Source organism: Lutra lutra, chromosome 13, assembly GCF_902655055.1.
Source record: "Lutra lutra chromosome 13, mLutLut1.2, whole genome shotgun sequence".
NCBI classification, from domain to species: domain Eukaryota; kingdom Metazoa; phylum Chordata; class Mammalia; order Carnivora; family Mustelidae; genus Lutra; species Lutra lutra.
Window position 1 is genome coordinate 51832219 of NC_062290.1, and position 243793 is coordinate 52076011.

General features: G+C 36.7%; 4 protein-coding genes across 10 annotated transcripts; 1 reads left to right on the forward strand and 3 right to left on the reverse strand.

Annotated features, from left to right (window-relative positions):
* Window positions 1-35721: 35721 nt before the first annotated feature.
* On the reverse strand, window positions 35722-79509 carry CAAP1 (caspase activity and apoptosis inhibitor 1). Of its 2 annotated transcripts, XM_047700037.1 has the most exons (7): window positions 79099-79509; window positions 74432-74632; window positions 73393-73477; window positions 71840-71915; window positions 65365-65400; window positions 52815-52888; window positions 35722-37051 (listed from the first exon to the last, which is right to left on the reverse strand). In XM_047700037.1, the coding sequence occupies exons 1-7, from the start codon at window positions 79402-79404 to the stop codon at window positions 36705-36707; spliced, it is 1125 nt and encodes a 374-aa protein (XP_047555993.1). In that variant the 5' UTR covers window positions 79405-79509; the 3' UTR covers window positions 35722-36704. The 2 variants fall into 2 exon arrangements, with proteins under 2 accessions (XP_047555993.1, XP_047555994.1); XM_047700038.1 differs by lacking the exon at window positions 65365-65400 and having other exon boundaries at window positions 79099-79507.
* A 12086-nt stretch (window positions 79510-91595) lies between these two features.
* Window positions 91596-131171, reverse strand: PLAA (phospholipase A2 activating protein). Of its 3 annotated transcripts, none has more exons than XM_047699305.1 (14): window positions 130628-131166; window positions 123865-124058; window positions 113630-113730; window positions 113419-113539; window positions 111291-111458; window positions 110697-110832; window positions 108851-109020; window positions 105374-105531; window positions 104514-104733; window positions 101888-101959; window positions 98464-98532; window positions 95143-95244; window positions 93602-93766; window positions 91596-92331 (listed from the first exon to the last, which is right to left on the reverse strand). In XM_047699305.1, the coding sequence occupies exons 1-14, from the start codon at window positions 130774-130776 to the stop codon at window positions 91766-91768; spliced, it is 2391 nt and encodes a 796-aa protein (XP_047555261.1). In that variant the 5' UTR covers window positions 130777-131166; the 3' UTR covers window positions 91596-91765. The 3 variants fall into 3 exon arrangements, with proteins under 3 accessions (XP_047555261.1, XP_047555262.1, XP_047555263.1); XM_047699307.1 differs by lacking the exon at window positions 91596-92331 and adding an exon at window positions 94934-95052 and having other exon boundaries at window positions 93632-93766; window positions 130628-131171; XM_047699306.1 differs by lacking the exon at window positions 101888-101959 and having other exon boundaries at window positions 130628-131169.
* A 2000-nt stretch (window positions 131172-133171) lies between these two features.
* On the forward strand, window positions 133172-225272 carry IFT74 (intraflagellar transport 74). Of its 3 annotated transcripts, none has more exons than XM_047699310.1 (20): window positions 133172-133355; window positions 135875-136010; window positions 138756-138891; window positions 139915-139963; window positions 141849-141947; window positions 142099-142159; window positions 150548-150607; window positions 151942-152003; window positions 164404-164542; window positions 165747-165809; window positions 170706-170849; window positions 172440-172480; window positions 180207-180286; window positions 201818-201871; window positions 203194-203291; window positions 204334-204460; window positions 214827-214990; window positions 215806-215931; window positions 223202-223262; window positions 224965-225272. In XM_047699310.1, exons 2-20 carry the CDS (start codon window positions 135891-135893, stop codon window positions 225081-225083), a joined length of 1803 nt encoding a protein of 600 aa, XP_047555266.1. In that variant the 5' UTR covers window positions 133172-133355; window positions 135875-135890; the 3' UTR covers window positions 225084-225272. The 3 variants fall into 3 exon arrangements, with proteins under 3 accessions (XP_047555266.1, XP_047555267.1, XP_047555268.1); XM_047699311.1 differs by having other exon boundaries at window positions 133180-133355; window positions 135871-136010; XM_047699312.1 differs by having other exon boundaries at window positions 133209-133248.
* On the reverse strand, window positions 155893-162196 carry LRRC19 (leucine rich repeat containing 19). 2 transcript variants are annotated; one of them, XM_047699313.1, is made up of 5 exons: window positions 162095-162196; window positions 160936-161025; window positions 158558-159071; window positions 157719-157904; window positions 155893-157187 (listed from the first exon to the last, which is right to left on the reverse strand). In XM_047699313.1, exons 2-5 carry the CDS (start codon window positions 161014-161016, stop codon window positions 156859-156861), a joined length of 1110 nt encoding a protein of 369 aa, XP_047555269.1. In that variant the 5' UTR covers window positions 161017-161025; window positions 162095-162196; the 3' UTR covers window positions 155893-156858. The 2 variants fall into 2 exon arrangements, with proteins under 2 accessions (XP_047555269.1, XP_047555270.1); XM_047699314.1 differs by having other exon boundaries at window positions 162101-162144.
* Window positions 225273-243793: the final 18521 nt, after the last annotated feature.

A 243793-nucleotide genomic window follows, 5' to 3' on the forward strand; every position in this document is an offset into this window, starting at 1 on the left:
TCAAACACTGTGTCTAAAATACAAGGAGAATGTGTTCTAGGGAGAAAGAAAAGTGTCCTAGCCCCCTGCTCTAGCCAGGGCTCCCTCCTGGTGCCCAAGGATTCAGGATGATAGAACCAAACTCAGGAAGCAGATGGAAGCAGATGGAACTTAGGGGTTTATGACGAAGGCCTTTCCCATTAACACTCTAAGAAGGAGGAACCTCAAACTACCCTAAGTTTAATGAGTATAGAAGCCTAAAAACAGAGGTAGGTCTCAGCCCTTCTCTGACATGTAAAGGCATCAATATGACAGTTACGCCTGATCTACTTGAATTTAACCTGTGAACCAGAACATTCAATGACTACAGTTGAGGCTTCCTTCCTCAATTCTCAATTGCTTCTCTTTCAAATCCAAGTTTCTCCTGGGCCACTAACTGCTTTCAAAAGTATTTCAGGCAATTCCTAGATCTCTACTAAGGTTGATGGGCTATCAGGACATCAGTTAATGTTAACACTGGGTCCAGTACGTGGGGCAGAAGAGGCTGGGATTGGCAGCAATCCAGTTACATGCGCCTGACATGAATGGGCTTGTATATGAATGAACTGCCCACAAAAGAGGCTTTTTGGCAGAACAAGAAAGAAAAGAAGCTTATAATCTGGTAAAATGTTCTAAGAAGTATGCTAAGTTTGACCTCAAACTTCTTAAGCTCTCACATCCAACTATCAGCTAAAATAAATATAGTAGATAAACATAGTAGTTGAGGCTACCTTGAAGAAACCACCAACCTTAGAAATGCTGGACAGTCGGGGCACCTGGGTGGTTCAGTGGTTTAAAGCCTCTGCCTTCGGCACAGGTCATGATCCCAGGGTCCTGGGATGTAGACCCGCATCGGGCTCTCTGCTCAGCGGGGAGCCTGCTTCCTCCTCTCTCTGCCTGCCTCTCTGCCTACTTGTGATCTCTGTCTGTCAAATAAATAAATAAAATCTTAAAAAAAAAAAAAAAGAAATGCTGGACAGTCTATAGAAGTTCTGACATGGTTCAGCCAACAAATTGATGGCATTAAAAAATGTGTGTGTGTATGTGCACTGTTTAGAATGAATGAAACTTTAATGACATTAACAACCAACTGCAATGTGTAGACTGTATTTTAAGATTTTATTTATTTATTTGACAGAGAGAGCGAGACAGCACAAGCAGGGAGAGCAGCAGAGGAAGAGGGAGAAGCAGGCCCCCTGCTGAGCAGGGAGCCCGATGTGGGACTTGATCCCAGGACTCTGGGATCATGACCTGAGTCAAAGGCAGACACTTAACCATCTGAGCCACCCATGTGCCCTGTAGACTGTATTCGGATCCTAACTTGCACAAAGCAAATGTGAAAAGTCACTCTGGTGATAATCAGGGATATTTAAACATAGATTGTTAGAGGACACTGAAGCAGTTACAAGTCTGTGCTGATGTAATGACAAGATACTTGGAAATTTTCTTTCATTTCTCAAGAAAAAAGTGGTGGAGTCGCTGAGACAACATAAGCAAAATGTTAGTTTTTTTTTTTAAGATTTTTATTTATTTATTTGACAGACAGAGATCACAAGGAGGCAGAGAGGCAGGCAGAGAGAGAGAGGGGGAAGCAGGCTCCCCACTGAGCAGAGAGCCCGATGTGGGGCTTGATCCCAGGACTCTGAGATCATGACCTGAGCTGAAGGCAGAGGCTTTAACCCACTGAGCCACCCAGGCGCCCCAAAATGTTGGTTTTTATTGAAAGGAGTGAGAGGAGGGTGCAGGTTCCTTCTAGTCTCTTGTGAATACGTCACAATTTCCACAATAAAAAAGGCTTTAAAAGCCAGTGTATTACCATTAATCTTAAAAAGTACATAAATATCCTTATTATAACATAATTTATCTCAGTGCAAAATGGAAATAACCTCAAGGTTCTGCAATAGGAAAAAAAACTTTTAAAACGATGATAAACCCATTTGACAAAAATTATGCAGCCATAAGGATGACAATACAGAAGAGAGCAACAAAGAAGATGCTTATGGACTTATTTTTAGAATAAGGATTACATCCTTATTATGAACTTAACTCCTCAGAATAGGTACAAGATAAACAGAGCAGAAGCATATGTAAGAAAAAATAAAACAGCAAGGTGATGTATTATAAAGGGCAGCGGAATGTGTTTCTTTTTGGCAAGACAACATGTTTCTGAAAGTGAAGAGCTGAAATGAACAAAGCAACAAAAACTGACCTGGGCCTCCACAGGCTGAAATGCAACATAGTGTAGCAGAAACAGCACCTGCTCTGGAGTTGCATGATCTGGGGGTTATTTAAACAATCTGAGAATTGGTTTCCTCCTATCTAAAATTAATATAAAATATCTACCCTCGTGGATGCTACAAGGATCAGTGGTGTAAGTAAATATCTATCACAATCACCTGGCATGCACTAAACCTTCAGTAAGCAGAACAATTTATTACTGTCACATCAAGGTGTGTGTATGTGTGTGGGGGGGTGGTTTCTGGAAAAGAGAAAAAAATGAGGTGTGGAGATGGCGAAGCAGCTGCGAATGCTTTTTATTTTTTAAAAAGATTTTATTTATTTATTTGCCAGAGAGAGAGAGAGAGAGAGAGCACAAGCTTTATTTATTTGCCGGAGAGAGAGAGAGAGAGAATAAGCAGTAGGAGCAGCAGGCAGAGGGAGAAACAGACTCCCCACTCAGCAAGAAGCCTGATATGGGACTCAATCCCAGGACCCAGGGATCATGACCTAAGCAGAAGGCAGATGCTTAACCAACTGAGCCACCCATGTGTCCTGAAATTTCTAATCTAAATATCACAACTGATTTCTACAGCGAGAAAGTAAAAGCCAGAAGAAAAGAGGCATGATTCCAAAAATAAAAGGAAAGAAAAAGCAGTGTTTTGCCAGGAATGGGTATGCTCGCCCCAGGACTAACACCCTCAAATACAGGTTTGGTCACAGCTGCCAGAATCTGTCCAAGACCAGGATTAGTTCTGTTCCTGGAGTTTTCTTACACTTCAGCTGGCAATGATTACCCCCCCCAACCTTTTTTTGGGGGCAATGATTCATTTTTAATCATCTGATTATAGTTTGCGCTCAGAGATAAGACCTTCATTTCTTCTCTCTCTCTTTTTAAAAATATTTCCTTACAATTCGATCCCTGTCTTCCATCATCAAAATTGCCATTAGGGATGGTCTGTCACTGCCAAGGAGGCTCGTCTCTCTAGCCCCATATAAAGGCACCTAAACATTTCTTGTACCTTCTTCAGATTTGGGGTCCTCCAAGTTCTTTTTCTTAGTTTCCTCTAGCCATGCTCTTCTTCCCCTTCCTGTAGACCTGTACGTTTTGCCCTGGAGCTGCAGGGCAGAACATTGTATGACATGGCTCTCCCATTCTTCTACAGGGTGACCTTATTCCCCGACCCCTTGCCCACCTCTGCCTCACTGTACCAGACAAGCCTTAGCACCACTCCAACTTGCCCTTACCTGCAGCTGGCCATGTAAGACTTTAGGGCCTCATGGCAAAATGCCCTGTCTTCATTCTTTGTGCAAAAGCCATATTACCATAAATGTCTGCAGCCTTGGGACATGTGGGCGACTCAGTCAGATAATCGTCCACCTTCGGCTCAGGTTGTGATTCCAGGATCCTGGGATCGAGTCCCCCATCAGGCTTCTTGCTCAGTAGGGAGTCTGAGTCTCCCTCTGCCTGCCGTTCCCCATGCTGGTGTGCTCTCTCTGTCTCTGACAAATAAATAAATAAAATCTTGAATTAGGAAAAAAAAAGGATAGTTCAACTGAAAAATACCCAGTCTTTGTGATGTGGTCTCTGGTCCTGTATAGCCTCTAACAAATGATCCTTCAAAACCACCCAGAGATGAGGCGCTGAAGGACAGACTTCAAGAAGCAGACCCTCCTTCTCTACAGAACAGCCCCTATGGGTGTCAAATTACAGGGACATATTATTACAAGAGGGAACTATCATTACTATCATTACATCTCCAAATCTGAAGTCAACTCTGAGGCAACTTTTATGGGTGCTGGAAATTATGTTGTGAGCCACACAGGAAGGTCATGCTGTAGAAAGGGGCCCCTCAGAAGCAAAAAGGGGGAAGTCAACACTGCTTGTAGACCTCCTCAAGGTGGTGTGCGAGGCACCACCACAAGTCCTTTATGTGTGTTATTTCACTGTTTCCTTTTCTTTCCTTCTTCCACTCAGATTTATTCTTCCAAGTATCTCACAGTAGTCTGTACACATTATATCATTTCTACTGAGGATGAACTTGGAGATGATTCGAGCAAGGAGATTACCAGTGTCAGAATCAGAGACAAACCTATTTCTTCAAACTCCCAGGATATATATTCTTTGTAAAAGTTCCCACTAGTTTTCAGATGACAGAGCATTGAAGGATACATACTAACACAAACATTAGTATTCCTTAAACTATGCTATGGGCATAAAGAATGCTAAACACTCTGTGGGTTTTTGCCTCATGCTAGCACATCTCTCTATTCAAAATTAGTACCTTTTCAGAACCTGGGCACTGGTACGAGAACGAACCCAGGAAGAAGAAAGCCGTATGAGGACCTCACTCTCCCAACAGGCAAACTCTCTTAAGATGGCCTGGCACCCCTGACCACTAATTGACATTCTTCTCTGCTGCATGCTTGCCTGTGCCTATTAGAGTATTAAAATATTAATAGGGTCTTGGTATCTGTCATTATTAATTTTAGAGAGTAACAAGGACATGCTGAGCCCTAGTATTGATAGATTTGCAGAATATGTTAATCATAGCACTCATTACTCAGCTAAGTTACTCTTTTTTCAGATGGTTTTTCTCCACTAATCATTTCTGATACTTAACAATTTGTCATCTCCAACTATGCACGCTTGTTTCTTAGAAGTATTCATATATGTATCTTTATAATGTCTTTATAGCAACAATCTATTAAACAATTGTTGTGGCCCCATCACATAATGACAAAATCTTCTGACAAATTCCTAGAGAATTCAACTAAGAAATGAGTAGATTATTAAATCTGGCAGAAAATAATATGTTCCTGCTTTTGAAATGAGAAAGCTGAAGCAAAAAGTTAAATGACTTTCTAACAACTAACATGCATGAAGATCTAATCTTTTCTCATTCCGGAAGCTTGAAGATTTAGATCTGGGGTCTGTATTTAACAAAGGCAGACTCAGACTTCGCTTAGAGCATGGGACTCAAATATAACTGCAAAGGTAACTAAGAAGTATCTCTTGGGGTGCCTGGGTGGCTCATTGGGTTAAAGCCTCTGCCTTCGGCTCAGGTCATGATCCCAGAGTCCTGGGATCAAGCCCCGCATCGGGCTCTCTGCTCAACAGGGAGCCTGCTTCCTCCTCTCTCTCTCTGCCTGCCTCTCTGCCTACTTGTAATCTCTGTCAGTCAAATAAAATAAATAAAATCTTAAAAAAAAAAAAGTATCTCTTTATTGTCACCCCAAACCTTCAACGCAAATTATGTACAGAGGAAAGGAACAAATCACACAGTCCTTAAAAAGTAATAAAAAATCCTACCTTCAGGTAACAGTTCTTTTTAAAGATTTTATTCATTTATTTGAGAGAGAGGGAGAGCGAGAACAAGCAAGGAGAGAGGCAGAGGGAAAAGCAGACTCCCTGCTGAGCTGAGAGCCCAACATGGGACTCTATCTCCAGACCTGGAGATCATGACCTGAGCGGAAGGCAGACAAAGGCAGACGCTTAACCATCTGAGTCATCCAGGAGCTCCCTTCAGGTAAAGATTGTTATCCCACTTGATGGTCGATGCCATCACACACACACACACACACACACACACACACACACACACACACACACTTTTTAATTCTCCTTAATCTATTAATCTTTTAATTAATCTTTTAATCTCCTTAATCTATTCCCACTATCATTTCTAAGTATCATTTCAGTATGTTACCTACCCCCCAAATGGGACAATGGTGGCAACATATATAAACCCATGTCTTATGCATCATATCCCATTACCTACAGAAAAATCTACACCTCAAAGCTCAAGATGAATCAATGCTCATGATAACTTCAGATAACTGTGTTACTACTTAATTACTTACCATGGTATCTTCACCCTCCAGGAAAAGGACTGATGAAAGCATGAAGAATGCAGATGGAACCAGAAAATAATTTGGCTGGTTGCATGATCCCCATTACTATTTATTAAATACCTCTTAAAGAGGTTTCCGGCAGAAGCAGAAATGTTTTCAATTTAGAAGCTGAAATAGCCCCAATTGTGCTTTCCCTCAAGCTCTCTGTATCACAAATCAAATAGTGATGCATCTCTTTATAACATGACTCGCATAGCTTTTCATGGCCCAGACTCATGACAAGTGAAAACAATAGGCTGCTTTGCTCCTTCCTCAAACCACAACTAAAATGCAAAACAAAACAAAACAAAAACAAAAAAACAACTCAAACCAACCAACCAACCAACCTCTGGGGGAGGTGTTTTCAATTTTCAGTATTGTGCAGTTCATGCTTCAATTGATAATCCAGATCTCTTCTAATGATCTTGAAGAGGCTTACAGTTGTTCCATTGAAAAATGTAAATCCCAGCCTACCTCCCAAATGCATTCCATAATGAATAATTCCGTAAAAGAAAACATCACAAAAAACCGCTCTGAAAAGAGGCGGTTGTAATTAACCCATGATTCCCCACAAACTCCTTACTTTCACTCCGGTCATTAAAAATCTTCTGAAAATCAGTTCTTTCTTTGGTATTTAGAATATAACTGAAAACTTCCTGTGAATGAAGCTCCCCTGTGGGCTAACTCACCATTCTGAAATCAGTGATTGTCCCTGTGAGGATGGCAAGTACCGTAGAAAAGACAAGAGAATGTTGACACCATGAACAGCCTGAAAGTTGGGACTTTTCTACTTAATCCCTGACACAGCACTTTGTCCTATGATGGCTCTCTCTTCTAGTCTAACATGGGTGTGTCAGGGTGTGGGCCTGTGTGGAAAAAAGGGATGAGAATGGACCTCTGCTCTATGGTAGACTGAATGACTAATACCTTCACGTCAACCTTTTTGGCCAGACAGTGGCCCTCTTTGTCTCAGCCTTACTCACACAGCCACAGTAACACTGCTGGGTGATGCTGTGGACTCACTGTATCCCCCCTCCCCACCCTGTTCATATGGTGAAGCCCTAACCCACAGTGGGATGGTGTTTGGAGACGGGGCCTTTGAGAGGTATACATGTTTAAATGAGGTCATGGGGAGAGCCTCGTGGGATTACTGTCATTATAAGAAGACACAACCAGAAAGCTCACTTTCTCTCTCTCTAAAGAAGAGATCATACTTATGTGCACACACTGAGACCGCCACCATCTGCAAACCACGGAGATAAGTCTCACCAGAACCCGACCACACTGGCACCCTGGTCTTGGACTTCCAGCCTCCAGAACGGTGAGAAAGTCAGTTTCTGTTCTTTAAGGCACCCAGACTACGGTATTTTGTTATCACAGTCTGAGCTCACTATACCCGCTGAAGAGACAGATATTTGGGGCAGAGTCCTTTCCATAAAAATAGAGCTGCTCTAAATGCAATGGACAGTTATTTCCTCTTTCATGCTCATACTTATGACATTTTCATTTAAACACATATCTTTTGACCAGTGCCTGGGGCTGCCACTCTAGAAAAGCAAACAAAAGCCTCAGAACTGGGGAACAAGAGAGGGTGTACAGCTCTTCTCAGAAGACAGAGCAACCGATTCCATTTTCTACACATGATATCCTACTCTAACCGCAGCACGTAAGAGCAAAGGCACTTGGGGATCCCTCTGGGAGGGAGCTGGAGCCCTGGCACTGAAGAGGTCAAGGTCAGAGCAGAGTGTGGGTTGAGATATGTTTGCGACACTGCCCTTGGTACCTGGGCCCTCCCCATGCCTTGGCCCTTGCACTCCACACTTCCACAGTGTATGTGCTAAGCTCAAGGGATCATTGAAGAGATCACTGGTCTCCCACAAGGAATAACTTAAAGGGAGAGGAAAACTGCTAAATCCCACTCTATAAATCAGCTTTGTTCTGTTCTGACTTGCAAATCTGAAGCTTTCTATTTGACTCCATGTGGTTGTGTTACATGAGGGCTCACACAAGCCTGAGATAACACAGCTAGGTTTACCAACTGCCAGTGGCCCCAAATCAGTAATTTCCCAGGGACAAATTAGTCTCTAATAAACTGCTTTCCCCTGTATTAAAAAAAAAAAAAAAAAAAGAAGAATAAAATGTCAATGCCATGCAGCCAAGTACAGAGATGGAAACGAAAGCTCAGTCTATCATTGCGGGCTTTATTTTTATTTTTAATCAAATTGATTTGGATCAATCAGAGAGAACTGCTGGGGCGCGCACGGCTTTACTTTTGGACACGTCATTTGTTTTTGTTTCTGATCTGGGCTCAAAAGGAAGATTGCCAGTGTTTTTCCGGTGGCACAAAGCAGTTTCAGAAGAGTTAAAGTAAGAAACCCTACCTGCTTAACCTGCCAGAAAACACATGAGAGGAGCCGTCAGTTCTGGGGAGAGTTGCTCTGAATGAGGTATGCCTGGCTGCTTGAGGCCATGCTGTTTGTCAGTCTTTCAAAATTCAAGTCATTACCAGATGCTGATCTACTATAATATTGTGATATTTTATCTGATTACACTTACCTGATTGTGCCTTATCTGCTATTTGCCTTCCCATTCTTCCATGTATATTAAATGCAGGTGCTTTTATTATTCCGAGAGCTAGAAAGTGTTGACTGCTCTGAATATAAATGGGGATATTATATCATTAACTTGCTCTGAAAGCAGGGCCATTCACTGTGTAAATCACATGCAAGGTACCTAGTGGAGACACAATAAACCATAATGTCTTGAGAAAGAAAGCAATGAGGAATGGATAAGGAGATAAAAATTTAAGGCATTGTTAAGAAAGGGTAATCTTCAAAATCCTATTTGGTTCTTTCAAACTAGCATTTGTTGTGAATATAACCTTTATATTAGAAACTTTTCTAAGTTCATAAAAAAAAAACTTTGGGGGGAGGCATGGTAACATATAATGTTATCGCTCCTAGGACTGCATTAAAAACATGATCACTAACATTCTATGGCTTACCTAAGTTAGGAGAACCAGTCTAATCTTTTAGAAAAGTACACTATGCTTTGGCGAACATATTCTTACCCTATGCAGATGTGCAGCTTAAACAAGGTGAACAAATGGCCAGATGATTTATGTATTTCCAGACATTGAAAGGTGAAAAGTGTAGACTCCAGCCGCAAATTTCAAAGGAAGTAATGTGCAGTGAATTAAGGCAGAACTGTGACAATGTGTACCTGTCCGATGGTCTGGGGTTATATGCTCTGCTTAGTTTCCACTATGTTGGCCTCCCTGAAAGTTAATCCACAGTTATTTAAGTGGAAAGTTTCAGAAAATCCATTTCTGGAGCAAATGTTATGTGAGAGTTGAAATGAGCCACTGCTCCGTGTTGCATAGACTATCAGATGGCCCGGGCAGAGTGTGTCGGATTCCTCTTCCAACACAACAGTGGGGAGCCAGGCCCTGTAAAGGAACACACGTGATTCTCTGCCTGAAGCAATGTGGCCAGGGTCCTCCTCTGACTCAGATCAGAAGGGGTGGGGCAGAAGAAAACAAGTATGGAGACAAATGGGAACCTGCAGAATAAGGTTCTCCTTCCCGTGCAATCGAGGAAGACAGGGTTTCCTTTCTCTGCTTCTTCTTAGATTCCGTATGTGAGGTGTAGGACTACTTCTCTCTCCGCACCATTCTCCCTTACGTACAAATGCATACTGTGGTCAATTTTCTTTTAACTCAACAAATATATGTTAAGAACACCTCTTTAATTCAAGGTTGCTATAGAATCAGAGAATCCATTCTTCCTCTTCTTAAATTATGTGTTTGAAAACAAAACACGAAGTGGTGCCTGCCTGGCTGGCTCAGTCAGTAGACCATGGGACTCTTTTTTTTTTTTTTTTTAGTTTTATTTTTTATAAACATATAATATATTTTTATCCCCAGGGGTACAGGTCTGTGAATCACCAGGTTTACACACTTCACAGCACTCACCATAGCACATACCCTCCCCAATGTCCATAATCCCACTCCCCCTCCCAACCTCCCTCCCCCCATCAACCCTCAGTTTGTTTTGTGAGATTAAGAGTCACTTATGGTTTGTCTCCCTCCCAATTCCATCTTGTTTCATTTACTCTTCTCCTACCCCCTTAACTCCCCATGTTGCATCTCCTCTCCCTCATATCAGGGAGATCATATGATAGTTGTCTTTCTCCGATTGACTTATTTCGCTAAGCATGATAACGACCATGGGACTCTTGATCTCAGGGTTGTGGTTCAGGTCCCACACTGGGTGTAGAGATTACTTAAAAATAAAATCTCATTAAAAAAAAACATGAATGTGGAAGATGGTCCGATCTTTTCATTATTCCACATTGGCACATATTTTTTTCAGGAAAGCCACTGTAATACATTTCTTATAACATGATTCAGCTTCATTTATTTGTTTATGTATAAAAGTAACCTTAATGGGGTATTATTTTTTTTTAGAAGATCTAGTCTTGAAAACTTGTGAAAAGACAAAATAAATATCCCAAATATAAAAGGTAAAACCCTAAGGCTTTCTAAAGAGAATGTATGGGAGAATGTGTTCATGACTTAAAAAAAGATAGCCAAGGTTTCTTAGGTCATAGAAAGCAATAACCATAAAAAAAATTAGGCTTCATCAAAAAAAAAGAAAAACTGCTACTCATCCAAAGACACCATTAAGAAAATAAACAGGCAAGTTACAGACTTGAAGGAAGCACGACAAAACCTATATTTGACAAAGGACTGTTTTCCAGGATCTACAAAGAACTGTGACAACTTAATAACAGAAAGACAAACACACGAATTAAAAATGGGCAAAAGATTTAAAGAGTCAGAAAGTATATACATGAGAATGGCCAAGAAGCACATAAAAAAATACTCAATGTCATTTGTTATCAAGGAAATGCAAACTAAAATCACAAGGAGATGCCACTACGCCCACCCTCCCCCCACCACCCCAGAATGGCTATAAAGAGAATGACTCCACCAGTCAAGGGCAAGGTGACAGACCTGGTACAACGTGGTTGATGGCAGGGTAAAATGACACAACCACACTGGGACAAGGTCTGGAGGTTTCTTGTACCCGGTAGCCAGTACTCCCATACACAAGTATTTGTGCAGTATAAAAGAAAACATATCCACAAGACTTGTGATGTTCATAGCCACTTCTACCCTATAGCCCAAACCTGAAACAGGTCCAGCATCCACCAGTTGGGAAGAGATAAACAGTGGTGAGCAATGGAACGAGCAACACAAAAGAAATAGAGTTCACGTAGTTCATCGATCTAAAACTTAGTTGGGCATCAGAATTACTTGAGAGTTTCCTAAAAAATACAGGTTTCTTGACTACACTTCAGAGATTCTGATTCAGAAGTTCAGTAGTTGTCAAAAAGGTCCTCATGGATGGGGCACCTGGGTGGCTCAGTGGGTTAAGCCTTTGCCTTCGGCTCTGGTCATGGTCCCAGGGTCCTGGGATTGAGCCCCACATCGGGCTCCCTGCTCGGCAGGGAGCCTGCTTCCCCCTCTATCTCTGCCTGCTGTTCTGCCTACTTGTGATCTTTCTAGTCAAATAAATAAATAGAATCTTAAAAAAAAAAAATCCTCATGGGATTTCAGAGCAAACCTAGGTTTGACAACCCATGATCCTGTTCATTTCTTTCATATACTTCAAACAGATATTCCAGAAAGATGGCAAGGCAAGTATCTTTTCCTCTGCCTCTTCTACCTACCACGTACTGTTCATGCTATCCCATTTAAACTGCATAACGACTCCTCAAGCGGGTATTATAAACTCCACTTTATAGTCTGGAAAATCAAGACCAGGCAACATTCAGTGACTCTGTCCCAATCCATTAGAGCTAACACGAGAGGAACCAAGATTTGAAGCCAGACGGATCTACCAAGCTATCACACTAGCACAAACCTTTTCACAAAGGATAAGGGGGAAAGTTCCAGGAAAATCTTCTGACAGAGAGAAAGAGAGACAAAGACAGATGGACAGAGATGGAGACAGAGACAGAGACAGATCTAGAGCTTTGTTCCCAGTTAGATGGCTCTACTTCAGGACTTCGGATCCTCAGAGTTCTCTAAGTGAACGTCCCAAACCGAATACCTTTTTTTCCTCTCACAAAAAAATAATAGTCTTTACTACTTGACTGTTAAAACACATTGTAGGCATGCTGTCACCTGCCTAGCTGCCTAAATTAGGAATTTTTGGTCAAGGTCAACAGTTGCTACCACCATCCTGGACTGCTGTAGTGACTGGGCTTTAGTTCTCTCATGCTGCCTTTAGGTTTGGAAGGGCTGCACCTTACAGACAATATAGCTTCACACAGACACACATTTTTATTAAGATTCCCATGTTCCCTATTATTGTACATTATTGTCAGGGTCTTTTGTTAGGAGCCGTTGGGATTAGGAATCAGGTGTTCAGAATAAACAATCCTTGTCCTCCGGTATGTGATTTGACAACGGGGATGTGTAACATCCTGAGTATTCTAGAGCTCAGTACTCCCCTCTTTGTGGCAGGGTCCTGAGACATCCCGTTGCATATCCTTTTCAGATGAGGCCCATGCCTCTTAGCCATACACACTCTATTTGCAGCCTACAAGATCAAATCTTCCCATAGCTGATTTCTTTCTAGTGCCCAATTTTCCTTTTATTCTAGATACCTCCTTCTATGAAGACATTGCTGGGCACATAATTACTTACTATGATACATTTAAAAAAACACAAGTCCTAATATGCTAACCATAGCCTACATGATTTTTTTCATTAACAAATAGGAGAAACGCTTAAGTAAAAAAAATGGATGTTTCTTCAACCTTCCCAAGCTTCAGACTCCTCAACTGTAGAAAACAAGGAAGCTGATTCCATAAGTTCTACAACCCTTTCATTTATAACATTTTCATATTAGACCAAAACAGGATTGGTTGGTTTTGAGAGGGTTCTAACTCACTTGGTCTTTAGCAGAAAGAGTGATACCAAGTGAAAATCAAGAAGCACTTCCAATAAATACTATCCTAAGTTGGGCAGAGGGTTAGGCCAGAGGGGTTGCATAAAACCCGGAATGTGCCTATACATAATACACACTCAAAACTGTCTTTTTATTTGTCATAATTCATGTTTATTGAACATTTATAATATGCCAAGCACTGTTCTAAGAACTTTACATGAATTAGCTTATTTAAACTAACAGCTCACTGAGGTAAATACTATTATCAACCCCACTTTACAGCTGAGGCAACGGAGGCACAGAGAAATTTGAGGCCAAATGTTACAAACATGGAAAACCCAGGATTAGAACCCAAGCAGTCAGAGCAGAATTAGTATTTGGTTATAGTATTTGCTTTCTCAGTTCTCAGAATCAGTATTTTGAGAAAACTACCTGGTATCTGAGGGTCTTTCTGGGACGTATTTCAATGACCTAACAAGAGGTGGCAAACTCATGCCTCACTACTCCTTCCTGCACCTTTGGCAGAATCATTAATAGATCATGGCTCTCCAGGTTTGGGTCTCAGAATCCATTTTAACATGGTACTCAGAGCAGGCCTTACCATTATTTGGAGATGACATGCGAGAAACATGCTATCCCTCATAAAAATTGACAAGTGACTAAAAAGAGACCTACAAGCAGCCATCCATTCCCTGCCCTCGCTTTTTTTCCCAATTAAGTGAGAATATGCACTTGGAACTCTCATGAACAGTGTATGACTAGTGACCTCTATGCTACTGGACCAGAAGAGCTAGAAAACTTTGCCTCTATCAATGATTAAAGATGCCTTTACCCCTCCCTGCAGCTACTCAAGCAGGGAGATGCTGCTCCCTTGATATCCACAGAGAAACACGAAGACATTCAGGTACAAATGGGCAAAATTGTCAATGACCCATGGGTGCCACGCTTTCCAGAGTGTTTTTCCAATGATCAGACAAAACCTCCTATTACTATCAAGGTATTTAGTTTGTTTATTTTCTATCATTGGCTCACAGCTGTATTATACGTTGGAATCCATCCATGGTCTCAAAGCCAGGAAAACATTTGTAGTGTAGGAAAGAGTCTCTGGTTCCAGAATGAACTCTGTCACTCCATAATTTGAGGAAGCTGAAAAGAGTTCCTACTCTAAAATTATATCCTCTTGGGATGTCCAAAATTCCAGTATCAGCCATTCATAATAGAAAATCAGAACCCAAAGGCAAGAGCTTGGCTTTGACATCGCAGATGAACCTTGATCCACCATTTTCCTGTGTGACTGTGGGCAATGGGGATAATGATCACTTCTCATAAGGTTGCTATCGTGAGGGAAGACAATGTATATCAAGTTCTTGCACACTGCTTCACACACAGTAACTAACCTTTATTTTATAGCTAGCACTGTCATTTCCCTTGGTTGTCTCCTAAAATGTCACTGCTTATATGAGTAACACACAAAGTCCCTACAACCTTTGCATACGTGAGAGTTTCTTCCCTCTTTGGGGCCAGCAGAAAGGACACTTTGAAAGAGGCAGCAGGTTGCCTGGAAGGCACCTAGCTTATTTCTAAGATCATCCACCCTCAAATCTGTCATACTCCCCATACAACAGTTTTGTCCCTGTGAATTGACCTACTGGAATAAAAACCCTTTTAAAAATACCTCAGTTTGATAAGAGACACTTAATTTCACAAATCAAACTGAGGGTTGCTGGGGGGGAGGGGGACTGGGAGAGGGTGGTTGGGTTATGGACACTGGGGAAGGTATGTGCTATGGTGAGTGCTGTGAAGTGTGTAAACCTGGCGATTCACAGACCTGTACCCCTGGGGCTAATAATGCATTATAGGTTAATAAAAATAAATAAGTAAATAAAAATAAATTTTAAAAAATAATTTTGTTTGTTTTAATGTAAAAGGGCTATAAGAAGCAGTACAATGAACTAAACACTGTGCAAAGGCTATTTAAAATGTGACAATTTTTTGAATGGCTTTCGGACTTCTAAGCACCCTGTCTGCCCACAGCTACCCAAACACCTGAGATGATAGCTGATGGCACCTCAGGAGACATTTCCAGACATCTCCTGCCACCTCTTTCCTTGTCTGCAAATGGATAAAGGACACCTTGGGTTCATACCTCACTTGAATGTTCAAATCATATTCACTTGTTTTTAGATCATCTCCTTGTTCATTTATAGAGTCAGGAATGTTGGCAGGTTCAAAACAGGGAAGCAGGGGTTACTAAGCAACATATCTATCAGACAGCTACAAGTTTATAGTCCCTGGGCACAGATACCAGAGAAATGTAGCAAGGGCTGCAAGTGTTTTTGGCTACTAAGACTGTGCTTCTATAAAAGTTAATTGACATCTGAGGGGCACTTGTGTGGCTCAGTTCGTTAAGCATCTGCCTTCAACTTAGGTCATGATCTCAGAGTCCTGGGACCAAGCCTTGCTGGGGAGGGCAGGACTCCCTGCTCAGTGGGGACTCTGCTTCTCTCTCTCCCCAACCCACTCGTGCTCACATGCTCTTTCTTTCTCTCAAAAAAATAAAGTCTTTAAAAAAAGTAAATTGACATTTGCAAAGATGGCAAATACAGCACATAACTCAGTCTCACAAATACGCCAAAAATAAAACAACTAGGCAGCACAAATATTTTACTGGCAGGCTTTTGATGATCGTGGATGAAATCTCTACTTTCTCAACCCAGGACATCAGAGTCCTATCAACTCACTGACCAGTCATGGCAGATGTCCATAATATGAAGTTAAGGAGTAGAGTTCCTAAAAGCAGCATATGGGGTTCTCCCACTGAAATAAAAATGTACCTCCATACACCAAGGAACAGTTGCTGACTCGTTAGTCTATGTTGGTTTCTATAAAAATTACTTGATCTCTAGGGACTCAAGTTAAATTTAAGGGTCTGGATCAGAAAGTGCATAGAACATTCTTAAAAGTCAAAAGAAGTTGAGTAGCTATTTGCTTATAGACAACTCATCCATCTAGAGATTGATCTCTGCCAAATTCTCGGTGATTCTGTTACTCTGTTATTTATGAGGAGCTGTGGCATCGTGTTTCAGAAATTACCAACCAGTCAGCACTGATGGGTATGTATTTTTCTTGCTCACTCAGTGGCAAGACACATATATAATAAATTCTTAGGAACTTTATCTCTTTCAGTTAAACTCCAAGTAATTGCTGACTCAATGATTTGCCACAAAACCTATTCCTGGATAAAAGGGAGGACAACCCTCTACAGAAAACAGGAATTCCAATACTTCAGCATTTCTAGCAAGAACAAAGAGGTATCAATGAGAAGCAAAACAGGAAACTGTGTTCCACCACTGAGAAATTTGTAAATATTTTATACCATTTTAAATTTGTTTTCAACAAATGATAGCAACAGATTAATTGCCCACATGCCATTTGATTAAAAAAATTATATATATATGTGTGTGTGTGTATATATATATATGTATATATATATATATATATTTAAGATTTTATTTATTTGACAGAGAGAGAAAGCATAAGCAGGGGGGGCGGGAGAGGGAGAAGCAGGCTCGCCACTGAGCAGGGATCCCGATGCAGGACTCAATCCCAGGACCCTGGGATCATGACTTGAGCCAAAGGCAGACGCATAACCATCTGAGCCACCCAGGTGCCCCCCCCCAAAAAAATTTTTTTTAAACAAACTTATTTTACTTTTATGGCTTCATATAGGAGTTATTAACCATCTGCCTTTGTATTATTTAAACATCATACAAATAAACATTATTTTACAACCAGAAAGCAATGATTCAAAGAATTGTACATTTATTGCCCAATAATTCTTCCTTGCCACTTTAATAAGGGCCTAAAGTTACCATCATTTCAACTCTTTTTAAAATTCATTACCGACAACATTAAGAAAAACAGATGAAAATACAGTATTACACTGTACATAAAGAAGGTCTTAAAGAGATTTTAAAACATTTACTAGCAGTGTCCATCACCACCTTTTGAGGAAACAGTTACTAGGGAAGATGACAATGGAAATCACAGCTGACACTACTGAGTGAAACAAGGGTGACATGAATGACTAGCATTTGCCAGTTCCACTAACCAAGCTCTTGCACAGAAGTATCCTCTCCCAGAACAGAATGTGGGTAAACAAACTAACATCTCCCTTCTCTACTTCTTCAAAACATAGAGATGAGGAGGCCTCCAGGATCAGACACTACATCATGACAGAAAAACAGAAAGAGAGTTCTTTCCTCTATAGGCAGGAAGACATGAAATGAAGAGTGGAGGGGAAAGGTAGGCTTAGGATCTCCTGAACAGAGTATGTTTTGACCTAAATTTATGAAGATTAGAGAAACACCGTAAAGAACAGAACTCCGAATCAACCAGCCAGAGAGAAGTCTGCACTGAGGACAAACGCTTATGTATGCTCTAAACCAGAGATGGGAAAGCAAAAGAGAGAAAGAACTCTGAGGCACTGCTGAGCACCCCTTGACTCCTCAGCCAAGGAGTGAACAAGGCAGGTGTGTGAGCCAACTACCAGGGCCGGGAAAGAATCTCTGTAAGGACAGGAGTTGGCAGTGCCTAGCACCCACACGAGGCTAGCAACGGTGCCTCTTCACAACAACTAGAATGGAAAACATCATGATTTTCAGGCCATTAAGCACACCGAAGTGTTTAATCAGTTGTGGGAACCAATCAGGCCTAGAACAAGCTTCTTCCATTGGGATCTAACAAACCTTAAAAGCCAAAATGGAAAGGGTCAAACTGGTTGCACGTAACTCTGACTGTGTCTCAGTAAAAAAAGGTTCAAGACTATTTATACAAATAAAAAAGTCCAGCCCCAACAAAGTAGAATTCACAATGTGTCTGGCATTCGATCGAAAATGCCAGCCCTATAAAGAAGCTGGAAAATAGGGGCACCTGGGTGGCTCAGTGGATTAAAGCCTCTGCCTTCGGCTCAGGTCATGGTCCCAGGGTCCTGGGATCGAGCCCCACATCGGGCTCTCTGCTCGATGGGGAGCCTGCTTCCTCCTCTCTCTCTGCCTATCTCCTCTGCCTACTTGTAATCTCTGTCTGTCAAATAAATAAATAAAAAAATCTTAAAAAAAAAAAAAAAAAGAAGCTGGAAAATACAAACCCATCATCAGGGAGAAAAACTCGCCAAGTGAGACTTACCCAGAGCCCACACAGAATGAGTAGACAAGGACTTTAACAAGTTACTATAACTATTTTCTCTATGTTTAAAATGTTAAGCAAAGACACAGAAGACATAAAAAAGATGCAAATCAAACTTCTTAAACTAAAATAATATGAGAAATGTATTAGGTGGGATTAACAGCAGGTTAGATAGTAGAGAATAAAAGAACAGTGAACTTGAAAGAGAAAAAGGGGAATAAAAAAAAAGTGAAGAGAGGCTTGGTGAGCTAGGGTAAAAACTTGAAGTATGCTGTTGTGTGTAACTGGAATCCCCAAAGGAAGAAGAGTGATAAAAAAATATTTGAACAGGTGCCTGAGTGGCTCAGTGGGTTGAGCCTCTGCCTTTGGCTCAGGTCATGATCTCAGGGTCCTGGAATCGAGCCCCACGTTGGGCTCTCTGCTTGGCAGGGAGCCTGCTTCCTCCCCTCTCTCTCTCTGCCTGCTGCTCTGCCTACTTGTGATCTCTCTCTCCGTCAAATGAATAAATAAAATCTTTAAAAAAAATATTTGAACAAATGATGGCTCCCAATTTTCTAAATTTGATAAAAATTATAAACTCACAAATCTAATACCATGAACCCCATGCACCCAAACCGCCCCCCAAAAAACAAAAACCACAAAGAAAACTACATTAAGCCACATATTAGTTCAAAACTAGTAATAAAGAAAACCCCAAAAGCAGAGAAAGAATATACAGAGGGAACAATGATGACAGGAGATATCTCAGCAGAAAACAAGCAAATCAGAACACACTAAAGCAACATCTCTAAAACAGTGGAAGAAAAAAGCAAACAATACCCAGTGTTGGCAAGGAAACCGGAATCCTCATACATCTCTGGTAGGAATGCCAAATGGTGCAGTCATTTGGAGAAAAGTCTGCAAGTTCCTCAAAAAGTTAAAGTTCCCATATGACCCAGTAATTCCACTTCTAGGTATATATCCAAGAGAAATGAAAACATATGTCCACACAAAAACTTGTACATAGATGTTCACAGCAGCATTATTCACAATAGCCCAAAGCAGAAACAACCCAATTGTCAACCACCTAAAGAACAGATGAACAAAATGTGATGTATCCATACAGAAGAAAATTATTTGGCTGTAAAAAGAAATCAAGAGCTGACCTATGGTACAACATGGCTGAACCTGGAAAGCGAAGAAGCCAGATACAGGAAGTTACCTATTGTATGATTCCATTTATATGAAATGTCTAGCATAGGCAAATCCCCAGATGGGAAGTATATTACTGGTTGTCAGAGGGAAAGGTCGGCATGGGGAGTATTGTTAATGGGTATGAAGTTTCTTTCTGAAGTGATGAAAATGTTCTGGAATTAAGACAGTGCTAGTGGATGTATAATCTAAAAACCTCTGAACTGTATACTGTAAAAGGGCGAGCTATGGGGCACCTGGGTGGTTGAGCAACTGACTCTTGATTTCAGCTCAGGTCATGATCTCAGGGTCGTGGATCGAACGCTACATCAGGCTTCACATAGATGGAGTCTGCTTGAGGTTACCCCTACAACCCCCACTCAAATGCTGTCTCACTTAAAAAAAAAAAGAAAATTAAAAGGGCAAAATTTACAGTGTGTGAATTATCTACCAACAAAGGTGTCAAAACAAATGACAGAAATATTGTGGAAGATACCTAAAAGGTGAGAGAGTGTTACAAATGATATGTACTAATATTATGCTTAAAAAATAAACAATAGGGGCGCCTGGGTGGCTCAGTGGGTTATGCCGCTGCCTTCGGCTCAGGTCATGATCTCAGAGTCCTGGGATTGAGCCCCGCATCGGGCTCTCTGCTCAGCAGGGAGCCTGCTTCCTCCTCTCTCTCTGCCTGCCTCTCTGCCTGCTTGTGATCTCTCTGTCAAATAAATAAATAAAATCTTTAAAAAAAAATAAAAAAAATAAACTATAAACAAATTTTTAAAAATCAAATAGCCAAAATAACCCAATTAAAACGTAGAAACTGCAATATTGGAAAAAGACCCAACCATATGCTGCTTCCAAGAAACAAAATTTGAATATAAAGACACCAATAGATTAAAAGGTTGGAAAAGATACACTACACCAACACTAATCAAAAGAGAGAAGTGGTTATACTACTACCAGAAAAAATGGGTTTCAAGGCAAAGAGCAATACCAGGGGCAATAATGTTACTTTATAATGATAAAGAGATGAATTTTTAAAGAGGATATAATAATCTCAAACATTTATCTACCTAATACTGAGAATTAAAATATTTTAAAAATATTTAAAATATTTAAAGCAAAAATTTTAGAATTACAAGGAGAAACAGACTAATCCACAGTCCTGTTGGAGATTTTAATATCCCTCTGTGGTGGACAGAATTCTAAGTGCATCCCCAAGATTTGCACCCCCTGCTACACATGCCCTGGATAATCCCTGACAGAGACTTGTAAATAAAATGGAATTTCACTCCAAGATTGGGTTATATTATACAGCAACAGTGATGAGATTTTAGAGATGTAATTAAGGTCACTTATCAATTCACTTTGATTTTATTAGAGGAGAGATTATCCTCGGTGGGTCTGACCTAATCAGAGGGAACCTTTAAAGCAGAGTGTACAGATTAGAGATGGAAGTCAGAGGCCTCTATCTTACTGGACTTTAAAAAACAAAACAAACAAACAAAAAAAGCAGCTACAAGGAAGTGAATTTTGTCAACAACCACATGAGTCTGGAATAGGTCCCCAAGCCTCAGATGACAGTGCATCTGCAGCCGACACTTTGATGGCTGTCTCCTGAGACCATGACAAGAATCCAGCTAAGTTACCCCCAGATTCCTGACTCACCGGAAACTGTGAGGTAGTAAATATCTGCTGCCTTAAGTCCAATTTATGCTAATTTGTTATGCAGCACTACAAAACTCATGGCCCCTCTCTCAGTAAGTAAAGAAGATACAGGTGAAAAATGAGTAAGAATATAGGTTAAGCACCGGGTGTTATATGTAAGCGTGACTCACTAAATTCTACACTTGCAACTAATATTATACTGTATGTTAACTAACTGGAATTTAAATAAAAACCTGGGGGAAAAAAGATTGTAGAAGGTTTGAACAACACTATTAACCAACTTGACCTAATTGACATTTATATAACACCCCACCATACCATAAGCAGGAAATGCATTTTAACTTTGCAAGGAATACTTACCAACATAGACCACATATTCAGTCATAATAAATCTCAGTAAGTATCAAAGGATTCAAGCCACACAAAACATGTCCTATGAACACAACAGAATTAAGTTAAAAATCAATAATAGGAAGATCTTTAAAAAATCTAATATTAGCAAACTAAGTAACACATTTCCAAATAACCCAGGAGTCAAAGAAAAAATTAAGAGGGCAGCGAATCTACCAAAATATTGTAAAACACCACAAAGACTGAGCAATTACAGCTTCACAAAGTTTTAGGTAAATGAACAACCAAATGTAAATTTAGTTATTGTCTTTAAATACTTTAAAATGCAACTACTATACAAAACCATGACCTTCTATTGTAGGAATAGAAACAGGATTGTTATACTACCAAATATTTTTCCTATAAGCTGACAAAAAGAAGCTGTCTCTTAGCCCGTTGGCAATGAAAGACAGAAGATGAATCATTGCTTGTGGAAACCAATTTATTTAGTCACTTCGAACGGCTGTTATTTATTACTTGTCAGCACATGCTGTTAGTTCAATTAAATATAAAATCTGAAGTTCTCTTTTCTTTCCAACCCCCACCTTTTAAAACAAAAAGGAAAGAAATGACATAGATTTAAAACATTAAAAGAACATTTTAAGTTTATTGTTTCTATTATTTTACTTAGGCTTTGTTTATTAAACATTCTGCAACAAAGATTATTCATCTCTTTGGCTAGTTAAATTTAGAAGTTTACAGGGACTTGATATGAAAATATAATCTGGAAGCTCTCCTTTCAGGATATTACAAACACAAAAATTTAAAACAAGGCACCAGAGAAAGTGTTTATTGCAACACTGCACTGAATTGTGAGGAAGCCCGAGACAGTGAACTCCTGGCTAATAAAAAGTTTGATTTTTTTTTTTCTTTGACCGTGATATAATTGAACTGTTTCAATAAAATATAATACTCAAAATTGTTACATACAAAGTATATATCACTTTGAGCATACCACAGGAGTCTCATCATTTAACTGCCATCAACCATAAGAAAAAAATTTATTCATATTAAGCACCAGACATATAAGAGCACAAGTTGCCATGGGGAAAAAAAAAACAGTATTTGGAGACTCTGTCAAGAGAGTAACATTAGGCAATGTATGTTAAGTAAATGTGCCGCCTACCCCTGTCAGGCATAAAAGCCCGTTATCCCTAATTATGTTCTCATTAAGTTTATATCTTTAAAGTGTCAAACACAGCCCACTAGTTCTGGGGCTAATTTCAGCTTTCAGTGATAAACATATCTTATGCTTCAAATGACATTAACTGGCCATCCACCACAAAGTACATGAATACATTTTCTTTTCTGTTGTTCAGTGAACAGAAATATATATATTTTCCTCACTCTTAAAAAGTCTGACCGCAGACAGGACTCAAAGCAAATGTATGTGGATATTATAGGGTGTTTCCAAATAGTTGCCTGAGAATGACACCTCATTTAACCAGTAAATCAAGAAAGAAGTTGCCTATCTAGTGTTCTTATACCAAAACATTTTCTTACACGTCTTTACAACAAACCTTATTTGCACACAGTTGCATGGGAAGCCTCTGTCTTGCAAACTCAGATTCATTAGAAACATCAATTACCGTTTTATAATGCGATACTTACACAAAAAACGGAGTGGGATACCATCTGCCTCTGCACTAAATGGTCTCCAAAGACCATATTCCCTCAGCTCCTACTTCTTTCATTGGGTGCCGCCTTTCGCCCCTCGGTATTCCTCCACACACCTCCCAGCACTCACCTCTGCCTTTTCTGAGCTTGACAAATCAGCAACCATAGATAATACACAATTCTAGGATACCAACACTTTGTGATTTCTTGATTTTATGTCTTAGATCTTGATATCTGAAGGATATCAAATCTATGGCTTTCATATTCATGCAAATGCTTTTCCTCCAAATTGTGTACCTTTTATCTTTTAACTCCTTATACTCTTTCAACATGGAGTATCTCATGTAGTGTGTGTATGTGTGTGTTTATTGCTAATTTGATCAACAAACAATTTTAAATACTGGAGAACAAGCAAAACGGCTAAAAGATTACATCTAGAAAGATTTAGGCGATCTCAAGAGAAACCAGAATATTATAGATTACATCTAAATAGTAGAGTTCTGCTATATACTCTTCTCTTTTGTCTAAGTTATTTGCAATAAATCTATAAATGCAATAAACCTGAAAATGAGAAATAAGAAATTAGGAAACAAAATTTAAAAAAAAGGGGGGGGCAACTGGGTGGCTCAGTGGGTTAAAGCCTCTGCCTTCAGCTCGGGTCATGATCCCAGGGTCCTGGGATCGAGCCCCACATCGGGCTCTTTGCTCAGCAAGGAGCCTGCTTCCTCATCTCTCTGACTGCCTCTCTGCCTACTTGTAATCTCTGTCAAATAAATAAAATCTTAAAAAAAAAAAAGCCTATGAACTCAAAATCTACTAGTGTTCATGTACTTTTTTTTAAAGATTTTATATTTTTTTTTTACTTTTTTTTTAATTTTTATTTTTTCAGCATAACAGTATTCATTATTTTTGCACCACACCCAGTGCTCCATGCAATCTGTGCCCTCCACAATACCCACCACCTGGTGACCCCAACCTCCCACTCCCCACCCCTTCAAAATTCCCAGATCGTTTTTCAGAGTCCATAGTCTCTCATGGTTCACCTCCCCTTCCAATTTCCCTCAACTCCCCTCTCCTCTCCATAAAGATTTTATATTTTAAGTAATCTCTAACCCAATGTGGGACTCCAACTTACAACCCCAAGATCAAGAGTTGCATGTTCTACCACCTGAGCCAGCCAGGCACCCCCAGTGTTTAGGTATATTTTTTATGTTATTTAAGCTGAAGTTCTGAGAGAAAGGTAAGAGGAAGAGAATTAATATTTTAGTGACATATGCATTGAAATTATTGTGGGAAATGGAGGAAGTGGCATGACCAAAAGCTTTAATCCTTTTTTGTGACAGAAAAACACTAAGAAAAAAATTTATTTTTTTAATCCTTTAATAAACATTCAATTTCTTAGTATTTTTTTTAAAAAAATACTCATTTACTTTAGAGAGAGTGTATGCACACACACAGAGTTGGGTGGGGGGAGCTGGGTAGAAGGGAGAGAGAATCCTTAAGCAGACTTCCCACTGAGTGTGGCGATCCACATGGGGCTCAATCCCAGGACTCTGAGATCATGACCTGAGCCGAAACCAATAGTTGGGCTCTTAACCAACTGAGCCATCCAGGTGCCCCTCAATTTCTCGGTATTTTATTATTATTTTTTTTTCCTTTTTTTTCTTTTTCTTCTTCTTTTTTTTTTTTCCTCCGGCTCCCTTTCTCCCTCACCTCAGGCGTCTCAATTTCTCGGTATTTTAAACTAGAGCTTTACTATCCCATCCACTTGGAAATTCTGTTTCTCTGGTTTTCTACGATTATAAAATTCTCAAATATGTACTTTAAAACTGAAACACAGATTGTTAAGCGAAGTTTTTTTTTACATGCGTTTTTAAAGTGTATAGGTTGAGAAGACAACAAAGAATAAAAAAAGCCTTTGTCTCAAATAATGATTAAGGAAGAAAGTACAGGATAGGAAAATGGCAGAAGAGCAAAGGAAGGAGTTAATAGTGAGGCAAAAGAGCAAAGGGGAGAAAAAGGACAAAAAAAGATTAAATAATTAGAAGGTTGGTCAGGTAGTGCTGGTTGACGACAGGCACATCAACCAAGCTAATGTGGGTAAGCTGTATCCCTCCACCTCCTCTCCATAAGCTTGTCAACTCCATTTTTCTACCAACCAAAACTCTATTTTCTGTTACCAACTAGCTACTAAAGGCACAGAATTTTGTAAATTTCATAATAAAATGTGCTTGAGATTGAAAACTCATGTTTAAATACTTTGAGGAAGACCTACAATTCAAAGGTTCCTGAATTCCAAATTAATGCACCTAATAAAGGCTCATTTGGGTATTAAAAAAAATAACTATCAATGAAATGCCTACCTTTCACTAGAGGCTGCAGACTTTTTTTTTAAATCAACTAACATTATTTAATATAGAATGAGAAATGTGAAAAACAAGTTCTTATAGTTGTCTTACATTGATATAAACATGTTCTACAAGTGGAATTGATTTCACTTACTCAGCACGGAAAACACTGTTATGTTAAGACCGATTTTTGCTGTACATTAGGTTCCGACTAATGAGTCTATAGACTGGGTGGAAAAAGGTATCTTAGGGTATATTTAAAAGAAAACACTAGGGTGCCTGTGTGGCTCAAGTGGTTGAATAACCGACTCTTGATTTTGGCAGAGGTCATGATCTCAGGGTCATGAGATCGAGCCCCACAATGAGCTCTGGCACTCAGCAGGGAATCTGCTTGAGATTCTCTGTCTCTCCCTCATCCTCTGGCCTCCCCACACGTTCTCTCTCACAAATAAATAAATATTTTTTAAAAATGAGAGAGTAGCTGATGGCAGGAATAGACTTTAAAAAAAAATCAGGGATAATTTCTTGTCCTCCACAGCCTCAAAAATGTGCTGTATATATAGTGATTGTCTTGATCCCTTCTCCTGTGACTACAGCAGCAGTCTGTGGAACTAGTGTGCAGCAAAAACCTTTTTGCAGGCTTCAGAATGCAAAAGTATGCTGTTCGCATATTTTAATGTTAATGGCAAGAAAGACCTATAAAACGTGAAACTGGACCAGAAAAAAAAAAATGCGACGTTTTAACATTTAAGTTTGGCTGTAAGTAAGGTAAACAAACATAACATACTTCTTTCTCTTTTTACAAACTGCAGATTTGCCCTAGAAATAAACATGAAGGTTGAAATAATCACAAATAAGCCAAAGGGCTGCATAATCAGATTTTAATTTGGTATCTTAGTGTTCTTGATATTATACTCTCCTCTTCCATATTTACTAACAGAAAAAAAATCCCACAATAAATAAGCTATTTATCACACAGGTGTTCAATACCAAAACTGTTTTATAGCTCTCAACTACATCAAACTATCATTTTCACTAAGGGACAGACAGAAAAACTTTTCTTTCTTTTTTTTTTTTTTTTTTAAAAGATTTTATTTATTTATTTGACAGAGAGAAGTCACAAGTAGGCAGAGAGGCAGGCAGAGAGAGAGGAGGAAGCAGGCTCCCCGCTGAGCAGAAAGCCCGATGCGGGGCTCGAACCCAGGACCTGGGATCATGACCCGAGCCGAAGGAAGCGGCTCAACCCACTGAGCCACCCAGGCGCCCCCAGAAAAACTTTATATGAGAGTGGGTACTCATCCCTTCTGAATCTCATCTTGGGCAGAGCGCTTTTTGTTTGTTTGTGTTGCTGTTATGATAGACTGATAAACATCATGGGCAATAATACCAAATTTCCATTAATCTGGTGATTTTAAATACCACATTTAAAGATAGAATCTTATTAAAAATCTTACATCAAAGGTATTTGGAGGGGGAAAAAAATCAGTTATCAAAACTTGCAGTTCTCTTTTGGACTTTGAGAAAATATGTTCCAGGCCGAGAAAATATATTACAACAGAAGAGTAATGAATAAATACAAATTGTTCAAAGAAGAAACAACTTATCTTTTAAAAGTGACAGAGTGCATTCAACTCTTCTATTCCCCAAATTTTAAAACATTGAAATATTGGTCCTTTAACTCTACCATGTCATCTTTTTATTTTTAAATAAATGACTTTTAATCCTAACATTAAAAAACTTACAAATGACAATAACTATCAATTTTGAAAATATACCCTAATAAAGCCAAATTCCTTTGCTATTAAGGAGAAATATTAACTTGTTTTTCCTTCATGCTAACAATCGCTTCTACCCAATAAGATAAACAGGCTTTGGTTTTGGAATAACTTTAAAAACTTAAGAAAGACTTGTCAAACCTAACTCATTTTTTAAAAGTTTTTATGTACTATATTGTACACCTGAAATTAATATAACACTATATGTTAACTAACTGGAATTTAAATAAAAACTCTCATATCACTTTATATTAAAAAAAAGACTTGTCAAAATTCACCAAATAATTTTAGGAATATTTTATAAATAATTCAATAAGCTATTTTACATATAAATTAGTTCTCCTTAATATGAAATACAGAGTTCATAAATCTCTTCAAGTCCTTACATAATACCAGGCTGATCAATAGAAAGAAAACCAAAAACCATGGACAACATTTAAAACAGAAGCATAGGTATTCTCACAACACCAAAATATAAGCTGGTAAGAACAAACCAAAACAAGTCATAAAACCATAGCATCAGCACTTCTGTGGGAGAAAGAGAAGGGAAGCCATTTGGGAATCTAATAAACCTGGTAATAGGAAAAACTCAAAAAGTAGAAATTATGGCAAATCAACTTGAGACAACTACTGAAACTAGAAGGTGAAAACATCAGGTGAATGCAAGGTATAAGAAGGTCTAAAGAAGTTGAGAAAGTCTCATCCTTAAGAACTCCTAAAACTGATAAGCCAGGGCTCCCTTCTAGGACAGAGTTCCACACCAAGGAGAATGAATCAACTGGCTACGGTATCAAACTGAGCAAGAAAGAGAAAAACAACAGGATGGAAAGAGAAGTCCAGGTAAAAGCGCAGGAGAACAGAGCCAGGAAATCTCAGAAAGCAAGCTACTATAATTTGAATACTAGGCAACAAGAAACAAAGGGCCATGACAATAGAAAAGCTCATCTGAACCAGGCTCCTTCTAAACAAAGTTCCAAAAAATGAGCTTCACATTTTAAAAACGGGAAACAAAAATATCAAGGGCAAAGCCTGTGCAATACTGTTATAAATTAAAAGAGAATAAGGAGCAGAATAAGACCCCTATAGACAATAAAAGTTCACCAGGAAGACAGACACATAGAACATATCAAAACTATTAACTTGCATTTAAAATGTCAGTCATTTAAAAAATGATAAAAGCCATAACAGAATAACCATGAATCAGATATGAGGTGACAGAACTCAGGGAAGACTTAGAAATTTAAAAAAAAAAAAACAAAACATTTTGGACATGAAAACTAAAACTAGAAGGAGCACAGGAGTGGATAAACACAACAGATGATACCTTAAATAGGTAAAAAGGGAAAAAATTTTTAACTCAAAAGGAAGATAAAAACAATTCACAAAAAAGTCACATATACTGAAGACAGACAACAAGACCCAGTGCAAATAATAGGAAATTCAGAAGAAAACCAAACCAAGGCAAAAGAACAAACAAAACAATAATTCAAGTAAATGTTCTTGAAATTAAAAAGAAAAGGGGGGGGCACCTTGGTAGTTCAGTCTGCTAAGTGTCCTTTTGGCTCAGGTCATGATCTCAGGGTTGTTAGATCGAGCCCTGCATCAGGCTCCACGCTCAGCAAGGAGTCTGCTCAAGATTCTCTCCCTGTCCCTGTGCCCCTCCCTCCCCACCCTCTCAAATAAATGAATCTTTTTTAAAAAAATAAAAGAAAAAGAAAAAAAGAAAAGAATGTGAAGTTATATAATGGAAGAGTACATTGTGTGTCTGAGAACATGAACAGTGAATAACACCAACACATATTCTAGTAAAAATTACTGGAGTGAAAGGAAGAAGTAAATATGGTCACCTTTAGTGTCCTTGCCAGCCCCAGGTTATCACTGATCCTAAGCAGCTGTCATCCTTGTATAGTCTCTTTCTTACACCTTTCCACTTAGAATCAATTAAGATTCTACATTAATTTAAACATGGAATTTAGAAAAAGTGTATTTACAATTGACAAAAGTAAAAACATTAAAAAACCAAGCAGTATCTGCTTAAACAAAGTATACTAAACACTTTGTCACTGCCCCTCTATGAAAGTCCACAAAAATGACAAGAGATTAAAAGCACTAACCTATTCAGATGGACTGTGGCAGAGAAGACACAGATGGGTCAAGAAAATTTGGGAAGCTGGAATACAAATACATGAGTGGGATGGAGTTAGCTGGCGAAGGTTGAAAACTATGGGCCTAGAGACAGATAAACTAAGAAGCCACCTGTTTCTAAACACAAACTCAAGTAAAGCTCCGTAGACAGAGAACAGCAGATGAAACATGAAAACTGGTCTCCTCGGGGCGTCCAGGTGGCTCAGTCAGTTTGGCATCTGACTCTTGGTTTCTGCTCAGGCCATGATCTCATGGGTCAAGGGACTAAGCCCTGCATCAAGCTCTATGCTCAGGACGAGTCTGCTTGAAGATTCTCTTCCTCTGCCCCTCCCACACCCACAGGCCTTCTCTGTCTCTAAAATAAGTAAATCTTAAAAAAAAAAAAAAAAAAAAGGAAGTCGGTCTCACAAAAGAAAATCCCTCATTTACCAACTTCACAGAAGACCTGTGCAAAGTTGAAGCATGCAATAATAAACTCAAGGCATACCAAATGGTTAACTGCAGGGCTGCCTATCAAAACTGGGAGATTAAGTAAAAAGTCTTGGGAGTGAACTGTGGATATCCTTAGCCAACCCAAGAGAAAAGTGAATTGCACCTATTAAAGCACCTCATCCATAAACAGAACTTCCAATCAGCTTTTTAGTATCTTACTCTTACACATGAAAGCAGCCAAATATTACCAAAGATTTAAGGAAATCTGAGAAAACATTAGAGAACAAAGGAAGAAAAACATTAACTTGAAGAAAACAGAAGACAAAAAGCAGAAGAAAACTTGAAAACAACCACTAAAATTAACACCTGCAGAGAGGTAAAATGTTACATCCACCAAAGGCCAAGCCAAGGGCCAAGCAAGGCCTGGCAAATTTAGCTGGTTAATAAAAACAATGAGCTCTTTTTAGATTCAGGCAGGTTATTATTTACATAAACAGTAAGAAAACAATAGCCAAATGTGCCAAGTCGTGGCCCTTGTTCAGGGAGACACCAAAGTAAAAGGCACTGGATGGAAGGGGACTGATGGGACACCCTACTGCTGAGGAGCGAATGCCATGCTGCGGCCAAGCCATTTTATAGCTGCACCTGTGCCCTCAAGTGGTGGGCATGATAAAAAGTCTCAAGTTTCAAAGATACCAGGGAGACAGTTGGGAAAACTGATTCAAGACATCTTTCTGTAAGACAGGGAGCCTTCCTCAAGAAAGAAAGGTAAATAAAATGTTCTTGTGAGACTCTTCAGAAAGCTACCTGTCTGGCCGCGTTCCTAGGAAGACTGCAGGTGGTTGCACCAAGATGTAGGCTGTCGGAGGTTCTGTCTCAGTCTGCATGGCCTACCACGATGCGAGCAAGGTTACCTGGATGCCAAGGTGAAGCGAAGCCCTACAGACACAAAAGCATAATGCTACCTTTAAAAGGGAATATTTTAAAAACTAATAATAAATGGATAAAATTCAGAGGATAAAAAATAAAAAGAGCTTTGAGATATTAAAAATATGCTGGAAATTTTTTAAAAAATCAGTGGAAGAACTGGAAGAGAATACTGAGGAAAATATACAAGAAAGTGGAAGAAAAGGATGAAAAACAGAAAACGTGAGATTTAAAAAAATGTAATAATCAGGCTAGGTACCAGTATCCTAATAAAAGGAGTTCCAAAAATAGAGATGGGGGGAGGGAGGGAAAGAACTTATCCAAGAAGTAATATTTAAAAATTTTCCAGACCTGAATGACATTGAATTTTCCCATTAAAAAAAATTCACTGTTGATTAACTCAATGGATGAAAAAGACCCATTCTTTGAAATATCATCAATTTCAGAATATTGGAATAAACATCCTAACAGCTTCTGAAGAGAAAAAAAAGATACACATAAATATCAAGAATCAAAATGACAAATGACTTCTCAATAGCCTCAGTGGAGGTTGGAAGGCACAGAAGTATCCTCTAAAATTCCTGACAATGATTTCAGCCTAGACATCAACACTCACATAATCTTTCAATTCAGTGTATAGACATAACCCAGCCATGCTTGTAAATCAAAACAATTTACTGTTCCTGCATTCTTTCATAGGAAACTGCCGGAAAAGATATACCACCAAAATGAGGGAATAAACCAAAAGATGAAGACAGAAGATTCAGGAAATTGGGATATCCCATATGAGAGAGATGAAGAACAACCAGTCCAGATTAGCATAGAACAAGAGAGTTCCAAGAGGAATGTTGAGAGAAAAAAAAAAGTTGGATTATAAAATGTATTTGAACTTACTGAGAAGAGATTTCTAAACCTGGAGGACAGTTAGGGTGTAAGTTAATGTGTGCTACACAGAACACTGAGCAAATGAAGTAATAAAGTAATTATATTATTAATTCCCCAAAACTTAAAACATAATTGGACAAAAAAAGAAAATGTAATTACAGATACCACACAAGCCAGTTATGAATAGTATTTACATAGTCAAAATAGTGTAAATATTGAATGTTATCCATTGAAGGGACAGAGGAGGAAGGTATGTGTTTAGGGAAGAGGTAGAAGGAGTAGGTCTTCATCTTCATATTCCAAAACAGATCAATAAAACCTAAAACTGAATTATCAAGAAAGAACATAACCATCATGTTACTTAGAAATACAGAGATAATTGAAAAATCACTAAAAGATTTGAAAGTGGTTATCTCTTAGTAGCAAGAGCTGGTATAAAAAGAATAGAGAAGGAGATGGGGTGCCTGGGTGGCTCAGTGGGTTGGGCCTCTGCCTTTGGCTTGGGTCATGATCCCAATGTCCTGGGATCGAGCCCCGCATCGCATCGGGCTCTCTGCTCAGCAGGGAGCCTGCTTCCCCTCCCTTCTCTTTCTGCCTGCCTCTCCACCTACTTGTGATCTCTGTCTGTCAAATAAGTAAATAAAATCTTAAAAAAAAAAAAAAAAGAATAGAGAAGAAGAGTTCTGTTTTTCATTATAAGCCTTGGGGGGGAAAAAACCTTTACTAACTTAAAATTATCTACTTATTATCTTGAAATTAAATAAAATAGTAAATTAAAGATAACTGACATTTATGGGCCAATGTGAATAATTCTAGACAGTATACTTACCAAAAAGATCCTGAAAATAGACTCTAACAGGCAAAAGGAAAACAAAAACAAAAACAAAACAAAACAAAAAAACAAAAAAAAAACACGAAACAAAAAAAAAAACCAAAAAGAAAAACCTGGATTGTTGTTCATATCCAGCCACACTGTAGTACAAAAAAAAGATTAAACATAATGCTTCAAGGACGCCTAGGTGGTTCAGTTGGTTAAGCGTCTGCTTTTGGCTCAGGTCATGATCCCATGGTCTTGGGATCAATCCCACATTGGGCTCCTTTCTCAATAGGGAGTCTATTTCTCTCCATGTGCCCCTCCCCCCACTCTTGTGCTCTCTCATTCTCTCAAATAAATAAATAAATAAAATCTTAAAAAAAAATAGACTGCTTCATTTTTGAATCGGGGGAAAGGGGAAGGGAAGAGGTAAGAAATAAGCTCACCCAATTGTACAGTATTCTGTACTGAAATCACAGAGTATTATAGCAGGATCAAATCTTACATATTGGCTAACAATTTATTTCCCTCATTTTACAGTTACTTTCCAGGGTTACACAGCTGCTTCCTGCAGAATCAGAACCCTCTGCTCTTTAACTCCTAGGCTTTTCATTTTACCACAATGCATTTTTACATAATGATTAATTATCAAGCAAATGTATTTGCATTCCTATTGATAATATTCATTAGCATTTTAATTTTAAATTTTTTAAAAAAGATTTCATCTATTTATTTGCCAGAGAGAGAGAGAGAGAGAGCACAGGCAGGCCAAGTGGCAGCAAAGGCAGAGGGAGAAGCAGGCTCCCCGCCGAGCAAGGACTGGGACTCGATCCCAGGACGCTGGGATCATGACCTGAGCCGAGGGCAGCTGCTTAACCAACTGAGCCACCCAGGCATCCCAGCATTTTTTTAATTTTAGAAAGGGAATCTACTTGTAAGAAAATGTAGAGAGGCAATTGCAAATCCAACAAGGGCATTACATAGAAAAGCCACATATGCCATTATGCCTTGTTTCACTGACTGGAAATGTTCAAAAAAGGCATTTGATAGGGAAAAGACTAACATTAAAACATGCAAATAACCTGCCCCCTACCACAAACAAAAGAAAGAAAAATATAAAAAAAAAACTAATAGTTTTAAGTTAAAGCATATTGGTATTTTAGTTATGGATTAAACAGGTACAATAAAGGAAAAATGTCTGTAACTAAATTCTTTTCCTACTTTTCATGATGGAATAGAACTGAGAATTTTTGAAATTTTTAGGCTGCCAACTTTATTTGGCCCGAATTGTGGGTTCACTCCTTCTTTATCTACCTTGGAAATAGCACTGAAAATGTTTATTTTCTTGCAATTTGTATTGCTGTTCAAATGATTCAGAAACCTTTACTCAGCTAATCATGCCCTAGAATCTAATAATTTGCTGAAAGTAGGTTTTGGCAACAAAATTTATAAGGAAAAAATATACTGCCTGATAGTTTAAAGGAATTGGTGGCGTTCATCAAAAGGATTTGGGGGTTCAGATTTTTCACAATTAGTATGTTACACTGGCTACCTGGTGGAACAGGTTTTTAAGATAAAACTGAGTATGTGAATTAGAAGGAACATCAAAAAGTGGCCCAAGGCCTAACGTAGAGGCCCTGTTATTATCAGTTACCACCTATCATTCAAGTTTGGGTTAAGTTCCTCATCAAATACCAGGATTATTTCAATTTGAATAAAAAAATAAGGCTATCGGGGCACCTGGGTGGCTCAGTGGGTTAAGCCACTGCCTTCGGCTCAGGTCATGATCTTGGGGACCTGGGATCGAGTCCCGCATCGGGCTCTCTGCTCAGCAGGGAGCCTGCTTCCCCCTCTCTCTCTCTCTCTCTGCCTGCCTCTCTGTCTATTGTGATCTCTCTCTGTCAAATTAATAAAAAATCTTTAAAAAAAATAAGGCTATCAAAACCTTTTTGATCTTCTAATTTACTAATTACACATTACATAAAAATTCTCCTTACTTGGCAAAAGGGAGGAGCATAAAAAGCAGTAGCACCTCTACCTTTATTATTAGTCAGTCTGTTCTTTTTTTTTTTTTTTTTTGAGTTTTTATTTATTTGACAGAGAAAGACAGTGAGAGAGGAACACAGCAGGAGGAGTGGAGAGGGAGAAGCAGGCTTCCCGCTAACAGGGAGCCCAATGCGGAGCTCAATCCCAGGACACTGGGATCATGACCTGAGCCTCTGGCAGATACTTAATGACTGAGCCAACCAGGAGCCCCTACTCAGTCTATTCTGTGCTAAAATCTATACTGTAACATCCCTGACTTTGAGACTCTGAAGAAAACTAACACCTCAGAGGTATTTAATAAATACCTGTGAGGTAACAATTTAAATGGCAACATTAGATCAATATATGGTATTCTCCCATTACTTAGGCTTTCCTAAAACAAACATATTCCTATTCCTCAAAGTAATTCATTTTTCAAAAAGCTCTTGTGTCTTTCAACATTAAAAAAAAAAAAAAGGAGTAGAAAGAAGAGCTGATTTTCCAAGGTAGGAAGCTAAGTGGCTTCCTTCATTCAGCTCATTCTACCTCACAGGTACCACCCTAGTCAAACATCCTCTAGACCATTCTGCACAGTGAACAGAGCATACACACAATGCTTCCTGAAGGTGGTAACCAGGCAGCTACAAAGCACTCAGACCCTGTCTACTGCTGTATGTTTAATCACACAAACGTCCTCTACTGCATTTTATAATTAGTAAGCAGCAATAGTTTGTTATGTACTACTTTGCTATTTTAAAATTCTTTTGCCATAACCAATGCTTTTTCATCTTGAAGCAGAACTCACTATTCAGACATATGCGCATTTACCAGCATAAGAGAAATACTTCAAATGATGATGATACTGGCCTGTGCTACATTAGAAAGATCCCAGGGGCGGGGGTGAAAACAGGATTATTTAAAGGCATGTTCAGAAACAACAAAAAAATAAAATCTGTAACTCTGCAGTTCTAAGGTTTCATAAGCACTCTATTTCCACAAGAAACTCTCTAAAATTTACACATAATTAAGCCAGCTAATAAAACTCAATCCCAGCAAGTTTTATGTATGAGGAAAATCCTCATACAATATTAGTAGAGCATGGTTTACAAATATAGTATATTTGTTAGTAAGTATAAAAACAGTGGTTTTAGATTTATATTTTAGAAAAAGAATTATTTTAAGAGTCTTTACCTAAATTTATTTTGGTATCAAACAACTACAATTAGTGATGGGGCAAAAAACACCTGTTATTGCGTGGATGTTAATTTATTTACAAAAACTATACAAAATTAGATTAATTATAACATTGACTTATCAAAGCTTTCCGAAATTAATTTTGCTTTTGGAAATGTATCAAAAGTCTTCAGATCCAGAATGATAGTCTTTATTATTTTTAATTCATGGAATTATAGCACATCAAATCTTCAAGCAAAAACATGAGATAAAAGCCTGTACAATAAAATATTCTTTTCCTAATAGCTTGGAATGTAAAAGAAAATATGTTCCCTTTGTACTGAAGAAAAAAACTTGAACAAAGTGTCCAATAATATCAAATACCTGTTAGAATGGTTTGTCTGCTGGAATTAAAGTTGGGCAATTACTTCTACTTTTTTAAAAACGACCTTAAATTAAGTCCTTTTTTTTTCTTTTATAAAAAACATTTTTCTCAGCCATATCAGACCTCTAAGCCTTACAACAATAAATGTTAATCCAACTTTACCAGTAAATCCATACCCACAGAAGGTGTCTTCAAGACAGACTTATTTTAAAAGTGCATATAAGCATGATTAAATTTCTTAAATTGTTGACAAATCTAGAAGCAATAATTTAATATTCTACCACAAAATATAGGTAGCCTTAAGAGGAACATGCTTGGTCAATCTTTCTTAAGATTTTAGGTGTGATGCCAAAACACTTAAAAATGAAGGAAAAAATACAGTGACTCTTCGCTAATGGGTTTTCAGGTATTAATTTGCAGACACAGCTAAATGCTCATCTAACAAAGTATCCAGGTTATCCAAAGATATTTGCCATGAATTCATAAAGCAGTAACACATACATAAAAGTAACAACAACCAAAAATACCACAGGTATGTCAGGCCTAAGATGAGTTTATCTAATAAGGATTACATGAGAAATATCACATAAGACTCAAAATAAATGTCATATACAAAATTATACGATGTGTCTTTGCTCAAACACACCTAGAACTCAGACTCAAGTCAAATAACTAGGCTGGCTTTTTTATGTCACCAGCTTTCATTAGGGCTTTAATAGCTCTTGCCCTCATCTCAAGTTCTAGCAGCTCCAGCTGCTGTGCAGAAGGCTGAACATCTTCTGGTGGAGGAACAGTCACGGTGGCTGCTTTGGGTTCTTTTGGGCTAGACTCTGCTAGTCCCAGAATCTCATTCACACTTTTCTCAATGTCTTTCTCCAGGTCATCTATCTGACCAGCTTCACTTTGGACTGTATTTTCTGGGACCTCAGGAGCAGCAGCTTCTTCGTTGCATGGGCCTTCTATGTCGCTGTCATAAGCATCTGCATTTATACTGAGTACATCACTATCTTCCCCTTTGCCTGTAACAAACAAAAAAGGGGAAAGAACCATGTAACCTAAATGCCCTCGTCAAAATTTCCTTTCTATTTATGATTAAAAGGCTTCTTTGATCCCACCTCCCCCATGGAGTCCCAAACACATTCCATAATCTCTATCCCATCCTTTTCTCTTGACTCAACTTTGAAAGTAGATATAACTTAAGGTAAATTTTAATGTATTTTTCATTCTGATTTAGTAGAACATGGAAGCACTGGAAAATTTATACCATCGCATGGAGTTCCATGATCTCTTTTCCTAATTAAAATGTCCCAACACACACACACACACACACACACACACACACACACACAAATGTCCCAACACTTTATGCCACAGGGAAGCTTCTACATTACAAAATGAAAACTGATGTTGGAAACTCAGTAAAACATTGCTTATTAATGAAAAAGTAAAATTCCATCCTGGGAGGAGCTTAAAATACTTTGCTTTTATAAACTACAAAAAAGGAAAAATATCATTGGCAAGCTGGACACCAATGTGCATTGCAATTATCCTAAATCTTTTCATATGTTTTTTCAAACACTTTGTTCTAAATCAATAAATTAAAGGAGAATGCCTAAGTCCATTTGCTAAGATAAAGTAAGTCTTCATCAAGAGGATTTTAATTAATAAAGTTAGGAAACTATAATTATTAAAAATGCATTTGCTATAAAACTTCTATAACTGATACTAAAAAGCCTTGAATATAGATCTAGATTATAAGCCTCAACTACCTTGGTTTTAGACATTACTTAAGCCTAGGTGTCATCTATACTTTGGGTGTTCATTTCTACCTCCAATTTATTTCTCTTTTAAATTCCTAATATGTTTTTTTAAAAGTCATGACCCCCCAAATGTTAGCTTTGCTAGTCTTATACAAGAAAAAACTTACTGACAGATGGAAAATTCTGATAATTCAATGTAAAGGGAAGGCCATAAATAATTCTACTCCACTAGTTTTGTAATAACAATTTACTGACCCTGACTGATCCTCCCTCCTACAACCTAATAATTGAAAAACTACTCCCTATTCCAAAATTAGTATGGAAAAATGAATCAATAAATTATATTTGGGCCTTCAAATAGAAGTTATAAAAAAAGGTTGCCATTTTAATTATTTGATGCAAAAGAATATTTTATGTATCAAAGAAACACATATCTCCAAACAGCTACAAAAACAAAGAATATAGCGTTTTGTGTAAAGAAATAATGCTTTACCTAAGTACTGCAATTTGAGACAAAAACAAATTAAGAAATGAAGCTCTAAGTTGTTCATAGTCTCAAAATGCATGCTCAGCCTTCTTTAAAATTCTAAATCTGTACTCACTGATTCTGAGTGAAAATCTGCAGTTTGTTTAAAAGACTTTAAAACAAATTTTTGAAAACCAGTGATTTGTTTTCTGAACTAGAAGTCACTGCCTGATAATGAACTAAGAGCAGAAGAATTAAATATAATGATGGCCTCAAAGTTGGGATAACTGAGTTCTAAACCTTACTCTGCTATTAAGTATGTGATTTGAGGCAAATCCGTTTACCTTCCCAGAATTTCTCGCCTGTAAAAGTTAGGGCAAATTGTCCCAGGATATCTCTAAAGTACAAGGTCTAGTATTACAGTAAGTTAAGTCTATAAAAAAGTTTATAAAATGGCAATACTTTATTTTCCTTTTCTCCCAAGAGATGGTTACCACTTATCTTTCATTTAATACATTCATCACTTGGATAATAAGCTAAAAGAATTTTCTATTGATGATAGCTGTAGCCAATGAAAGATAGGCAACATGTTCGTAAAGCATGCTCTACTTAATTTTTTTCACTCAACAATCTTTTTTTATTTAAGATTTTATTTTAAGCAATCTCTATACCCAACATGGGGTTCAAACTCACAACCCTGAGATCAAGAGTCACATACTTTACCAACTGAGTCAGCCAGGCACCCCGGCCTTTTTGATACCAGATTCTCTAGAAAAAGGGACTACATTTACAACGTCCAGGCAATATAACTGAAGCTCATTTATTATCTTGGGTCCAGGGCTCAGTATATAATGATACAACTGTGGAATCCCTTATATGCTAAATCACAATTTTTGATGTAGCTGTACTATTATGAAATTAATTTGCTTTGAATATATATGTGGGTAAATAAGTAACAGCAAATCTTGGAGATTTTTTTTTTTTTAAAGATTTTATTTATTTATTTGACAGAGAGAAATCACAAGTAGGCAGAGAGGCAGGCAGAGAGAGAGGAGGAAGCAGGCTCCCTGCTGAGCAGAAAGCCCGATGCGGGGCTCGAACCCAGGACCTGGGATCATGACCTGAGCCGAAGGCAGCGGCTTAACCCACTGAGCCACCCAGGCGCCCCTTGGAGATATTTTTTTAAGTAAGTGGAGAACCTACACTAGTATATCCTTAAGACATACATGGCAAATCTTCTAGCTAAATATCACTGTCATATACCATCAGCCTATACTTTCTACCAAAAGAATATAGGAATATATAGGTATACGTATAAATATTTTTTAATGGAATATACATTATGTTCATCTTATTTTTGTGTTTTTCCAAACACTTCAAACAGCTAAGAACCACTGAGCTACATGTATTCTGACCTAATTTAGATAATTTTTTTTTTTTTAAGATTTTATTTACTTATTTGACAGACAGAGATCACAAGTAGGCAGAGAGGCAGGCAGAGAGAGAAGAGGGGAAGCAGGCTCCCCAATGAGCAGAGAGCCCGATTTGGGGCTCAATCCCAGGACCCTGAGATCATGACCTGCGTCGAAGGCAGCAGCTTTAACCCACTGAGCCACCCAGGCCCCCCTAATTTATATAATTTTTTAAGCCTATAAGCTTAAGAAGCAACCACACAGCTAAAGAGCTCTTCTGCCCTGAGCCTGTAATAGTAAAATCCTTATTTATAAAGTTACCAGCACCAGAGATTCAGGATCAAAATGTTTATAGCACTTGTCAAGAGGTAAATCTTTTTTGTTGTTTTTTTTTTTTAGATTTTTTATTTATGTATTTGACAGAAAGAGAAATCACAGTAGGCAGAGAGGCAAGCAGGAGAGAGGGGGAAGCAGGCTCCCTGCCGAGCAGAGAGTCTGATGTAGGGCTCGATCCTAGGACACCAAGATCATGACCTGAGTCAAAGGCAGAGGCTTTAACCCACTGAGCCACCAGGCGCCCCAAGAGGTAAATCTTGATAAGAATTTTTTTTTAATCTATATATTCTTTGGGTTTGTTTCCAACTTTTTAGTGGGCAGAAGGTGGGCTTTATTTCTTTTATTTTAAACAGCTATACATATCCTATGAGTGAAGAAATGGTGCTCCATAATTTTGGCATTCTCTGTATACATTTAAAATTACTGAAGGTTGGGGTGCTTGTCTGGCTCAGTCAGTAGAGCACACAGCTCTTGATTTCAGAGTTACAAGTTCAAGCCCCATGCTGGATGTAGAGATTACTTAAAAATAAAATCTTAAAAAAAAAAAAATTATCCAAAGTCTACATGATTGAGTTCTCCATAACACAGTATTGGTGAATGTATTCACAGTTTCTATCTGGCCACCACACTTGCACCATGGGCCAAAGCTTTATACAATTTGTATCTGAAATAACTTAGCATAAGCACTTCATTTCACACCTGTGAAAACAAGTCAAGTGACTCGTACAATGTAACATGACAAATTATCTGAAGACCAAGGATCAGACTTCAAGTCCTTTTCACTATTCCTTAATTTTCATCATCTTACTGACTTGTTTTTTAAAGCATCAATTGCAAACACACGACTACGCTTCTGAAGATAATTCACCTCATCCTTAGTATTAGGAAATTATAAAGTTTTTTCTTACCGAGTATGATCCTCAAAATGGAAGGGGTGACACTTGTACATTCTTTCTAAAAAAAGTAACTTTACCCCAAAATGTTTCATTCAAAATCCTTAAAATATCAGCACTGTCATGTTCTGTCCTTCACACCGCCATTTTGCATGCATGAATGAGTGGGCACACACATCCCAAGTTTGCTTTTTGTTAATTAAAATAAAAACTTTAAATATGTGTGTGTGTGTTGTCTTAGGTTTGCTTTTTGTTAAATAAAAGTTTTAAAAACCCAACTGAAAGTACACAAACATACAAGGATTACTAATCAGAAAGATTTTGAGGGATAAAAGAATTTTTAAGTTATGCTAGCATATTTAAGCCTCAAGAGAGCCTATATTTTACTTGCTACAAATTCAATTTAGAATAGTTTTAATGCATAAAATGGAAGCATATCTAATGTTATGAGTGACTGCATGCTTGTGAAACTCCTTGATAGTGAATTATTAAATTAAACCAGGAGACAAATCCTAGAACATGGAATAATTAAATATCTGTCTGAATTCCTGCTGAAGATGGCAAATTAAGCACACATATCTAATTCCCTTCCCTACCACGAACCACTGAAGTGACAGAGGACAGACACTTAAAACTACAGTAACAGCATAAAAACTGTAAAGCAACTGAAGATAAAACTAGTATCAGTCCTACCTAAGTAAAACATAAAATGGAGAATCCATAAGGGAAAAAGAAAAAATCAACAAATTTAGCTAAATAAATAGTAAGATTCCTGAGGAAAAAAATAAAATACCATAAATAAAATAAGACAGAGGTACTCTACAAGCAAATATTAATGAAATACATATTTTCATGGCAAATATAAGAATACATACAATGTCTAGGTATCATTAAGAAATAACTAAAAACATGGCAAAGGGTAAAAACAAGTCAAGCGTTTCACAAAATATGAAATATAAAGCATCGAAAAATACATTTAAAAATGCTCAATTTGGGACACCTGGGTGGCTCAGTCAGTTAAGTGTACGCCTTTGGCTCAGGTCATAACCTCAGGGTCCCAGGATCCAGTCCCCCATTGGGCTCCTTGCTCAGCAGGAAGCCTGTTTCTCCCTCTGCCTGCTCTGCCTGCTCTGCCTGCCGCTCCTCCTGCTTGTGCTCTCTCTCTCTGACATAAATAAATAAAATATTTTTAAAAATGTTAAACTTAATTTCTAATCAAGAACTAGAGGTTAAAACAATATTACTTTTAACTCAAGAGGAATTTTATACATCTGGACAAAGTTTAATAAATTCGTAAGGTGGAAAAATGATCAAGACATGATTAAGTCAACAAAGTAAGCTAATGAGTGATAATCATATTTATGTTAAAAATAATATAAGTAAGTTATTAATTGTGGTTACTTCCAGAGAGGGAAGTTAAAGTTGTAGAGGAAGAGGAAGAAAATGAGTTTTCCAATTTTGCTCTAAAAACATACGTATTTCTTCAACCATTTCCAAGAAAATAGCCCAGTAAAAAGTTTAAAAAGAAAAAATGAAAGCAAAAAAAGGTATCATCTAAAAAGACATTTTTCCAGATTTTTACAAAATGTAAGCAAGCAGGATGAAATTGATAGAAAAATAAAAGCAAAGCCAAACCACAGCCAAAGACACAACAATAAGTAGAATTCTTTCTAAGAGAGTTTTGGAAGCAAGGAAGAGCTGGCTATGAAACATACAGAAAGATAATTAAATTAAATCCATTCAGAATAATTGGGCCAACTAAACACTTCCTATTTACCCTTCCCCTCTGTGCCACAGGACCAGGCCCACCTCATCCATTTAAATCAAAGGGCTCTCCTAGAGAAATATATCTAAGTAGCTACTGATGAAACCCAAACTAGCTTCCAGAAAAACACAGCTACAATAAATAAGGAACCAAGATGAACAAAGGAAGAATAAAGAAAATTTAGGGATCAGAAGATAATCTAAATGGGGGAGAAGGAAGGGTGGAGGAGTCTACTTAGTATCCTGAGAGAGAACTAGTTCCTAGTTAATTTTCAGATTTGGACAAACTGCATGACAGGCACTAAAACTTATAGTCGCACATGACAGATTCACATTTATATTTTAAGATATGCTGTGAACTAGACACATGACAGAGCATCATAGTTCTATGTTCACAAAAAGGTAACTTCTACAAAATTACAGGACAGTGCTGAGATGCAGTACTGACATCGATGCTCAGTAAATTTCTAGGTTTCTTAAGAGGTTAATGAGCTGTGAAAAAAAGTAGTTTTAATTAGTTTAGACAGAGAAGGTAACATCTGATCAGGATCTAAATGATACACATAAGACTCATGGTTATCTTGCGCGGGAGAGCATACAGGCAGAGAGAATAGCAAAAGCAAAGTCCCTGGAAACAGTGTTTGTAGTGCCAGAGGAAGTGAGAAGGAAGGAAGAGAAGACCAAAGGGGAAAGTGACAGAACATATCACTTACAGCTTGTACTGGCCACAGGAAGGAAGGACTTCACATTCTGTTTTGAGATGGGAAGCTATGGGAAGGCTCTGATGAGAATAATGACATGACCATTTTTCATTTTAATTTTTACTGTCATTCAGACTACTATACGGAAGAGACTACAGGGGAACATGGGTAGAAATAGAGGGATCAGCATGTTGTGAGAATCGGTATCAGAATAATATGGCTAAGAAGAGGTGAGAAGTGGTTGGATTCTGAATATTGTAAAAGTAGAGCCGACAATTTGTTGACAGAGACGAAAGACAGCAGTCAAGAATGATTCCCAGATTCCTGGCCTGGACACTCAGTAAAGAATGTAACTGCTATTTACTGATATGGAGAAGACTGTAGGAGCAGCAAAGGTTGTAGGGGGAGTATTATTGTTCCCTTCTTTGTTGCCAAGGTATCAGGGAACAATCTAGAATTTACTCTGGAACACAGTAACTTTAAGATGCTTACTGAACATCTAATAAGCAAGCTAGATATAAAGGGTTGGAAAGCAGCTCTGAACTGGTTAAAATAAATTTGTAGTTGCCAGTCTTGGAATTACATAAGATGCAGAAAAGAAAGTCCAGGGACACCTGGGTGGCTCAGTCGGTTAAGCATCTGTCTTTGGCTCTGGTCATGATCTCAGGGTCCTGGAATGGAGCCCCACATCAGGCTCCACACTCAGCGGGAAGTATGCTTGTCCCTCTGCCCTTCCCCAACTCATGCTTACTCTCTGTCTCAAATAACCAACAATCTTTTAAAAATAAAAAAAAAATTTTTAAAGACAAAAAGTCCAAAGAAAGGTGGTGGGTGGGGAACTTACCCTTTAGAAATCAGGTAGAGTATGACACAAAGGAGACTGAGAAGAAAGTGTCAGGGAAGGAGGAATTCGGCAATACCAGTGAAACAGCTGTTGGCAATAGTTCACTGGTGGGGGGGGGAATAATTACAGACCAAGAAAAAAAACACCTGCAGGCACCAAAAGCCAATGTGTTCACTATACACATAGAGGGGCTGTCTCAGCAACACAAAGAGTTCTCCCATTTTAAGAGGAGAAACAGGGACTATATAATTTAAGGCCAGACACAAGTAGGTGGGAAAAATTAATTTACACATCTATTTTCCTTTACTAGAGAAGTTCTTTCCAAGCCAGGCCATATTTTATTTATCTTTCTGGTGCCTAGCACAAAACTACAATTCACTTGTTGGAAGAAGGGGTCAGCTTCAAAATCTGAACAAACATCATTTAGAAAAATATTAAATTCATTTTCCATAATCCAAAGGACACACAAGGACAAATGAGCAAAAGTTACATAACAGCCGCCTATGATTCAATATAGAGATCCTTTTACCAATTAGAGACAGCAAGAATGATACTGAGGGGATGAAACAGAAGATTCTAATAGCAACAATAATCACGGCAGAAGTAATTATAACAAGAGCTGATATTTACTGTGCATCTACCGTGTACTGTTCACTTCTCTAAAGCACTTTACACGTGTTAACTTATTTAATCCTTATGCCAGCATAATGGAATAGGCACTCATATTTGTTTTGTTTTGTTTTTTTTTCACTGAATAAGACTTTAATTTCTTTTTTTTTTTTTTTAAGAATTTATTTATTTATTTGACAGACAGAGATCACAAGTAGGCAGAGAGGCAGGCAGAGAGAGAGGGGGAAGCAGGCTTCCCGCTGAACAGAGAGCCCGATGCGGGGCTCGATCCCAGAACCCTGGGATCATGACCTGAGCGGAAGTCAGAGGCTTTAACCCACTGAGCCACCCAGGCGCCCCAAGACTTTAATTTCTTAAGTGGCACTCAGATTATTCCCATTTTACAAATGATGAAACTGAGGAACAGAATTTAAGCAACTTGCCCCATAGTTCACACAACTGAAGTGGCAAAACCAAAATCCAAATCCAGGTATATTTCAAAAAGGAAAAAAAAAATCTATACATTGAAATATTCTATCTATCTATCTATCTATCTATCTATTTATTTATTTATTTGACAGACAGAGATCACAAATAGGCAGAGAGGCAGGCAGAGAGAGAGGAAGGGAAGCAGGCTCCCTGGTGAGCAGAGAGCCCGATGTGGGGCTCGATCCCAGGTAGCAGAGAGCCCGATGTGGGGCTCGATCCCAGGCCCCTGGGATCATGACCTGAGCCGAAGGCAGAGGCTTTAACCCACTGAGCCAGCCAGGCGCCCCTATACATTGAAATATTCTATAGTGCCTCCTAGATCTTAACAGAATCAGAATGACCACTGAAGCATCACGGATGAAAATGGTGGTTCACACTGAATTTATCTTCTTCTTGTAGGTCCTTTAAGCCCACCTGAATAAATAAAATACATAGGAGACACGAAGCTAAAAAGTATGTATTAAATGAAAAATTATTTTTTTTAAGATTTTATTTATTTATTTGATAGACAGAGATCACAAGTAGGCAGAGAGATAGTCAGAGAGAGAGAGAAAGAGAGAGGAGGAAGCAGGCTCCCTGCTGAGCAGAGAGCCCGAGGTGGGGCTCGATCCCAAGGACCCTGACATCATGACCTGAGCCGTAGGCAGAGGCTAACCCACTGAGCCACCCAGGTGCCCCTAAATGAAAAATTATTAAGAGAAGGAAAAGAGAAGACAAAAAACTGGGAGAAAATATTCACAAAACACACCTGGTTAAAGGACTGGTATCCAAAATATAAACAGAACACTTAAAACTCAAAAATTAGAAAACTGTTAACAACCCAAGTCAGAAATGGGCAAAAGAGCTGAAGAGACAAAGTCACCAAAGAAGATACATAGATGGCAAAGAAGCCCCTGAGAAGATGCTCAGCATCACAGGTCATCAGGGCACCTCAAAGTAAAACAATACAATGCCACTCACACATCTATTAGAATAGTCAAAATTCAAGTCACTGATAGCACCAACTGCTAGCAAGGATATGGAACGTCAGAAATTCTCATTCACTGATGGCAGGATGTAAAATGGTACAGCTTTTTCAAGGACAGCTTGGCAGTTTCTTACAAAACTGAACTGGGTGTTTACCCAGAGTTGAAAGCTTATATCCATACAAAAACCTGCATACAAATGATTACAGCAGCTTTATTCATGAGCACTAAAATCTGGAAGGAACTAAGATGTCCTTTAATAGGTGAATGGATAAGCAAACTGCAGTAAATCTATACAATGGAAGATTATTCAGCAATAAAAAGAAATGAACTATCGAGCCACAAAAAAGACATGGGAGAACCTTAAATGCATACTGCAAAGGGAAAGAAATCAATCCAAAAGACTATATACTACATATGATGTTGCAACCAAAACTTCTAAATAAATAATAGACTGTGATATAGGATGTGCACAAAATTCAAAAACTGGTAACAAAATCTGATTTCAAGCGTAATGTTTACTATCTTTCCTTTTGTAGGAGTACTTCTATATAAGGAGATACTTCTTATCAATTCAATCAATTGGACAAGAACATAATTACTGAAAAGCACAGTGAATCCAAAGGGGATCCAAACATCTATCGAAGGGTTGGACTATGTTAACCTCCAAAGCAGCTGTCCTAAGACTATGTCTAGGATCCCATAAAACACATCATAAGATAGAATGGGTATAATTTAAAGAAAAACGGAAACCAACATTTTCCTCATGTATTAAATCAAATTCTTCATAATGTCATTCTTGACAAAACACACACAAAGCATTATGCATCCAAAAACTTTGCCAGTTTACTTTTTAATCCAGAAAAGTTGCACAATTAAATGTAACAGAGGAGTCTTCAAAAAGAAAAAAGAAACAGTATGGGCTAATCTGCCACACAAAACGTAATTTTCACCCTTTTGTTCAACTACTACACACACAAAGAGACAAATGAAAAGGCGGGAGGATCCTGTTTGGAGTCATTGCTGGTAATAACTTGTGAAAAAGCTCAAAGGAATGAGAAGAGAAATGTAAATTCTTTAGTCGCACTGATGGTTACACCACAAATCTCTTTTTACTTCACCAACTGCTGAACTGGACATCATTTCCCCAGAATGAATTTCTAAGAATCCTTTAAAGAAGTTAACTCATGTTAAGAAGCTGCCTTCTGTGAATACTTATTTGTTAGAGCCACTCAAGGAGATAATCAAGGGCTAGAAAAAAAGAAATTAGAGCCGAACTTTGAGAACAAATCAGCTGTACATCTGCTTCTCTGTTTCCAACTCTAAACGCCCTAAAACAATTTTATCAGTTTCCCCACAGCTCTCTCTCACTTGTGCCTGCGATTTAGGTCTTCAAAGGATGAGGAAGCAGAGTTCACTTGCCAATCCAGAGACTTCTACAGCAATATGTACACATAAAACTCCTGCAAATGTTGCTTAATTAATTTGATTATTGATTGCTGATACTCATTCTCTCTTCTTTCACAAAACAACAGAAGTCTATGAGGGTATTTTTCTCATTATCTTTTTAACTTCTTAAAACTTGTATGTATTCCTTCAGCTATGGCTAGGAAGTTCTTTTCAGCAAAACTCAATTCCTTTTTAACTGCCAATTCATTTCCTCATTCTATCTTGTTCCAGTCCTTCTACTTACTCACCTTTGCTTCTCACAGTGCAGTATTACCTTAGAACAACAGTAACAATAACAGCAATAAGAGCACAGATCGGTTGAGGTTTCCCATTTATCCTTCACCGTAAGTATTCCAACGGTCTCATATAGTTTTATATTTAATACCTTTGCTAAATATTGGCAAAAATCTCTTCCATCACAATTAATTTTTAGAAGTAATGTGAATAAGCTGTGACCATCACTGATTTTTATGATAGTCTAAAAGTAGCTTCTCAATTTCATTACTTACATAAACATATCAGTGAAAATGTTTTCAAGTACCTGCTCCAGTATATATTTGTACTTATAATATGTAATATTACAATAAGTTAGTCTGTACTAATACAATGATATATGGAATCAGAAATTTTAAAATGGAGAGACAAATATGTAAGTTTATATATATTTATTTACTTCAGATGTATTGGTATTCTTTTTCCTGCATTCTCTGGAAGTGTGTATTATTATACCTCAGCGACCACTAGTCTAAAAGGCCAAAAAAAAAAAAAAAAAAAGCCCATAGAAAATAAACTTCCATCATACAGGTTAACCACTGATAACCATTTTCCCCCAAAAAAGTCTACCTTTCAACTTTTTGAAGCTCTTGTTAACAAGTGAATTCTTAAAGCTGTTCATCCTACACTATTCATGAAGTGGAAGGTCAAGATGTAATTACATGAGGCAACTACATTACTTTTTTTTTTTTTTTTAATTTTTTAAGGTCAACTAAATACAATTTTTTTTTTTTATTTGACAGAGAGAAATCACAAGTAGGCAGAGAGGCAGGCAGAGAGAGAGGAGGAAGCAGGCTCCCCACCGAGCAGACAGCCCGATGTGGGGCTTGAACCCAGGACCTGGGATCATGACCTGAGCCGAAGGCAGCGGCTTAACCCACTGAGCCACCCAGGCGCCCCTACATTACTTTTTTAAAAACACAACAATAGCAGAATTTGAACCTAACCACAGCAAAATTTGGTTTATTTTATGTATGTTTGCATATCCTTCTCTAATAGAAAGGAAGAATAATTTTCTAGTAGAATAAAAAAAAAGAAAGAAAGAGAAAATACAGACACTGCACTAGGCACTGGTCTTTACAAGTAATCTGAGGGCTAGAAAGGAACTTCAAGATCAAGGCCAAAGAGCCAAACACTGCTTCAATTTGCTCTACAACAGAGCCACCAAGTGGTGGTTTATGTAACCTGTGTTCAAACACCCTTCAGCAATAAGGAAGGAAGCCCATTCATTTTCTGGTGTTTCTGATTATTTGAGATAAATAAATTGAACCAAAATCCATCTAATGATAACTCTATCTACTGGCCCTATTTTTATTCTCAGAGGCAATATAGAACAAGCTTAATTACTCTTTCACTTGACAGCTCTTCAAATAATTTAAAGTGAATGCTAAAAACCTCACCTCCTCTTCAAACTAAGTATCCAAATATGACTTAGCTACTTCTCATATACAGTTGAAAAAAAATTCTCATGACCACTTCCAAGAAGAAAGGCAAAACTAAGAGCTAAATTCTTAAGTTACAAAGGAGAATAATTAGCAAAATTATACACAGACCTGGTTGTAAACCTTAAAGCAGTAATTTAAATATAGACTATTATTTAAATATTACTGAACATCTTAAGCAAATTTATTTATAGATATATACACAAAGAGAACTCATTAATGGTAGCAGAGATCTGATATTTTAAAAATATTTTCTACAAATTAAATACCTCTAACAAACAACAGTTTTCATTTTTTAAAACTATAGCACAAATGACCAATTTAGAAAATTTACATATTTATTATTTTAGGGGCACCTGGGTGGTTCAGTTGGTTGAGCCACAGACTTGATTTCGGCTTGGGCTGTGATCTCAGGGTTGGGGGATCCAGCCCTAAATCAGGCTCTGGGCTCAGAATAGAGTCTGCCTGAGATTCTCTCTCCTCCTCTCCTCTGCCCCTCTCTCCACGCCCCCCTGCTCATACTCTCTTGAGCTCTTTCTATTAAATAAAGAAATCTTAAATAAAACAAAATAATTATTATTTTAAAAACATAGCTAAACCTTTTCAAAAATACAAGCCCTGACACCCTCCAGGAAATTAATCAAAGATCTCAGGCTTGTACAGGTATATGTGCTCATGTACACAAACACAGCTGTGCTGAAGATAAAGAGCAAAACTATAACTGATGTTTCTTATACAGCTGCCCTCTGGCTAAAAATGAGCTAGGAAACATCCCAAAAGAAGACTTCCTATTTTACCTATTTTACCTATCAATCAACCAGTAGATTGTATTTACATTTAAATAATGTCTGCATAGCGAAGGAAGCTCTTCAGCTATTAGTCCATCATTAAAGTGTGGTAGAAGTTAGCCCACTATCTGATACTCATCTTCAGCACAGCTTGTTTCATAAATGATATTTCCTATCAAAAAGATGGATGAAATGAGAACTAGGCAAAAAATGCAAATTTCAATTAACTAATTCACAGTTAATATTTCTCAATATTTGAGTATTTTAGAAGCTGAGAAACTGAAAAAATTGAACATGTAATTTAAATAACGTGTCAGTATCACGTATTATGAATAGGTCACATAATAAGACTGACTTTATTAAGAACAAAGAAAAAATTCACTGTTGCTTTATATTGTGGTCTACTGAACAAAGGGTTACTTTAATTCTAAGTAAGCTTCCATGAATTTGCTTAAATGGTCAAGCCATTAAACAAAACGACAATACATTCATGAGGAGCATTATATTCTGTTTCTATGGGGCTCACTGTAGTAGGCAAGAACAGCTAGCTTTGCAAGAAAAGTCAGAGACAATATTAAATCAATTTTGCAAGTTTTGCATATTAAAAATAGACAACATTAGTTCATTTTTAAAAAGGCACTAATCTCTATTGAGACCACTAGGATTTCTATTTCTTGGTGCACCTCAGCTTCTTGGGGAAAACTCCAACCAAGTTACTTACTATCTGATTCAGATTTTAGCTATACTAATATTTACCTAGAAGATGTTCTACGTAATTGAATATTTTAGATAACTTACGTTCATTGCATAATGCAACAAAACATTTTATATTTTAACTATATTGTAGACATTTTTCTAGAAGATTTTACCTATTATTCCCCCTTTTCTTAAAAAAAAAGAGTGCAACTTAATTTAACCATTCAAAACATGCACATGAACTGTACTGCATGATGGTACTGCTGTGCTCTAATCTTAAGTTTCTTCACGTCTACCTGCTGTCATGTACTGATGACAGTGTGTTCTTGATGTTTCTGATTGCCTACATAAGAACCTAAGAGTGTTCTATATTGGCTCCTGAGCATAAAGACTTGAGCTTTGTGGTATCTGGCTACTCTTGAGTTCTTTTTCTCTCCCCCTCTTTGCCTCCATGGCTGGTTTTTTAAATGACTGAAGTTACCATTTAAAATCACACCAAAATAGGCTTTTGACACTGGGAAGCGAGTTCTAAAGAGCTCCAAGTACCTGAACATGAGAGCAGAAAAACATCTTCCCTTAGAACGCAGCACTGGCTAATTTGTACAATGAGATCCCCATTCTTTTTCCCCAGGAACTGGAATCAACCATGTCAATTACATGACATTGTTCTCTCCACAGATGATCTAATAGCACACCCTCCACAATGCCTCCTCAATAGATGCAAAGAATGGAAACATTCAGATAGAACAGCAGAGTGGTCCAATTACTCATGAGGTGTAAGAGTTACATGAAGATGATGTGTGCTTAGCATTTATTTATATGTGTCAAGTAAATGTAAATGAAACTATGACTCTGACTTTATGTCTTTGCTGGGTGCTCAGTAGCAGTCAGAATATAAAGATGTAAATTTTTTGGGTCTATTTAAGAGGCTAACACAACAGGACTTCTGAAAAACAATGGAATTCTTGAAACCATCAGAAATATTTGTAAAACCCCAGAGTACATAATTGGAAGTACAGAAAAATCTTGATTTTGTTCTCTCTACATATACATGGAGTGAATCACAAAATTAGTTATCCAATTTTTTTCACTTTGTCAATTAAGCATTAATAACAGACCACAGGTAAAAGCAGGAATTCTGCCTAAATAAACTGATGACCTACTTCTCTCTACCAAGTAAGTTCTTTTGACACAAGTTTTAGAGAAACTATTCTAAGCCAATCAAAGTTTAGTTGCTTACGTAATAAATGAAACAATCCTTTTGATTATAGCAGATTCTCACTGCTATGAAGTAATTTTATCAGGACAAAGGAAAAATGTGAGGTGGTCTTTGAGTAACTAATAAAAATTTATTTTACTTTCAATTTTCCCTTCAAGAATGAGAAAGAAACAAAAAAGACATGTGAAAGATCAACCCTACGGATCTATTTGGCTTAAATAAATTACAAATTACCACTTCAGTTCTGGCTGGTAATGTCAGAAACTACTGATTTATAAATAAAGAAGGGAATAATAACAAAGTCCCTCTGCAGAAAAGACAAAAAAAGTCACCCCATTAAGTTTTTTCCCACATACAACCCAAAGCTATCCAGTTAATGCATCTCTAATATCCTGCAGCTGATGATATATAGTAGAGATCACTAAATTAAAACTACTCACGATAACAGCTTGCTGGTGGCACTGCAACCAAGTATCACTAACAGAACTACTCCAGTGGCTAAAGAAGTCATGAAATAAAGACTATGCTCTTTATTCTTTTAATCTTGGACCAAATAAATTATTCTGTTCCCTTATCTGTAAAATGGGGGCCAGCTGGAATACTGAAATTTTATTAGTAGTAAAATCCTTATAATCTTCAGGTAAACAATATAAAAAATTAACTATTTGATTCGTACCTTGTTTTAATTCTAAACCTTCAGGTTGCTTGTTCTCTCTCACAGCTGAAGTAGTATCTACACAGATGTCTTGTCTGAGGAATAAAAACAAAACAACTTTTAAAACTATATCTGATCAAATAATATTTACTGCTCAGATTCCCAGAATTAAGTCATACACTTGGGAAAGACACAATGACTCTTCTGAGCCCCCAGGACAACATTCAGTGCACTAAGAAAACTCAGAAACATGTATACAAGTGTCAAAAACAGTAGCTATAAATCATTACCAATTTAAGCAGTATACGTCTTTGTAAAAAGCAAGAAGCAAAACTGGAAGGAATATGGAGATAACTTTTTCTCCTTTCCAATAACCTTCAGGATAGCTGTGGGAGAAATCACAGCTTACAGAGGAATCCAATAATTTTTCAACTTCCACAGTTACATTTAATGGGCACTTTGGCATTCGAATTATTTTATATTTATCTAAATTCATACCTCTAATGCTTTGATGTCTATGGTATGTGTGAAAACATATTTTATATGTAATATATATATATAATCAAAGTAAATGGATTAAAGTATAAGATCATAAAAAAAGTTTTGATTCACCATGTTCTCCAACAGAGTGGTAAACAAATTCTCTTTCTTAGAGGGCATTATACCACCTAAATATTAATGTTACAAATACTTCTCAACAAAAGAAATTAATTAGTTGCAAATATTCAAAATGACTATTTTCTTTCTAGGTAAGTATTACCTTCTGGAGAATTTCTATACACACCCTAAAACTAACATATAAGAAATATTAGGAATTTTCCTACTCACAAAATTACTTCTATCCACTTAATAACAAATCCTTCAAATAACCAAAGGATAAAGACTTGTGATCATTTCTTTTGAGTTTACAATATTCTTTCCCATCAACATATTTGGCACTCACCTGTTTTATGTTAAAGTTTTACTAATACAAGCACAAACTCAAATAGAGACTACAAAATTATTTGGATCTGATATTAGTTAGGACATATAAAAAATTAAAATTGAGATACCTGTTTTATACTTCTTTCTATATCACCTACTCAGATTTTATTCTTTCACCAGAATAACCAGCAGATCCCAACGAAGGTATCAAGAAATATTCTTTGGCAATCCAGGGACAGATAAAATGCCAATATAGTACATTAAGAGCTTTTCAAGGAGTACAGTTAAAATGTGCTACCTCAAGCCTTACAGTCAAATTAGATTTTACCTACTGGGAGCATTAATCTACTTCTAAGTATCTTCCTTTAAAGAAAATGTTTGCTCTTACACATCCTTGAATGGGCACTTAATTCTTCTTCTAAACACATATATCTAAACAACCTGAACAAAAACATAATGTAACATTACCATTAAAAGGGCCATTGATGGGGCACCTGGCTGGCTCAGTCTACAGAGCCTGTGACTCTTGATCTCAGGGTCATGAGTTCAAGGCCCATGTTGGGTGGAGAGATCACTTAAATAAACTTTAAAGAGCAGGGATGAGGGTGGGGGTTGGGCTTATGCAATACCCTAAAGATACAACATCACCTATGCAATATTACAGCTGAGAATGTATGACCTATATCATGGAAAAAATCATCAGTTAAAACCAAAATGGAAAAAAGTAATGTTCTATTAAAAGAGGGTGAGGAGTTAAATGTCAATGTTATAAAAGACCAAAAAAAAAAAAAAAAAAAAAAAAAAAAAAAAAGTTGTGAAAATATTCCAGGTTAAAGGAGGCTAGAAAGAGCCCTGACAATTAAATGTTATACTTGACATGACACTGCTGAACTGGAGGGGAAAAACATTATAAAGGACATTACTGAGTCAGATGACAAACTGAAATACTGACAGTAAACTGGATAAAAGTATCATACCAATGTTAAGTGTACTGAAGTTGACCCTGTACTGTTGTTATAAACAGAGCATACCACTATCCTTAAAAAAAAAAAAAAAGCACAAGGTACTATTTTGGGGTAAAGTGTCATAATGTATGTAACTTATAGCCTCAAATGTCTTAAAACAGACACCTATATAAAGAGAGGTAAAGCAAGGGTGTGCAAATAGGATAAAATGTTAATAATAATAGGTCAATCTAAGTAAAAGGTATATGGATGTTTCTTGTAATGTTCTTATTCTTATAACATTTTAATAATTCATGAAGTTATTGCCAAGTAAAAATTTTTGCATTACAATATGCATTATTTTCTTTTTTCTGTGAAAGCCCCTTGGTTTCCCTTCAAATAAAACTGGACATCGCTATAAAGATTACCTGCTGCCATAAAGAATTTCTTTTATTGCCCAAAGTGAACTTTTATAACAGTGTGTTTTACCTTGTTAGGTTTGAACCTGCTATTGAAGAAAGTCACCAGAATTTCAGACAATAGATGCAGTACAAGTGCACCACCTTGTGGCTGAAAACTTAATTGCTAGATGCTTTTTCATCCGTAGTATCTGAAGTCAGAAAAAATATTCCAGAAAAATAGCTTGGAATTTTAAAATCTATACGAGCTAATTTTTCCAAGATGTAGGCTTTGCAACTAAAATTATCATATACATACAGAGCTCTCTAATACAACTGAAAGATTTCCACCAAAGAGCATGAAAAAGAAGACATACACAAAAAAAGAAATGTCTTAAAGTGTAAAAAAACTATGAGTATGTCTTTTTATTTCTAGTTTCATTAAAATAAAAAAAAGTCTACTCCCAGATAAGACATACTAGGTGTCAGAGTTGGAAAAACTAAAGTAATTCTAATTTATATTTAAATGGCATTTAAATATTTCTATCAAATGCTTTATCTAAGAATTTTATAACAACTGTAGGAATGCCTGGGTAGCTCACTTGATTGAGCTTCCGACTCTTGATATCAGCTCAGGTCATGATGTCAGGGTTGTGAGACCAGCCGTGCTTTGGGCTCCATGCTCAGCTGGGAGTCTTTGTGAGATGCTCTCTCTCCCTCTGCCCCTCCCCTGCTTGTGTGTATGACACCCTCTCTCTAATAAATAAATCTTTTATGACAAAGAATTTGGTAACAACTGGAGAAAGAGAGAGAAAGCACGAGAGAAAAGCAGGAGAGGGAGAGAACACATTGCTAAATCTTGTTTGGGTTACGAATCTTGCAATGACTTTTGTATTTCTTTCATTAAGAAGGGAAAAAATAACCCATTTTTATTTCTCTAATTCCCTTCTCCTATCCACAGTACTTCTCATTAAAGTAGCTTAATTTATGATCTTGGCTTTGAATTATAAGAGAGCTGTATACCGATCTCTGGGATTTAAGTCCTCAACTAACAGTCTGACTTCCTTTTTTTTTTTTTTTAAGATTTTATTTATTTATTTATTTGAGAGAGAGAAAGAGTGAGAGAGAGCATGAGAGGGAAGAAAGTCAGAAGGAGAAGCAGACTCCCTGCAGAGCCAGGAGCCCGATGTGGGGCTCGATCCCAGGACTCTGGAATCATGACCTGAACCTAAGGCAGTCGCTCAACCAACTGAGCCACCCAGGTGCCCTGACTTCCTTTTTTTTAAACCCAAACATAATTTCACTCTTGATCCTTTCTTAAAACAAAAGAAAAAAATAAACTATTGGGATTACATCAAAATAAAAAAGCTTCTGGACAAAAAAGGAAACAACACTAAAAGGCAACCTACAGTACGGGAGAAGAGTATAAATGTACAAAGAACTTCTAAAACTCAACACTCAATGGATTTTTTGTTTGTTTGTCTGTTTGTTTTCCAGAATTCAATGGATTTGTTGTTTAAGTCAGAATAATACACTGGGGAAATCTATGGAACTTAAGTACAATTATACATGCAAATTACTAAAAGTTTAAAATATATTTCTAAAGGGAAAAAAAAGTCAATTTCTTGTACAAATAAAAAATACACAGAAGATACCTCAATGGAAGGATAAAGAAGATGCCAGCATCTTCTCATTTTTGGCAAAAGTAAGCTGACCATCAGGCAAACTGGCATAACAAAACTCTTAATTCTCCTCACTCTCCTGGGAATAAAAACAGAGGCTAAAAGAAGCCAGCCTATCATTCTATGAGCTTTCTTTCTACTAGCAAAAACAAGAAACAAAGAAACTAGAGTAGCCTAAACAATTTTGAAAAAGGACACACATTATCAGTTTGCTGTAAAGCTACAGTCATCAAGATACTATGATGTTGGAGAAAGGATAAAGTTATAGACTGATGGAACAGAAGAGAATCCAGAAATGAACTCATGTAAACATGAGAATCCAGAAATGAACTCATGTAAACATGATCAAGTGAGTTTCAACAAAAGCGCAAAGACAATTCACTGGAACTGAACAAATGGTGCCAGTACAGCCGGATACCCATATGGTTACGGTTTCTAACCCATACCTTGCACCATATACAAAAACTAACTCAAAATGGTAACAGATCTAAAAAATGTAAACCTATAAAACCTCTAGAAGAAGATGCAGGAAAAAATCCTTTGTGACTTGTTAACAAGCAAAGATCTCCCCCAAAAGCATGGTCTATAAATAAAAATAAGTGATCAACTAGATTTCCCCCAAATAAAAAACATCTACTCTTCTAAGGAAATGTTGAGAGAATAAAAGGCTAGTGAGACTGGGAGAAAATATTTGCAAGCCACATATCTGATAAAGGACTTGTATTCAGAGTATACAAAGAACTCTCAAATCACAATAATAAAAAAACAAGAACCAGTTTGGTTCAAAAATTAAGTCAGTTGATCAAGGAAGACATACAGATGCAAATAAACATAGTAACAGACATGGTCAACGTCATTTATTACTAAGGAAATTCAAATTTGGAACTACAATGCCGTTATCACTACACATATATTAAAATGGCCAAAATCAGAACAACAGACATATGGAACTCTCATATACAGTACCAGCAAGGACGCAGACATGCCCTTTAGCAACCCCCACTCTTAGTACTTGACTAAGGACAATGGAAACTCATTGTGTTCCTATCAAAAACTTGTATGCAAACATTCATAGTGGCATTATTTGAAATCATCATAAACTATAAATAGATGAAATGTCCCTTTATTAATTTTCTATTGCTGCCATAACAAATTACCACAAACCTGATAGCTTAAATAACATAAATGTATCATATTACAGTTTTGTAGTTCTGATATGGCTCCAGTATGGGTCTCATCAGACCAAATCAAAGTGTCCACAGGCTGCATTCCTTTCTAGAGGCGCTAAGGGAGAATTCATTTCATGTTCATTTGGGCTGCTGGCAGAATTCCGTTCACTGAGGTTGTTGAACCAAAGTCCCTGACTCCTTGCTGGCTATAAGCTGAAGATCATCCCCAGATTCTAGTCAAGTCTCATGTTGGGTCTCTCTGACCTCTTCTGTCTTCCTCTTCAACTTTTAGGAACTCATAGAATTAAAGGGGGATAACCTGGGTAATCCAGGATAATCTTCCCCATCTCAAAACCTTGACCTTAAACAAATCTGCAAAGTGCCTTTTGTCAAATAAAGTAACACACTCTCAGGTTCTGAAGATCAGAGTGTAAACACCTTTGAAGGGTCATCATTTTACTTACAAAATTACCTCAAGTGGGGAGTGAATAAATAAACTATAGTATGTCCACACAATGGAATACTAACTACTTAGCAATCAAAAGGAAGAACTATTGATATACAGGACAATACAAATGAATATCAAATGCATTATGCTAAGTTAAAGAAGCAGACTCAAAAGGCTATATACTGGGGTGCCTGGGTGGCTCAGTGGGTTAAAGCCTCAGCCTTTGGCTCAGATCATGATCCTGGGGTGTTGGGATTGAGCCCTGTGTCAGGCTCTGCTCAGCAGGGAGCCTGCTTCCTCCTCTCTCTGCTTGCCTCTCTGCCTACTTGTGATCTCTGTCAAATAAATAAAATCTTTTTTTAAAAAAAGGCTATATACTATATTATTCCATCTATAATGACACTCTAGAAAAAGAATAGGTATGGGGACAGAAACAGATTAGTGGTTGTCAGAGATTGGGGATGGGAGGATTGGACTACAAGGAGCCACGGAGGAGATTTTTAGTGTGATGAAACTATTCTATATCATGAGTGTGGCAACAGATTAAAAAACCACCCATCTGCCCAATTTTATAGAACTATATAGCAAAAAAGGTGAACTATAATTATCTAAATGATACCTTACTTTTTTTTAACTGAAACACCACAAAAGTCTTAGAGCAGATCAAAAAAATTAAATCATATGGTAGTGAAATGTAACCTTCAAACACTAAGAAATGAGGCAAAACAAGCTTAATTTTTCTCAAAGGGCTTTTCCGAAGAGCAAATAAATCTACATCTCCAGTGTCCCTCAGCAATTTTCTTCAGGCTTTCATAAAAAACATGTGGGGAAAATCCTCAATACTCATCAGCATAAAATGGAATTTTAGGAATAGTTATTATTACAGATTCAGAGTAAAAATCCCAAAGCGAATACAGCAACTTTTTTTTTTTCGATGCTTACTATGTTACAGGTACTATTCTAAGCACTTTATGATCCTCTTCTCAATCATCATCACGATCCTATAGGGTATGCTATGTATGAGTATTACCCCAATTCTCCAGCGGAGAACACTGAGGCCCAGGAGGATTTAAGTAACTTCCCAAACATCAAAAAGCCAGCAAACTGTGGAGTTATGCTGGCAGGCATTAAATTTAAATTAAATTTGAAATGTAGGCAGTTTAATTCTAGAGCCTTCACTCTTTACATTTATTTGGACTTTCTATTACCTACAGAAATACTTCTCTGGCTAGTAATACCTAAAAATTACATGTAGCCAGGCAACCCTCTCCGGTCCCCTCCCTGTTCAAGAGCTCTGTACTATCGCTCTATAAACTTTGCTTTGCTGCCATAAAAAACAAAAACAAAACAAAAAATAAAAACAAACAAAAAAACATGTAGCCATGGCAATATACAGATTCATACGGCCATATATACCTCAAAGGATAAAGTCAGTTTTGACTCACAATTTGACCTCAAGGCCCCAAAGGAAAATTCTTCTTCCTTATTGGGTAAACTAAAATAAGCTACTAAAATATCCAGACAGAATTATTTTAAATGTTGAAAATTTCAATGAAAAGACAGACATAAGTAACAATGAAGATCCATAATCCTCAAGAAAGGGCCTGAAAGGAATGGGAATGAAAAAAGAGGAAGGAAACATTTTGAACTCTATACCTTTTGTACCATTCTGTACAACTATACTGTTTGAATTTTTTCCTCACTGAGGCATTTTATCTGCACATATGTATTACATCCCTAGAAAAAGAATCCCATAATTTTCCCTCCTGCATCTTTATCTTGCCTCTTCACGGTTCATGATGCCAGGTTAGGTTTTCAGTATAGTGAAACCAAGCTAATGGGACAGGAGCAGATTATTCTGCCATTTTTCTAGCTCTTCTGAGTGTATATCAAACCTGGGACCGATCACTCCATACTTGTTTAACCTAATCATGAAGTTCCTAACAATTTTTCCAGCTTTGTAATCATCAATGATTTCAAATTCGCCAATGTAACCACGCTTCATCATCACAGTTAGAAACCAAACAATGACTGGAGAATGGCCTAGAAAGAACTTGGCGTTTGCTTCTCTTTCAAGCATTATGGGGTTTTTTGGTGTTTTTTTCTTTTTCTTAATTGACAATGTTAATGCTCTTGAAAGCATGTGCCACAACGTTCATGTGAATGTTCATGAGAACATTCATAATGATGATAGCAGCACTGAAAGATGGACAGAGTACTATTTGTGTTTTTAAACCATGCCCATGGGGGTGCCTAGGTGGCTTAGTTGTTAAGCGTCTGCCTTCGGCTCAGGTCATGATCCCAGGGTCCCTGCACTGGGCTCCCTGTTCAGTGGGAAGCCTGCTTCTCCCTCTCCCACTCCCCCCGCCTGGGTTCCCTCTCTCCCTGTGTCTCTCTGTCAAATAAATAAATAAAGTATCTAAATGAATGAATGAACAAATAAACAAACCATGCCCATGCATTTGGCTATTAACTTTCAAAAAAGTTAATGGAAGTACAGGTTCACACAAGTTTGTAACAGAAAACAAGGAGGGGAATAAAAGGAAACAAACATACAGAAGAAATTTATTGAATAACAGCAGTGTAATCAAGAATTGTAAAAATAATATTCTAAGTAAATTCTTGATAGTTGTAAAGAAGAAAATGGTAAAATGAAAATTAAAAGGGGATGTTAAAGCTCTACCTTAAAACTTAGACCAAAATCTCAAAATAATTTAAAAATTTCAAAATAAATTTCATTTAAAAAATCCATAAAGTACTTAAAGAAAATATGAGGAGGGGCGCCTGGGTGGCTCAGTGGGTTAAAGCCTCTGCCTTCGGCTCAGGTCATGATCTCAGGGTCCTGGGATCGAGCCCCACATCGGGCTCTCTGCTGAGCGGGGAGCCTGTTTCCTCCTCTCTCTCTCTCTGCCTGCTTGTGATTTCTCTCCCTGTGTGTCAAATAAATAAAATCTTAAAAAAAAAAAAAAAAAAGAAAAGAAAAAAGAAAATATGAGGAATACTTTCTAACTTCAGAAAAGAGAAGGACTTTTCTAAATATAAAACCCCCAAAACATAAAAGATTGTCAAATTACACTACATTAACATGAAATATTTATGCATACAATACAAGGTAAAAGCCTTAAAGTATAAAAAGAAGAGCAACAGCAAAAAATAACTGCAACCCATATCACCAACAATGGATTAAAAAAAGACCAAAGTTGGGATGCCTGGGTGGCCTCAGTTAAGCATCTGACTTTGGCTCAGGTCATGATCTCAGGGTCCTGGGATCAAGCCCCACATTAGGTTCCCTGCTCGGTTGGGAGCCTGCTTCTCCCTCTCCCTCTGCCTGCCGCTCTGCCTGCATGTGTGCTCTCTGCCAAATAAATCTAAAAAATTTTTTTAAATAAATAAATCAATAAATAAACAAACAAACAAACAAGAAAAGACCAAAGTCCTCCAACTACATACAGATGAAGGGTAAATAAATGCCAGAGCTCCTAGAAAACTCCACTAGCTCTAATAATATATAAAAAGATGATTAATTTCACTCATAGTAAGAGAATACAAATTAAAATTCCCATAAGATATTATCTACTGGATGAACAAAGATCAAAACGTTAGATAACACTATACTGAGTGAAGTGTATGAACACATGTACTCCACATTTAGAGTATAAATCAGTTTAAACTCTGTAAGTCAATTATGGCAAAATCTTCTAAAATTTCAAATGCACAAATATCTGACTAAACAATTAACTTGTAGGTATTATGCTACACATAATCACAGAGGAACAAGATTATATACAGAAATATTTATATCATTTGTAGTAATAAAAGAGTAAACAATTTAAATGTCCATCAACAGACTTAATACTTGACTACATCCAAGAATGGAATAGTATACAGGTATATATAGGAAGCCTTATATGTACTGGTAGAATAAAACCCAAGAAAAGACATACTATTATATGGAAAAAATTAAGTGGAAAAGGTATGGAATAGTTTGCACAGTTTGCTGCTTTAATGTGTGAAAAGAAAAATATATACACACACATGTATTTGTAAACTATGGATTATCTCTGGGAGGATACACAAGAAATTGGTTTACTGTGGTTGCCTATAGGAAGGAAGAATGAGGAATAGGAGAAAGATTTATTTTCATTAAATACGTTAAAATTTTGGGGTGCCTGGGTGGCTCAGTGGGTTAAAGACTCTGCCTTCGGCTCGGGTCGTGATCCCAGTGTTCTGGGATCAAGCCCCGCGTTGGGTTCTCTGCTCAGCGGGGAGCCTGCTTTCTCCTCTCTCTCTGCCTGCTTCTCAGCCTACTTGTGATCTCTGTCTGTCAAATAAATAAATAAAATCTTAAAAAAAAAACGTTAAAAATTTTTGTACTATGTGCATGCATTTACTGTTCAAATAAACTCTTAAATAATAGACACTAGATACATGGTTATGTGGGAAAATGTCCTTATTTTCTGAAAATTCAAACAAATATTCAGAATTAAGATACCTATAATTAAATTTATAATACTCTGAGAAAAAAGATGAAGCAAAATTGAAAATTGCTATAATTGTTAAGATCCAGGCAATTATGAGTGTTGCTACACTATTCTAATTTTCTATACCCTTGTCATTTTTCATAATAAAACTAAAAGTGAAATTTCTTTTTACCTAACATAATACAGTGAAATCCCTTTTACCTAACAGACAAGTAATGTCTTTACCTGACATTAAGTTCTTATTAAAGTTCTTATTAACATAGGAAAACACCTTTAAAAGTTATATATAATTTAAGCATTTTAGATTAACATAAAACAGAAATGTGACCTTCCTTCACCAATCTTTGGATCCGATGCCACAGCCTTACCATTATTATGAATCCATGGAGAACAGTTCAATTTCATCCTACTCACATAAACCATTTCTACTTTTGGCTCATTTAAAATACAACCATCTCAGTGCCCCAAAAAAGTTACCCTTTATACAATATTCCCCAAACTTTTATTGTTACCCCACAGCTAAATGACAACTTTTTAAATAATATCACTGAGTTTTTCAAAACAATCAACTTAATCAACTACTCTTTTCATGTTTATATTTCATCTGTTTATATATTTAACTAGTATGCAACTACAAAAACTCTTGGTAAGCAAACACTTCAAATGGTGGGACAAGTTCACATGTGTATTAGAGAACACTCATTAATATCAGTTTAGCACACTGTAAACATCAGTGAATTTCTTTTTTTTTTTAAGATTTTATTTATTAATTTATTTGACAGAGAGAGACAGCGCAAGCGGGGGAGGGAGAGGAATAAACAGACTCAGCGTTGGGCATGGAGCCTGAAGTGGGGGGGTCAATCCCATGACCCCGAAATTATGACCTGAGCCAAATTAAGAGTCCAACACTCAACTGCCTGAGCCACTCAGGAGCCCCATGAATTTATTTTTCAAATGAACTAGAAAGGGCAATTAATATAATGAGAATCAGTTAAGTGATTAAGAAAAACTTAATTTTTTAAAAATAGTGATAATAGCAGAAAAAAGGAAAAATACTGCTAAATTGAAACCAGTCTTTGAGCAACAGGATGAGGCAGTAAATTGACCGACAGAAATAGACACAATTTAAAAATTAGGGAAACTAACACAGCTGCTGATCTCTGGCTTTTTATTAAACTAAGATACAACATCAAAATTCTATCCTGTATCACTGCCAAGGTTCAGCAACAGAATAGTCATACAGTACAGTTCTAGCTGTTATTCGTAGTAAGACAACTGATAAAGCCAGAGAAATAGTTCAGTATTTTCAAGAATAAACATCTGAATGCAAAGTAGTCATTTACCCACCTACAGCTAAGCAATATGCTCTTCTTTCATTCTATCTTTACTAAAGCGCCTAACCTCTAACGTGACTATAAACAGCAGTAAACAGGAAGCTACTCCTATTCTGAAGGGTGGAAGAGCTTGTAGACTATTTAAAAAATGTAATTATTACAATGTATTAAAACCTAGTACACTGTAAATAGTAACCAGTACATTGTAAGTAGTAACTAGTAGTAGAAGATACCAACTTCTCTTTTCAACTACTTGTATTTAATACCTAGGTATTCTATCGTGAACAAAAATATTCACATTTGAAATTCATAAAACAGATGCTTAAATGGAAATTAAAAAAAAAAATTCCTGCCAAAGAATTATTCATTTTGCAAAAATAATTTCCTGTAAATTTTATTCACTAATTAAATATTCTAGTGAATATAAAATGGTTACATTTATATCTGTTACCTAAAATCTCTCAAGTGTATTTAGGAATCTCTCATTTAAAAAAAAAAGTTATCATCTAAAACTGGAATCCAGTAAGAGCTACTTTAGAACGTGCCTATTATCTGCTAAGAAAGTAGCAATGACCATGAACAGTATTTCCATAACACTCATATTGAAACTACTTTGCAGTATACCTTATTTTGAGAATGTGGATTTTTAAATTCACCTTCTAGAACTGTAATATTATCTATAGGGAAACACAGTTTCATTTCCACCAAATTCTCCCTCAATACCACTCACTAAAAGCACATTAATTTAAAATTCATGAAGATATTTATTAGAGGAATTCTAAAATACTGCTAAGATCTCCCTGAAGTATTTGTATTTTTATTCTTTATAATAAAGCCCCAATTCGAATTATTTTATTGCACTATTCAAGATTTAAATATTATTACAAACATATTCTTTAGAGCATAATCATCTTACATTATAGGCTGAGCTAATACCTAGCTCATTTTGTGTGCTATTTTAGCTATAATACTTCATTTCCAGCACATTTCCAAATGGAGACAGTGCTCTAATTCCAGGCCTCTATAGTGACTTATTTCATTAAAATTGTTGTCCTTGTTAAGCAATTGTCATCATCTGTAACACTGGCAAATCTTGTCACAATACCTAACAGTTTTAAAACACTGCAAAATCATAGATGCAGAGGTTTTTAGGCTATCTGTAACATAATATAAATTTGTTCATTTGCTTACCTAAGGTGAACCAAAGTGACAATCCCATCTGTCACCCTTTTAAAAAAAAAAAAAATTATTTATTTATTTGACAGACAGAGACCACAAGTAGGCAGAGAGGCAGGCAGAGAGAGAGGAAGGGAAACAGGCTCCTTGCTGAGCAGAGAGCCCGATGCAGGACTCGATCCCAGGACTCTGGGATCATGACCTGAGCGGAAGGCAGAGGCTTAACCCACTGAGCCACCCAGGCACCCCCCCCATCTGTCACCCTTTTGAAAATGAAGGTATTTAGAAACTGTGAATGTTTTATCTTTATAGTTCCTATAAAATTTGTTATGTTAAAACTCATTAATTTCAAGTTTTAAAAGTAGCACACTGTCAAAAACTTCTTATAACTAATGCTTCTGCTTTCTTGTTATTTTTGGTAGTTAAATTTCTGTTGTCTATAATCTAGTCTGCGGTATTTTGTTATGGCAGCCCCTTAACACACAAAGTCTTCTGCAAATAGGGAGTTTTACTTTTTCCTTCTAATCTGTGTGACTTTTATTTCTTTTTCATGCTTTGTTAAACCTGCTGATACTTCCACTACCTTGCTAAATAGGAGTGATGAGAGAAGGTATTTTTGCTTGGTCCTATTTTAGAAAGAAACCATGTAAAGATTTTCATATTTAAGTATGCCATTATTTGTATGCATTTTTTAAAAAAATTATTTATTTTTTTATTTATCAATCAATCAATCAATCAGAGAGAGAGAGAGCACAAGCAGGGAGAGTGGCAGGAAGAGGGAGAGAGAGAAGCAGACTCCCCGCTGATGATCCCAGGATCCAGGGATCATGACCTGAGCCAAAGACAGTGCTTAACTAAATGAGCCACCCAGGCGCCTCTTGTGTGCATTTGTTTTTAGGTTTATTTTATTGTTCTTTTTTTCTAACTTCTTGAATTGAATACTCAGTTCACTTATTTTAATTACAGAATAGTAATATATACTGAAGGCTAAAATTTTCCTCTGAGTATTACGTTAGCTATATCCCATAGAGCTGGTTCATTTTTTAATGTTAGTTTTTAGACAGTTTATAATTCCTCTTAAACCTCAAAACTGTTGGGTTTTAGAATACATAGACAGTGAGGTTCCATTGGCTTTTTGTTCATTTTACTTTACTGCTCTAAAATCAGGACAACAGTTCTTTAAGAACTTTATTAAACATTTTATGACCAAACTTATTATTTTTGTGGATATTCCACAGGAGATAAGTTCTGTTTTCAGAATACAGAATATGGTCTACACCAATCAATTCATTTAGGTCTTCAATATCTTTACTTACCTTTCATCTAGATAATTTATCATGAGATAGATGAGAGAGATAAAATTAAGTTCCTACGGGACGCCTGGGTGGCTCAGCTTGTTAAGCGGCTGCCTTCGGCTCAGGTCGTGACCCTAGGGTCCTGAGATTGAGTCCCACATCTGGCTCCTGGCTCAGCAGAGAACTTGCTTCTCCCTCCCACTCTGCCTGCTGCTCTCCCTGCTTGTACTCTCCCTCTCTATTAAATGAATAAATAAAACCTTAAAAAAAAAATTAAGTTCCTACTACTCACACACTTCTTATTTCACATTATGATTCCCATAGTTTTTGCCTTATAAAAGCAATACAGAGGAAATACACAAATATACAGCACATGTAAGGCATATATTCCTGTTAGATCACCTTTGTGGATGTCACAGTATTATAAATTGCCTTTAACTGTCTTGCATAAATCTTTTTGCCTTGAATTCAACCTTCACTAATATTAGGCTTATTATACCTTGCTTGCAAGTATTTCTTACAGACCTTTTGTTTGGTTACGACTATTTAAGAGAAATAATACCCAAAATTTAAAAAAAATTTTCATACAAATACATCCTTTTTTTTTTTTAATGGTTTCTGGGTTTTTAGTCTTATTTAAGAACTTCACCAACTACCACAATAGATTACACAATTAAAGTACGCTTTCTATTTTTTTCAGACGATTTTCCTGTTTTTTAGTAAAATGTTATGGTTTTCTTTGTAAGTTTCCTGTTAAAGGTATTTGAAAGCCTATCATATTTTTATAACTAGTATTAACAGAATTTTTTTCTTTACTTCCCAGTCACTGGGCTGAAGAAAGCTGGTAAAGCGTTACTTCTCTGAGTCTGTGAGGATGTTTCCTCAAGATATTAGCATTTGAATTGAACCAGGTAAAGCATTTAGCCCTGCGTGGGGCTACAGCTAATCCCTTGAGGGCTGGAATAAAAAAAGGCAGAAGGGCAGGGTACCTGGGTGCCTCATTCGATTAAGGGGCCAATTCCTGGTTTTAGCTAGGTCCTGATCTCAGGGTCGTGGGATCTAGCCCCACTTCGGGCTCTGTGCTCAGTGCAGAGCCTGTTTGTCCCTCCCGTTCTGGTTACTCCCTGCGCTCGCTCCCTCACTCTCAAGTTAAAAAAAAAAAAAAATCTGAAAAAAGAAAAAAGGCACAAGGGCAAATTAACTCTTTCCACTTGCGTTCAGAAATCCATCTGCCCTGGAACAGGGGCGCTCCCGGTGTCTGACCTTTTGGAGTTAGACTAGGACTTACACCACATTCGCCGGCCTTCAGAGTAGACAGTGTTTTGCCACTGGCTTTCCTGGCTCTCCAGCTTACAGACAAAAGATCAACAGATCATGGTGTTGGGTCCCCCAAAATTGGGTACCCCAATAATGGGTCTGTGATTAAAGGAGTGAGACTGATACAAAGCAAAGGTCAAGCAAAGCTTTATTTCGCGCCAAGCATCAAGAATCAGACCGACCGTCAAACGGACCCGTCGAGGCAGCCCCTACAGAGAGGACGACCCCTCCCTGCTTTCCAGACTAACTTTTATAGAGCAAAGACCATGTGGTTTGGGCCTGGCCACGCACAGGTGGCCAATGAGATTGTAAGATACACAGGAAACTCCACAGTGATGCTAGGTGACCAAATGAATTACAATTTACCCTAGTAAATTGTACCCAGCCTATCACCTAGTTCAGAATTGGTGCCCAAAAGGCGCCCAAAGGGCAGGGCCCATACTCCTTGGTAGCTAGGAGACAGTATGCGCCCCCACTGATTGAATACCTCCACCTGGCCTGACCCACCCTTGAATTTGGACTTTGTTACCTGGGACTGGTTTCCGGGACTTGTTTTTAAGTCCCCTGGGGGAAGGGGAGCAGGGACAGTTTAAGGGTTAAACAATAAAGTTATTGTTAATCTCAAAGGAAGCCTCTGGCTAAAATAAAAATATAAAATAGGTCCTTACAATGGGACTTCTTGTCATCCATAAGCACATGACCCAATTCCTATAACAAATCTCTTTTATGTATCTACAATCCTACTGCTTCGGTCTCTCTGGAAAACCCTAATACATTCCCTTTACAGATCTTCCTGCTATAAAAGAGAATAGTTGTTGGTTTTCTTATGCTTATATACTGCTCCATCTTATCAAATTCTAGTCTAAGAAAAAAAAAAACCTAGAATCTCTCAGCTATTCTAGGTCTATAATCTTATAAACTGGAAAGAGAAACATGTTTACTTCTTCTTTTCCAAAGTTTATCATATCAAAGTTAATTCCTCTCCATCACCCATCTTTCTTTTGGTCTAACTATATTTGTTACCACCAATATGAAAATGTTTAAAATAAATGGCCATAACACACTTCCTATCTAGTCCCTCATTTTAATTCACTAAGTGGGTAGTTAAGTTTGGTCAAATGTCCTCACCTTCTCTGAGTAGATTTCTCCAGCACCTTTTTCTCTTAAGATTTTATTTATTTATTTGACAGAGAGAGAGAGGGAACACAAGCAGGGGGAATGTGAGAGGGAGAAGCAGGTTTCCCACTAAGAAGGGAGCCCAAGAGGGGTTCAACCCCAGGGTGTGAGTGGAGAGGGAGGGAGGCCCATATCATGACCTGAGGGGAAGGCAGCTGCTTAAGGACTGAGATTTAAGGTGCCCCTCCAGTACCTTTTTTACCTATAGCTTATATTAGAAATGACTGCTGAATATTAACAAAGGCCTTTTTAGTATCTACTTATCTGAGAATATAATTTTTTTCTTTAATTTGCCAATATGAATTATGCTAATAGACTTTCTAATTTCTTGTAAATTCCTGGAATAAATGCTACTTGGTCAGTGGCGTAACTACTCACATGATACACTGCTGGATTCTACATGCTAATATGTACTTATAATTTTCACATCTACATTTACAAGTGAGAATGTCTATAATCCCATATGCTTTTTTGTCACTGTTTATGAGATTTGGGGTATTAAAGCTATGTAGAAGTCATAAAGTAAAAAAGTAAATTTCATCTTTTCCTACGGCCCAGAATAATTTAAATAACAAAGGTGTAATGTGTTTGAAAGTAACAACAGCTGGTATTAATGAATATTTTATTAGCTGTAAACACTCACATTATTGACTCACGCATTGACTCACATTAAGTGACATGCATTGACTCACATTAAGTAACAATTCAGCTGTGAATCCACCCTGTCTTGGTCTTTCTTTCAATAGCAATTCACCTTTCCAATTTCTTCTACGTTAATCTCCAAGTTTTCTACTTTTGCAGAAAGTCAATTTGGCTTATTTGTATTTTGAAAAAACAACAACTACACAAAACATCCATTTGTTAGTTTCAGGTTTGTTTATACAATGCTGCATGTGGATTTATATACCATCTTTCATCCTAATACCTCCTTTCTTCCTAATCTCAATTCTAATTGTTCTCCACTTACCTCCTTAATCAGACCCAAAAGGACTTTCTCTATGATCTGGACTTTACACAGACCCAAGTTTATGGACTTATTCATTTCTTTTTCTTTAGTTTTAATGTTTACATTCCTTGTTTCCTTTTTCTAACTTTCTTCTGGTTTCCTTGTTATTTTTTAAATTTCTTTAAAATGTGCACTAAGTTTCTGGGCCAGTCAATAAGTTTATTATTTCTTATAGCAAAACCTTCCCTTTAAACACAGCTTTGTGATGCTAACAATCAACTGAAACACATGAACTCTAATTGAATCCTGGATCAGAATCAGTTTGTTAATTAAAATAAACACACTCTAAATTTTTTTTTTTTTTTGTAATTGGGAAAATTTTGTATGGGCAATATATTAGGTGACATTATTGAACTACTGTTTATTTTCTTAAAAGTGATGTTGTACTACCACTATGCAGTAGACTATCATTTTTGGGAAATGCATACTGAACTGTTTAGGCATAAATGTTATGACCTCTGCATTTTTAAATGATTTATGGGCTAAACTATGTCTCCTCAAAAATTCATAGGTTGAAGCCCAACCACAGTATCTCAGAATACCACTATTTGGGAGATAGGACCTTTAAAGAGGTAATTAAGTTAAAATGAGGCCATTATGGTAGACTTTGGCATCTGACTGGTATCCTTATAAAAAGAGATTAGATTACAGGAAGAGACATCAGGGGCACACCCACATAAGGGCAGCCAAGTAGACAGCAACAAGGGGCACCTGGGTGGCTCAGTCAGTTAAGCATCCAACTCTTGGTTTCAGTTCAGGTCATGATCTCAGGTCCGTGGACTGAGCCCCACATCCTTCCTATCAGGCTCTCTGCTCATTGGGGAGTCTGCCTGAGAATCCTCTAGCTCTGCCCTCACCCCCCACCCTGACCCCTGCCCCCTCAAAAAAATAAAACTTAAAAAAAGAAGCAGCAACAAGGTAGCCATCTGCAAGTCAAGAAGAGAGGCCTCAGAGGAAACCAAACTTGCCAGTACCTTGATCTTGAACTTCCAGCCTCCAGAACCATGAGAAAATCAACTTCTGTTCTTTAAATAAGTCAACCAGTCTATGGTATTTTGCTATGGCAACCCCAGAAAGCTAATGCAAACAGCTCTGAGAAAAAAATGATAAATACAAAGAGAGAAAGCAAAAATAGCAAAAGCTTAATGTTGCTTATTTCATTCTACGATTCTTTCAAATTTATGTAAATTTAAAACTTTCCAAAATAAAAAGCATCCCAAAACTCTGGGCATTTTTTTATCATCACAATAGTCAAATTTTATGTACCTATATAAAATGAACCACCTTACTATCTCATTTGTGAAGTGAGACAATTATCAATCTGACATTAATAGATACTAGAAGAATTTCAAGTGTTCTAAACCACTAACATAATACCTGGTAGAGTAAGTACTTAATAATGAGTATCACTAGTAGTAAATTCAAATTCCAAATGGGAGATGTGATTCTGCTTCAAGTTGGCATCACTGTTGTCATACATGTATGAGTAGTAGTTTAAGAAAATCACCTTAATCCTGAAAGCAATTAACTGTACTCTCATATATTCCAAAAGGACCAATCATTACAAGTAAACAAATCAATTCTGTTAAATCATTTTATATAAATACAACAGAAAAACAATCACATTCTTGGGGTAAGAAATCATGGAAGGAACAACAAAGAAAATCTGAAATGGAAATGAAAGTTTTTAACTTACTGACTGATTAAATCGGATCCCATCTTAGCGCCATCATCTGCTTCCTCTTCCATATCAGAGTCCATACCATTGTCACCTTATAAATAAAATAAACTATTGAAAGCAGGCTTATAAAATGTCAGAACAATTTAATAACTACACAAATTGCCATCTATAATAAAGTGACACAGATTCAAGAACTTAATAGTTGTTGAAAGTGACATTTTTAATTGCTTATATTTAAAATGAGTTCTTTCAGGGTGCCTGGGTGGCTCCATTCTTAAGTGTCTGCCTTCAGCTCAGGTCATGGCTCCAGGGTCCTGGGATCAAGCTCCACATCGGGCTCCCTACTCAGTGCGGACCATGCTTCTCCCTCTCCCACTCCCCCTACTTGTATTCCCTCATTTGCTGTGTCTCTCTCTCTGAAATAAATAAAATCTTAAAAAAAAAAAAAATTGGTTCTTTCAATGCCTTATTAGGTATTTCTCACTGCCTTCCTGTTATCTATGTCATAAATATATACATACACACACACACAAAAAACATGTGTGTCTATATGTACTTATGGGCTACAACCAAATGTGTACAATTATTAGCAAAGTTATAAATTCCATTAAACCATTTTATTATTTTTTTTTAAAGATTTTAAGTAATTTCTACACCCATGTGGGGCTCAAATTCACAGCCCTGAGATCAAGAGTCATGCTCTACCAAGTGAACCAGCCAAGCGTGCACATTAAAACATTTTGCATTTAAAAAAGATATATCTGGAAATCTAAAATCTCCCATTTTTTTGCTTCTTCTCTTGTAATGCTAATGCTATAATCCTTGTACAGTTCCGAAAGAAAAAAAAAAAAGTCTGAAAATCTAAAATTCTGGGGTGCCTCAGTGGCTCAGACGGTTAAGCGTCTGCCTTTGGCTCAGGTCATGATCTCCAGGTCCTAGGATCAAGTCCCACATCAGGGTCCTGGCTCAGCAGGGAGTATGCTTCTCCCTCTCCCTCCACCTCTCCCCCTGCTCATGCTTTCTCTCTGCCTCTTATCAAATGAATAAAAAAACACAATTTAAAAAAAGAAAATCTAAAATTCTACAGGTAGTAGCATCACAAAGGAGAGTTCTACTTTAGGCAGAGATAAATGTAGGCAAATTGCAAAAATTCTTCCAACTCCACAGCCAGGTCTTATTAGAGCAAAAGCAGTATGCAATGGGCAATTAAAAGCAATAGTAATGTAAAGCAGAAAATAGAAAATTATTTTTAGAAGAGCCATCTCAATAATTAATGCTTTTTTACAGCATTTGGGTAAAATTTTTTATTTCATTTTTATTGTATACAAACTTATGCTCTTACCTTTGATTATATTTAGTTTGAGAAAATGAAATACACATCAAAAAGTCTATTCTTGAAATGTTATTCAACTAAGTAAGCTTTATTTCACAGCACAAAGAGAAGTAAAATTACTCAATGACTACCCAGTAACGAAATTAATAATCAAGAAAACAAAGAGTAACTTAGGACTTATGCTAGATATATGTTAAACAATAAGTTACCAGAGTTTAGAAATACGTATTCTTACCCTCAAGAATCTTCAAGATTTTTTTTTCAGATAGGAGCTCTAACTGTTCTTGGCAGAGTTTTTTAATTTCTTCTATTGAACAGTTCTAAAGGAAATGACATTAAAAAAATACACTCATGTAATATAGTGCCAAAGTAAACTAGAAAACAGCAATCCTAAAAAAAGTCTGGTTAGCAAACTCTTAAAATAAGACAAATTAAAAGCCACATAAATCTTTCCATGAGATAGTATCTGAAAAACTGTCAGTAACACGTAATTGTTGTAATTTATAGACATTTGATGAGAATAAAGTATCATATTTATTATGAAAGAACTAAAGAGAAGTGAGGTGCCCAGATATTCTTAACAGCAGCCTATTTGTTAGGTAATTCCTCTAAAGATTTAAATACTCAAGTGCTGGCTTTATACATCTTAGATCTTCCACACCCTATTTCCATTAGAATACCATAAATAAATAAATGCAAACATTTGTGAATGTAAGCTTCTACCAACCAATACTGTATTGGTTACATAGCAGAATATTATTTCTTAAGACACCAGAGTCATTATATCTCTAATTTTTGTTATTAAAATGTCCTGCATTTAATAGAATTATTTCTAAAAGGCTAATAAGTTCCTTACCTAAACACAGTATACTGCTCCATTTTCTCTTGGCAAACTTAAATACACAGGGCTTTTATACTCTCTAAGATCCCATTTTTTAATCTTTTGAAGTAGCTTGAGTTGAAAACTTCCAATTATGATTTACATGAAGTAAAATGATTACTATAAAAAAGATGTTTGTAGGGGCACCTGGGTGGCTCAGTGGGTTAAAGCCTCTGCCTTCAGCTCAGGTTGCGATCTCAGGGTCCTGGGATCAAGCCCCACATAGGGCTCTCTGCTCAGCAGGGAGCCTGCTTCCCCCCTCTCTCTGCCTGCCTCTCTGCCTGTTTGTGATCTCTGTCTGTCAAATAAATAAATAAATAATCATTTAAAAAATAAAAGGTGTTTGTATATTTCTATATATGTGTATAATCCAGTAATATATGTAATGAAGTACCTTTAACACATCAGGAAGCATCTTCTGTAACTTTTTCTCACCTATGATACAGAAACACTGCTGAAGCATTTCTTTTTTGTCTGATATATAGAAACTAACTGGCTTTAATGACACAGTCAAGTCCAGTCCACCTTCTTCAAGGTCACTGTGCTCTGCCAAGAATAATTCTTTTTCCAAAGTTGGCAAAAGGTATTTGGTATCCTAAAATTAAAAGAGACAAAGAACCATTAAATAAAGGAGTGTGTATATGATGTCACACATTTACATTTAGTAATTACTACATTAAACATTTCCAAATTCTTTGTTTGCATAAATAAAGCCAGTAAAAAGTATATTTAATTGTTCAGTATTTTTTGATCTTACTGTCCCTACTACAATTAATCCGGTCAACTGATACAAAGTGAAGAGATGATCTCAGGACACTCAAGTGAAAATATACTAAATATTAAAAAAAAAAAAAAAAGGAAATATACTCAGTATTGAGTGACTGTCTACAATTTTAGACTGCTGAACTATTAGGGTAATCCTCTAGCATGTCACTCAACCCAAAACTTTATGCATGCATTGTTTGCTTCTGAAATTCATAAAAAATAGGATGGCATCAAAAATGCTAAAAACCACAATTAAGAAATATTACTTCTTTCTAGGAGCTACACACATTGTTAATACTGCTATGTAATTTAATCATATTCAAAGTAGCCAAGTCATTTAAGACATTTCTGTCAATTTGACCTCTTATCTCCCAAATATATCCAGTCTCTCTAAATCTACTGCTATAATCCTGGTCCAAGGTGCCATCATCTTTTGCCTAGATTACCTCAACAGCTACTTAACTGGATGTCTTGCATCTAATCTGAGGTCTCTCCAATCTGTTTTGCATACTGTTCCTAGAATAGATTCTATAAAATATACATATACCCATCCTCTTTATTTATAACTTCTCGATGACTCTGCACTGATCTTAGGGTAATAAAGCCTATCAGAGCCAACATGTTCATTGCTTGTGCTACAAACACAACAACCTTCTTTGAATTACTCAAATATAACCTGTTCTTCCTTCACCTCATTCAGACAGGGCTTATGTATGTATCACTCTGCCTAAAACGGCCTTTCCTCCCCACATCCCCCTAGCACTATACTCCTAAAATTAACAAATTCAGATATCAATTCAAAAGTCATCTCTTCAAGAAAAATCTTCCCTGACTATACAGTTGAAGCAGGTTTCTTTATTATATTTTCTAATAGAGTTGTTTTAAAAGTGGCTTAAAAACACACAAATTTTAAAGAATACTATGACAATTAGGCTGAAAAAGTAAAGGTTAGATCCCATTTTAATGTTTCACAAAGTAAGTAGTGAGGATATAGAGAAACTGGACATCTCACACACTGCTATTAGGAATAGAAAGTGGTACAGCTGCTTTGAAAAAAGTTTGACAGTTCCTTAAAAAGTTATATGCCCCAGGAATTCCATTCCTAGATATGCATCCAAGAGAAATGTAACCACACACCTGCACAAAAACCTGTACACAAATATTCGTAGCGTTATTCATAATAGCTAAAAGATGGCAACAATCCAAATGTCCATCAAGTGACAAATGGAAAAACCAATTGTGGTATAGCCATACATTGAAATATTATTCCATTCATATAAAATGTCCTGAGCAGGGAAATCCATAAATCTACACAGACAAGAAGTAGTGACTGCCAAAGGAGTGAGTACTGCAGATGATAAATGAAAGGTACACACTGGGTTTCTTTTGGGGGTGATGGAAATAAAACTAACTATAGTGATTGTTGAACAACTCCATTAATATGCTCAAAACCAGTGAACTGTATATTTGAAACAAGTGAATTGTATGGTATATGAATTACAACTCTACAAAGCTGTTACCAAAAACAGTATCAATAATAAGAGGAAACACAATATACACCAGATGTAATGGCACTCTCAGAATTCTGAGATGCTGGGGAGCCGGGTGGCTCAGTGGGTTAAGCCTCTGCCTTCGGCTCAGGTCATGATCTTAGGGTCCTAGGATTGAGCCCCACATTGGGCTTTCTGCTCAGCGGGGAGCCTGCTTTCCCCCTCCCTGCCTGCTGCTCTGCCTACTTGGAATCTCTCTCTCTCTGTCAAACAAGTAAATTAAATCTTTAAAAAAAAAAGAATTTTGAGTTGTTATCTATATGCCTAATACAACAACGTCTTTTTTTCTTCACAATTTAGAACTAGGGTTTAGTTCTGCATGAAAATACTAATATTATTAATTAATTTAAAAAAATTTAAAAACCCTACCAGACCCACTGAGCGATAAACTCCAATAGTCCAGTTCTAATAAATCTTTAGGAAAAAGATGAAAACTATTCTGGAACACATCCCCAAAATGCAAAACTTTCCAAATCAATCCATAATCTTGATACCAAAACCAGACAGGATAACTACAAAAACTGTAAGCTGATTTAATTTAGGAACATAGACACAAAGTAAGAATACTGAATTCCAGCTGAGTACAGTAACCAAACCAATAAACCAAACAGGGTCTATCCCAAGACTGCAAAACAGTTCAACATGAGTTAATTTACTAAGTTATTAAAAATTACATTTTCAGATCAAAGGAGGAAAATTATGTGATCATCTCAACAGAATGCCATAAAAGCATCTGATAAAACTCTACAACCCTCAGTGAACTAGGAATTGAAGAAAATGTCCTTAACTTGATCAAAAGAATCTTTCATGATCTTTGACAAATGTACTTTTGGATGGAACATTAGAAGTGTTCCCAATTAAAAAAACAAATGAGAAAAAAATGCCTATCACTGCCTCTGTTCAACACTACACTAAAAGTCTTCATTAATGTAAAAGTACAAAAAACAAGAAGTATTAGCAATGAAAAAAAGAGACAAAATCCCGTTTGTACAAATTTCTGAGCCAAATTTTTTTTTTTTAAAGATTTTATTTATTTGACAGAGAGAAATCACAAGTAAGCAGAGAGGCAGGCAGAGAGAGAGGAGGAAGCAGGCTCCCTGCTGAGCAGAAAGCCCGATGTGGGGCTCGAACCCAGGACCTGGGATCATGACCTGAGCCGAAGGCAGCGGCTTAACCCACTGAGCCACCCAGGCGCCCCTCTGAGCCAAATTTTAAACTAGTAATTAATAATGTGGCTAAATACAAGAAAATACATAAAAATAAATGGTTTTCTAAAAAAAAAAAAAAAATGGTTTTCCATGCTTCCACAGCTCCCAATTTAAAGGTGTAATCTTTAAAAATACTAGAAGAAAACAAAAACTAGTTTTAGGATAGGTTGGGAGTATGGAAAGATCTTTCTAATCATACACAATTCAGAAGGCAAAGGATAATATTATTAATCTTGACCACAGAGAAATTAAAAACTTCAGTACACCATAGGCAAAGTTACGTAACATTTGCAATATACCTTACACAGAGGGTAAGAACACAGACCTTAAATAGATCAGAACTTACTAGTAAAAAGCTCAAAATAACCAAAAAGAAAAATGGCCAGAGAATATATTTATGCAACTTACATGCGGAGGAATCAAATGGCAAATAAAAACATTAAAATGTTCAATCTCACTATTAATCAGGAATATATAAATCAAAACAAATGAAATATTAATTTCACCCATTAAGCTGACAAATTTTTCAAAAATGGATATAGTGAGTATTTGCAGAAATTGGTATTCTTTTGTAATGTTCAGTCTATACATCAGTAAAATCTGTTTTGGAAAGTATTTGGTGGTACCTACCAAATCTTTTTAAATGCATAAACTTTGACCCAGCAATTTCACTTCTAAGATTCTATCCTAAAGTATTTGTTGCCAATATATACGTGCAAGGGTTCGTTTTCACATTATCTCTGTAACAGCAAGAAAACTAAAAATCTAAATATTCATCAATAGAGATAAAATGGAATATACTGCAGTCACTAAAAAATAAGACAATTATCTAATTCAATGGGGGTAATATCACAATAAAGCTTATATGTAAGACCTAAAATACACAAACTTAACAAGAGTTAATGAAGAGGCTGCCTAGCAAATAAAGGGGAGGCCTGAACAGAGACTCTCATGCTTTCTCTTTTATTTCTGTGTTGTATAACTTTTATGTATTCACGCTTTCGTTATAATATAAGCAAACAGCTTTTTTTTTAAACGGTGGTATTTTGGCAGATCGACTGAGTGTAAAAAACATGGCTTTTGTATCAGATATTGGTTTCAAAATGTAGGTGTTACTAACAAACTGTGACTGTGGGTAAACTTCATTAATTTCTCTGAACCTCAATTTTCTCATCCTGTAAGGCGGAGTTAATCATAATCTACTAAAAGGTGAAGATAAAGAAGTAAACGGTGGCTCTCAAGGGCACTGAAGCCTAGCTCCCGACCCATACTTTTCAGGACGACTGCTACTGGAGTGGAAGGGGCCAAAAGCTAGATGAGCTAGATGATCTGCAAACCCAGAAAGTTTAAGTTAAAGGCATGGGAGTGTGCGGTTCACCGGTACTTAGGCACATGAACCTCAAGGAGGGGTGGAACCCTGGGATCGTAACGCTAAGTGAGCTACAATAAGAGCCCACCCGTCACCAAATTCCGCTCCCCGCCCGTCTTCCTCGGAGAAAGCAGCTGCTCCGAGAGCCCCGAGAAGGGCGCGCACGCACCTGCTGCAGTGACCCGGAGACGCTGGAGGATGAGTCGGTGCTCCTCCGCTTCCGGCGCTCGCTGCGCTCCACGCTGCTCCCGCCCCAGCAGCTACCTCCACTCCCACCGCCAGTGACACTTCCACTGAAGCTGGTGTTCCCACAGCAGGTGACGCTCCCGCAGCCGCTGGTACTCCCACAGCCGCTGGTGCTTCCACTGCCGCTACTGGCCAGGGCGGGCACCAAGTCCGGCGCCGGGAGCGCCGCGGCCGCGTCCTGACCGCTTCGTTTGCGCCGCTTCTCCCGGGAAGACTTTTTCCCCGTCATGATCCCCCTGCTGCAACCATCGGACGAAAGCCCGCCGTCTCTGAAACTACCTAAAGCCCGCTGTGGCGGCGACTATGGGCGGTGAGCACTGGCGTCGCAGCTTGTGCGTCACTTCCGGCCTCGTCGCAGAGGCCGGGAGGGGTTCCTGGAGGGCGTGCCGGGCAGCAACTGCGCTTCCCAGCGAGAAGTGGAGGTTGGCTTAAATTTGCTGGACGACTAACAGGTTGTCTTGAGCATGAAGGTTTCTGTATCTTTCTGCAAAGGACAGAAGGTGGAGCTTTACCGTAGCACTGTGGCTTATTGATACCTCTTTTCAGATTTTATCCAATACACATACACAGTAAGTTATGGTGTAGTTTTTGTTTTGTCTTCCAGTGTTTATTCGTGACACTAAAGTGTTGTAACAATAAGAAGAACTGGGGGAAAATCTCATTAACATCATCACCGGGGCACATTTTTTGAAGTGTATTTAAGGGAATTACACAGAAGTCGGGTTTTGTGCTTCCTTGTTTTTCCCCATTAACACTAGTTTTTAGGCATGTTTCCATTTCACTTCTAAAGACATTCGGCTCTAGTATTTCACCATATTCTTTCTCAATTTATTTAATACTTGAATGCTGGCATTAGGCTGTTGCCAAACTGTTACATTTCACAATAATGCAGCTATGAACAGCTTTTAAAAAAATTATTCTTTTCCTTATGGCATTTTGTCCCCCCGAAACAAATTTATGAGCTCTCTTTCTTTCTTCCTAAGATTTCATTTATTTCTTTGAGAAAGTGAGTGAGCGAGCACACGAGCAGGGGTAGAGTAAGAGGGAGAAGCTCCACGACGCAGGGGTTCATATCAGGACCCTGGGATCATGGCCTGAGCTATGGGCAGATGCTTAACTGAGTCATCCAGGTGCACTGCACATTATTTTTCTCGTCCTGGTTAACCAGATTTCCTTGAAGAAAGATGAAGCTAATATAAAATGTCACCCGTACACTGAAACCTTAAAATTTTTTTCTGGTGTATGATAATAGAGTTTTAACTCGTTTTAATTTGATTTTAATTCAAGTATAATTAATGTACAGTGTCATATTAGTTTCAGCTGAATAATGTAATGATTCATCAATCTCCACATCTCCTACCTATCTCAGCCGTTCAACAACTATTTAATAAATGTGTAAAACAAACCAGATGCATGGGTAATTACAGCCCTGTGAAAACCTCTGTTTCTACCCCCGGCTCCACCCTTAGTATTGCCTTCGAAGGTAAATGCTGAGACTGAGCATATTATGCTCTTGGATGTTTTGTATTGGCCTCATTAAGTATCACACCTGAAAGGATTGAAAGTATTATGTTCATAGAATAAGCACATAAAATTAATAACATATAATGTTTGTAACCTTGTTATGGGGTGAATTGTGCCCCCCCCATTTATATATTAAAGTCCTAACCCCAAATATGCCTATACTTGGAGATAGAGCCTTTAAGAACATAATTAAAGTTAAACGAAGTCGTGAGGGTTGGGGCTCTAATTAGGTAAAACTGGTGTCCTTGAAGAGATACTAAAGATCTCTTTCTCCCTGTCCCCGGTCTCCTTCCACCCTTCCCTCCTTTCCTTCAGCCCCACCCTCCCTCCGCTGGAGCACACAGAGGAAAGGTTAGTGTGTAAAGGGAACCGAACCAGCTTCCTACAAACTAGAAAGAGAGATCTCATTAGAGATCAACGTTGACTGCACCTTGATCTTAGGACTCCTAGTCTCAAGAACTGTGAGAAAATACACTTCTGCAGCGTAAGCCGCCCAGTCTGTGGCATTTTGTTATGGCAGCTTGTGATGACTGATATAAACCTAAGATGGTATGTATTAGCCTGGATAAAACTAGTTGCATATTAATTACTGGGTGCCAATTTTTCTCTTATAAAATCAGTTGAGAAGCTTCTTGGTTTCTACCTCATTCTATAGCAACTTGACCAATAGTTCTGATATTTCTTTGGCTGGAACAGAAGCCAGGGAACTGTCAACTAGATAGCTGAAGAAGTTACCCATTTGACAGATGAATCCCAGTCTTTGTCCACTCTTCCATATTCTTGTTCTAGAATACAAAGGCATTGTTTGACCACTGATGATGAGTACAAAATACTCAAAACCCACGCCTTCATTAGCTTATATTCTAGTAGGGAGAAGCAAACAAACAAAAAAACCACCACAAAATCCCCACAATAGATAGTGCTTCCATCCTCACTCTGGCATTCAGCGTTCTTCTTACTCTGCTTTATTTTTCTTTAGTGCTGCTCTTAACACCACTACACACGCATCTCTTTGTGTCCTTTCACTTGAATATAAGCACCATGAAAGCAATGACTTTGTGTTATTCACTTCTCTATTCCCACTACCCAAGTGCCCTTAATAAAATATTTCTCATAGTTGGTTCTTAATAAAAAATTTGTTGCATAAATGAGTGAAACATAGTTTCAGATGGAGAACCAGACTTATGCAGGATTATATGAACTCAGTAAATTATGAGAGTAAAAGTACTCAGTGAAATTAAATGGCCAGAAATTCCTTAATTAAAGGAGGTCAGTAGGAGCTTTTCTGGGAATAGTTCAGTATTCCTTCATCACATGGCAGAGAGATTTAGCTAAAGGGACTCAGTTGCTGCTGTAACACTGGCAGTCACATGGGCTTTGGAGCTATAGTTGCAAATAGCTTTCTAACAGAAACTAGATAGTTCTATATGGAGCTCTGCCATGCAAAGAACAGGGACAGGGACTTTGACTCATGGTGTGAACATGTCATAGACATATCACGAGGATGGTTGGCTTAAAGTCAGAGAGGTGCCATTGTCTATTTAGGTTAAACCATGTGAAATTACCTTTTTTGGAGGTCAAAACTGATTGAATGTTGACAGTTTCATATGTTCAACATAATATTATAGAGCTGAAGAGACCCAGCATTGAACACCGTTACAGATTTAAAGCTCAGCAAATGAATGCAGGACGGCTTTTCTGTCCTCGAACAAATACATGGGAGGGTGGACGGAGATTGGAATTTACATGCCCTTTTTGTAACTGCTCTTCAGCAACTCAACATTGATCACAAAGATTAGCCTGGGATATGTATGTACTAACGCTAAGGCCAATCAGTACATCTTTGGAATTTATAAAGAGACACTAGGTGAGCAATTCAGCCTTCCACTTAAATGAACCTAAGGAAATTACCTCTAGTTGTCATATTCTCTCTCTTGTGAAGGTCAACAAAAGATACTTACTGAAACAAGACACAAAGTCCTAATACTGTCATTTTCATATCAATGAGCCAACAATTCTCTCCTCTTTCATTAAGTTGATCTGGTTTCTGTCATGTGCAACTAGATTCCTGATGAATATAACATGTAAGACCTTGTAGGATCTGAACAGCCTTTTTCTCTATAGCCCCATATCTTTCCTAGAAATATGCCTTCTGGGCCAATTCAACAATCCTACCTGCACTCATCTTGTTAAATCTAAAATTCTTTTTAGGGGCGCCTGAGTGGATCAGTGGGTTAAGCCTCTGCCTTCAGCTCAGGTCATGATCCCAGGGTCCTGGGATCGAGCCCTGCATGGGGCTCTATGCTCAGCAGGGAGCCTGCTTCCCCCTTTCTCTCTGTCTGCCTCTCTGCCTACTTGTGATCTCTCTCTCTCTGTCAAATAAATAAATAAAAAACTAAAAAAAAATTTTTAAAGCTTTAAAAAAATAATAAAATTCTTTTTAACTATCACTTCCTTTTTTTTCATATATTTTTTGTTTCAGGGTACAGGCCTGTGATTCATCAATCTTACACAATACACAGTGCTCACCACATACCCTCCCCAGTGTCCTTCACCCAGCCACCACATCCCTCTCACCCTCCTCCCCTCCAGCAACCCTGTTTGTTTCCTGAGATTAAAAGTCTCTTTGTCTGTGGTTTCCTCTTATTTCATTTTTTCCTCTCTTCCCCTATGATCCTCTTCCTTGTTTCTCAAATTCCACATATCAGTGAGATCATATAATCGTCTTTCTCTGATTAACTTATTGAGTATATCTCTGATTGTAGCATAATATACTCGAGTTCTATCCATGCTGTTGCAAATGGCAAGATTTCATTTCTTTTGATGGCTGCATAATATTCCAATTGTGTATATATATATATATATATATATATACATATATATATATATATATATATATATATATGTATATGTATATATATATATACCACATCTTCTTCATCTATTCATCTGTTGATGGACAACTTGGCTCTTTCCATAGTTTGGCTGTTGTGGACATTGCTGCTATAAATATTGGGTGCATGTGCCCCTTTAGATCACAATTGTATCTTTGGGATAAATAACCAGTAGTGTAATTGCTGGGTCATAGGGTAGCTCTATTTTCAACTTTTTGAGGAACCTCCATACTTAGGTATCACTTCTTATTTAAGACCTTCCCAAATCACTTCCTTTCTTAAGCTTGTTAAAATGAAATGCTTTTTCCTTTGTAAGACATTGTCTTACCTACAGAGCATCCAGAACTCTTGACTGCAGGTATTTGTTCAGTATCTTCTCCAATACTGTTAGTTCTAATGAACAGAGGCTGTGTGTTATATATCCTTATAGTGTCACCACCTAATACAGTGCCTGGCACGTGCTAGAGATGCAGTGTTCAATTCTGAACTGAGAAGTTCAGGATTCATACAGAGCTTCTTTTCAAATCACCTCTGGTAAATTGCATTAAGGGCCCCATTTCTTCACCTTTCCCTGTATTCATGCTCTTTGCCATGTAATTTGGCAGTGTCCTTCCACTTGAGGCAAGACACATAATTCTCTGCTTTTGGAGTTGACCATATGACTTAATTTGGCTAACAGGATGGTAGCAGATGTGTAGCAAGAACAGTGTCAAAAACAAAAACAAAAACAACCCCCCCCCCAAAAGAAAAACAAAAAACAGGGGCTCCTGGGTGGCTCAGTTGGTTAAGCATCTGCCTTCAGCTCAGGTCATGATCTCAGGGTTCTGGGATCAAGCCCCGCATCAGGCTCCTTGCTTGGTGGAGAGTCTGCTTCTCCCTCTGACCCTCCTCCCTGCTTGTGTTTGCTCTCTCTCTCTCTGTCTCAAATAAATAAATAAAATCTTTAAAAAACAAAAACAGGGCACCTGGCTTGCTCAGTCAGTAGAGCATACAGCTCTTGATCTCAGGGTCATGAGTTCAAGCCCCACTTTGGGCTTGGATCCTACTTAAAAAATAAACAGAACAACAAAAAACAAACAAACCTTTAATTGTGATGGTTCACTTTTATGCTTCCACCATTACCAGGAAAATAATATAATCAGGTTGGCAAACTGGTCCCAGGAGAGAGATGAGAGACAAATAGAGCTCAGCTGCCCAGCTAAAGCAAACAGTCAAGCCTAGCCTAGAGCAGAGTCCTCCTCCAACCTACAGACACGAATGAGCCCAAACAGGATCAGCAACCCCTAAACTTGTAACTTCTTAGGTAAATTAATGGCATTGTTCTTGTTGTTAGTTGTTGAACAGTATTATGGTGGCTATAGTTAACTGTATTTCTTTTTCCTTTTCTGTATTTCTCTGCCAGCCATGAGAAGGGTCTTCAAAACTAGCTTCATGTTGCCCGAGTCACAATTCAGTGTCATGGGCAGTAGTATGGGCAGATATAATTCTTAAATTCCAACAGAAACACCTTAATATTTCATAGTGAATATAGAAATAATAATATTTAATTAATTAATTAATATTTAATATTTAATTAATAATTAATATAGAAAGATTAAATGAAGTGTCAGGATATTTGTGTTCAAAGTTCCAAACAACAAATTTTGCAAAATAGCATCAGGATATTGATGCCCCCACCCATGGGCATTTTTTTCCCTAGTAGCAATAAAACGAAATACCTTTTTTCTCTTCTAACTGTCCTTTGTATAAAGCAGTGACTTTATTGTTAAAGAAGATGGTAGCCTTGTATTATCTGTGAATGCAATGCTTGGTAAATACTCATTTGTGGCAGACACTTCACATATTTTATTCTTCCACTTTATAAAATCCTAATGTATCTTTGATTAAACTGAGCTGAGATCAAGCATCTTGACTTAATTCAATAACAAAACGCCATTGAGATGTATGCCTTTTTAACCTCAAAGCAAGTACTCTTTCACAGGTTCTCTTAACTATTGAAAATTTTAAATGATGTACAAATATGTTAACATTTATTGAATTTTTTAGTTCCTTTGGAGACACAAGAATGAAATTTGTTTGAGAGCTTATTTCAGGCTTCTGTTCTATGTATGAAGCATACATGCCACTACTAGCCATAGTTGCTGTTATAATGAAGTGGCTATCGCAGATTGCTATTTTTCATGTTGATAACCAGCTTTGCCAACATCACTTATTAAATACTATTCTCCATTGTTTGTGACTTGTTACTTGACCTCTTTCAGTTTCTTCAACTTCTAAAATTACTAATAGTACTTACCCCATAGGGATGAGGATAAACCTGAAACTAGTATAAAGTAACTCTTTAATGCATGCTATTATTTACTTAAATTTTTGTTTTTTGCAATGTTACTTAACTGGTTTGGTTTAAATTCAGTAACAAACAATTGTGTAAGCATTGCTATATCATATGCCTTTACATCTGACTGAAGTATCATTGCCATTTGGATGTTTTACTTTTCTGATTTATTACAGTGTGTTCAGGAGTCCCAAGATTCAAGTTTTAAGTCCCAGAACCTCATATTAGGCCTAGGACCAGTATCAGCCCACCAACTTTACAGAAGGACATTGGTTGGCATTCTCCTCTTTAAAGCTTTCATTACTCACTGTATTCTAAAGACTCTTTTCCTCCATGAGAAGCATCAAAGTGGTTTACTTGTTGCCCTCCAAGTCAAAATCCTCCACATCTGACTTGGATCTTAGTACCTCCAGAAAACAAGCACCCTAAATGCAAACATTAAACAACCAAAACCTGATTATCACTTAGAAAAATAAAATATAGAATGAAAAAACTTTTTAAAAAATATTCACCTGTCTCTGAAGATGGTCAGTGGCCAATTACACCGTTCTGTCCTCCTAACCTCCTTTAATTATTGTAAGTGGAACATAAACTCTAAGGAAGCACAAATAAGATGCAATCAAGTAAAAAAAAAAAAGTACACACACCTATTAAGTATTCTTGCGACAATATTTTAATCTTAATCTAACCAAATCTTTGGATTTAGCTTTTAGTTTATAGGAAATAGGTATGGCAGGCAGATTCTAAGGCGGCTCCCAGTGATCATTTCCTGATATTCACAGACTGTGTAATCCACTCTCCTTGAGTAACTTGCTTCCAATCAGTAGAATACCTTGATGTTGAGGGGGTGGCATGTTTGTGGCTAGACTATAAAAATTCTGACTTTGGTTCTGCTAGCAGACTCTCCCTTGCTGGCTTTGATGAAACCACTTGCCATGATGAAAAGCTGATAAAACAAAAAACTGAGGGCAGGGGAGCCTGAGTGGCTCAGTTAGTTAAGTGTCTGACTCTTGCTTTAGGCTCCAGTCATGATCCCAGGGTTGTGAGATCAACCCTCACGTAGGGCTCCACACTGGGCATGGACCCTGCTTAAGATTTTCTCTTTCCCTCTTCCTGTCCCTCCCCACTCTAAAAAATAAATAATAAAATAATAAATGAGGGAAAACATTTTTCAAATTTTTTAAAAAATATTTTATGTGTTTCAGAGAAATAATACAAGCAGGAGTGGGGGGCAGGGGCAAAGGGAGAAGCAGGTTCCCCGCTGAGTGGAGAGCCCAATGCAGGGCCTGATCCAAGGACCCTGGGATCATGCCCTGAGCCAAAGGCAGACTGAGCCACGCAGGTGCCCCTGGAAAATATTCTTAAAACAAACCAAACAAAAAAACTGAGGGCAGCCTCCAGCCAATAGCCAACTAGGATTTTAAGTCCTTAATCTAACAACTGGAAAAGAACTGAACACTAACCATGTAAGTGAGCTCGAAAATATATCCTTCCCCAGTCAAGCCCTCAAATGAGCCAGCCCTCAGCCCTGGCTGATACCATTCATAGTAGCCTCATGTGAAACAAAGAAACAGAGGATCCTGCTGAGCTGGGGCAGGACTCTTCACTCCCAGACTATTTCAGATAGTATATGTGTGTTGTTCTAAGCCACTTTACTTTTGGGGTAATTTATTAAGCAGCCATAGGTAATTAATACAGAAAAGTTACAGAAATGTTTTACAAATATAAAATTGGGGTACCTTGAATTCTGGAATGCCTAAACACTTCAAAGTCAATGATACTGAAAATAAAAATGGAGAAACTGTTCTAGGTTGAGACCAAAGAGACATATAACCAAACAAATACAATACATAAATCTGATTATTCATATTAGATCCTTTTAAAAAAGTGATAAAAAGTATTATGAGACAATAAGGAAATTTGAGATGGGCTAGATATTAGATATTATGAAATTACTGATTCTCTTAAATACAGTGATAGTTATATGAATATTCTTTCAAATGTCCTTATTCTTAGAAGATACATATTGAAGTATTTAGTTGATAAGTGTGATATCTGCAATTTCAATAGTAGAGATAAAGCCAATATGGCAGAATGTTAACAACTGTAGAACTTAGTTGGCAAGTCAATGAGCGTTCACTGTACTCTTGGAACTGTTCTGTACGTATGAACATTTTCATTAAAAAACTGAAGAAAACCACACGGAATGATGATGTTAAATGAAAAAAATCTTCAAATTCTATCTTTAATCACAACTACACTGTGTACTATAGACTGAATGTGTCACCCCCCCAATTCAGTACTTTGAAACGTAACCCCCAACATAATGGGGCCTTTGGGAGATAATTCAGTCATAAGGGTGGAATCCTCTCTGGGGAGACCCCAGAGAGCTTCCTCCTTCTGCCATGTAAGAGCCCTCATCAAACAGTCAATGTGCCAGCACCTTCATTTTGGATTTTCTGGCCTCCAGAATGGTGAGGAATAAATGTTCGTTTTTAAACCATCCAATCTATGGTATTTTCATTGTAGCAGCCCAAATAAACTAACACCTTGTGTATAATTTTCTACAGAAAAATATACTAGAAATTAGATTATAAATTATTTTTTAAAATTACTTCTTAAAAAACAGAATAACATTTCTTAATCTCAAGTAATTTATATCTCAAGACATTTAGGAAGTAGGATACATCACAAATGACCCTCTATACATTTTATCATTTCTTTTTTTTTTTTTTAAAGATTTTATTTATTTATTTGACAGAGAGAAATCACAAGTAAGCAGAGAGGCAGGCAGAGAGAGAGGAGGAAGCAGGCTCCCCGCCGAGCAGAAAGCCCGATGTGGGGCTCGAACCCAGGACCTGGGATCATGACCCGAGCCGAAGGCAGCGGCCCAACCCACTGAGCCACCCAGGCGCCCCTACATTTTATCATTTCTTAACAAAATAACCATAGATACACAGTGATAACTGCTAAGGAAGCTATGTCCCAGTCTCATCACCAGAATTTGTGAAAAATCTGTTTTTAGCTATGCTTCTTCCATCATTTAAAAGGAACATGAGGTAGGTTAAAATATCACTGCATTGCTATTTAGTCATAAACTGCAACTCCCATGGGCTGGCAGTAGCAAAATTAGAGCAGGGGAGTGGGGGGATCACAACAGAAGCATGCTCATTTAAAAAATGTGATGCCGGATGGAGGATAATAGTTCTGAAATCAAAACAATAGTATGTCTTTTGCAGGCAACTGTCTTTCAAATGCAATATGGACATTAACTCCAATACTTTTACCACTGTAGGGGACTTGACAGCATGTATCAAGTCTAAAGAATGTGTATTAATTTGGCCCATCAATTCCATGTGTAAAATGTAGCCTAAGGAACTAGTAACACACTTAGGATATTTGTTTGAGTCTGCTTGATAGCTGAAAATTTAAAACAATATTGGATAATGGGAAATGGATATATCCATATAATGTACTGTATTTATTAAGGTGGAGATATGCATACTGTATATCAAGTTTAAAAATCAGGTTATTGAACAATGTGTATCACACAGTCTCTTAAGAAAAAAAAGCATGTTTACATACCTACTAATATGCCACAAGACATTAAGAATGGTTCTGTCTGGGTGGTGGGATTACAGGCAATTTTTATTTGATGTGTGTTTTATTTGATGAATATATGTTTTTATATTCACAAAAAAATATTAAGGGAATCATGGGAAAAAAATGAAAAAGGCTTTAAAATATCACAAAACCATCATATAACACTTATTTCTCAAGTGGGATTATCTTTTTTCTTTAGATAAATTGTATTTTATAATTTTTTAATAAACATGAAATACTGATATTATAAAGTTGTTGTAAAGACTTGTACACTATAAGAAGCAAACAGTGTTTACAATTTGCTACGCCTTACAATTTAAAGAATGAACTCATGTTCTTTTTTTTTTTTTTTTTTTGAACTCATGTTCTTAATGTCCTCCCATCATTCAAAGGTTCTACCTAGTATTTCAAAATACGTAGATAAATCCTCTGTACTTAAAACTGCATGCTAGACTGGACATGTTCACAAGAAAGCAGTATATTGCAATGGAACCAGGCTGACCTGGGTTAAACTCTTAAGTTTTCCATTTAATTTTGACTTAACCATCTAAATCCCAATTCAACAAAAAGTAAAGCAAAGGTTCCTAATGGAGCCAGCCAACAGAATTTTTAAAATCTGAGTACACATCACAAAGTTGCAATTTAATACTCAGCAAAATACACATTCCCTCTATTTTACCTATTCTTTTTTGATATTCCAAGTTTTTCCTTGAATCAATACAATGGTCAAAAATCTTTCCTCTCTTATTAGGGAAGAATTGTTCTTTGCAATTTGTCATTAAGCCAGTAAACTGGTGGTTTTGTATACCACAAATGTTGAGAATGCTGCCACTATTTTATGCAAAGTCCTCTTTGTGAAAAGATCTTTCCCACTTTAAAAAATTGGAATAGTTATGCCTCTCTTAAGAAACTCAAGTTCTCGGGGCGCCTGGGTGGCTCAGTGGGTTAAGCCGCTGCCTTCGGCTCAGGTCATGATTTCGGGGTCCTGGGATTGAGTCCCGCATCGGGCTCTCTGCTCAGCAAGAAGCCTGCTTCCCTCTCTCTCTCTCTGCCTGCCTCTCTGTCTACTTGTGATCTCTCTCTGTCAAATAAATAAATAAAATCTTTAAAAAAAAAAAAAGAAAGAAACTCAAGTTCTCGTAAACACATTAAATTACATAATTAAAGTGCGGGTTTCTCCTTTGTGTTAATTGCTAGGATGTTCAGAGATAAATTTGTGATGCCTCTCTCTAGTAGTATGGTATGCACTTTTTTTCTCCCATTATGATTCCTCCCATTATATTTACTTCTGAAAACAGAGACACCATCACCCTTCATCTAAGGGGTTTTGGAAATTAAATATCAAAGTGGTTAGCCCCGTGCCCAGACCATGTTAGGAGCTCAAAAATACCAGTTTTACATGATAGGATCTGGACTTGCCAGTAACATTGTTATTGCTTGCACGGTTGCTTGATAAAATTCAACACATTCCAAATTCCCTTTGAGACCAATGGAAATGACGAAAAATAAACTAGTATCAAAACTAGAATGAATAATAAAGTTACCTCAAATAGGGAGGGGTGAAAGAAACTGGATCATAAACTTGGGAGTTAATTTGGGATCTCATCTTTCTGAATTGATATACAACCTAATACAGCTTAGTCAGTTGCTTTTCCTTCATCTACAAATGAACCATCAAACAAATATAATTTCTATTTACAAGTAACTTAAATGAAGAAATTATTTTATATCTTTTCAATATATGGAATAATTTATAACAAAACTTAATTTTTGAAAATTCCAAAGTACTTATCAAAATAAGGCCTTGAAATATATTGATCCTGTTAAAAGAATCAGCATAAAAATGAGTACAGCAGTAGTTAAATAAAAGTCAACCACGGACAAGTAACATTTTGGGGTATGTAAGTAGTAAAAGCAGATTATATAAATAAAAGTTCTTATGTGGCAAAGGTATGGCCATTATGCCACTGGAGCAGTTGTGTTCTTGCTGATTTTAGCTCATTCTTAATTTGTTTCTAAACTCCTGAAAACTTACCCACATCACACAGGAAAATCTCACAGGTCATCAGTGCAAAAATTTTATTTCTTCTTTGTCTCCTCTTACCCCCACTTTACAAGATCTGAAATTTTACTTAATCCACAGCCTTTTTTTTTTTTTTTACCATCTGTAATCAGTCATGTAAACTGTGAGAAAAAACACTAATCAATTTAAAATCTCAGCCACATCTCCACTGTTACAGTAAATTTAGGATAAGTCTACAGCATTCACTTACTTTAGCTGGTTCTGATACTGAGGCATATTTTTTTATTTGAGAATCAACACCTAAAGACTTGGCTAACTGTACAGCATTTAAATCATCACTGATAAGTGTCCCAAGAGCCACAAGGAGTCTAAAAGTGGCTTCTAGGTCTTGTACAACTTCCAAGACTGTGCTAATTACTGACAAGCATTGAGCTTTCCCTTCAATGTTATGGTCTTTATGAAAACAAACAGAATAGTTCAGGGTCAATGTAGCCAGAGCAATGTGAATGTTCTTATTGCTCCCTGATTTCAGTTCTATTGCATGAGACATTAGTGATTCCCTTTGGGACATCATGAGCTTTTGTCCTGCCTGGCCAACAAAACAGTTGCAAAAAGTCCTCAGAGCAAGCAGCTGGTTTGCTGGCTTTCCTTTAGGGTTGAGAAGACTGATAAGATGACTGCTGAACTGAGCCCCTTCCTTCTCATTGCAGAAGTTCTCATTCACACTGGGATGTTTAATTGATAACCGAAGAATGTCAAGTGCAGGAAAGACAATATCTATTAAAAAGAAAAATTCATTAATGTTTATAAAAACCCAGAAAATTCCTATGACTGTTACTCAGTTTTAAGAATCTTATTTCATTAACACACGACCATTTCAGAAAATGTTAAAAACCATGTGCCTGCTTTACAAAATACACGTATTCCTAAACTTTTGTTAATTAATTGTTCTTATTTATAGAGACTGGATTTATTGCTACAAGATCATATATGCTTTAAAGATAATTTAATTTAAATGGGTTATTATCTAGCCTGATACATACTGAGTATTCACTAAATCCTTGTGGAATGAATGGGATGGGGACTTTGCTTTTAAAAAGACCAAAGAGTTGAAGAGGGGAAGCTTTTTTTTTTTAAGAGAGAAAGAAAGTGGACACATGACTGGAAGTGAGTTCGGAGGTGCAGGGAAGGAGAAGGAAAAATCTTAAGCAGGCTCTACACTTATTGTATAGTCCAATTAGGGGCTAGTGCAGAACCCACATCGGGGCTAGATCTCACAATCCCGAGATCATGTCCTGAGCTGAAATTAAGAGTCAGATACTTACCCGACTGAGCCACCCAGGTGTCCCTAGAGGGGAAGTATTTTTTAATAGAATTCCAGTGGACAAATGCTAATAGGATGTTTACAGGTTGGTGGAGGGCTTTACATTCCAAGGATTGCGCAGACACCATCTGAATGAACGCACTCTATAATCTTAGCATACTAAAATTAAGGAATCCAGAAATTATGTGCCCTGTGATATAAAGGTAGTATGCAGCATCATTTATAAAGGATATTCACCTAAAAAAAAAAATATTGAACCAGAATCTACTTATGTCTAGCAGGAACTATAGAGACAGTGGAACACATTAAGTGATCTGCCAAATTCACAATTTGGGATATTAAGCAGGACATATGATTTTTCTTCTCTAATCAACAGCATGAAAAAGTAATAATAAGGGAAAGGACACTTTTGGAATTTAAAAAGAATTAAGTGAGTTAAAAAAATAATTATAGCAGACATTCATAACCTGGGTTAATAGATTACAAAACGTTCCTGGGTGGTTTGCAAGGGATCCAGAAAAGCTCTGAAATGGATGAAATGGTACATGGATGGGGTTCATTACGTTCCATTCAGATTCTCATAAGGCATGAGACCAAATCAAGACTATGAATTACAACTACCAGGGGTTACTTTTACTCAATCTGGAAACACCAGTAATACTGATAGAAATGAAAAGATACACTTACTGCTTTTTAATTACATTTTAAAGACTGTTTCCATACCTTCAGGCCAGTTAATAGCTTTCCACAAAATCTGAAGTTGCTGGGCTGTGGGTTTTTCTGAAGAACTATTACATATGAGAGACAGTATCTTTTCAAGAAGTATCAAGTCATCCTCAGTTAACTTTTTCTCTTCAGGTGCAGTTCCATTAAGTTCCTTCAGTTTACCTAGAACCCAAACCCAAACTTTTAAAATTCTCTAACTATAATTAACCAAAGGTAATATAAAAATGTCAAAATTTTCAGTAAGAGTATTCCACCATATACCAAGGGGAAGGTAAGACTTTTCAGGGCAATTATCAAATACCATAAAATAAGGATAAGGCCTATGAGTGTTATTCGTTGAGCACAGTAAAGAAAAGAAAGGTTACTGTGATGATTTTTATTTTACCTTTATTTTCTAGGATCTTATGAAACTCTGCTTTAAGTAAGTTTTAAAGTAGATCGAACTTGTAATTTTTTGGTTTTCAAAGCAACATCATGTCATTATACCCAAGTCTAAGTCAAGTCAATCCTCTATTTTCTCAAAGAAAAAATTTATAATGGCTTTTAGCCAACTTATGTCAACGTCTATGATTGTTAATGAATTAACTGAAGAGTTAAATGTCTATTTATAATATTTAATTTATTCACTTAGTTCCATATGTGCTTTTGGCATCACATTACTTTAAAAACATATTTGATGGAAATACTGTCTTTTGTTACCATATCCACATTTCATAAAACAATTTTTTAAAGGATTTATTTCTTTATTTTAGAGTGAGTATAAGAGACCAGTGGCGGGGGAGAGAGAGAACCTCAAGCAAACTCCTTGCTGAGTGTGGAGCCCGACATGAGGCTCAATCTCCTAATCCCGAGATGATGGCCTAAGCCAAAATCAAGAGTCAGAAGCTTAATGGACTGAGCCACCCAGGCACCCCTTATGAATGATTTTTATAAAGACAGTATAAAGGTTCATTCTGACCAAAAACCCCTATTTTATATTGAGAGGTATATGTTATCTTATCTCAATTCTCATGAAGTAGTAGTGGCAAACAGAGCTAGTATTCTCAGTCCAGAAAGCACCTGCCATTTTGTTTTGAGAGAAACAAGTTAACAGAAAAAGCATTTAAAGTCAACTGAGCAGTTTCATTTTAATGGACAATTTGAACAGCCTTTTATTATTATTTCTAAGGGCAAGTAATTTTTTTAAGAGAAAATTCTTATTGTTCAAACGCTTTACTCATTTGTCTTCATTATTTTTTTTTCCCTGAAAACATTAAGATTTCAGGGAATGGATTTATATTTTTCCCTTTCAGTTTTTTTTTTTCATTAAAATCATCATAAAGCATTTACCTTATATTTGTATAAGGCTTCTTGCAAGTATTAAGGGTCCATTATCAGACTGTGTATTTGCAGTCGACGCAGTTTTGTAATCCCACAACAGAAGTCTCTATCATGTAAGCACCCAGTTCCTAGCTCATGTGAGGAGGAGAAACAGTCTTGAGTGCACTGCAAAGAGTCTATGGATATGTGAGAAAACAATTTAATTAAAATGCACTTACCTAATATTTGTGTAGGGTTTGCCTGGTCAAAAGTGAGAGCCTCTTTTTTAGGGAAATAAATATTCACTGTTCTAGATGCAGCTGACCGGTAGGCACTATTCCCTATTTACAGAACAGAAGATGATTAAAATCATAAGGACTAGACAAAACTGAGATTCTTCTAATTGTAGGACTTTGTTTTCACAATTATTGAGATATGTAACTACTCTGTGCACGCAATAAAACTCACAGAAAAAAGAAAATCATAAGATTTTATAAATGGATTATATTTGTTGATGTAATAAATTTTAGTTTTTGGACTGGGAGCTTAAATGTAAAACAAAAGCCTTTCCATTTCATATTCTCTACATCCCTCATACTTCTAAGATTCAATCTAAATAAGTTTTAAAAGATCAAAGAATACACAATTATGAAACCTTCCATTCCCATCTTAAGTAAGGCATATTGATCTCTTTCTTCTCATGTCTTTTACTGCTTATTCCAAATGATATAGTAGGTATTGTCATTTTCTCCATCATTTATTTATTTTTATAAGTTTTTATTCAAATTCCAGTTAAATTCCACATAAAGTGTAATATTGGTTTCAGGTGTACAATACAGTGATCCATCACTTCCATACACCACCTGGTGCTCATCATGAGTACATTCCTTAATCCCCATCACCTGTTTATTCCATACCCACACCCACCTCCCCTCTGGTAACCATCAGTTTGTTCTCTAAGGTTAAGAGTCTGTTTCTTGGTTTGACTCTCTTTTTCCCCTTTGCTCATTTGTGGAATTTTTTTAAATTCCACATTATGAGTGAAATCCTATGGAACATGTGGTATATACATACACAAAGGAATATTAGCCATAAATAAAAGAGAAATCTTGCCATTTCCAATGGCATGGATGGAGCTAGAGAACATATCATGCTATGTGAAGTCAGTCAGTTACAGAAATACTAAGACCATATGATCATTTCAATAAATCTCCCCAAGATGTAGGTTCCTAAAGGGAAAGTGTCCTAGTCTTTTATGCATTTTTACTTCCTAAGTTCCTATTATAGTGACCAAAATGCAGTGTCTGACAAACAACTGGCAAAGGATGAAAATTTAGTGTAATACATAGTGACTAAAGTAAATTAAAGCATAATTTAAATCTAATTTTTATTTTATCTGCGTTCCAAATCTTACTTTAGTCCCAATGCAAAAATTAAGATATTTTGCAAAAATATGTATAAAACATTTAAATTTTCTGAATATATCAGAGACAGGAATAAGATAGGTAAAGATTAAGTTATGAGATAAATACACAAAATTAATTTTAATTGCTTAAAAAGCATAAAATATTTATTGGTGTGATCAAAGACGAGTTAAAAGACATTGCCTGAAGTCCTAGTCATTAGAGTCTCATTGTGGTAAGGAGAATGCAAATCAAATACCATCCAAACAATGAGATAAAACAAGAAGGAAAAGTACAGAGTGCAATGAGAGCTTATGAAGGTATACGTGATCCAGCAGAGGGCATATATGAATGCCCAGGAAATATCATTTAATAAATACTATATTCCAAAATTAAATTAAAAAAAAAGAAAAAAGAAAACAGAGGAAAAAGCCAAACAATAATTTGTGGTCTAAATAACAAAGCAAAGGGCTCAAGTATTCTAAAACAGCACAGCATCTACCAAACTCCTGAGAAAATAGCATGGGATACTCAAGAACCTGACACAGGCCATTATGCCTGGGTAGAAAAAAGGCAGAGAGGAAGCTAAGAAAAAATATTCAATGGGGAACCATTAAAGGGTTTTAATCAATGAGAGTATAAACGAAGTTTGACTGTAAAATGATCACTGGCTGCAGTATGGCTCATGTAGAGAGCAATGTGAAGGATATTACTTCATCTGTATAAGTAAGAGATGACAATAAGGTAGATGAACGTATATAAAGTCCAGCATATGTACCCAAATGTTAAAAACTCTAACTTCTGAAAAATGGCAGCAAGCACGGTTAACTTCAGACTCTTTTCTAATACAACAGCTACAGCTAACAATTACTGAGCATTTATTCTGCATAAAGTGCTTTATATACATTTTGTAATTTTAGTGAACTCTTAACAACTCCATGAGGTAGATATTACTTCAACTTTACAAATGGGAAAAACAGAGGCACAGGAACAGAATAACTGGCTCAAGGCAAAATAGGTAAAAATTAGTGGAACAGAGATTTGAATCTAAGCATTCTCACTCGAGAGTCCTCAATCTGAATCATTATGTTATACTTCAATACCACCACTCAGGTTAGTTTGGCAATGAAAAAAGAGCTTACAAAAATCATCACATACCAAGTTGGTTCTTAGAGGGCTGGTTTGCAAGTATATATTTTATTATGGTCAAGAACATATATGTTCCACATATATTAGTCTCTTGTAGAAAATAACAAGTAGGGAAAACACAAGACAGGATAGGTGTCAAACTTTCAAGAAGTGAACCACAAATTTAGTCCTGCATTTTATTAACAGTCAAAAAGAGGGAAGCATGTCTGCCTATATTCAACAACGATGAACAAGTAAGATGTGTCAGACTCTAGGCAAGATACTAAGAATAAAAAAGAAAAGTTAACTGGTCAGGAGGTCAGGAGAAGATCAGATAGCAAAGGCCTAAATCACAACAGCAAATTTTTTCTGGGTCCTCTTAAACAGAACATGGAGCACAGTAAATAACATTCTCTTTCTTTTAAATATTTTACTTATTTATTTTGATGTAGGACTCAATTCCAGGACCCCGGGCTCATGACCTGAGCCTAACACAGATGCTTAACCAACTGCGCCACCCAGGCACCCCTGAAGAACATTCTCAATACATTAAGAATGAACAAAGGAGAGACGCAAAAAAAAAAAAAAAACAAAAAACAAAAAACAAAAAACAAAAAACAACCCTCAGGTTTTGTAAGGGTGGTAAGAAGACCAGACCTATGACAGAAAAGCAGATTTTAATCCTGGCTACACATTAGAATCACACTGGAAGATTATGAAAACTATACTTGCCGAGGCCCCAAACCCGGGCAGCAACATACTCAGTGAGCATCTCTGGATGAGGTTTTTTTAAGCTTCCTACATGGGTCTAATGTGCAGTATGCCACAATTCTGAGAATACTCTAAAAGCCAGGTCAAGAAATTTGGTCTTGATCTACTATATGAAAAGTTCTCTAGCAAGAAGAAGATACCAGATTTCTCAATCTTTCATTAAATAAAAGTTCCAGTAAATTTTAAAAATCTAAAAAAGAAAAAAAGAAAAAAAGAAGAAGAAGAAGAAAAAGAAACGAAAAGTAGACAAGTGTATACCTGTAAATGGATCAACTCCAGCCATGGTAGTTCCCATATTGGCAGACCCTGGCACATAACGACCACCACCTGAAATGCAGTGACACATCTAGTAAGCAAAGGTAACTGCAAATTAAAGTTCAAAAGGTTCCTCTCTACACAGAGTAACTTATTTTCAATATGAGTCACAATTCAGAATGGCATTTTATACACATAATAAATGGGCTATGAATTTGTTTAGAATAGTACCTGGCATATAGTTGGTGATAAATGTTAGTCTTAAAAGTAATTCTCAAATTACAAAATAAACATTAGATGCCTTATACATTATAATTATAGATAGTAACGAATTGAAAAAGCATCAGTGGATTGGACAGAAAAAACTAAAAGGTTTCCATAATGAAATGTAAACGTGGGGTGCCTGGCTGGCATTAGAGTCTTGATCTTAGAGTTTTAAGTTCAAGTCCCACACTGGGTACAGAGATTACATAAAAAGAAAACCTTAAAATATTAAAAACAATAAAAAATGTGAACATTATTCTACTGAAATAGGATTAGCTAGTACATAAGCAAAAAAGAGACTAGATAAGATTTAGGGATGCTATGATAATAGCACTGTCTCATATTTGGGATCCTACTTGTGGATTCTCATTGAAAATGGAAAGAAAGGAACATGAAAAAACAGTGTAGAGAATGAATCAGCAGGATTAGGAGATGGTCAGAGTCCTGGATCAGCCCTCATGGGAAGAAGATGAGCTACTTTTCCAGCTCCTCTGAATTTAATATCTAGGAGTTAGTATAACTGCTGTAACACATATAGAAGAAGCAAACAATACAAAAGAAAAAAAACCCAAAACTGCAGATGTAAATAGATTAAAATAATGAAGAACACAGAATAAGAGGCTTTTTTGTTTTTTACTAATATACTAGGTAGCATGCTAAGCATCTTTTTAAAAAAGATTTATTATTTGTAGGAGAGAGAAAAAGAGAGAGTGTGCGTGCGCGGGCACATGCAGGGGGAAGGGCAGAGGGAGAGGGAGAGAGAAAACCAAGCAGAATGGAGCCCAAGGCAGGGCTTGATCTCATGTCCTTGAGAGCTCCACCTGAGCTGAAACCAAGAACTGGTTATTTAACTGACTGTATCACGCAGGTGCTCCTCATGCTAAGCATCTTATATTTGTATACTCATTTAAATATCAATTAGATACCATTATTATTAACAGTATTTTAGAAGAAAGCTGAAGAACTTGTCCAGGGCATTAATTATGAGGCGAAGTATGATCCTACACTTTTCTAAATGTGGTTCTTCAACCACATGAGAGTCACCTGTTCAATATGCAGATTCCTAGAGCCCACCCATAACAGCCTATTGGTTCTCTGAACTGGATTCACTTTAAAAATGTATAAGGTGCTTTTAAAATTACTAACGGCAAACCAAACAACAAAGAACATTTAATCAGCATCCATGGGTGAGAGATCAGGGCATGAGTAATTTTTACCTCCTCACCAACCTAGCGTATCAGAATAATCTCTGCAGGAAGGACCTTATGATGAGTTAAACAAGCATCCCAGGTGATTCTAACTGACATTGGAAGTTTGAGAAGCACATAAATAAGGAAGAGAAAAGAGAATTAAGATTGACCTTGGGGCTCCTGGGCGGCTCAGTGGGTTAAGCCTCTGCCTTTGGCTCAGGTCATGGTCTCAGGGTCCTGGGATCGAGCTCCACATCAGGCTCTCTGCTCAGCAGGGAGCCTGCTTCCCACCCCACCCCGACCCCCCGCCTACTTGTGATCTCCCTCTCTGCCTACTTGTGATCTCTCTCTCTCTGTGAAATAAATAAAATCTTAAAAAAAAAAAAAAGACTGACCTTAAACTATAAGCTGCATGGGAAAAACTCTTTGTTCCAGTGCTACTGGTAAAAGTGGGGGAATATATACTAAAAATACTGAAGGCTTAAATATAGTCTGGTCATTTTGCTAAAAACTTCACGTGTACTATGCCATTTAATTTTCATAACATCTCAGTATGGTAGGTACTATTATCTGTTTTTTATAATAGTGTGGTTCAGTTATCCTAGTAACTCCTAAATTCTCTTGGATGTTTAGTATGCTATCTTGCATATCTCCATAATCACTGAATCTTCTGCGTTACTGACATTGTGCAATAGTGAGACATGCTCCAGTGATGATGGCCTCAGGGGTTCTCTTGATTTGGCTGCTATTGCTTGAAGCTTCTTTCTGTTCCAAGAAAAAGCTGCTAATGAGGTCTGAGAACTACGTTGTTCTAAGTTTCAGGGCATCACTATGTCTTGAATAAGTCATCGCCTTATCTACTCTTCAGATCCTTAATACCTTTTTGAATTGCATTATGTCATCAAGGGTTTCCTTAATAGCCACTGTGCCATCACAACATTTAGCTTGATCTTGATAGACGGTGATTAGAGCATACTGGTTACCAATGCACAGGGTGCATCTAAGGGCATCTGGGCCACCAATTCATTCACAGGAGAGAAGAAGTTCACTGAGAGCGATTCACAACTTCATGATAGTGACCGAAGGTTGTGTGTTGGTCCAATTTATGGTTTAGACAGAAATCTATGCAAGGCCAGTGGATACTTTAAGTGCCAATAATCTCTTCCCAAACTGGGTATGTTGTTGAGGAACTCTGGCTGATGATCCAACAAGAGCATCATAAAATATGACAAAAGCTACTCTGAAAACAGAGACTTCTTCAGCTGCATTCAAGTCCCAGTGTGGCAATTGTTTCCCAGTAGTGTTGATGCCGAGGCATGCATACCTTGGTAAATAAAGTCACTGTGAAGTGATACACCAACACTTCCAGGGCTTCATGAAGGCCATTAATAACACAGACTAGAAGAAATAATCCTGGGTGGACTGTGTTCTTCCATGCTAAGGCACAATATGCCTGAACAGACTTCTTGACTGCACGGCTTCATTCAGTATCAGGGACTCACGTGGCTCCTTCTTTGCTTGTGATCAGTAGAATCTCGCCAGTAATACCACTCATGCTGTGTCTTGGTTGGTGGATTCCCCTATTATCTAATTTCACAGATAAAAAAAATAGGCTCAGACAGGTTAAGCAACTTGCCAACTTCTCATAGCAAGTAAGTGGTAGAGCCAGATTTTGAACCAAGGTCTATCTGACTCTAAAAACTATGCCCTTCATGACTCTTGCTCTCCTTGCAAGAAGGACCACTGGAGAAAACGATGAGTTCTAATAATACGCTATTTAAAAGTCATGAGAAAAACTACAAAATACTCCAGGAAAAAGCAAAAATTAGAAGTTAAAGAAAAGGAGATCCATCAAAATTAGAATATAGATAAGGGAATTATTATTAGATGATGTCTCCAAAATGTAAAACCATATAATGCAAAATGCTATACATTAAATGAAGAAAGATACAATTATCAAAACTGCGTCCCACCTGTAAAAGGATCTGCTGCAGGCAGTGTGTTAGAGGATCCTGATGAAGACCCTGGAACATACCGACCACCACCTATGCATGCAAACAAAGGAAAAGCTGAAGTATGCCAAAATTTTGGAATTTCATAAACCGTACAACGCTTACATTAGAAGACTAAGCTTGGAGGAAAAACAGAAGAGCAAAGCTGTCATGTGATACAATAACAGAATTCAGTCAGCAGTTCTTATAGTAGGAAAGACTACTTAGAAACTAAAATTTCAGTGATTCTCCAAGTTTGGTTTCTCAACTTTATTACTTTATTAGGTGTTAGCCACTGCCCTTAAATGTTAAAATAACTAAAAATTCAAATTTAAAAGGAGAAGTCACAGGTGGTCTCTGACCTAGATAATATACACATATAATCAGTTCCTGTTCCTATACAAATTCACTAGAATTCCTGCTGTTGCTGTTGCTATCAAAACCACAGGCATCAAATGTTAATCTTTTAGAGAACCCCTGAATTCATTAACTCATGTGTCAAACAGCGCTGGGGATCCAGCAGGGAAGAAGATTGCTTGTATCCATTGAAGCTTACAACCCACTGGAGAAGAGAATTACACGAAGGCGATGAGTGCCACAAACTCTTGATTTATGCTTACACAAATGTGCGGTGTGTGTGACTATATGTTTTGTTAGTACCTCTGGGGAAATAATCAGAGGTGTCTGCGATAGGAAAGATATATATAAAAGGATGCTTATAAAGTTAGAGATTCGGAAGAGCAAAGAAAGCCAGAGTTAAGATTTCCAGACGGAGCCAGCTGCTCTAGTATCTGTCTTCCACCCCACAAAATCGCTGACACAAGACTATAATCATGTGTTCACTCTTTTGTGCTGTGGCCTGAAATTCCACCAACGGAATACCCAGATAATAAACACAGTTTTGTTTTTTTTTAAGATTTTATTTATTTGTCAGACAGAGATCACAAGTAGGCAGTGAGGCGGGGGCGGGGTGGGGGTGGGTGGCGGGAGCAGGCTCCCTGCTGAGCAGAGATTCCCAATGTGGAGCTCGATCCCAGGACCCTAAGATCATGACCTGAGCCGAAGGCAGAGGCTTCACCCACTGAGCCACCCAGGCCCTATAAACAGTTTTTTTTTTTGGTCAAGTGCAACTATTAGGAGGGGTTACATCATTTTTATTCAGTAGTGAGTCAGTCTGATAATTCTGTTTAAGTCAACATGCAGGTGACATTACCTTTATTAGGTGAATGGGCAATGGAATTTTGAAAGAGAAAGAAGAGATAACTTAGGAGTGTGAAGTATCAGTGAGGGAAGAAGACAGGAAGGGATACGGAAGCCTTGTAAAACAAGGAGGAGCACTAGCACATGAGAAATGACAACAGGAAAATACTAATAATAAAGTACTAATTTCAGAATTTTATTGAGAGCTGGCCCTGTACCTAAGAAAAAAGGAAGCATTTTATTTCCTCCTGTACCATAGCCTCAGTTCCCAGGACCCAAAACTCAGGGTCCTTTTTCTTTATAAAAAGGAGTGTTATAATCCATTTCCTGGGAAAAAAGCCTCAGACTAATACTGCTAGGATTATAATCTACAAACTGGTATAAGAGCCTAATGCCATTTACATTTGTTTTTCTTGCCTTTCCCTGCCTCCCCTCAAGTCCCCATTTATAATATTTTAGATACTGTACACTATGTTATAAACTGACTTAAAAGTCATTATGTGGAACACAAATCCCATGAAAACTAAAACTGCCCATAGTTTAATCCTAGATTTGATGCCCAACTAACCAATTTAGCCTCATGTGAAAAGAATTTACTTACTAAAATTCACCAAAACATGTATTTTTAAAAGGAGTAACTATATAAAGGAACTTCGGAGTTTCTTTTCATTTCATATGACTAAATTAAATTTTCATAGTTTTATTTAGTTTACAGTGTGGCTGTATTTTTGAAAGGGAAAAGCGACGCCTGGGTGGTTCAGTCAGTTACGCATTCAACTCTTGATTTCAGCTCGGGTCATGATCTCAGGCTTATGAGACTAAGCCCCATGTCTGGCCCTGTGCTCAGCATGGAGTCCGCTTGAGATTCTCTTCCTCTCAAAAAGAAAAAAAAAAGATTCTCTTCCTCTCTCTTTGCCTCTCCACCACCCACCTCCACCTCATCTGCGTGGTCTCTGTCTCTAAAATAAATGAATAAACAAAATCTTGAAAAGGAACAACATGGGGCGCCTGAGTGGCTCAGTGGGTTAAAGCCGCTGCCTTCGGCTCAGGTCATGATCTCAGGGTCCTGGGATCGAGCCCCACATCGGGCTCTCGCTCAGCCGGGAGCCTGCTTCCCTCTCTCTCTCTGCCTGCCTCTCTGCCTACTTGTGATCTCTCTCTGTCAAATATATAAATAAAATCTTAAAAAAAAAAGGAACAACATACAATTGTTTCTATAAATATAGAATTACTATATAATTTGAGGTTTAAAAATATGAATTTAAAGTAAAAAAAACCTGCTACAGATCTTGGATCTCGGTTTTTATTTAAACAGGTAATCATAATGGATGTTTAAACACATCAAAAGCAAAAAGAAAAAAAAAATCAACCAACATTTATGAACGTACAGAAGACTTTCCTAACTTACCTGTAAAAGGATCTGAAAAACTGGTATTCCCAAGTCCTAATATTTGACCTTTTGTGTTATCAATAATAAATTTAGCCACTTGATCCAAAAACATGGGATTCAAATCATTCTTCTGTAAGAAGTTGTAGGCAGTTAACCAGGGATCATCACTAACGTTATATGGAAGTTTATATGATGGTCCACCTTCATTGACATCAATTGAGAAAACATAATCAAATTCCTTCAATAGGAATACAAAAAGGAGATAAATGATTACTAAAGTATCTGTTCACTTAAATGACATATATATCACAGACATTATATATCCTTTTAAAAATAATTATTCTAACACACTTTCACCAGAGTGCAATGTGCTACAAGATTAGCATTTCAGTAGGGGTGGGCCAGGGGACATATTACAACTACACATTAACTCTAAGGCCAAAGGAGGGTTTCTAATTGGTTGATTTGAAGGCCAAAAGTATTAGCTGTTACCATGCTCCAGGCACAAAACATGCTCGCATTAAAAGCACTGCCCCGCAGGGTCCTTCGTATCTTGTCAAGTTAAATTTAGCGAGGCACAAAGCATTAGGTGAAAGGTGGCACAGAAGCTCCTAATTCAAAATGGTAGGGAACAATTTATGCATGGTAAGCACCCAAAGACAAACACTGGCTAATCTATGAAATGCAGCTTCCCTACATGGAAAGAGCTTTTTAAAAAGTCAATTTCAAGGCAGGAAAAATAGGAAATCTTCTCCATAGAAATGAATTTTTAAATCTCAAACACCAAAGAAAATTTTATCAGCATGGGGAAAAGGGAACAGAAGATGTTTGTCTAATGCTTTAGGATAATGGTTATTAGAAAGTAGAGGTTGACATACTTTCCCTTCATATAAGACTTTTCCAGATGTTTGCTGATTAGCACCAGATGAGCCAACAACATCACCGATTTTTAGCCACCTCCCTTCACTAACACTCCACTGATAGGCTTCAACTTTCTCCCCATCTCTGATTAGACGAGTCTGTCCTTCTCTAGTACCTTAAAATAAAACATTTAAGAATCAAAGGTAGAATAGCAGAGTAAAATTCAAAGCCATTTAGATAAAAAAATTTTAACTTTAAAAATTATACATAAAACAGAATATGTATTTGGTTTAATGAAATTTTTATTAAAGATTTTAAAATGTTACTCTACTGGAAAGCAGCCCAAAAGAAAATGGTTAAAAGGAACCTGTATAAACAGAGTAAGGTTAAAAAAGTATGTCTCTACTAGAAAGAAGCCAGCCCACTAAAATAAAACAAGATTTATTACCGACTATCTTCTGACAACACTGACTTTAGTAAATGACTCTCCATTGTTGTTCAGGCCAAAAAGTACAAAAGAGTCTGATTCCTCTTTCTCTGAACTCCATGGCCAATCCTTCAGCAAATTCTGTTAGTTCTATCTTTAAAAAAGATCTAGGGGCACCTGGGTGGCTCAGTCGTTAAGCACCTGCCTTTGACTCAGGTCATGATCCCAGGGACCTGGGACTGAGCCCCACACTGTGCTCCCTGCTTGGCAGAAAGCCTGCCTCTCCCTCTCCCACTATTCCTGCTTGTGTTTCCTCTCTCACTGTCTCTCTCTGTCAACAAAATCTTAAAAAAAAAAAAAAATCTAGAAAACTATCTCTTCTCACCATCACCATCTCCATTGCTACCCAATGGTACAAGCCACCAGCATTTCTCACTTGGACTGCTCTAATGGCCTCTTACTCTTGCCCTGGGGCTCCCTGAAGTCTATATTCAACCCAGCAACCACAAAATTTTTTTCAAAAGTTGAAAGCACTTCTGTCACTCTTTTGCTGGAGGCCCTTCAATGGCTTCCCATCTCTCTCAGTTAAGGCCTAAGTCCTTGGAATGAGGTACAAGGCCAAATATATCATCCACTCTGACTTCACCTTCCACTATTCCTCCCCTCCACCTATCTCCCCACTTCAGCCATGGAGTCTTTACGCTGGCTTTTAATTCTGCCCATGACACTCTTTATACAGTGCTGGCAAGATTTGCTCCCTTGCCTCCTTAAGGACTTGAATGTCACATTCTCAGCAAAACATTCAGTGGCAGAGACAGCCATTTGTCCTCCAGAGATTCATATTCGTATTCCATAGTAGAACTGTAGCTTTAGCAAGGTATACTTCCTAGATGCCACACATGAGAAGCGGTCAGGGGAATCTGAGTGGGTGAGATGTGAGCCAGTTCTAGGCCTACTCCATCATCCTCTACCCTCCCCTTTTATTCTGTCTGATGGCTGAAAATCTCTACACAAGAGGACCTTGGGAGCTACATGTTGAAGATGGTGGTTTCTATCAGCTGGGTCCCTGAATGGCCACAAGGAGCAAAACTGCTCCAATACCTTGCCATTAACTGAGCTTTTACTGTGCAACAAAGAAAATTCTCTTGTATTAAGTCTCTGAGATTTTAGAGTTTATCTGTGACAGCAACTAATGTTATCCTAAATAATATATATTTCCAGAGCATTGTATTTAAAAATTATAAAACACCCCCACTCCTGCTTTGTTTCCCAGGGTACTTATCCCTATCTGACATACTTATATCATTACTTATTTACTTTTTAATTATCTGTCTCTTGCAGAACATAAATTTATGAGAACAGAGATTTTTATTCCTATTTCCCAGAGTTTAGAACAATGCCTGGAACACATTGGGTATTTAGTAAATATTTATTCTGTGTGTGTGTGTGTGTGTGTGTGCGCGTGTGTGATGACAAAGAGACTACATTTTGTGAAGAATTGTAAGAATATTAAAAACATGACAGCATAATGGGTCATTTCTCAAACTCTGGATTTCAAGATCTCTTTATAGTCATAAAAGTTATTCAGAAGCCCAAAGAACTTTTATTAATGTGGGTTATATCAACTGACTTACTGGATTTGAAATTAAAAATAAAAAGTAAAATATATTTACTTAATGGAAAACAGTAGATATATTACATATTGAATAAATAGTATTTTAATATTTTAATGAAAAACAAGAATAGTTTTAGAAGTTTACTGAGAAGACTGGCATGGTTTTATATATTTATAAATCTTTTTACTGTCTTAATAGTAGACAGCTGGATTATCATACCTGCCTCTCCATTCAATCTGTTGCAATCTGTCGTTTTGTTGAAGTAAAAAAAAAAAATCCAACCTCATGCAGATAATATAATTGAAAGAGAAATGACTAGTTTAAAAGCCTTTTCAGAAAAATGTGAATATTCTACAAGTAGTAGGTCTTTAAAGGTTATATATTAGAATCTGAAACCGTATCAATGCATTTTTTTATGCTCTACTAAACACTAAAATCCACTGGTCTATCTTAACAACTCCTGGTAGCAGATACTTTTTCTAAAATTTCAATTTTCACTTGAGAGTTTTAAATTGTATCTTTAGCAATAAATACTGTCCGTATTTTCCTTAAAGTGACGTGATCACTTTGTTCTTTAAAAAAAAAAAAAAAAATGCCCCAAACTTAAGCTTGGTTAGTTGTTCTTTGAAATAAATATGGCATTCTATGAAAAAGTTCAGTCTGCAACTCAAAGAAATGCACAAATACTTATCCTTGAAACACCATGGTACTTTAGAGTACTTTATCTGTACTTTCCATTTTGTCAACTAGAATATTAACAAAGACATGACTAATGGGTTGTAGTAAAACTAATTTTTAATGCTTCTTTAAGAACATTATTATGGGCAAATGGCTTTTTTTTTTTTAATCCACCATTGCTTTTGAACCTTAAGTGCAAATGTTAACACAGTAGAAAAGTCAAATAACAGCTTAGTGTTATAAAATTAGTTTGACTTTGTGGACATCCTGAAAGAGTCTCAGAATTCCTAAGGGTCCGTGGATGAAGTTCTGAGAACTGCTATCATGGATCAGGCATATATCTAGATTTCATTTGAAATAACCACTGTCCTCTGATTTAAGCTCAAATTACCCCCAACTTGTTAAGCAGACATTGCTTTATTTGAACTCATTTTTATTTTTAGTCTATATAACCTCTCTCAGAGAATCCAATCAACCAAAAGGTGTTAAATGAGTGACTTCTGAGTACCTACTGTATATGAGCTAAGTATTAGGAGATTTATTTAAAACAAAAACAAGATTCCTATTTATGAGCAGTTTAGCTCAAAGTCTTTAAAACTGTGAGACAGAAGCAAGAATATGGTTTCTCACAGTGGTTAAGTATAACAGTACAAATTCTAAAAAAATCCCTGTCTGGCAATGGGGATAACACTCAATTACCAGCAAATCAACCTCTTTTTCCTTCTCATTCTAATTATTCCAAATGGCAAACATATATACACTGAAATATTTACCAGGTTCATTCAGATGTTCCCTCCCAGGAAGCTGCTCAGCATTAATGTCCCCTAAATCACCAGTTTTGGAATCAATGGTTGCCTGAGAGAGTTCTTTTTCAAAAGCCTTGATTTCCTCAGCACTTGCTGTCCGATCCTCTGATTCTGTAAACACTCTAATAATACCATCACTATAAAGAAAAAACAAATTGATTTGAAGTCACTTATGCTATAGTGCATGAACATTATCACACCTGAATGATTCAAAGCAAAAATAATCTGTATTTGTGAATATGAGAAACATTACTATGTATTTATGGCTGAGGAGAGCACTATGCTGGTTTTACACACTATCCTCTGCTGCTTTCTAAAGCCATGTTTAGGGTAGGAAAAAGATAATTTAAGGGAAAAGTCACTGGCAAAGGCCAGAGAAATATATATTTGACACAATTTTGAATTCCAAGTAAGTATTTACCATCATAAAAATCTAGAGGCATAACATAGACTTCAAGTCACTATTACATAAGAGAGTATAAAGAAGGGCAGTAAGTTGGTTTACTTTACAAAGGACTCAAATACACAACATAAAGCTTAAAAATAGCAGATGCTCATTATCTGTCCATTCAGGAAACATGGAGTCTGTCTTTATTCTGATTAACTAGCAATGTAATCCGAAGGAAGAAAAAACCAGTCTTGCATTGGACTAGATGACAACCCCAACCTCTAGTTTTGGGTAGGAAAGGCAAGTTAGCTACTTTCAAATGCACTAATCCTGCCCAATTCTAGAGAGAACTTGGTTCCTTACTTAACCTTCCTCTAACAGGAACTTCACCCTTTCAGTTTGTTTACTTCAACTTTAAATACGCTTAGGGCGGAAAAGAAACCAACAAATCTGCACTTGACCCAGACAAAAAGTAAATCACCTCCTTTATTAGGCCCTCCATCCCTTAGGGCTGTTGCTTTCTTTTTATCTCTGCCTTCCATGCCAGATTCACTGGCGTAAGTGTGGCTCATCCCACTCAGACCCCAGAAGTCTAAAACTGAGGGCCTCACTTTCTGTACCAAACCAATTCTCCCACTTCCCCAATTTTATTAATGCAATCACCAAAAATTAGAAGCTTTATGCTTTTCTTTCATCCTTCTTTTGATCATCCTTCCTCTGCAACATTTCATATTTTGGCCTCTTATCTATTAGCACTGTGGGGATAACATTTCATAATGGCACAGGCACATTGTAACTGCTTTCTAAATTGCTTTTCCTGCTCACTGTCACCACTACTTATACCCAACCTATTATGTAATAAATTGCAAGTTATGCTTTAATTATGTCACTTCTTTAAAAGCTAGAACCCTTTATCTCAAGCACAGAATCTAAAAAAGGCCTGGCATTCAAGGTTTCCCACAGTTATGCCCCGCTTTAATGTCTTACCACCTTACCAGTATTCCCCATTATTCCCCAGCATGAATCCTCTACCATTTTCCTTCATTTCTCACACATATCCCTCTCGTGTCCATGCCACATTTTTATTTATAACATTTGTTTTGCTAGAAACTATCATTTCCCTTCTTACTCATTATCCTTCAAATTTCAACTCAAATTTCTCCTTCTTTAGAAAGTTTTCCCACACTAATCTCGATCTTCTCCAATTTCTTTGCATTCAAAGTTTTGACTGTACAACCTGCAGTACAATACCAGTGTAATATATCATGTTTCATTAATGTAAAAGTTGTCATGTTTAGTACTGTTTTTTCACCCCAGAAATATACATATGGTCTCCCAATTCACTTGGTGTTTCCTTATGGGTCATCTCTACACAATACCAAAGGCCTAGACACATGATATATTGACTGACTAGAATATAAATACCTCGCACCAACCACAATGTCACCATTGTCTAGAACACAGCAGCACCAAATAGATTGAGCTGGAAGTCGGATTGTTTGAGCACATTCCCCATGTTTCCAGATTCTCAGCGATCTGTCTTCTGCCGTTGTTACAAAATCTAAAATTAATGAATATAGGAAAAATCAGTTTGAATAAATAAAATTAAATACATGTTTTACATATCACCTTCCCAGGTAGGCATAAGGATTTTTTTTTAACCCTGAACTATTTTAAAATTAGTTTTACATTTTATGTATTTCTCACTTATACCATACACAACTTAAAAAATCACATTTTCTATATTTCATACCTTACATGCTGTACACTTAGCACCAATAAATTATAGTCTTTCCTGAAATACCCAAAACTTTTTGACATAACCATCAAATATGAATTAATATAAAGATGATCACACAACCTTCTCCTTTACCAGAAGATCCTTAATGAGATAAAGCTACCAAATTACTCAAATCACAGTTAACAAACTGATAATTAGCACTCCTACCCCCACCTTAAGAATGGAATGATACAGTGATTGATAGAAAATTTAAAAATTTTAATACATGCTAATCTTACCTTTACAATTTGGAAAGACAGATATGCTATAAATATAATTGGTATGTCCATAATATACTTCAAGACACTCGCCAGTGATCTGCCACCTTCTAATACTAGCATCATTTGCACAGGAAAGAAATTCTGTTTCACTCAAAATTGCTAAACCTCTTACACAGTCTTCATGCCCTGTATGAAAGAAGAATAATATAAACCAATAAGATGGATGATTTCATTGATGGATCTCTGTATTAACTACCATTATAAAACATGTAAGTGGGTAGTAATAACTGATTTTCAAAGCAGAGAAATTAATTTTTTTCTAGAGAAAAGACTGGTAACCAAAATTTTATTTTAGGTTTAGTAGTATTTTTTATTACCTTTGGAAGTTATTTTACATTTACCTTATCTTCTCCAAATTATTTCCTAAAGCTCTCCAGAAATAAGATTCTGATCCCAACAATTCATTTTCACCTGACAATTCATTTTCAACTTTTTGTCTTCAATAACAAGAGTAATTCATAATATACAAAACATTCAAACATGACAAAGAGTAATAGCCCCTAAATTTCTCAAAACATAATACTGAAATTAATATTTATAAGGCACTAATGAGACAGTAATGAAGGGCACTAATGAAAATTAAGAAAAATTCAATTATAAAAAAGATTTTAATTATTTAAGAATTTGAAATAAAAACCATTATAGAAAAGTAATCTTTATTAAAGTATGAAGAATAGATTAAGAGAGACTGATTTATCTGAAACCACACAACAACTAGTGGAAAAGCTAAAACAGGAATTCAAGTTTCCTGCCTTATAATCCCACTTCCTTTGATACAACAAATCATAACTTCTCCCCTGATTTGACCAAAACACAAATATAAAACCAGACATCATTGCTTTATCAGCAGAAACATTTCATAACATATACAAATACAACCATTAAAATGATACAATAAGAACTAATAACCAATTTTTTATAAGACAAGATTTTGTGGAATAAACATTATTCTTAATTATATAACTAGAAATATACATATATTCCATTAATTAAAAAATTTAAAATCCTTTTAAAAACTTCATAAAACTCAATTTCTTTCAATATTAACTGAGGCAATGCAGAAGATATTACTTTCTTTTCTTTTCTTTTTTTTAAGACTTTATTTATTTATTCGACAGAGATACAAGGAGGCAGAGAGGCAGGCAGAGAGAGAAGGGGAAGCAGGCTCCCCACTGAGCAGAGAGCCTGACGTGGGGCTCAATCCCAAGACCCTGAGATCACGACCTGAGCCGAAGGAAGAGGCTTAACCCACTGAGCCACCCAGGCGCTCCTACTTTCTTTTTTTTAAGGACAGAACATTTTCTGAAGCTTATGATCTAATAAAGGAGATCAGGAATCAAAAAAATTTTTCAGGTTCAGTATTTGCTGCTTTAGATTAGCTATTGAAGATTAGTAACAACTTGATAACATGTATGTATGGAAGCAGGAACACAGTGATGCTTAATTATAACTTGCCCATCTACAGATAGTTTTATCTGCACAAAGGGACTTCTGGAAGCATTATCCAGACTAGTGATCAAATTCGAAGAAAATAAAAGAGAAGAAAAACAACAAAAAAATTCATAACAAAATTTTAAGTGTTCCACAAATAAATCAGCAATACCAGTGTCAGTCAGCAGATGTCTCAGTGCAGGAGTTATTTAATAGGTAAGGTTCAAAAAGACCACTGATCTAAAATCCTAATATAAACCCAAAATTTGTTATTACTAAATAATGTACTTCAATATTCACAAGAGCACTAATGATGTCTTCCTGTATATATGAAATTAACAGTAGTGACACACCATTAATAATGCTTATGCTTGAAAGTTTCACTCTGAACTTGTTAAACCAAAAACAAACTGCATACCATATTACAAGCTCATTAAGAGCCATTTATTAGTCCACATCTAGTTATTTTAGGAGAGGTTTCATTTTATCTTTTAAAAGATTTTAAGTATTAGTTGTCAAAAAAGTTACATCTACCCAAATTAAATGGTTCAAATACACTGGTGTTTTTCAAATGTTGCTTCTAAGCTTTTGAGGATACACCAATGGAGTGAATATGAAGTGATGAGACTATAAATGTTGTCTACTCTGATCTTACCTGAAAAAGTCCTCTCACACCTTCCAGCTTTCCACAATTTAATAGTCTTGTCCGCTGATCCAGTTAACATTAAGCCCTGCTCAGGTAAGATCTTTACTGCCCATACTGCAGCTGTATGACCCTGTGAGTGAAATGGGAATTAACCTGAGTTGACACAAAGTCATCACATTTAATTATTATGTAGAACATTCACAGAGAACTACTACCGTACCTGTAAGGTCATCATGCACTTGTCATTCAGCCAGACTTTAGCAGTGGTGTCCCATGAGCCACTAAGTAATGTCCCAAATTTTCCAGATGAAAGACTACAAACTAAAGGGGAAAAAGGTATTAGTTATTACAATGTCGTATAGAAAAATGTTCAACCTTGCTAGTTATTAAAGCATTGCAATTTTGTTTTTTTAATTTTTTAAAAAAGATTTATTTGACAGAGAGAGAGGAAGAGAGCATGAGAGAGAGAATCTCAGGTGGACCACACTGAGCATGGAGCCCAACTCAGGCTCGATTTCACGACGCTGAAGATCATGACCTGAGCCTAAATCAAGAGTCAGACGCGTACCTGACTCTACCACCCATGCATCCCTAAAGCACTGCAATTTTAAAAACACTTTCTGTACTGATAGTAACTCGGCCAGTTAAGGCTTAACTCAATGATCAAGAGCAGACTCTGGGCTGGAATGTCTGGGTGCAAGTCCTGGCTGTGCTATGTATGGACTGTCCAACCAAGGAATAACCTCCAATTTCTCATCTGCAAAATGAGGGAGCAGGATCAAATGGGTTGCACAATCCCGATTTCTGGTTAAAAAAAACTATATAGAAAGATAATGCAAATGATTTTGAAATGCTGCTTATAAAAATATTTAATTAAAATGACAAATGGGGCTCAGTGGGTTAAGCCTCTGCCTTCGGCTCAGGTCATGATCTCAGGGTCCTAGGATCGAGCCCATCGGGCTCTCTGCTCAGCAGGGACCCTGCCTCCCCCCCACTCTGCCTACTTGTGATCTCTCCCTCTGTCAAATAAATAAATAAAATCTTAAAAAATAAATAAATAAAATGACAAAAAAAACCCCAAACACTGGAGTCCAGCTAAATATTCAACAGCAATGGACGAGATAATTAAATCTTATTATCTTTTTTTTAATCTTTTTTTTTAAGATTTTATTTACTTATTTGAGAGAGAGACAGTGAGAGAGAGCATATAGGGGAAGTCAGAGGGAGAAGCAGACTCCTCTTGGAGCTGGGAGCCCGATGTGGGACTTGATCCTGGGACTCTAGGATCATGACCTGAGCTGAAGGCAGTTGCTTTACCAACTGAGCCACCCAGGTGTCCTCTTTTTTTTTTTTTTTTAAGATTTTATTTATTTATTTGACAGATGGAGATCACAAGTAGGCAGAGAGGCAGGGAGAGAGTGAGAGAGGGAAGTAGGCTCCCCGTTGAGTAGAGAGCCCGATGCGGGGGCTCAATCCCAGAACCCTGAGATCATGACCTGAGCTGAAGGCAGAGGCTTAAACCAATGAGCCACCCAGGTGCCCCTAAATCTTATTATCTTAATATAAAATTATATAAGCTAAAAATTAAACATGTGAAAAATTATCTTAAAAAAAAAAAAACAGAAACAAAAAAAGAGAGCTCTGCTTAAAAATGGCAGACTGTTGGGGCACCTGGGTGGCTCAGTGGGTTAAAGCCTCTGCCTTTGGCCCAGGTCATGATCCCAGGGTCCTGGGATCGAGCCTGGCATCGGGCTCTCTGCTCAGCAGGGAGCCTGCTTCCTCCTCTCTCTCTGCCTGCCTCTCTGCCTACTTGTGATCTCTGTCAAGTAGATAAATAAAATCTTAAAAAAAAAAAAGGCAGACTGTTGGGGTGCCTGGGTGGTTCAGTCAGTTGAGGATCTGACTCAATTTTAGCTCAAGCCATGATTTCAGGTTCCGGGGGTTAAGTCCTGTGTCAGGTTCTGTGCTCAGAGGGAGTTTGCTGGAGATTCTCTCTCTCTGCCTCACTCCCCAGTCCTTTGACTTGCTTACTTGTTCAATCTGTCTCTCAAATAAATAAATAAATCTTTCCAAAAAATTGACAGATTCTTCATAGTAAAGCTACCAATGGCATTAATCTACAAGGAGAAAGAAAACAGAAAGTAACATAACTTATTCAGGAAAATGGAGGAGATTATAATTTAAACACCCACAGAGAGAGATTAGAAATTAGTTTGGCGGGGGGAGGGGGCAGGAAACTCTCATGAGACTCCATAGCCAGCTACTAGGTTCGATGGAGAATGGGGCTAGGCAGAGGACTTGAAATGCTAGATCTCTCCTTTCAACCTTCAGTGTCTGGAAAGCACATCCTCACCCACTGCAGGAAACTGGAGGTTTATTCTCTGCAGGAACTGAAGCACAGTTTGCAGATTCAGGCAGCTGAACAAAATAAAGGTCTGGAATAAGAAGCCCCATGGAGGGGCACCTGGGTGGCTCAATGGGTTAAGCGTCTGCCTTTGGCTCAGGTCATGATCTCAGCATCTTGGGATCAAACCCCGCACCAGGTGCTCTGCTCCCCCTGCCCCCCCACCTCTGCCTACCTCTCTGAACTACTTGTGATCTCTGGCAAATAAATAAAATCTTAAAAAAAAAAAAAAGCCCCATGAAACACAAGGGAAATAAATGGAAAATCTACATCCCCTTCTCTCACTGTACCAGCAGCCATGCAAATATATTCCCCGCAACCCTGCTAAAGAACTTCAGATAACGACATGCGAGAGGGTGTCCCATCTAAAAGGATAGACCACCACCAGTTTGCATTCTAATGAAGCCCACCAATCACCAAGCTCTATCTACACAAGCTGAAAAGTTTTCTATTTCTTTATACCTTATTCTTGAATATGAGCAGCCAATTTAGTATCAACAATCATTTAATCAAAGTCTCCAACATGAAACGGAAAAATCCAAAGAAACACAAAAATAAGGGAGGAAGGGCTAGGCAATCCAGAAGAGACAAATCCAACTTCAGGAAGCAGGGGGAAAAAAAAATAAGTGGGGTGCCTAGGTAGAGCAGTTAGTTAAAGCATCCAACCCTCAGGTCGTGATCTCAGGGTCATGAGGTCAAGCCCCGCACTCAGTGTGGAGTCTGCTTAAGACTCTCTCTTTCCTTTGCCACTCCTTCCTCCCCTGCACTCTCTAATAAATAAATAAAACTTTAAAACACACACACACACATACACACTATAGTATACTATACTGTGTAATATACTATATAGTTATATATAGTATATTACACAGTATAGTATACTACTAATATACTATATATATAGAACTATATATATTACACAGTATAGTATACTATACTACAGCAAATACTATAATATTTGCAAATAGGTAGAATATTATATAAAATATATATTATATATATATATAATATATAAATATAACTTATTTATATATTATATAAAGTAAAAGGCCCCAAAAGACCCAAACCAAAACTAAACAGCAGTCTCTCTGGAAAATTAGACGAAAAAGACAAAGACACAAAAAATGGACAAGGAAAGCTTAAAAAGTCAGAAAATAATTTCAGAATGTTCAATATCCAATGATAGGGATTGCAGAAAGAGATAACAGGGGACAGGGCAGAAAGGACAAAGAAATAATATAAGAAAGATTCTCAAACGTGAAGGATATGAATGTCTAGATTCAATGAACCCACAAAGGTGCCAAATGAAAGGCATTTTCAGAGAGATGCACTGTGAAAATCTGTAATATCAGAAATAGAGGCGATCCTAAAAGCTTACAAGGGGAACAGAAATGTGTCTCACAGAGAAGATGGGAAATCAGAACAGAATCAAACTTTTCAGTTAACACCATACACTAAAAGGAAATAAAGCAATATCTTCAAAATTCTACGAGTAAATGGTTTTAACACAGGATTTTACATCTAGCCAAAGTAACCATCAAATATAAGGAGAGAATAAAGCCATTTTCTAATATCAAATATATTTAGCCCCTACATCACAGCTTTAAGAAGCTACAAAAGTTAAGTTAAAAAATGACAAAAATATGGGAATTTTTTTCTAGGAAATACATTGGCAAAGAGGAATCCAGGGTTCTTGCCCCACATTGAGAGAGAGGTGGATATGTTCTGCCTACACAAGGGAGAGCAAGCTGAATAAATGATACGGTAGCTTGCCCTTTCTGGGCATGACATTAGGCACAGCCAAATGATGCAGACGTGAGTCAACAGTATGAATGGTGGCTAACACTTTCAGGTATAGGCTTTTAAGAGTCAATGTATTATTAATCACATTGCCATTTCACTGCTACAATAAACTCTTGAAGCATATATATAAAGAGAGAGCCCCCATCAGCCTGGGTCCCTGAGAAACTCCAAGAATATATTCCCCTCCCTAATCCATGATGAATATGTATGGTGAGTGAGAAATACTCTTGTGTGAGGACACCTGAGTTCAGGGAAGTGTTTGTTACTCTACCATAACTTAGCCGATTCTGACTCATTATGTATCTGATTATTTGAAAAATGTAACAGGCACTTAGGAGACTTCCTGCAGCCCTTGTAAAATATCAACTACAGTTATGCAGAATTTCTATAGTTATGTAGAAATGCATATGGAAATGAAAAAAAAGGGGTCAAGGGGTCACTATCTTTAGGAAAAAAGAATTTTTTTACCTGGATAGGAATATATTTAAGAACTATATATGCATTGATCATATTTAAATAAACATTCCCCGAATTTTACCTACTGTGCTCCAGAAAAATTTTAAGTGACTTTCATGAACATATACAGTGTAATAAAATTAAAAAGAAGTACAAAGTAGGACAAAAAGAAAATAGGATTTGTATGTAAAATATGAAGTTGTAAACAGGTGCTGGTGTTGGGCTTCTGCAAAGCAGCAGACACCTTTGCTTAGTGATAGAGACAGAGAGATACAGTCCTTACCACATGCCAGACACCATAAAAACATTACATTCCACAAGAATCCCAGGAACTAAGGGCTGCTATTAGTCCCATTTAACAGATGAAGAAACCAAAGTTCAGAGAAATGAAACGATTTTAATCTCTAAAATGAAAAAAATTAGATAGGAAATAGTCTTGGTAATTGGAGAAGAAAATATCTTCTGTGGATCTGTAAAGTATTACCCATGCTTAGTCATAGGGACAAAGACTGAAACAGATTACTGTACACATAAAAATATGATTACTGGGCGCCTGGGTGGCTCAGTAACCACTGAGCCTCTGCCTTTGGCTCAGGTCATGATCCCATGGTCCTGGGACTGAGCCCCGAATTGGGCTCTCTGCTCAGCGGGGAGCCTGCTTTCCCTTCTCTCTCTGCCTACTTGTGATCTCTCTCTCTGTCAAATAAATAAATAAAATCTTTGGGGCGCCTGGGTGACTCAGTGGGTTAAAGCCTCTGCCTTCAGCTCAGGTCACGATCTCAGGGTCCTGTGATTGATCCCCGCGATCCACGCGTCTGGCTCTCTGCTCAGCAGAGAGTCTGCTTCTCTCTCTTTCTCTCTGCCTGCCTCTCTGCCTACTTGAGATCTCTGTCTGTCAAATAAATAAATAAAAATCTTTAAAAATAAATAAATAAATAAATAAAATCTTTAAAGAAGATATGACTACTGTATCTGAATACTGAAATCAAAGTAAATTTTTCCACTTACATGAAGAATTGTTTTTCAAATAATTAAAAATTTTTAAAAATCGGGGCGCCTGGGTGGCTCAGTGGGTTAAGCCGCTGCCTTCGGCTCAGGTCATGATCTCAGAGTCCTGGGATCGAGCCCCACATCGGGCTCTCTGCTCGGCAGGGAGCCTGCTTCCTCCTCTCTCTCTGCCTGCCTCTCTGCCTCCTTGTGATCTCTCTGTCAAATAAATAAATAAAAATCTTAAAAAAAAATTTTTTTTTAAATCAACTTAAAAGCCTATGCATCATCAGTCGTTCTTTAAACTCAAATGTCCTGGGCGCCTGGGTGGCTCAGTGGGTTAAGCCACTGCCTTCGGCTCAGGTCATGATCTCAGGGTCCTGGGATCGAGTCCCGCATCGGGCTCTCTGCTCAGCAGGGAGCCTGCTTCCCTCTCTCTCTCTCTCTCTGCCTGCCTCTCTGTCTACTTGTGATCTCTCTCTGTCAAATAAATGAGTAAAATCTTTAAAAAAAAAATAAAAATAAACTCAAATGTCCTGAAGACTAGTAAATTAACCATTTGATTTTATATTAATACCATTCGTGAACCAGTCTAAAAACAGAGAACCATAAGCTTTCAGGAAATGGTTAATTTTTAAAAACTTTTTTCTTTTGGATAAACTTATTTCTCAGATAGTAATAATTTACCTCCAAAAACTTGTACCATATATTTCCTAATGGAAAATAGTGAATCAAGCTGAATATACAAAATAAGTTTCAGTTTTTAAATCTGTGGGAACAGAAGGTTCTTTCATAAGAAGAATTAACTACCAATTCCAATTTTCTAAATGTCTCATCTTATAGTGTAATCAGGAATGCTTTTTATATTCTCTCAGAGATCAATGTAGCATACAATTCAAGAGAAATATTATTTTAGAAAGCTCAGAAAATTTCTTTCTTAAAATTTCTTTCAAGATCAGGCAGAAAGAATGAATAACAAAATAAATCTCTTCCAATATGTGTAAGGAAGATTCAGCTTTGAAAAGGTAGGGGAAAAAAGCCTTTAGAGATCATATAATGCAACATGTAATTACTTAGAATCACAACTTATAATGTAACTGGGAAGTGTTATACATATAATATCAACTAAAGGATAGTACTACTTTACTATATTTAGAATATAAAATTTGGGCTAGAAAACTGACCCAAAAAATGACATAAAAATATCAATCATTAATTTCTTCAGCTATACTCGCTAGCATGGTATGGGGTGTCAAAAAAGGAAAAAAAGCGCAAATAACACTTGGCCCCTAAACCATCAAGCAAACTAACAAAATAACAAAAGATTACCTTATGATAAAGCAGAAATAAATCAGACTGGAAAAAATACCCTGCAAAATTGAAGCAGTATTTTTTACTGTACAGATCTCTATGAGATCTTCTAATACCTTAAAAGATCAAGACAAACATGATTACATAAAAATTGCCTTTTGCATTACAAAAAAATGGGCAAAGTTAAAAAAGATAACAAAATGGGAAAATATCCATAATTTGTATTTAAGGGTTAATAAATATAATTAAGGATTTCAAAAATGGCCAGTAACCCTGTATTAAATGGGCAGGAGTTTTTAATACAGTTCACAGGAAAAAGAAAGGTAAAAATCCCTTCCATATATGAAGATGCCCCCCCCCCAATTAAAAGAGAGATGCAAATTTCACTTTTCACTTATTTTGGCAACAATCTAAAAATCTGACAACATACTCCATCGGCAAGGGAAATAGAGACTCATATGATGCTGCTGGAAATGTAGTAAAAGTTATAACATCTAATGAAGGGATTCCCCAATACCTAACAAAACTGCATGTGCACTTACCTTTTGATCCAGAAATGGATATTATACCTAAGTGACACTTCCAAAAGAAGGAAATGACATAGGCACAGAGCCATTTATCATGACACTATCTGTACTAGCAAAAGATCAAAAACTCAGATGTCCATTAGTAAGGTTCTGGTTGAATAAGCTAGAATCACCACAGTACAGCTAGCTGAACAGTAAATAAAAATGCCACTGTAAAAACGAATGACGATTTCTATATAGTTTAATAAAGAGATCTCTAAGTTGGTAATATTATCAAGCAAAAAGAGGAAGGGCAGACAATTTCATATAGTATGTTATCTGTTTATCTTTTATATATAAAGGAGCAATATAGATACACATACATACCTAACAAAGTTAATAAAAAGTATAAGGAAACGAATAGTGTAAGAAACAATACAGACTAAATCTAGACTTCTTTGAATATACCTTGAGTTATTTTTTCCTTTTAAACTGTTTGTGTTTTACAGAATTATAAAACAAGATTACGTTTAAAAAATTTCTGTTGAGCACCATTACAGCCCAAACTAAGGTTTCCAGCTATTTTGCCTGCAAAAAAAAACAAAACCAAAAAACATAGGCTTCTTGGTGAAACAGGTGAGTTCAGGTCTAGAGTAAGAAAAGCATAAAGTGAACCTGCAACATTCTGTAGTACCAAAAGCAAGAAAGACTGCTAAAGGTCTTATCAAAAGCCCACAGGGGCCAATTTAAAGAGGTTTCAAATATGTCCCAAATATGGGACAACTTGAGAATTAAAAGAAAAAAAAAGCTGCTAGGAAAACTACTCATTCTGAAACTCAGTAAAAGAGCATTTATCCCACCTTTCCTGTATCAAAGTCTCCCATGTAACCAAAGAATTGGTATAAGAAAAATCTATATTTAAAAAATGCTAGCTATTAAAGGCAAAAATAATGGTAGAATTAAAGTACAACGATTTTGCAAATTTTTTAAAATATTTTATTTATTGATCTGATAGACTGAGATCACAAGCAGGCAGAGAGGCAGGCAGAGAGAGAGAGAGGAGGAAGCAGGCTCCCCACGGAGCAGAGAGCCCGATACAGGGCTCGATCCCAGGACCCTGGGACCATGACCTGAGCCGAAGGCAGAGGCTTTAACCCACTAGGCCACCCAGGCATCCCAATGATTTTGCAAATCTTAATGAAATACTAGCTATGTGTGTGTTCATCAATACATGCTAAAAACCATTACATAAAAGACTGATAGGAATTTAAAATGAATGAATGATACAACACTTGAACCTACTAGTTAATCTTAATATCACAGAGATATTAAGTGCCTCTTAATGTGCTACAACAAAAAGTACACAATATTACCTATAATGTGTATTTGCCAAGAATTTGAATCTGAATCTGATTAAGCTTCTAGATCTAATAGCTTATAAGACATACAAGGGATTGAGGAACATGTAAAAGGAAACAATAAGGCTTTAATCAGCAAAGTTCAGATTGTGGGAAATCCTACAGGATAAATAAGCTGATTTCAAATACAGAGAGGTAAAAAAGGGAAAGAGACCCATAGATTAAAAGACACGTGGACATTAGCTGGGTCACAGTTCAAACAAATTGTAAAAAAAAACTTTCATGAGACAACTGAGTATAATTTGAGCCTTCACTGGATACTTGATAATAAAAAAGTAGGTTTTGTTTTAGGCATAATGATTATTTAAGAAAAAAAAGATAATTTATATCTTTTAAAGGGCTCAAGAACTATGGCCTGTGGGCCACCTGTTTTTGTACAGTGTACAAACTAGGAATGGTTTTTACATTTTTAAGTGATTGAGGGAAAAAAATCGAAAGTTATTTCCTAATATGTGAAAATTATGACATTCAAATTTCAGTGTCTATAAGTAGAGGTTTACTGAAATACAGACATGCTCATTCATTATTTATTGTCAGTGGCTGTTTCTGTACACAATGGCAGAGTTGAAAAGCTGTAAAAGTGACCACATGGCCTGCAAAGACTAAAATATTTACTATTTGGCCCTTTACAGAAAAAGTCTGCCAAAATACAGAAAAAGTATTTTAGAGCTACATATTAAAGTATTTACAAATGAAATAGTATATTGGAAATTTCCTTAAAATAATGTTGTGGAATAGCGGGTAGATGAAACAAGATAAGCCATATGTTGACAACACATATAAAGCTAAGTAAATACATGGGTGGAAAAGAGCATTATCCTTTTATATATAACTCATAAAATAATGTGTTTCTACTCTTACATACATTTCAAGACTTAATAAAGTTTAAAAAAGTCTGTATCATTCAAGATTTCACATACATACACACAACACATCTTACAAATTTTTTAAAGGAATTAAGTTTAACGTGTTGATGGGCCATCCTATTTGCTTACAGATACGGATATAAAATAAGTACATATACTGCACTGATTAATAAGCTTATCGTTTTATAACAAAGAGCTATGAAGCTACACAGAAATCTAGGAACATCAGACAATCAGAAATGTACACAAATCACAGAAAACAATATTCAAAAGTATTAAATATTCTGCAGTTATGATACCAAGGCCCAAACACATTTGTTCTCAGTCTTCGATTTGCTTTATAAATACAGATGTAACAACCAAAAGATGAAGAAATACTTTTGGTCTTCCCGAGCATATTAATTCCTTGCACGACGTAGTTGAAAAACCAAAACCACAAAGTGTATTAAAATTATACAGCTTCTTCCTTTTAAAATGGAACACTTTATTTTTACATATATAAGCATGTCAACCTTTACTGATGACAACAAAAAATCTGTAACACAGAATTTACAGAATGATGATGATCTAAAAAGGTTTTCACTATCAAGCCACAGCCATAAGGAAAACAAACATAATAACAGTATGGAATACAGATATGTGAATTTTACTTTCAAAAGGATGAAACTTCTTCAAATAGAAAAAAACCAAAGCATTATACTCACCAGTATTCTTGTGACCTTTCAGTATATAAAGTGGTGCTGGACTTTCCAGTGAGAAAATGCAAATATTGTGGTCATTTCCTCCAGTAGCGATTAGTCCATGAGGGTACATGTCACTTGAAGGTATGATGCATACACAAGATACAAAATTGGAGTGGCCACTCATACAGTGCATTTCCGTAAAGCCCCTGTTAGGACTAGAAAGATGTGGTAATTAACAAGACATACACCGTCCCCTTAATTGGCATAGGACATGAGATGAATTGCCAAAGTACTCGCTTCCTTTTAGTGTTTATTAGGTTGAACTTTATAGTACATATTACTTTAAGATATGATTTAAGTTAAATATTAAATATCTAATTTTATTAGCTACTATTGAGATTCACATCAAATTCCAAGTTTAATTTGTATTTCACTGAGAAAAGCATGTTAATTAACAGAAAGAATAAGGAATGAAAGGGAGGGAAACAAGTATCGTAAATGGCTTTTTCTCATATTCCATTTTTATTTCTATTCATTTGTGACTGTTACCCTTAGAAATCCCTAGTGAAGTGAAACATTCATGCAATTAGGATAATGGAATCTACTATCGATAAGCCTTAAACACAATGAGGGTATTTTCATACTATGAAACATTAACTTAGTACCCATTAGTATAGTATGTATATCTAAATAGCTAAACTATCAATCTTTTTAATATGCAAACTAAGGGAATAAAGGGATATAAAAACAAGTGCTCTAGGGACACAGCATATTAATAACTATCTTGGGATTAGAAAGATTATCAACTTCTGGGGTGCCTGGGTAGCTCAGTCAGTTAAGTGTCCTACTCTGGGTCTCACCTCAGGTCTTGATCTCAGGGTCATGAGTTCAAGCCCTGTGTTGTGCTCCACACTGGGCATGGAGCCTACTAGAAGGAAGGAAGGAAAGAAGGAAGGTTGGTCATCAATTTGTTTTACTCTTCAGTCACTCAGCATCACTGCCTTAGCTACTATGTCAAACAACAGATTACAATATACTATGTGGAAGGCAGTAACTTAGCGGCTGAGAGCAATATAAATAATTATATCCCCGACTCAAGCTAAATCAAAAAGTCTGCAGTGTAGTGGAAGGAAATAGGACAACAGCATATAAAAGACTCCCACATAAACATAAATACACACACATTTTAAAGAAAAGCATAAACCCACAAGGCCAGGAAGAATGAGAAGAAAAGAAACAGGAATAGTATTTTGAATACTAAAAGCTGGTTGAAAAATAGTAAAGGCTATAGGAGACCTGAGAGAATTGAGTTCTAGGTAGGTATTAGGCGAAGTAGAGAACCAGTCTACCAATGAATCCCCAAAAACCTCAAGAATGTTAACAGCACTATCTAGAAATAGGGATTAAAAAAGGGTAGGAACTAGAATAAGGAAGACTACTGAAAAATCTTCAGAATCAGTTGGAAGCTGAATCATATGAAAAAACCTTCAAAGGAAGGTATTTGGTAGTAGCTATTTTTAACTTATCCACTGCATTTTGAAAAAAAGTGCCCTTAGAAAGCATTATCAATAGGCCTAATGAAATCCAAAAGATAGGACATGTTTAAAAATATGTATTATATAAACCACTAAAAACACTTTGTGACTCTCAGCACTTCCCAGGATAGATGTTTATGTGCATCTTCTTTAGTGGTCTATGAAGTTCTGAAAGGCAAAATCCAGATCCAGTTCTTCTTTTTATCTCCCCAACCTCCTAACACGATGTTATATGTGGTCAGCATTAACTATTTCTTGAACTGATGAAAACAAACAAACAAACTTAATACCAGTGTTAAGGGAAAAACAACAACAACAACAAAAACAGCCAGATACACCAGCCAGACACTGCCCCTCTTGCACCCAGCAAAAGCCTGAACTTTTCTTCTTTAGAAAAGCTTAAAATCTTTGAGTGGAAGGACACAAGGCATATTTGAGCTTTGGGGTATGAGGAACATGTACATTCACAAGGGCAGTCATTCTCGAGGCAGGAGATCAGTCCAATGAAACGGTCCATCCAGATAACCTTACAGTGAAGCTCACAGCCAGCAAGTCTGAACCGTGAGCAGACCCAGGAGCTTCTTTTTAGTTTTCCACTCTTAACAATGAGTACAAAACAAGGATTAACAGACATCTAGGGAAAGCCCTTTTTACAATGAAATATAGCGATCAAAATAAATGGCGGGGGGGAACCAATTTGAAGGAAACAGATCACTAAGAAAAAAAAAAACTTAAAAATAAAAAAAATCATCACTATTATTCTTATTTTTTTTTAAAGATTTTATTTATTTATTTGACAGAGATCACAAGTAGGCAGAGAGGCAGGCAGAGAGAGAGGAGGAAAGCAGACTCCTGCTGTGCAGAGAGCCCAATGCCGGGCTCGATCCCAGGACCCTGGGATCATGACCTGAGCTGAAGGCAGAGGCTTTAACCCACTGAGCCACCCAGGCGCCCCCCTTCACTATTATTCTTAGAGATAGAATATATTGCAACCATGGAAAAAGAACATAATTTCACAAAAAGTTAAGGCAATTTCTGAGAGAATACAGCAGAGAGAGAGAGAGAGAGAGAGAGAGAGAATAAATTCAGAAACAGGTTAAATATCTGAATTAAAAGTTCCAGAAAAGGGGTGCCTGGGTGGCTCAGTGGGTTAAAGCCCCTGCCTTCGGCTCAGGTCATGATCCCAGGGTCCTGGGATCGAGCCCCACATGGGGCTCTCTGTTCAGCAGGGAGCCTGTTTCCTCCTCTCTCTCTGCCTGTCTCTCTGCCTACTTGCGATCTCTTTCTGTCAAGTAAATAAATAAAATCTTTAAAAAAAAGTTCCAGAAAATAGGACAGAGAAAATGACGAGGAAGAAACCTAAGAACTGAGTTAAGAAAATGTTCCAGAACTTACAGACACGAGTTTTCACATTTAAGGGCCCACTAATGGCCCTAAACAATGCATAAATATACCCTGCCTTCCAGAGAGAAAAAAATTGTAGCTCAAGAATCAGATTGGTTTCAGAGTTCTCAATTGTAACATCAGAGGCTAAAATGCAATGGAGCAATTGCTCCTTAATTCTGAAGGAAAATTATCTGGAAATTAGAATGGTACAAACATTTAAATTATTATTCAAGCAGCAAGCAGAATAAAATAATTTTCAGACTTGCAAGGTCTTAATACATTTATCACCAGGGCACTGTATTTCAGGAAGCTCCTGAAAAATATGCTCCAAAAAGGCATCAGGAAAGAAAAGTAAGAAAGTAAAAGGATAGAGATAACAGAAATCCAATACAGAAGGCCCAAAATAAGGAACTGTGGAGAGCACAATAAAGGGAGATTTCAGGATTTGTTGTGTACCAGGGGTAGACAGACTAGGGTCAGAAAATTTTCACTGCCAGCAAGATAAAACTGAAATATCCAGAGTGTCTAAAAGGTCTTGAGAAGAGACTTGGACAACTAGCAATGATTATAAAGTTAAATTGGTGATAAATACATAGAAAATGAAGCAAATGAAAACCTAAAACAGGGCACTTATTAGCTACAGGGAGATCATAAAATGACTGAGGAAAAGTTATTATAGTTTATTCCACAGCTCCAGTATAAATAGACTCTATACAGTCATAAGATACTGATTTTGTCTAAATTAAGGTTAACTATTAGAGTCAGAGCATAGAAAAGAAGCATATGTGATGGGGGTTGGCAGGGTGCAGAAAGAGCTAAATTCTAATACTCCACTGTAGGAATAGAAAATGCCTAAAATATTTAAAAAATAAAAAGAAACAGCATTAAGCACTTTATACATAGACACAGAAGTAAAACACAAAAAATAAGCAGTTAAAAAAGATAAAAATTTTGCCCCCAAGAAAGGGAAACTGGGGGCTAGGAAGAGAATGGCTCTGATTTCTCAATAAACCCCAGGGAACTACTGCACTTAGGTCCCAAAGTGCTGAGTGTTTACACAAGGGAGAAGTTATTTCAACCTCAGCATGGTCAGTGAAGATTTAAAACACAACCTTAAATCTGAAGTTGCTTCTTTCAAATATAGATCGTTTTCAAAAGGCAATGCAACAGTTGGTAACAGATTTGAGAAATCCAGTTTAATTTGAAGTGGGCTTATAGAGAGGCCTGAAGCAGTCTGGAATAATGGCATGTTGACTGGTTCAGTTCAATATACAATCAAAAAATAATGTCTCCATTCTGAAGAGATTTCAGAAGGCCCAGAGAGTTTTTTCAAGGGGCTTTTGCGAAAGACACAGTAAACCTGGTTTAGTGCATATAACTATTTTGCTTCCCTAAAACTAAATTAAATTCTCCCATCATTCCTAATCCATCTGTATACTAACCACCCTGATAGAGAACTCTATTAACAATGCACTTGGGAAAACAATTTTTATTTACTATTTGGCTGCAAAAATTTTAGCAGTTCATTTACTTTATTAACATACCATGAAATAGAAATTGTCAGGATGTCAGCCTTGAGGACACTTTTTCTACGGATGTAGAAAAGACTCATCACCCAGTGACTATGAGATGCCCTACTCTGAGCAGTTGGAAATGAGAGATAAAACAATCTTATCTCACTAATCACCCACTATGTACTGTGTGTGGCACAATGCAGGCTCTCAATCAGTGTTAGCTGAATACATTCATGAATGATTTTTTTTTTTAAAGATTTTATTTATGTATTTGACAGAGAGAGATCACAAGTAGACAGAGAGGCAGGCAGAGAGAGAGAGAGAGGGAAGCAGGCACCCTGCTGAGCAGAGAGCCCGATGCGGGACTCGATCCCAGGACCCTGAGATCATGACCTGAGCCGAAGGCAGCGGATTAATCCACTGAGCCACCCAGGTGCCCCACATTCATGAATGATTTTTAAACCAAAAACAAAAAAACAGGAGTTTAAAAAAATTTTTTTGCTCGACTACTTTCCACATAGATGATTTCAACCTCAAATTCCTCAAGTTCATAAAAAATGCAAATGCTCCAGTGACTTAAGCTCTTATCCACCTAGCAGAGGCCTACCAAATGTGTGAAGTTTAATGACAGGACTCAACTATGACAGCAGGCATCCTTTAGTTACTCCTTGCTGCAATGTTTATATCCTACTGGGTATATGCTTCTAACTGAACTCAACTTTAAAGATATAAGCTTAATCAGTGGTCACACTCAAATACACAAAAGTAGTGTATTAGTGTTACTAAGTGATTTGGAGTATCACAGAATCTTAGAGGTAAAAGAGACCTGTAGAGATCATCTCATTCAATTCAATATAGGAGATTGCTCTGCAATATTTCTAGTCTCTTTATCATCATGTATTGGCTGCACTACAGCAAAAGCCTCCAAACAGATCTATTTCCACATTTATCCCTTTGCAATCCAATCTCCACCAGCAGCTAGCAGAACTTCTCAACAAGTCAATGAAATCATGCTGCTCCCTGTATGAAACTCACTGAAGGCTTCTGCTTACTTTCTAGCAGTGCTCAGACCACTGCATCTGGTTCCCTCCAAACTCATTCCCTCCCACACAAAGGGACTTGCCTCTTTCTTAATCCAGGGTCTCTGTGTTTGATCCTCCTACTGTCCACAGAGCTCTTTGAATTTATCCTTCCTCATTCCTTGCTCCCATGACCAGGTCCATCTTAGTGTCAGCTTTAAAAAACAAAACAAAACTGAAACCCTCCTCAAAGGGCCTTCCTTCTTTAACATCCCTCCACTCAATTCTCTATCTATCTTTGCTTTTCTCATAGTACACATGCCAATGAACAATTACCTTTTTTTCTGATCCACCTTTCCTTCCAGACTATAAGAAAGCTCCATAAAAACAGGGAACTTGTCTCTTGTCTTACTCTTCCTCAGGATTGTAAACAAACAGGAGGCACTCAACCAACAGTTATGACCTGAATTTATGCATGGTTACCCAAACTGAGTGAAACCTATACCAATGGGGGACTTACTACATATCAAAGTAAATAACCAGAAGTTTTCTCTTTCTGAACTGAACTATGTCTCCCAGGTCGTAAATTTCTTGTAAGAACCAGACAAAAAAGAACTGACACCTTGAACAGGATTTGGACCTAAGCTTAACCTTTTGTTCCTTAATTTCTGTTTTTGGTTAATCTCTCCGACAATCTTTTGAAGGCAAATGGCTTTCTCTCAAGAAAACAGCACATCCCCAAACATCCATATAACATGTGAAAATCTTCTTCCCCTCCATCTAGGCCCACCCCAGACTACAGACTAAGAAACTCTGATTTCGACTATGAGTAGAGGAGCCAATGCAACCTTCTGCACGCAATTTTTGAGGACCGAAGTTCTCAAAAATTAAATTTGAAGAACAGAGCAAATTCTAGGGAAAGAACAGGGTTTACTTCAATTACAAGTCAGACGTTTCACAATATCTCATTTAGGGAGAATGCACCTAGCATCAGTAAATTTTCAAATCTAAAAGATACATGGAAAATCATCGCCCAAAGGATAAGAGTTTCGTCCAAGGTCACCCATCCGTTAGTGATTAAGTTAGGACAAGAATGTACGTCTCTGTTAACCGAAAGCCGTGTTCTTTCTCCCTAAATCTTACAGGTTTCTTACAGTGTGAGCCCACAGTACTAGTGCTCTCAGAACTGGGAGGGAGCGCGGACTGGAGTCAAGGCCGGGAAGAGTGCAGAACAACATCGAGGAAGCGTCCCTCCCTTCCCATTAGCAGTAGGAAGCTTGCAACATAGGCGGGGATGGGTGGTGGGAGTCCCCGGACTCGCAGCGCTCACCTGTCTGGGACCCAGAGGCGGGTAGTGCGGTCTCGGGACACGGACACAAAGGCCCCCGGCGGATAGAGACTGCATACCAGGCCCCGCACATCCAGCTCGTGGCCTGGGAGCGAGCAGCTCAGCCGGTACCTGGCGGCGCCGCTGGCCATGGCCCTCGTCGGTCCGGCGCCTGGGACCCAGGCACCGCGCGAGATCAGATCGCAGGGGTGGCCGGGGGTGCGCCCGAGCGCGGCGGGCGAGGGGCCTGCAGGTGACGGGCCGCTGAGGACCGGAAGAGCCCGAGAGCCGGCGCGGAAGGGCAACGGGAAAGGGGAGCGCCGAACGGGCCGAGTGACACAGCAACCCTGACATGCACACCGGAATTCATCATCTGTCTCAGCCCGCCATGACGCAAAGCGTGTGCGTCCCAGCTGCGGAGGCGACGCCGAGCTGAAGTACGCTTCCCTTCCACTCCTCGGACGGCCAGCCAAGTTAGAGCTAACGTCCGGCTGTGTCGCCCGATCGCCCTAATCCAGATCCTTTCGGAGTCCGAGTCGTCTCCGAGTCCTGGCTGAACTGTTTATTGCGGTAAAAGGTGTGGGCTGGAACTACAAATCCCACAATGCCACGCGCCAGCGGGACGTGAGCCGCAGGGGCGCCGAATCCGGATATTTTAAATCTTGAACGGAGGGGTTGCGCGCTCCCTTGTGGTTGAGAAAGACTGCTTCGGTCCTTGTGTCAGGGCCTCTTAGCCCTGAATTCCCCAAACCTACTCTGCAGTCTCCGGAGATTTTCACAAGCTAAACGTTGTTTTTAGTTAAAACGAGAGAGCTAGGGACAAGTTGTAATCAATCGTTTGCCTTAAATCCTGTGAACACTAAGCTGCCGTTCTTGGTACACTAAAAAATGAAAATATTTCATGCGTTAAGCCATTCTAAGATTTAAGACGTTTTTCCCAACTGTGACATCTTCATACAAATGACAAATGCTGGGTCCCCCTCCCCTATGTCTGAAGGCACTCAGGGAGAAAGCTCCAGGTCAGTAGCTTCTCCCAGACAATTCTGTATATTGGAGCACTTGGACAGAGGTTGTAGGGAAGGAAATCTTTTTTCTTTCTACCCTTCTAGGCTTTCCGTGGGGACGCTGTAACAAAAGATTAACAAGAGAAAAACAAACATTAATATGTATATCACATTCATACAAGAGAAACTCAGAGGTGAGTACTCAAAGAGGTGGCTAGAGTCTGGGCTTATATAATATCTTAACGAAGGAACAGTATTTACAGAAGAAAAGAAAAGGACCTTAAGTCTCTAGACCTTAAGTCTTTCGAGGCAGCAAATTATGGAGAGGCAAATATATGGGGAGCTAGAGTTAGTAAGGTTTGTTACGTAGATTTCTCCATGTAGCCTCTAGGCTGACAAAAGGTCTGAAATCGTCTTCCATGACTTTTATCCTTCTTGGTAGAGAGACGCAAGAAGGGACACCGTTGAAATTTTATGTCCTGCTTTTAGGCAAATAGGGGAATGGTAGGTTTTCTTGTATCTACTTTCCAATTGCATTGAGCTCAAAATAATCCTTATACGAAAGTGGCATATTTTGGAGTGGCAAATGCTACTACCATTCACTACAGTGACCAAAAGGATAATAAATGACCACTACAAATAATGCTGGGCTCAAATGGGAGAATTACATAAAAATATCTAACAAACTTGAAGTGAGAAGTTAGCCACATGACATTATTTCATTTTCTGTTGGATTCATCTTAAATTACTTGAAGTCAGGCATATTAGAAAATAAATCTGGATATAAATAATATATGCAACTTGGAAATAATGTAAACAGTGTTAAAAGTCCAATATATATGTAGGTTGTGAGTACAGCAGCAATCACATTAACTCTATAGGAAGATTGGAAGAAAGCAAACTGCTAGTTACTTCACTAGAGAGGTGGGATTTGAGATGAAGTCGTTCTTACACTGTGTGGGTTTTTTTTTTTTTAAATGCTGACACTAAAATATTTCAAGAACACTGTCCTTTTAATTCATCCTTTCTCACAAACTGATCAAAAGAACTCTGAGAGGAAGCTTAAAGATAGAAAACTTCCAACCATTTAAGAAATAGATGGTACGAGAAACACATCTATAATGTTGTATGCGTTGTGCAGTTCTAACAGGAAGGAAAACTGCCTCTAATAAAAAGATCCTACAAGGCTGCCTACCACAAAAAAAAAAACTTTAGTTTTTACTAAAAATAATAGCGCATGTGAGGTAACATAGTGATATAATAAAACTCGCTAGGAGTGAATTCAGGTAGGGCACACTATCAGAGAGGTTGTTGTAACTATAAAGAACACTAAAGTTTTCCAATAAAATGTTCTTTCTCAGCTAAGTCGTGGTTTTCTGTGGCTTCCAGAAAAACACCGCGGTATTCCGCCACAAAAATTAGCCCTCCAATCTCGCGAGAGCAGTTTACTCTCACCTCGCCTGTGATTACCAGCAGAGGCTGAAGATTGGCCAATCAGGACGAGGGCTCTCTCCCCGCCCCGCCCCCGTTGCCGGGATACGCAGTCGCGCGGGGCTGACGGTGGTTAGGTCTGAGGGTCGGGAAAGCTGCGCGAGGGCGAGCTGAGGAGTCGCGAATGAGGTAACGGTTACGGAGGTAGATTAGTGGGATCCGCCGGGGCGGCGGCTTCGGAAAGTAATTGGAACTCCCGTGACCGCTGCGATCTCCTTCCTGAGGTGACGGAGGAGGTGAGAAATTCCGGGTTTCATCTATCCCTCCCTCAGTCCCTCGGGAACCGGTTTTCTCACGTTGGAGAACCTGGTCCGCTCCAAAGAAGATCTACCCGAACTTTTCCACTCTTAGTTGTTCTCCCCAGCCTGGCGACAGGCTAGGGAAGTCCGACTCCAGTCCCGCAAAACTTGTGGAGAGGCCTCCCCAGACAGTCCCCTGAAGAAACCTGACAAGGCGAGACCAGAGAGAAAAAATCCAGAACCTCAAAAAGAAAATTCACTGTGGGCCGAAGGATTTTACTTAAAGTAACAGATTTCTGTCTCGTATTAGCAACTTTCCACTTCTTCATATATTTTTAAATGGCTGGTTTAGGGAAGATAACGTAGCAAGAATTAGGAGGCGGATATTTTAGATCTAGTGTCTGTAATCTTCACAACAGCTCTGCAAGGTACAGGCTCATTGCCACACTGGTTCCTACAGAGGAGGAAAAACATCCAGCGGGGATTATATAGCTGTAACAGTCAGAGCTAAAGTTTACGTCACTCGTTTTTCTGGAACCAAAGACCAGGCTGCTTCTCTGTGTGAATAACGGTGGAGATGGCGTGAATGTTTGCGTGAATGACCCAGGAGTTAATGGCATGTTTGTTAAAAGTGACCCTTTTTATTTTACCTTCTGGGACTCATCTAATGCTAAGCTTTTTCCAAGACAGTAAGGCAGTGGCAATCAGGTGGAAGTGTTATATATTGTACATTTTCTTGAAGTTATCGGGAAAGCTAGAGTAATAGACTTAAATTTTACATTGACAACGGTCATTTCTCGTTTTTCTTGAGCTTCCCAGATACTGTGTTGTTTTTGTTTGTTTTTGTTTTTACAAATTGAATGTTTGTGGCAAACCTGCCTCAGGCAAGGCTACTAGCACCACTTTCCCAACAGCATTTGCTCACTTCTTATCTGTCACATTTTAGTAATTCTGGTGATACTTCAAACTGTTCTATTTGTTATAGTCGTCTGTGAATAGCGATTAGGACTTGCTTAAATGATGGCTAGCATTTTTTAGCAATATTTTTTCACTAAGGTGTAAATTTATGTAAAGATAACTGAAACAAAGTTTAATGAAATAATACTCTTCCTTTATGCATTGAACTCATATTTTTTATTTCATGTTTGAAGTAATTGATCAGAACCTGCCAAATTGTTTTCACAACCCACTAATAGGTCATGACCCATAATGTGAAAAATGCTATTCTAAATTATCAGCCAAACTTTAAATAATATATATATATATTTTAAAGATTTTATTTATTTATTTGTCAGAGAGAGAGAGGGAGAGAGAGCAAGCACAGGCAGACAGAATGGCAGGCAGAGGCAGAGGGAGAAGCAGGCTCCCTGATGAGCAAGGAGCCCGATGTGGGACTCGATCCCAGGACGCTGGGATCATGACCTGAGCCGAAGGCAGCTGCCCAACCAACTGAGCCACCCAGGCGTCCCTAAATAATATATTCTGATGAGCAAAGGAGGGGGCTGGTAAACTGGGAGAGAATGAGTGAATTAAAGAACTGATTTAAAGGGAGATGTAGTGAGAATAAAGATGAGACTGGTATAAAGAGGAGACTAAGATCAGAGAATGAAGTATTTCAGTTGATACTGAAGTGAAACAATTCCAGGTGATGACAAGCTCCACGTCTACTCACAGCTACAGATGACTGAAATGGAGTGAAATGGTTACTGAAATTTAAATCTGGAAACTGTGACCTTGAATGTTAGGTATTGAATCCAGTATCCCCGTGGAATTCATCCAGGACATAGGTTGGACTGAAAAAGAGAGACTGAGCTAGGTACAAAAGACTTTAGTGAAGATGGGGGTGGTGGGGGGAAGGTGAGGTAGTCCCTAAGCAAAAGCAACCTGAAAAGATCCATGGCAATAAGGTTGCATTCCCTGGTCATCAAAGGAAGAGAGTCTTGTTAATTTTTTTTTTTTTTTAAAGATTTGAAAGAGTAATATTTTGAAAGTGACACTGGGGAGCAATGGAAGTGTTGTGCACTTCCTTTCCTTTGGATTTGCGGATTGAGAAGCTAAAACAGCCTTTACTACTGAAAGTGTTTTTGGGACAAGTTGGGATTCTGGTAAAGCAAAGAGTAAAATGAAGTATTTGATAATAGAATTGAGAATACAAGGGAGTGAATCATAGACCGAGAGCACAGAGAAGAAATAGGGGAGAACAAAGCTGGATATGTTGGAAAAGAGAATTTTACTAGAATATGGGAAGAGCTCAAGACAGTGTCTTGCATTTTGGTAAGAAAATAGGGAACTGAGGAAGGCATATTATAGTAAATGATTTCATGGTTCCATTTTAAATATAATAATGTCAAATTTGAACAAAATGAAGCAGGTTTAGCCTTGAAGTAGTACTTGGAATGGCAATTTGCAAGAAAAGTTACTGTGGATTAAATGTTCAAAGGAAAGCTATGTGGATTTCCATTGTCTTGCTATAGAAAATACAAAGGAGAATTGAACTGTTTCTTGTTTCCAGATAGTGGTTAAAGTGAACAAATGGCCAGTAATCACAAACCTTCACCAGCTCGCCCTGTTTCTCGTGGTGGAATTGGGTTGCCTGGAAGACCTCCTTCTGGAATACGACCCCCATCAGGAAATATTCGAGTGGCAACTGGAGTAAGTTTCAAACAATTCTTGGGCGTATGTCCTGGTAAAAGTTGGAAAGCCTGTCTATAATTTTTTTATTTGTTCTTTATTTGTTCTTTCTTTATTCTGGGTGGCTCAGTGGGTTAAAGCCTCTGCCTTCGGCTCAGGTCATGGTCTCAGGGTCCTGGGATCGAGCCCCGCATCGGGTTCTCTCTGCTCAGCAGGGAGCCTGCTTCCCCCCCCTCTCTCTGCCTGCCTCTCTACTTGTGATCTCTGTCAAATAAATAACTAAAATCTTTTAAAAAAAAATTATTTTCAAAGAGTATTTGAGGAATTTATATATCTTTATAATACAGTATTAAGTGTAAAAAGCAGCATGGTGCCAATTGAATGTAAAAATATACATTTATACATACACAGAAAGAAATTAATATGCCAGAATATTCATATTAATTTTTCTGATGCTTGCAACACGTGATTTCAACTCCTTGTATGTCAAGCTTACACAGTAGACTAACTGCAAACTAGAGATAATGCTGGGTCCTGTGTTGAATTCATAAGAAGAATAGTAATTTTTGGAGGGAAAAATTTTGGTAAAGTCAGGTTTTCTTAAACTTTTTGGATTTTTCTGGAGTTTCAGGTAATACTATCAACATCATCAGCTTATAGTGAAATGATTTTTCTAAAGTCTTCACATACATGGTACTGAGCTTCTAAGAATTTTTATTTTAGTAAGAATTTATGCTTGCTAATTAAGTATCCATAAAAGAATGCAGATACTTACTGGCCACCTACTCAGTGCCATGTGCTTTACCCATTTAATGTTTGTAGTTTTTTAAAATATTGATGCTTGCTGTAAAACATACAAAGGAGAAGTGTCAGAGTTCCTTCCTAAACCAGGTATAACTATTGTCAGCAGTGTACTGTGTATCCTTCCAGACTTTTTTCTATTCCTTTACAAATACTAACACACATGCATATGAGATTATATGATTCTAGTATTTTCTAAAATGACCATAATACTACATACATTATTAAGTATCTTATCCATTATTTTCAATAATATATTGTAAGTATATTTTCATATGAATACATATGTCTATTCATTCTTTTAAATGTGTGTAATGTTAATTTATACTTCTCTGTATTTTCATTTGGTAAAGTTTACCTGGGAAGAGATTTAGCATTCTCTTCCAAAGATTACTCAGGATAACCCTGAACTAGTTTAGTTTGAATTTGTGGTAAACAGTGTTTCTGTGTCCAACATATTCTTCGGATTGTTTTGTTTTACTATTGTTTTACTGTTGCTGCCCCCTTCCCCCAGAAATTACCAAGTAATTCTCAGAATCACTTAAGAATTATGTTAGCTGGGGCTCCGGGATGGCTCAGTGGGTTAAAGCCTCTGCCTTCGGCTCAGGTCATGATCCCAGGGTCCTGGGATCCAGCCCTGCATCGGATTCTCTGCTCAGCAGGGAGCCTGCTTCCCCCTCTCTCTGCCTGCCTCTCTGTCTACTTGTGATCTGTCAAATAAATAAATAAAATCTTAAAAAAAAAAAGAATTATGTTAGCTGATAGGATTAGGGAGTAGCAACTAACAGTATTAAAGACAGTCAAAATGAATGACAATGGTTATATATAATCCCTATCTAAAATGTCTACTACATATTTAATCTACTACTACATTCTTTGGCAGAGAGTGGGGAAAAAAAGAAAGAAAGGATGGAAGATAAACAAAAGAAGGATAACTTGGAACAGGGTCGGGTGGTCTCATACTTTCCCAACCTGTCCATGTTGTAAGAACTGACAAGAAGGGGATTTTTTTTTCTCTGGCCGATTTTATTTATTTATTTGAGAGAGAGAAAGCACAAGGGGTAGGGGCAGAGAAGGAGAACCAGGGAGCTGGATGACATGGGGCTCAATCCCAAGACCCAAAGGCACATGTTTAACTGACTGAGCCACCTAGATGCCCCAAGAAGGGAATCTTTTGTTCTTTCCTCAAAGTGTATAATGTTATATTGGATTTTGCAGACTTGACATAGAGAATCATGTGGAATAATAATATGAATGCTTGTTGAATGATGTAACACTTTAACACTTACTTAGCTATCTTGTGATAGAATTATATATAACTTCAATTTAAAAATGAAAATTTCTTCTTCTTTTGTGATTTAAAGGTAATATACACTTACTGTAAAAATGCTGAAAACATAAAATTGTGAAAAGGGTAACATAAAAATGAACTATAATACTATTTTATATGAGGATAACCATTGTTACTGCTTCTTATGTAATTCTCCATACTTTTTGTTTTACAAAGTGAAATTATGAATACTGTTTTATAAACTTTTTTTAATATATTACAACTTATTCAACCATTTCCTATGGTTAAATAAGGACAAATAGGTATATATTTAGTTCCTTTCCAATTTAGAGGTATTATAAATAATGTCTACACATAGAATTTTATTCATGTGTCCATTTAACTTATTTTTCTTGAAATATAGGATATAGTTGACTTGAAATTTATATTCTATAAATAGAATTTAAATTTTTTTAGAATTTTAAATTTTAAAGAAATGTGTTAATGTTCACAGAATTTTAAATGTTAAAGAATTTCACTTAATATTTCATATTTCAGAAATTCAAAAAAAGGAATGCTTTACAAATTAAATAGAATTTTAATTTTTAAAAAATAGTATCTTTTCACTCTTAACAGTAGTAGGAAGTATAGTATTTTTCTAGTTTACTAAAACTGCAATCATATTTTTCATGTAGATGCCACCTGGAACAGCAAGACCAGCCTCTCGCGGTGGTCCCATAGGGACAGGAGGAGTTCTTTCTTCTCAAATCAAAGTTGCTGACCGTCCTGTAACACAACAAGGTTTGAGTGGAATGAAAACTGGAATGAAAGGTATCTATTTTAAGAAGATGAGTATATTTTATTTAAGAAGTATTACAGGGGCACTTTGGTGGCTCAGTAAGTTGAACATCTACCTTTGGCTCAGGTCATGATCTAGCAGGGGTCAGCCGGGAGTCTGTTTCTCCCTTTCCCTCTGCCACTCTCCCTGCTTGTGCTTGCTCTCTCAAATAAATAAATAAAATCTTTAAAAAAAAAAAAAGAAGTGTTACTTTTTCTGATAATTAATGCTTCATTATAATATGTAAGTCCTTAAGTAAGGGACTAAGGCTAATATATAAATTTTTACTGCATGTTTCCTTATGCCTCTGTATTTAAAAAGGCATAATAGTACACTACATGTTATGATTAAAAAATTGATTTGTGATATATATAAATCAAAGCATGGTGAAGTGCTTTATAGTGAGTTTGTCTCAGAGATAAATTATGAAAAGTCATAATCTCTTGCATTGAGAAATTCAGTCTAAATCTGCACTGTCCATTATGATAATCAATAGCTACATTAGCTGTAATTAATTAAAATTAGGTAAAATAAATAATCAGCTGTCTAGTAGCATCAGCCACATTTCAAGTGCTCAATAATCCCAAGTAGCTACTTTATTGGACAGTACTGATACAGAATATTTCCACTGTTGCAGAAAGTTCTCTTGGATAAACCTGTTCTAGACTTTCTCAGTTTGCATTCGGTTAACCTGACCTATAGAGTCTGCTGTCTTAACAGCCCTAACTCTAGTCCCATTTTTCTGGTCTTAATTCAAGTTTCCATTATGACATGATTCTGAGATATTCTCTTTTCATTTTACCCTGAGATCAAGAGTCACATGCTTTCCTGATTGGCCCAGCCAGGTGCCCCAGTGTTCTTTACGATTTTAATGACTTGTCTTGATTATCAACTTTATTGGGGCATAAATAAAGACTATCAGAATGGTGGAATATAACTATGGTTGTGCTTTGGTTTGCTATTTTGGTGGCATTTCCAAACTGAACAGTAATAATTAAAAACTTTTTTTTTTTTAGGTCCCCAGAGGCAAATTTTAGACAAATCTTACTATCTTGGGCTTCTTCGGTATGTTTTTCCCTATGTATGGTTGTGAAGTTTTAACTCTGTATTAAGATAATTAGGTATCTTTTGATTTCTAAGAATTATTTTGTCTTCTGATATAATTTCTGGTTAATTTGGCTGTGTTACAAAATATATATGATAATACAGTTAGGCTGAGATTTTTTTTTTTTTTTTTTTTAAAGATTTTATTTATTTATTTGACAGAGAGAAATCACAAGTAAGCAGAGAGGCAGGCAGAGAGAGAGGAGGAAGCAGGCTCCCTGCTGAGCAGAGAGCCCGATGTGGGGCTCGAACCCAGGACCTGGGATCATGACCTGAGCCGAAGGCAGCGGCTTAACCCACCGAGCCACCCAGGCACCCCGAGATTTTAAATTGTTAATGTATTTGCATGTAGATGAACTATTTATGTCAAGTTCACTATTGTTGTTATAATGATAAGAATAATCTTTCATGCTTCTTCTCACTAATTCTCTGGAATATATTATTCATACCACTGACATGTCACTAGTTGCATCTAATAAGAAAAGGAAAATGTTTATACTTATTTATGATTTATTAACTAGTGTAGGTTTTTACATAAATGTATATTTGGTCAATTGCTACAAGTGTGACCTAATTTTAATTAATTCAGAAGGTTTATTATGTTGCTCTTAAGTATGAAGCTCTAAATTGAGAACTTTTTTCTTTTTCTCAATCTGCCTTTTTCTTGTTCAGATGTCCTACTCTATTTTCCCATTTTACTTTGTTTTCTTCTTGGCTCATCTAGATCTTCTTTTTCTCTTATTTCCATTTCATTTGATCCATACTTCTATCATGTCCTAAAAGTTCTGTTTTCTTTCTCAGTTCTTTGGATTCTTTCATTACTTCATTATCAGGATCGTTTATGATTCTCAAACTTCTAGAAGTCAATAAAGAGAAGTGTAGGTTTTCCCCATCAGTCCATTAGTTAGCATTAAGCTGAACTAACATCAGCAAAAAAAAAAAAAGTAGTGAGACCGTCAGTTGTATAGCATCTCTTAATATCCAGCCACTTTTTAATTAAAAGAAGAAAAAGATATAGAACTATTTTTCATAGTTGCATTTCCTTGCTTCTCCAGGATTTGTGCTTCTGCATTAAAGAATAGTTCTAGCTATTCATGTAACTGTTCAATGCTATAGCAGTGGTTCTCACCTGGCAGTGATTTTGCCCCCTAGAGAATATTTGACAATTTTTAGGCACATATTTGGTTGTCACAACTGGGGTTGAGGGGTTGTGCTACCAATACCTCGACCAGGAATACTGTTAAATATCCTACAGTAGACAGGATAGCCCCTTCATAACTGCCAGACTGCCAGACTATTCTTTAATGACCTAAAATATAGTAGTGCTGCTTTTGAGAAGCCCTGTCCTAGAGGGTAGCAGGAGCTGTAAGGGTGACAATTAAGTATCTACTTCTGTCTAAAGATTATTAGTTTGACCAGGCTTACATTCTGGTCCTAATTCATCTTAATGATTAGAGAATCTCTTTCAGTTTCTTTTTATTTATTTATTTAAGAGAGAGAGTGGGAGAGAGCATGAGAGGGGAGAAGGTCAGAGGGAGAAGCAAACTCCCCATGGAGCTGGGAGCCCGATGTGGGACTCGATCCTAGGACTCCAGGATCATGACCCGAGCTGAAGGCAGTTGCTTAACCAACTGAGCCACCCAGGTGCCCTCTCTTTCAGTTTCTTGTCAAAGTTGGGATATGCCTCATTCTTAGTTAAACCACATAAATTTTTTTTCTTTCTTTAGTGAAATTTCACAAAACCATTTATATTGTTACACATTTATGAGAAGTTTGTTTTGTTTGACTAGAAAGGCTCTTTTCTGTTTTAGAAGTATTGTTCACTTTCTTGTTTCTTTTCATTTAGAAGTAAAATAAGTGAACTTACAACAGAAATTAATAAACTTCAGAAAGAGATAGAAATGTACAATCAAGAGAATTCAGTATATTTGTCATATGAAAAGAGGTAAGTAGTTTTGGAGTTAAAATTATACAAGAACTTTCTTATTAATAGGCAACATTTAATGTAATTTCAGAAGTTTAATAATGAATTTATAGTTATACATAATGTTTGTAGTGCTCTTATGTGTTTATGAATATTTGTTTTATGCTTGCAGAGCTGAGACTTTAGCTGTTGAAATCAAAGAGTTTCAAGGACAACTAGCAGACTACAACATGGTATTTTCTCTTTTCTTAGATTTTTTGAAGATTTTTATTGCTTTTTGCTACTTTAAAAATATATTATTTTAAATACCAAATACTATATGAATACATGTTTATGGTAAAAGATTGAAATCAGGGTAAGTGTATGATTAAAGTATCACTTTTCTTTTTCCCTCATTTCCCTACCCAGAAATAATTTGGTTTAACAGATTGATATATATTCTGCCAGTCTCTTTTTTTTAATGTTTCATAGTTTTATTTAAATTCTAGTTAGTTAACATACAGTGTAATGTTAGTTTCAGGAATAGAATTTAGTGATTCATCACTCACATATAACACCCAGTGCTCATCACAACTGCCTTCCTTGATATCCATCACCCGTCTAGCCCATTCCCACTCACCTCCCTCCATCAACCCACAGTTTGCTCTCTGTCATTAAGAGCCTCTTTTATGGGGGGCGCCTGGGTGGCTCAGTGGGTTAAAGCCTCTGCCTTCGGCTCAGGTCATGATCCCAGGGTCCTGGGATCAAGCCCTACACGGGCCTCTCTGCTCAGCGGGGAGCCTACTCCCCCCTCTCTCTGCCTGCCTCTCTACCCACTTGTGATCTCTCTCTGTCAAATAAATAAATAAAATCTTTAAAAATATATATATATATATTTTTTAAAAAGAGTCTCTTTTATGGTTTGCTTCTCTCTCTCTCTTTTTTTTTCTTTCCCCTGTTTGTTTGTTTAATTCCACGTATGCGTGAAACCATGTGGTATTTGTCTTTATTGACTGACTTACTTCACATAGCATAATACACTCTAACTCCATACATGTCAGCCCAAATGGCAAGATTTCATTCTTTATTATGGTTGGGTAATATTTCAGCATGTGCGCGCGCGCGAGTGTGTGTGTAGCACATCTTTATCCATCAGGCAATATCCATTCCTCAGTCGTTGGACATTTGTGCTCTTTCCATAATTTGGCTATTGTTGATAGTGCTGCCATAAAATTGGGGTCATATGTCCGTTCAAATCAGTGCTTTTGTATCCTTTGGGCAAGTATCTAGTAGTGCAATTGCCGGATCATAGAGTAATTCTATTTTTAACTCTGCGGAACCTCCATACTCTTTTCCAGAGTGGCTACATCAGTTTGCTTTCCCACCAACAGTGCAAGAGCCTTCCATTTTCTCCGCATCCTCACCAACCTCTGTTGTTTCCTATGTTGTTATTTTTAGCCATTCTGACAGGTGTGAGATGGTATCTCTTTGTAGTTTTGATATGTATTTCCCTGATGATAGGTAATGTTGAGCATGTTTTCATGTGTCTGTTAGCCATCTCTCTTCTTTAGAAAAATGTCTGTTCATATCTCCTGCCTTTTTCTTAACTGGATTCTTTGTTTTTTGGGGATTAAATTCATAAGTTTTTTTTTTTTTTAAGATTTTATTTCTTTATTTGACAGAGAGAGAAAGTGTGAGTGCACAAGCAGTAGGAGTGGCAGGCAGAGGCAGAGGATGAGAGAGAAGCAGGCTTCCCAATGAGCAGGGAGCCTGATGATGGACTCGATCCCAGGACCCTGGGATCAAGACTTAAGCTGAAAGATGCTTAACTAACTGAGCCACCCAGGCGCCCTCAATTCATTTTTTTTTTTTTTTTCTGAATTCATTTATTTATAGATTTTGGGATACTAACCTTCTGTATCATGTTGATTGATTTGCAAATATTGAACCACCCTGGTAACCCAGGAATAAATGCCACTTGGGATTTTCCATTATGCAATGGAAAAAAATGGTGGGATTCACATGGTGAATGATTCTTTCAGTGTACTGTTGGATTTGATTTGCTAGTATTTTGTTGAGAATTTTTGCATCCACATTCATTAGGGATATTGGCCTGTAGTTCTCTTTTTTAGTGGAATCTTTGTCTGGTTTTGAAATCAGGGTAATTCTGGCCTCATAGTTTATAAGTATTGTAAGTATATTTGTAAGTATTTGTTCCATTTCCATTTTGGGGGAATAGTTTGAGAAGAATAGGTATTAACTCTTCTTTAAATGTTTGGTAGAGGGGCGCCTGGGTGGCTCAGTGGGTAAAGCCTCTGCCTTCGGCTCGGGTCATGGTCTCAGGGTCCTGGGATCGAGCCCCATGTCAGGCTCCCTGATTAGCGGGGAGCCTGCTTTCCCCTCTTTCTCTGTCCACTGCTCTGCCTACTTGTGATCTCTCTCTCTGTCAAATAAAAAAAATCTTTAAATAAATAAATAAATAAATAAATAAATGTTTGGTAGAGGAGCATCTGGGTGGCTCCAGCATCTGCCTTCAGCTCAGGTCATAGTCCTGGGGTTCTGGGGTCCTGGGATTGAGCTCCACATCCGGTTCCCTTCTGAGTGGGTAGTCTGCTTCTCCGTCTCTACCTGCAGCTCCCCCTGCTTGTGCTTGCTCTCTCTGTCTCTCTGGCAAATAAATGAATAAAATCTTAAAAAAAGAAAAGAACTAAGTGGATATAATAATATCCAGTAATTATAATAAAAAGAAAGGTTTGGTAGAATTCCCCTGGGAAGCTATCTGGCCCTGGGCTTTTGTTTGTTGGGAGAGTTTTGATTACTGCTTCATTTTCTTTGCTGCTTCAAACTGTTCCAATTTTCTGTTTGTTCCTGTTTCAGATTTGGTAGTTGATATGTTTCAGAGAATTTATCCATTTCTTCCAGATTGCCCAATTTGTTGGCATATAATTTTTCATAGTATTATTATAATTGTTTGTATTACCGTGGGTTGGTTGTGATCTAGCCTCTCTCATTTGTGATTTTGTTTATTTGGGTCCTTTTCCTTTTCTTTTTGGTAAGTCTGGCTAGGGAGTTATCAGTTTTATTAATTCCCAAAGAACCTGCTTCACTGATCTGTTCTACTGTTCCTTTTGTTTCTATTTCCTTCCTTCCTTCCTTCCTTCCTTTTTTAGAGAGAGAGACAGCATGAGTGGAGGGAGGGGCGGAGGGAGAGGCAGAGAGAGAATCCTAAGCAGATTCCACACCCAGCATGGAGCCCGACTCAGGGCTTAGTCTCAAGACCCTGAGATCAAGACTTGAGCTGAAATCAAAAGTCAGATGCTTAACCGACTGAGCCACCCAGACATCCCTATATCATTTATTTCTGCTCTAATCTTTATGCTTTTCTTTCTTCTGCTGGCTTTAGGGTTCACTGGCTGTTCTTTTTCTAACTCCTTTATGTGTGAAGTTAGGTTGTATATTTGAAATTTTTCTTGTTTTTTGAGGTAAGCCTATACTGCTATATAGTTACCTCTTATGACCACTTTTGTTGCATCTCCAAGGTTTTGGACCATCGTGTTTTCATGTGTTTCCTTGTATTTTCCTTTTTATTTCTTCTTTAATTTCCTGGTTAACCCATTCATTCTTTAGTAGGATGTTAACTTCCATGTATTATGGTTTTTACCAGTTTTTTCTTATGGTCTTATGGTTGACTTCTTCCAGTTCTATAGCACTGTGGTAAGATAATATACATGGTGTAACAGTTGCTTTGTACTTGTTGAACCCTGATTTGTGACCCAGTATGTGATCTGTTTTGGAGAATATCTCATGCGCCCCTGGAAAGAATGTATATTCTGCTGCTATAGGATGGAATGTTCTGAATATATCTGTTAAGTCCATCTGGTTCAGTGTGTCATTTAAGCTGTTGTTTCCTTGTTTTCTGCTTAGATGATCTGTCCATTGCTGTAAGTGGGGTGTTAAAGTCCCCTATTATTATTGTGTTATTATCAATGAGGGTTTTTTTTTTATGTTTGTTGTTAATTGTTTTATACATTTGGGTATTCCCAAGTTGGAAGCATAAATATTAACAATAGTTAGATGATCTTGTTGGATAAACCCCTTAATTATGATATAGTACCCTTCTTCATCTCTTGTTATAGTCTTTGATTTAAAATCTAGTTGTCTGATATAAGTGTGGCTACTCTGGCTCTTTTTTAAAATTTTTTTATTTTTTATAAACATATATTTTTTCCCCAGGGGTACAGGTTTGTGAATCGCCAGGTTTACACACTTCACAGCACTCACCATAGCACATACCCTCCCCAATGTCCATAACCCCACCCCCTTCAGCCCCATTCTCCCTCTTTTCTTCTTCTGGGACTCCTATGATAGAATGTTATTGGGACTCCTGGGTGGCTCCATTGCTTAAGTGTCCACCTTCAGTTCAGGTCCTGATCCTAGGGTCCTGGGATTGAGTCCCATATTAGCCTTCTTGCTCATCGGGGAGCCTGCTTCCCCCTCTGCTGCCTCTCCCCTTGCTTATTCTTTTTCTGTCTCTGACAAATAAATAAAATCTTGGGATGCCTACATGTCTCATCAGTCAGCTAAGCATCTGCCTTCGGCTCAGGTCATGATTCCAGGGTCCTGGGATCAAGTCCTGAATCAGGCTCCTTCCTCAGGGGGGAGCCTGCTTCTCCCTCAGCCTGCTGCTCCCCTTGCTTGTGCTTGTGTGCACATGCTTTCTCTCCCTCTCTGTCACTCTCTAATAAATAAAATCTTAAAAAAGAAAGAATGTTATTACGCTTTATGGAATAGTTGAGTTCCCTAAGTCTGTATTTGTGATCAAATATTTTTCTCTTTCCCTCTTCTTTTCAGCTTGATTTTCCATAAGTTTATCTTTTTTTAAAAAATTTTATTTATTTATTTGACAAAGAGAGAGACAGAGCACAAGCAGGAGGAGTGGCAGGAGAGGGAGAGAGAGAAGCAGGCTCCCCACTGAGCAGGGAGCTGGTTGTTGGTCTTGATCCCAGAACCCTGGGATCATGACCTGAGCTGAAGGCGGATGCTCAACTGACTGAGCCACCCAGGAACCCCTAATTTTATCTTTATCACTTTTTCATTCCTCTGCTTTTTCCATCCTTGTGGTCATCATATCTGTTCGGTTTTGCATCTCAGTTTTAGCATTTATTATTTTAGCATGACTAGTTTTTTAGGTCTTTTATATCAATGTAAGGCACTCCCTGGTGTCTTCTATGTTTTTCTTAAACCTAGGTAGTATTCTTATGATTGTTGCTTTAAATTCTGGATCAGGTTTATTGCTTATATCTGTTTCGATTAGATCCCTGGCCATGTCCTTTTCTTATTCTTTCTTTTGGGATGAATTCCTCCCATTTCAGTATTTTTTCTAGGTCTTTGTCTTCTTTTGTGTCTGTTTCCTGCTCCTGAGAGTAATGCTTTATTAAGAAGGGGTCATGTACTGTCCAGAGCTTAGGGGTTAAGCAAGTGTTTCTGGTGTATGCTGCGTGCACTCTGCTGCTATGTTTTGGCTGCTCTTTCCTTCAGGTCAGTCCTCTGCAGAGTTTCTCCTTCCCTGCAGTGGGGAGTGTTTGGACCTTGGCCAGAGTGGTAGGTTTTAACTAGGTGTGCTCTGGTCTGCTTGTTAAAATAGGCCTGATACTGTTACCACTAGAGCTGAAGCTTTGAGGCTCTCTTTGGTCATCAGACTAGGTGTGTCCTGGGGGGAGGGGTGTTCTGCTGGTCTTTTGGGGGAGGGGCCTGATGCTCTGGTTCTCAGGTACACTTGCCCTAGTAAAGAAGAACCTGCAGAGCACAGGGGGCAGGGCTTGGTGTAAGGCTCTCAGACCTCCACTCTTGGCCCTGTGCTGCTCACTGAAGTCAATCCGTGCTGATGGGTAGGGGAGAAAAATGGCACCAGCCCTCTACCTCATTCATGGAGAGGGGAGTTCACCCCTGTTGCTGTCCGGGAAGCCCTCACAGAAGAACATTCTCCCCTTGTGTGTCCCATGCATCCCTCAGATCTGTGCTATCACCCTGTCTGTCCAAGCCGCCGCCTCCTCGCAGTGCAGTACTCTTATGTTCTATCCCAGGCAGGCTGCCCAATTTTAAAAACTCTCACCTGTAGGGACCTGGTGTGGGTGGACCTGTCCTGGTCTTTTTGCCCGTGCTTGTACTGTTGCTGGTTTGTCCCAAAAGGGCAGTTGCACCAAAACATAGAGTGTGGAGTTTGGAGTAAAGCACTGTGAAGAGCGGGTGTCCAAGTTAGCCATCCTCATCAGGTGTCTCTGCCTCTGCTGAGGTGCAAGGAAAGGAGTTGGTGCTCACTAGCTCTTTTGTCCCAGAGAGGCAATGCCATCTCTCCCAAGTGCAGTCAAGGAGGGGGAAACATCTCTCCTAGTGCGTCTTGGGATCCTTGGATTGCACTGTCTGCTCCCAGCCTCTCCCCTCCTTCTCCACAGGAGTACCACAGCACCCGCCAGGCTCCATACCAACCACAGTGCAGACTTCTAAAACTCCAGTCTTTGAGCTCTGCTGATTATAAAAACTCATGATAATCAGCCCCTCTCATTTTCCTGGTCAGTGGTTTTGGGGAAGTCTTTTTGTTATGTGATCCTCTGTTTGCTGCTCCCTCTCTCTCTTCTCTCTCTCTTCCTCTCTCAGTCTCTCCCTTTTCCCCATCCCCCTGTTTCCATGATCTGGGCTCCCTCCCCTCCACAGTACCCATGAATCTTTTCCCCTACAAATCATGTCCATGAGTCCTGCCTCCAGATGTGGTTTCCTCTCTCCCTCTAGTTGTGCAGTTTTTTTGTGTGTGGTTTTTTTTGTTTTTGTTTTTTTTTTTTTAGTTGTGCAGTTTTTTCCTCTCAGTCCTCAGATCGATTTCTTGGGTGTTCAGAATGGTTTGATATTTATCTAGGTGTGTTCAAGGGATGAGGCAAGCATAGGGACCTTCTACTGCTTCACCATCTTAACCCCTATTCTTCCAGTCTTAAAAAAATATATTTTCTTATAAGTACTGCAACACACCTATATTTTTTCCCTAACAATATTAAAATATTAATTTTAAAAGTAGCTAAAATTTATTGGCTACTGAAGTTTATTTCTTTGAAAAAACATTTTGCTTTTCTATGGAGAGCGGTTATCATGAAATTTTAAAAATTCAAGTACTTAGTACACAGATTACCTCCATCCTTATGTTCCATTCAAAATACAGGGGTTACCTTCTGCCAAAATAGAGTATGTAATATAAATATGGTTCCACCAAGAATTTTTCCCAGTGTGGACTTCCTGAAGAAGTAGTCTCTTTGGCATTCTTCATAACTGCCCCAGTCTTTGGGGTGATCTTAGCCCCATGAAAATATCTAGGGTCAGAATTTTCTTCCTTCTACCTCTAGGTTCTCTAGACAGCAATGGCATTTGGACTTAAATAGGGTAACTTTTATCTCACTTAGATTAAAAAATAGTGTTACATAAAATAAACATTCTAGCATAATGGCTAGGTAAATTATGCTATATCTACTTGATATTGTTATATTGTAGTCATACATTTTGCTGTTTATGGAATATTGTAATTCTCAGATATGTTGGACTATATAAAATCCATAAGGAACATTTTGTAGAGCCTAGTATTTAGCGCAATTTTTTCAGTAAATGTTCTGTTCTAAATTTGAGAAAGTTTTTTTTATAAAATATGAAATACATTAGATAAAAGCCGTTTTTAGTTGTAGTAGCATGTATTAGGTAAATTACTTAATATAATACTATTAATAATGTGTAAAACATGTTGTTTGTAGGATAATGAACTAACACCTAATGGAGGGAAAACATTTAGCCAATACCTAACGTATAGTAAGATCTCAAATGTTAGGTCTTAGTGGCACTTATTCATATCAGAAGTGAAATATTGCATATACTAACACATAGTATGTTAGTAAAGCTTAGTCTTTTAGAAACAGTTATATCCAAATAGTTAGCTTTTAGTAGCCTTTCTGTTCAGTTTCTGGCTCCACAACTTGATGAATTTCTTTATCTGCAAAACGTGGGTAGTGTCTTCTTTGTGAAGTAATTGTTAAAAGTAAGCGAAGTGTGTAATACATTCAACAGGCCCAGAATAATGTTTGGCACAAGGTTAAATATGTTAGCTATTTCTGTCATTGCCAGATGTTTTGAAATAAGCTTACTGGTGTTCTGATGGTGCCTTACTTACTGTGTTGGGTTTTGGTTTTTTTTTTATTTTTTAGAAGACCAAGAAAATAATTTTGCATTTTCACTGATATAAATTTATAAATCTGTTAATACCCTCTCTGCCGGGGAAAAGAGACAGACAGACATAGGTTCCCCAAACTTTTGTCTTCTTCAGACACTTCTTTTAAGGTCAGACATCTTTTCAAAGCAGGCAAAGCTCTTCAGTGTATGATCTTTGGGAGAGTAGTTTATTACTGCTCACTTTGCCACCCTAAAAATGTGACTTATTTATTGGCCAAATGCTTAGTATTCAATATTTGTTTTTATCTTAGAAGATACAATACTTGGAAATATTAACACTTAAAATGACTACGCATTGTTCGTAAGACTGAATACCAATTTATGAATTATAGAGAGAATTTATAAAGACTAAAGTGTTTTTTTTTTTGTATCTTTGTTTTTAGTTGGTAGATAAACTTAATACCAATACTGAAATGGAAGAAGTAATGAATGATTACAACATGGTAAGAAAATTTACAAGTATAAGCAATAGACTTACATAGATCAAATCTTCCAATACAAAGCATATATCTAGAAATTACACACCTTACAGATAGGTATTATTCTGATTCTAAATACCATTATTACAGTTGAGGTTCCTCAGTTGCTTTCTTTTTTTTTTATTAAAGATTTTGTTTTTAAGTAACCTCTACACCCAACGTGGGGCTTGAACTCACAAACCCAAGATTAAGAGTTGCATGCTATACTGAGCCAGCAAGGCATCCCTTCAGTTGCTTTTTAAATTTCTTCTTCTTGATCAGATCTCCCTAATATATGCTTTAGTCTCTTTCTGCAAGGCTGGGTTGAACTGTTCTCACACAGCATTAGTTAGGGAGTCTCATCTATATTTCCTTCTATATAAATTAGTTTGGAATACTTTTGGTTTAATATTTGTACATATGGAGCTGAGTACTCACTGGAAATACAATGTGATCTTTACAAAGTTCTATAAGTAAGAAAGAAAAGTAAATAGTTACCATAGGATGCCAGATATAATACTTTTTGATTGATAAACGAGAACTTGTGTTCAGTGTTCTTAGATTCTTTGGTAGAAAACGAAATATTAGTAGCTAACTTGTTTTGATTCAAACGTTTGGAAGAAAATAACATAAATAGAGCCTGTAGTTTATATAATTTATAATTTATACAATTTTTATATAGCATATGATATAGGTTAAAACTTACAGTCAGACTATTCTGTGAAAGTATAGAATTTATACAATGACTTTTTTTTTCTAAATTGGGGTTCTAAAAACACAATTTGGTGAAATTAGTCTTAGGAACACAGCAGAATTCTCAATTAAAAAATATATTTTTAATGCCACATGTAAAATGTGGAAACTTCTTTATGTGTTCTGTCAGTTGTTTGGGATAGAACCAAATTCTAGGCTGAATATGCACAGGTAGAGTCAATTAGTAATACTCAGGTAAAATTCTGTTTAAGGATGAAACTTGTATTTGTTTGGCCTAAAATCAACATACTACTAATCAACTATTGAACATCCAAAAATTTCAGAAATTCTATTTACATAAAAGAAGTTTATATTGGATTATTTGATAGATCACTAAAGAATAGTGAATATTTTTGGTGTGAGATTACATTGCCTGTGAAAAAGACTTCCTTTTTTGGGGGTTGTAGTTTGTTAAGTGAAATAAGTACTGTTTTGTTTTTTAACTTTGCATGTGGCGTTAGGATTATTATAATAACCTCTCAATTAGTTCATAACAACTTTTAAAGAAGTAGTTCAGTTTAATAGTAATTTTTTATCACTAACTTCTCCATTAACTCTTCATTCAGCTTAAAGCTCAAAATGATCGAGAAACACAAAGTATGGATATCATATTTACTGAAAGACAAGCGTAAGTACAATCCATTTAGAAATCAAACACTTCTAAGAAGCTGAATTAGGCAGTTTAATGTTGAAGTCATTTATTTCCTTATAAATTCTCTTGCTTTTTTTTTCTTGCATTTTTCTTTTCTTAAGTAAGCTCCACACCCAATGTGGAGCCCAGTGCAGGCCCAAACTCATAACTGTGAGATCAAACCTTGAGCTGAGAGCAAGAGCTCAACCGAGTCACCGAGGTGCCCCTTCCCTTGCATTTTATTTTGAAAAGTTGAATATTTGCAGTACAAATTTTATTGTTTACACATCTGTTGTTTTCATTTACCATTAAGCACCCAAATCCTGGATAAATAAAATTACTATCATTTATCATTAAGTACCTAAATCTGGATAAATAAAATTAATTCATAGACTAGATAAATAAAACTCCTATTTCAAGTAATTCAAAATCTAAGATGGATAAGAACATCTTCATCTCTACCATTTACAACTTTAACCTGGGCTTTTTAACTTATTTAAATTATGAGATTCAAGGTCCAGTCTAATACAACACACATTATTAGTGAGCTATTTACATTATTTCATTATTCAGTTTTTAACTTCTAATTAAGTTATATTAATGCATATATGTGTATACATCTTTTTATATAACATGGTTAAAGATCCAATAGCAAATAATTTTGATTTTGGTAATAAGTGGAAGTGTGGGGGCACCTGGGTGGCTAAGTGGGTTAAAGCCTCTGCCTTCGGCTCAGGTCGTGATCCCAGGGTCCTGGGATTGAGCCCCACATCAGGCTCTCTGCTCGGCAGGGAGCCTGCTTCCCTTCCTCTCTCTCTGCCTGCCTCTCTGCCTACCTGTGATCTCTGTCTGTCAAATAAATAAATAAAATAAAATCTTTAAAAAAAAAAAAAAAGTAAGTGGAAGTGTGGCAGTGACAAAAGCCTGCAAAGGTAATAGGTAGATGTGATATACTTGTTTTAGTCCATTTGGGCTGTTATAACAATATACCATAAACTAGGTAACTTATAAATAACAGGAATTTATTGCTCACAGTTCTGGAGGCTGGACAGTCTAGGCTCAAGGCAGCAATGTGGTCCCGTTCTGGTGAGGTCCCTCTTCCTGTTCATACCAGACCTCTTGCTATATACTGCTATGGTAGAAGGGGGTCTCTGGCATCTTTTTTTTCTTTTTCTTTTTTTTAAAATTTATTTGACAGGAAGAGAGACAGTGAGAAGGAACACAAGCAGGGGAAGTGGGAGAGGGAGAAGCAGGCTTCCTGTCGAGCAGGGAGCCTGATACAGAGCTGGATCGCAGGACCCTGGGATCATGATGTGAGCCATGAGCAGAAGGCAGACACTTAATGACTTAATGACTGGGCCACCCAGGTGAGCCTGTGGGATCTCTTTTAATAAGGGCACTAATCCTATTTGTGAGGGCTCCACCCTAATTACCTAATCACTTCCCAAAGCTTGTACCTGCCAATACCATTACCTTTGCGGCTGGGATTGCAACACACATTTTGGAGGGACATAAATATTCAGATAATTACAGTAGTTAACATAATTATTCTTCATTGATTTTTGGCTGTAATTAAATACTGTCTGAATCTATGCAAACATAAAACATAAGCTATTTTATATACTCCCACCCCATACACATTTAGTCTCAGAATTTTAACAGTCTTAATCTCTTTGAAAATAAGGGTAATAATTAATCAAAATTACTTAAATTCTGTGACACCAAATATACTGTCCTGTTACTTATGCATATAACATAAATATTTGATGAAGAATAAGATGTTAACATGTAATGGTAAAACATTTGAAAGATTAATATAATTTTTTTGTTGATTAAAAACAAAGGAACCTCTTTTTCCCTTATCTATCATTTAATACTGCTGTAAAGTGCTGCCTTAAAAATTATAAATACCGGAAGTCTCTTCCCATTTACGAAGAAAATTACATATTCATGGTGACCAAGCTCTTATTTGAAAACTTCTTTTTTACTGTTCTGATTTTGAACCATTTAGGAAATATGTATCATTTACAATACATAAAATAACTCCTTTAGTTACCTAAAAAGTAAATAAGGAACTGTAGTCCGTTGAACACCTAACAGAGTTTAGAACATTAAGGTCCTCATTTATTTCATTACTTATCTGCAGTTATATGATATTCAGGTCAGATTTATAAATACTATATGTATATGTTTTATATATATTTCATCCAGAAAGATAACTCACAGATTATAAATTTAAGACTGTTTTAGGCTTTTATGTCTATTTGGTTCATTTAGTTAAGGAATAAGTTTTTAAAATATGGTGGTTTGTCCTGAAATGTCAGCAGTTTCTTAATATCTCTGGTTTGTAATTGAGTCTGAGTGTAATTCGTTCTCCTGACCTTTTTAAGCAGAAATTTAAATTAAGAACAAAAAGTTATCTTCATGAAGTTTACTTTTATAGGCAGCAGGTGAATAGATTTATTTCATGCATTAATGAGATGACCAACATCTCAGTAACACAAAGGGTCTACCTTGACTACACATTCAAAAGGAGTTGGTAATGCTGTACCTTGAAAATGCAGGTCCAAAAAACTTCATTCTCTTTTAGTATGAGCAGTTAGCGTGGTATGACTAAACCATCTGGTTTATTATGGAACCATCTATTCATAATAAGTTAGTTATAGTATACAGCCTTTAGTATATTACTATAACATTATACTTAGCTTTAATTCAATTTCATATGCCAACATTCAGTTATTACAGGTTCAAGAGATTAGATGTAGTCTTTGCTCATTTGTAATTATATTACGTTTTACTACATTTTTCAAATATTAATATTTACCTCTTAAATTAGGAAATGATATTTTGGTAAAATGATAGATTATTTAGAGAAAGATGCATTTTGGTTCCATAATTATCTCTTATAATTATATTTCCAAAATTATAACCAAGATTTAAAACAATAAAGTAAAATTGATATTATCTAGTAGGAAATATTACTTGTACAACATTTCTGCCCTTTATTGAAAACATGTTTCTATATATACAAGCAAATATGCATTATAAATAAGTGAGTCAGTTCTGTTTCATAGGGTATATATCATCCTAAACAGTTTTTATTTCCCTCAGTGGATATTTGAACTGAATTTACTATGGATATAACCTTTAAAATGACTACTCTGCAGAATATAATGTATATATACATTAGTCTCTTTTTTCTGAGGAACTATGAAGTACAGATGCATTTTAAAAACTTTATTATAGAAAGATTTGAACATACACAAAAATAAAAGTATTACTGTACTTATATCATCTCCCAGCTCCATCAGCTCCATCTCCCAGCTCCATCAGCTCATGTCCAATCCTGCTCCATATAGACATCTAGGCACTACTCCCTTCCCTGTATAATGATGAAGAAAACCTAAAATATCATATTATTTCACTCGTAAACATATTTTATTGTGGTGTTTTAGAGATATTCTTTTCTCTAACAGTTATACATACACTTAATTTTTCACCCCTATGGAAGGTAAAAATGATGGATTTTTATTACAATTCTTAACCACCTCTGTTTGCATTGTTAAAATTATGATTACAGCCAAGTGGTTATAAGGAAATTAGTAAATAATTGGCTTTAGACTTTTTCTTTAATAGTCTCAAGGTCATTGTTGTCCAAACTATGTTTTTTGGACCACTATTGTATTATGAACTCATTATTGACATACCTGAAGGAAAGGGTTTTGTTGTCCAGTAAGTTTGGAAAATTCTTAATACTTGGTTCTTAAAGAGCAGAAAGCACTTTAGCTTTTTAGAGTCTTGAATTAAGTCCTATAGTAAAGACTCTTGTTTCACTTTGTTTAAACTCAGTATTTCCTATAGTAATTTGACCATGTATTGTTTTTTCCCCCTATAAATATTTCTGAGCATTTCCCTGGAAATTAATATTCTAGAAAACAATTTGGGAAACATTGCTCTATCTACAGGATCCCAAACATTTGTCTATGGACCAACTGAAGATTCCTCTGTCCCAGCACAGACTCATATGAATAGGACTCTTCCAAAGAGAGGCAGAAATACAGATTTTGAAAAACAAGATTTGTGGAGACTTGTGATACTCACTTTGGAATTTATCATACTATTCAGTTATGATAATCATGCATTATGGTGATGGTCTTTATAACTGAAAGCAGTAGTACCTTTTTTTTTTTTCAAGTCTGTAGTAACTTATTAGGAATTGTGCTTGGACATTGTACCCGTGCTTTAAGTTGGTACTAAATTTTTAGGAAATTTATTGTGCTAATTCAGAAAGCATTTAAAAAAGTGTTTTCTAATTCCATGAGTTCATTCTATGAGTATAAAATGAATCTTGGTGTGTTGTATGTTTAAGCATTTTCACTTTGACAAATCCAAAACCTTTAATTTTTAAAAAAATTTTTCTAAAGATTTTATTTATTTATTTGAGAGGCAGACTTTAAAAAAACTTTATTTTTTACTGATTCTACTCAATAAAAGTTTATTATAACTTAATATATATTATATCAAATATGTGGGCCAATATTAGAATCAGTTCATTTTAATAAATAATTTAATAAGTCTTTTCCTTATTAGGTTGTATGGTCTCCTGAATACTACTGAAAATAGTAATGCTAATATTGTCCCTGTAAGCTTACCAGAGGATACCATTTACTATGTTTGGACCTACTTGCTCAGTACCAATGAGAAAAACATGATTTTATGATATTCCTGTGTGTTGCAATTAATAGGAAAGTCTACTAGCCACAGTTTGGTATATCACATGCCTAATCTCCATTTATGTCTAAATTGTGAGTAAACCGATAACATTTATTAAAAAAACAAGCATTTAAGGGAATTAATTTTCTTCATGTAATTCATGAGTATCTATATATTTGTCTTCAATAAACCCATCGTCATCTACCACAAATGAATGTAGTTTTTCAAATATTACTATAGTTTCTTCAGAGTTTGTATCTGGGACCTGTGAAAGAGAACTTGAATTTCCAGTAAAACCATCTTCATAGGTTTCTGCTTCATGCTCTTCCAAGCGATGATGATTATAACTAAGCAGAAAATTATACCATACTGGGCATTTGATAGCAGCAAAAATGAGGAATGAAGTCATCAGTACAGTGATCACCACACCAACCAGAAAAGCCCAGCTTTTTCCAAGAAGTGTATGTTCTTAATTGGAATAACGAGAGAGAGAGAAAGAGAGAGAGAAATTTTGTTAAATTGACAAAAATAAAATAATCATTAATCGTATGTCCTAATAACTCCATAATATTGGCATTAGAAATAAACATAATTTTCTTTAAGCAAAAGTTACTAAAACCACAAGATATTTCATAGTGTGCTGAAAAAAATACCTTTACTCCAAAATAACTACTTGTCTTTGCAGGTATTGTTTATCAATTCACAAAAGAACATTGTTGATTTATACTTGTTAAGAATCATGACTTAAAAAAAAAAAAGAATCATGACTTAATTGGTCAAAACTAAGACTCAAAAGTTAAATAAATTGCATAATGGCATTTGAATGGTAACTAGCAGAGCCTAGTTTGGAAACTTAGTATTTTGTAAATCTTTTGTTTAGATGAGAAATTGTTCTTTTACATTGTTTCTAGAAATTTAAAATTTAGGAAAATGATAACTACTTCAGTTTATTTAGTATACTGCCTTCAGCAATATTAATATTCAAAACCAGTACATTACCTGAATTTTTTAAGTTGTTCAAAGAGCTGTTAAATGTTGAGTTGCTAATGGACTGAAAGTGGTTATAAAGATCTTCATTTATAGGTGGAGGAAATTTCGAGTAGCACTCAGCATTATAAGGTACTGTTTTGATACTGTAGAACATCAGGATATCTGGGTAGGTGCACGTGGTGATGTTCTCATTTTCTGGTAAATCAGAATAACATTTATTATGGAAATAGGATTATTATTGTTAATAAATTATTTGGCTTGCATTTTATAATTATTTTTACCTAGAAATTTTTGGTATACCTACCTGTCATTATTACGGATTATAAGAAACTTGTATTTGCCTAGCAACACAAGGGAAAGATTCACCTTCTTATTTATTAAGTTATTTTATGATATATACAGTTTAAATGCAGTATCTGTTTATGTTTAGTGTGTGTTAGTAAAGATGTTATGATTAAGATTGTGACAAAAATTGATCTCAGGCAGAGCATGGTTTGCAGTTAATAAAATAGGGCACCTGTTTTTACCTACTGTCTGGCAAGATATCTTAACAAAAGGAAATACTAAAAAAAAATTACTCTTATGTATTCATATTCAAACTATAAACTTAATACATGAAGTGACAGTATCATCTTGCATATATAAATCATTTAAATTTCTTTTCTTTTTTTTTCCCTAAAAGGCAGAGGAAGAATATCTATTCAACAATTACTTTTCAGTGTTTCTTCCTGCTTCCCTTAAACAGGAATAGTTTCTTTTTCTTTAAAACATGAAGTGAGAGACTTTCCTGGGGTGGGACAATAAAAAATCAATCACAATTTGGTTTTGATTAAGTAATGGTAGCTTACCTAGTGTCACATTTGATGTGTTCAACCAGTTTTGCAAATTCAGTAGACTGCAAGAACAGTTCCATGGATTTCCATATAAAATTATTAATTTCAGATGAAACAGTTGTGGTACATCAAAATAGCTAATGAAATTGCCTTGCAGATTCAGAAGTATCAGGTTTTTTAGAGGTACAAATACATCAGGATTCAGTTGAAATATTTTGTTTTGACAAAGATGTAACTGTTTTAGTTTATTTAAGCCCATGAACGCACCCTGTTCAATTACATGGATGGAGTTTCTACAGATATTTAAAATTTCTAGATTGGAGAGGTTACTAAAGCCATTATTATATAACATAATGACATTGTTCTCAGTCAAATAGAGTTCAGTGAGTAAAAAATATGTTCGTAGAACCCTAGTGTCTGTAATATTCAAAGTAATTTGGTTATAACTGAGATCAAGTATAGTAACATTTTTATTGATATCTGCTGGAATCAAAGAATAATTCTTTTCAGTGAAATTACATTTGACTTCCTAAAAAAGAAAAAAATACAAATGCATTAGTTAGGAAAAATATTAACAGAATTTTCCAAATTTTTATATGCAGGCAATTAGACATTGGAAGGAGATAGTTTTGTTTTCTTTTTAGAGAGGGGAGGGGTAGAGGGAGAGGAAGATCTCACAATTCTGTGTTCATGACTTGAGCTAAAGTCAATAGTTGGATGCTTAACTGACTAAGCCACTAGACACTCCTGGAAGAAAATAGTTTTGGAAAAACATTTCCTCTCTAATATTTTGATGTTACAGTGTAAAAAAAAGTAAAGCAAATACTTTTATTTCTTCATTGGGATGAAATACTGAAGATTAAGGAAATTCTGATGCCTGTACCTGAGCAAAGAGATTCTAGTTAATCATATAGGTAATCTTTTCTTACTACATACTCATTACAGAAAAAATGTGGGTATAATTTCATTACATATGTGGAAATACATGACAAATAATTCTCTTATATAGTATTTCATTTGTATATGATTTATAATGAGGAAATTATTTTAAAATTTGTTTTTAAAAATCAGAGCTACCAACAGTAAATAAGAAGTAATACTCAATATATAACTGTATATAGGGTTAACAGCTCAAAGTTTGGCATTTAAAAAGAAATATTAATTTTTTAAAAATAATCCCTATAGCCAGTGTGGGGCTTGAATTCATGACCCCATGATCAAAAATTAGATGCTCTACTTGCTGAGCCAGCCAGGTGCCCCCAGGAAATATTTACTTTATAATGGAAATTGAACCATATGAATTTAAGAGCCAGCCAACATGAGTACTTTTCTTATGTGGCTGCAGATCCACAAAAATAGTTCTTATTTTGACTATAATAATAATAGTAATGCAATACTATATTCTTACTAGGACGTATGGTCTCCTGAATACTACTGAAAATAGTAATGCTATAATAATAATAATAGTAATAATAGTAATGCAACAACAATAATTTTTCCCATAATAATAGTAATTCAACAATAATAATTTTCTTCATAAATATTTAATTTTTAAAAAACACTTCCTACATTTTATTTTTTTAAACATTTTATTTATTTATATCACAGAAATCACAAGCAGGCAAAGTCAGGCAGAGAGCTTCCTGCTGAGCAGGGAGCCTGATGCGGAGCTTGATCCCAGAAGCTTGATCCCAGGACCCTGAGACCATGACCCGAGCCAAGGGCAGAGGCTTAACCCACTGAGCCACCCAGGCATCCCAACTCCCTACATTTTAAAGAGTGGTGTTTAGGGGTGCCTGCCTGGCTTGGTCGGTAGAATGTATGACTCTTGGCCTCGGGGTACTGAGTTTGAGCCCCATTTTGGGCACAGAGATTACTTATAAAAATAAATAAAACATAAAAGACTGGTATTTATATCCTGAAACTAATCTCAGATTTTATAGTGAAAATTTACAGACTTCTTTAACCAACCATTAAAGAATTTAGTTTAAATAAAATGAAGACTGTGTTTGTCAAATTAGAATCTAGCTCACATACCACAGATTTTGAATATATATAGCTAACCAATTAGTTTTGATAGTTCAGGTGTTTTTTTTTTTTTTTTTTTTTTTTTTTTTTTTTGCTTTAATTGCCTTGGCATATTTTACTAAATGTACATAAAGTATACTTTTTTTTTTTTTTTGATAAACAGAGATCACAAGTAGGCAGAGAGGCAGGCAGAGAGAGAGAGAGAGGGAGGAAGCAGGCTGAGCAGAGAGCCCGATGGGGGGCTCGATCCCAGGACCCCGGGATCATGACCTGAGCCGAAGGCAGAGGCCTTAACCTACTGAACCATCCAGGCGCCCCAGTATACCTTTGAAAATATTTTCACCACCTTGATTGTAAAAACTTACTGGTTTAGAAGACTGGCTTTCGTCTGATAATAATAGCATAGAGAGGGGCCAAAACAAGGTTGTGATGCATGTAGTTTTCATATCGCAGGCCTGTTAGAAAACAGAGTATTTTCGTCTCAATAGAGAAGAACTTTATATTGAGAATATTTTAATTTCCTTTTTTCTTCTTGTAAATCCATTTTTTCTTAAAACATACAAAATGTGAAACAAGTACATATTCTATTACCCTCCCCGCACTCTAATCTTAAACTGGAAAGTTCCTGGCAAATAAAAGTATTTTTTGAATGTCTCATTAGTTCCTGGATCGATTGAAATGAACTTTGAAACAAGTGAAGTGATTATATATTTTTAAATTTTAATATATGTGCGTCAAAGAAAGTCAAGACTATATATGTATATGTACATGTTTAAGTATATGCTTATATTGCTATTTTATGGTTTTTCATTTTTAGATATTGTCTATTGATATAATCTGTTGACTTAAAACTGTGGAGATGAGAGCCATCAGCTCTTTTTCAAACACTTCCTACCGTCATCTTCAATCATCAAGTGTATGCTTTCTATCTCTTCATTCTCCAAACATAGTTACTTATAATTTTCGTCTTTTTTCACCTTGTAAATTTGCTTTTATGTTAATGTCACTTTCAGAATGCTCTGTGATTAGCATATTTCAGAATAAAAAGATCTTATAAATTTGATTAGATGAAACCTTTTTTCAAAAGAAAATTAATTATATTACATTATAAATTTATTTGGAAAAGATTTTTTGGCCACATCCCAGGTTTATATTTCTTTTTTTTTTTTTTTAAAGATTTTTATTTTATTTATTTGTTAGAGAGAGAGCATGAGCACAGGCAGACAGAGTGGTAGGCAGAGGCAGAGGGAGAAGCAGGCTCCCTGCTGAGCAAGGAGCCCGATGTGGGACTCGATCCCAGGACGCCGGGATCATGACCTGAGCTGAAGGCAGCCGCTTAACCAACTGAGCCACCCAGGCGTCCCCCAGGTTTATATTTCTAAGGTAGATTATATGAAGATATAATTATATTTTTTGCTCTTACACCCCATATTAAAGATTTTTGTAGATTAACAAGCTTAAATATGGTTTGTTTTTTTAAAACTCACCAGCAACCATCAAACCTGTAAATATATGGAATCTTACCTTTACCTGTTTCTTTTCTCTGAGACTTGCGTGCTAAGGAATCTATTCTGTTTCTTCTGCACCATTAAAAAAAAAGTACGTCATATGGTTGCATTTCACTATGCTTTAACCTTTGTACCCAATGAACACGTGATGTAAAAATAAGCTAGACTTCCTTAGCAAAAGATTGACTAGAAGAGTAATTTCTTAGTCATCTTTGACTTTTTTGGCATAACAAGTAAAGTGCTTTGCTTAACCTTTGTGTTTCTTAATTACTCTTGAAAAATGTAAATATTAGCAAATTTACTTTGCAAGTTGAAGTATATAATATTGAAAATGTGTACTTGGAAAGATACATGGTTAACGTGATTTAAAGTTAGTCCTAAAGGTATTTTGTATTTAAAAAGATTCAAGTTGAAAAGATACCGAGTTTTGTATTCCCATTTCAACTTTGTTTATTCATTTTTATGACCTGTCATTGGTGGTTTTATTGCCAAGTTGTAATAGGAGTAGAGTGCTCAAAGGATCAAAAGACCTAATGCTGGCCATATTATGGCCTTCAAAAAATGAGTTACCTTCCTTGTGCTGCAGCTTCCCCTCTGTAAAATGGAATACTGTGTAACACTAGCTCCCGTGTAACTACAGTAACCAGATGTATCAGGCAAAAACATGGTTAAGATTCATTGTTGATAGTAAATAATCATGGAGTTCAGAATGAGTTAGTTCCAAAAGATTAACTCCCTTGAGCCTCAATATCCTTAATTTATGAAACAAAGAGATTGAAATTGATGACCTTTCCTACTTGAAAGTTCTGAGCCCGTAAACCCATATAAATCCAGCAGCAAACACATTTGTTATATGATAATAATTTAAGTTCAAAGTGAAGATATTACTCCTTGTCCAATAGACAAAAATAAATAGAAATTTCATGTTGTTTGTTTGATTTTGTTCATCTTTTATTGGGTTATTAAGAGATGTTGTTTGTAGAAAAATTTCTGAATGTAGATTACTTTATTCTGGCAGTGTAAAAAGTATGTGGGGAATACGTGAACCTGCAGGACTTAGAGAGTGATTGTGAAACCTGTAGTAATTGATAACTACATGTGGAAGATTAAGTAGTAGAATACTCCTATTTTGAAACTCAAAATTTTGATATTGAGAATAAACATTTATCTTTAAGTAGTCTTTTTATATGTAAATCTTGAAATATTTATGTGATAACTAGCATCTTTTCCTTTTTTTCAAAATTCTAGAGAATTTTTTCAGAATTTTAGAGAAAAATTCTATCCTATTGATAACTGACCTTAGGTAATAAGTGGCTTATCACTGGTATTTCTTGTGATTATATGATAAAGATGGTTATTATTTGTAATTAATTTAGTGACTGTTACTCTTATATGATTACACTTGTGATATTCCTGTTATATTTTCAGAGACACTAACATTATTTTGCACCGCTAAAATATAGTAGATAGCTTTTGGAATACCCATTTTAATTAAAGTAGTAGGTAAGCAAGATATATTATTAATCTAAAGTTATGATTTTTTTTAATCAAATTACACTACTCTCAGATCAGTCAGAGCTGTGTTACTTTATATCATTTACATGGTTAACTACAATACAAGATTTCAATTTCATTTGGTTAAAGAATTCTGTAGCTAAAAGATGTTTGAAAACCACTATTCTAAAATTGTTTTGTCTTGTGGGTATGACAAAGTGTAAATACCTCCTCATGTGTACAAGGCTTTCAAGATTTTCTCTGATAATCTTTGAGTTTTCTTATAAGAAAGTAAAATGAATAGTAGGGAAATAGAAGGATTTGGGAACTGAGAAGAGAAAGATGTAAAATAAGTTTCTGTTGATGTGGACAATTCTTTTTTTGGAAGTGTAAGGGATTTTCTTATTAATTTTTATTGAAGTATAGTTGGCACATAATGTTAACTTAAATTTCAGGTGTACAACGTAAGTGATTCAACAGTTCCATATGTTATGCAGCACTCACCACAAGTTACCATCATCATACAGCACTATTATAATACCGTTAACTGTATTACCTATGCTGTACTTTTCATCCCTGTGACTTCTTCATTCCATAATTAGAAGCCTGTACCTCCTACTCCCCTTCACCCATTTTTGCCCATGCCCCACCCTCTTCCCTCTGGCAACCACCACTTTGTTCTCCAAATAGAATTTTTTGTACATCTATTAGAATTTACAAGCTATGTTAAATAACTTTACCCTATTTAGTTGAGACTGTGACCTGAGTAAAATTAATTGATGTTATTCCCCTCACTGTATTAAGAGGAATATTGAATACTTTTGATTTCAGGAAAGAAAAACAAATTAGTAGTGTAGAAGAAGAAGTTGAACAGGAAAAACAAGCAGCAGATGGCATTATCAGAAACATGTCTCCTGAAAAACAAGTCAAGTACATAGAAATGAAAACCACAAATGAGAAATTGTTGCAGGTAATACTAATCACTATCCTGCTCCTCAACAGGATATAGTAGTCTTGCTACTATATAGTCTGAAGATGAGCAGCATTGGCATCCCTGAGAACTTGACTAGACCTACTGATCAGCATCTTAATTTAACAAGGTCCCCAGATAATTTGTATAGATGGACATTTAAATTTGAGAAGTACAATATAGAAAATTCATTTTCTCATGCTGCACGATGACCAAATATGACTGTATTATTTGTTCATTTCTATGCATCTTTCACTTTTGCGTGTCATATAGATACATGAAAACACTTGTTTTTTTAATGAACTATTAATAGAAATAATAAAAAACCTCAGATACCAGTGCCATAGAGATAATTACTTCCTTTCTTCCCTGCCTAATAAACAATGCATCTTTTACTTCTCTGTCCTTAATTTGAATAGCTCTTGCCTCCTAATCGTGGTATTTAAATAAGCAATTTGGGAGCCTACTGAAGGGTTATTGAGAATTCTCCCAACGTTCAGTGATGGTGGTGACTCAGATTTGCAAGTTAGTGCCCTTATATACCAAGATAACCCTTAACTAAACAGTTAACAGAGAATTAGTCCCCATAAATGCCAAAATTGAATGTAGTTCTGGTTTCTCAGATATTACTTCATTGACAATTTAATATAACTTTCTATTTTAGTCAGGATTCATAAGATACAATGAAACACTGAAGAAAGAGTATTACAGAAATGCTGAAGTACCATCAAAATACAGTTAATCTTGCCCGTGGTTTTTGAATAAGTAAATAGCTTGAAAGTCTTGTCTGTAGGAATGAGCCATATAAATTACTATATATCTTGGCTCTAAAAGAAATTAGGCAAAAGATATGGAAACATGGTTTTAAAAAATCAAAGTTAAAAATCATAACTTTAAACAATAACATTAATTTGAAGGCTCCTGATATTTAAATACTTTCAAAACGGCAGTGATGATTCATTGTGAAAAGATTTGGCTACCTTTGACAAGCTCATAAAGTATTTTTAAAGGTAGATCATGACAAGTTTTGGGGAATAATGAAAGAAACTGGCAGAAATAGAAATAATGTTAATAAATTCTAGTCAATAGCAAGTATTGGATGTGTTTATAAAATTTACTTTGTCACATCCATATACGAAAAGCTAAGAAACAAATTATTCTATATATTACTCTTATGTATATTTACTTTTTTCCTTTTTCTTAGGAGTTAGACACGCTTCAGCAACAACTAGACTCATTGAACATGAAAAAAGAGAGCTTGGAAGCTGTAAGTATAAAATCAAATAAGGGTTTTTATATTACTCAGCTACAGAAGATAATTCCACTGAATATATTAAAGGAACTCATTCAAGTATATATTTATTTAGTAGTTTACTAAGAGGAGTATAACTTTTTTCCCATTTAGCACTACAAATATCCTACTTTGGTAAGAAATTAGATTCAGTTATTGAGTACCTACTGTGTGCAAGATCATTCTACCTTGCTGAAGCATGTGAAATCTAATGGTAATTTAAAGACACAAATAAGAGATTAAAAAGAATTGAAGAGGGAGAGAGAAATTAGATTCAGTTACTGAGTACCTACTGTGTACAAAATCATTCTGCCCTGCTGAGGCATGCGAAATCTAATGGTAATTTAAAGACACAAATAAGAGATTAAAAAGAATTGAAGAGGGAGAGAGAAATTAGATTCAGTTACTGAGTACCTACTGTGTACAAAATCATTCTGCCCTGCTGAGGCATGTAAAATCTAATGGTAATTTAAAGGCATGAACAAGAGATTAAAAAGAAGTGAAGAGCGTGAAGAGGGAGAGAAATCAGTTAATCACTTTAAAGATAAAAATGCCTGCTATTTGTTATTTGTTCATTTAAAAGTTTTAATTTAAAAAAAAACATGTTTACGGTTAAAAAAATTAAGATGAAAGTGAAAATTTTCTTTTCCCTCTTTCCAGACAGAACTACTTTGTATTTTTTGAACCCTTATTCTTTGCTTTTTTTGAGCTCTTTACATAGATCACCAGCATTGTCATTTAATCTTTACAACAGTTTTATTATCCTATCCTGGTTTTATTGTTGTGGAAAACCTCAAGTGGGATTCACATTTAATATGCTGTCTGCAGTTTGGTTTGTTTGTTTTCACCTAACATTCTCTCTTGAATGTCTATGTACATCAGCTCTCAGAGATCTCCTTCATTATTTTAAATTACTGTATTGTGTTACATTGCATGACCAGAACACAGCCTTGTAGATGAATAGGTTCTTTACAGGTCTTTTAGTTTTTTGGGATTATAAACAATGCTGCAGTGAAACAATGCATTTTATACAGAATTAAATGGCTGTGTCATCAGATACGTTTGTTGCAGTGCGTTAAAAGATAAATACACACTTCTAAAATGTAAGGCTGCCAAATTCCCTTCCAAAGAGGTGGTTCCATTTACTACTTCTAGACTCAATGTATGAGAGTGCCTGTTTTCCCATGAACTCAATAGCAAGCATTATTCACTTTTTCCATTTTTACTAGTTTAATAAGTAAAAATTTCTATCTTGCTTTAATTTTCAGTTATGCATGAAATTATTTCTTTATATATTTGTTGGCCAATGTATATCTTTTTCTGTGAACTACCTTTTTCAAGTCCTTAACACTTCAGTATACTGTCTGTACCCCAAATCTTGCCTACCTTTCTTGATTTCCTCTGGATTCAGGTAGGTATCATGATTCTAGGATTAGTAACAATTGTAGATTGACAGGAGTGATGTTACCCTTTCTTGCACAAGAAATAAGTGTGAGTATTTTGTAATTCGTTTGTAAATTTGCTTTTGAAAAAGTAGTTTGCTTAAAAATGCCAAGGGGCACCTGGGCGGCTCAGTCGCTTAAGCCTCTGCCTCAGGTCATGATCCCGAGGTTCTGGGATCAAGGCCCACGTTGGGCTTCCTGCTGAGCAAGGATCCTGCTTCTCCCTTTCCCCTTGCTCTTCCCCCCCCCGTTCATTCTCTCTCTCTGTCAAGTAAATAAATAAAATCCTTAAAAAACATTAAGATGGCTTTCTATACTGATAGTCTACGTGTGAATATATATAATTTTTATTTTTTTTATATCTCTGGTAATAGAAATATGCTTCAAAGAATAAGGACCACATTTAGTATTAACACAGCTGTGCTGCAGAATTCCTTACTATCTGTTTTAGGGTGTGTGGGGAATGTCAGGTCTTATTTCTCTTGGCATATTTAGTTTCTGCAGGAAGAGGTGTAAGCTATGTCCTTGGATTTAGTGTTTGTATCGATGCCACTGTATTGATGCCACTTTTTGGCATCAGCACAATAATGTGAAATTTAATAAAAATTTATCTCAAATCAAGAATATATAAGTAGTGGGGTGACAGGGTGGCTCAGTCACTTAAGCATCTGACTTGATTTTGGCTCAGGTCATGATTTCAGATCAAGCCCTTGTGTTGGGCTCTGCACTCAGCTCATAGTCTGCTTGTCCCTCTTCCTCTTCTCCTCTCCCTATTCTCTTTCTCTCTCAAATAAAATATTTAAAAAAAAATAGAAGTTACTAGTTCTGTTTAACTTTTGCCAGATTCCTTGTATTTTTTTTACCTCTTCTTCAAGAAAACATTATGTTAAATATCACTCAGCTAGTATTTATTGAATATCTACTCTGTGCTAGCTCACTACTGTGCTAAGTATTACTCAGTTCATCATGGAGTGGAAAAAACAGGTGAAAGATCAGCACGAGTTTTATTGAGGAATAGTTTTATTGAGATTAAATTCAAACAAGTCTTAGGATGATTAAGCAAAAGGAAGGAGGAGACAACTATGAAAAGAGATACCCCATGGGGCACCTGGGTGGCTCAGTGGGTTAAGCCTCTGCCTTTGGCTCAGGTCATGATCTCAGGATCTTGGGAGAGCCCCACATTGGGCTCTCTGCTCAGTGGGGAGCCTGCTTCCCCCTCTCTCTCTACCTGCCTCTCTGCCTACTTGTGATATCTCTCTCTCTCTGTCAAGTAAATAAAATCTTTAAAAAAAAAAAAGGGATACCCCAAAATATCTGTATTTCATTATCACACTTTTTCACCTGAAGCTAATCCGTTACTTTGAGCTATGTATATGATGTGTTTTTTTTTAAGATTTTATTTTTAAGTAATCTCTACACCCAACATAGAGCCCAAACCCACAATTCCTGAGATCAAGAGTCCCATTCTCCACCAACTGAGCCAGCCAGGTGCCTCTATATTGTGCTTTGTAATAGACTTTCAAAGATTTCCACTAATTTACTTTTTCCTTTTAAGATTCCTTCTTTTTGAAAGACAATTATCATATGAACTCCCTGATATGAAGAATTTGAGAGACAACGTGGGGGGTTTGGGAGGTAGGGAAGGAAAAAATGAAACAAGATGGGATCGGGAGGGAGACAAATCATAAGAGACTCTTCATCTCACAGAACAAACTGAGGGTTGCTAGGGGGAGGGTTATAGGGAGAGGGTGGTTAGGTTATGGACATTGGGGAGGGTATGTGCTATGGTGAGTGCTGTGAAGTGTGTAAACCTGGCAATTCACAAACCTGTACCCCTGGGGCTAATAATACATTATATGTTAATAAAAAATTAAAAGATTCCTTCTCTTTGGCTTTCAAAAAAGAGGTCTTGCCTTTTAAAAATTTGGTCTTATTCATGCTGCGGACCTAGTTTCAGATATCATCATTCACTTTTTTGTTGGTTAATACAGAAAATTACTTAGATCTGAGATCCTCAGTTTCTTTATGTGTAAAACAGAGATGATGATATTATCTGATAGAATTGTTTTGAGGATTAGATATAGTATATAAAGAACATGGAATATAGTGCTCGGCACAGAACAAGTTATTAATAAATAACAGCTTCAAATGCCATTTTCTCCCTCTTCCTCATCGCTATCAACAACCCTAGCTCTTTTGGTTGTCTAATAAAGTTACCACAGCCCTTATTTTCTCTTTGTGAACAGTAGAATAGTGGTGAATATACAATAACTATTCTACTCTTGTGTATTAATTTCCTAGTGCTGCTGTAATAAAGAACAAGAAATTTCCTAACAGATCTAGAGGCTAGAAGTCTAAAATCAAGGTGTCAACAGAGCCATTTCCTCTGAGACTCTGTTAGAATCTTCCCTGACCTCTTCCTAGCTTCTGGTGGTGCCTATTGATCCTAGGCATTCACTCTTTATTTTAGCTGCATCACACCATTTCTGCGTGTGTCATTGCATGGCATTCTCCTGTGTCTCTGTCTGTATGTCTTCTCTTACAAGGACACCAGTCGTTCCAGATTAGGGTATTAGGGTCCACCCTAATTATCTCGTCTTAACTTGACTAAATTGGCAAAGACCCCAATTCCAAGTTAGGTCATATTCATTGGTATCAGAGATTACCAAGACTTCATCATATCTTTTTGAGTGATACAGTTCAACCTATATAACATTGTATTAGAGTATGTATATGACTATATGTGTGTGTATATGAAATATATATATATAATATATGTTAAATGAAATATATATGACTATAACATATATTATATGAAATATATGAAAATATATTCCCTCTAGAGATCAGTTCTTTAGACTTTAATATTGTGGTTAAAGTTGTACATACATTGTGACATTTTCTTTATTATCTTTCCATTGGTAAAGATGTGTTATCTTTGTTCAGGTCTTATATTTGGAAGAAAAAATAAATTACCATCTTCTTAGGAATCTTAGACTGAAAATAACTTATGAAGGAAAAGGGGTATATTTTAATTCCAATTTACAAGTGCTCTTTGTAGCATCATTGAGTACTATAGATATTTGATATCTCTATTTAAAAATGCTGATGGGGGGCGCCTGGGTGGCTCAGTGGGTTAAGCCGCTGCCTTCAGCTCAGGTCATGATCTCAGGGTCCTGGGATCGAGTCCCGCATCGGGCTCTCTGCTCAGCAGGGAGCCTGCTTCCCTCTCTCTCTCTCTCTCTTTCTCTGCCTGCCTCTGTCTACTTGTGATCTCTCTCTGTCACATAAACAAATAAAATCTTTAAAAAAAAATAAAAATAAAAATGCTGATGGTTTAAATTTTCCTTTTTCTTATAAACTGAAACCTATATGATAATAGTTTCTGATAAAATATTAATTAAATTTTTCTTCTTTTTGTGCCCTTCAGGAAATAGCACACTCTCAGGTAAAACAGGAGGCTGTCTTGCTGCATGAAAAACTTTATGAATTGGAGTCCCATCGAGACCAAATGATTGCTGAAGACAAAAGCATGGGGTCTCCAATGGAAGAAAGAGAGAGATTACTTAAGCAGGTAGAAAAAACAAAAATACTTATTTTACTATATTAAGGTGTGGTAAATGTATTTATTTCTTTTATTTAAGGCATATGAATTGAACAGAATGCCAGTAAGTTGATTGTCTTAAAAAAATAGTAAAAAGTGAGTTTTATCTAAATTGAGATAAACTATTTGACCAAGAAAAGCTGGGTGAAAGACATTTCTCATATAAACTGTTTCTTGATTTAAGTCCTAATTTTATGTGGTCTTTATGCACATTTTGGCCATTTTTTCATCTTTTGGATCCATTAAGGAAATTGAAAGCCCTTTTTTTGCTTAGTAAACAATTACATGATCTTATTGAAGTTCTGTTCCATTATTTGATTGGGGCTTCATATTTAGAAAATGAAGTGCTCCAAGGCTAATGAATTTTTTTTTAATTTTATTTTTAAAGATTTTTATTTATTTATTTGACAGAGATCACAAGTAGGCAGAGAGGCAGGCAGAGAGAGAGAGGAAGGGAAGCAGGCTCTCCGCTGAACAGAGAGCCCAATGCGGGGCTTGATCCCAGGGCCCTGGGATCATGACCCGAGCCAAAGGCAGAGGCTTTGAACGCACTGAGCCACCCAGGCGCCCCGTAATGAATTTTTGTGGTTATTATTATCAGCGTCTTCATGAAGTGATTGAAATTAAAATGTCCTGTGAAATCACAGTATGTCACCAAGTTGTGTTACATGTATTCAGTAGCTTTATTACTACCCAAGCCTAGTTTTAGTTTAGCACCAAGTTATAATTACCCTGTTTTTTAGAATGAGACACCCTAACTATAGGGCCCTTAGGAGAAATGCATATATATTTGGGAACAGCACCTATTGGAAATTTACAAATGAGACTCCTTTGTGGTCTTAGGTTGAACCCAAATGGTCTGGAAGAATATAGGATCAACTTGGGATCTATTTAGTATTAGAATCATTCCAGGAAGGTATTAAAATCTAAAATCTCTGAAGTTCCTTGGAAAGAGATCATTGGAGGCAGGGGACAGAGAGTGTGATTTTGGGATAGGACTGTCAAATGAAATGCAGAATAGCTATTTAAATTTTAATTTCAGAAAGCAGTGAATAATGTTTTGAATAAGAGTGTGTGTGTGTGCGCGTGTGTGTGTGTGTGTATGCATGGTATATTAGGGATGGTATATACCTGCCCTAAAAGTTATTCCTTGTTTACCTGAAATTCAGTTGTAATGGGTATTGCTAAATCTGGCAATTTCTGCCTTGTGTGTGGGGATTGAGAGGATGAGGGGAGACTCATCTGAGTCTCAGAAATCCTGAAAATCCTGGGTATTTATGTAAACTGTTCCAGGCCTGAAGACATGTTAACCTCATGGTGCCATGTGGAGGGTATAGCTCTATCAGTCATCACTCTTCCTTTGAGGATGAAGGAAGAATCTGTGAATAGTTCCTTAATAATGTGTTTTTTAACTTCAAAGGTTGAATTTTAAGAAATAGGTTTCAAGAAAAAGACTACATTTGGCATTTTAGTACAGCATACCTTCAAAGGAAATTATGTTTAAGGTATTCTAACAATGAGTAATTCTTTAAGTACTGTTTTCTTTTTATGCCTTTTTAGGTTAAAGAAGATAATCAGGAAATAGCCAGCATGGAGCGACAGTAAGTAAATTTATAATAGGACATATTCCATCCATTTCACATCTTTTAAATTAAATTCTAAACCTGCAGTAGGTACATATTGTTACAGTTATTTTTTCCTATAGTTCATACTGGTACTATTGATGCAGCTTTTAATCTTATTTGCAGCTTTAAACATTTCTTTTAATGTTTAGTTAAGAGCCACAGTGTAGTATAATTATTATTATTATTTTTGAGAGAGAGAGCATGAGGTGAGTATGGGGAAGGGCAGAGGGAAAGAGAGAATCTTAAGCAGACTCCACATCCAGTGCCGAGCCCGATGTGGAGTTTGATCTCACGACCCTGAAATCATGACCTGAACTTAAATCAAGAGCTAGAAGCTTAACCAACTGAGCTACCCAGGTGCCCCTATTCTTAAAAAATAGCTTTATTAAGATATACAAACCATACAATTCACGTATTTAAAGTATACAATTCAGAGGTCTTTAATGTATTCAGAAATGTGCAGCCATTACCCACTGAGCCACCCAGGCACTCAATAAATAAAATCTTTAAAAAATAAATACCTGGAGAGGAGAAGGGAGTTGAGGGAAATTGGAAGGGGAGGGGAGCCACGAGAGACTATGGACTCTGAAAAACAATCTGAGGGTTTTGAAGGGGCAGGGGGTGGGAGGTTGGAACAAGGTGGTGGGTATTGGAGAGGGCACGGATTGCATGGAGCACTGGGTGTGGTGCAAAAACAATGAATACTGTTACGCTGAAAAGAAATAAAAATTAAAAAAAATACATGGAAACAAATCAAGAGAGAGAAGTATATAACAATACAGGCCTTTCTTAAGAAGCAAGAAAAGTCTCAAATACACAACCAAACCTTACACCTAAAGGAGCTGAAAAAAGAATAGCAAATAAAGCCTAAAGCCAGCAGGAGAAAAGAAACAATGAAGACTAGAGCAGAAATTAATGATATAGAAATAAAAGAAAAACAGTAGAGGGGCCACCTGGGTTGCTCAGTGGGTTAAGCCTCTGCCTTCAGCTCAGGTCACGATCTCAGGATCCTGGGATCGAGCCCTGCATCGGCCTCTCTGCTCAGCAGGAAGCCTGCTTCCCTCTCTTTCTCTCTCTCTGCCTGCCTCTCTGCCTACTTGTGATCTCTCTGTCAAATAAATAAATAAAATCTTAAAAAAAAAAAAACACAGTGGAACAGGTCAACAGAACTGGGCATGGGTTCTTTGAAAGAATTTATAAGATCTGTAAACCCCTACTAGCCAGACTTATCAAAATGAAAAGAGAAAGGACCAAATAAATAAAATCATAAATGAGAGAGGAGAGATCACAATGAACACCAAAGAAATACAAACAATTATAAGAGCACATGAGGAACAATTATATGCCAACAAATTATGCAATCTGGAAGAAACAGATGCATTCCTAGAAACATATAAACTACCAAAACTGAAACAGGAAGAAACAGAAAACCTGAACAGACCCATCATTTAACAAACTGGAGCAGTTATAAAAATTCTGCCAACAAACAAGGAGTCCAGGGCTGGATGGCCTCCTAGAGGAATTCTACCAAACATTTTAAGAAGAATTAATACCTATTTTTCTGAAGCTTTTTCAAAAAAATAGAAATGGAAGGAAAACTTCCAAATTCATTCTATGAGGCCAGACTTACCTTGATCCCAAAACCAGTCAAAGACCCCACCAGAAAGGAGAATTACAGACCAATATCCCTGATGAACATGGATGCAAAAACTCGCATCAAGATGCTAACTAATAGGATCCAAGAGTACATTAAAAGGATTATTCACTACAACCAAGTAGGATTTATTCCTAGAATGCAAGGGTGGTTCAACATCCTCAAATCAATCCACATGATACACCACATTAATAAAAGAAAGGACAACCATATGATGCTTTATTTGCTATTCTTTTATTTAGGCTTTATTTGCTTTTATTTTTTCAGCTCTGTTTGGTGTAAGGTTAGGTTGTGTATTTGAAATTTTCTTGCTTCTTAAAGTCCTGTATTGCTATATACTTTTCTCTCTTCATTTGTTTCCATGTATTTCTTTTTTAAAGATTTTATTTATTGGGCACCTGGGTGGCTCAGTGGGTTATAAGCCTCTGCCTTTGGCTCAGGTCATGATCTCAGGGTCCTGGGATTGAGCCCCACATTGGGCTCTCTGCTCAGCGGGGAACCTGCTTCCCCCCCTCCACTCTCTGCCTGCCTCTCTGCCTAAATGTGATCTCTCTCTCTCTCTGCAAATAAATAAATAAAGATCTTTAAAAAAAAGATTTTTGTTTATTTCCATGGAGGGAGAGAGAGAGTGGGCACAAGCAGGGAGAGAGGCAGAGAAAGAAGGAGAAGCAGGCTCCCCGCTAAGCAGGGAGCCCATCACAGGGCTCAATCCAAGGACCCTGGGATCATGACCTAAGCCAAAGGCTGATGCTTAACCAACTTAGCCACCAAAGCACCTCTATTTCCATGTACTTTAAAAATTTTTCTTTAATTTCCTGGTTACTAGGATGCTCTTTAACCTCCATGTGTTTGTTTTCCTTCCAAATTTTCTCTTGTGATTGAGTTCAAGTTTTAAAGCATTGTAGTCTGAAAATATGCATGGTATAATCTCAGTCTTTGGTACCAGTTGAGGCCTGATTTGTGACCCAGTATGTGATCTGTTCTGGAGAATGTCCCAGGAGCTCTCAAGAAGAATGTGTATTCTGTTGCTTTAGGATGAAATGTTCTGAATATATTTATGAAGTCCATCTGGTCCATTGTGTCATTCAAAGCCCTTGTTTCCTTGTTTTCCTTGTTGATCTTCTGCTTAGATGATCTGTCCATTGCAGTGAATGGGGTGTCCCTTACTATTATAGCGGTATTATCAATGTTTTTCTTTAATTTTGTTATTAATTGGTTTGCATAATTGTCTGTTCCTAACTTAGGGGCATAGATATTTATAATTGTTAGATCTTGTTGTTGGATAGACCCTTTTATTATGATATAATGTACTTCCTCGTCTCTTTTTCCAGTCTTTGGTTTAAAATCTAGTTTGTCTGATATAAGAATTGCCACCCCAGCTTTCTTTTGATGTCCCATTAGCATGATACATAGTTTTCCACCCCTCACTTTAAATTTGGAGGGGTCTTTGGGTCTAAAATGAGTCTCTTGTAGACCGCATATCCATGAGTCTTATTTTTTTTTAAATCCAATCCAATACCCTTTGTCTTTTTATTGGAGTTTAGTCCATTTACTTTCAGAGTAATTATTGTAAGATATGAATTTAGTGCCATTGTATTAACTGTAGAGTCACTGTTTCTGTATATTGTTTTTGTTCCTTTCTGGTCCTTATTACTTTTTGGCTCTCTTTGCTCAGAGGATCCCCTTTAATATTTCTTGCAGAGCTAGTTTAGTGTCTACAAATTCCTTTAGTTTTTGTTTGTCCTGGAAACTCTTTATCTTTCTTTCTATTCTGAATGACAGCCTTGCTGGCTAAAGTATTCTTGGCTGCATATTTTTCCCATTTAGCACATTGAATATATCATGCCAGTCCTTTCTGGTCTGCCAGGTCTCTGTAAACAGATCTGCTTTCATTCATATGTTTCTACCCTTTTAGGTTAAGGACCTCTTGTCCTGAGCTGCTTTCAGGATTTTCTCTTTCTTTTTTTTTTTTTTCTTTTTTAAAGATTTTATATATTTATTTGACAGAAATCACAAGTAGGCAGAGAAGCAGGCAGAGAGTAGGAGGGAAGCAGGTTGCCCGCTGAGCAGAAAGCCTGATGTGGGGCTTGATCCCAGGACCCTGGGATCATGTCCTGAGCTGAAGGCAGAGGCTTTAACCCACTGAACCACCCAGGTGCCCCTTCTCTTTATCTTTGAAATTTGCAGGTTTCACTATTATATGTCAGGGTGTCACCTATTTTTATTGATTTTGAGGGGGTTCTCTGTGCATCCTGGATTTAAAGGCCTGTTTCCTTCCCCAGATTAGGGAAGTACTTACCTATAATTTATCCAGTAAACTTTCTTGCCCCTCTCTCTGTCTCTTTGTCTTCTGGGACTCCTATTATTCAGACACTATTTTGCTTTATAGTATCATAGATTTCTTGAAATCTCCTTTGGTGATCCAGTAGTTTTTCTCTCTTTTTCTCACCTTCCTTATTTTCCATCATTTTGTCTTCTATATGACTGAACTCTCTTCTGCCTCATTTATCCTAGCTGTTAGAGCCTCCATTTGTTACTGCAGCTCATTAATAGCATTTTTGTTTTTGGCCTGATTAGATTTTATTTCTTCTGTTTCTACAGTAAGGGATTCTCCATTGTTTTCTGTGCTTTTTTTTTCAAGCCCAGCTAACGTCTTTATAATCGTTATTTTGAATTCTAGTTCCAACATCTTACTTATATCCATATTGACTAATTCCCTGACAGTTAGTACTTCCTCCTGTTCTTTCTTTCGGGGTGAGTTTCTCTGTCTTGTTATGTCCAGAAAAGAGTAGAAAAGAGTGTGAGAGAAGACAAAAATAACAACAACAACACCAGAAAAAGAGCAAACAAAACTAACCGTAAGAAAGCAGAAACAATGGGACGCCTGGGTGGCTCAGTTGGTTAAGCAGCTGCCTTCGGCTCAGGTCATGATCCCAGCGTCCTGGGATCGAGTCCCACATCGGGCTCCTTGCTCAGCAGGGAGCCTGCTTCTCCCTCTGCCTCTGCCTGCCACTCTGTCTGCCTGTGCTCGCTCTCTCTCCCTCTCTCTCTCTGACAAATAAATAAATAAAATCTTTAAAAAAAAAAAAAAGAAAGCAGAAACAAAACAAAATAAAAAAAAATCAAACAAGAAGTAAAACAGAACAAAACAACGAACTAGATCCTGGGTGTGTTTGTTCTGTTTGTTAAAAGAAACTAGATCCCAAAATAGGAAAGAAAAAAAAGTATGCATATAGAAAAATAAAATACAATGAAAGGAAATAAAAAATAAATATATATACATATATATATTTATATAAATTTTAAAAAAGAATTAAAAAAAGAAATGAAAAAATAAGAAAATCGCTGGAAAAAATAAAACTGAAAAACTAAAGAATAATAATAAAAATAAAGAACCACAAATGCTATATACTCTTTTCCCCAAGAGCTGAAGTTTTGCAACTTATCTGTGATTAGTAAACTTTGTGCTAGCCAGTTATTCCTGCTATTCTTCTGGGGTAGGGGCCTATGAGCTGGTTCTCAGGTGTCTTTGCCCTGTTGGAATTGCACCCCCATTGCCAGGGGGTAGGGCTCAGTGTAAGCGGCTCCAGATTGCCTATGTGGCGCTGTTTTGCTCCCTGAAGTCTTTCAGCATCAAAGAAGGGGGATGAAAATGGTGGTGCCCCATTTTCTAGCCCTGGTGCTGAAGTTTGTGCCCCTGACCCTTCAGTGAGCCCCCAAAGGAAAGCAGTCAGTCACTCTTGTCTTGGTCTCCATTTGAATTGTGTGTTCACCCAGTCTGTGACTGAGGTTTGTTTTTTTTTTTTAAGATTTTGTTTATTTATTTGACAGACAGAGATCACAAGTAGGCAGAGAGGCAGGCAGTGAGAGAGGAGGGAGGAGGAAGCAGGCTCCTTGCTGAGCAGAGAGCCTGATGCGGGTCTCAATCCCAGAACCCTGGGATCATAACCTGAGCTGAAGGCAGAGGCTTTAACCCACTGAGCCACCCAGGTGCCCCTGTGACTGAGTTTTTATCTGGCATGCAACCCAGTTTTGAGTCTCTGGATGTTTTGGATTCCTGTGGTACAGATCCATACTGTTTCTTCTGGGGTGGGGAGGGGGGAATCTTCCTGCACTTCTGGCTTTTGCTGGGTCCCTGTCCAGAAAGCAATTGTGTGACTGTGTAGTGATTCTCAGTTTATGGCAACACCGAGCAGAAAGCTGGCACCTAGATTCACTGTTTTCAGTCAGCTTCCCCACTCTGATGCCTGGGAACTCTGCTGTACTCAGGAACCCCTATTCTTTTTGTGAACCCAGGGTTCCTGAGACCTTGCTTTCCCACCTGGAGTTCTGCCCTGCTTCATCACTAAGCACCTTTAAGCCAGGGACTTCCCCCACCATAGCAGACTTCTATAAGTTCCAATTTTGCACTCCTTTGCTCTAATACTTTGCAGTAGCTTCCTTAAGAAAGCTCCCTCCCCTTGCTCTATCCTCCAGTGTATCACCCAGGATTCATGTCTCCATTATCTCCTACCTCCCAAAAAGTAGTCACTTTTCTGTTTGTAGAATTGCAGCATTTCTTTTCTCAGATCTCCAGTTGATTTCATAGGTGTTCAGACTGATTGATAACCATCTAGCTGAATTCTAGGGACCAGATGAACTTAGGGTCCCCTACTCCTCTGCCATCTTTACTCCTCCCTGATTTATTTATTTATTTTAAAGAGAGAGAGAGAAAAGGCAAGTGCATGCATGAGTGGGGGAAGATGGAGAGGGAGAGAAAGAATTTCAAGCAGTCTCTGTGCTGAGCAGGGAGTCAATGTGGGGCTCAATCTGATGACGTTAACTGACTGACCCACTCAGGTGTCCCTCCTTTGCCCAATTTTTAATTTGGTTATTTATCTTTTTATTATTGTGAGAAATCCTTATATGTTCCAGAGACAGGTCTCATATAATGTATTTGTTTCAGGGGTACAGGTCTGTGAATCATCAGTATTATATAACTCATAGCACTCACAATAGCACATACCCTCCCCAGTGTCCATAACCCAGTCATCCTATCTCTCCTCTGCTGCTCCAGCAGCCTTCAGTTTCTTTCCTGAGATTAAGAATTTAAGAGACAAGTCTCTTATCAGATAAATGATTTGCAAAGTTTCTCTCCCATTCTCTGGGTTCTTCTTATTTTCTTAGTCATGTCTTTTGAAGCACAGAAGTTTTAAATTTTGATAATGTCTAGTTTATTTTTTCTTTTGTTGTTTATGGTTTTGGTGACCTATCTAAGAAACCGTTTCCTAATCCAAAATCAGGAAGATTTATGCCTGTGATTTATTCTTAGAATTTTGTAGTTTTGCCCTTATGTTTAGAGCTATGATCCATTTTAAGTAAACTTTTGTATATGGTGTGAGATAGGAGTTCAGTTTTATTCTTTTCTTTTTGCTTATCCAGTTGTCTCAGCAACATTTGTTGAAATATTCTTTCAACAAATACCATTTAATATTCTTTCCCTGCTTAATTATTTTGACACCTTTGTCAAAAATCAGTTGTATATAGATACAGGGTCTCATTTCTTATTTTGTTGCTGTATATATCTTCCTTTATTTCAATACAACACTATGTTAATTACTGTAGCTTTGTAACAAGTACAAATGCTGTTTGTTAAAATTTTAACCTATATAATCTTCAATCAATGGTAAATTTTCTCTTCTTTTCTAATTTTTGAGACTAATTTGCCATTTTAGTTCCGTTTGTACAAACCAACAAAAAAGAAGGTTGCTAAAGATTTTTCACTTTAATACCACAAATTAAGCTCAAAAGAATGTTGGGGAAAGGTTTGCTTTTGAAATCAGGCAACCCAACATGCTCAGAATATACTTGCACTCTGAATATGAATCCTAAAGAAAGATCTAGAAAAGACTTTTCTCTCTAAATTTATATATTGTATTCAGAATAGGGCATATTATATACAGATACTATTTTTGCAACTTAGAAAAGATTTCCTAATGTCATCATTAAATGTTTCTGTTGAATTTCTAAATTATCTGTCATAAATTTATTAAATAATATTTTCAACAGGTTAACAGATATAAAAGAAAAAATTAATCAGTTCAATGAAGAAATTAGACAACTGGACATGGATTTAGAGGAACACCAAGGTAATTTTTCTGGAATTTTTATAATGTATAATAACGGATATATAGCAATATTGACTTAGTATTAACTTAGGTCTCAGGGACTATTTCCTTGGGATTTATTATTTAATTCTTAATGAGTTCCCTAACTTTAACTACTAAAATGCTTAACTATACTATAATAGTAAATATTTTAATTACTGTTAAATTATTTAAGCAGACTAAAAACTTGAAATAACTTAAAATAGTTATATGGTGACAAGAATTTATTTTGTTTTGCAAATCAGTTTGTTATGAAATGAACTAAAACAGTTGAAAGTTATTACAGATTTCTAATTTATACCTCCTTAATATGTCAGCTATCAATCGATTGGGGTAAGAATTGAGATGGGAGAGAGGATCATGTCATAAACAGAAAGAATTAATTCTTTAGGGGGTCTCAGTAATGAGGTAGCAAGCACTGATAATTCTGATCCTTTTCCAACTTTCTCCAGCTGTGGGATTGAAGAGCCAAAGGGACTAGAACACCTGTGGGAGCCTGGGGTCTGAACTAAGTGGAAATGCTTTTGGTGGCTGTTTGGGAGTTATACTGTATGTGTGGTTGGGGGAGAAGAGATTGGGTGTTGTACTTTCCTTACCAGCTTCTTTGTAATAAGGATGAGAAAGGTGGGTTCCTCATGACACTTTAATCACAGATTAACTGCAAACTGGTATATATGTGCTCTTGGATTAGCAAGAATTGACTATATGAGTTACATATGATAATTGTAAATAGTATGCATTTTTGTATATATCTATTATGGCTAAAGAAACACTCATAGCAGGGAAAAGGGTGTTCAATTCCTAAATAAATTTTTTACTTCAGTTTTAAATGTAGTATATTAATTAAATGTAGTATATTAGTTTTATTTATATTTTTTCTTGATGTATGAATAATAGCATTAGCTATTAATTAATAGCTATTGATTAATTACATACCTCTACTGGGCACTATGTGATCTTTGCAAGAACTTTTTGAAGTCTTATAAGCCCTTTCATATTTGTTGAAGCTCAGAAAAGTTACTCAAATTCCCACAGCTAGTAGGATTGTCTTGATTTTAGACACTTTATAGGAAACTTTCTAAACAATTTTCCTCTTCCTCAATTTAAATTTTTAACAACATTCAATTTGTGTTTCCAGTAAAGTAACTTGGTTTAAGCACAATGATTTATTATTAATTGCCAGTTCTAAGATAAGTAGAATGTTTTGAATTTTAGCTTCTGTTTTCCTTTTTGATTTCTAATCTTTGTCCTTTTTGATTAATGTGGAAAAAATCTATAATATAATAGTACATATTAAAAAATATATATATCTCAACACATTCCTTTTTTTTTATTCTTCTGCTATAATGTGAACATCCTGAATTATGGATATAAAAGCACAGGGGGTTTTGTTAGAAGGTTATGTAATAGTTCAGGACTTATTATTTCTTACCTGACCTATTACAGTAGATTTCCAACTGGTTGTCCCACCTCCAATCTTGTCCCCTCTCAGATTCATCTACCACTATGTTGCTAGAGTAACTTAATGTAAAATTGATTCTGTGTCATTCTCCTGCTTAACAGTGGCTCCCAATGACCTATGAGATAAAGTTTAAGAATCTTTGCATGGCATTATAGTTCCTCTGCAGCCTGATCTGTATGTTGTCCATCTCCTCTCCTACTCCTCATCATCTTTATCCTTACAATCTAATAATAATCTTCTTGTGGTACTCCACACCTCACCCCCTTTATGATAAATCAAACTGTGTCATGCTCAATCCTTTGCTCCTACTGTTTATTCCTTTGTCTTGAATATTCTTTCCCCTGTTATTTACTTTGTAACTTCTCATCTTTTAAAATCTACTTCAGGTGTCCTTTAATCCACCATAATAAGCCTAACTTCCCTCCCTGACCTATTCTGGGCTGAGCTAAGTGAGTGAATTACTCCATTATCAGAGCACACTGCGTATATCACTATATTGACTACATGATATTACCAGCACCTACTTGGATGTTTGTCTACCTCTGAGGCTATACATCCTCAAAGGATCTGGACTGTGTCTTATTCATTCTGGTAACCTCTTTCATCAACACAGAGTCTAAGAAAATAAACACTCAATAAATGTTTGTGGAATGAATGAAACAGTATTATACTTTAGTGGGGAAAGATTTGTAGAATGAACAAAAGATGAAAGTTGGGCTCTATCACTTCTTTGTGCCCTCTAGTTCTTAGGATGTACATATGCCCTCTTCTCCAGAGATAGATGGATTGGTTAGCAAAGGTTTTGTTATTTTCTAGAGGATTTCTACCTTGGATTAATAATTTCCAGTAAAGTGGTGGGTTCTCACCTATGTCTGCGTTCTCAGCAGTTCCTTGACACAAGACTGTAGATCATCCAGTCCTTAAGATATGGAGGATAATCAAGTTATTTTGACTTTCCAATTCATACTTCTTCCTGCTTCAGGCTTTATCTCTTCTGGCCTATTTTACTAATTTTGTAGATGCTATCTTAGCTTCTGCTATTTATGATACCTTTGTATGATCCACCTAAGACTACCTTTTGCCTTGTAGTGGTTCTGGTTAAGATAACTTATAAACTATGAATGATTTATATATGTCTCACTTTGTTAGTAGTTGCTTCGTCGTTCAGTATTGTGTAATTCATTTTAAATTCAGAGGCATCCTTGGATATGGGGCTACGTACAGTTTTATTCTCTGCTAGGTATTAATGGTGGCTGTGTAGTCCAATATCTTCCTTAAGTGCATTATATGTATTCATTTTGGCAAGTCTCTAAAGTTATAATTTGCCAAAAGTTTCAGTGAGTAACTATTTCTTAAAGCTAAACTAAGTAAATTCAGTGAGTAGTTATTTGACTGTTCTATGAAAATATTCATTGTGCAGATGCTAAGTTATCCTCATAATACACTTGGACTTTTGACCAATTCTAGATAGGCTTCTTAGATCTAAAATCTTTACTTTGTCTTTAAGTGACTGAAAAAAGTAATAATTTCATTGCAAAAATTTCAATATAATAAGATAGCATTACTCTTTTCAAACTGCTAAAGGATTTAATTTTATCATCTTAAATATTTGCTAGGCTTCATCCAGATAGTGGATTTTTTAATATGGGTTCTAAAAAGATTAATACATATACTGTTCTGTAAATAATTATTATTTATGCTAACTAGAAGCAATGAGAAGTAGTTCTATTGAAAGTTACTAAAATGGCCAGAATATGAGTATGAACTACATCATTGCTAAAGCAGAGCGTTATCGACTGATGCTGTACTATTTTTCAGAAAAGGCAGAACCCATCCAGAGTTCTCTTTTCTCAGCTAAATGCCAGCCATTAAATATTTTCTTAATTGTTGCCTTTTAAAATATTGCTGCTTCTTAAAGTCAGCAGAAGGGGGAAATTATAAAGATTAGAGCAGAAATAAATAATACAGAAACAAAAAACCAGGAGGCACCTGGGTGGGTCAGTCAATTAAGCATCTGCCTTCAGCTCAGGTCATGATCCCAGGGTCCTGGGATCAAGCCCTACATTGGGCTCCCTGCTTAGTGGGGAGTCTGCTTCTCCCTCTCACTCTCCCTCTGTGCTCACTCTCTCTAAAATAAATAAATAAAATTTTTTTTAAAAAGTAGAAACAAAAAAACCAGTAGAACAGATCAATGAAACCAGGAGCTGGTTCTTTGAAGGAATTAATCAAATTGAAAACCCCCTAGTCACTCTTAACCAAAAAGAAGAGAGAAAGGACCCAAATAAATAAAATCACAAATGAGAGAGGAGAAATAACTGTCACCACAGAAAGGCAAACAATTATAAGAGAACATTATGAAAATTATATGCTAACAATTTGGGTAATCTGGAAGAAATGGGTAGATTCCTAGAAACATATAAATTACCAAATCTGAAACAGGAAGAAATAGAAAACTTAGGAGACCCGTAACCAGCAAAGAAATTGAAGCAGTAATCAAAAATCTCCCAACAAAAGTCCAGGATCAGATGGATTCCCAGGGGAGTTCTACCTATTCTTCTCAAACTGTTCCAAAAAATAGAAATGGAATGAAAACTTTCAGACTCATTCTGTGAGGCCAGAATTACCCTGATTTCAAAACAAGACAAAGACTCCGCTAAAAAAGAGAACTATAGGCCAATATCCCTGATGAATGTGGATGCAAAAATTCTCAACAAAATACTAGCAAATCAAATCCAACAGTACATTAAAAGAATCATTCACCATGATCAAGTGGGATTTATTCCTGGGTTGCAAGGGTGGTTCAATATTTGCAAATCAATCAACATGATACACCACATTAATAAAAGAACCATATGATCCTCTCAATTGATGCAGAAAAAGCATTTGACAAAGTACAGCATCCATTCTTAATAAAAACTCTCAACAAAGTAGAGATAGAACATACTTTGACATCCTAAAAGCCATATATGAAAGGCCAACAGCTAATATCGCCCTCAATGGGGGAAAACTGAGAGCTTTTCCTCTACAGTCAGGAACAAGACAGGGATGTCCACTCTCACCATTGTTATTTAACGTAGTGCTAGAAGTCCCAGCCTCAACAATCAGAAAATAAAAGCATCCAAATTGGCAAGGAAGATGACATAATACTCTATACAGGAAACTCAAAAGGAGGGCCTGTCTGGCTCAGTCAGAAGAACATAGGTCTTTTGATTTTGGGGTTGTGAGTTTGAGCCCCTGTTTACTTAAAAAAATAAGATCTTAAAAAAACAACCAAGAAAACCCCAAAAGACTCCACTGAAAAAATTGCTATACCTGATACATGAATTCAGTAAAGTAACAAGATGCAAAATCACCGTACAGAAATTTGTTGCCTTTCTGTACACCAGTAATGAGGCAGCAGAAAGTCTAAACCAAGGCATCGCTCCCATTTATAATTGCACCAAAACCCGTGATACCTAGGAATAAACCTAACCAAAGAGGTAGGAAATCTGTACTCTGAAAACTATAACACACATAGGAAAGAAATTGAAGATGACACAAAGAAATGAAGGAACATTCCATGCTCATGGATTGGAAGAACAAATACTGTTAAAAGGTCTATACTACCCAAAGCAATCTACACTTATAAAGCAATCCCTCTCAAAATACCACCTGCTTTTTTCACAGAGCTAGAATAAACAATCCTAAAACTTGTATGGAACCAGAAAAGACCCTGAATAGCCAAAGCAGTCTTGAAAAAGAAAAGCAAAGCTGGAGGCATCACAGTTCTGGACTTCAAGTGATATTACAAAGCTGTAGTGATCAAGACAGTATGGTACTGGCAGAAAAACTGACAGATATATCAGTGGAACAAAACAGAGAACCCAGAAATGGACCCATAACTATATGGTTCAACTAATCTTCAACAAAGCAATAAAGACTATCCAATGGGAAAAAAGACAGTCTCTTCGAATGGTGTTGGGAAAACTGGACAGGAATATGCAGAAGAATGAAACTGGACTGCTTTCCTACACCCTACACAAAAATAAATTCAAAATAGATGAAAAGACTTATATGTGAGACAGGAAACAATCAAAATCCTAGAGGGGAACATAGGCAGTAACCTCTTGGACACTGGCTATAGTAACGTCTTACTAGATATGTCTCCCGAGGCAAGGGAAACAAAAGCAAAAATGAACTATTGGGATTTCACAAGATAAAAAGCTTCTGCACAGTGAAGGAAACAATCAACAAAACTAAAAGGCAGCTTTCAGAATGGGAGAAGATATTTCCAAATGACATATCTGATAAAAGGTTAGTATCCAAGTTTGTAAAGAACTTAATCAACTCAACAACCCTAAAAATAAGTAATCCAGTTAAGATACGGACAGAAGAAATGAATAGACATTTTTCCAAAGATGATACAAAGCTGGCTAAAAAACACATGAAAAGATTCTCAACATCACTCATCATCAGGGAAATACATATCAAAACTAACATGAAATACCACCTCACAACTGTCAGAATGGCTAAAATTAACAACACAGGAAACAATAGATTGAAAAAGATGCAGAGAAAGGAGAACTCTTTTGCACCATTGATAGGAATGCAGACTGGTGCAGCTACTCTGGAAAATAGTATTGAGGTTCCTCAGAAAGTTAAAAATAGAACTACTCTATGATTCAGCAATTGCACTACTAGGTATTTACCCAAAGGATACCAAAACATTGATTCGAATGGGCATATGACTCCCAATGTTTAGAGCAGCATTATCAACAGTAGCCAAATTATGGAAAGAGCCCAAAAATGTGTCAAATGGGTGATGGGTATTAAGGAGTTGACTTGTTCAGATGAGCACTGGGTGTTGTATATAAATGATGAATCACCAAATTGTATACCTGAAACTAATATTACAATGTATGCTAACTGGAATTTAAATAAAAACTTGAAAAAATATTGCTCGGAATGAGAAAGAGTAAGTAATGGAAAAAACACTATTGTTCTGGGTAAAGAAAAAAAATAATAGTAGTCTGTATTATAACACAGGATATCATTTAAATAAGGATCCTTGGGGCGCCTGGGTGGCTCAGTGGGTTAAGCCGCTGCCTTCGGCTCGGGTCGTGATCTCAGGGTCCTGGGATCGAGTCCCGCATCGGGCTCTCTGCTCAGCAGGGAGCCTGCTCCCTCCTCTCTCTCCACCTGCCTCTCTCTCTACTTGTGATCTCTCTCTGTCAAATAAATAAATAAAATCTTTAAAAAAAAAATAAATAAGGATCCTTTTACCTCAAGGTTTATTTGTATATAGCTAAGTAATTTGTTTTTGTGATTGTTGACTTAGAATTTTTTTATTCTCACCTACATATTAAATCTTGAGACTTTATATAGTCTCATACTGAAGCTTCCTCAAAGTAGGTATTGTTTCTTGGTCCACTTATATCAGATCCTTTATTTATTCTTCACTATATTACATTAAATAGAAGAGTGTTACTGTTTTAAAATATGACAAAACCTTTCATGGAGTAGGAACACAAAATAAGTGATTGGTCTTCTATGCAAAATTCTAAAACCTTTTGAAACTGGCTTGGTTCTCAGCTTTACCCAGTGCTGGCTTAGGTTTAGGCTTTCTCTAGTCTGCTCAATTAGTTGCTACTTGTCCATCTACTTACAGCTTTTGAAATTTTATTTCTGTTATTTTCTTTTTTAATTTTCATTTTTCCTGGGAATTTTACCTTTAAAAATTCTTTTTACTATAGTTTTAATTGAGTTTGGTGAGGATTAGAATTAATTGTGCATATTCAATTTGCCATCTTTTAAGAAATTATCAATTTCATAAACCTAACTTACTCAGAATTTCTAGAGTTTTAATCACCTGAATATGCTTTATTTTATAGGTGGGGTGCGTGTGTGTGTGTGTGTGTGTGACTTTGACCATTCTCATGCTTTCATTAACTGTGCAATTAACCTTAGCAGGTAGGAGGTTATCCCTTCCTGTTTTTAACCTGTTTTTAAAAATCTTTTTCCTTGAACTAGTTATGTTAAAGACTAGTTAATTTATTTTTTAAAATTTGTGCTTTTGATATAAAAATCTGGTATGTACTTAATTTGAAAATTTCAAGCGAACAAAAGTGTATAAAGTAAAAAGTCATCTCCTTTCTCCTCATAGTCATCCCAGTATTTAGAGTCATCCCAGTCTTTCAAATTATTTACAATTTGATGTCTTTATAGACTTTTAGATTTTTTCTGTACATTTATAAGCATATGTATTTTAAGATGGAGTAATCTATAATTCCTCTGAGATTGAATCTTTCATTTAACTCCATATTTAATGTACCTTCTTCCATATGAGGATGTATACTTCATTCTAGGAAGTAAAGCATAATGGTCAGTATCAGGGTTTTAAAGCCAGACCAAGAATGGTGCCTGGCACGTATTTATTACTCCCAACAACTGTTAGCTGCCATCATCATCTTTGTTAGTGTTATGGTTCAATAGTATATTCACTGTATCCACATTGACATTTAAGTGGTTTCTAATTTTTTTTTATATTTAATTCCTCTAAGTTTTTTTTTTATTTTATTTTTTATAAACATATATTTTTATCCCCAGGGGTACAGGTCTGTGAATCGCCAGATTTACACTCTTCACAGCACTCGCCATAGCACATACCCTCCCCAATGTCCATAACCCCACCCCCCCCTCTCCCAACCCTCCTCCCCCCATCAACCCTCAATTTGTTTTGTGAGACTAAGAGTCACTTATGGTTTGTCTCCCTCCCAATCCCATCTTGTTTCATTTACTCTTCTCCTACCCCCTTAGTCCCCCATGTTGCATCTCCTCTCCCTCATATCAGGGAGATCATATGATAGTTGTCTTTCTCCGATTGACTTATTTTGCTAAGCATGATACCCTCTAAGAGTTCCATCCACGTCGTCGCAAATGGCAAGATTTCATTTCTTTTGATGGCTGCATAGTATTCCATTGTGTATATATACCACATCTTCTTTATCCATTCATCTGTTGATGGACATCTACATTCTTTCCATAGTTTGGCTATTGTAGACATTGCTGCTATAAACATTCGGGTGTACGTGCCCCTTCGGATCACTACATTTGTATCTTTAGGATAAATACCCAGTAGTGCAATTGCTGGGTCATAGGGTAGTTCTATTTTAACATTTTGAGGAACCTCCATGCTGTTTTCCAGAGTGGTTGCACCAGCTTGCATTCCCACCAACAGTGTAGGAGGGTTCCCCTTTCTCCGCATCCTCGCCAGCATCTGTCATTTCCTGACTTGTTAACTTTAGCCATTCTGACTGGTGTGAGGTGATATCTCATTGTGGTTTTGATTTGTATTTCCCTGATGCCGAGTGATATGGAGCACTTTTTCATGTGTCTGTTGGCCATCTGGATGTCTTCTTTGCAGAAATGTCTGTTCATGTCCTCTGCCCATTTCTTGATTGGATTATTTGTTCTTTGGGTGTTGAGTTTGCTAAGTTCTTTATAGATTTTGGACACTAGCCCTTTATCTGATACGTCGTTTGCAAATATCTTCTCCCATTCTGTCAGTTGTCTTTTGGTTTTGTGAACTGTTTCTTTTGCTGTGCAAAAGCTTTTGATCTTGATAAAATCCCAATAGTTCATTTTTGCCCTTGCTTCCCTTGCCTTTGGTGATGTTCCTAGGAAGATGTTGCTGCGGCTGAGGTCAAAGAGGTTGCTGCCTGTGTTCTCCTCAAGGATTTTGATGGATTTCTTTCTCACATTGAGATCCTTCATCCATTTTGAGTCTATTTTCGTGTGTGGTGTAAGGAAATGATCCAATTTCATTTTTCTGCATGTGGCTGTCCAATTTTCCCAACACCATTTATTGAAGAGGCTGTCTTTTTTCCATTGGATATTCTTTCCTGCTTTGTCGAAGATGAGTTGACCATAGAGTTGAGGGTCCATTTCTGGGCTCTCTATTCTGTTCCATTGATCTATGTGTCTGTTTTTGTGCCAGTACCATGCTGTCTTGATGATGACAGCTTTGTAATAGAGCTGGAAGTCCGGAATGGTGATGCCACCGACTTTGGCTTTCTTTTTCAATATTCCTTTGGCTATTCGAGGTCTTTTCTGGTTCCTTATAAATTTTAGGATTATTTGTTCCATTTCTTTGAAAAAAATGGATGGTATTTTGATAGGAATTGCATTAAATGTGTAGATTGCTTTAGGTAGCATAGACATTTTCACAATATTTATTCTTCCAATCCAGGAGCATGGAACATTTTTCCATTTCTTTGTGTCTTCCTCGTTTCTTTCATGAGTACTTTATAGTTTTCTGTGTATAGATTCTTAGCCTCTTTGGTTTGGTTTATTCCTAGGTATCTTATAGTTTTGGGTGCAATTGACTCCTTAATTTCTTTTTCTTCTGTCTTGTTGTTGGTGTAGAGAAATGCAACTGATTTCTGTGTGTTGATTTTATATCCTGACACTTTACCGAATTCCTGTACAAGTTCTAGCAGTTTTGGAGAGGAGTCTTTTGGGTTTTCCACATATAGTATCATATCATCTGCGAAGAGTGATAGTTTGACTTCTTCTTTGCCGATTTGGATGCCTTTAATTTCCTTTTGTTGTCTGATGGCCGAGGCTAGGAATTCTAGTACTATGTTGAATAGCAGTGGTTATAATGGACATCCTTGCTGTGTTCCTGACCTTAGCGGAAAAGCTTTCAGTTTTTCTCCATTGAGAATGATGTTTGCGGTGGGTTTTTCATAGGTGGCTTTGATAATATTGAGGTATGTGCCCTCTATCCCTACACTTTGAAGAGTTTTGATCAGGAAGGGATGCTGTACTTTGTCAAATGCTTTTTCAGCATCTACGGAGAGTATCATATGGTTCTTGTTCTTTCTTTTATTAATGTGTTGTATCACATTGATTGATTTGCGGATGTTGAACCAACCTTGCAGCCCTGGAATAAATCCTACTTGGTCGTGGTGAATAATCCTTTTAATGTACTGTTGAATCCTATTGGCTAGTATTTTGGTGAGAATTTTTGCATCTGTGTTCATCAAGGATATTGGTCTGTAGTTCTCTTTTTTGATGAGATCCTTGTCTGGTTTTGGGATCAAGGTGATGCTGGCCTCATAAAATGAGTTTGGAAGTTTTCCTTCCATTTCTATTTTTTGGAACAGTTTCAGGAGAATAGGAATTAGCTCTTCTTTAAATGTTTTGTAGAATTCCCCCGGGAAGCCATGTGGCCCTGGGCTTTTTGTTTGTTTGGAGATTTTTGATGACTGTTTCAATCTCCTTACTGGATATGGGTCTGTTCAGGCTTTCTATATCTTCCTGGTTCAGTTGTGGTAGTTTATATGTCTCTAGGAATGCATCCATTTCTTCCAGATTGTCAAATTTGTTGGCGTAGAGTTGCTCATAGTATGTTCTTATAATTGTCTGTATTTCTTTGGTGTTCGTTGTGATCTCTCCTCTTTCATTCATGATTTTATTGATTTGGGTCCTTTCTCTTTTCTTTTTGATAAGTCTGGCCAGGGGTTTATCAATCTTATTAATTCTTTCAAAGAACCAGCTCCTCGTTTCGTTGATTTGTTCTATTGTTTTTTTGGTTTCTATTTCATTGATTTCTGCTCTGATCTTTATGATTTCTCTTCTCCTGTTGGGTTTAGGGTTTCTTTCTTATTCTTTCTCCAGCTCCTTTAGGTGTAGGGTTAGGTTGTGTACCTTTCTTGTTTCTTGAGAAAGGCTTGTACCGCTATATATTTTCCTCTCAGGACTGCCTTTGTTGTGTCCCACAGATTTTGAACCGTTGTGTTTTCATTATCATTTGTTTCCATGAATTTTTTCAATTCTTCTTTAATTTCCTGGTTGACCCATTCATTCTTTAGAAGGATGCTGTTTAGTCTTCATGTATTTGGGTTCTTTCCAAATTTCCTCTTGTGATTGAGTTCTAGCTTCAGAGCACTGTGGTCTGAAAATATGCAGGGAATGATTCCAATCTTTTGATAACGGTTGAGACCTGATTTAGGACCGGGGATGTGATCTATTCTGGAGAATGTTCCATGTGCACTAGAGAAGAATGTGTATTCTCTTGCTTTGGGATGAAATGTTCTGAATATATGTGTGATGTCCATCTGGTCCAGTGTGTCATTTAAGGCCTTTATTTCCTTGTTGATCTTTTGCTTGGATGATCTGTCCATTTCAGTGAGGGGAGTGTTCAAGTCCCCTACTATTATTGTATTATTGTTGATGTGTTTCTTTGATTTTGTTATTAATTGGTTTATATAGTTGGCTGCTCCCACGTTAGGGGCATAGATATTTAAAATTGTTAGATCTTCTTGTTGGACAGATCCTTTGAGTATGATATAGTGTCCTTCCTCATCTCTTATTATAGTCTTTGGCTTAAAATCTAATTGATCTGATATAAGGATTGCCACTCCTGCTTTCTTCTGATGTCCATTAGCATGGTAAATTCTTTTCTACCCCCTCACTTTAAATCTGGAGGTGTCTTTGGGTTTAAAATGAGTTTCTTGTAGGCAACATATAGATGGGTTTTGTTTTTTTATCCATTCTGATATCCTGTGTCTTTTGATTGGGGCATTTAGCCCATTCAGAATCATTCAGGGTAACTATTGAGAGATATGAATTTAGTGCCATTGTATTGCCTATAAGGTCACTGTTATTGTATATTGTCTCTGTTTCTTTCTGATCTACTACTTTTAGGGTCTCTCTTTGCTTAGAGGGCCCCTTTCAATATTTCCTGTAGAGCTGGTTTGGTGTTTGCAAATTCTTTCAGTTTTTGTTTGTCCTGGAAGCTTTTGATCTCTCCTTCTATTTTCAATGATAGCCTAGCTGAATATAGTATTCTTGGCTGCATGTTTTTCTCGTTTAGTTCTCTGAATATATCATGCCAGCTCTTTCTGGCCTGCCAGGTCTCTGTGGATAAGTCTGCTGTCAATCTAATATTTTTACCATTGTATGTTACAGACTTCTTTTCCCAGGCTGCTTTCAGGATTTTCTCTTTGTCACTAAGACTTGTAAATTTTACTATTAGGTGACGGGGTGTGGACCTATTCTTATTGATTTTGAGGGGGGTTCTCTGAACCTCCTGGATTTTGATGCTTGTTCCCTTTACCATATTGGGGAAATTATCTCTAATAATTCTCTCCAATATACTTTCTGCTCTCCTCTCTCTTTCTTCTTCTGGAATCCCAATTATTCTAATGTTGTTTCATCTTATGGTGTCACTTATCTCTCGAATTCTGCCCTCGTGGTCCAGTAGCTATTTGTCCCTCTTTTGCTTAGCTTCTTTATTCTCTGTCATTTGGTCTTCTATATCGCTAATTCTTTCTTCTGCCTCATTTATCCTAGCAGTGAGAGCCTCCGTTTTTTTATTGCACCTCATTAATCGCTTTTTTGATTTCAACTTGGTTAGATTTTAGTTCTTTTATTTCTCCAGAAAGGGCTTTTATATCTCCCGAGAGGGTTTCTCTAATATCTTCCATGCCTTTTTTGAGCCCGGCTAGAACCTTGAGAATCATCATTCTGAACTTTAGATCTGACATATTACCAATGTCTGTATTGATTAGGTCCCTAGCCTTTGGTACTGCCTCTTGTTCTTTTTTTTGTGGTGAATTTTTCCGCCTTGTCGTTTTGTCCAGATAAGAGTATATAAGGGGGCAAGTAAAATACTAAAAGGGTGGCAAAGACCCCAGGAAAATGCGCTTTAACCAAATCAGAAGAGATCCCAAATTCTTTCAGAAAGTGGTTGATTTTCTGTTTCTAGAATTGCTGTTCTTCTTCTCTTTGATCTCCTGTTGGATTTGTAGGTGTTTGCAATCTTTAAATAAGCTATCCAGCTGATCTTCCGCTACCTGAAGTAGTCTCAGCCTGCTACTTCTCCGCCATCTTGACTGGTTTCTAATTTTTCACTACTAAGAATACTGGTGCAGTAAATAACCTTGTTGCATACATGTTTTTTAACTTGAATATTTCTGTAAGTAAATTTCTAGAAATGAAATTATGAATAGAATGTTACTAGTTTATAATTTTTATTATTTTTGCAAATTTCTTCCAGAAAATGTTGTGCCATTTTGTACAACCAACAGCAGTATGTGAAAGTTCTTCCTCACCAGTTATTTATAAATTTATTAGTTTTTGTCAGTCAAGAGAATACACACTTTTTAAAATTTAAATTCAATTAACATATAATGTTACTGGTTTCAGAGGTAGGGATCAGAGAATATACACTTCGACTGTTCACTGTTCCTTAAGGCCTGCATTTGTAGTACTACTATGATCCACAAGGTGGGGCTAATTTTCTGAATGTCTACTTAGACCAGGCTTAACCAAAACAGTTGAGAAAGTAGTCACATTATTTAAAAAAAAAATCTTTTATTTTTAAGCACTTATCTCTCAAGATTTTGGGGCATTATTGCACACTACAAATTATTCCTTCATTTTTAGAGTACAGTATCTTTCCAAAGATGGATAAGATTGTAAAACCAAATATGTTATTAGTTATTAGTAAAACCAAATATGTTATAGCATATCAGACATCTAAAGACCTAACTGCTACAATGTGATAAATATATTTATATTTATAGAAATATATGTGAAGCGCTATAGAATAATTGTATTACTGTTCTAAACTCTGTATAAAGTCATTGCAATTTGCTCTATAATTTATATGCTTCCTTGAAGGGTAATAAAAATATAAAAATTTTTCTTTGGTTTGTCTATAGACTAATTTTTTCGTGATCAGGGTTCTATGGCCTAGTTTAGAAGCTCTCATTCTCTGCGTATGTCAGGTAATACGGAATTTATAAAGACGGGGTAGTTTTATTTAAGAGTACAGGTCTGCAACCAGAATGTCTGGATTCAGATCTGAGCTGTGCTATTTTACGGGCTGATTTTGGAAAACTATTTGACTTTTTTATATACCTTAGTTTCCTCATTTTTATTTTCTATTTTTTAGTTAATTCATTTTTATTTGTTTTTATTTTTTAAAGATTTATTTATTAGAGAGCGAGAACACACATGTGTGAGTAGGGGAGGGGCAGAGGGAGAGAAAGAATCTCAAGCAGGCTCCATGCTTAGTGCAGAGCCGGACTTGGGGCTCAAACTCACGACCCTGAGATGATGACCTGAGCCAAAATAAGAGACAGCCGCTCAACTGACTGAGCCACTGGGGTGCCACTAGTGTTTTCATTTTTGAAATGGAGATGATAACAGTACCTTCTTTCTACTTAGGGTCCCTGTGCAGATTAGATGAAAGGGGTTTTGTGTGTGAGAGAGAGACTGAGAATAGCATACCATTATAATAGTGCATATAGTTTTAGTTATTAGCTGTTATTATTAGTGGTTTTAATTTATAAACTGAAACTTGAATAACTTACCTGGGGATTTTCCCAAAACATATTTTGAAAAGTATTTTCCCCAGGATATTTAAGTTAATCAGTTCAGTTTCCAGGTGATTTATATCCTGGTATCTGAGATGTCAAATGGCATTTACACATTGTCATTCTATAGAGATTCAATATACATTCAATGAAGAAGAGGGAATCATTGCTTATTGTTCAATTTGAAGATTTGTTAAACTACATTTTGTATTTTTCATTAGAATGATGGTATTATTTCCAGATGAAGTGCATAAGCACCATCTGTAACAAATTCTGGGGCTCCACTTCAGACCTACTGAGTGTGAAATGCTAGGGATAGGGTTTAGCAATTTGTGTTTCAGCAACCCCTCCTGATGATTCTGATACATGCAAAGTTTATAACCACTGCTTTAGGAAATAATCAAGTTATGTTGGATTTAGTACATTCCAAGGACTATTTATTTTACTATCCAGTTTCATTGACATTACTTTGTTAAAACAAATATTTTTTTTAATATATGTAATTTTATTTATTTATTTATTAAAGATTTTACTTATTTATTTGGCAGAAAGAGATCACAAGTAGGCAGAGAGGCAGGCAAGGGGAGGGGGGGAAGCAGGCTCCCCGCTGAGCAGAGAGCCCAATGCTGGGCTCAGTCCCAGGACCCTGGGATCATGACCTGAGACGAAGGCAGAGGCTTTAACCCACTGAGCCACCCAGGCGCCCCTATTTATTTATTTGACAGAGAGAGCACAAACAGGTGAAGTAGCAGGTAGAGGGAGTGGGAAAAGCAGGCTCCCTGCTAAGCAAGGAGCCCAGTGGGGACTCGATCCCAGGACCCTAGGAGCATGACCTGAACCGAAAGCAGTTCCTTAACCAACTAAGCCACCCAGTTGCCCCAAATCAAATGTCTTCATGGTCCTTTTTCTTTTGTTTACATGGTGAGGCTTTTAGCAATAGTTTAACTTTAGCATATTTGGAGAATTTTTATTATATATTTTTAAAGTGCCTCTAGTGTGTAGAAATAGAATTATCAGACTTGGTCTGCATAAAGAAAGTCGCCTGCCAAAATTTAAAACGTTTTGCAGAGAATGTATGGTTGATAAGTTGGAAGAAGCCTGAAGCCAAAAGTTAGTTTAAAACATTAAACTTAGGGGCACCTGGGTGGCTCAGTCAGTTAAGCGTCTGCCTTCAGCTCAGGTCATGATCCCAGGATCCTGAGATTGAGTCCTGCATCTGGCTCCTTACTTACCAGGGAGCTTGCTTCCCCTCTGCCTGCTGCTCCCCCTGCATGTGTGCGCATTTTCTCTGACAAATAAATAAATAATCTTAAAAAAAAAAAAACATTAAACTTATATGGACTCATTTTAACATAGCAGTTTGGTGGTATTTGATATGCTAGTTTATTACTTACTGCTCTAATGACAGGTGGAAAGTAGGTGGGAGAAACTGAATAAAAAAGATGGAATATAATAGGAACCCTAAACTAATTAAAATTGAAGTAAGAAAGGGGAGGAGAAAGTATCCTGGCTTACTGAAATATGTGAAAATGTTAGCAGAGATTTAAACAACAACTCGGTATAAATTAATGTGATATAGCCTCCAAAACAGCTGAAATTCTAGATTGCATTAACAGAAGGATGAATATATAGACTGTGGGAAGTGATAGTTTTGAATCCTTAATTTCTTGGCATTCTTTCTTTCTTTCCCTTTTCCTTTTCCTTTCCTCTTTCTCTGTTTCTTTCTTTCTTTCTTTCTTTCTTTCTTTCTTTCTTTCTTTCTTTCTTTTTCTTTCTTTTTTTCCCTTATCTCTCTTCCTCCATCGCTCCCTCTCTCCCCCTTACTCAAGCTCTTTCTTTCTTTCTTTCTTTCTTTCTTTCTATCTTTCTTTCTCTTTCTCTTCCTCTTTCTCTTCTCTTTCTCTTGTTCCAGTAGGGGGAGAGGGCAGAGGGAGGGAGAGAATCTTAAAAGACTCCATGGCCAGCACAGAGCCCAGTCTCATGACCCTGAGATCATGACCTGAGCCGAAATCAAGAGTTGGATGCTTAACTGACTGAGCCACCCAGGCAGCCCTTGGCATTATATTTCAAAAGGGATAACGAAGAACTGGAACTCACTAAGAGCAGATTGAGCTCTTATGCCACATAAGGAACATTCAAAAGTATTAAACACTCAAAGGTCCTAGGGAGACTTAGCTTGCCTCAGAAGGACCCCAAGTGCTAGAGAGGAAGGAATTTGGACATGCAGAAGTCCTATGGGGTTTTATTCTTGGCCCACTTCTCTGAATTTTCTTTTTGCTGCTCTTTCACCTCCAAAATCAGTGGACTGGTCAATTTGGGGGGCTTGGGGGCAAAAGAGTCATTAGCTTACAGCTTGTTATATATTAATCAAGATAGAAGGTGGGAGAAAAATGGTACTCAGACCTTCTCGAGTGGCAGAACTTCTTCTCAGAATATAAAATTCAAGATAGCTCTGTAAGGCTAGAATCAAGGCAACATTGGATGGGGGAGAAGTAAGAGTCAGATTAGCTGGCTGTGAGGACAGAGGGGGCTGTGGTGCTACTCAGCCCCATGGGAGTGCGAGAAGAACGTATCTCCCTTACTCCACTAGCTTTCTATGGCAGAGAGCATCAGAGAACAATGATAATCCTCTGTACAGTATTCCAAGTCTTTTGTAATAGTCCATACCCATTTCTTAATTTAGGGTACTTGTAGTATAAATGTCTTGAAGGCAAAGGTCTTCCTCGTCTCTGTAATTCCTTCGCTACCTGTTAGAGTGCCTTGCTACAGTATTTTCTACGTAAGAACCTTTTGAAGTCTTTCACCTATCTGCTTATTATAGGACTTCATACATACCTCATTTAGAACACTTACGTTCCATTGTAGCTTTTGGTTTTGTACATCTAATAATTTGTAAGCCCTTCTAGGGTAGAGTTATAACTATCTTTTTTTTTAAGATTTTATTTATTTATTTGACAGAGATCACAAGTAGGCAGAAAGGCAGGCAGAGATGGGGGGGAAGCAGGCTCCCCGCTGAGCAGAGAGCCCGATGTGGGGCTCAATCCCAGGACCCTGGGATCATGACCTGAGACGAAGGCTTTAACCCACCCAGGCACCCTGAGTTATAACTATCTTGCTCTCATTTTTATGTCTCCAACACCTGCTACAGTATCTGGCATGTAGTAGGCATTCAGTAAATTTGGAATAAATAAATAAATAAATGTAGAACTATAATTACATCAAATATTAAGAATTTGAGGACAGCCCTAAAATAACCCTTATTTGTCAAAGTGCCCTTTTCCTTCTCCTTTGGTCTCTTTACTCTTACTACTTTGGACCCTATTACTTACCTGCTTTTGTACCTCCAGTGTGACATACTGATTCGCTTCCCCAATATATGATCTTGTCCTCTCCTATGATAGTAGGATGTTATTAGTCTTAGACTTGGTAATAACTCCTTTATTTTACCCTGTCTTAGGACTGTCTATATCTGTACATTGCTTCTCATGGGCAGCTCAGTTAGGAATCCTCCCAACTGAGAAATCACAAAATAGAGGAGTTCACTAGTTGCCTGATCTCCTTTCTTCTTAGCAGCAGTGATATGGGAAGAGGTTTTATGAAGCTTGGGAATCTATAAAGATATATGGGATCTCTGTCCTGTCTAATCCAGCTGGACAGCTGTGTAACTGGAGACACTGAACAGTTATGTCCTCTAGCTCAGTCTGATGACAGTTAAGAACATGGATTTGAGAAGAGAAGAAGGTTTCTGACTTGGATGATAAGTGTGTGGCCAAGGACTTCCAAACATAATGGTGAATGCAGAGGGGTGCAGACTTTGAGAGGGAAGACTGATGAGTTTAATTATGAATATACTATTAGGATATCCTGAGAGATACCGACACGAATGTATCTAGTAAGCAGTTGGATAAAATAATCATAAAATTAGGGAAGAGGTCAATTTGAGAGTTTTTTTTTTTAAAGATTTTATTTATTTATTTGACAGAGAGAAATCACAAGTAGGCAGAGAGGCAGGCAGAGAGAGAGGAGGAAGCAGGCTCCCTGCTGAGCAGAAAGCCCGATGTGGGGCTTGAACCCAGGACCTGGGATCATGACCTGAGCCGAAGGCAGCGGCTTAACCCACTGAGCCACCCAGGCGCCCCAATTTGAGAGTTTTTAAACCACAAGAATGAGTGGAATTTTCTTGGATGTAAGGTAGTATTAGAAGTCAAGTAAAAGCAGAAGCCAGAATTTAAATGTTAAAGAAAGGGAAAGCCATTAGGGGAAGACCTAAAGAATGATCTGAGGGTAAGAAAAACCAAAGAAGTTCCCACCCCAAAGACAGAAAAACATAAGGAAAAAAACTGAAAAGAAAGAAGAATGTATCAATAGTGTCAGATATTGCAGACTGAAGTAAGAACTGGGAATTGCCTCCTTGGATTTGGTAAGTAAGGAGTCTTATAATCTTATTCAGAGAAATTGCTTTGGGATTGCAGAATGAGAACCTCACTACAGTGTCTTGACATCTGATAGCAAGATGAGGAACTTTAAAAAGCATGTATAGAAGATTTTTTTTAAGTTTATAAGAAAAAAGATAAGATGGGAGGTAAATTTTTCTAAAGCCTATGATGCAGGCCTTGCTCCTAATCCCTTAATGCCTAACCAATCTCTGAAGAGTGGGACTTCTCAGACAACCATGACTTTTTTTAGAAACCTAGGATATTAAAGAAGAAAGAAAGAAAGAAAGAAAGAAAGAAAGAAAGAAAGAAAGAAAGAAAGAAACAAACCTGGGATATGGCAGGTTCAGTAGAAACTAGCTTTTCTGCTACTTCACATATGTTGTATAACATTTCCATGCATATTACCCTCCTCTGGAGGGTAATCCAGCTCTAGTTCTTTGTTTCCCTCTCAAAAACCATTGCCATAAAGTGAGTGAACAGTGGCATAGTTTTAATTGGTCTATAATCTATTTTTTAAAAAACTTAATCATATACAAATTTGTTATTAGTAATAAAGCCCATGTCTCCATGTAATTTGAGGCTCTACCCTATCTCCCCTTAACCTTCCTAACTTTACTCTAGCCAGTGTTTGAAAAAACTGCATAGGAGTTTATACAGAACATGAGCTGACCATTGCGTTTTAACCTCTGCCCTGTAACTTTTGGTTTGTTTTTGTTTTTGTTTTTAACCCTTAAAGCTCTTCTAAATGCCATTTTCTTATCAGGAACCGCCTTAGGAATCTCAACTCTATTGTTCTCTCCATCCTTACGGGGCATCATCTTAATAAGTTTCCTTAATTTTTCCCAGAATGCTAAAAATTGACTGATTTGGATAAATTACAGATTGGTGCAAGCACAAATTTATTCTGCTTTCTCTACCTGGACCCTGAGAACACAGGGCTGCAGCTGTCTCACTAGTCTAGGGAAATAGTAGTGTCCTTCCAAAACTCAGTTTTTGTTACACTGAAAATCCTTTTGCTGTAAAATTATCATGATCCACCTCTGTTAATGGCTCCTTTATGCTGCTAAAGTGCCCAGTTTCATCCATTTGTCAGGATCTTGGGTTTTTGCCCTTTTAAACATGTCTTTCACATATATTAAAGGCAACATGTCTAAACCTGTTGTAAGCAATTTGTTCCTAAACTTGCTTCTCTTTTCACTTAATAATACCACCATGTCTTCAGTTGCCCAAGCCAGAAACCTGTGAGTTACACAAAATCTATTTACTCTGGTTCTTAAATGGCTGGATTGAAAATATAATTTCCATCCTGTTTGCCATTGCTCTACTCCAGGAAACTTTCATCTTTTACCTGCATTACTGTAACAGCCTCCTAACAGATCATATTGCCTCCAATATTACTTGCCTTTTATTCACTCAACCAGAAATATTTTTCAGAAATGCAAATTGATCATTTTATTCCCCTGCTTTAAGTTCTTTGGTAGTTTTACCATTTTCCTTAGATGGAAGATGGAAGTGCAAACTTTTATGTGTCTTATAAGGTCTCATCATTTGCCTCCTCTTTGTGCCACTTGTTCACTTCACATTCTCTGACTCAGCCATACCACTTTCATTTCTTTGTGCTACCATATTCATCCTCACTTTTGGGTTTCTCTACTTGAATTGCTTTGACTTTGAACCTCCTCTTCTCTGTTTCAACCAGGTAACTCCTATTCATTTATTCTTTATAATGCAGCTTAAGTATTACTTCGTTAGAGAAAACTTCTGGAAATTCCTTAACTAGATAAATTGTCTTTGCTCTGCTTTTATAGCACCCTTTTTCATATGGTAGCACTTAGGCCATTATAATTGCTTATTCAGTCTTTATAGACTTTAAGGTCTGTGAGGGAGGTTACTTAGCTATTTTGCCTGCCCTTGTGAGTTATTCAAAGATGGAATGAACACTTAGGGGTGCTTATGTTTCCCATTACCAGTAGTGTTCATGTGCAGGTTGAGTAAGTTAGGACTGAAATAGAGAACCATTGGGAAGTCTTTAAGTCCTTTCCAGTCAGGAGATTGTTTTTTCTGAATTATCAAATATACATATATAGTTGTTTTAAAAGATTCTATGTTAATTAAAAATTTTTCACCGAATTAAAAATTTTGAATATTCAATAACTACTGGTATATAGAAAACCTAAGAAATATTTTACATTTAGAGCTCTGTGTCTGGAGTTTTTGAAATTGATGTTATATTTTGTATCTCTTGTAGGCGAAATGAATCAGAAGTACAAGGAACTAAAAAAACGAGAGGAAAATATGGACAGTAAGTGACCTTACTGATACGAAAATATTCTGATATCTGTTCATGTATACAAAATCAGAGATTTCATTTTGGGAAGATACAATGGCTGATAATAAGTGCAGAAGTGTGGACATTCAAAATATTTGCCTTGAAGAATTAATAAATATCTAGCATAGTTTAGGGATGGGTAGAAAATTTTAAAAAGGTTTTGTACATTTGTGTGTGTATGAGTATTTTTGTTCTACGGATGGGTTCTAAAGCTAGTACTTATATTTATTGTTTGTACAGAGACCACTTACTAATTGAGTGTTGAATGTCCTCTTTTAACTGCTTCACTGTATTCATCCTTAGTATCTTTTGCCCTTTTATGTTTAGCTTTTCATAATACTTCCCTCTCATTATTTATCAGCCTTCACCTCAGATCTTGCTACTTGGTTCTGTTACTGACTGTAACTTGAGAAACCCTTTGCAGCTGCTCATTTACTTTTTAAAAATCTTAAACTTTCTAAGTAGATCTTCACTTAATTGCGTTGTATCTATAATATAGATAAATTTTTAAAAATTTATTGTTATATTATCTGTTACTGGTTTTCTTTGCTAATAATCATTTTGGTAGAATCTGAAGTTTTATTGGTCCGATGTCAATTGTTACTTTCATAGAAACATGCCATAAAGTAGAAATTGCCAACTCTGATTTAACAATATCCTAAGATTTCTTTAAATCTCAGCAAGTACCAAAAATTATCTTAAAGTTAATTAGTTGTTTTGTGCTAATAGTAAAGTTATTGTAACTGTAAGTTTTATTTTTTGAAAGAGCCATAGAAATACCTTAAGAATATAAAAAAGTAAATTACATACTGATTCTATATTAGACAAGAGAAAGGAAGATTTCTTAGAATATTTATAATGTGAATAAATTATTTAGTCAAGATTAATACAACATTTTAAGGAAAATACTCATTTTCAGATGAAATAAGTAATTAGCAACTATTTTCCATATTAAAATTTGTGGCTAGTTATAAGTATGAATAATTATATCAAGGAGAGCCTATGTAAAAACGGATTTTTTTGTGTTCTATATATCAGCTGTTACCTCTGAGCCTGAATTTATACCTTTTAGTTTATTTGTATTAAGATCATAACTGTTAAGCTTTAGAAGCTTGAAAATATGTAGAAATATTCTTATTGAGTAATTTAATTACCTGTGGGTTAATAAAAGATTAAATATAGTCATAATGTAAAATTTGCTTTGAATTTCTAAAAAGTACCGTTAAGACCTATAGATCAGAATTTATATAGTGTTAACTATATTAACAGTAGCTTATCATATTTTGAATCTGCAGCTTTTATTGAGACGTTTGATGAAACTAAGAATCAGGAGCTGGAAAGGAAGGCACAGATAGAAGCCAACATTGTTGCACTTCTGGAGCACTGTAGTAGAGTGAGTACCATGTGCCTGTCTTAGTGTCCTCATTATTTTTGCTGTGATTACCTTTCCAAATATAGCTCAAAAAATGCAGTGGTGTACTATTACATCTGTTAATTTAATGTTTCCTTTACACTCCCTTGCTTATTTTTTTTAAGCTATTAATTTGTGTATTTCTAGCAAAATCCAGCTAAGGATGATAGGGGAAAGGATGACATATGTATAATGTCAATTTTTAGCAGTAAGCAAGGTACCAATTCAAAGTAATTATTATGATTTTCTTCTATTGTTAATGTATCTGAACTTGGAGAAGTAATGTTTGCACAGAAACTTCAAAATCTAAATGTTATAATGGAAAATGATACATTTTTACATAGTCATTTGTATTATGAATAGAAGTGATTCTTGTAAGAATCTATAAGAGTATAGTTTATCAAGGATTATCTTGATTCATAAAAAATGTTTATTGAACAGTTACTAATGAGTGGTTGAACAGAAGGAAAAATGCACAATCTCTTAAATATTCTGTGTCTGGGGGCACCTGGGTGGCTCAATGGGTTAAGCCGCTGCCTTTGGCTCAGGTCATGATCTCGGGGTCCTGGGATCGAGTCCCGCATCGGGCTCTCTGCTCAGCCGGGAGCCTGCTTCCCTCTCTCTCTCTCTCTCTCTCTGTCTGCTTCTCCGTCTACTTGTGATTTCTCTCTGTCAAATAAATAAATAAAATCTTAAAAAATAAATAAATAAATAAAAAATATTCTGTGTCTGAAGACTCCAAGCAGTTCTTAAAATAGTGTACTTGGATTTCTTTACAGTGAGATCAAATTCAGAATTATTTCTTTTACATTAGCTTTAATTTAGTCTCTCCTTATTGCAAAAACCTGACTTTGAATCTCACTATATTCCTCTAAGCAGACATAAAACATACATGATAAATGATGTATTTCAAAAAAGGATACTGATTCAGAACATGTAGTTGTTTAGCAGTGTTTTCCAAGAGTTTTCTTGGAGAAGCAAATCAATGGAATTTTTTCCCATTTTTATTTCTCTACAAATATAGAATATAAATCGTATGAAACAGATCTCTTCTATCACCAATCAAGAGCTGAAAATGATGCAGGATGATCTCAATTTTAAATCTACTGAAATGCAGAAATCACAAAGTACAGCTAGGAATTTGACTTCAGGTGAGAAAACATAGATTTTAATATCTGTTTTTTTCTGTAACAAATTGAAACTTTAAAAATTTAATGTCGGGGTGCCTGGGTGGTTCAGTGGGTTAAAGCCTCTGCCTTCAGCTCGGGTCATGATCTCAGGGTCCTGGGATCAAGCCCCACATCGGGCTCTCTGCTCAGCAGGGAGCCTGCTTCCTCCTCTCTCTCTCTCTCTCTGCCTGCCTTTCTGCCTACTTGTGATCTCTGTCAAATACATAAATAAAATCTTTAAAAAAAATTTAATGTCATTTTATTTGATATTTTGGAAAGGCTGAGAAAGTAATTTATGATTGCTTATTTATAGCCTCAGAATTTTGTGTGACTTTTCACATCAGCTTAATAGTATTTCATTGGGATATTCTGATCCATTTTTAACATTTACTGAATGCTTGCTCCATGCCTTTGCTATAATGTAGGTACACAGAGATTTAAAAAAAAAAATCCAGTCTCTTTCCTCAAGGAACTTTGAGCTTGGTGGAATAATGACAAACAAATAACTAAAATATAATGAAACAGTACATGATAGAAGGATAAGGAGCAACAGAATTATATTGTGTTCATATCCACCCCAGTCTTGGGTAGTTAGGAGAGGAATCCTCGAGGAAGTAATATTTTAGTATATGTGCTACCGAAGTGAGCACGAGGAAGTAATATTTTAATTATAATTAGTTTTAGCCATTATAACTGACATGATACTAGAATGCCCAGCTACATATATAATTTAAATTTCCTAGTAGGTAGGTTATAAAAGTAAACAGGTGAATTTTAATATTTTATTCAATCAGTTTATCCAAAAGATTATCGTTTAAGCATGTAATCAGTACAAAAATGATCAATGAGATTTTGCAGCTACGGGTCATCTGGGTGGCTCAGTTGGTTAAGCATCTGCCTTCAGCTCAGGTCATGATCCCAGAGTCCTGGGATTGAACGTCACGTCAGGCTCCCTGCTCAGTGAAAAGCCTGCTTCTCCCTCTGCCTCTGTTCTTCCCCCTCTTCCTCTGCTTCTGCGTTCTCCCTCACTCTCTCTCTCTGTCAAATAAATAAATAAATAAATAAATAGGGGCGCCTGGGTGGCTCAGTGGGTTAGGCCACTGCCTTCGGCTCAGGTCATGATCTCGGGGTCCTGGGATCGAGCCCTGCATCGGGCTCTCTGCTCAGCAGGGAGCCTGCTTCCTCCTCTCTCTCTGCCTGCCTCTCTGCCTCCTTGTGATCTCTATCTGTCAAATAAATAAATAAAATCTAAAAAATAAATAAATAAATAAAATCTTTAAAAAAAAAAGTTATAGCCCATCTCAGCTTGGGAGTAGACATAGTCAAGTGTTTAAAAACCATATATGGCTAATGGCTGTCATTTCATCCTTGCAGATAGAGATTAAAAACAAATACACAAAATAGAGCTTAAAGAGTTCAAGATAGTGTGTCAGCTACACTCAAAAGAAAAAAAGAGTTTAGGATAAAGTCAGAATTTGTATAGAATCTTTGTTTCTTGAACTGATGGTTTTTAACTATGAGTGTTTTTTTATGCTGGTATGTGGTGATTTTGAATTAGCCATTTTTTTTCCCTACTTGGAATTACACTGGCAGTTAGTGAAATTATAAGGAACAAGGAATTAATATTTGCTAACTTAAAAATGTTGAGATTCTTGAATTGGAATAATGAATCCACAATGTTTATTTATTTAGAATCCCAAAATCTAAAATGCTCCTGGCAGCAAAACCTGTCCTGACCTGAACTGACATGAGGCTACTTATAGTCCTAATTATCCAACCTAATGTGACTCTTCATCATTTTTGCTGCAGAAATAGTTAAGAACTTGATGACAGGGTGGTGCCTTAAACCCTGCTGTGGGAGTTACAATATATGTGCTATATTATTTTTCTAAAATCTGAAAAATTCTGCATTCTAAAATGCAATTACCTGGGAGTTTTATATAAAGATTATAGACCTACAAATATATGCTGAATGTTATTAATATACAGTTGAATTTAGATTGATGATATAGGTAGACAATAGTTCTTTTACACATTTAAGTATATTTTATCTGCCCAGATTTTCTTGTATCTAGAAATCACCATAAGAAGTCTATACTATTCTTGTTCACCTTTCAGAGAAGATGAATTTTACATTCCCACTTGTGAATTGCCTCCCTTTTGGCTCTTGCATTTATAATTGGAAATCACCTGATTTTCTTAGTGTACTGTTCTTAATAGGGCAATATTATTCCCAAAGGGACAAAATTATTTCTTGAGGGGAGAGTAAAAAATATCTTGGTTATAATGGTTTGTGAACCCCCAAAAGGGTCACTGTACATAAACAGATATATATCTGTAACATATCTGTAATAAAGTTTCATGGGAGGGTGGTGATTAGGAAAAAATAGTCTACAAAAGACTCCTTTGGGGGGACAATGATGGGGTAAAAAGAGATTGTGAAACACTGGTGTATTGCATGAGTAAAGAGGCAAGGAATCTGTCAGCAATAGTTTTTATTTATATTTTTGGAAAGGAAACTCCAGGGAATAAACAAATGCACTGATGGCAGAATATTTCAGAAACATTTCCCCATGTCAAAGTGGTTCCTTCTGAGATTTTGCTACTATGTACACACTGCTTAGTAAACTTTGCAACTTCATAGCATATCAGAAGGAACTAGTCTGCATCCTCTTCCTGTCTCTTCCCTTGGAGAAGTTTTTAACTTTTCAAGGGGACCTGCTGTTAAAGGAAGATAAACTTTACCCTATACCAACCAATCATTTTCTCTCTTTCTCTGGAAAAGCAGTTTGTGTAACTCCTAAATGTATGTCCCTAATATATCTTCAAATTAAACTTTTAGTTAGAGTTCAATAATATTTTCACTGAACAGTCAAAATATGTAAGCTATATACATTTTCTTTTTAGAGCATTGAAATACCATAAGCTTCAGTGACTTTGATTTAGCACTTTGATTTTCATTTTAACTGTTTTCAACACTAGTTGAGATACGAATCCAACAAAACAAAACCCACTCAACAACATTTAAATCCATATATCTGTATGAATTTTAGGACTCTTAAGGGGACAAAAGGAAACGTTCAAGTTTAATTATACTAATTTCAATTTTGTTGGGAAAAACTTCCTTTCTTAAACCACTGTCTTTTGAAGCCTTAAACAATTTGATATTTTATGCTCTATGATAATTGTTATACCTGGAGAATCATTCAGTTTTGAACATGATATTTTTACTATATTACCTTCCACCTATATTTTAATCCATGGTCTTTCTGGTTTCAGAGTTTGAAGAAGAAGGTTTAATAGCAGCTTTGTATTTGATTTTCTCATTAGGGAGTCTATATAGATAATAAACCTCAATTCCAAGTAGAGTTTGCTAAATTTTATGAGAAGAAGCCAACTTAATGCCTCCCACATAGAGGAAGACATCATGGTAAAAGTGCAACAAAGTGCCAAAATCCACACACAAACTCTATTCAGATCCTAATCTGACCAGTGAACTGTGTAAGCATTTGGGTAAACTTCAGGGGACCTAGGAAAAAGCAGCAGTTAGAAGTTGAAAGAATTGAGTACAGAGATTTTATATACTGCCTGCTACAAAGGAGAAGAGTTTAGGGTTTAAATTCAGCAAAGTTTATTACTTGTTTAGTATAAATAAACACTTTTCAGAGGAGGACAGTTTAATCCAGAATCTCTACTACATATCATTTAAGGTTTCAATTATACTATAACAATTTATAGGAAAATGTGAGTCAAGGGGAAAAACAGTTAATAAACATTGAACCTAAGATAATCCAGGTGTTCAAATGAACAGAAGAAGACTTTAAACATTTAGGAACATTTTTAAGGGTTTAAAGGAAAATAAAATCATAACAAGTGAACCAATGGAGAATCCCACAGAAAGAGAAAAATTATAAAAAAGAACCAAGTGGAAATTTTAGCATTGGAAATATACCTAAAATGAGTGAAAAATTCACTGAATGACCTTATATGAAGATTGAAAACAGCAGAAAAAGAGTCAGTGAACTTGAGGATCAATAGAATAATATAATCTGGAGAAGAAATAAGAATGAACAGAACCTAAGTGATCTGTGGGACAGTTTCAGGCCATCTGACGTGTATATAATTGGAGTCCCAGAAGGAGTGGAGGGACAGAGAATGGGGGAGAAAAGATAGTTGAAGAAATAATAATGGCTGAAAATTTCCCAAATGTGATGAAAAACCAAGTTTTACAGATCTAAGAAGCTCATTGAGCCCCAAACATGATTGGTATAAAAATCCTTTACCTAAGCCCATCGTAGTTTAACTGCAAAAATGCAACATAAAGAAAAAAACAATGAAAAATGCCAGAAAAAAATAATACATATATACAGGGAATAATACATCCCACTATAAGATTAAATTTTATGTTATTTTATTATAAAAATCTTTCACCCCTAAATCTCTAAGTAATAAAAGGAAGATGTTCACATTTGTCTTAATACTCTGAAATACCACCATATTTTTCTGAGGCTATTCATATCTTTACTTTAAAATAGAGGTAAAATGAAAGCAAAGTGCTCAGAGATGAAAATGTTTCACTACATGCCTCTATATACAAACAACTCTGTGGGATGTTAGGATTATTGTCGTACCTAGCCCAGGGAACATAGAGAGGAAACCAATTTAGGCAGGTTTGAATTCAGATATCTTCATCTGGATGTGCATTATATATATGTATTTCAGTTCCATTTTAGTTTGCTAAAATTACATTTTACTTTGATAGCTGTAAGAAAAGCAAAACAAAGAATGATGCCTGGGGAAGCATGAATAGCAAAATTGAGCAAGTGTTACTGTTCCTCTTCTCATAGCTCACTGTTACTCTTTGAAGCATCTTTCTGGATCATTAACATTTGCTGTTTTAAAAATAAACCTTTCATAAACATGATAATATCACTCAGCACCAGAGCCTGACTGGCTGTGTGACCTTGGGCAAATTACCTTTCTAATGGGGCGCCTGGGTGGCTCAGTCAATTAAGCATCTACTTTCAGCTCAGGTCATGATGCCAGGGTCCTGGGATCAAACCTCACATCAGGCTCTCTGCTCAGTGAGGAGCCTGCTTCTCCCTCTTCCTCTGCCTGACTTTCTCTTCTCTCTTTCTATCAAATAAACAAATAAAATCTTTTTTAAAAATACCTTTCTAAGCTTCAGTTTCATCATAAAACATTTACCTCCTAAGGCTATTAAGAAAAGTAGAAGAGATAACATAAAACCCATCATCTTCCAGGTATTCAATAATATTAGTTCCCTCCATTACTTTTCTTTCACCTTAAAAAAGAACTTTTGGGGGGCACCTGGGCGGCTCTGCCTGTTAAACATCTGCCTTAGGCTTGGGTCGTGATCCCAGGGTTCTGGGATCAAGCCCTGTGTTGGGCTCTCTGCTCAGCAGGGAGTCTACTTCTCCTTCTCCCTCTGTGCTGTCATTCTTTTGCTCTCTCTCAAGTAAATAAATAAAATCTTTTTGAAAAATTAAAAAATAAAGTCAGTACCACAATATTAAGAAGTCTCTGAAATAGAGAAGGTAGATATTGTATAATTCTATCAGAACAGAATATTTTTTAAAATACTGTTTTCTTGTTATTTGTACTCATTGTAGAGGATTTAGGAGATACAGAAAAAGATAAATAAGAAAATTTAAAATACAGTCTCACTATCAAGAGTTTGTGATTATTAATTTTGGTATTTACAGTCCTTTTTTTCTTTTTATTAAGCTTTTTAATTCCAGTATAGTTAACATACAGTGTTATATTAGTTTCAGGTGTGGAATATAGTGATTCATCAATTCTATAGATTATTCAGTGCTCATCACAGGAAGTGTACTCTTTAATCTCCCATCATGTATTTAACCCATCTCCCAACCCACGTCCCCCCTGGTAGCCATCAGTTTGTTCTCTATAGTTAAGAGTCTATTTCTTGGGACGCCTGGGTGGCTCAGTTGGTTAAGCAACTGCCTTCGGCTCAGGTCATGATCCCGGCGCCCTGGGATCGAGTCCCACATTGGGCTCCTTGCTCAGCGGGGAGCCTGCTTCTCCCTCAGCCTCTGCCTGCCATTCTGTCTGCCTGTGCTCATTCTCTCTCTCTCTGACAAATAAATAAAATCTTAAAAAAAAAAAAAGAGTCTATTTCTTGCTTTGTCTCTTTCTTTCTTCTTTTTTCCCTTTGCTCATTTGTTTCCTTTCTTAAATTTCACATATGAGTGAAATCATATTGTATCTGTCTTTCTCTGACTGACTGATTTCACTTAGCTGTATGCTCTGTAGCTGCATACATGTTGTTGCAAATGATGAGATTTCATTCTTTTTTATAGCTGGATAATATTCCATATATATATAAATACCATATCTTTATCCATTCATCTACCTATGGACACTTGGGCTGATTCCATTTTTTGGCTATTGTAAATGCTGCAGTAAACATAGGGATGCATGTATTTCTTTGAATTAATGTTTTTGTATTGGGGGGGTGAATACCTAGTAGTGTGATTACTGGATTATAGGGTAGTTCTGTTTTTAACTTTTTGAGGACCCTCCATGCTGTTTGCTACAGTGGCTGCGCCAGTTTTTTTCCACCCATAGTGCACAAGGGTTCCTTTTTCTCCACATCCTCACCAATACTTGTTTCTTACATTTTTTATTTTAACCATTCTAACAGGTGTGAGGTGATATCTCATTGTAGTTTTTGCATTTCTCTGATGATGAGTGATGTTGAATATCTTTTCATGTGTCTGTTGATCGCCTGTATGTCTTCTTTGCAGAAATGTCTGTTCATGTCTTCTGCCCATTTTTAATTAGATTATTTGAGTGGTTTTGGTGTTGAGTTGTATCAGTTCTTTATTTATTTCGGATACTAATCCTTTAGCAGATATGTCATTTGCCAATATCTTCTCTAGTCTTTTTTTTTTTTTTTTTAATCTTTTTTCCCATCTTGGAAAAAAAAGAAAATGTCTCTCCAGAGTATTCTCTGCCCAACTATCATCCTTCCTTACAAAGGTTTCACATCCAGATTTTTAAAAGCCTTCCTCTCCCTCTTGGTCCCATTTTTTTCTATGAAATCTTTTTTCAGGAAATATGTCAAGGTTTTCCTGGACAGTAAATACAACTTGTATTTTGCAGTCTTTTTGTTTGTTTGAAATCTCTAAGTAGTAGTCTTCATTACAAATCACTCCTTTATTCTTGAAATGTCTTTTCATTATCATTTGTGATTTTGCTTTTATTTCTTTGGTCATTTCTTATTCTCCTTTATGGGATCTTTCATGTAAATTTATTCTTTAAAAATATTTTATTCTTATAGGTTCTGTCATGAATCCTTTTCTCTTGATGATTTCAGCCATTCCCATAGCTTCAGGTGCTTTCTCTATGTTGATGATTTCAAAATCTCTATCTTCAAATTTCTCTCAGGGCTTCAGACCCATATATATCTATACATGGGCATGTTTACTATTTGGTTGCTTCTGAGGTAACTCGAACAGCATATCCTAAGTTGACTTGAATCCTTCATCTCTTTTTCTCCTACAAACAAAAGTTGATACCTCCCTCTGGCTTTCCTACTATCTACACCTTTACTCAAGTTGGAAATGGGACTCTGCAATGACTCCTCTTCTCAACCACTGTATTCAGTCAGTTTCCCTAATATCTCTTGAGTCCCTCTACATCTCTCCTTCATTTTTTTCCTCATTTATGTCCATGTGAGGTAACTTGAGATTTCACATATATAGTTGTCTTCCATTGGAATATAAGTTCTATCAAGATAGGGATTCTCGGGGCACCTGGGTGGCTCAGTGGGTTAAAGCCTCTGCCTTCAGCTCAGGTCATGATCCCAGCGTTCTGGGATCGAGCCCCGCATCGGGCTTCCTGCTCAGTGGAGAGCCTGCTTCCTCCTCTCTCTCTGCCTGCCTCTCTGCCTACTTGTGATCTCTGTCAAATAAATAAACAAAAATTAAAAAAAAAAAGTTTGTTTAAAAAAAAAAAGATAGGGATTCTCATATGTTTTGTTCCTTGCTATATCCCCTATTCCTAGAAGTTTGCCTGGCACATAGAAAGCACTTAATCAATATTGCCTAATGAAAAAATAATCCCCAAAGTAACTATACTAGTCTAAGATTTATTATGTAGATCACTGAATCAACATTTAACTGGTCTTCTTGGACCAGTTAATGCTTTTCCAATTAATTGCCCACATTGAAACCAGAGTGAACTTTCTAAAATTTAATTATGCCATACTCTGATTTAAAATCCATCAATTACTTTTCATAGCCCTCAGGATAAAGTTCCAACTCCCTATTTTCATTTAAAAAGCCCTTCATGAACTGCAATCCATCCCACTTTGAACTTTGGGTTCTAGTCATATTGAACTTCTGTTATTTGCACATATGTACCATGCTTTTTTACCTCTAGACTTTGCACATTTTGATTGTGTTCTCTGGAACACATTTACTTTTTCCTTGCTTTGTTTGATTCCTAATCCTTAAGGCCTTACTCAGTTAAAAGGCATGTCTTTAAAGAGCTCTCTTGGCAAGTACCACATTTTCTCATAGCTCTCTGTATTACTATTTTCATAGTAGTTATCTAGTTTATTGTAAATGCTTATTTAATTTCCTAGTTCTACCTCTAGAATATAGCTCATTGAACAAAAACAATTTCTCTGTTTTCTTAGCATCTAGCACATAGTAGATGCTCCACACTTTTAAAACAAAGAATGAGACACAGATACACTTACTCTTTCACATACACATCTATACAGTCCGCATTATTCATGGATTCTGTATTTGTGAATTTGCCTACTCTAGTATAATTAATTTGTAAGCCCGAAATCAGTACTTTTAGCACTTTTACAGTCATTTGTGGATATGTGCAGAGTCAAAAATATGAATTGCCTGACATAAAGTTCCCATGGAAGTCAAATAAGGCAACACTGCCTTCTAATTTTTTTTTCCACTAACATATAATGTATTATTTGCCCCAGGGGTACAGGTCTGTGAATCATTAAGCATACACATTTCACAGCACTCACCATAGCAAATACCCTCCCCAATGTCCATAACCCAACCACCCTATCCCTACTCCCTCAACCCCCAGCAACCCTCAGTTTGTTTCGTGAGATTAAGAGTCACTTATGGTTTGTCTCCCTCCCAATCCCATCTTGTTTCATTTTTTCCTTCTCTGCCCCCAAGATCCCCCACCCTGTCTCTCAAATTCCTCATATCAGAGAGATCATATGATAATTGTCTTTTTCTGATTGACTTATTTCGTTCAGCATAATACCTTCTAGTTCCATCCTTGTTGCAAATGGCGAGATTTCGTTTCTTTTGAGGGCTACATAGTATTCCATTGTATATATATACCACATCTCCTTTATACATTCATCTGTTGATGGACATCTAGGTTCTTTCCATAGTCTGGCTGTTGTGGACATTGCTGCTATAAACATTTGGGTGCACGTGTCACTTCAGATCACTACATTTGTATCTTTAGGTTAAATACCCAGCAATACTCTTTTTGTTTTAGTCCTCACACTATTAACAATTATCCTTTATGTCACAAATTTAGTGCCTCTTTTCCTCACATTTTTGTACTTTTTGTTCTCAATTTTGCTGTATAAAATGGCTCCCAAGCATAAGCTGAAGTGTTGGCTTGTGTTCCTAAACCCAAGAAGGCTGCATTGTGCCTTATAGAGAAAATGTGTATTAGATTATCTTCATTCAGGCATAAGGCATAGAGTTCAGTGTTAATGAATGAAAAATATATATGTGTGTTTAAATAGAAACACACATAAAACAAGGTTATGTGTTAGTTGGTTGATGAAAATACTATGACCAGAAGCTCTCAGGAACCTTACCGTATATCCCCTCTAGGAGAAATAGTTCAGTATTTGCTAATTCAATATTATAGTGACTTTATAGAATATAATTCCCATAAGTAAGGAGAATTGACTGTATATGTAGTTATAAAATTTTGTTCAACTATTTGTAATATTTCATCATTTGCTTTCATGTCCCTATTAAAAATAATGGCCCTTTATCTCATAATATATGTTATGTTTTAAGTAAGGAAAAAAACACCTATGTGCATTCTTAAATATTTGAATAAGCATGGAGACAAATATGGCTGATATACATCAGGTTATGTTGGTTACCTGGAGGATGAATATTATTTTTCTTAAATTTTCTTTGTATTGTTTCACTGGTTGCAGTGAAACATGTTTCTTTTGTAGATATTCTTACAAAACATGATTTTTGATGGTTGCATCGCATTTCTCTTTGTGAAAGGAATAAAGTTTTGACTAATTATCATCTTGAATTTTCTTGTGTTTCAGATAGTCAACGTCTACAGTTGGATCTACAGAAAATGGAACTTCTGGAAAGTAAGATGACTGAGGAACAACATTCTCTGAAAAGCAAAATTAAGCAAATGACAACTGACCTGGAGACATATAATGATTTGCCAGCTTTAAAATCATCAGGGGAAGAAAAGAAAAAGGTAAATGGTATTATAATTTAGATTGTTTTTTTATTGTTATAATTCAAATTGTTTTTTTCTTGATCAAATTTAATATATATGTAGTTCATAGAATTTATTATTTGCAGTTGATTATTTGATATATAAGCTAAGGTGTTTATGTATATAGGAGGAATAGAGAGATGTAAGTTTTAAACAAAAGGAAAAGCAAGAGCATTTCAACAAATATGAACTTTGTTAAATGCAGATTCAAGGGGCGCCTGGGTGGCTCAGTGGGTTAAGCCGCTGCCTTCGGCTCAGGTCGTGATCCCAGGTCCTGGGTTCGAGCCCCGCATCGGGCTTTCTGCTCAGCAGGGAGCCTGCTTCCTCCTCTCTCTCTGCCTGCCTCTCTGCTTACTTGTGATTTCTCTCTGTCAAATAAATAAATAAAATCTTAAAAAAAAAAATGCAGATTCAATTATGAAATTTCCCTCCTTAAGACTTATTCATCAGTGGCTTATTCATTCAGTAATTATAATCTTGGTAGAATTTTACCAGAATATCATTGAAATTATTTAAGTTAAAAATGACTTATGTTGGGGCACCTGTGTGGCTCAGTGGGTTAAAGCCTCTGCCTTCGGCTCAGGTCATGATCCCAGGATCCTGGGATCGAGCCCCACATCAGGCTCCCTGCTCAGCGGGGAGACTGCTTCCTCCTCTCTGTCTGCCTGCTTCTCTGCCTACTTGTGATCTCGATCTGTCAAATAAATAAATAAAATCTTTAAAAAAAATGATTTATGTGGGCTTACTAGATATTTGCTAAAGTCTGTTATTTACTTCTATTTGGATCTATCTAGAAGTTAAATCAGGAGAGAACAGTATTAACAACCCGCAGAAATACTTTTAAGAAAATAACGGAGAAGCTAAACGTAGACTATGAGACACTAAAGACACAATTGCAAGAAAATGAGACACATTCTCAGGTAAAAAGGAAAAAAAAGACTCTGAAATTTATTTCTGTTTTTAAACTATCTGTCCTGTGTTTTTAATCTCTATTTCTACTCCGAAACAGTTTTTTTGGGGGAGGGGGGCAGTTTATAGGTTTCTGGTTTATTTTAGGATATCTTCTTTTTTTTCCTTCCATTTTATTTTATTTTATTTCTTTTCAGTGTTCCAAAATTCATCGTTTATGCACCACACCCAGTGCTCCATGCAATACGTGCCCTCCATAATACCCACCACCAGGCTCACCTAACCCCCCCTACCCCCCTTCGAAACGCTTAGTTTGTCTCTCAGAGCCCACAGTCTCTCATGGTTTGTCTCCCCCTCCAATTTCCCCCAGTTTTTTAAAAATTTGCTTTATTTATCCTTCCAGACTTTCTGGCTTTGAAGATAGCCATAGGCTTTGAAGAAGCTTGTGTACGGGCTTCAATTAGAATGAATTTACTTTTGCTCTCCTTCTATAAACCTATATTGAGGAACTGCTCTGTGCTAGGTCCTGTTCTGGGCATAGCTGATATAATAGCTTTTAAAAATTTCAAAAATTTTTTTTGAATGTAAAGTTTTGTTGTTGTTTTTTTTAATAAACATATAATATATTTTTATCCCCAGGAGTATAGGTCTATGAATCGCCAGGTTTACACACTTCACAGCACTCACCATAGCACATACCGTCCCCAGTGTCCATAACCCCACCCCCCTTCTCCCAACCCCCCTTCTCCCAACCCCCCTTCCCCCGGCAACCCTCAGTTTGTTTTGTGAGATTAAGAGTCACTTATGGTTTGTCTCCTTCCCAATCCCATCTTGTTTCATTTATTCTTCTCCTACCCCCTTAACCCCCTATGTTGCATCTCCACTTGCTCATATCAGGGAGATCATATGATAGTTGTCTTTCTCCAATTGACTTATTTCGCTAAGCATGATACCCTCTAAGAGTTCCATCCATGTCGTCGCAAATGGCAAGATTTCACTTCTTTTGATGGCTGCATAGTATTCCATTGTGTATATATACTACATCTTCTTTATCCATTGATGGACATCTAGGTTCTTTCCATAGTTTGGCTATTGTGGACATTGCTGCTATAAACATTTGGGTGCACGTGCCCCTTCTGATTGCTACGTTTGTATCTTTAGGGTAAATACCCAGTAGTGCAATTGCTGGGTCATAGGGTAGTTCTATTTTCAACATTTTGAGGAACCTCCATGCTGTTTTCCAGAGTGATTGCACCAGTGCACCAGCTTGCATTCCCACCAACAGTGTAGGAGGGTTCCCCTTTCTCCGCATCCTCGCCAGCATCTGTCATTTCCTGACTTGTTAAATGTAAAGCATTTTTAATGGAGAAACTTTTTTTTTTTTCATTTCTTTTCAGCATAACAGTATTCATTGTTTTTGCACCACACCCAGTGATGGAGAAACTTTTTTTTTAAAAGATTTTATTTATTATTTATTTGACACAGATCACAAGTAGGCAGAGAGGCAGGCAGAGAGAGAGGAAGGGAAGCAGGCTCACTGCCAAGCAGAGAGCCCGATGGGGGGCTCAATCCCAGGACCCTGGGATCATGACCTGAGCAGAAGGCAGAGGCTTTAACCCACTGAGCCACCCAGGCGCCCCGATGGAGAAACTTTTTAATGGAGAAATTTTTTTTTTTTTAAATTTTATAATTTTTTTTTATTTTTTATAAACATATATTTTTATCCCCAGGGGTACAGGTCTGCGAATCGCCAGGTTTACACACTTCACAGCACTCACCATAGTACATACCCTCCCCAATATCCATAACCCCACCCCCCTCTCCTGACCCCCTCCCCCATCAACCCTCAGTTTGTTCTGTGAGATTAAGAGTCACTTATGGTTTGTCTCCCTCCCAATCCCATCTTGTTTCATTTACTCTTCTCCTACCCCCTTAACCCCCCATGTTGCATCTCCTCTCCCTCATATCAGGGAGATCATATGATAGTTGTCTTTCTCCGATTGACTTATTTCGCTAAGCATGATACCCTCTAGTTCCATCCACGTCGTCGCAAATGGCAAGATTTCATTTCTTTTGATGGCTGCATAGTATTCCATTGTGTATATATACCACATCTTCTTTATCCATTCGTCTGTAGATGGACATCTAGGTTCTTTCCATAGTTTGGCTATTGTAGACATTGCTGCTATAAACATTCGGGTGCACGTGCCCCTTCAGATCACTACGTTTGTATCTTTAGGGTAAATACCCAGCAGTGCAATAGCAGGGTCATAGGGTAGTTCTATTTTCAACATTTTGAGGAACCTCCATGCTGTTTTCCAGAGTGGTTGCACCAGCTTGCATTCCCACCAACAGTGTAGGAGGGTTCCCCTTTCAATGGAGAAATTTTAATGGAGAAACTTTGCTAACTCAAAAGAACCACAAATAGAATTAAACTTTAATGACTAATATCCCACAGAAGAAATAATTCTTGTCATTTTTTAAAAATTCTTGTCATTTTTGTGTGGGTTCTTCTAGTCTATATTTATATATGTACATACATTTTATATATATATGTATACATTTCTAGGTATTTATAGAAATGGTATCATATTGTACATATTATTTGGAAACTTGTTTTTCATTATAAACTATACCTAATAAGTAGTTTGCCTTGTCATATCTTTTAAAAATACGATTCTATATAATATTTGACTTAATGGATATAATATAGTTTACTGAAACAGTTTCATATTATTAGACATTTAGGTTATTTTTAGTTTTAAAACTGTTTAGTGCTGTAAAAAAGCAGTCCTGCCCTTGAACTTCTTGATTTACACTTCCGATTATCTATGCAGGATGCACAGACAAGCCCCCTTTTTATATCGTTTATCCTACTGATAGAATTACCTAAACAATATCAGAGGTCTTCTAAATTGAGTGCCCTGTCTGAGAGGATAGAGAAGAGACCTGTTTCATTCCCTTTTTCCCCACACTGTGCCAGTGGTTGACATGTAATGGGTGTTTAATAAGTATTTGTCAGAGGATTAAATGAAGCATGTGTGACATGTACAAAATCAATAAAGATTGATCATTCTCATCTAATTAGTATATATTAGCAATTTACAACTATGATTTATTAATGCTAAATGCATTCTTCCTTTTCTTTAAATGGCAATATGATCATGATAGATAATAATTTGTTAACATTGGTATAATATCCTTGTAAATGTTTTTCCTTTGCAGTTGTATACCCATATGGATTATATTTTTACAAAAAGTGAAATACTATATATATAGTCTTTAAACATTCATTTTCTTTCTTTTTTTTAATTTTTTTTTTAAAGATTTTATTTATTTATTTGACAGAGAGAAATCACAAGTAGGCAGAGAGGCAGGCAGAGAGAGAGGAGGAAGCAGGCTCCCTGCTGAGCAGAAAGCCCAATGCGGGGCTCGAACCCAGGACCTGGGATCATGACCTGAGCCGAAGGCAGCGGCTTAACCCACTGAGCCACCCAGGCGCCCCTAAACATTCATTTTCTCACTTAAATATTTTCAGGCTCCTTTTTGGATTTTTTAAGACTATTTCATTGTATGGATTTACCATTTTAAAAACAAAGACAAACCTTATATTCTTTTTTTTTTTTTAAAGATTTTACTTATCTATATGACAGAGAGAGATCACAAGTAGGGAGAGAGAGAGAGAGGAGGAGGAGGAAGCAGGCTCCCTGCTTGCAGAGAGCCCGATGCAGGACTCGATCCCAGGACTCTGGGATCATGACCTGAACTGAAGGCAGAGGCTTAACTCACTGAGCCACGCAGGCACCCCCCTTATATTCTTTTTGAAAGGGGTGAAATCTCATCAGAGTTTGCCACAACTACTTTAAAAGCTTAGAAGTCACTATTTTACATATTCAGATTTATCAGTTATTTTTGTCTCTATGTCATAATGTACAGGTCTGGATATAGATTTGTAAGTGGCAAAATTATCCTAGGCTGTTTAGAGTGGGGATGGATACTGGAGAAGAAATATAAGAAAAAGTTTATGAGGCCATTGTCTTAAATGATTCTTAGGAAAAAATACTGATACTGCTTATGGAATATTAGCTCTCCTTTTCACTGAATAGATTATTTAAGGAGGAAAACATTTGACAAACACAATTTCTTAGAGCCAGTCAGTGGCTACTGGTTTACTGGCACATCAAGTGCTAATCACATACTTAACCCCTTATACTGATAACAGGAATTCATAACGTAACTCTTTGTTGCTTTTTGGGAATCCCCATTGATCAAATAAAATCTGATCTCCTTATCTTTTGCAGCTATTTTCTTGAAAACCATTTAAATTTTTTTTTTAATTTTACCATTTCAGTGTTCCAAAATTCATTGTTTATGCACCACACCCAGGGCTCCGTGCAATACATATCCTCCTGAATACCCACCACCAACCTCACCCATCCTCCCAACCCCCTCCCCTCTAAAACCTTCAGTTTGTTTCTTTTATTATTATTATGTTTTTTAAGATTTTATTTATTTATTTGACAGACAGAGATCATAAGTAGTCAGAGAGGCAGGCAGACAGAGAGAGGAGGAAGCAGGCTCCCCGCTGAGCAGAGAGCCAGACGTGGGGCTCAGTCCCAGGACCCTGAGGTCATGACCTGAGCCGAAAGCAGAGGCTTAATCCACTGAGCCACCCAGGCGCCCCTCAGTTTGTTTCTCAGAGTCCACAGTCTCTCATGGTTCATCTCCCCTTCCGATTTCCCCCAACTCCTTTCTCCTCTCCATCTCCCAATGTCCTTCATGTTATTCCTTAAGTGAAACCATATGATAATTGACTTTCTCTATTTGACTTATTTCACTCAGCATAATCTCCTCCAGTCCCATCCATGTTGATACAAAACTTGTGTATTCATCCTTTCTGATGGAGGCATAATACCCCATTGTATATATGGACCACATCTTCTTTATCCATTCATCTATTGAAGGGCATTTTGGCTCTTGCCACAGTTTGGCGATTGTGGTCGTTGCTGCTGTGAACATTGGGGTACATATGGCCCTTCTTTTCACTACATTTGTATCTTTGGGGTAAATACCCAGTAGTGCAATTGCCAGGTCATAGGGTAGCTCTATTTTTAATTTTTTGAGGAATCTCCACACTTTTCCAAAGTGGCTGTACCAACTTGCATTCGCACTAACAGTATAAGAGGGTTCCCCTTTCTCCACAACCTCTCCAACATTTGTTTCCTGTCTTGTTTATCTTTGCCATTCTAACTGGTATAAGGTGGTATCTCAGTGTGGTTTTGATTTGAATTTCCCTGATGGCTAATGATCTTGAACATTTTTTCATGTGTGTGTTAGCCATTTGTATGTCTTCTTTGGAGAAGTGTGTCTGTTCATGTCTTCTGCCCGTTTTTTGACATGATTATCTGTTTTTTGGGTGTCAAATTTGAAGAGTTCTTTATAGATCTTGGATATCAGTCCTTTGTCTGTGGTATCATTTATGAATATCTTCTCCCATTCCGAGGGCTGCTTCTTTGTTTTGTTGACTATTTCCTTTGCTATGCAGAAGCTTTTTATCTTGATGAAGTTCTAAAAGCTCATTTTCACTGAAAACCATTTTTTGGAGTCTATAAATTTCATAACAGACTTTTTGATGAAAGCCTATTTATTTGATATCATTTAAACATATTTATATTGGAACAAACTATAAAACTCCTAGAAGAAAATATAGGGATAAAGCTCCTTGACATTAGTCTTGGCAACCGTTTTTTGGTTATGACATCAAAAGCAATGAACAGCAAAGGCAAAAATAAGTATGCCTACATCAAACTAGAAGGCTTCTGCACAGTAAAACAAGCAATCAACAAAATGAAAACAACCTATGGAATGGGAGAAAATATTTTCAGATCATAATATCTGATAAGGGGTTAATATCCAGAATATATAAAAAATATACAACAGAGTGTTTAAGTAAGTTGTAAGAGAAAAAGAGATTCATGATTCAAGATATTCTCGGAGATTTAAAGGCAAGTCACTAATACAGATGTATAATATATAAGGAAGTTGACCATCTGACAGAGTGTTGCTTTTGTAGCATTATTCATTTAGCACTTAAGAGGTCTGCATTCTAAGAAGGCCACCTCTTTGTCTGAAACAAAGGGGAAAAGTTTGGTACTTGACTTTGCAAAAGGTTATTAGAGATTTATTGCCAAAATGTGCTGACCGTTTCCTTAAGTCCATCTTAACTTTGAGTTCCTATCTGGGGAGCCAGATCGAATTTTTAATAGTGTTAACTCACAGCATATACAGTTTACATAATTAATTAGTTAGGACTTATCCTAATATCTAGATTTATCTCTTTAGAGGAAACAGTGGAATGGATGCTACATTAACACTGAACTTATGCCATGAAAATAATTTTAACATGAGAGTAGAAAGAGATATTAATGCTGCTTCAGTTTTCAGATTCTTAAAACTGATCATTACCTCTTAGAAATGTCCACACATAACGTAATTTTAATATTTCATTTTTCAGATAGTCCTTTGCCTAGGAAAAATACTATGTGCATCTTAAAAAAGAAAGACCATAACCCAGAGTTAAAAGGTTAATTAAATCAGAAAAACAATTTAATTCTATAACAGTAAAATTGTCTTCTGAGGAAGCAACCATCAATATAATATCCACATTAGCTTCCTGTTGATGCAGAAATTATTGTAACAGTGCCAGCTTTTAACCAACCCTCTTATAATCTTCACACTGCAGCTCTGCTCTTATCACAGCTTGTGGAATTAGACAGGAAATTTAGCCCTGGAAATAAGGAAGTTACTCCTATATAGTTGAACCTTTGACAATGTTAGAATATATATCACATTTGTAGCATTAGACTTCTAGATTTCAAGGAGAGAGTCCCACCATGTCCCATTCTTTTCTTTCAAGTTCTTTTTGGAAAGGGAAAAGTCATAAATTGTCTTTCAGTTAGCATGTTCATTGGCATAATAAAATTGTAAATATTTTCCAATTATATATATAGAGTAAAACCCATTGTCAAATTCAACATTATATTTATTAATGTATTTTACTATTGTTTAATCTTTTCTAATTTTCCTTTTTGTCTGCCATGGGTCTTTATCTCACTAAAATGCAAGCAGTTGATACTATTTAAAATTAAATGTTTCTGGGGGGCGCCTGGGTGGCTCAGTGGGTTAAAATTAAATGTTTTTTTTTTCCCTTATCCTCTTAAAAGGGTGTATAATTGTTTTGAGTATGGGTACTGTTTAACCTTTTTATTTTGTGTTTTTTAGCTTACAAATTTGGAGAGGAAATGGCAACACCATGAACAAAATAATTTTGTGATGAAAGAATGTATCCTTTAAAAAGAAGCAAATGAACTTGACTGAGTGATTTTTTTTTTTTTTTAAGATTTATTCACTTATTCGAGAGAGAGAGAGAGAGTAGGGTGTCAGGGAGGTAGAAGGAGAGAGAGAATCCCAAGCTGACTCCCCACTGAGCAGGGAGCCCGATGCAGGGCTTGATCTCACACCCTGAGATCATAACCTGAGCCCAAATCAAGAATCAGATGCTCAGCTGACTGAGCCACCCAGGTGCCCCAGAGTAATTTTTTTCTAAGAATTTCTTTAAATAAATGAAATGAAATGAAATGAAATTTAACACAAACTTAACAAATATGTAATATGTACAAAACACCAAGCTTAACTATGTGGGGAATAAATGAGTAAGACTTAGTTTCCAGTCTACAATAATTAGGGTGTGTACAAAAGTAACAATAGAAAGCAGACTATACAAAGTCATAGTGTGGCCTAGTGACTAAGTGCACAGGATTTGGAGTAAGGAGATCTAATTTTCAGTGTTGACTGTACTGCTTGTAGGTTAAGGACTTTGGGCAATTTAATTTGTTTAAGCCTCACTTTTGTCATCTCAAATATAGTTAATATTTCCTTCTCATAGAGTTATTGAAAGAATTATATAAAACCATGCATATATGTATATTCGTAATTGTTTGCTGTCGCTAATAATGCTGTACCTTGGGTATCTGGGCAGCAGAGGAAGGTAAGCCTAAGGAGTATCCTGAGAAATTTGACTTTCAAGCTCATTCTGTGTTTTAGCCAATTCAACTTCACATTTCTATCAAGGTGGTACTTAAATCCCATCTTCTTGCTAATCTTTTTGTGTGCTTATATATGGAGGAGACAGCTACTGAGGACATGTGTTGTGAAATTTTAAGAACGATTTCCCCAAAAGTTATTTTCTATTCCTTTCTTTGACCCTTTAAGGACATTTCTGCTTGGAGAAGTAGCTCCTGGCTCATTGGTAGTTTAGATTCTCCTTTAGGAAACTGCTGAACTTCAGTTCCGGGCAGCATGGATCCCAGCTTACTTCCACACCAAATGCATCAGGGGCCGTCATTCTACTCAGTTTAAAAGCAAAAGACTCTAACTGAATATGCTTTAGTCTATCAGTCTAGTTTATGCAACACAAAGTAGCGGATTTTGAAATAGAGTGAATTATAGAGACTTCTGAAATTCAGTGTGGTACTCTAGAGAACATGGTTCTGAATATTCAGTTCTCAGACCAGAATTAGATTGAGATGCATAATATTAAGTATAAAAAAGCTCTTTTAGGAATGCCTCGGTGGCTCAATCAAGCATCTAACTTGATTTTGGCTCAGGTCTTGATCTCAGGGTCGTAAGATTGAGCCCCATGTGGAGCCCTGCACTCAGTGCAGAGTCTGCTTGTCCCTCTCCCTCTGCTCTATCATGCTTTCTCTCTCTCTCAAGTAAATAAATAAACCCTTTTTTTTTTAAAAGCTGTTCTACTGTAGGTGAAATTTTTTGAAATAAGTTTTGCTTAGCCTTTTAGGTTTCAATTGATCTTAATCTGTTAATATATGTATTTTTAAATATATTCTATTTGTGCTTTTTCTGGCCATTTTCAATTTTCAGTAAGAGAAATTAAAAAAAAAAAAAAAAACGATTTGATTCCTTCCTAACCCAAAGTGGATTACTATTTTTGTTGATCACTGTTTCCCCTTAACTCATGTAATTAGTCATAGCAACCAAGAGTCAAGAGAGTGATTACCAGTCAATCATGAAGAATGTGACCAAGCAGATTGCAGAGTACAATAAACACATTGTGGAAGCTCTACATAGCATGAGCAGAAACTGAGTCTGAACCATCTGCAAGTCTCTATAGTAGTAGGCTCTTGTTGCTAAGCTTTGTATAAGCTGACTGAAAAAGAATAGCTTACCCTTGAAGAGTTTAAAAATTTTGAGTGCTATAATTTTTGCGACCTCTTTGAAGAGGTTGTACTATTTTAAATAGTATAATTGTTCAATAAAGTTTGCATACAGAAAAGCATCTTTTTATATTTGTATTTATTTGTGTGGGTGATAAAAACGTGTCAGCCAACTAAGAGATGAACTAAAAGTGGCCACCGAGATTCACTTAGTTGGTATAATCCATCTATGGCAGTAAATGAGATCATTTTTTAATGTGTCAACTTTAGGAATACATGGAGTGAGATTCTGACTTACTGCTTATATCATCCTTGTCAATTTTGCTTCTAGAAAAAGTAAGAATGGAAGGGAGATGTTTAGCTTTATTTCTTAAATAGGGTATATTTGATGTATTTTAGGGAATATAAAGTTCTAGGTAAGTGTATTAACACATTCTTTGTATATCAGTTCTCCTTAAAGATTCAGAATTGAAAACTTTAACCTTTGCATTTTAAAAATATTTTCTCGTGTGTATATGCTAGGAAAAACATGAAGTTTAAAAGTAATGCTGCACATATGGTAGTCTGTTTTAGACAATGCCTGTTGCTGTTTATTGCCACTCTGGAATATACATTTACTCTTTTGGACTGTAAGTGGATTAATTTTGTATTGCCAGAACATTTGAAAAGAAAAACTAGAAAAGGTAGAATTGTATAGTATAAATCTAGGAGATATTTTAGTAACTATAGATGTATCTTCTCTTGTAGGCAGGAATAAGTCATCTTTACCAGCATAACATATTTCTTGAAACTGTCCTCCTTTTTGCTCTGGTTTTACATTCATCAAGTAACTCCATTTCTCAGTATTCCTGAAACACAAGCATATTGGTTTCTTTAAAAGGGGGGGGGCTTTATTGAGATATAATTTACATATTATAAATTACTCATCCATGTTGCTTTCTTGAAGTAAATATCACCATAAAGTCTTCAACTTTAGTGTGTGTGAGATTATGTAGATGGCTGAGCATTGTCGATTTTGGTTAACTCTGGATTACTAATATGGCTAAAGATCCTGGACAGTGATAACATTCATTAAGGTGGCATTCTGAAAATATGTTCCTCAAATCTTCAGTTCTTCAGGTTGTTAATAGGTGTTATACCACCAAAGGATTCATGGTCAAAGAAGTTTGGAAAACATGGTATGTAACAAAGGTAAATTATTTTTTTTCTTCTTGACTGCTAAGAGGCCTTAATGTGCTAATGTACAATAAGATCAAGAAGAGTATATAGTATTTAAGGAATTTTTTTTTTCCCCTGAGTGGTGGGATTATGGTTGTTTTAATCTTCCTTGGACTTTTTGGCCTAAATATTTTGGTTCAAAATCATCTATATCAAAATATATAAAATATTTAGAAGTGCAACCTTAAAAAAAAAATAAAGAAATGCAACAAAAATTCAGATAAAGTTCTATATACAGTTAGTAGTTCTAACCTGTGGAAAAGGAGTATAATAGTAAGACAACTCTGCAGTTATTGAACTAGATCTGACTCAGTCTTCACCCAGAAAGAAGGTCGGAGGAAGAATCTAATAAACATGTGTTTGCATTATAAGAATGAGAAGCTTGGCGGAAAAAAAAAAGAGTATTTCTTTTCAAAAAAAGCAAGGTTTGCAACCCCTGTTTTAAATTACTCATATATGATATTTGAGGAACATAATTGAGCAGGATTTCTTTAAGCTAAAACGTGTTATCTGAGGGAAATTCTCACTAATGTCTCTTCCTTCCTCTCAGAGCTTTTCAACAAATCCAACAAGAATATTTCTTTGCTAGGATAGAACTGGTGGCTACTATCTGCATGAACCGGCTCTTCCTCAGTCAGTGACATTGCTCAGTGAGTTCCATTCCTGTTAAAACAACACCTTGTAAGTCATATGGAAAGAAGCTGCAGACTGAACAAACATGCTGAGTAATTTTACTAATGAAAATCAACATGGGAAAGTTAGCAAGTCTTTGTTTTTCCCATCCTTATCCTTCATCAATAAATAAACATGAGTTCTTGAATCTCATTTTCACTAACTGGGGAGTCCTTGATTTGGACCACATTCTGATGGAATAATGCCATTCACACTAGAGATAAAAGACCAGTTAGTAGCAGCTCCCAGGGTTCTTGCTATCTGCCTGCCAGTAAATTAGAACATTTAGACTTAAAGTAAGAAGAAATCAAGATGGACTACTAGAGCATTATTGTCATCTATTTTAATATTAACATATCTTTCATTTTATAGTATAGGAATTAAGTATAAGTTTTGGATTAGGTAAATGAATTGAACAATCATGACTCCTCTACTAACTTGTTATATGACCTTGTGAAGTTCTCAGTCTCTGAATTTATATTTTTCATCTATAAAATAAGATAATAGGGCTTAATCATAAGGTTGGGCCAAAGAGTGTGCAGAATTCAAGGCTTTTGACACAAATGGCTTTCAGAAAGGTAGCATGATATTAGCAGTGTGCAAGAGTGCTGTTTCCCTGCACTCTTCAACACAAGTGTTATCCAGGTTGACAATGCAGTTCCTCATTTGTTTTAGTTTTTTAAATAAACCTAATTGCCTCATTACTATAATTAGAAACTTTATTGTGTTTTAATTAATATGCAGGGTATGTTTCATACTAAAAAATTTATTAATAAAAGTAGAATTTAAAAATATTCATTATAACCTTATAATAACAAAAGGTTAATGCTTGATGCTTATTTTTAAAAGATAGTAGACGATACTTTGCTGCTTCAGTATCTTCTCTCATTAATATATCATAATGTGTTACTGCTCTAAAAAGCTGACTGTATAACCTTAAGTGGAATAGGAAGAATCCGTGTAGAAATCTACCTGATAATAACCAGAGGTGTTCTCTTTGATCATTTTCTCTGTCTTTCTCCAAATCAGAGCAATTACAAATAAGGATAAGCTATGTTAGAGGAGAGACAGTAATATCCATTAGAGAGTTCAGTGTACAAGAGAGTTTGGAGAAAACATGAGTCCTTAAGAATTCAATGGTCTGCTACCTAAAAGAGGCTTAGACACATTAAGTAAGTCTCTCACAAGAGAAATATAAAAACTAAAATTAGATTTTCAAAATTAACTTTTGTTTTATTTCCAAATCTTTCTGTAAAACAGTATTCTTACCATGATAACAACATGGTGATACCATGGATGAAAAGCAGACTTAATCGGTTAAAATTATATTTGGCACAAGGCCAAGAAAGTACTACTACTAACCAAATTGAAATATTATCTCGTTTTCTGTGTTTTCATTTTCAGTAGATAAACTTACCCTATTAGAGGAGCCCAGACTGACAAAGTGAGAATATTTGAAATAGTCCATAAATTCAATCTGAATTTTTTATCAAAGGACACTATAGTTCATTTTTAAAAAGCCTCTGTGTTTAATTTGCTGCTTGTTAAAAGTGAACTTTCCCTTAGTTTACTGGGGGTGGGAAGGGCTGCCTTAGAGATTGACCAGCCCCACCCCATCCCCCCTGCCAAGGACAAAGCAAGTCCCTGTGTCTCAGGATTAGGGGAAATGGTTAAGAAGGAGAGGAAAAGAATATTGCTTTTCCAGCTTCTCTAACTTCCCATGTAGCCTACAGAGAAAAGCAAGCATCCCTTGGGAGGAAATAACAAAAGTGCTAAACAGTAGATGGATGGATGAAGCCTGCATCCCTGCAGGGTACTGGAGCTCTTGCCTTTATAATGTCCCTTGGCTTGTAGTTATCAGAAGCCCAAATGGACATTTACTACCAATTGGCCCAACCCTCCTGGGCCTCTACCTTTGAAGATGTTCCTTGGCTCAGTTCCTTTTCCTGCCAGAAATATCAAAGTCACTAAAGGGGGTTTGGTAAAGCTGTAAAAGTCTGGTTGCCTTGTTTCCTTTTCCAAGGGCACACTTGAGGTATCAGTTTAGACCATAAGAGATATTCATAAGAGACCTTAGGAGACAGCTAATTAGAAGAAGCGTCAGGTAATAAGAGATAAAACTCTTCTTGCAAAACCATGCACAACTATATTATCTCCAAGGTGCCCCCACCTCAGCCAAAAAAGAAAGTCCCCCACAAAATAAAGGTTATTTTCATTAAGCATAGATTGGAATTACTTACCAGATACTTTGATTGGGGCACCTGGGTGGCTCAGTGGGTTGAGCCTCTGCCTTTGGCTCAGGTCATGATCTCAGGGTCCTGGGAGCCAGCCCCGTATCAGGCTCTCTGCTCAACAGGGAGCCTGCTTCCCCCTCTCTCTCTGCCTGCCTCTCTGCCTACTTGTGATCTCTCTCTCTCTCTCTCTCTGTTAAATAAATAAATAAAATATTTTAAAAAATACTCTGATTTGTCAGACTTTTGATTCTTAAAATATTTCATGACCGTCCTGTGTAGTGCCATCCCCCTCCCTCAACAATAACCTCAATAAGCATGGCAGGTATTGATGCCATATATTTGCTTAATTATCTTCTCAGTAAGAATTAGGGTATGATCTGATGAAAAGAATATTTATCTATCTATTTAATAAAGATTTTATTTGAGAGAGAATATGCATGAACGGGGTTGGGGGAGGAGCAAGGGGAGAGGGAGAAGCAGGCTCCACACTGAGCAGAGAGTCCTATGCCATGTGGGGCTTGATCCCGGGACCCTAGGGTCATGACCAGAGCCAAAGGCAGATTTTCAACTGACTGAGCTACCCAGGAGCCCCTAAAAATAATTTTTAAAAGAATTTTTCGGCTTAATTGTCTGAAATTCATACCAAGTTAATGCTTTGATATTGTGTGATCACAGCCTCATAAATTTTAATGTAAACCAAAAGGATATTTCCAAATGATGAGAGGAAACTTAACACTAACACTCCAGTTAAGGAAAAGTCCCTGGGATTTCAGCTACCACATGGTTTAGACCCTTTGCCATGTCTTGTAATAATCTGAGTTTATTTCTTTTTCTTTCATTGTGATGAAAGCATCCATGACACAAATATGATGAGACAGTTCTTTAGCTTTATTTTTTTTCTTTTTATTTATTTATTTGACAGACAGAGATCACAAGTAGGCAGAGAGGCAGGCAGAGAGAGAGATGGGGAAGCAGGCTCCCCAGTGAGCAGAGAGCCGATATGGGGCTCAATCCCAGGACCCCGGAACCATGACCTGAGCCGAAGGCAGAGGCTTTAACCCACTGAGCCACCCAGGCGCCCTTCTTTAAGCTTTCTTCATTGAAAGACTTTTGAAAATCTAATTACTGCAAAGATTTCTCTTACTTACTGGAAAAGGTCCATCCGTTCATAATACTCAAGCTAGTTACATAGTTGCTATGGCTCTTTGCTTCACCACCTCGCTCCTCTGCTTGTATGTAATTACAGAAACAACTGAAAGGGCATGGGACCTTTGAGTTTAGAAGTTCTTCATATGCAGCTACAACAGCTGACAGCCTTTGGGCAACTTGTTCCAGTCTCCCTGAACCTATTCTCAGGGTTATTATAAGATTCCTATGCAATTAAGTTGTGTGAAATTGCCTTAATATGTAGAATGCCATGTAAGTAAAGTAGTAGTTTCTGTATTTCTTAAACGTGTTCTCATCCCCACTGCCTGCATACAAACATCTTCATCAGTACCCATTTTTCCCTCTCAGAAGCACACATGTTCCATCTAAGAAGCAAATGTCTTAGGAGCATAGTTTCTAAGTCCTAAAAGAAGGTCCCTCTCTGTCCAAGGCTAACTCCTCCCCTGGTGCTTATCATATCCACTGCAGATTACTTATGAATCTTTCTTAATCTTCTATTATCCCATTTCTCCTGTGGTTTTAGTCATTCCTCCATTGATTTGATCATCTCAGTATAGAAATATATTCTTCATCTTCCCATTACTTTCACATTCATTGTCTGTAAAAGACTGATCTACTTCACACCCTGGTCTCTTCCCACCAAACACTGCTCTCTATTGCACTAAAACTGCTTTCTTAACACAACTGATACCTTAATTACCAAAACTAATGGAATCGTTTGTGTTGTATTCTAGTAAAATTTTTGTGTAGGTTTTAAAATTATTAACCACTCCTTCTTTCTTTCTTTTTTTTTTTAAAGATTTTATTTATTTATTTGACAGACAGAGATCACAAGTAGGCAAAGAGGCAGGCAGAGAGAGAGAGAGAGAGAGAGGGAAGCAGGCTCTCCGCCGAGCAGAAAGCCCGATGTGGGGCTCGATCTCAGGACCCTGAGATCATGACCTGAGCTGAAAGCAGAGGCTTTAACCCACTGAGCCACCCAGGCGCCCCCCACTCCTTCTTTCTTAATTTGCATTTTATTACCTCTCTTTGACTTAATTCCTCTACTTTTTTGTCCACTATTCAGTCTTTCCTAGGCATTTCCTCTTTTTGGTTCTACAAGAGGCTTAGAGAATATTAGCTTGCCAAATGAAATAGAAGTTTTCCCCTTGGCTATTGGAATTGTTTCAAAGATCCCTATGTGATAGGCTAATTTGATACTGTGATAGTGGGTTCATGATTGGGATTACTATATTATGAAAACTGGACCATGACTGCTTTTTTTCCGTAGACTTCAAAAGTGTCACTAGATATGGGTAATTTTTAGTAACAGCTAACATGAAATCAGTTTAAGCCTCATCTAAAAGTATGAAAAGCTACAGTAGCAGAAATATAAACCAAAAAAAACCTCCATTATTAAACATTTCCTGAATACTAGTTGTGTAATTACCAAGTACCAGGGTCACTTGAGCATCTTGTCTTCATCTGATACTGCTAGACCACAAGTACTTTCTCCTTCCCTCTTTAAGGCAGGTTAGTAAAAATAATTTCTTATTCCTACTGAACTATGACATTTTTTATCACATTGTGGGCTTCCTGAGGTCAGGGATGATGTCTTAGTCATCTGTGTCTTCTCTGCCAAGCAGACTACTTGACATGTAAGTTCACAGTGAAAGCTTACGGAGTTGAATTTTTTGGATGTGATAGACTAAACCAAATTAAAATGGCATGGGAGATGCTTTGGAAAGTGGTTTGGAAGTTCCTTAAAAAGTTAAGCATAGATCACCATATGACTTAAAAATTCCACTTGTAATTGTATACCAGGGAGGTGAAACCTATTTACACCAAAACTTGAACATGGATATCCATAGCAGCATTATTCATAATAGTCTAAAAGGAGAAATAGTCCAGGGGCACCTGGGTGGGTCAGTGGGTTAAAGCCTCAGCCTTTGGCTCAGGTCATGATCCCAGGGTCCTGGAATCGAGCCCCGCATAGGGCTCTCTGCTCAGCAGGAAGCCTGCTTCCCTTCCTCTCTCTGCCTGCCTGTCTGCCTATTTGTGATCTCTGTCTGTCAAATAAGTAAATAAAAATCTTTAATAAAAAAATAATAAAGGTAGAAATAGTCCAAATGCCAATCAGCTGGTGAATGGCTAAATAAAATGTGGTACATGTACACACACACACACACACACACACACACACACACACACACACACAGGAACATTATTCAGCCATAAAAAGGAGTAAAGTACTAACATATGCTAAAACATGATGAACCTTGAAAACATGCTGAGTGAAAAAAGCCAGTCATAAAGGCTATAGAATTTTGTATGATTTTATTTATATGACATTTCCAGAATAGACAAATTAATAGAGACAGAAGGTATATTAGTGGTTGCCTATTGATGAGAAGAGTTGAGGTGGTAATAATAAAGGTGCAATATTTATTTGGGGGTGATGCAAATATTCTAAAACTGACCGAAGTGATGTTTGTACAACTCTGAACATTTTTTAAAAATTTAATCATACACTTTAAATGGATTTTATGATATATGAATTACATCTCACTTTAAAAAAGAACACTAAGGGGCACCTGGGTGGCTCAGTTGGTTAAGCATTTGACTTTAGGTCGGGTCATGATCTTGGGGTCATGGGATCAAGCCCTATGTCGGGCTCCCTGCTCATCGAGGAGTCTTCTTGTCTCCCCCTCTCTCTCTACCTACCTCTGCCCCTCCCCTCACTCATGCTTGCTTGTGCACTCTCTCTCTCTCGCTCAAATAAATAATAAAAATAAATAACACTAAGAAGAGTTAGGAAACTACATGTAAATCATAAATCTAGACTTTGGTTAATGTGGAAGAGACTTTTCATGAAATTACTCATTTTTTAAAAAAAGATTTATTTGAGAGAGAGAGGGCGCACAAACAGGGGGAGCGGCAGACAGAAGGAGAGGGAGAAGCAGGCCTCCCCACTGAGCAGGGATCCTGATGCAGGGCACAATCCCAGGATCCTGGGTTCATGATCTGAGCTGAAGGCAGACAGATGCTTAACTGACTGAGCCACCCAGGTGCCCCAGTATAACTCATTGTTTTAAAAAAGGAAAGTTTGTGGGAGTTGTATACAGTTACTCAAGAACTCTTTGAACATTCTCTTGGATTCTGCTCAGAAACAGAAACGTTTAAAACCCTATTTTTCGGGGCACCTGGGTGCCTCAGTGGGTCAAAGCCTCTGCCTTCGGCTCAGGTCACGATCTCAGGGTCCTGGGATCGAGCCCGCATCAGTCTCTGCTCAGCGGGGAGACTGCTTCCTCTTCTCTCTCTCTGCCTGCCTCTCTGCCTACTTGTGATCTCTGTCAAATAAATAAATAAAATCTTAAAAAAAAAACCAACCCTATTTTTCTCCCCTAGCATCACTACTATAATCCAAATGGAGCTTTCTAAAGCTTATTCAAAGATAGGCCAGATTTCTGTTCCTCTGGGAATGTTTAGATAGATAGATAGAAACAGAGAGAGCTGATGACACTTGTTGGAGAAAAAAAAGGAAAAGTACAGAACTTGCCCTTCTGTAAATATAATTGAGAAAAGAGTTCTTTTTTTGTGGAGTATTGGGATGGGTGAGAATTTTGGTAACTTTTCTGTCATAATACTTCTGACATTTGCAGCATTTGATTCAGTTTTCCTTTTTTCTCTTACTGTGGTTGAGGCAGCATCCGTTGAAATTCATCATTCAGGCTTGCCTTTGCTTCCTAGCTGTCTTTTGAGGGTCAATGATGTGTTATTTCTAGGCAGGATTTTTTTTTCCAATGGCCAGACTGTTTCTTCTCTAAGAATGTATACAAAGAAAAGGAAGTATGAAGGCACTGGAACTGTCTGGGTGCAGACTTAGAGCCACTTTACAGCTTGTACATTTTAACATCATGTCAGTCATTTTATGTCTGTGGAGCTGCATTTGGAAAATGGGGGACATAGCTGTCTACTTCTTGAGAAAGAGCTAGGAATTAAATAGATAATGCTTTAAAAATATTTTGAATTAAAGACATATATATATGTATAAAGATATATATATGTATGTATATTAGAAATTAGAAAGTTTCATCCTTGAATAGACATGTGTGAGTGACTTATAGTCTGTGTCTATATATATATGTATACATATATATGTATACATATATATAAATATATATGTGTATATATGTACACATATATGTGTGTATATATGTGTATATATGTACACATGTGTATATATACAATATGTGTATATATAAAATATATTTATATTTTATTTTTATATTTTGTACAATATTTTGTATATTTGTACAGTATATACACACACACATATATGTGTGTGTATATGTATACATGTATATACGTGTCTATATAGACACATATGTGTATATATATACATGTGTAAGTGACATACCGTATGTGTCTATATATATATGTATACATGTGTGAGTGACTTATAGTGTATGTGTCTATATATATGTTGTATACATATATATAGACACATATGTGTCTATATATATATAGACATGTATTTGACTTTAGGTCAGGTCATCATCTTGGGGTCATGGGATCAAACCCTGTGTTGGGCTCCCTGCTCATCGAGGAGTCTGCTTGTCTCCCTCTCTCTCTCTCTACCTACCTCTGTCCCTCACCTCACTCATGCTTGCTTGTGTACTCTCTCTCTCTCTCAAATAAATAATAACACCACTAAGAAGAGTTAGGAAACTACATATAACATAGGAAACTACATATACATATATATAGACACATATATGTATACATACAGACAGACACACTATAAATCACTCACACATGTCTATTCAGGGATGAAGCTTTCTAATTTTGTAGGAGGAAATACTGTGCTGCAGATTTAGAACAGTGATGTCCAATAGAAATACAATATGAAGTACAAATGTGACCCAGAATTTTTAATTTTCTAGTACCCACATTAAAACATGGACAAAGAAACAGGTGAAATTCATTTTAATATATTTTATTTAACTCAATATATTCAAAATACCATATTAACGTGTAATTAACAAAACAGTTATTAAGATATTTTATGCTTCTTTTTCTGTTCTAAATCTTTGCATTTTTATAGTATATTTTACACTTAATTGCTCAGTTTGGACTGGCCACATTTCAAGTTCTCGATAGCAAAATATCAATAGTGACTACCAATTGGACAGCATAAATTTAGAATTTAGAATTTTTTATTCTGATTATAGCAGGGGATCAGCCATAGGAGAAAGCCAAATGGCAGTTTTGTTAAATAAAGTAAAATTGTTTCATAAGGAGAGAAAAAAAACAATTTCCTATGTGAGATTATAACCTAAAGTAGGACTTTCTGTATTCTTTTTGATTAGTCTTGTTACTTTTACAAACCTATTTTCTTTGAAAAGTAATTTTAATTGGTCCAATAAAGAAAAAATATATATGTGGTAGTTAGGGATATTTTAGATACTTTCTTCTGAATGGGACCTCTGAAAGAATCAGACTGGCCAGATCTTCTTAATTTCAGGAACTGAAAATATCAGAGGATTTGTGAATTGTGCTTACGTTTAAAAACTCCAATACTAAGAAACATTGTATAGCTATATAATATATGATTTAGTTATATATAATAGTATATTATTTATATATGACATATACTAGTTATATATAGCTATAGTATTTTATATCCATTTATATGATGCCATTATCAGTAATGTTTTCTTCATTTATTTCTGTATCTAATAGTAAACTTTAATTGCATGATTTGGAAAGCTTTGAATTACAGAGCTGCTCTAAGAAAGCCTCTAAACTGAGACCTCCTTTGGAAAAAATCAGTACAGGAATGTTTTTCTAGTCTCTCCTCCTATGCCCCCATGTCCATTGTCAAAAATAACATATTGATAAGTCTATTTAATAAGTATACCCTTTTATTTAAACTAATACTACATGGAGGGGTGCCTGGGTGGTTCTGTTGGTTGAGCATCGACCTCTTGATCTCAACTCAGGTCTTGATCTTGGGGTCCTGAGTACAAGCCTCACATTGGGCCCCATGCTGGGTGTGGGGCTTACTTAAAAAAATAATAAAAATAAAACTTACATTGGGAACTAATAGAAGTTTAGATGTAGCTACAAACAAGTCTCAATAAGGATTTACTTTAACCTGAATTTTGACACTTAGTGAATTATCAAATATTGTTATGTAACAATGTTTAAAGTAGGCTGGGTCACACAAATAAACTTAAATTACATTCTGCTACTCTTGAGCTCTGCATGAAATTCTCCCTGCCTAGTTTTGAGCCACACTCCCTCTCCCCAGGCCTTCCTCTCAACCTCACAGATCTCTGGCACTAGTATCTGCAGAGGAAGGAGTGGGGATGAAGGCAAGTGGATTAAAACAATGGGGAAGGGAAGAAGACAGAGTAGGCGAAGTACCTTGTGACCTTAAAATAACGAGCTGTGTTTTCCTGTGTGTCTGGTATACTGTCCCTAAAGACAATTCCAAAAAAGAAGCTATAAAAATGTTTAGAATAAAGATAACATCCTTGGGCTAAGAGCCTGCCCTACCAAGTTTGCTACTATGAAGCTAGTCACATTTTTGAATATAACTGAAAAGCAGATTTTAGTGTTTGGAAAGTGAGGAATGGAAATAAGCTGAGGTTAGTCTTATTGTTAGTCTACAATCTTTTGAAAGAATTGACAAGAAAAGTAGTATTTCCCCCTGTTCCCATATGTTAGAAAAAATAACCAGGACTTCTTGCTTGAAAGAGAAATAAGTTTCCAGGTTTATTGATTCAGGTAAAACTGTTGTGTGCCTCTAAATTTTTCAGGTTTTTTTTACACTGAAGCAACAAAACGAATGAGCAAAGAGTGAAAATTTCAATGCAAGTAAGATTTCTAAATAACTGTGGTGCATAGAATATTGCCTCCCAAAGATGTTCACATCCTAAATCCCACAATCTGTGAATCTGTGCCTTAAATGGCAAAAGAGACATTATAAATGTGATTAAATTAAGGATCTTGAGATGGGAAGATTGTTCTGGATTAGCTGGCTGTGCCCAACATAATCACAAACATCCCTTTAACAAGCAAGAGGGTCAAAGCCGTGGAGATAAAATGTGAGGAATAGAATCAAAAGTTAGAATGATGTAATTTGGGGGCACCTGGGTGGCTCAGTGGGTTAAGCCTCTGCCTTTGGCTCAGGTCATGGTCTCGGGGTCCTGGGATCGAGCCCCGCATCGGGTGGGGGGGGGGGTCTCTGCTCAGCAGGGAGCCTGCTTCTCCCTCCCTCTCTGCCTGCCTCTCTGCCTACTTGTGATCTCTCTCTCTGTCAAATAAATAAATAAATAAATAATCTTTAAAAAAATAAATAAATAGAATGATGTAATTTGAAGATGGAAGAAGGGCTATAAGCCATGAAATGCAGCCGCTTCTAAAAGCTGGGAAAAGAAAGGAAACAATTTCCCCTAGAGCCTTTAGAAACATTTTAGCTACAGATCTCTCAGACTTGTGATTTACAAAACTGTAAGGATAATAAATTTGTGTTGCTTTAGGCCACCAAGTTTGTGGTAATTTATTACAGTAGCAATATATACAACATAAGCCTCAACCATCTGCAGTGAATTTTTATCAACTATAGTTTCTGTCCTTGCCTTTATTTATCATAATTTCACTGGCAATAACAGGAACTACTAATGGTATGAAGTCCATCATGGTGAAAGCAAATCATACTCGTACATATAAAGGCAACCATACCAGCAAGTAAGGCTACCTATTTCCGTTTATCAAATTCATTCAGCTACTATATATTGAATAAAAAAGTGACCAAGACCAGCAAAATTCCTGCCCAGATGGAGCCTGCATTCTAATGCAGGAGACAGACAATAACCAAACAGTGCTATTTCATATGATGATAAATTTTCTTTGTAAATGCAAATACTGGCTGATTTTGAAAAAGTAAACAAAGTGTCTCTTTCTAAACCCAGCTGCTGAGTTCATGAATTCTTTACTACTTAAGATGTTTTTCCTGAGGCATTCAATAAAGCCTCCAGGATTTCCTCAAGACCTGGCATCCCATCTGTTTCATACCAATTTTCTCAAATTTTATGGGATAATCACTTTCTAAAGAAGACATAAATGAATATAATAGCCTCTGTCCTGATAATCCACCTCTAACCTTAATGCCATGTTCTGGCCAACATCGCAGAATAACCCAGGACTGCTGAGTCTCAAGTTGACTCCAGAATCTTTATATAAGACTGTTTTAGGGATGGTAATTTCATTGAAAGTTTGCTTAGGAGACTTGTCTTAAAACTCTGTTGGATAGAAAGCACACCGTTTATTTGAGGAATAGTGATGTAGGGTAGGGGGTGAAATTCAAAAGCTTCCTCTAAGCCAGGTGTTGCTACTGCTACTGTAAGACTGGTAACTAGAAAGTTAAAGAAATCCAGTCACTGCCATGGGCAACTAGGGAAGTCTGAATCAAAACAAGAGAAGACTGAAGTCAAGGGAATCAAAATCAAGAAGCTTGGTTAACTAGAAATATGGTAGACACCAACTAAGCTTTGTTAATGTTCTGCTTTTGTGTTACCTGGTAGTAGAGCACCTCCTAGCAAGATGTGGAAATACAGTATTCTCACCTTTATGCCTGATGTCATTAACCAGTAATTGTTCCAGCTGACTGTAAGTGACATTTAATGGAACTGCACAGGGAGTTTCATACTATCTGTGTTTTTGCCCAATAAGATAAAACTCCAAGCAGGTAGTAAGTCTACATGCAAAAACAGATTTAAGAGACAGCCTTCATTCTTTCTCTTACACCTTATATTTGATTCAACAGCAGCTTCTAAAACACTACCTGATTAATCTACTTTTCCCCATTTCTTCTATTATAATCCTAGTTGAAGCCACCATTGCATTTTTTTCTTGGACCTTAACTGATCTCTTGCCTCTCTACAATCCATTCTTTAAGAGCAGCCATGGTAATACTTTTTATTTTATTGAAAAATATAAGAAGTTGAGTAAATACAACTTCTCCAATGAAGACCTACAAATGGCTATCAGACACATGAAAAAAATGTTCATCATCACTGGCCATCAGGGAGATTCAAATTAAAACCACATTGAGTTACCACATTACACCAGTTAGAATGGCCAAAATTAGCAAGTCAGGAAACAACGTGTGTTGGAGAGGATGTGGAGAAAGGGGACCCCTCTTACATTGTTGGTGGGAATGCAAGTTGGTGCAGCCACTTTGGAGAACAGTGTGGAGATTCCTCAAGAAATTAAAAATAGAGCTTCCCTATGACCCTGCAATTGCACTACCGGGTATTTACCCCAAAGATACAGATGGAGTGAAAAGAAGGGCCATCTGTACCCCAATGTTTATAGCAGCAATGGCCACGGTCGCCAAACTGTGGAAAGAACCAAGATGCCCTTCAACGGACGAATGGATAAGGAAGATGTGGTCCATATACACTATAGAGTATTATGCCTCCATCAGAAAGGATGAATACTCAACTTTTGTAGCAACATGGACGGGACTGGAAGAGATTATGCTGAGTGAAATAAGTCAAGCAGAGAGAGTCAATTATATGGTTTCACTTATTTGTGGAGCATAACAAATAGCATGGAGGACAAGGGGAGATGGAGAGGAGAAGGAAGTTGAGGGAAATTGGAAGGGGAGGAGAACCATGAGAGACTATGGACTCTGAAAAACAATCTGAGGGTTTTGGAGGGGCGGGGGTGGGAGGTTGGGGGAACAAGGTGGTGGGTATTAGAGAGGGCACGGATTGCATGGAGCACTGGATGTGGTGCAAAAACAATGAATACTGTTATGCTGAAAAGAAAAGGAAAAAAAAAAAAAGAAACCAAGAAGCTACATGAAGAAAAAAAAAAGTTGAGTAAATACAAAGAATTTTACAATAATTGTCAGTATACTCACCAGAATTAACAAGTTAATATGTTGATATGTTGTCATTACAGATATGAATGGTGTTTGAAATATAATAGAAATAGATATTACAAGAATGGTGATGTCTTTTTCATTCCTTTTGTCATTTCCATAGCCCAGAACTAATCATCCCCTTAAATTTGGTGTTTATCCTTTCAGGCTGTTTTTACATTTTTATTCCATGTAAATAGTTATAAACAAAAGAATAGTGTTCTGTATTCTTAAAAATTTTACATGGAAATATTATTGTGGACCTTCTTTTTCCCATTAAACATTGCTTTGTTGAAAGCTATATCTATTGATTCTTACAGATCTTGTTCATTTTAATTGCTGTGTATTTTATTCTACTCCATGAATGAACTACAATTGACTTTTTTTTTCAGTTTTCTTACTGATTAACGTCTAGATTACTGTATAATTTTCTCTATTACAATGCCCCAGGGAACATCGTAGTATATGACCCTTTGTACAAATATATATAACTGTCATTAGCTGGATGTAGAATTGCTAGATTATAGGGTATGCACATTTTCAATTAGTTCTTCCTAAAGTAGTTGTGCTGAACTCCTGAACTTGGTATTTTTAAACTCGAATTTTTTTTTTTAAGATTTTTATTTATTTGACAGAGATCACAAGTAGGCAGAGAGGCAGGCAGAGAGAGGAGGAAGCAGGCTCCCCGATGAACAGAGAGCCCGATGCCGGGCTTGATCCCAGGAGACTGAGACCATGACCTGAGCTGAAGGCAGAGGCTTTAACCCACTGAGCCACCCAGGTGCCCCTAAACTTGAATTTTTTTAAATTGTTGTCTTTTTTTTTTTTTAAAGATTTTATTTATTTATTTGACAGAGAGAAATCACAAGTAAGCAGAGAGGCAGGCAGAGAGAGAGGAGGAAGCAGGCTCCCTGCTGAGCAGAAAGCCCTATGCAGGGCTCGAACCCAGGACCTGGGATCATGACCTGAGCCAAAGGCAGCGGCTCAACCCACTGAGCCACCCAGGCGCCCTTAAATTGTTGTCTTAATGGAATTTCTGTGAGTACTAGTGAGGTCAATTATCTTTTGTTCTAACTATTGGACATTAATTTTTCTTCTGTGCATTACCTGTTTATATCGGTTGCCTATTACTGATTTGGATCCTAATAATTTACATTTTATATATACCTTATCTTTCACTTTAATCAAAGTGATATTTTATTTTTTTTTATTTATTTTTTTTAAAGATTTTATTTATTTGACAGAGAGAAATCACAAGTAGGCAGAGAGGCAGGCAGAGAGAGAGGAGGAAGCAGGCTCCCCGCTGAGCAGAAAGCCCTATGTGGGGCTCGAACCCAGGACCTGGGATCATGACCTGAGCTGAAGGCAGCGGCTTAACCCACTGAGCCACCCAGGCGCCCCTCAAAGTGATATTTTAAAAATGCAAATTAGATCATAATCTTCCCCATCTTAAAATCTCCAGTGACTTCTCACTGCTAAATACTTTGCAAGTCAATTCTTTGTGATCTTGGGGATCATGATCTTGGGGAACTTCTGGCTAGATTGCCCTATCCCCCTCTATTGACTTTCTCTTTTTTGCACTTATATTTCTATCTCTTCCTGGTATGTTCTTAAGTGTTTGATTAATGTTGCCTCCACCCTCCAGCCTAGAAACTGAGCTCCGTAACAGAAGAGACTTGGTCTGTCTTTTTTACTATAGTATCCAGCAGTGCCTTAAGCAATGTTAGTAGGCACTTGTGTTTTTGTTAACAAACATAAAATGACCCTACTATAAATCCTGTGCTGTTTGTAGTATATATTGGTATATAATAGAATGTGGACCCATTCATTCTCAGAATGACTGGAATAATGCTTGGTGCATAGGTACCTGGTAGGTACTCAACAGATACTTTTAAATAAATTAGTGATTATTTTTATCATTGCCATAAAATCCAGTATTGAGAAACTTATGCTTCGTGTTGGATAATCCAAAAAATTTTTTTGGATAGTTGACAAAACTAGATGGGCAGCACTCATCATAGAATTTTTCTTTATGGTCTTTTCTTTCTAGGTACACCACATATCAAAGAAGCCCTTTTCAAGAGAAGAAAGGGTTACAATACAGAGGAAATCTGGTTTCAGAACAATGGGGAACTAATATAGAATACTAGTTAAGAGAATGGATTCTGGAGCCATGCAAATACAAGTTTTAATCCTGCCTGCCACTTGCTAGCTGGGTAACCCTGGACTACCTGCCTTTTCTAATTCTCAGTTTTAGCAAGCGCAAAATAAGGAATATAATGTCTCCCTCATAGCATATAGATGAGGTGAACTAATAAGGTAAAGTACCTGCACAATGCCTGCCACCAAAATTGTTCAAGAAATTATAGCAGCATATCATCAAATGGAAGTTACTATATATTCCCAGATATTCTATAATGGAAATAGAGCGATTTTAAGTTTTAATGGCATTTTAAGATTACATTAAGGTTATAATGTACTAAGAAATATTTTTTCATTATGAGAACCAGTTGCCTCAGGTGATTTATTCCTATCTTTACTTCTGGTCTCCATCGATGAATTATTACAGATTTGTGCAAATTTCAAATGTTACTGCCTAAGCCTTTTATTTATAAAAATATTCATTTCTTTATTAATATATGTATAAAATTTTAGATAATACATAAATATGAACACATACATCTTTAGTAGTGACTATTTTTTAAAATATCATCTCTCTTCCCCCACTTCAGCCTCTTTTTATACCCCATTTCCATGATAGCCCATGTTAACAGCCTAATATGTATCCATCCATTTTTTCTCTTGATTTATATAAATCTATGCAGACCTATTCATATTTTTTACATATGAAAATACAGGGTTATTTTGATCTTTAACTTAAAAAAAATGGGACCATATTCTCAAGTGTATCAACCAGTAATACCCAGAGGAAATACCTTTAATTCATTTGAGTATAACATGAATTCATACTTTAATATCACAATAATCCATAATTTAGAAATAACAATATCTAGGGGCGCCTGTGTGGCTCAGTGGGTTAAAGCCTCTGCCTTCAGCTCAGGTCATGATCCCAGGGTCCTGGGATTGAGCCCCGCGTCTGGCTCTCTGCTTGGTGGGGATCCTGCCTCCCCACCTCCGCCTGCCTTTCTGCCTACTTGTGATTTCTGTCTGTCAAATAAATATATAAAATCTTTAAAAAAAAAAAGATTAACAATATCTATCTAGTATTTCTCCAAGTATTGAGCATTCATTTTGTTTTCATTTTTTGGCACTACAAATTATGCTACAACAAACATCCTTATATGTCTTTATCTCCTGGTGTGTTTATTTCTTTGGGAAAGATTCCCAGGAGTGGGATTGGTAGGTTGAAAGGAATGTGCATTTTAAATTTTAATAGATATTGATAAATCTTACCCACTAGAAGCAAGAA

Coding starts and splice junctions, on each gene's coding strand:
- CAAP1 (XM_047700037.1), bottom strand. CDS start 79,404: ATGACGGGGAAAAAGTCTTCCCGGGAGAAGCGGCGCAAACGAAGCGGT. Junction 71,916..73,392: donor AATCTTGAAGATTCTTGAGG/GTAAGAATACGT, acceptor TTTATTTATAAG/GTGACAATGGTATGGACTCT. Junction 65,401..71,839: donor GGATCCGATTTAATCAGTCA/GTAAGTTAAAAA, acceptor TTTTTTTAAAAG/GGTGACAGATGGGATTGTCA.
- PLAA (XM_047699305.1), bottom strand. CDS start 130,776: ATGGCCAGCGGCGCCGCCAGGTACCGGCTGAGCTGCTCGCTCCCAGGC. Junction 109,021..110,696: donor GACATTGTGGTTGGTGCGAG/GTATTTATATTC, acceptor TTTTCTTTATAG/TGATGGTATTATTAGAGTGT. Junction 95,245..98,463: donor TGGAGTTGATCCATTTACAG/GTATACACTTGT, acceptor TTCTGTAAATAG/GGAATAGTGCCTACCGGTCA.
- IFT74 (XM_047699310.1), top strand. CDS start 135,891: ATGGCCAGTAATCACAAACCTTCACCAGCTCGCCCTGTTTCTCGTGGT. Junction 150,608..151,941: donor TAATGAATGATTACAACATG/GTAAGAAAATTT, acceptor CTCTTCATTCAG/CTTAAAGCTCAAAATGATCG. Junction 204,461..214,826: donor AGCTAGGAATTTGACTTCAG/GTGAGAAAACAT, acceptor CTTGTGTTTCAG/ATAGTCAACGTCTACAGTTG.
- LRRC19 (XM_047699313.1), bottom strand. CDS start 161,016: ATGAAAACTACATGCATCACAACCTTGTTTTGGCCCCTCTCTATGCTA. Junction 159,072..160,935: donor AAAGCCAGTCTTCTAAACCA/GTAAGTTTTTAC, acceptor TTTCTTTTTTAG/GAAGTCAAATGTAATTTCAC. Junction 157,905..158,557: donor CACATCAAATGTGACACTAG/GTAAGCTACCAT, acceptor CTGATTTACCAG/AAAATGAGAACATCACCACG.